The sequence below is a fragment of the Tauraco erythrolophus genome, chromosome 10 (assembly GCF_009769465.1).
Source record: "Tauraco erythrolophus isolate bTauEry1 chromosome 10, bTauEry1.pri, whole genome shotgun sequence".
NCBI lineage: Eukaryota > Metazoa > Chordata > Aves > Musophagiformes > Musophagidae > Tauraco > Tauraco erythrolophus.
Genome location: NC_141474.1, coordinates 5,189,651 through 5,478,008, shown reverse-complemented (window position 1 = coordinate 5,478,008; position 288,358 = coordinate 5,189,651). Strand labels below are relative to the sequence as shown.

The following is a 288,358-nucleotide window of genomic DNA, read 5'->3' as shown; positions in this document are numbered from 1 at the left end:
CCTTCTCTGGCTCATGAACCCATGTTCTGGAAGTTAAAGTCAAAATGCAAGTCACTGCTTTAAATACTCTGACAGCTGTAAGCCAGGTGTGTGCTTTGTCACCCTCTTTTGTCAAAGAGCAAGCAGCCAAACGCTTTTTCATTCTTTGTTTGTTCGTGTTTCTTTTTTATTTATTGTTTTGCTTTTTAAACCATGAACACATTGTGTGACAGTAAAGAGTTTCAATCACACAAAGCCATTACTTTGGAACACATCCACAAGAAGCAACTGAAGCTCCATATCCAGACAAAGGTCAACCTTAAGCTCAAATAAGCACTGAAGATTCGGACTCCAGGCCTCATTATTTCAAAATTGGTCTGAATGTCCGCAGACAGGTAGCTTTGCCAGTGCATTACAATACAGCATCAGTGTAAAGAAAGAGGGCCAGAGCATGGATATTGCACTCTCCCACACATGCAGCTTCTGTTTGCATGGAATGGAGTCTAAAGGCTTGCTTAAACAAGGATTTTTTTTTTTTTCTTAGCTTTGACACAACCATTAGTGCAGCAAGATCATTGTTTCTTTTTTTTGTCACTATTCTTTTCTGATACAAGTACACAGTGACAATGCCAGAGGGAGAACTGTTCAGCACAGTTCAGATGATCTCTGAAAGTGCATTCTTCAGAAAGCTGCACTACTCACCTGTGCAAACTTGGTAGCTACATAGCCCCATCTTATCGTGGGATTCCTAGGAAAAAGAACACAATATCATACTTAAATTGGACCTCAAAGGAGCAAAAACCTCCCTTCAATTATTGATTTTACTGATCTATACTCTGAAAAAAAAAAAAAGGTTTTCTGAATTCCAGAGTTCTTAATCTCCTGCCATCCAAGAGACATCTGCCCAAATTACTGGTTCCTCACTTTCAGCTACAGCAGGACAGCTATAGCAATTCCATAAATGGAAAAGTATCTGGAGGGCAGCATTACACAATTCCATAGGAGGTGGTGATCTGCCCGACAGTCAGGTAAAGAACTGCTGACTTGATGTCGTCGAAGTGCAATCCAGCAAAGCACAGAAAAGTCTGGGAGCTCCCAGTTTTAAAGGCTTCAGCCTACCTCCTCAAACTCAAGGGGCAGGGCTGCTTATTAGCACCACACAAAACCACACACAAGCCTTCTGCAAGAACCGTGTATCACTAGATATTCAGTAGCAAGCTATTAATTTGTTTCATTTCAAGTGCACTTCCCAAAGAAATAAAACCAGAACCACAAAGTCAAAATACCATTAACATTAGAGTGAGTTTTCATGACCGAGTCCTGCTCTTGCTGGGTTACTGACTTAACCCCATCTTTTTGAAACCTCTAACTCATAAATTGGATAGATCGCATCCAGGACGCTTAATGTTGGCTTCAGTTTTTAGATTGTAATGTTCTATTGGTGTTGCTCACGTTACCTGGGATAGTTGTCTCTGTAGATGAGGGTGGGAGCAAAGAGGAAGTACAGGTATTGAGAAATTCTGGGAATAGGTACTGTGCCTAGAAGAGGGGGAAATAAGAGAAGAACATTCTTTTTGCTTACTGGCAATTCGGTTTCCCCAGTACCCTTTCACAACATAGATCCCTTATCACCTCAAAAAAACTCAGTCTGGAACTAAAGGTACGGGATCTGCAGAGACCAAAACCACCTAGACGCATCAGATGGAACCGCCCTGCCATGAAGCATAGTTCACAAGTGAGGGTGACTAACATGTAGTACAGTGCTAACACCCTGGTATCACATTTCCTCTCCTCCTAGGGAAGGTGAAGCTCTAAGGCCAGTATCAACACGTGTGTTCATGTTCAGCTCTTGCATGCCCTGCTGAGAGAGCTTCTGTGCATCCACAATTACTGTCATTTCATATAGAGCACTGAACTGGAGGTGTGCAGGTAGCCTCTAAACACCTTTTGCTCCTAAAAGCAGAAATAAGGTGTCCTGTTGAAGACAGACTTAAAATACAGAGATGACAGACCTGAACAACAGTCTTGCTCATTGCCTAATAACAAATAAAAAGGTTCAGGTTGAAATTATGATGCAGAAGGCCAGTCCAGAGCCTGGTGACCTCCCCAAAGTCACTGACCAAATCCTACCTCTCCAATTCATGAGGGCAGCTCAAAGCAACGGAGGGAAAACAAGAGCTGGTTATGCACTGCTGTCAAAAAAAGTAGGGCAAGTTACTCACCGGACTTGTCCTTCACAGAGGACAGGACTCTGGGTACGTTCTCCCGGATGAATGAGTGAGCCTTCATAACAAGACGAACCTGTAAGGCCAAGAGACTATCAGTTTAATACTCTCGCTTTCCCAACTTCCCAATAAAGACCAGATCAAGCATTTTAAGGCAACACCTTCGACATCTTGGTTTCTCTCCAATTTACCGCTTTGACAAGGAAAAGGCTGCTTCCCAGCCCACAAGCCTGTTAAACTGATGAATTTAAAACACTGCAAGGTGAAACATGCAGTAACAATCATGGCTCAAGAGTGTCAAAACACATCCCGTTTACACCCACAGGACCACAGCATACACAAGGACTCTGAGTAACATCAGCAAGTCACTAACCAATTAACAACTTAAAATTGAAGGGGAAAAAACCCTACCCATTGCAATAGGCCAGTATGTTTCAAAGTCTTGAAACTGACTCCTTGGACAGCAATTACCACTATGTTGGAGTAAGGTGGTGCCCCACATAAATAGTCCACAGCTGCCGAGCAGGGTTTTTGTTTGTTTTAACACTGAAGGACCAACAGGAAGGCTAGTCCAAAGTTAATTCTTCAAGCCTACACTCTTGTCCCTGACCACCCTTGTTTTAACCTGATGGTCTGATCAGCCCTCCACACTCTTGGAATCCTCCTCTCACCCTCCTCTCCCTCCCCCCCCCCCAAAAAAAATTCCACTTTCAATAAAGTTCTGACTGCAAGACAAAGACAGGTGCTTCTTGGGAACAGAAAGAGAAACAGGAACCACTTGTTGACTAGGTAGCTGCTTTTTTTTTTTTTTAAGAGAGGAATGTTACAGCTTCCTTGTGAACTATGGCACAACAGGTTAAATTGGGTTTAATCATTTAGCATCCACAAGACAACTAGAAATAAGTAGAATTTCAGCCTTGAAGTATGTTCAGAAAAAATCCACAGTAAAAGTCTTAAACACAGGGTAGAAAACCAAGTGTCAAATGGAGTTTTTCCAAGTCAAAATGGAGCTTACTATCTACTTTTTCTCATTAGACTTGCTGCCTGTAGGTCTGTCTTCAAGACAAAGACAAACTCTATCCAAAGTCCTGGCATATTTTAATGAACAAAAGCAACACTTGACTCGTTCAGAAAAAGGACCTTTTCTATTTTGAAAACAAGATTAAATATATACAAAGATACTGGGTAGGGACTTACCTGTTCGAGTATTACAATAAAACGAGAAGCTGGGGGCAGGGCATACGATACAGCAATGTAAGTTGGTCCGAATCCAAGACCAGCTGTTTGGAAAAGCGTGAACAACATCCCATAGGAGAGAGAGCGGATTACACGATGGGAGGAACTGCAGTAGCCTTGGGCCCACCAGATGAAAAGGTTGTACGGAACGATAACCGTGGCACAGAACATGCACAGCCAAGTACAGAAGACAACTGGAAACTTTCCAAAAACAAAGACCAAGAGATCAAATCCTAGGACCAGCCTAGAAAGCACAAGGAAAGAGACAATATTCAGTGTTCATTGTTCCATTAGAAATACTTCTACTCCACTAAGTGGCCACAAAACGCAAAGCTTGTGGATCATGATTGTTTGACAGTCTAGATAGAAGAGACTGTGGCAATTTTCTACTCAGACACAGAGAGTTGCCCGTGGCAGACTTAAGTGACCACCCACAAGCATATCAGAAAACAAGAAATGAAGGACTCACACCACCAGTACTGTCCGGCACAGCTTACCTTCAAATCCACTGGGCTTAAGCACATCTTTAAGATCAGCATGTGCTTTAAGAGTATGCTCATCCCTGCTAAGAACAGGCACGTTACCAAACGATCCACTGCTGAACCAGGGTCCAAAAGAGCTTTTGGGGAACACTCCCAGGATCATTGCCAATTCATTAAGAATTGGTTCTTCCCAGGAGTTTAACACCTAAAGAGGCTTTTTCCCCACCTCTATAGGTGTGAGGTATTTTAACATCTAGCACTCAAACCTAATTTGATTCTGCTTTGTGGAAACTGTAGGCATTCCACACGAATTCAGTTTAGAAGTCAACCAAAAGGCTTGGGGTCATTAGATGCTCAGTCCAAATATGTCCAAATGATGTGCACCAGGTACTTGATTTCATTAATCAAACATCAAAAACAATGTTCAACCTTACTGGCTATCAAAGTCACCAGAGCTTACTCCCATACATGAGCAGCTCTTGTAAACCAAGGTCAGAGGAGAAGGTAGTACAGAGTACACCAGCACAATTTATTTGTTCTCACGTGGAGATTCAATTGCAAACTGGATCCAAATTACCAGATCTAGCTGAGAACACAGCAATGATATTTATTTTTTAAGTATCCAGAGAATCCAGGCCTATTAGTTGATTTTAAAGGTAAATGACATTCTCCCCCAGTGTCCATACATAATATTAAGTTAGGATCAGCTACACAACACTCGATAGCGCATGAGTCTGTTCTCACACTCGGACAAGAGTGACAATGATTATAATCAAGATACAGCTCTAGTTTTGTATGCTGAAGATCAGATAATCAGCAAGATAAACGTGTAATCCTACTTGTGTACATGGGATACAGCCTGCCAAAAAGATACTATTTAAAGCAACAATAAAGCGTGAGGAAAGCAGTCTTTCACAATCTTGTTCAGAGCTGGCGACCTGCAAAGCACCATCTTAACAGAGGCTACGCGCAAATCCTTGAGATTTTTTCCCTAGGAAAAACACAAGTTCTGTTTTTTTTATTTAAGCACAAGTACAGTGTTCCAGAACTGTCATTTTTAAGCACAGGAAGGACTGCTGAAGCCTTTTGAGTTTTTCTAAACACAGTCCTCCTTCAAGCAGCACAAGCAGCTGACAGCTACTGTTTCATGAAATATATTCAACTAGAGCAGTCCACAGTCAAGAATGACCTCTTCCTTTTGCCAGCCTTGAGATGAACTAAGCACGTTAGGCCTAACTGTGCTGGCCGTAATTCTCAAGGAATACATCCATCTGCTTAATTTTCCTAATATCTAGCTAACTGATTTGAAATTACCATATCCCCTCAATGGGAATTCCAGCATATATTTTAAGTATGTGAAGTTGAAAACCCTGCTTCCAACATCATCCTGCAATCAACATCAATCCTTCCATCCCAAGGAAGAATTACCCCCTCTTTCTGCCCACCATTCTACAGTTTCATGTACCTCTGCTGCTTTGGAAGTGAGCATTTCCCAGCCCTGATCCCTGTTTTTCCAAAGCATTCTTACCTTCCTTCGTCAATGAAGTCTACTAAAAGCGTGCTGAGGATGAAGACAATGAGAAGAGCGATGAACATGTGGTAGATCGTCCTGATGTGACTCACTTCAAACAGCTCACTACAGGAGAGATTCAAACACTATCAGGCCATGTGCATAGCACATCACAACTGCAGTACGTCAGCTTCCAAAGCGTTTCACAGGAAGGTCGGATGACATCACTGCCATCCCAATTCAAAAGACTGACTACAGTCTGCACAGATTCTTCCTTGGTTTATCCTCAGAGGATAATTAGCTATTGCCTTGGTGGTACTGAGAGGACTGTATTAAAGGTTTAATTCGGGAAGTCTGCAAGCTGTAGCAGAGATGTTTTAGAAAGAAACACAGAAGCTCAAAGGGATTTGAACATAAGACCATGGGGTGGTGGTGGGGAGAGTACCTCAAAGCAAAGGCTAGTTAGCTTGCTATCAAGGGTATTTTCAGTCAATTTAATGGAAAATTGAAGTTGTTACTCACTCCAAGAGGGATCTTCTTGCAGTAAAGATCTTCCCATGTTCTGGAGGGGCCCTCAAGGTCCTGCAAACAAAGAGGAGAACATTTGAGACAAGAAAGAAAAGAAGGCTTCCAGGAAACATAACCTTGTTATAGGGATAGCTTAAAACTGACTTACTTGGCTTTGTGCAGTTCCCTCTCTGAGCAGGAAGCTGGGAAGAAGGTGGCTGAAGATGAGGAATCCAGAAGTGCTGTTTTTGCTACTAAACTGTTCACAAACTCTGTGAAGTGACTGTCCACTTCCTTCATGAAAGCTGGCTTTAATTGCTGGTAGAGTTAAAACAGAGCACAAAACTGTTTAACACTCTGGATACCTTTTCATAAAATACTTATATTCCTTTTTATCCCAGAGCAGGACAGAGCAAGGCATCAAAAAAACATTCCTGTACCATCTGCCAATAGTTGGAGCCAACTTGGACAAGATCAGGGGCGTATTCTGCTCTGTACACACACCTCAGGCCAGGGAACTTTAAATAATGTTTATATCCTCTATCAGATGCAACACAGAAGAGCAAAGTAAGCATACTGATCTCATACATATGTCCGGAGTGGCAGGTGTTTCACATACTTTATTGTGCCAAGAAGGTTGAGTTAAACTTAATACATGAGACCTAGAAAACATTTCAGTTTTAACCAGAGTTACACCCTTAGCACACAAAACAAGCACAACAAGATTTACTTTTTAGCCCATCGAGTGTTACTGAGGGAAAAATGGACTTTTTCATGCTTGTGGCTATGCAATTACCAGTGATTTTCTCATGCACTAAGGCAGAGCAATCTATGATGTGAGTGCAGGAAGAGGGACCAAATTTACTCTTCTGCTGCTACCACTGTTTGGACGAAAACTTTCCTGTACCACTGAAATTACAGAAAGCACAGAAAATTTTCACCACAGCAACAAAACAGGGTAATGTTGCTAAATGTTAAGACTGAGCAGTGAGAGACAAAGCTGGTCGGCAGCAAGACTGAAGTTAAAGAATTCAGAGGATCAAATATCCCAGTTGAATCTCCTACGCTCCCCCTTCTTCAGTGGGCTTTATACAGGTTATCTTCTCTATTATTGCCAGTTGTGACAAAGTTGTACCATTTTTAGCTTATTCACATTTTTCTGCTCTAAGTTTATTACAAAAAGGCAATTTCTGAAGCATTTGGTGTACTAGAGACCTTGACTTCTAAGGGTGCATGAAAAAAATATCAATGAGCATCCCCCTCTCTACCATCTTTTTGGAAAAACACACTGATACTGTGCAAAGAAGAAAAAAAAAAAGGAGATAATCAGCTGTGGATAAACCATAGGCACTCTGATCAAAGACTGCTTGCTTCAGCCGATAAAGAGGTTCTTTTCTAGAAAGGAAAATATCACTTAACCCTCCCAATAGTAAGTTATCTAGACAAGGACTATAATCCATCTTTGAAAGGCAGACTGTGAAAGGTTTTTATATCCCTTTTGCCTTGCCTGAAGACTAGCACATGTAATTCATTCCTGTATTTTCCTGTCTGAAACACAGTTGGATCTGCTATTCAGTCTCAAAACACAAGCTTTCAAAGACCTGATCTCCCATGCTCCAGGCAGTTTTCAAAACTAGATGTGTTTAGAAGAAACTGAATGATTAAAACATTCAAAATAACTTATTTCTGCAGAAAGTGCTACACTGAGCTCTGGATAGCTCTTTGCTGTGGTGCAAATTCTCCTACTCTTTACATGCAGAGAGGATCCCGAGATTCACACAGCAGCATAAGTGTTTTTCTTATGACTTGAAAAAAAGCAGGCAAAATGAATTCCCTCACAGAAAGAAAAAGGCAACAGGTGTCTGACCATCCTTTTGCCTGGGATTTTTCAAGTTTGCTTCCAGATTCAAGGCCCAAGTCTTCCTACATGGTAACTCTTATATTATTTCATCTAGTGTTCTTACTGATCAGCTGCTTAAGAAACACGTAAGTCTCCCTGATCACCTTCAGAACACACACTGCCACCTACTTTCTAATCTTTAAGGCTGAAAAGTAACCAAGTAATCCATTTTCAAGAAGGCAAAGAAAGAGCTGGGAAGTCGTGCATGAAAATGGTGCTTCCTCAAAGAGCCATTTGTGACACCTGAGCTCATATTCAGTACGTGTTTATGTTTCAGTGCCTAACTATTAGCTGAAGAAAGCCGGAGCAGCATTGTTTTTGCTAAAAAGGAATAGGCACCAGGTGTCAGAAAAGAAGGAAAAGTCAGATAACTGAAACAGGATGTTAGCTCTAAGCTGCAGCAGTGACATTTGCCTCTTACACAGACCTCTTTCCACAGCTGTTTTAAGCAGTTCGATTTCCACTGACGGACACTTGTCATCCATGATATATCCTTCAGTTTCCAAGCACGCTTGGATTGACTTTATACAGTAGATGCCCAAAAAACTAAGCTAAAAATCCCTCTCCAGAAGCAAAACTTGTAAGCTAACAAAATGTGTTAATAGATGATGTATTCTCACAAAATGCTACTGTCTAATGCGACAACAGCCAAGTAAGTAAGTTGTAAGTCTCTGGCAGGAAATACAAGAATCTGAAATGAGACCACATAAAGCCAGAAGACCCTGAAGTCAAGATGCTTCAGAACTCTACACTCCTCCTGTTTCATAGTGGTCAGATCCAGAGAGACCTCTTGGAACAGAAACTGTAGTAGGAGAAGGAGCAGATTAATATTTAACTTCATAAAAACATTTTTGCCCTATTTGGCAGCTGCTAGCACAGAATAAAGAACTTTCATCAGTGCTTAATGAAACAGAATTTTTTAGGATCTGGTGACTCTTGGACACCACTTTTCTGGGAGGCAGAGGATTGTCTCTGCAAGAGAGGTGGACTTGGTCCTTTAAAAACATGAGAAAAACAAACAAAACAAAACATTGAGTACTTTGGAACTACAACCTGTAACAGAAGACACTGGTGGCCTCTGGCACAGCCTGCTTTTACAGCATGCATGCACATATCCCTACCAAAATAGTCAAACAGAAACTTCTGCTCCTCTTGGAGCGCTCAAATTTCCATGCCAAACAAAGCGCTATTCATTCCTACCAAAACCCTGTCTTTTTTTTTAAAGTCTCTCCCCTCTTTTCAGCCTAATCTCTTCTCAGCAAGAGTTTAACAGAAATTATTTCCTTTAACTACTGCTTCACTTTAGCACTCTGCTGAGATTGCCTCCTCCTAACACAACCCTCCAGGGCTAATATCAACATATGCATGCGTTCGGACTGGGAGCAGGGCATGAGTTCTCATTAAATTAAATAAAATACAACCAGAGCATAGACCCTACAGTAACTGTAACTCTATACAATAAAACTGCACAACGTATCATGCTATATTATCTACTACTACTACTGCCATTCAAAGGGCAACCTACTTAAGCAACTGCCAGAGTAACTGCTAGCACTCAATAAGCCAAGTGCATTCCACCCAGCCACCAAAGAAATGACACTTAAGAGAACACACCTCCCACCAGCCTTCACTATGACAGGCCACAGATACCCAGACGGCCTCATTGTAGTTTCTCCCAACAGAGAGCACTTGACCAAGCATCTCCTAAAGCGTGCTTGCAGTCTCAGACAAGGAACTGGGTAGATCCACTCAGCTGTCACCATTAAGTTTTAAACAAAAGAACCAGATCATCACAAAACCAAAAAGGGGGGCAAGTGTTAAAAGAATGCTGTGCCATAAAAAGGGGAAGCTGGTCAATAATCGATGAGAAATCAGAGAAAGTTGAGGGAAGTAACCCTGTAGCTTACTTAGAAAGTTGCAAAAGTTCCCCAGCATTTAAGTCCTTCTAACACACTTAGTCATTTCAGTCACTGAAACATGACAGCACACAGCCCTGACCAAGTGACAGAACACACCATCCTCAACTTGGTGTAGGATGAACTGCAGATTCATGAAGGCATGCATAACACCTACCACCTAAAATCAGTGGGAGTCATCAGTGACCAGCACTTTTCCCAAGTCAAGCATCCGCTTAGACCTCAGATACCTACCACCTAAAAGGTAAACTGCAACCCAAGCCTTTGTTCCGTGGTTCACACAACAAAAGGGCCAGGCACTCCAGGAATTCTCAGGCATTTTGCAGCAGATGGAGATTTTTAGCTAGCCTTATAGCTATTATTGTAGCTTTGAGGCACTAAAATTCAAAACCTGAACTCCCCATGTTTTGGGAGAAACTTCAGTAATTAAAGTGCCACTGCTGGTTTTCCTCAACTCTCTTTGCGGATAAGAACTAGTGTGTCTCAAAGCCGGTGGCCAGAAAAAAAAAACTAATTTAGAAATAAGAGACATTTTTCAAGAAAAAACCCAAGATCAAGTTGTCCCCTTGCAACCAGGTAGTGTTCCCTGGAACCTAGAACTTAAAGCTACATATGCTAAACAGTCAAAGTTTTTATTTTGCAGCATCTGTTGCCCACATAGTGATTTGCAGTGGCTATTTTGACTGCAGAACACAAGTGTGAGACCTGCTCTATCACGTCCTCAGTAACAATCATTCAGAAGACAATGTACAAAGATAGTCAGAGCTGACTATCCCTCTAACATGCTGAATTTTAAGAGTTTCAGCACGAAAAGCAGTACAACCTTTGCAGGATACATTTAAATACACTTTGGTTATATTTATTATAAATCACACATCACCTATAGAGGTGAAAAAAAAGACTTTTAAACAGGAAAGCATCTGAAAGGTGCAAGATATTTCTGGTTTTTAAGTATCCACTCCCTAATTTCACATAAGGGTGGCACAATTAGATTACTTAATCTTTACCATAGAATTCTCTGCAATAAAATGAAGCAAGAGTGCAGGATGGTTTGCCCTGAAGAACATGAATGCTACAAAACACTGGTTAATAGGAGGGTGCAGTTCATTGTTAGCTAACCTCATTTAATTTGGGCATAAATCATCTTAACATAAGCTAAGACAATGGCAGCTCGCACAGATGCTGAACGCCTTAGAAATACCCAACGCTACTTTCTTTGAGGATATTGCTCACTGACAAGTGTGGGACCAAGGCTCAGGAAAGTCATCTCCACAGCCAGGGCAACAGAAGCTGTGGGATACAGGTTACTTGCTACCCTTTATTCAATGGATAGCAGAACACGGAGAATTTTAAAGACTAAATATGCAAGCAGGGTAGCTGATAATCACACCGCCAAAAGTTAGTGGCGAGAGAAGTCCCATTTTATTCACAGGCCTCAAAGTTCACTCTTATCTTTGGACTTCAGTCTATTTGGGTCAAGTAAGACAGAACTGCATTTGGTAACACTACCTCTCTTGTGCAGTTGGAAGAGAGGAGGAGAGAGAGAGAGGGCTGTATAAAAGTCACTGCACTCAAGCTACAACTGAAGAGGGACATTTGTGTTCCAGGACTAGTGACTCTCCAAAAGACATTCAGAGTCAATTATCCCACTCCTTCCCACAAGCAAGTATTAGAGTGTACTTACCTCAGCTTCTGCTATTAGCTGCATTTTCCGTGTTATCACATGGTCAACATCAACCCGGCCTAAGGAAGGAAAGCAAATATTGAACGTTTACGTTTTTGGTGATGCGAGCCGCATGCCTGAAAACACAGAAAGCACAACATACAGGAGCTCAGTCACTGATTTTTCATTAGCGCTTCTGATTTCCAGTGTCCCAGTAAATTCAAAACTAAGCTGCAGGAAATTCATAAGCTGTGACCAAGTATTTTAAACAGCTATTTAGGATCACAGCACTATAAGGCAGTCAACAGCTGATAACGTGCTGGATTTTCGAAAGCTTTGTTTTCCATTTCCATTAGCAACTCTGCCAATCTTCCCAAGGTCCCTAAACATATTCAGCCTTGAAGCAGCAATTAGAGCAATCCTCAGAAGGTCAGATCCAAGGGTGCTGATCTTTTATCAGAGCTTTATCTTACACACAGTGAACTAGACAAGATTAGGTTGTCTGGAGGTCTCTCCGTTGCCAATAGACTAGACAGTCAAGCCACGACTATCTGTAAAATAAAAAAGCAACCAGCTCTGAAGACAGGCTAAATGGCAAGTTGGAAGGTTATCCTGTGTTCAAACCTGGCTAGTGCCACTCCTTTCACCCCCCAGGAGAAGTGCTAGACATCAGTCTGACTGTATTCCCCAATGTTTTATCACTTGAGCAAACAGCCAGGTCTAACCATGCCATGAACATATCTGACTTTTATCATCACTAATACCACTGGCTCATATGTAAAGCCACAAACATCACCTTTCTTTTGCATAAAGAACTATACACATCTGAGATGCCTCTACTACATCAAGAGGAACAACATACACAAATCAGGCACTTCAGACCAGTAGAGTTTTTCTGCAACAGTTGTAGAGTACCAGCAAGGCAGCTGGTGTTTCACTTCTCCAGTAAGAATGACAACACAGAAGATAAAGCTACTTAAAACAGTCTTGCACATGAAGGAAAACAAGATTAAAGCAGCAATATCCACCCCTCTAAAATACAAGTCAGGGTGAAAAGATAGGAACAAACCTTGCCTGATGCACGTCCTTCCGCAGTTATAGCTACACCAGTCCCCTCCACAGTGACACATAGATAGCATTACAACTTTCACGTTCAGTTTCCAAGACAACACTACCACTTTGAGGAAGAGGATACCAAACTGATTCTTTAGTAACGTTCCAGTGAAGCATGAGCTAACAGATTTGCAGTAGTTGCTGCATTTGTGCTGCTGCATGGTGAGAAGACAGATTTGTTGCAATATCACAGCTTGTAATGCAGCCTCATTGTATGCGTGCAGCCTGTGCACACAGAATGTGCAGTGTGTTCTTCTAATAAAAGCAAGTGCTTCTGTATGAGCAACAAGTCGTAAGAAGTTTAGACAGATCTGCTTCAGAGATGACTCCAATTCCAATACTGGAGAAGAGTTAAATGAAACAAGAGACTTCATTTTTAATAAAGCTATGCTCAGTTGTCAGCATTAATTTCTACACTCCCCCCCCCCCCCAATCAAGCAGGAAGATTGTTTGATTGTTTTTTGGTCCATAAAAACTGATACACAAGTTCTAGACCTAATAACAGACTAACAACAACAGCCTATTACTTAGAAGTCTTGTAATGTTACAACAAACAAGGAAACTACTTAACACCACAAACTTTTGGCTGCGTGCAAAGATCCATTTTCACAAAAACAGAATTCCTAGTTGCTAAGCATCTCACCTCCAAGACAAAGATAATAACCTCAGCATTTAAGCTCATCATGCTGTTACACTTGCTGAACAACAGCAATTTGAAAAACAATTCGAGAAGAGTGTAAGATACTACTTGAGAGTCTCTTGTCCGACTCAGCTCGTGCACTTTGCTTGTCTCAAATGGATTCCCTCCCTCTCTACCCAATAAATTAAAAAAAAAAAAAATCCAGTTGTTCCACAAGTAGAACTGTATCCCCTTCACATCATCTCAATGGCTCTACTCTCTCGCTGCACCACTCCACCACTGTATTAACAGCCCCCTCTCCCCATTACGACTAGGCTAAGAGCAACCTTGTGCTTATCTGCTAGAAAGCAGACCAGAGATATAAAGCTCAAAGCACAACTAACCTTCCTGCAGAAAGGTCAGAATTTGTCTCTCTCATCCAGCTGCCAGTCTTCAAGACTCTATCAAGTACACTTGAAGCCATCAAACATGGCCAAAGAGGACAGGACCCATGAGATGTAAGAGACTGTGCTTTTTCCTCTGTAAGTTAAGCTAAAAATAGCTAACCACTGCTTTGACCACGTATTTCCTGTTATATCTTGCATTTGAAGTCTCAGTTACTATAACCACCCGAGAGCTGCTCGCTTTGGAAAAAAAAAAAACCTTGTGACTTAAAGACAGACACCTGATGTATGTCTTTAATGGTTGTACAGGAATTGAGGCCAGTCTGTGACCTGCTGACGTAACTGCTAAGTTGTACGTAGTGTCTCTCTTACCTCTTTATTCACCCACACACCAGCATACACACACAGACTATACTAGAAACACAGCATCTTTTAAAAGGCTTTAAAATCAAGATCTATGTCTTTCATACAGGCATCTCAAATAACAAAGTAAAACCACCTGTAAGCTCGTTACTTTGTTTCCAGAACAAAAAAGTCTCCTGTAGAAGAAAACCCACCCCGAAACAACAACTCATTCCGATGTGTTGCATCGCCCCATAAACTCAAGCCGCGTCACGAGACAGATACCAGAGAACACAAACTCATCATCTTCTAGAATCACTCATCTTCTGTTGTGCAAGCTGCTACTTATGTTCCGTCAGGTCATTCGAGAAGAGAATCGTCACATGGTTTTGAGTCTAAAGGGAACGGCACACTGCTGCGATGTCTAAACCTGCATTTTCCCTTGACACTGAAAATGAAGACCAGATCCCCCGTATCACTTTGGGACTGCAACATCACTACAAAAACGGACTCAAGGCTGCACAATACAAGCAAGCACACCTTGACATTTAAAACAAGACGGGATATGCATTAAGGAATTGAGCAATATATTTAAAGTCATAAGGAAGAAAATCTTCTTTGAAGGTTAATATGAAATAATTGCAAATTTCACAGGAGACTGAAGTAGGGTTTGTTTTGAAAAAAGCTTTGCTCATAGGAAGAAGTTTTAATGTAATGAGACTTCCCATCAAAGACATCGATAAGATCTTTATCTAGCTAACCACTTGTCTTGGGCTTGTAGAAACTGATCCTTGTAGGACATGACACCTCTCTGCACCACCCAAACTCAAAGCAGGTTCAAAAGTTGGAAGGAAAAAAAAAAAAGAGAGCAACTTAAAAGTAAGCTTTGTTTCCATAGGAAACCAGGCTAATAAAAGATCACCCGCAGGCTGAGAAAGCTTTTTATTGTTAAAAACTTAGCCACTTAAGTTTCACGAAAGATTTATGAACAGCCTTTCTTAAAGAATCTCATTGTCTCTTTTTCAACCCACTCTTGTACATGTTACAGATCAGTGACACTTGGGATGACTAGCAAAGGATTCCATTCATATGATCTGTTAGTGTTACAGCTTTGGATCCAACAAAACCAGCTTCCATGTAAGACACCAGCCAGTGCTCTACTAAGCAAGCTCTCAAAAATTAACTGTGTTAAAAAGCATTAATTTCATTTAACTGCTACAGTCTGCAATTACCACCAAGGGCACAAGTGGGAACAAGTCACTTGAGCAAAGCCGTGGCTTGCATGCAGCGCCACATTCCCAGCCTGTAGTGACTTCACCAGCCACAGAAGGTTCCTGCAGGCCAGCACTCTGAGCCACTGCCACTCAAACTGCTTCTGCATTGTGGCACTGGGCTTAGTATTGAGCAGTTAGAACAACCCATGGAGACTACTGCTACCTAAATCTCTGCACAGCATTCAAGACAAAAATGCCTCTTTGCCTAAAAGGTAGGAAAAGCACACAAGTTTCAGTTTATTCCCACATGTACTTCAAAAAAAAAAAAAGACACTTCTCAGAAGAGCCAAGCATACCACTCACAGTTCAGAAGCATTTTCCCCTAATGATCTCAGGATCTGTTTAGCTTTAGGATCTTGACAGAAAGTCAGATATAAACTGTACCCAACACTGCCCTTCCCTAAAAGTTTAAAAATATTATCTTCATTATTTCCTGATCTGACAACTTACTGCTCAAAAGGTTAAAGCAACATAGGCAGAAGATTTCCTGTTACTGTTGGATACCTGAACTCAAAGGCTCCGTCTTTAGGAACGCTGAAGGTGCTATCTGAAGGACAGTCATGTTAAAGCAAGGCTATTGTAAAGAGGGGAAGTCTTCTACATCTGGTACAACACTACATATGTTAATAATTTGATGCTAACAAGCCTTATTCTGACTTATGGTCATTTATTTGCCCACTCAGCAGACAGAGGCAAGTTATAACTAGACTGCTCCCAGAGCTCAGCTGATCTGCTTAAGGAATGCATAGGCCATAGGTCGCTGTGCTGCAGTTGGGCAAAGAATTCAGTTAAAAAGTCATTTCTACAGAGACACGGGACCTAAACAGTCTCTTCAGTGGCAGGAGGAGGCACCAGCATTCTCTGTGTCATGCCAGCATGTCCACAGGCACTTCACAAGAAACTGCTACGCTTTCAAACCATGGGTTGCAAAACACGAGAGCACCTACAATTACCAGAATCCACCTAATCTCAGAGAAGACAGCTCTGTTTGATCCATCTCCCTGAAACACATCCAAGAAACTCGACTCAAGCAGCTTAATTCCAAATTCATTAATCCATGAGAAATAGCCTGTTGATACAATGAGCACTTACCGCTGTGAGTCAGACAGCAAACCCTAAAGCTTTCCAAATTGCTCCCTGTTTTAGAGCTCTCTCCTCCTACATCTATCAGTAGGCACACACAATTCATGCGGCTTCATGAACTTCTGTACTGAGAATGATCAATAGTAACCTCTTCAATGGAAGATAACAACCCCTTTCTGAGATCAGCACTACCAAACGGGCTTGCTCACACCAAACAAAGATAGGCCACACGGCTTGTTTGCAGATCAGTCTCTGGAGACACTTCTAATCCTTTTCTGAGGAAACAAGGGAAGACTCCACAAATAGCAGTTTACTGTTTTGAACGGTCTAGTCTTAGCATTTTAGAGGCACTCAGATACACCTTTAACAGCCACATCCTCTCTAACCTTCTAAAATCTGCCCATCCAGTTTCCATTACGCTCATTCCAGGTAAGTTTTCCTTCAACTGGTACTGCCTGATACCAATATCCCATTGAGCAGAACAGTTTTATATTTATTTATATATCTCCAGCTGAAAACATACAAGACTAATCTTATTAAGGAAGTCTGGCTTTTGACAGGGGATTATTGCTGCCCAGATCACCTGTTGAGTCTATGCCAGGACCAAATTAGTTGTTTAATTATGACACTGGAGCTAATTCAAGAAGAAGTAGCGATATATGACACTGAAGTTCAGCTACTCTGTCAAAGTGAAATTACAGGCTGAATGATTACAAGATACAAACACATCAAGAGACAGAAGAATTCTTCTGGCGATCCCAAAGCTATGAATATTTCCACATTGCTATAAATTTGGGGGTACTCAAGTACAAACTATTCAGTCTTAGAACTCAGCAAGCAATGAGACAGTTTTCAGTAGAACTGATGAGGCAAAGAAGAAATAATCTAAGCTATACAAACGGAAGAGTCAGACCTAATGTAGCTCTAAAGCCAATATAAGGATTAAAACTATTCCTCCAAGCAATTTCAGATCAGCCAATGCATTTGAGTTTTAATAAAGAAAGGATTAACGGCCTAGAAGTTTCCGTAGAAAGTTCACACACTTCTGGAAACAAGTCAATTGGCCCTTGACACATTAACTCTTAAGTTAAAAAGCAGATTGTGTTTGCTAATCAGGGAGGATCAAGAGTGGGAAATCACATTAGCGATTTTGGTTTTCTACAGAAATAATTGCCACAAAGACACTACATATTTACTTGCACACAAATACTGTCTTGACCTGGAGAGAATCCCCTCACTGCAATAAGCACGCATCTTGTCTGAAACTCAACACAACGCCCAGTGTTAAAATGTTAAAGTATAAAGAGGACGTTGCCAGATATAGCAGCCTTCTGCTGTCCTGGTATACACCAGGACCAATGCCTTAGAAACAGCTGTTCAGAAGCGAATGGCTAGGACAAAAGAAAGTGAGAAGTCTATCACTGCTTCTTTTAGAGATCCTTCCACCTCAGCTGTGCTTTCACAGAAAGCCCTACCTACTCACGCAAGCATACTGGACCACAAGAAGAGGGTGGAGCATGTGAACACTTCAGCTTTGTCAAGCTCCAACCTTTGTGTCACAGAGATCCTGATCTAACTCCAGCGTACAGAGAGATTCCTGACCAGAGGGATGCATCTTCCTCCCAGGCCTATAACATGGTCAGGCATCAGAGTCATGTCTCCCACCTCCCTGGGGCGTTCCTGGTGTCCCCATCACTGTGCTGAGCAAAGAGTCTGCAAAAACTGGTCATGCTTAAGTCTTTGTGACACTTCTGCTGAATTTGACAGTAACCCCTGGCAGGAAAGTCACCTAGTCATAACTAACCAGGATTCCTCCCAGCTGCCTTCACTGCAGTTTATATGGTACTAAAAGATCCCACGTTGTTCCAAGCCAAGCCACCAGGCACACATAGCACATGAAAGCTCAGCACACTTTCAAGACACCTGCCCCAGAATGTTTACTTGCTTTGCACCCACGGTATCTCACCTGCAGCGACGGTAGGCCACATCTCAGAGGTATTAAAATGAAAGGCTTTTAAAACAGGCACACCCACCTATCAAGCGCTAATTATCACAGCTATATTTATTCTTTACCCACAAGCCTGCAAGAATTCCGATTATGCCTAACAGTTAAGGTGTTTCCATAGATAAGAAGGTAGAAGCTTGCTTCTAAACCCATCATAACCATTTTCCAGTAGCCATCAACTTCTTGCAATTTTCTAAAAACAGTAATAATGGAACGGTGTCATTTGATTCCATTAAAACGTTGGTACCAACAACAGCTTAAAATCCCAGTTCTCTACGTAGTTTGTGGGATGGCTTTCTCTCCAACGTATTTTTTTGCAAGATGACATCTGACTTGTCCTAAACTTAAATTCGCTCCAACTCCCATCTCAGTTGAAAGCAGTACTATGAAATAGCGACAACGTTCAGAAGCGTATCAGTAAAAATCGCCTCCTTGAGTTACTGGCACCAGGGTTTTGGAACTTATACTTACATGGCACATTGTGATAAACCAGTTTACCTTTTTGCTCATTTTCTCTTCCAAAGAGAGAGGAAACTAGCTGCAATTTCATTGCTAACCTCCTTATAGCTGGGCTGGAATGTGGCCTGGCATAATCCAGGAGCCTGAGACAGCCACAGCATCCACAGGCAAAACCACACAACTGTCCCTGCAACGGACAGGACGCATGCAGCAGTGACCCTTCCACAAAGCCATAAGCCACCTTACTTTCAAGGTGATCACAAAATAAACAAACACAAATTCAACTGCTTGTTGTTCTGTTGCACCTTTGAAGGCAGCCAAGGTGGAGACTGGGTAGAAGGGGGCTGTTCTGACATTAACAGAGCCCCAGAGGAGCGGAGAGTCATTCTGTGTGGCATCCTACCTCCATCTGTCTGTCAGAATGGATATGCCAGCTTAGCCTGGTACGTCAAAGACCATTTTGTTCAGTCTTGAGGAAGTCACATACTAAAAGTTTGTAAAAGAAACAAGATGAAGTCCCCGGAAAAAGCACTTACCAGGATTACTTAAAATTGTTGTGCAGATGCATTTGCATCATTCACAGCATTAAAACCTCTTCTCCTCATCACACACATTTCTCCTGCGACAGTTAATCACTTTCTTTAATCTAGACCTCTGTAAGCACTGCAGTACGCAGCCCAGAGGAAAAGTTCTGCAGGACAGCACTCCAAACAACCTAAATCTGCTGAAGAAGGGCAGCTGGTACACAGGGAACTCCACCTTGGGAGCCTGTCTATGAGAAAAAAAAAAACTAAAATGAAAGGGCAAGGAGGCAAGAGCCATGAGCTAGAAAGGACACCTTAGAGGAGATCACATGCCAGAGATGCAACTAATTGCAAGCAAAAGAATCTCACCATTGCTTGAGTTTTGAAATGACCGCTCGCTCTCAGGTCGCCTCGGTGTTTCTTCATTCTCAGAGGTCTTGCAGGTTGTAGTGGTGCCAGACTGGCGTCTTCTTACACAGTCTTCACCTGCCATTGCTGCCTGGCTAGACCAGAAAAGGACAGCAGATAATTAATGACGAAAGAAACGCATTTACTCTTTACACTGTTCAAGAATAAGTTTACATAGTCGCCTTTGCACTGAAGTTAGACTTTCTTCCCTCTGTTATGAATTCAGAGCAAGAATAAGGGAAATTAAGCACATCCTTGTTTTAGTCATTTACTGTGGATCACACTTCCTCTTCCTTACTACAAGCAGCAGAGGAACAAAGCAACCAAGCAAGTTCCTCCCCCCCAAAATAATCTCTCCTCAGCTCCTCCCTTTCCCCTACAGACCTTCTAAGTATTTAAAATGACCCGAGCCTTTGTGAAATCTTTAGAACTCCAAAAAGCCCTTGAAAATGCTTTCCGATAGTCAGTCTGACAGCAAAATTTGTCTTCCAAGAGATCTGGCAGGTTTGCTTTACAAAATCACCTGCGTTATTTTGTCTGAGCCAAGCCCCTTCCTGTCAAGTCTTGAAAGAGCAGCTTCCTCAATAGATCCTTGTCCTGTGCTTGGCCAGACAAGGGTTGCAATGCAAACCATGGAAAAACAGGAAGAAAGAATCAGGTTTGAACTGCACCAGATTCAATGACAAAGGTCACTGCTGGGGACAGGGCTGCTAGTAGGGAACACCTGAGGCACCACAGCCAGGCTGAAAACAAAAAGTTCTCAGTTAACGCGAAGGGGAGAAAGAGATTCTAATTTGGTCACAAAGTGACATTCCAGCACACTCTCCATGAAATTCAGCTCAAGAAGCTCTCAGAGATGTAGCTACAACCAAGGACAATTTTCATAACTGGACTTCCAGAAAACCACACAGGCATGTATGTAAGCACATTTTCAGACTAACGCTTTTCCTTTTTTGTATTTTTTTCATCTCGGCACAAACTCTTAATAGACATGTGTTTTGTTGCTAGTCAACAGAATACACACGCCAGCTCAGGTGAGCTGTTAGAGACAGGCAAGGAAAATTCATGCACTTGTACAAAAACTAAGGCAGAACATAACTATTTAAGGATTCATTTCCTCAGAATACTGAGGCTGGCACTTCTGCAAAAGGGAAATAAGACTATGATCAGATATTTTCAAGACTCGGCTTCCTGCGTTTCTCCCTCTAGTAGAACAGTCTCCCATTTTCCTTTCGGGCATCACAGCATACAGGGGGAAAAAAAACACCTTTTGCAACATCAAACAACAAATCGCTAATTCCATCACCAACACCATTTCTTGCAGCACTGTCTCCCTTAGCTTTCTCTGCCTTGAGAGATCACAGCCAGGTCTACAGGCTATAAAACAAAGACCATAAAAACGACAAACTTCCCAGCTAGCTTTGTACACCACCTGGGAGCTCACGCTATCACCATTTACAAAACACAAAAAGCATTTTCATGAAGAATGGAAAGAATGAGTCAAGAATATGGTAAGTCTTCCTACAGTAACTACGCTCACTGGCACAGAAAGGTAGCTGGCACAACGTACCCACTCCCTACCAGCTCTGTTACTGCTGCAACCCCCCTGAATAACCCTCTCACCTTTAAACACAAGCCAGTGACCATCAGGAGGACATTAATCTTTCCACCTCCTTGCCTTCCCACAGGGTTCCCAGTACAGACACAGCTGCATCATGTTAGAGCAAAAGATCGTTTTGCCCACCTGGGGCTTACAGCTACGTGAACATCCTGGACAGGCAAACACTTCAATCTTTCTGCTCTTACACAAGAGAGATGCCCCAAACCCTATCAAAGGGTAAGAATGGATCACTCTGATCACACAATAGGGTCTACAAAACAGCGGAGGGAAGAAATCAAGCTGCCTTATAAATTCAGGCGCTAACAAGCTACTCCTTGGGCCACTAGTGAGCCTCTCCACTGCCTCCTGATCCAAGTTAAGTTGTTGACAGCCACATCTGTCCTTAAAGGCCTTCCAGCTCTAACAGAGGACCACAAGTTTAATTCTTTCCTCAGTACACTTTTCATCTTCAAGAGGTGAAGGCGGCACTCCTTCCTCTCCAGTCCAGAGTGCTTAGAGTACCTCACTGAAAGGCTAACAGAAAGGAGTTAAAAATAGCTTCAGGATGGGGGAAAGGAAAAACAAAGTTAAAACTATTAACTTAAAGAGCCATTCAATTCAAATAAGCTTAGTGATCACAACAAAACCTTTTTCACACCAAAACAAGAACTATTATGCTATGAAAGTGAACATTTTCCTAGTCTAGTTTCCGTATGAAGAGAGGTACAACAGTACAGTACCTAAGCAACTATCAGCACATCAGTTTGTAAAGAGGGCACCAGACCCTCCCTCTAATCTCTGCTGGAACTAAATCAATCACGACCCAAAGCCAGGATAACTCCAAAATGCTCACCATCCTCCCCACTAAAGGAAATCACTCCTCGCAATTAGTGAATAGTCACTCCCTTCGCCCCACTCCGGGCACTTGCAGGACATCTAGAGCCACAAGTGCACCCCATTATCGGATTTCCCAGCAGAAACTCCCTGATTTTATAGGCAAGACTGCAATATGGTACCCGCAAAAGGTCTCAGAAACCTTGAGTTTCTCCATCTTCCCTGTCGAAGCGCTGGTAATTATAAGCACGCCTGAGGAGAAAAGCATCACCCTAGAGGAAGTACACCTCTGCATTTCAAAAGGCTCGGTAGCACAGCGAGGGCACATCTACCTCCAGTAGCGCTTACGCTAAATAACAACCTTATCCCAAACACCCTTCGGATCTCCACGGTTTTCCTTTAGCCCTTGGACATAACGTTCACTAGCAGACGCGGGGCGTTTCGTTCTCGGCACCAGTAGAGCCCTTCGCGAACTAGGCAGGTACCAGAGCAAAGTTAAGGTCGCTCCACAGCTCACCCGCAAGGCGCAGAACACGCGGCAGGAAGAGGAAAAAAAAAAAGACTGCAAACTGCTTAAAGCGCTGCCGAGGCTCCGAGCGCGCCCGAGGCCGCAAAGTCAGCTCCCTCTCCACGAACTCCCTGGAAACAAGCGCGGAAGTGTTACCCGGTGGCGCCCACCGCCCGCCTCCCCCCCGCGCCCCAGCCCGGCGCGCAGCCGGCAGCCCGCGGAGCCGCCCGGCGCTGCGAAACGGCTCCGGGCACAGCTCGCCGCGGCTCGGCAGCCCCCGCGGGACGCCGGTGCCGCCGGGGGTGGGGGGGGCGGGCCGGGCCTCAAGCCGCCGCCGAGCGGGCCGCAGCGGAACGGCTCCGGCGGAGCCAGCCGGGCCGGGGCCGTGGGAACGGCCGCCCTCTCCCCGCGGGAGCGTCACCTCCAGGCGACCGCGCCGCTGCCTCCGCGCCTGCCGGCTCCCCCGCCGCCGCTTCCCGCCTCCGCCGCGCGCCCGCGCGCCGCGGCCTCTTCCCGGGGCCCGCGCACGTCAGCGCGCAGAGGGAGGGGGGAGCGGCGGCACCGCCTATTGGCTGGGAGGCGCCCTGAGGGGCGGGCGGCGCGCGGGGGCTGTGGGAAGCCGGGTGGGAGGCGGCACGTGAGGCGCGCGTGCCCTCTCCCCCCCCCACACCTCAACCTGTTTCCCGCCTTTCCCGCGCGCCGTCCCCCGCCTCGGCTTTCCTGTCAGGCGTCAGCGGGGGGGGACGTGGCCGCTGGCCGCTCCGTTGAGGTCCTCTCGAGGCAGAAGGTGAAGCGGAGGGAGAGGTGTGCCTCACCCCCGGGGCCGCGGGATGGCCGTGCCCGTGCCGATGGGCTCAGTCAGCACCGGCCCGACCCCCCCTCCTCTCTCCGCGCCCCTTGGCACAAAGAAAACTGATTTCAAGGAACTGGGAGGACGCAGAAGCCAAGGGCTTCCGAAGCCTGAAGGACCCGGCGGCTTTATCTGTCCTCGTCCTTCGGAGGGAACACACGGATTGCTCAACAAGCGCTTCCCCCGCACGTGAGGTTCGGCACAAACGCGTGTCCTCCCCAGCGAGCGTCTTCCAAACGGCTTTTCGGGACAGGCGGCAAATATTTTTCAAGGGAAATAAATATTTCGAAAGGCGAGTGAAAACGGAGTGCCTGCCAATTGGAACAGCACCCACTGTCCCCCAAGAAGTGGGGGTTTTGTGCCACGGGAGTGTTCACCCTGACAAGTTGTACCCTGGGGAGCGTGAGCTGCAGCTCACCAGTAAGGGCGGGAGCTGGGAAAGGGCCCTGGCTGGAGAGGTCTCCTTCCAGCCCCAGCCTGTACTCCAGAGGGTCAAAAACTGGGTGAAAGACTCAGGTTTGCACCCTCGCTTTCTCTCGTCCCCCAGACAGAGACAGGCTCGTGATGGACAGTGAGTCACAGGAACACGTCACCAGCAAACAAACTCTAGTAACCTCTCAGTAGCTGCCATTTCACCACGTAAATGGGAAAGTTTTCCCAAAGTCCGGAGAACTAAGCCACTGATTTCCTACTGGCAAGCATACGTCTTTCCTTCGCCTCACAACTTCAGGGCTGTGCTATGCACGATACGTACCCAGGTGCACCTTGAAAGGTCGTCCCAAACCAAGGTACAAAGCTATGATGAGGTATTAAAACATTTCTACCACGTTCCACCTTATCACTTGTTAATAAAACAAACTTGTTTTGACCAACACATACCCGAGACACACTGTTTTAAACGTGTAACTCTGCTGGAACTATTCAGAAGTGGTTTTAAATAACCTGTGGGGACTTGGAGCAGAGACGCTGAGTGGAAAAGTCTGAAACAGATTCAGTCTGCAATGTGTGTTCACACTGTTATCCCACCACCTATCTTTCATGCTGCTTAATAGGGAAACTGTTGTAAAAATTAAAAGAAAAAAATAACAATCCTCTTGTTGCTGAAGTACAAGCAGCTGCATGGTGATAGCACCAGGAATTCTCACATAACTTTGCCCCTTTTCTTAAGAAGTTGATTTTAACACAATGCTTCTTAGAGGCACTCTCAAGTCAGGCTATACATGATCACTGGTGCCCTCATGCTGAAAATGCTGTGCTAGCTGTTTACACTGAAGTGTCTTGTGGTGTCAGCTTCAGTGGAAAAGTGAAAAAAAAAAACCTCCAAAAGTTTCCTAAAGGTCAATAAATTGTTGATGAAGGCGTGCATCAAATGAGTAAAACCCTAACTCTGGGTGGTAGGAAAATGAGATACCTTTAACAGAAAGAAACATGGACTTAACCTTCAGAGCTAGCCAGCTGGCTTTTCTTATTTCTCCTTACAGAGGCTGCATATAGGTGCCACCAGATTTTATGAGCACCTCTTGACAAGTCTCCCAGGCCAAAGCAGCGTGGTGTGACGGGTACTTAGCTCCTTCCCTGGCCTCTCTTTCCCTCACAGAGCTGTTTCACAGCCTGCCTTTCCTTCTGTTTAGAGGCTGTTTACCTGCAGCTCGCTGACAGTGAAAAGCAAAACTGACACCCTTGTTACCTGTCTTCCCATCCTTTAAAAAATAAATTGGAAGAAGGCATTTCCATCTCTGCTTCCTGCTGCTCATGCCCATCATCTGCTGCTGTCTTTACTGGTCCCAATTGCTGCACTGTTTCATCAGCTGCATCGTTTACTCTGCTTGTCACCACGGTGCTTGCAATCCTGATTTTCTGGAGTGTTTTACACTAATCCTATGTGTTGCATTGCTCAACAATTGCCTCACCACAACCGTTCCTGAGCACTCCAGGCTGAATCACTGCGTGGTCGTTCCCATTTGTCGACCTGGGAACCTGTGGCCCTAACACCCCAACTCTTTGCTTCACCTTCACTTTCTCTCACTTTCCCAGTGCCAGGCAGCAACTTGAGTTCTGCAGCACTCCTTCCTTCCTTCCTTCCTTCCTTCCTTCCTTCCTTCCTTCCTTCCTTCCTTCCTTCCTTCCTTCCTTCCTTCCTTCCTTCCTTCCTTCCTTCCTTCCTTCCTTCCTTCCTTCCTTCCTTCCTTCCTTCCTTCCTTCCTTCCTTCCTTCCTTCCTTCCTTCCTTCCTTCCTTCCTTCCTTCCTTCCTTCTCATTCTCTCTCTCTCTTTTTCTCTCTTTCCCTTTCTTCCTGCCTGCCTGCCTCTCTGTCTTTTTCTTTCTCTTTCTCTCCCCCTTTCCCTTCTTTCCTTTTCCCTTCTTCCTTTTCCTTCCTTCCTTCCTCACTTTCTCTCTTCCTTCCTTTCTTTCTTCTTTCTCTCTCCCCGTTTTCTCTCTTTCTTCTTTCTCTCTCTCTTTCCTCTTTCTTTCTCTCTCTCCCCCCTGCCCCATTCCCCAGGCAGTCTGCATAACCATTTCCAGCTCCCAGGTGCACATTATGTACCATCCCTTTGACTGGTGACTGTAGACCTGCTCTGTACAGGGTCGCTGGCTGAGCATGCCTTACGCCTATAAGCTCAGGGGGAGCATAAAGAAAAAGCCTTTGCTGTTAACGCATACGTGCTGCCCAGGGTGGACCGATACACCCCTACGACGACTGGTGGGGTCTGGGCAGCCCAGGGGAGGCACTGGGCAGGCAGCAGCATGGCCTGTACTGGCCTGTGTTACAGAGAGGTGGGGATGGCTGGGCAGGCAAGGCAGAGGGTTGAGGCTTTCACAATCCCTCTATAAAATCTGTGCCTGGTCCTGTTCCTTCCTGTCATTTTGGCACTGCTGCAAAATACATGTGATTAACACTGCCTACTTTTAACTCTATGTAACTCTAATTTATTTTCTATTTCAAGATTTTTGGTACCAGCCTGAGGACTAACTAGCTGTGGTCGTTTCTGACGCCTGCATTTATGGACCAGATTGAGTCGTTCCTTTAAAACTTTCATCTGGGGTTTAAAGTCGGTCAGTCACCCCAGAGCCTCAACACTTTCACATACTTCATCAAGTGTACTACTTCCCATAATAAGCCATTTACAAGTATGGTTTATAATTTCCCAATACGTATGCACAATAGCAACACCCTCGTGCATAAATGAAAGAGCTCCCTCAACTGGTTAAAAATAGTTAAGTTTCACTTAAATGTTATTTTTTTCCTTTTTTTTTTTTTTTAAAAATAACAAAATGACAGCAATGTTAGCTCTATAATGCAATGCAAATTATAAATGTAGCTATGAATGAGCTTCCTTTTTTGCACAACCACAAAAAATGGTGCAGATGTAAGACCACAGGCAAAACTCAGGCAGGCAAGTGCTGCGGTTTAAAAAACACCCAAACATTTAAGAAACTGTAGAGGACTTCAGCCTGATCTGATAATGCATGAATGAATTTTGGCAGGAAAACCGAAAACTAGGTCCAGCAGATATCACATTGCTGAGGATGCCTGAAGTGTTTATAAATCCTAAAGATTGCTTTTTAAAAACTCTGCTTCAAGTTTTCACAGTTTCTGCTGTCAAGATTTTGCCTGTAATTACCCTTGCTCCTCTTTACTTTGTATGAGGCACAGAGTTTTCAAAATATTTGGTGAAGGAGACTCAGATCAGCAAACTTCAGGGAAAAGACAGAAGCAGCAGGAATTAAACTCCAACTTCAGCGAGCAATTCCTCGCACAGTTACTTTCCAAACAACGAAGTTGCTGGTTGTGCTGGCAGATGAGTCAAAAAGAAACAATCGCATCTCTCTCAGCAGAGGGCAGTGGCATCCTTAGTGAAACATCACCTCGCTTTTTGCTACTGAACTGAAATCATCCATTTAAAAAAAAAAAAAAAGTGAAGCCCTACTGCCAGCCAGCAGGTTGCTGGCTTCCTCTCCAAGCTCAGAAATTCAAGTGTTGAGCTTCTTGCCACGACCAAGCACGAGGTGCAACAGCCAACCTAACTGCTGTGATTCCATTGCTGCAAAGGGAAACTTGCATTATTTTTTGAGGAGCAAATACTGTTTCCTTTCTCTACCATTTTGAAGTAATAGAATGAATCTGGCCAGCTGGGCTGGTGTAATGGTTGGGGGTTTTTTACTCATATTGAGGAGGTTATTTCTTCAGTACGCTTAAAAAAAGAGAAGATCCTTCTAATCTGGCTAAACATCAAATCATGAAAGGTACTGAATCTGTGTAACCACTGTCCAACCCTGCTAAGCTGAACTGTTTTCTGAAACTGTTCTTTCCTCTCGGCGACACACCAGTATTGGCTTTCTGTTAGGCTCAGAAAGACTTTCACCTGGGTCCCAACAACATTATATATTATCATCATTCTCCTTGTGACACCAGCTCAAACCCATCTCGGATTTATTTTGCAGCACATTCTGCTGCTTATTAAAGTTGCATGAAAATATTGAACTGCCTCAATGAGAGGGTCTCTGAAGTTGTTTCAGCGGGAACACACCGCATTAAACGTGCAGTCAGCCCTGGAAGAGTGACTTCAGAGAGATTAGTTCCAGAACAAACAGGTCTAGTTACTAGTATTGACTCTCCTTCTCATAAGGGCTTTCCAAATATTTTTGTGGAAACGCAGCACTGAACTTGGCCAGCATCACCTTTCCGTTCCTGCAGCAGCAACTGTACATGTTCCTTGTGACTCCACAGACCGCCAGCTGTGTTACACAGCTGGGACCCTTCCTTGTGAAGGTAAGACACAGTAGGCGGAAGAGTAGACATTTTACACCTAGTTTAATGACCGCTTCTACTCTGTAGTAGGTATCTCCTCCTCTCCGTATTCCATAAAAGTGTGCATCCTTTCTCTTTCTCCTAAGTAAATACAAAATAGTTCGCTAATTGCTCTCCCCTTAGCTGCTAAGGAGGACAAAACCATGTAAGCCAGCATTTTCTACCATTTCATTGTCTCCCATTTATTTGTTGCAGTATAAACATGCTGACTCCTGGTGGACATGGAAGAGAATTAGTGCTCCAGGATGACTCCCAAGACAGTTGTTTGCAGGTAATTGTACAGTCCTACCTATTCTGTGCTTTGCAAAGTGCAGGTTATGGGGACCAGTAACTTTCTACGTGCAGTAATCAACCTTTTCACTTTTCTGATGTGGGAGATTTCCACAGCTTTCTCCACTCCCCAGCTGTAGAAACAGAAACATGTTCTTAGGGCAGGGCTTTCACATATTTTTAAATCTTTTAGTTGGTCTTCAAAAATAACACTATGAGGTTGTGAGAAAGGTATTGGACTTGAAAAGTGTGGGGAAAAAAAACATTATGGTCCTATGGTGAGAACAGATTAGCCTCTTTGAGGGAGTATGAGATCCTTAGGGTCATCAGGGAGAGATCTTACAGCGACATGTCATGTAGGTAGCCAGTGTGCTTGCAAGACGCACGGGGAACACCATGGAGAAGTCTAGGAGCATCGAAATGGCAGCTACAATCATAATGCCAGAAGTGGTTGATCTTTGTAATGAAAGATCCTGAAAAATAAGAGGACATGGGGAAAAACGATCCCTACCAAAACCAGGACATATTTCTCAGAGGAGAACAAATATCTTCCTAAAGGCATGGAAGATCGACTCTCCATTGTAAATTAAGAAAGAAAACACATTTTCAGCTTTCAGTGTTGGACATTTCCTCTTTTCCATCTTGTCTTAATCTTTGCAAAGATAGATGACACCTACCAAAAGTAGTCCCAAGCAGGAGACATTTCTAAATCTGCCCAGCCAGTTCTTTGGCTGTTTCCATGGCAATGAGGCAGCGCGTCCTGCTGCTCTCCCTTCTGCAAGAGCCTTTCCCAAGCTTGATATGGACCAACAACGCCATGCGTTTGTAGCTCCCTCGCCAAAAACTTCCTTCTTCTCTGTTCAAGGCCATTCCCATCTGTTCCTTTCTGCTTCTCCCTGATTTTGGAAACACCTGGCCAGAGAGGGAATCCACCCTTGTATTCACTTCTCTTTTGCAATGATTCAGGCCAAGGAGGGACCGCTGATGGCTATACAAGTTGAGGGACTGGAGAGGGCAGTGGTTTCCAACCATCCTGCCTTGGAAAGAAGTTTTGGGTGATGGTAGGGGAGAATACTGTAGGAGCCAGGAGCATAAACAAAGCAGAAAGAAAGAAAATCCAGATTTCTGTCTAGTCTCCCGAAAGAATCGGACTGAAACTTGGCACCTCTGGCCATAGCAACAAGTAGAGCAGTAAAGAATGTACAGACTTGGTACAATGCAGTGCTTATTGAAGGAGATGACAAGCGTGAAGGAACACTTCCAAAACCCTGAATTCAGATAGATCTATGTCACAGCTGAGACTCTGGCAGCTCTCAACAGCATTTAACTGAAAGTGAAAAAAATAAAAGTGAGTTACAAAGCTGAAAGAGGAGCTTTTGCTATCAGCTGAGGACTAGCAAAAACGGGAGGTTATAATGGAACTACACTGGGAGGTGAAGCAATCTGCAGGGTTTGCTGCAGCTGATCTGCATTGGGCAGAGTTGATGTGGTTACAAAAACATCTTTATGCTCAGCACTATTCCGTTGTTGGCCTAGTGCCTTGAGGCTTACATGCTTTGGAAATATGGATGAGGAGATGAAAACTTGAGCTTGTTTAAAGGATTTAAATCTGAAGATGGCAGGCCCAGGAGAGGGATTCTGAGTTCAGGCATGTAGGTCATGCAAGAGAGGTCTTGTCTTCACTAGCAAGTTAATATGAAATATAGCAGAAGTGTTCCTGTTAGTTCAACCCTTGCCCACACACAAAAATTCCCTCATTGCATAAAGTGGCTGGAGAAACATGAATTGACAAATCAAGCAGAGAACAGGGTACACCTCGAGTGAATTCACTTCATCCTTTACCACTGCCATTTCTCTACAGTAGGGACCCACGTCAGCACCATCAAAACAACCAGCAGTGCTCATTCCTCGCAGTTTTTCCACTTGCGCTTTTCTCACCAACTGCTTGCTCCTTGCTTCCCATTCGTGAGCAGCTTATTCACCCAGCTGCAAAAGGCTTCCAGTGCCCACAACAACAACCACCCTTCTCCAGCGCAGAAGTCTTTCGCTTATGATTTTGAAAACGTGTCTAACAAGACCTCATTTTCCTGTTTCCTGCTGATCAGGCACCAAATTATGGGAGAATCACTGGTGTGATGCTACTGTAGTCTATGATTTTAGGAGGAAAGATCCAGGCTGAAAGCTTTCTGGTGGCATTCCAAGTAAGCTGTCATGAGGAGAGAATCCAACGCGCAAGACCTCAGTGCTGAGGGGAAATCAGAGGGTTTCATCTGCTCAGAGGAAAAGTGTAGAACTATAAATGCCAACTCAGTAACTCCCCAGGAATGAGCATGTGCCATGCTGAGACTGAGTGCATCATTAGCAAATCCCCGAGGCCGGATCTCTATTTCAGACTGTGCAGTATGACAGCTCCAGGGAACACGCAAACAGAGGATGCTGATAATTTCACAGTTTCTGCTTCCCTGTGAGGCAGAAAATAGAAGTGCTCTGAAGCTCTTTCCCAGAAACACGGAAGTAATGTTTTCCAGGGCCACCAAAAGCAGAGGAAGATAGGTGTGTTCTCTGCAAACTGGGAGAAAGCGAAACACAACAATCTGCTGCAATGGCTGCTAAAAGGAGTCTCTCGGCTGATCAGGCAAGCTTTGTGGACTGAAGCTATACAACTGGTCCCTTGCGGAAGAGACGTTGGAGTCTCCTTCTCTGGAGATGTTCAAAATCTGCCTGGACATGTTCTTGTGTGATCTGATCTAGGTGGTCCTGCTCCGGCAGGGGGATTGGACTAGATGATCCATTGAGGTCCCTCCCAATCCCTGACATTCTGTGATTCTGTGATTCTGTGAGGGATGTGAAGTTGGCTCAGGTAGACAGAAATCTCAGAAGCACTTATATTCCACAGAGGATTCACGCCACAACAGCGTCTCCCCGAGCAGCACAGACTATTAATGCGCCTAGTATGCCTGCCCTTTATCACAGGCAACCCATGGGAAAAACTTCCAAGACAGATGACTCAAGGTAATTTTGTAGTGTGACTGCATCCTAAGAAAGAGGAGACAAAAAGGGAAAGGCAGACAGCCAGGCGGTCTCTAGCACGCCGAGGTCAAATTCCCCTTTCTGTCACCCTCGGGTATGGGAAAGCGGAGGACGACACGGAGAGGTAACAGACACACTCCCGTGTCTGCTGGCAGAGACGGGCCAGGCACCAGGCAGACTTAAACACACGCTCGTGTGGGCACAACGATGTAATCTCTGGCTGTCAGAAAGAAGATGCCCGGGTTTCACTCCTCAAGGTCTCAACTTCTCCGCATAGTTGGGATTGCACAGTAAATACCTCGGCTGTATGAAATGTGCTGTTGGCCCTGGGGAGGCATTATTTCAGGTCGGCTGCAGCTGGGAGTACGGAGCCCGACTTCAGGCCTTGTTAGACGCACACTTGACAAGTTTTCTGCACAAACACAAAGGGAAGAAAGGTTTTCTTAAGAAAACAAGGCTTATATAGTTGTCCTCTGCGTGTGGGGAAGGGAGTGTCTGTCTGTCTGCCCCAGCTGTCTTTTACCTCCCAATAACTTTTGAACCTGTTGGCCAATTTTACGCAAATCAGATGGAGAGACAGAGGTTCCATAAATACACAGTTCCTACAAGTGTTGTGAAAAATTCAGCCTCGTTAGAGGACAGAGTCTTAATTAATGCTCTGAATAGAGGAGACCTGCAGACGAACTCAACTTCTATTAGAACAAGAATTTAAGTTGGCAGGGATCACTGGAGCTCATCTAGTCCAGTCTCCCACTCAAAGCACGGCCAGCTTCAAGGTTAGCTGAGGCTGCTCAGGGCCTCATTTTGAAAACCTCCGAGGTGTCAGAGAACCCACTCTGGACCTCAGCTTCACAAAACAAGTGTCTCGAGCGCAACTCTTTTGGCTCTGCTGATCAGGGAATTGGTCTTCTCCTCTTTTAAAGAAGGCTGAGAAGTGGCGGCCGATGGTAAAGCCCGCAACAGTCCCCACACCAGGCAGTCCGTAGGCCTCTGTTTATGTTCAATACCTTTAACCAGCAGCTGGTTACTTTATTTTGGCCCTCTGTGGTAGTTAATGATTACAAGTACGAAGGTCAGACTCAGGGACACGAGGCTTTTCATGTCTCATTGTCTGATTTACCAGAAGCTACATGGGAAGGAGCGTTGCTCTGTCTGAGCGGGAACTACAGGCTGCGTATCCAGCCTGACAAGCTAATGAGAACGAGTCATTCATTAACAGAAGACTTGCTGCTAGGCAAACACACACAGCTGGTACGGGAGAAGAATTTGGATGCGAAATGAGACAGTGTAGTTTTTTTTTTTATAAGACATTTCCTACTGCAGCAAGTTTACAGTCTAAATAAAGACCACACCAAACACATTTAGAGCCTGATTAGAGGAAGATTTGGGCTTACGTCTTTTCTGAAAGTTTTGGTAATGAGCAGAAAGGCAGAATTTGCGAAGAGAAGGGAAATATTTGCATGTTTAACAGAAGGAACAAGTTTTAAATTTAAGTGAGATTTGGTCACAGATGTATATGCTGCTCTCTTGAGTACCAGTCTATTCTATGCACACACATATTCACAGAACATCTTCCAAAACTCTGACGCTTCCTCCTGCTTCAGTTGTACAATTACATTTTCTTTTAGAGCAGTTTCACCCTACCGAGCATTTTTTAAAGAAATAACATTAAAGCTAGAAGCTGAAAAGCATGGATATTTAACACTACATAACTGTGAGGAAGGAACACAATGCCATTTGAGAGATTAAGTAATCACTTACAAGCCTTGCATAATTAAAGAAAAAAGCCTGCCAAGGAAGAATCTATCCGGACTTTGTAGAACGAAACAATAACAATATTTTAGACCAAACTTTGACTTTTAAAAGTGATTTAATTATTTAGGACCATTGCATAGAGCATGGCACCACTCATGGCCAGGGCACATGGGCATTTACCAAAGTGGTCCAGAGCAAGGCTGGAGCTCTGCCATCCTAAAATTGTAACACAGAGCACTAATCCTGCAAGGAGTTGTTCCCTCAGGCTTCCTTACAAGACCAAAGGCTGAATTCAGAAGCGCGTACAACTCAAAATAACACCCGGAGTGCAATCACAGAGAGGTTAATTGTTGTAACAAGGGCAACTGTGGAAGACATGGTTTTCAGTATGATTTACAAAAGGGAAGTGAAGGTGCCAGGAGCTCACTGGCTGGCAAAGTATTCTGAGCATGGCTGACAGTGTGAGGAGGCAAGAAGATAGAGGTGAAGGAGGTGTAAGGGGAAACTAGCACATCAAGCAAAGAGCATGGAGAGGAAGCACTGCTAAGTTCCGGAGTCTTAGTGGTCTTTTCTAACCTAAATGATCCTATGATTCTAATTCCATCTTATTTTAGCTGCACATCCTAGAAAATGATGATAAGAACTTATTTTCCTGGCTAATGTGGCCTTTGTTTTGTCTTGGACTATCATGGTGGTTACTCTAGTTCAAATACAGCAGTCATCAGTGGAATCTAAGGTGGGATGAGGTCACTCTCAGAGGCGCTGACGGAGGTACTGCAGTATATATATATATATACGTGCTCTGAAGCATTTGCTATTCCTTGTCTGAATGTCAGCTCTCTGCTTACAAACCTCTCAGGGAGACAAAACAGAAAACGCAGGAAGAAAAGCTTCCTTCTGCCAACTATAGAACGCCCTTGCTGCCCAATGAGCTAGTAAGATTTCAAATTAGGAACCAGAAAAATTAGGGTCCTAAACATGAATCAAGGTAACCCTGGAACTCTGGTGGCAAAACACTCCTATTTAGGCGTTCGTCTCCACCTGCAGACGAACGCCTAAAAGCCTGAATCATCAGCAGCACTGTCGAGGGACCTCGTATTACCTCAGCAAATGTACATTATCAGCGATCACGCTGTGCATGCTGAGTACTAATTTGCAATTCCCAGCAGATGCAGAGACTTGTCATCGTTTTTGTTTGGTAGAGGCAACATTTTCCACAGAAAAAGGCAAACAAACAACATTCTTAATGTTCTTATTAGCATACTGCTCTCCAACCTTTCGTGCCTTCAACAGATTCTTGGGAAGGGCGGTGCAGCTGTAGTACTTACAGAAATTTATCAGACAGGAAAACAATTACTGAAGAAGTCCTATAATCTGCTTATTCCATGTCTCCCCACATCTGGCTTTGCCCTGATGGAGGCTGTGAAAGGGTTATGGGTTATACCATGATAAGTATAGTTCTTGCAATTTAATCTGTCAAGGGCTGCACGTGAAGCTTTCTGTGCTGTTGGGCAAAATCTATTGGAAAACCATACTTCTCCAGAAAGCTTTTACGTTCATAGACTCTCACTGAACAGGCACATGAGTACTCCAAGTTATCTTGCGTGCACTGCACATAAATTCAAATTTAAATCACAGTAATGATTCAAAATCACTTTTAAGACACCACCGAAACACTACCTATTGTGCCACAAAAGATCTGTACAGATGGTACATTTTAAAAGCTGTCAATCAGAGGGGAAAGGAAGAGTGCTCGTCCATGTTGCACCAAGAAATAAAGTTCTCTGACATGGCTCAGCACTTAAAAACTTTCAATGTTTGCTGCAGAGTAACTAACCTGTGTCTGAAATTGATCAGATTTTTAAATCTTTCTTTTTGCTTTTTTAATGTCTCTCCAGAACCTCTCCATTAAGGCTAAGAGGGGCCCGCCTAGTTTTCATGCAGGCAGTCTGGGGTGTTACACTGAGCAACAATGCCCCAGGCCATCTAGTGGGCATCACACCTTGCCTGTGCAGACATCCCAGGGGAGTTACAGCTGTCCTGAGCTCCACAACTTGCTCTGCTGTTGCAAGAAAAGCATAAAAATCCTGACATGTTATGCACATGTATCCCTTACTCTCCAGAACTCTCCACATGCCTTGATCAGGCCTCTCTTGTTCCAGGCACTTAACAAATGCCTTAACTAATACCGTCCATGTCCTAAACACCAGCCAAACGTTTAAGACAACTCTGTTTCTCTGTGTAGTTTTGATACACAGAGCTGTATGAGCTGGAAGAAGAGAAAAGATTACTCCTAGAATTAATTTTCAAGCCACCGATAGAGTACTGCTAGTTAGTTTTTCCTACGTGACAAAGAGAAACCGCCCAGCTGACTCAACACTTACGCTCAGGAGTCTCCAATTTGTCCACAAGATGCTTCTGGCACAGAAGCCGTACTTCATGTGGATGACAGCACCACGCTCGTGACATGTAATGCTGACCATGTAAGCCTGCTCAGCCAGCACTTGCACTGTGATTTTTGTAGGACACTGTGGATGTGGAGCAAAGCCTTGTCAGTGCTTAAAAGAAGCTTTGAGAAATGGATATAGTGAATATTTATAGTCAGTTCGGAACTGATTCTAGAAATATCACGTTTCTCACCAGGAACATTACTTTAACCTCAACGCTGCCTTTGTTCCTCGGTCTTTTTCATCCCTTCTCGAACAGCTTACGAGATGGCAGATTGACTGGAAGCCCAAAACCGCCAGGAGAACAGTCACTGGTACTGATGCCTCATCAATGCACAGTGCCAGACCTCTTCAAAAGGAATTACCTTCTGAGAAACAACCTCTTCCTGATACTACATGAAGCTGATAACATCACAGCTGATAATAACAGGTAGCATTGATACAGATTTTACCTCTTCAAAGCACTTCGTAATCTTTGCATGGTTAACAGCCTTGACACTCTGCGAAGTAAATACTTATTAGCCCTTGTTTTAACAGTAAGGAACGGCGTGGCGCGGTGGTATCGGTGACTCAGTAGCACAGAGCAGTTTCCAGTTTAGGGAGTTTCTTGTTTATATTCTCACTGCTCTTCTAGCAGGCACCCTAGAAGGGTGGTCGCCAACTGGGGCTCGGCATTCCCTATTCGTGTGATACCATATAAACGGCATCGTTGAGAGAACCGAGTGGGGTACGGACTGAGAACAGGGCTTGTTCAGCACACTGTCCGCAATCAGCAATGGCTGGAGCACTGGTTTTGAAGCTTTTTCAGTAGGGTACGGGGTAATTTTAAAATACCATTACACAACAGCAAATGGTAACCATGCTGCAGCCCTTTTCCGCTTGCAAGAGGTCTTTTTAGAAAGGCCCTGCCCGACTCCTTCCCCAGTTAAGGTGCTTCTGTGCATCACACAAGTTCCATGCAGTTGGACACTAACACAACCTATGGTGAGCTGCTATAGGTGCTGGTATGGAGAACGAGAGCCCCATGTTATGGGGTATCTCATGTTTCATGAGATCTGAGGAAGAAGCGTGTTTGAACCCAATTCTCCTTAGTGCACTTATCTATAATAGTCTCTTGACGCTGGCGTCTTATTTTAAAATGCTAATGGCCTTCCTCTGGATAGTTCTTTGGGATCAGCAAGTAAAAGGCATTAGGAAAGAAAAATATTATTTATGCTGATTTTTAAAGCCGGGTTCTATCCTACACGGCAACTGCAAATGGCACGAGGGAGTTCTGTGTTTGTTGTCTCTCTACAGTCTCCAGAGAACATATATTTTGTTTACAAGGCAAACCATTTATAAATGCCAAACCCTGCAAATTCTAGCTGGAATGAGACCAGGAAATAGCTCCACTGCAGAGCTTACCCGTGTAGGCCCGTTCTGCCTGCGACTGTCCGTCCTGCAGGGCCACCCTCTGCTCACACACACACAACCATGCCCATACAAGGTCTCGGACTTGGCAACGCGTACCCCATGCTACACCCCAGATGCTCCCAGCGCTATTTTAAGAACTGTTTTGTTGCGTGTTATTAGCAGGTCTGTCTGCAATTCCTGATCTCCCCAATGTTCTTGGTCCATTAATTTAGTGAGTTATGGCATTTCTGGCTCCGCGTGCTCCTCGCTCCCGTTTACTCCAGCCTGTACCAGAGCACACACCAGCCCAGCTGGATGAGCCACCCCTATTTTAGGCAGAATTATTGTTGCAGCAAGGTGCAGTCCGAGTGCGCGCGACAGCAGAGATAGACAGTGTTTTGGTAACACCTCGTGACCCCAGGAAGGTAGAATATGACCTTAGAATTCCTGTCACTAGGAATCTCATCCAAGAAAGCCGACTCTCATGGAGCTCAGAGAGGAGCTTCTCCTCACCTTCCCACCCTAGGACAGTCACACGAAGGTTGGCTGGAAGCGGGCTGGCTCTGAGTGTTGCCAAGCCAGTTGGTCAGTCGTGTCAGTTCTCAGTGATGTGGTGAGGGCACCTGAGACGAGATGCCTCGTGCGTGGCTCATCCACAACGAAGCAACATGGCCAAAGCATTGCCGAAACAGTAGCGACGTACTTCCAAGTGCCTCGGTCCTCCAACCTGCAACAAGCACCACTGTCTCTCAGGATGGAATCTCCTCCCTTCTGCTCTGGACTGGGGAGCCGTATGCTAACGTTACGGAAGCTGAAAGACGGCAGTTTACCCGTTACATCCAGAATGGCGTACATTCAGCTACCTGATGACAAGACACTGCTGCCAACCTCACCTGGCCACCAGCATGCCTGACGTTATTCGCACAGCCGTGCCTTCCTCTTCCTCCACACCCTCGGCCAGGAGAGCGGGCGCCTGGGGAGCCCGCCGGGGGCCTGGTGAGCCATGGAGGAGACGCGCACAGCGCGGGACGGGCCCGCCACCGCTCCCTTCCGGCCCTGGCTTCGCGCCTCACGCCTGCTCGGACTCGTCGGTGGAGAGGCCCGGCTCTGGCCTGTGGGCCGTCCGCAGCACCGGGGCTCGGCCTCGGGGCCACACGGCCTTCGCCCGGGTCACCCCCACCTGGCCGCACACGGCGGCCGAGACGGGCGGGCCCTGCCAGGGCACGATCCCGCAAGTGACCCGCGGCCTCGCTCCTCGCACGCCCCGCCGCGTCCCCGCGTGCCGGGGGCGGGGTGGGCGGGCGAGCGGCCGGCCCCCCTCGGAGGACCGGAGGTGGCGGCTGGAGCCGCTCTGTCCCCGCTCTGCCGGCGCTCTGTGGTTTAAGATGGCGGCGGGGGCTGAGGGGGCGAGCCCGTGAGTCCCAGGCCGGAGCGCGGCGGGGGCGGCGAGGCGGGCGGGAGCCGCCGGGCCGGGCCGCGCCGAGGGGAGGAGCGGAAGGCCGCCTGCCGGGCCGGGGAGCGGCGGCGGCGGCGGCATGTGAGCGCGGGCCGCGGCCGGGAGCGCGGCGATGGGGCAGCAGGTGGGCCGCGTCGGGGAGCCGGGCGCCGGGCTCCAGCAGCAGCCGCCGCCTCAGCACCAGCAGCAGCCGCGGGGACTGCGGGGGAGCAGCGCGGCGAGGCCGGCCGGCCGCCGGCGGGAGGCGGCCGGGCGCAGCGCCGAGGGAGGCTTCAATATCTTCACCCAGCACGGTGAGGGGCCGGGCCGGGGGGCGGGAGGGGCCGGGGCTGGCGCGGCGCCTGCCGGAGCTCGCCCCCCGCCGCGGGGTCGGGGGAAAGGGCCGGGATCGCCCTTCCTCCCCTCCCTCTTTTGTTGTTGTTGGTTGATCTGGGGGAGGGGAAGAGTTGCGGGAGTCGCCGGGGTGCGGAGAGGCGCCTCTGGCAGGCGGGGAGAGCGGGGCAGTCGCCGCTGCCACGTCCCGGGGGATGCTCGTCCCGGCCCAGCCCGGAGCCTGGCAGCGAGCTCGGGGCCGGAGAAACTTCCCCCGGCGCTGGGGACAGGGACTCCCCGCCATTCCCAGCAAGAGCGAGGTGGCACCACCGGGAATCAAAACGTGCAGTGCTCGGTAGCTGTCACTGCAGCCGTTCCTAGCTCTGGTTTTGTTTACAAAGGTAAACGTTGCATGTGCTTTGTCTGTCTGTTTGCTGAGACGCTTACAACTTGCCCTTCTAGATCTATAAGTCGCTGTTGCCATACAGCCCCTGACAGAGCAGAGGATTTTGTTTTGACTGGGATATTATAGCAGCCATCTGATTCTCAGTTGAAGTTTTTTGCATATTCACTTCTGTTCTTATTGCTGGAAACTGATACCGGAAACATTTAGTGCAACATGGTGAGTTTCTGTAATCTGTCTTAGGAGAAGCCCGAATCTCCCTTTGTAACTATGTTTTTTTTTATTTATTATATCCGTTTGGCGATATCTTAATATAACACACAAGTTTTGGTTTCAACTGAAGCCTGTCTGCCTTGACAAGCATGTTGAGGAGAGATGCCCAGAAGCATCTCTAATCCTGAAAAGAACTGAATCAGCTACGGGGAGTGTGGCTGGTTTGGCTTTCAGTGGAGAGAGATGTCAGTGTTTATAGAGCAAGGCTGCTTCTGACAATGCGTATTTTCTTTTGCTCAATAGAATAAGCATAGACAAAAAGATTAAGGAACATGCAACCAGCAGCCTAAATGTAAATATCATCTGCTGTGGCTGCTGACATGTAAGTATCTATCAAAACAAGAGTGCAGCGCTAAGTCTGGTCCCTAAAATATCAGTGTTATCACAGCTTTTGAGTTCAGGGAGCAGTATCAACTTTAAAGCCAAAACAGAACTCCATGCATGCTGAAACGCCTGACCTGCTATTACTACAATTAAAACTAAGGATTACTATTTTATTGCGTCTTTCAGCCGTAGTATCATCACCTTCATGTTTTACTTTGTCGTCTTTGCATTTGTGTACTGTAAGAGACACTCTGGCAAAAACACTACTATAAAATAGACTAGTGCTGTTAATTCTCAGTGTTAGGAGCAGATCTCAGAAGTTCGGCGCGTACCCTGCTTCTTGCGGCGTGCCGAAGGCCAGGCCTTTAGCAGCAGAGCAAAATTGCTGTACAGACTGCCAAGTGTGACTTAGCAGGCACGAGCACTCCTGCTAATGACAAACTGTCTGTCTTTCAGTGTTTTGGTACCGAGGTGACTGTGTGATTCTTGCTCTTACAAGGCAAGGACAGAAAGGACGTTTGTGGGAAGTACAGTGCAGCATGTGGAGGGACATCTAGTTACTTCAGAATAAGATGGTTGGGAGTCACTCAAGCGCATCTTTTCATTTATTGCTGCGTGTTTTAGTAGTAATTTAGTTCAGCATCCTGAGCAAATCCTTCTAGCTCCTCCCTCCGCTCTACTAAATTTTAAAGGTAGAAGGCAGAGAGAATTATTTACAGGTAGTGGCAGGGAAATAGAGAGAAAAAGCTTTCTTAAGCATGCATGCACACCAAATAGACAAATTACGTGTTCTGCCAGCCCTTCTGCTCTGTCTTCCCTAGACCTAGAAACACGAACAAGCCTGGAAAGCCAGCAGGCTCTGAATAAAACTGTTCAGTGGCGTATAAAAAGAACATTTCTCTGTGATAACAGAAATTGTATCTTTTAATATAATTACTGTTTGTATTGCTTAGGTTATCTGCTTCAGCGGTAAGGTAATGAATATAATTTTACTTAGGTTCTTGTTGCTTCTGTTATTTTCTTTCAGATGGTAAAGGAAGACGTGTCTATTGAAAATAAGATACAGCTTTTTATTCTTTTAGGTTATGTAAAAGAGGTGGGTTTCCCAGAGTTTCAGGGCAGGCTTCAAACTCTCATCGTATCTTGGTGAATACGTCAGCCATGTTAAATTGTTCTATGAATCTATGCATGTTTTACTAGAAGTGAGTGAACAACACTCTATTTATGGCAAACACTGGTCAAAGTTGGATACCTATTTAAATGCTTGTCTTGGGCAATAATCAAAGATTTTTGTCATGTTCCTGAATCTGGAGTTCACTTGCTTTCTCAGAGAAATTGTGTTCTTGTGGTCCCAACTCCCCTTGTCTGAGGGAATATTTTTTCTCTCAACTTCTTATTTTTCATTTACTGACCTTGTTCTCCTGTTTTACTTAACCAGGCTTTCTGCTAGCTTTCTTTAAGTGCTGCGCTGCTTTTGCTGAGGTGCTGTGGTTGCTGATGATACAACTTGATCCACATTCCTCTTTTCTAGTCATTTCTTTCTGAACCTGACCCTTTGTCCTGGTTTCAGCTGGGACAGAGTTAGCTCTTCTTTTTAACAGTTAGAAGAGCTCTGCGGAGATGGAAGCTCCCTTCCATCCTGTTTCTAGGATATGTATTCACAGTGTATGAAAAGTGACAGAAAAAGCACAGGATTATGGGCTAGCGCTCTTGGACCAGTGACTAAACCAGCCAGTCTAAGGATGAGCCTGCATTATCTGCCTTCCTTGGCTTTCCTTGACTGATGTAAGGAAGAAAACCTGTTGACTGGTGCTAGACCCCTACAGGTACATATCTCTGCCTGAGCTCGTGTTGGCAGATTTCATACTGTACTGTGCCAGGAGTGACGTGAACCTTACTAAGTACTCTTGCTGGAGTTCATTTTGAAGTGTTACTTCTTCTGGATTGCTTATGAAAAGGATGGAAGTAGACAATGTTTCCAGCCTCAGACCCATTTTGCTACAGGATTTTGAAGAACAGGTTGTGTCAAATCAATAAAGTGTAAAATATCTTATGTTAGGCTACCAAAAACCTGAGACAAAAACATTTTTATGCAACTAACTCGAAGTTAGTTGAAAAATAGAGAGATTGAGTTGAACCAGTTTGTCCCAAGCGTGTTTGCTGTGTTACATTTGTGTAGGAGAAGCACAGATATACGGGCACTACCTACTTCAGGGTGTATGTTTGGAAGAAGCAAGGAATTCAAAGGTGTTTTCTGCTTTATGGAAAGAACAGGGAAATCTGTATTGTGGCATCCCATTATTCTATCATGAGAACAGACACCTAGACTCCTGGGGGCTCCAGGTCATTGTAGTATGGAATTCCGTGAGCACTGCTGCGTAGTCAAGCAGAAAAGCGCTAAGCAAGCCGATATACTGGTGCGATTCGTTAGCGGGGGAGCGGAGTTCTCCAAGGTGCAAAAGATAATTGTGGATTTTGCAGGCTTTCGCAATTAGCCCTTCAAAGTGCCCCACTGCACGCAATCTGTGACTTATAAAAGCAAGCCATGGATCATCAAGCATGCTGGTATAGTAGTATACTACTAGTATTAATTTGTTAGAAAGGAAGAGTGTAAACAGAAGGATTGTTCAAACACTGCCGTTCCCGTGTACGCTGCATTGGAATTAGCTAGTACCACAGGGGCTCCAATCCCTAACACTCTGTGATTCTGTGACGGTAGCTCAAGAAGGAGAAGCTGTTGTGAACACTAGTTACGATCAAATTCTTTCAGTTCAGTGCAACCAGAAAAGATAAGTAGTACTTGATGCCATTCCCAGATGGGCTTGCTTTCCCTTTCAGAGAAGGAACAGGGAAGTAGGTTATCTCCTTATCCTTTCAGTACTTGTTTGAAGGAATGGGTACGACTGATGACAGCCAACAACTTCCAAGTTGCATGGGCTCTACTTGGCTCCTCATTCGACCTTTGAACAGTGACATACTCTAATTTTCTTTCTGAAGAGCAGTGATAGCTGCCTACTGTACCAAGATATTCTTTAGAACGGTGTTAGCATGCTTTTCATCTCTGAAAAGACTTGCTGAGTGTTGTAGAAAACATACTGCAGGAAAATCAGATTATTTAAATCCTGGCTGGGAAGCCTTTGCAATACCTGTTTGCAATACTGCTACAGTTGCCTTGGTGATATATTTTGGGGAAGCGGAAGGCTCTGCTACACTTGAGCTTTTGATCCAGCAGGCGCAGGACATTTGTTCCCTGTTTTGTTTTCTAGAGGAGGAGTTTAGCGACCTTTCACCATGTGCATCAAGGTCAGGCAAGATAAGCCTATACTTTTAAAAATAAAATTATCATTAAAGCTCCCCTAAGGCAGTCGGAGTGCTATGCCACATGATAAAAACATTCTAAAATAGGAAGAAGCATAAATAACACTGTCCCTTTGAAATTCAGTGAAATTGAAGGGCTGAATGCAGGAAAATGGAAAGAAGGAGAGAAAATAGGGTCAGTTTAACAACTGCACTTTGTGGGACGCCTAAAACGTTCTTTATTTTTCATCCCAGTGAAATGCAGCAAGCGCGGGCCAGAGCTACTTGCCCGCAGACTTTCCTGTCAGTAAATGCCCTGTGCAGATGGAATATAATCACTGTATTCAGTGCCTGACTCTTTGTACTGTAAATCAGAAATCTTGTGGGACCATGGCGTATAAATAACTCTTAACTAATTATTTGGGGAATAAAGGAGAGTTCAGCTAAATGTCTAGAGGAACATCTCTTGTAGAACATGAAATTATAGGCGTGTTCTCTATTGCATCGTTCTCCATGATATCTAAATTATTCCTGAAGATTCAGTTGCATTCAATACTCGTTTTTATACCTTAAGTTGGGATTTTTGCCTGCTGTGTTTTGCAAATGAGAGGACTCTACAGGCTCGGTGGAAGGGACAATATAATTCGGACTACCGATCCGTTGTAGTTTCTGGAGCCCGTGTATTCCGTATGTTCTTTTCACATAGACAGGGGAACACAGTCTGAAGAAGGTGAGACTGAAATGAAGTTTCTTCAAAAGACGTTAGTTGGAACTAACTTAAAAATCAAATTTCAAAGCCCAGACAGATCTCCGATTTCTCAGTTCTCCACATGTAGCAGATGGTGTGGTACAAGTTGTTCTAGCAATATTTCACAAACTTGCTATTGCTTGCAAGTGCAGTGTTTCGCAAAAAAAAAAAAGAGAAAATCGTGAGATTTTTTTTGGAAATAGGGACATGGACAAGTGAAGAAATCGGTGGAAAGTGAACGTGTAAGCTATTGGACACCAAAGGAAATGGTCACAAGTGGCTTAAATCATCTCTTTTAATCCAGCGGGATTGACAGCTCACATTACTTAGAGTTGGAAGACAGTTGGACTATCTCCTAGAGATGCTGAGCAGGGTTGGCTTCAGGAATATTGTATGGCTGGTACTAATTACAGATTCTGGGACAGCAGGCTTGAAATCATGTTTTCACCGATGTTCAGGAGAAGTGACCTGTTCTGTGACCAGTTACTTCAGCATGCCATGTTTGTTTGCTCTTAAAGCAGGCCAGTCCTTGCTGGAGTCAAATCTCACTTTTTAGATCTTTGTACTGTAGATGAAGCTAGATGATCCTTAGCGTGATTTATCCTAGCCCATTGATCTTAGTCGTCACAACTTAGTGTTTGCAGTATGTTTATTATCCATAAGCTATCTTTTAAATACTGCTGGCAGCCAACTAGTTCACACTCACAAGAAACTCTGTTAAAATTCAACTAATGTAAAACAAGAAACAGCAGTTGACACTTATTCCAGTAGGGATGTATGTGAAAGTTATTAAAAGTAAGACAGTTAGATCTTGTTGAGTAACTCGCTGAGTTCATTTTCACCTAGTTTATTTGAAAAAGCCAAGGATGGATGACTGCAGACTAAAGCCTCACCGACGTCGTCACTGTTTCAGAACTCAATACTGGTAAAGAAATATTTCTCGTACTTACTTGGACCACCAGCAGACCCTTTCCCTCAACAGCAGGAAAGAAAGAAAAGCTTGCAATCAGTGGGGTGACACAGTTTACTTGCTGGGTCTGAAGAGGTGGTTCTCTCACCATTACTGCATCGTCCCTGACATTTCTCTGGTTTTGTGGTTATGAAATACTTCATTTTAAAGACTGATCTTGGTATTATCTGTAGAGATTGTTCTCTCTAGAGTAAGTGACACTTAGGAAACCATTGAGGCTTCCTGTTGGTAACGCCGCAAACCACAACAACAGAGCTTAGTTATGCTACCCGTATCTGCCTAGGAAGTTTTGTGTGCTTTGTGGTCTTTATAGAAAGACATGTGCATCTCCCGATACGACTGCTTATCTGCAACTGTGTATAAATTAACTTTTTAATAGGTGGCCTTCAGTATCAGCTAAATCAGCACAGGAATTTCAAAAAACAGTCCAAAATAGCTTTGTCTTTTTTGAGAGGGAGACAAAGATGCATAGAAATACTCTACTAAGAATTGAACTGGTTTTATTTCAATCTTCTAGTGCTCTTTAAAGGCCTTTTAAACATGTTTCTTTTAAGACTGAACTTTTTCAAGAAATTCCTTTCTTCTTCTCCCATCCCTCCCGCTCAAATGTTGTCCTTAGGATCTTAATCTTACTTTGATGCTTCCATTAAAAATAATGCCATGTGTTAATAAACTTGGAGCTTCACTGACGTTGATTTGAAAGTGTTCTATGACAGCAGTGATGTGAGAATTGGGAGTACAATTACATAAGAAATGTAGCTCTTCTATGAAGGAAACCTCATTTTTCTATAGGACAATTCTGCATCTCCTCATCCTTTAATTTGATTATGCTACTGGTTTGGATTTTGATCTCTTTCCTGTTGGTGGTTTGGTTTTGTTGTTATTTAATACTAAAGTGAAACTGAAGCAGCAGCATCTCTTTCTAAGCAATATATGGCAAAGACATAGGAACCATCTCCTGCTGCTGTTGGGATTTTGATTAGGAATCAATCAATTTAATTTGCTTAGGAATCAAATTAGAGGGTAGGAGGATGAGAACATTCTAGATTTGTGACCCTATGCACCTCCCAGTCTGTTTCTCCTTCCTTTCTCCTATAATAATCCCAACAACAAAGCATCGAGTGTCTCTCTGTTGTTCCTGTTTGTCTACATCTCAACTAGGATACGTAGGACGAGCAACTGTGGAGAAGAGTATCTCCATAAAGACAGATAATGCTGGAGAGGAAAGAACAGGAATGAGCAAAGACTAGAAAAAAAGAAAAAGGTAAAATACGATCTTGCAGCTTCTCTCTAATAGTGCTTTTAAGTACACTGGAGATTTTGTTTCAACTGTTCAGCTTCAGAGATAATGCTTTTAAAATGCAATCTTGGATATACTTAATACGTGTTGAATGAGACAGGTGGGCCTTCTAAACTGATCTGTGGTGAGTTAGAAATTGTTACTGATGGAGGTCCCTGTGATGGGCAGCACACCGGCTGGGGAGTTTCCCCACATAGCTCATGACTGATATCAGGCACAAAAAGATGAGGAGTTTTGAGCTCCTGGAGCACAGCCGAATGTTATTTTGCAGGACTGTTTGTTTTGAGAAGGAAAAACCCACAAAGATGAAGATCTCCTCCTGTTCCCTTCTTACCAGGAGCAGAATAAAGTTTAGTTAAATAGTTAATACACATATACTTTAGAGTTCACCTGTGAGATTTGCGGTGGGTTGGCACAAGATACCAATAATCACTTTTGTTGCAGAGTAAGTGTGCTCAGCACCATGACTAATTTTGAAACAGGTGTCAGGCTTGCATCTGGTTGAAAGAAATCATGTTAGTATTGGCTATTATGGTGGTAGTCTGTGGCATAGGTCATGAAGTGTTCCTGTTTTTCAGATTCTGTGTTCAATTAGACTCATAATTTTTTGAAAAGTTGACTGTAGGGAGTAGCGTGCCTGTACGGTAGGCACACCAAAACATATGGGAATTGCAAAGCGAAGAAATACGTTCTCATCAGAAATCTGGTACACTCTGACATGGCCTAGCTTAGAAGCTTGTTTAAATATTTTTGTATTGGAGTAGAATAGTACTACCTCCTACATTTACCCTAAACATTAGGAGTCCAAGAGCATGGATCAGTTTTCTAGACAAAAAACCAAAAACATTTGCTCATTCTCATTTTGTAGCCTCTGGATTATGAAGATAACCCTTCAAACCCGAGCTGCAGTGTAAATTAATATAATGAGGTCTTCCTTAGCTTACAGGGTCAACTCAGTTTCTCCAGATTATTTCAAAGCCTTTGCTGCTTAGGGTTCATTTTGCTAACCAGCAGTGTCGTGGAGTTAACAAGACTGTTCAGTTTTACTGCTGCTATTCAGAAACCTGCGGGAGGCTGCGCAACTGATGAGAATATCAATTTTGTGTTGCTGCTTAGAAAAGCCAAGGGCTGAAGGAGAGACAAGATACAGCTATACTACTATCTCTGCAATTTACTTCATAATAGAAGAAAAATGGAAAAGTTATTTAGATCAGCCTTGAAAGGATTTAAAACCAAATAATTTTAAAGTGTTATTTCCGGTCCAGCAATTTACTATGTCAGAACTTGCCAATTAATGAAACTGTTTAGCAATAAAAGAGCCTGTTTATGCAAACTTTTTAAAAATCGATACAAGTTACGTCATGTAGGAAGAGCAAAATGGACTCTTCTGAAAGATTTGAATCATCTTGAAGATCTTTTCAAATAGTTAGTGGCATAGCTTCCTTCCTCCATTAAGTCACTGGGTGCAGCAGAGCTCGAGCTTACAGTGGCCTGAGCTGGGCTGCGTAGGCGCGGAATTGCTCACTGCTTGTGTTTAATGCAGTTTTTTCTTAGAACACAGGTTTTAATTGTAAAGTTTTCTTTATGTCCACCGTTCACTTCGGTGCAAGGGAAAGAGAAGCAGCGTCCTTGTCTGAGAACTGATTTGTGGTTCCTTTTCTCCTATAAATTAAATTTTTTTCATCTTCTCAACTATTAAACCAGCAAAGAACAAAATTCAGTCTAATAATTGGCAGCTCTCAGGCTCAGATAATAAAGTTAAAATGGAAAGTACTTCAAACTTGAACTTTGAATTGCTGAATGTCCTACATGTGCTCTTTAGAATATTGTTGACATTAATAGAATCGAGCCTCAGTTAACGTACACTTGAAGTGGCACCTTGAGCAAAGCATAAAGGCTGTGGTGTAGGCCAGACTTTGAACAGATGCTCTGAGCGCTGTTTCTCCGATCACTTTGTGGTGATACCACTCAACTCTGGTTTGTTTTCAAACCTGCTTTTTTACTGACCGGATTGGCATCAAGTAAGCCGTGATGAGCTTCATCGTTTGTGGCAGTAACAAACATAAATAGTGAGAGCCAGCTCTCTGCAGGATTCTTGCGCTTCCTCCTGATGAGGAAGATGAGTGGAGTTTTGGTAGGTTTTGTCTTCTTTTTTTGAGGCAGGGAGGGATGAACGAACAGTGAGATCAGTGTGAATCCTTGGCTCTGGTCCAGTTACCCCGTGAAGCACAGCAAAATACTTTCCCACTAATCACAAATTGTATGTTTGTTATTCAGGATATTTGTTTGTTTTGCTTAATTTTTATCTGTGGCTTTTCTTTTCAATCTCAAGAGTAAACAGAGAAAGCAGAGGTACTTTATCAGATTAAAAAGGCTTTGTATAGAGAAGATTCTTAGAATAAATAGGAAAACGGTATATAGTGTCTTGTGGTGCTAGTAGTTCAAGGTATATTATTTTTTTTCTTGAGGCTCTCAAAAAACCTGTGAATATTGAGGATTGCAACGTAACTGTGAGGAAGGAGCTGAGTTTTCATGTTAGAAGAAACTGAGGTCTGTTTTTTTGAGTAATCTAATAAATTTGAGTCTGATATAAGCTACAGAAGAACGACTAGCCCACTTTTTGTAATTTTTTTTCCAGAGGTGCATTAGATAGCTTAGGATTGATGTGCAAAATCAGTAGAGAGCTTAATTGGTGATTTGAGTAGCCTGCCATAGCTATCCTGTGAAACAGAAGTCTAGCAGGTTTAATTCTTGCTTGTGTCATAACAGTATTAAAATCTGTTTTGTCAGATTTTCTTCTTCATTTTCTGTTTTTAGGTCATCATAATCAAATAGATTTAACTTCTTTAGGGGTAAAAAGTGTTTAAAGAGGACATTGCCCTCTAAATAAGTCCTTTAATTGCATGGTAATTCCTGCACTTTAGCACCTAGTTAGAAGTACTGATAGGCTTTGAGAAGTTGAAATAGGCCAGAGGCTTGAGTCTATCAAAGCTAAGCTTGTCTGTTGTTTTGTACAGAAGTTCTAAGTCTTATTTTGATGTGACTAAATCTGTATACTCTCCATCTATTTTTTGTGAAATGGTTAAGCTAAACTTGAGTAAGATACTTGGTACGTGTGTTTCCATCAACACACAAGCTTGCATCACGAGAGTAGAGGTGCAATGACTTTTTCTATGTGCCTTGTTAGTATTTCTGCTAAATAAAATGTTTTTCTCCTTGTAGGAGTTGGTGGCAAAGCATGTAACTGCTTCCAGGTGCAGCCTAGCTCTAGAATAACACTCAGCTGGCCTCTCGGTCCCTGCTCAGCCACAGGTGGATGGACTTAGCCCTGGTAGTATACTTACTTGCCATGTAGGCTGTGGAAACTGGCTCGCCTTAGGGCAACGTAATTATAGGCTGCTTAGACTCAGGTGAGCTGTGCTAGTTTTCTTGCTTTACCATGGGGGAGTGGTATCCCCAGGTGCTGATTGTTGGCGTGTTTTCTGTTGTGCATCAGCTGTTACAGAACTGCACTGCAGCTGGTACACGTGCGGCACTGCCAGCTAGTGTGTCGTTCCTGAGCAAGAGCAGCACTTGACTACCGGGAACCTCTTAGACAGCATTTCTGCTTTCTTCAGCCTTCCCCTCTCTGCGTAAAGCTCACCTTGGTAGGTTTGATCAGGGAAGGAGGCTTTTCAGGCTTTGAACCACACAACTGCGCAGTCAGTGGGGAGCAGGTGAGTAGGAAAGAGCACAGCCTCATGCTGGGTAGAACTGCCACGATAGCTGAGGAGCCTGGGCAGCACAGGAGGCTGGGTGAATTCTAAAATACGAAGTTAGAAGGATCAATTGCAGCTGCTTATGGAGAACATGGTTTTCCAGCCTACCACGAGAGGGTGCTACAATGCTTTGACTTAATTGATCCATTGCTAAAAGGTTTTTCTGTTAGGAAAAGCGGAGGGTTTTTTTCCAACGTTACTGTGTTACAGTGAAGAGTGTTTCAAGTAACTGTTGGTTTATGAAAGCAGGCAAGATGCACATATCAAAAGGCAGATGTAGCTGTCTTAAATTTTAAGGGAATACATGTTTATTTTGCTTTTCCTTTAAGAGCTGAACTGCTTCCTTTTTAGTTGTTTTGTTTCTGTTGGGCTTTATCCTAAACAACTTCGTCTGCCAGTAAGAGAGGTTTTCTAACTTGTTTATGTGTAAGTATGCAGGCAAGCTTTTGTGCATGAAAAGACATTAAATCTCATCCTTCTGCTAGGTAATCCGAGCCCTTAAATTAAGAGTCACTTCTTACTGCTTCTGTGCACTTCTCCTCTGTAAAACGACATTACGGCAATAATGCTCGCTTGTTTTATGGAGATGTTTAGACTGAACTTTTGTATAAACAAACACAGAAAAACTGGCTGCAGGCTAAATGTTCAGTCCTGCACTCTTGTCTCATCCTGCAGGCTGTTAGAAAAACATGTGTTTGTTGTGGTTCTAGCCTGTATTTCAAAACACTTGTGGCATGATAATAGGTCTGAGAAAAGGTTAGTGTTTGTGTTAATTGTTTGACTTGCCTTGAAATGGAAGCTCAAAGTGCTGTTCTTTGCTGAATGTTACCTGTAAACTTCTGTAAAGAGGCTGAAGCAGTGAATTAGCAACAGATGGAGAATTTTAGTATACTCACTCTGTTTGGTTGCTTGTACTGCTCTACTGCTAAACAAGAGTGAATTGCAGTAAGTATTCATAAAGTTGGGTTGTTGGTTGGGAGACAGGATCTCTGCAAGAAGATCCTAAACTTGGTAGTTAAGGTTTAGGCATGTAATTACAAAAAAGTAAGACCACCTGATACTACCGTGGTGTTAATCTGTGGGGTAGTTGTTACACTAAATTGAGATGCATTAGTTTTTCTAAAAGTCACTTATCATTCCCTTTAATACTAGTCAGGGAAAGGCCACGTTAAAAGAAACACATTAATCAGTCCTAAAATAGACTACTAGAAAGGAGATAGGAAAATCTGTTTAAAATACAACCAAGCCAGGCTTCCTGTCTTGCATACTACTGTGTAAAAGCAAAGGCATGACTTCTAGTATGCTGTAGCTGTCCTTTTCTTCTCCCCCAGGCTTTCCTAATTTGTTACAACATTGAGCTCTTACATGCGTTTCAGGCCTTGGCATCTGACTTTGTTACATCCACCCATCCATTATTTCCTCTTACAGAAAGATTAAAACACTCTTTATCACACAGTTACTCCCCTATGCTCCACCTCCTGAGCCTACAGGGAGGTGGGCTTGTAGTTTGTGGAACCGTAACAGCTATTATAGAAGCAGCATCTTGGTTTGTTAATAGAGGAGCGGGCTTTCGTATACAGAATAAACTGCTCTGGTACAGTGGTGCTTCATGCCGCCAAACTGAAGGTTACCCTTCCAGGGATTGCTCTTGTGCTTTTAGAAATTAGACAAGGGTCCCATGTGCTCAGAAGTGTCATTCCATGCTGAATTCCATGTGAAATGAGGTTGTCTGAAGCTGAAAGTGAAACAGAATTGAAGGTCCAGGAATTGGTGCTGGTGACAAATTAGGAAGAACAACTATTTCCTTTCTGTCGAGCATTTAGCATTCTTACTCAGCTGCCTGTATCTTTATTTTGAGCTACAGCAGATCAGAAAATGAGACAGGTAAAATCATAAAGCGGCTTAGTCTAGTCTTTCTATTCCTTTGGTATGTAACATTCATAGAATCATAGCATGGTTTGGGTTGGAAGGGACCTCAAAGATCATCTCGTTCCAACCCCCCTGCCATGGGCAGGGACACCCTCCACTACACCAGGTTGCTCGAAGCCTCATCCAGCCTGGCCTTGAACACTTCCAGGGATGGGGCAGCCACAACTTCTCTGGGCAACCTCTTCCAGTGCCTCACCACCCTCAGGGTGAAAAATTTCTTCCTTATATCCAATCTAAATCTACCCTGTACTGTGGGGATGCTGTATTATATGCTGCTGTTCTACTTTTCCTTGCTTTAAGTCTACTTTCTGCCCTTGCTGTTCCTTTCTGTGCTGTTCAATGTACAGGACCTTCTGTTTCTTCTGTGCTTTTTATCCTTACTACTGTTTGCCTAAGTTAATTTGCCTGTTGTTTTTTTTTTCCCTAATGTTTTATTGCTTTCTTCAGTAAGCCCACTTCCTTCTTGCCCTGTTAGCACAGTGTCTTCCTATCTGAGTCTCTTTGCTCTTGGTGAAACTGTTCCCCAATTCCTTGCCTTTGCTGACAGACAAGGGATGCCAGCTCTAAACCCAGCAATGCAGACTTGCAGGAATTGAAGAAAATAGTTTCTCCCCATGAAGGTACCATCTTTGTTTAAACGTTAAAAAAATTGAGATATTGACATGAGTAAAAATCCCTGCAGTTAAAGAAATTATTTTCTAATAGCTCATGCTATTTAGTTAGCTAACTTTTTTTCCCACTGGTAGAGTAGTAAGTTTATAGAAGGAAGACAGTGTTTTATCACACAGATGAGTAAGACGTGAGTACACGACATGGTTTTATGCAGCAGGTCTCCTAGTAACGCAGCACCCTTTCCCCAGCACCATACTTTGTTTTCCACGTTTGACTGTAGAGGCTCTCTATTGTGCTTTGCCCTATAACAGATTTTCTTCCCTTTTTTGATGCTTGAACTTGAAAGTTAGCTGTTTTAATCCTACTCTGTTAGTGTGAGGAACTGTAGGAGTTTTTGTTCAGAGAACATCAGTAGTTGAGAAAGTAGCTGTTTTCAAAGGGTTGCATGTCTTTGTGTTGAAAGTGTTACTCATTAGTTAGATACTGTAAAGATTTTGTAACAAAAGCTCCAAGTGTTGCACTTCAGGAAGGGTGGCTGATCAACACCGGTTTGAGTCCTGCTCTGCCATAGCTGCCAGTCTGATACTTAGCAGATTACTTTGTTTCTTTGCTTTAGACCTTCTTCTGCATAGTAGAAATTTACCCTACTCTGTAGGATTGCCAAGAGAGTAAAATATCAAAACTGCGCAGCACTCTAGAGATCAAGTGCTACAAAAATATCTTATGTAGTATCAAGTCATAATATTAGCATGCCCTGACTCATAATGTTCTGTAGGCTGTGAATTTTTTAATGTGTTTACTGCTAGCGAAGGGCACAGAATGGTTAGTGATGGTAGTCATCCACATCCTACTAGTGATGGTAGTCATCCACAAAACAGGTACAGCCTCAGCAGAAGCTGGCATCACATATATCGTCTTTCTCTTTTCTTCTTAAACTACTATGGAGTGTTGCAGCAAAAATTGTGGATCTTATGGTTTAGTTGTAGGCATCTGAGCATGCTAGATGGCTACCTGTTAGAGAGTTTGGAAGTAGATCTTACTAGAATTCTTACCCTAATTGGAAAAATATCGTTGCATCTTGTCATAAGTCTGGAGAACAATAATCTAGATTTAGAAAAACTTCACTGTTTGGGATGAGATAGTCACGCTGCTGCTTCCTGACTGCCTCGTGTGAAAGAACAGGCACATCACTGGGTGACGTGTTCAATCTCAACTTTGTATGCTAGCACTCGTGCAATTTTAAATCTGAAAAACCATGCCTGCACATCCCGGGCCGGGTCTCTGAGGAGGAACGCAGAGTCCTTTCAGCAGCGTGCCTCCAAAGACAGCTGCGCAGTTAACGTTCATGCCTGCCAGAGTGTGTGCTCTCCACAATGATCCCCACCCCAAATCTCAAGACAAAACCAGGAGATGAATCTCAACAGCTGCAGAAGGCTCAGTTTATCAATCTTGATTAGGGTAAGGCATTATCTGAAGTGTTTCTTTTCCTAAGTCTCTACTGATGGTTGTAAGGGCTACATATCCCCATTCAAGTTGTCAAGATAATGCTAACCTCTTTATAGAGGTGGAGTCCTGGTGGTCTGAGCCTGTGTGGATGCCAGCGTCCCTCTAAACATAAATAACACTCATGCAGACTATTGTGGCGTTCTGTGTTCTACGAGTGCGCCCTCAGTTCTCCTTCCTCTTTTCCCCTGCTCAGGTTGCGCCTTTTTTTGCACACGCTGAGTTTTCCAGTTGTACTTTTTCCTTGAGAGTAGGCTACCACCCTTACTTGATATACTGCTTTCATAACATTGGAAAAGTGCCTAGTAAAACTGGTTTGAGACCTCCACACCCAAACCTGAATATTTTTCCTCCCCAGTTTAAAGGAACAACCTGCATTTTATGTATTTGTCTGAGATTACAGCAGCCACCTTCATGTATTAAGAACAAAGCCAAGGCTGTCAGTTTCACCATAATTATATTGTACCTGTCATTACGCAGGAAGCCCTGCCCTTTCTTTAGAAGTAAAATAATTAGATTCTGTACATCTTAATTAGACGAGTCATTTAGTTTCAGTCCTCCTGCTGGGGCATGTGTCTATTGTGTCTAATGTGATTTTCCCTTAATGGGGCCAACAGTAGCAGTACCAGTGGTGTGAAGTCCGTTATAAATAATCTGTCTCAGTACTCACAATACAAAATTTTCAAGAGAGTCACCAGGGATTTTCAAAGTAAGAATAATTGCATTATTTTTTTTCTAAGACAGAGAGGGTTGTAAGTTGATCTAGAAAATACCTAATCTTGAAGTAAACTCTTACAGGGTATAGAGCTGGCTTGAATCCTGGTTATCTGAATTACAGTACGATAAGGCTGAATTGATGAAAACTCTTCAAAAGAGAAGCTTGTCCCCACAACTACTGTGCTCCTTCTTTACCAGTACTAGTTCTCATCTAGCCCTGTGGTGAGCCAGTCCAGGGAGCTCAACAGACAGAAAACTCTGAAGTGCTGGTTTGGTTTTCTGACCCAGCTTACTGCACATCAGATGAACACAGATAAGAGCACGTGGGGAATGGCAAAGGAGGCAGCTGGGAGCCGGGGAAACAACCACCCATCTGGCAGCAGCTGCCTGCTGGGTTCACTTAGCCACACGGCCACTCTGCACCCTCAAAACCTTAACAAAATAGTTCAATGGTTTTGTCTCCTGTGCCTAGCGGAGGGCTTTGGTGAATCCAGTTTAGGATTGCTAAACCAAAAATATTTAATAGGCTATACACAGGCATTTAGCATTGTATCTCTTTAGCAAGACTGTTGTCTGAAATGAGCCCCTGAAATTTGTTCTTTTAGAATCTTTGAAATTCAGAAGTGAATTAATTCAGATACTTCAAGAGTCAAAGGCAGGATCTCTTCATAAGAGGTCACTTCCCCAGGTTTCCAAGAATAGAACCACCTCTTATCTGGTTTAAGGCTGGAGGGTTTTTTTATGATATATTTTATTTCAATGCTCATGGAGTTCTTGGCCTTAATGGCTTTCTACCATGCTACACATGTATGCCTTGAATGAAAAGCTGATTGTAACCCAGTGCCCACGAACAGCAGCTCTTCATTGCCGTCATCAAGTTGGTGAGACTGACAGCTAAGGAAAAGGCTGGCTGTCCTTCAAGCTGAGCTAGGTGTGAACTTAAAGCTGGATCAACAAATGGATTATTTGACCAATATTTCTGCCAAGAGTCTGTTACATGAATTAATCTGTTAGTTTCTCTAGTAATTAAGAATTAAGTTCTTGCACTGGTATCTTTTGCTGCATTTTAATTGGACCCAATTCTCAATCTAGAAGTTTTACTAAAGAGTCACATTTGACATTACTAATAAGACAACATGCCAACGTAGATTAGTCAGTCCTTTTGAGGGCTGATTCTGCTTGGTGTATTTTATTTGATCATGGCAATTCAATGTTTGCCATTACTCAGCTTTTCCAGCTTCGGAACTTGAGGTGTTACACTGCATGTTTAACTTACTGGTCTTTTTAGTAAAAAAGACTCTCATCTTTGTATTTCAGGCATGGATTTGTGTGCTGTTCATCTTCATGGGTGCTTCAGAGGGTTTTTTTTTGGGGGGGGGGGGGTGGGGGGAGACGCACAGGCAATCAGCTGTTCTTGATGAAAGCATGACCTTAAGGGATGTTTGCCCCAGAATCTCTGCTGATCCTTCATGCAGGAGCTTCAGCATCCTTGCTGGAGGCACTTAAATGTGCTGGGTGTTTCCAGGTTTCTAAATTTCAGCTCAATTCAGTTTTTCAGGGACTAACCATGTAAGCTTTGTAAAAAATTAACATTGTTATGCTTGTGTGGTTTATTTTAGATTGTAAGAGACTTAAACCTCAAAGCAATAATAATGTCCATATAAACATCTTTCCTTGCCTCATTTCCCTCACTGTTTTTGACAGTTTTGGCATCTGCTGAGTTCTATAACCTATCCAGGAAGTTGTTACTGCTAAGCAGCCCATAGTTATATTGGCTTTAAGTGCTTAAAGTAGCTTGAAAGCAATGGGAAGACTGTTTCTGGCAATGATGTAGATGAGCGGAAAACGCATCATTAATTCTTAAGACCCTTCAGGTAACTTTCAAATATTAATTAGCTTCTGATTCTATGAAGTCCTTCTAAGCTGAAAGACCCATCGAAGCCTGTGTGGTAGAGCAGCTTTCGACCTCAAGTTCATCATATTTGCTTCTGGATGCTCCTTTGCTTGCCAAATAGCAATTCTTGAGCAGAGGCACGTCTTGTAGCTTACCTCAAGGGAACTTTTCCAAAGAAATTCCAGAGTTAAGTAACATATCCAACCAGCATGGAATCCAATAGAGAAATGCCCTAAAAGTCAGGGTTTTAGTGGCAGCTTAAGAGCTGGCAGCAATTGGATATCTTGCAGTAGTGCTAAATAAGAGTTCTCTATAAGGATGAGAAAGAGAAGCCCTTGGCTGGAAGCACTATCTACATAGGATGGGAAACGTTCTGCTTTCTAACTATTGCATCGAGAAGAGCTACAGTTATTTTGAAAACATTTAAATACAGGATTGCCATAGGTAACTGCTGTAAATAGTAGAAAAGTAACTGAAAAATTTTCTCCTAGCTACCAAAAGCCAGAGCTGCTTCAGTTTCCAGTACCTGGACAAAAGGTAGAAGGCAGAATTCCATCCCCCTGCTTTAAGAGGCCAAGTCAGAACTGAGTACAAGTTCACCATGCTTTTGGTTACTCCAATATCTGATTTGGAGGAAGTTTGAACAAAGAGGCTCAAGAGAGAGAAAATGATTTTGAGAGAAACATTTGCAGGACTGCCTGTTGTCTTGGAATTTCCAACTTCAGGACCGCACCTGGTGTGCTGGTGCAGCCCAGTAGTGAGCCCTGGTCCCAAAGGAAGCACTTAGTGTGGCTGGTTCTTGAGGGGATACAATATACCCCTGTGTAATCCAAGCAGTCAGCTGTCCTGACAACCTATATAAGCTAGCAACAACTGGGAATGTTTTTCTGTGGAGTGGGAGGAAGAAGGAATGAGGTAGAACTCTGTTGAATTACAAAAGAAAATATCTTAGAATTTCACAAGATAAAGGGACCGACCTTGGCTGTTCGAGCCAAAAGATGTGGTGATGCTGCAAGCAAGTTTCCCTCTGGATGGCGCAGGTAGACTTTGGTCTCAATCTCAGTTCAAAATTTACATTTCACAAAACGACACTCCTCAATTAAGCAGCAGTTTTACATACTTTCCCCAAAGCCAGCTGTGCGGCACAACTGGCAAAAATCTTGCCATGAAACCGAATGCAGCTAATGTTCTTTTGTCAGAGGTCTGATTTTCTAGTTAAGTCATCTTGCACTTCATTAATTTCCCTGTCCTTTGATTGATGGTGATGACCGTTCCTCCTGTGGGCTGCACGTACTCCTATGAGCTATATGAATGGCTTTTTTTCTCCGATTTGCATGACTCAAAGACATGTTTTTGTCTTGTTGACGCACATTGTGTCAGTGATAACTCTTATCAACTTGAATGGCAGGTTCTGTGCATTTCTACTTGTCACTGCTACCACTGATGCATCCTCCCTGTTCACGATGTGCTATACTCCTTGGCTCCGTAGAAAAGCATTTTACTATCCACAGTAAAATCCACAGAAACTGCTGTTGTAGATGGATACAGTTTAGGAACTAACCAGTACTTTACGGAGGGAGAGGAAACGAACTGCTGAGTGAGCTGCAATGTTAGACCTCCCACTGGGAATTTCCAGCCCTTTCCCTCTTCCTTCCTCCCTCAGAATATATATAGTAAATAGAATAAATTAAGCAGTGGGGGAGGTGGCACCCAAAGGTAGAAGCAGGAATAGAGGGTAGGGTAGCCTTCAGTTAAAACCTGCTGACAATGTACTGACCAATCCTCTGAGCATCCCAGTCGTACCACCACAAACACTGGCAGCAGGTGAGATGTCTCAGACAGCTATGCCAGTATCAAGTGGGAGGAAGACTCTTTAAATAACTAGCAGTGGGTCTTACTCCCTGACTGTGTCAACATTGAGTTGTTGTTTCACCCTCTGAATAGGAAAAATTAGACAAGTAATTGTGTGGCAAGCAAGTGACAAAATGAATTTTTTTTTTTTTTTTTGCTTTTCCTAGTTGCTGGTTCTGTTTTAGAAGGGAGTGAATACTGTCCTTGCAGTTTTGGATTTCTGTTCAAAAACCTGTAAGCAACATAATGAAAATCAGAACAAAAGTGGACTAGATTTGGTTGAAACTGGGGGAGTAGCACTCAGTGGAACTTCAGTACTGAAGCAGTCCAAAAGAACACTTGTATATGTTTTGGTTTTAGAGCATCTGCATTTTGAGGGGGTTAAGGCAGCATTAATCCCTGCCCCTCTCATTGTTAATCTTTGCTTTTAAGTAACTGTGCGTAATCCAGTCTTGAAAAGCCTGCCTCGCTCTTACAATACAGTTTACATTGTCTGTCTCCTCTTACTCCAGCTGGATAGAAGGTTTTGTGGTACCAATTCAATAAAACAGGATTTCATTTAGTTAGGATTGCCTCAAAACCCTTTATGATCCTAGATAAATCCATACAATTATATTTCCCCAGGACAAGGAGGGAATTTTTGCAGTGTTACAGAAGAACAAACTGTTAGTGTTCAGATTAGTGTTGTAAATTGGTGACAGATTTTGGCTCTTGCAGGATTTGGTTTTTGACAAGTCATGGGATAGATCTGGAATTGCAGCTAGCTCCTTTATGATGTGTATTTGTCTATAGATCAGATTCTGTCCTTGCTAGCCTAATTTAAGGTTAATCTAAGCATTTTCCATGCAGTTTCTGATTTTTGAAATGGCACTCTTTAACCTGGTCAAAAGATGTGGCCTAATGTTTCTGGGGAATCAAGTCACTTATTTCCATATTGTTTTACTTTGTTTGCTTTTCTTTACTGCTCTGAAAACAAATTAGTAGAAAAAAACCCATCATCTACAGGATGTTTCTGCTCTATTTGCATCCAGGTGCATTCAAGTTTCCCATCTCCTGCAGTATTTTTCCTTGGAGCCAATTATACCTTCTTCTTTAACCAGTCTTCAAGTTCAGCAGGTTTCCTTGCAAAGTCATTTTTGTCTTTTTTTTTTTTTTTTTTTGGATGCTCCTCACCATAGGATAGCAGTATATGGTGACTTTAACAGATCATATGCTGTACTAAGCACTGATTCTAGTATACAACTTGCTGGAATGCATTAATGTTTTTGTTTAGTGAAAAGGTGCTGGAAATGAAGCAGCTATCAAATAGGAATAAATAAATAAAGACAACGTCTTTTACTCAACTTTCTAACTTTTCTTCCATTCCCCTGTTTTTTTTTAATTAAAAGCTGCTGTCAGACTATGACAAATGATGTGAAAAGGAAGAAAGCAAATAGCAAGATGGTAAAATTGCTAATAATATTAAAGTTATTAAGGACAGTAGAGACAAAAGTTGACTGAAGAACTGCAGGAGATTGCAGGCTGAAGAAGTCATACCAGATTCAGTGTAAACCTGACCTTCCTAGGTGGCACACAGAGGAAAATGTTTCTAGCTTGGCATATGAGGTATTCAGCTCTGAGCTGACTACTACAACAATAGAAAGTCTTTGAGCTGTAACAAGACAGTATTGTGACAACATTTATAATTATAGTCCAAAAAGCAGAGCATTAGGAATAGAAAAATATCTAGTTCTGCCACTGTACAAAGCTGTGGTTTGAACACTCATGTAATTCTGATCTGGTTATCTGGAGGGATGTATGGTAGAGCTAGAAAAAACTCAAAGCAGAACTGTTTAAAGGTGACCAAAGCCAACAGCAGCATAAAACTGCCTGAGACAAACCCTTCAGCCTGGAAGAGAGGTGGCTGAGGTAGAACACGATAAAGGCCTATAAAAATCACAAGTGGCAGGGAAAGCACCAACAGGTTGTGATCATTTAGGATTTGCCACTGCAGAGACTGAGGATCATCAAATGATACTAGCAGATGTCATGTTCAAAACAAGCAAGAGCCTGAGCCTGTTTATTCTGTAACGTGCAGTTGAGCTATGGATAACACTGCAGCAGGACATTGTGTGAGGAGTTTAGTTTGCATTACTTCAGACAGCAACTGGACAAAATAATGGAAGCAGCCTGTTAGGAAGTTTAACTACACTGATGCCAGCTCTGGCTCAGAAAGAGCTTGAGCTGCGACATGTTGGAGGTTTGGAAAGTATTCTGGAATATCATCATTACCCTTTCCCCAAGCAACTTCTGTTGGCAATGGTAAGAGCAGGATGCTGGGCTGTAAGTGACCCAGTACGGTTGTTACATGCCTGAAGAATCCCAGTTGTCAGCTAGCTGACTTGCTTTTGACATTCTTAAGTGTTCTGCTAAATCCAAGAGGCAGGACTTGTTTTTCCTATACTTCCTTTAAATATTCTACAATTTTGATGTTAACAATCAAGTACTTGTACTTCCTAAGAAGAAAAAATAATCCCAATGCCTAACTTTACAGTAGATGCTACCACTATAGTAGTGGACGTACATAAAATGAATGTTTGTATCTTAGCCGCATAAAATTCCTTCAAGTTGAACGTATTGGCAAGTCTCTTCAATCAAGTATTTTTAAAACAGTTTTTCTTTTATTATTCTTTCCCAAAATATCAGATCTACTGAATAATACCCATCACAAACCTACTAAATTATATAAGCATTTTCAATCCAGATCCACTTAACTTATTCATAATATCGGTCTACTAATTTACAGTTATCCTTCTTTGTAATAAAACTGATTTTATTACTGCACCAGCAAGTCAAACAGTGACTTTTTTTGTAGCTTTGATTACTTTTAGAATAGGAGCATTGAACCTGCTGAGTCTTTACTGTAGTTTCTTTTCCTTCAAAGCTCTATTAATTCTGCCATAACCTATTCCCAAAACGTTACTTCATTGAGTACATTCTTGTCTTAATACTGGTCTCAGACACAGGAGGGCCAAACACCGCTGTCAGATTTGAAAAAGCAAATGTAGTGACAGCCTGAAACTGAAAGGCAGTCGGCGCTGAGCTAGGAATTCTCCTTCTGCCCAGGCTGGGGTTCGTGTTACCCCGGTTATTTAGCAGCTGTTGGAAGCGGCGCTGGTGAATGGAGTCCCTTGTCTGGTCAGCGGAGCCAATTGCAAGTGTCTGGGTTTCACCAAGGGGAAGCGATACGGCAGCCAGGGACTGAGTTTAGTGCGATGGATGTGCTTCTCTGACTTCATGTGTGCACGTTCCCATTGCCCCTGCCAAAGCGAATCAGCCCGTAGGGCCGAGAAGGAGGAAGACAGCTAAAACTCTCTCAGCCAGGGCTCAGCTGAACTTCAGTCTCTGAGGATCTCCTGCCAAGCATCCACGTTAAGAGTTTTCCCCGGTTCTGAAGTTAACAAGACAGCATGCGATTTTTGGGCAAGTATTCATGCTAAAGCTCGGCTTTTCTTTGGAGAAAATGCTGGTTTACTTTCTAAGACAGATACGTTTCAAGGAGGCAAGATCACAAGAGTATTGTAGTCAAATGAAGTAAATATTTTAAAAAGGAAACCCAAGAGAAGAAAATGGCTGTGGACAATGGCTCAAAGAGCATATTGGTTGCTGACAAATGAGGTTGACAGTTTTGCGATTTATTTTTAGCTAGAGAATTTTTTTTTAACACAGAAGTACTGTGTAGCTTTGGCAGTTGCTGCATATTCAGTGTGGGTGGATGGAACTGAGAAGTCGCATCTGTGCTAACAAGCGTTTTGGAATTCCATTAAAAAAATTAAACTCATGTACTGGAAACTGAAGCTGTATCAGCTCACCTGGGGAGCTCTGCCCTCTGAATATCCTCCAAAAGGTAAGCAACGCTACCTGCCCAAGGCACTTGCAAAAATAATTACTTGGGCCTCGAGTTGTGACATCAGCTCAAATTTGGGCTGTTAGATTGACGTTTTCTTTCACTCCTGAGGTTACAAGACAGTGAGTTAGGCTTTACCCTCTCCTTCCAAGTTTTCCCTCTAACTAGGAAGGCTAAAAATAAATTTCAAAGAGCCAGCTGAGAAAGAGTTTACTGTGGTCATTGTTCCAGGTGCTGAGTCTAAGGAGAATACCTGATACTGTAGGACTTCTAATAAGATGTAGTTATGACACTTGAAAAGGAGCTTGGACATTTCTGTCATGTTAACTCAAAGGTCTGATCAGTTACTGCTTTACATCTGTAAAATAAACCTCTCCCCAGCTAGAGTTCATCAGTGTGGATATTTCTGGCTTGCTTAGGAGTTGGTTGAGCCATGATTTTTCAAGTATTCTTTTTGCAGAAGAGCCCTTACTGTAAATGTTTGTCTTAGCAGTGTGTAAGTAAGTAGGTATTCATTTGATTTGCTTAGAGGTAGGTAATATCTTGACTTTGATCTGGCCACTATTATGACTCCTCAGGAATTCCGTTGGAGTGAAGTGTAATCCACATTAAGCAACTTCTCTCCCAAAGTACTGATTAAAATAAAAATGCTAAATGACTTGCTGTAAGCTGTCATAATGTTTGGCTATCCCACCTTTCCTGGAGAAGGACTGCGTGACCTAATCCTCCTTACCCTTCATACTGGAAAGGCTTCCTGAAATTTAACACGACAGAGGAAGAATGTCAAATAGACTTTTGATCTACATGTATGCAGTTTCCCTGTTATCTTTGAAATCCGGGTGTCCCTTCATAGCACTCCTTTCCCTAAAAGCGTCATTGCAAGAGCAGGTACTGTCCACTCTAGGCAGAATTCAGAGGAGCAGAGTTTGGAACTTCATCACCTCAGTACTCAATGGAAAGAGGTATGTCATGCAGAGCGTTTAAAATCGGTGGTCTCTCTGCTGGTTTCTAGATACCAGTAATTGTAAAGCTGACAAGCTTTATAGGAACGGAATGAATCTGTAGTAATTAATGTAACGTTTTGATACGGTATTCGGGATTTTGCAAAGAGGTTACGCTTGTAGCTCTTCGTTCCGAAATCCTTCTTGTCCATAATTTTAATTGTATTAAGATCTTTCTCACTGCAGGAGAGTGTTTTTCTTATCATCTGTTGGGTTTTGATTCCTCACCCAGAGGCACATTCAAAGAAGTCCGATTGGTACTTTGAGTCGATTCTGGTGCTTCTGACCTTTCCCAGTACCTGTGACAGGAAACATCCATTGCATCTTTTAACTGTTAGGTTGAGCTCTCCTGTGCTCACGAGTTCCTCGCCCTAAACTGTATTTTAAATGCATCTAAAAATCTGCATCATTTCGCTACCTGCATTTGTCCTGGAGTCACTTTCCTGCCAGAGCTCTGTGAGGACAGAAAATCCTAGAGGTGATGAGAGCCAGTCTATTGAGTTAGCAGCATTTGGACTGAAGATGATCAATACTTCATTGACTTAGAAATCTTCTCTTAAAACAGCTGTTCTACCAAATGCTTCAGTAGAAGGTTTGATCACTTACAGCCTGAGCAGTTGTTGATCTATGAAGAGATTTATGTGTCTTGCTTTCAACAAGGAACAAGTGAAGATTTTCAAATTAATACTTTGGAGCTTAAGCTTGATCTATTTCATACTCGACTCTGCACCAGAAAGATACTTTACCAGAAATTAGTTGAGGAAAAAAATAGGGAAGTGCTGCATTAGGTTAATGTTGGGAGAAATGGCGTACATATGCGTCACTGAAATCTGAGCAAAGAAATGGGCTGAGGGACACCTCTATTTGTTTCATAGCATGAATAAAGGGAGAAGATAACTGGAACCAGTGGAACAGAAGACAGACAGTTCCTTCTGTCACCATTGGTTGGTTTGTTGGTTTTTTGGTTTGGGTTGTTTTTTTTTTTAGATCTTAACACAGGCAACCTCTTGTAATGTTCAGGTAGACATACAGCGTCTCAAATTCTTCATACATTGGTCTAATTAAATCAATTGAGATGAATTTGTCTCTCTCCTTCTACCAATTAAAAGTCAGTAACACCAAAACCTTGTCTTCCCTTGGATTTTTTCACCAAGCTAGCCAAAAAGCACATGTTCTAGGTAAAGACCCACCACTTTAACCATTAAGTAAGTGCAGGGGAATATCATATGCAGCAGTTTTTCATGCTGGAAAATAAATCCGCTCTTAAGAGCGGAGGTCTGTGGAGAGCTTTTAGGTTTCTCCGTCTGATTCTCTCACTGATACTAAAGATCACTTTTATTAACCTTTTCTATTTCAGTTATATTTTGATTGAGGCAAGACAATCCTACCAGCCTGGCTTGAAACATTTCTTTTTATATGATGTGACCTGTTCATGATGCAATTTTGTCACTGACTCTGAAGTCTCCTCCCATTCTATCTCTCCCAGCCTGGGACCATAAATAGAAACCTAGTCTTTGCCCATCCCAAGTTCTTGGCTTGGAGCTGTATTTCTTGGCTTTATTCTGTGGGTTGTTTACAGTACTTAAACGTTGCACTGCTCTGTGGGAGGCCCAAAGACTAACTATGGACCTGCGCTTAGCTCAAAGCAAACCACGTTATTAAGAGTCTGGTTGCTTGCAGGAGAGGAACACCTAGGAATGGCATTTAGTTAGGTTGCCTGCGTTTTACCAAAGCCATATGTGAGCTGTCTGACCCTTTTAAACTGGTGTTTTTCATGGCCACATGTATGTCAGCAGAAAGACTAGGTGGTCTGTTTAGGTAAGGGCTTAAGTCTGTTACAGGGTAAAGAAAGTTCATAGGTCTGCTTCTAGGCTACCACATTATTAGACAGCAGGAACTTGGCCTGTTTAGCATTGGTTTGCTTTTTAATGTGTAGTTTGCCTTGAGTATTTTTGGTTAGTAGGAAGTGCTGAGACTTGGCTTCAAAAAAAAAGCTACTGTAGAACTTGATACTATTCCAATCGTGTCAGCAAAATAGGAAACCCACTTGCTGCTGTGTTATCAATTTTGTTTCCTCATATTCATTAAGGCAGAAATCCTCCCACTAACAAGCTGCTTAAAGATCTTGAAGTCTAGTGATGTGAAGTGATGTACGTTTTGAAGATGCAGTGGAAAATACCAATTATACTAGCAGTAGTTCGTTACTCACAGGTCTACTTTCTATGCTCTAAGTTGACCAATGCGTATTCTTCGGTAGTTTTAAAAGCCAGCATGTAAAGTCTGTGTAAAATAGCATCATGGATATCTATATTGGTGTTTAGTTTGAAAACTCAAAGGGAAGATAAAGTGAAAGATGTGACATAGGCAGCGATCTGGTGGCTTTGTATTAAAGTGTCCCTTTGTGGAAAAGAGGCATGTGAGAAGCCAGAAGATAGAACACCTTGTGTATGTATATATATACACACACATATACACCCTATGGTTTTTGATGTAAAACGCTAAGATATCAGATTTGAGACTGTGTGCAATAACCAGTATTTACCCTACAACCCTTTCTTTGTCTCTCTTCCTTCCATTGACAAACCAGTCACTTTGGCCTGCTGCCAACACCACTAAATCCTTTTCAGAGCTGTATTTCCATTTACACATTCTTCTGTTTGATTAAGAGACATTGACATTTCATAAATTCAGAGTATAGCAAGTTTTGTAGAAGATCCTTGAACTCTATGTTTCAAAGTAGCACAGTCAGCAAGATTTCCTTACATTCAACTTTTCCCCACTGCTGGAAGAACTAAAGAAATGCTTCTAAATGGATAATTTAGGTTGTACAGGAAGGGTAACCCCTCTCAGGAAACAGCTTTGAAGGGCACCACCGGGAATAGTCGAAAGAGCTGGGAAGAGCTGCTGTGCTTGAAAGGTGGATTCTTCCACTGAGGAAGTTGAGTATACCAGAATTAAGATTTTATATTGTGCGCTTACTGTGAAGGGAACAGGATGCAGATGTCAAGGTGATGGCCTACAGGGTAAAATAACTATCTAGGAAAATCAGTTGTAAGAGAAATAACGCTTGTCTAGAAGGTAGAAAGATGCCTGCTTTTATTCTGCCTGGGTGCATTTGACAGGACCTTCTCAACAGCTACACACTGTGCAGGGACACCTCATGTCCTTTCCACTGAGGAACACCTTCAGGAGGGTGGGCGGCTGGAAGGTTGCAGAGACAGAATTGCCCAGTTAGAGGAAGCTTACAGCCAAAGTGTTACTCAACCACAATGCCAGTGCTGGCCACTACTTCATTAACATCAGGAGCTCGTTAACAGACTAGCCAGCCATTAGGCTTTGGCTAAGAACACTCTTCTGGCAGAGGCTAGAATTCGTAGGATCAATGGGTATATTTGCAAGTTACGTTATTAATCCAACCTAACTTTCTGCTAATCCTTCTTTGTTCCAAATACCAATTACTTATCTGTTGTATTTTAGCTAACAGGTAAATTTGTTATTTCATCTAAGGTTACTAGGTATTACAGTTAAGACTAATTTAGCCACAAATCCATGTGTGGTAATTGCCATTTCCTGGTTACCATTTCAGGTCCACCTGAACAGCGTTCCCACAAAGCTCATCCACATGTGTCTGAGGTTATGCCATCTTTCTCTACAAATTCTGCTTATTCTTTGTGTACCAACAGATAAGCTAAGGTTAGTTCAAATGCCAGGGTAATTAAGAGTACTCAGAGCAGGTAAGAGAGAGGAGAACAATAAACTGCAAGAGGCAAAAGCAAAGAGACAAAGAGATAAAGTCTAGGAGCTCTTAAGTAAAGGCATCTCAACCCCTAACCACTGGGTAGCAGCTGCAGGATCCACTGAGCTTGGGTTTAAAGGAGAAAAAAAAGAGGTTGCCTGCTTGTCAGAACTTTAGGAAGACAACAGTATGCGGGTATCCTAAGGTATTTTCTTTGTCTGGTTATTTTTTCCACATACATTACGTGACAGCAGTGGGGGAAATAACTCATGTCATAGGCCATACAGGAAAAAACAACTCCTTGTCACCACAGCACATCCACAGTCTTATACAGTGTTTTTCCGCATCCACAGCCTTACAAAATACAAACATTTGGAAAAAGCCAGGTTGCTCATTTCTTACCTTTAGCCTGATCTGAGTCCTTGACACGTGGTGTGGCTGCCTTCCTCGCAGAGCAGTGGACTTCATGGATTACAGAAACACTTTCTTTTCTTGGTGGGCTGCAACAAGCTCCTCTCCTCCTGCAAAGGCCAAACCACTTACTTCCCTTTCCCTGCTCCATTTTATACCCACCCCTCTGCAGGCCCACCACCCTCCCAGGTGTGAGACTGCTATGGTAATGGGTTTGGTCTTTAACCCTTCCTTGTCCATGTGTTAGGAGGAGCCTGTCCTGCTACAAACCATACAGCCTTTGCTAGAAAACTAGGGCTTTTAAAGAACTCATCCAACAAATGTTATGTTTTTTGAGAGGTAACTTGATGGTGCCCTTTTGGAGACCTAGCCCAAGTCTTACTAAATCAGCAAGTACGCAGCTCGGACTGGGCATACAGACTGGCATGTACTGCCCTTGCTTTCTGTTTCCTTCTGAAATCCTGAAATGTTCAAGAGCGTTTACTTGCTCAGTGCTTGCACATCTCTGAGATGCGTATTTTCACTACCGTTGTTTCCTGTTGATTCATGGGAGTAGTGCTCCGGCAATGCTATGCGGAGTGGAAAAATGAATCAATCTGGGCAGTCCCCTCAATGGGTGATCTGGTTTGTAATTTGTACAAAGGAATTTCTCCAAGGAAACTGTTTGCTTTCTTCCCAAACACTTTGTTGCCTAATTCTTAGTGGAACAAAACGCTGTCTTTGCAGCTCATCTCAAAATTGTTTTGACTTGCAGTCCGGTCCCCACATCCTCTGTTTGCTCAGCGTTCCCTGGGAAGCTCCACCCTCACTTCCAGCTAATAACCACGTTAACCCGCAGCTTGACTTTCCCAGTTTTTCCTTCGCCCGCTCGGCAGCGCTTGCTTTGTCTTTGGCTGCCAGCCTTGCGAGCAGCCATCGTCTGCACGTGGTGGCATTCGTGCTGGCAGTGCCAGCCCAGGACTTCTTGGGTCAAGCAGCCTCTTTGGCTTGCTGTGAAGCACAGCATGATTGTGGGGACAGTCCTCTTCCAGTCTAGCAGCTACGGCAAAGAGGGCAAGCTGCTCTGCTGCCTTGGCGAGGAAGCCTCAGAGCCTGGTGTGAGTTTCACAGGTAGGATGCTCAGGGATGCAATGCTGTGCTGTCCCTTTCCTGTCTTTCTCCGAGTGCTTCTGGGAGGATGTGGGTCCTTTAAAGTCTGTCTTTGTTTTGTAGTATGAGACCAGCCACAGGCAGGACTGAGATTGCCTGTGTTTATCCGGGTTCTAAGATCATTGCAATGCTTCATTGTGATCAGCAGTTACACGGTATTCCAGAAACAGAGACCGCTTCAGCACTTGATGTGATTCTAAAATTTTAGATTTAGCCTATAACACCTCTTGCTCTTGGACTGAAGATTTCGGTAATTGCTGTACACCCCTTACACGTTGGCTGAATAGGAAAACCATGCGTATCCGGAGAGAAGCAAATTGTATTGTGGGAATAAAGAAAAGGAAGGAGATGGATGAAGCATAACCTCCTCGCACGATTGTGTATTACTTGTACGCTAAACGATGATGTAAGTTTTCCATTGTATAGGAAATGGAAGTGGCAATATGTGATTTATGGTTACCCTTTAAAAGGAACTGATATAACCCAAACCAACCCAGCTCGTTTCCTTACTCTTGGTGTGAACAGAGCTTGGAGACTGTTCAGTTGGAGGAGTAGCATTTGTGATATGCTTTGGTTATCTTATTTTCTTTAATGAGGTCTAGGCGATTATCAGGTTTCACTGACCTTCTATATTCTTTTACATATTGGACGGGACAGGTCTCACACCATATTGAGCAGCACAGGTTATTGTGTAAAAATAACCTGCAGTAGGGACTTTCACATCCTCGTAAATTCCTCTTTAGTAGATACTGGGTAACCTTTACAGTTACTTAAGCATCCAAGTCACTAAAAATGAAAGGGAAGGAGGTTAGTGAGACATGAACTCTTAAAAGCATTTGATTTTTAAGTAATGTGATTTTTAGGTAAGCACTGTAGCTAAGCAACTGAAGCGCCTCATCAAACATTAACTTGTGCTGGCTTTTCTTCTACACATAAAGTAAGTGTTAAGAACACGTGCCAGCCTCCCAGGCATTCCCAAGGAAGCAGTAGCGGTCCCACATCTGCCTTGAATCCTTGCTGGCAATCCAGCACAGCACCACAAATGGCTTCATGTGGGCAGAACTGCTCGGCGCTAAGCAGCAAGTGGCGTTTCTGCTGGTTTTGCCTTGGCCGAAGTGCCTGCTGCTGGGCTCAGGGTGGGCAGCCTTAGCTGGTCCTGCGCTTTGCTGCAGCACCTCTGAAGCTCAGATGATACTAGGCCACTTCAGGCTTACCCATCAAGTGCCTGGTTAAATGCTTAACTCTGTGCTGTCTGTTGAGTAAAGGGTTGGATGCTCAGTTCATGAGCTTTTCTGGCTTGAGAAACAAACTTCAAGTATGCTTTGACTTAGAACAAACGCATGTATTTTTGTTTAAAGCCTTTCATATTTCACCAGATACATAATTGAAAGTAAGACGTTATTTTAAACACCATTAATGTATTTTGGAGTGGAAAGGTCAAATACTTTTTGGAAACATTGCCTACTTTTGTGTTTTGTGTCTCCTTAGCAGAGATACATAAGTCAGATTTCTTGTATAGCACGTTTGCAGAGTGACTTGGCTTAAGGCACTGAAACACTCTCTCTAACACAAGTCTCTGTAGGAGTATAAAGAATTTATTATTTAATTAAATATGTATTTTTACTCCATAAAGAGAGCTGGATTTAGGAACTGGTGTTCTTTCCTGGTGCTTAACAACTGGACATGCATATGCACACACCTCGCCCTAAAAATTCACAGTGGGATGTTGGCAGCAATGCTATAACGTAGGTAGCTGACCAGGCATTGGGATTTCTTCTCTTTTCCATGATAGCACCCGGTCTGATGGGTTAGTATATTGGAAAACTACTTGCAGTTGATGATGAGGAACAATAAGCATATGTAAGTATTGTATCTGCAGCTAATGAAATCAAAGAAGTGACATTTTGGTAGCTTAATCTCTAGTCACTTCTGTTCTTGCTAGGAGAACCTTGACAGGGTGCTACTGTGGCAAGGCTCAGGAGGTAGGTTATTAAGGAATTGCAAGGTGAGCAGGTTATGCAAACAGTATAGCTCTGAAAGATTACCAGAAATGCAGTCAAAATCCATTTAGCTATGTGTTTAAAAACAAAACAGAACAACCATTTAATCTCTCATCTACCTACAACACAGTTGAAAAACTGCATGTAGGTGCTGGGAATCCCCCTACATCCTTCATTTTCCAGGCCTGAGCTCTGTCCTGTGACACAGATTTGGCATATGTTGGCCTGTTCCTTGGCACAGGCCTCTTCCTATTTTGCGTCTCGCTGACTTCCCAGTTTTCCATGCTGGGAGGGGGTAGATACACACACACCCCTTCTCTGGCAGTGGTCTGCTTAAAAACATCCTGTGTCTGACTTCTCAGCCCCTCAGAAATGGGCCAAAGCAATGACTGTGAAGCAAAGAAACCCTCGGATTTTTTAAAGAGGACTTTTTGTGTTTGGTGCATATAATGAAATCTCCTTACAGTGTTTGTTTCCATAAGTAAATTCAACAAGAGAATTTGGAAATATATTGGGACAGGAACTTGCGTCAGTTGTGCCGTCAGAGAAAATATTTATATCTTGACACCTTCATATTCTTTTGCCCCCTTGAGCAGCTCACATTTATGAAACTGCATTGTTGCTCTTTCTCTTGTCTTAATATTGAAATTTATTCTGCTACATGTTCCTGGAAAACCTCTCTATGTGTTAGAAAGCCAATGATAGTCTTGGCATGGTTCAGACAGTTTTACTTTTTACTACAGTTCTTTCGAAAACCCTGTGTATTTAGATTGGTTTTCTTTTGTCTATAAAACCAAGTCTGATTCTTCCCCCCTGCTCCCTTGTACTATCAAGTTTGCATCAGCTGTCCTTTGAAACAGCAAAACAGAACTGCCTGGGTATCCAGAAACACTGCTGCTAAATCCCTAGCATCAGTCTTGAAATGTATTGCAAATCACCATCATTCCTGCTCATAGCAAATCAGTTACTGTCTCAACGTACAGATGTCATTTGTGTCATAATTTAGTCTGCCTTACCTGTATTTGTAACGTCACTTTCAGAGCCAGGCTATCTACTTCAGCCATAGAAACAAAAAGACATAAAACATTACATTTCAGCTTCAAAAGGTTTCATTCACTGGTTCACCTAATAAAAAAAAAAATTTCTTACCCATTTTTTATCTATGAATGCTTAAATACTTTCAAGTATGAGGTGTACGTAAATAGAAATATATATATATAATAAATATTAAATAGAAATTATTTATACACAGCTTGCTACTTGGTATATAGGAAATTAATCACCTTCTCCAGCCCTTGTTAGAAGTAACCTATAGAATCAAGAGTCAGCGAAGAGAGTGCTGAAAACCACGGATCTCAGATGTGCAGATGTGGTGTTCCCTTTCCATAAAGAGCATAGTCTGCAGTAGGGGCTTCGCTCTGCTGTACACTGGGGTTTGATCTCTTTACAGCTGTACACTAAGTCATTTCCTCCTCTGTTCTTTCTTCAGAGGCCCTGCACCGCCCCTACGGTTGCGATGTTGAACCCCAGGCACTGAATGAAGCCATCAGATGGAGCTCCAAGGAGAACCTGCTTGGAGCCACTGAGAGCGATCCCAATCTCTTTGTTGCACTTTACGATTTTGTAGCAAGCGGTGACAACACACTCAGCATCACCAAAGGTAAGGCTGGGAATTGCAGAGCAGCTACTAGGCTGAAAACTTAGCAACAGAAAATAGAAAGCAGAATCCTTCCCCGGGTAGGAACAGGAATGAGTGCAGTTAGAGAAGATTGTTCTCTAAACTGATGATTACAAAGCAGACGGTCTCTCTCTCACTGGTGCTGGAGGGACACCTGCCGGGCAGTGCTCCTCGTAACAGATACGGGTTTGTGTAACACTGCCCAGAAGTCGGAACAGTCGTCTAGCCCAGCTACTGCTGTTCCCTTTCTTGGCTCTCCAGATCACTGGCCCTGCGAGACACCTATTTGAGGGAGGGGCAGAGGAGAACCTTTAAATTATCAATGATAACGGAATCCAGCACTTTCAACTGGGGCAAAATCAACAATTAAGAATTGCACGGGATCTTCTGTTTCTGTTCAGTACATATATCAGAATATGACCTGCTGCAGAACTGTTTTAAATCACATGCCATTTAAGGCTTCATAAGGGAGACAAACCTCATCCCTCGAAGAAAAAAAAAGTCTTTCTAGTCTAAAAAGTGGAACTACAGGAAGCTTTTTGAGTTCATCACTCCCACTGCAGTAAGTTACAGAACGGTATTTTAAGTATTCAGTCTGAATTTACTTCATAAATACTTTATATATAGCAGTTTAGTTATATCTGCTGCAGATTTTTACCACTAAGCTGCAAACCCAGGCTTACGTCAGCTGATAGCAGAGCCTGTCTGTCGTGGTTTAGGCCAATCCAGCAACTAAACTCCACGCAGCCAGTTTCTCACTCCAGTAAAGTGGAGAGGAGAAAAATGTAATAAAGGGACTGAGGGTCGAGACAAGAACAGAGGGAGCACCCACCAACCATGGTCCCGGGCAAAACAGACTTGGCTTTCTTAAAGCAAAACAATTTATTAACGGTTACTTAAAAGGACAAAGGGAAACAAAACCGGTTACTTGAGAGGGTAAAAAGAAACAAAGCCAGATCTTAAAACTGACACCTTCCTTCCCCCCCGCCTTTCCTTTTCCTCCCGGCTCTACCTCCTCCCCCCAGCGGCGCAGGGGGGCAGGGACTGGGGGAGTGCAGGTCAGTTCATTCCGTGCTGTTACTGCTGCTTCTCTCTTAAAGGAGGAGGAGTCCTTACACCCTTTTCCCTTGCTCCAGTGGATCCCCTACTCACAAAGAAAAATCCACAAACTTCTCCAGCATGAGTCCTACCCACAGGATGCAATCCTTCCCCATCGGATTGCTCCAGTGCGGGCTTTACCACAGTCTCGGATTCTTAGGGAGTTTTTGCCACTTGCTCCGGCGTGGGTCGTCACGTAGACTCCAGATGCCTCTCTGCCTTGTTGTGCGTCCCAACATGACCATCCTCAGGCTCAGGCATCTCCTCTCCACGGGCTGCGAGTGGGTCTCTGCTCCACCAAGGCCATCCTGTTTGCAGGGGGGCCGCCTGCTGTCTCACCACTGGCTGCAGGAGAAACTCAGCTCCGGAACACCTCCTCCCGCTCCATCCTCACTGACCTGGTGTCTGTGTGGCCGTTTCTCTCAGTTCTCAGTCCTCTATAGATGAACTCAGCCCAGTGGGCACCCCGGGAGCAGGGTGCTCCCCGAGTTCCCCAGCCAGCTCCGTCACCGCCATTCTCAGTGGGTGGCGCCGGCCCGACGCAGGCAGCTGCCCGGCCGGGAGCCAGGGAGCGGGGGCAGTGCCCTCCTCCCTTCTCTCCTCACTCCTGGGCAAAGCATCTTTTCCGGTTCCTTTGTCCTGACTTAAATAGGGCAATTCACAGAGGCACCGATTGGCTCAACCCCAAGGGGGATGGGAGTCCGATCTGGTGGTCAGAACCAGGGTCTGACCCGTTTCCAAAACCAGGGAGGTCACAGGGAGCAAAGCCCCTCTCCTGCCACCAGAACCCTCCCCCCTCATCAAACCATGACACTCCCTTAATGAGACCCAACAGATGGCACTGTTCTTATTTTGCTTTTTTCTCTCTGGTCCTAGGTGAGAAGTTGCGAGTCCTGGGTTACAACCAGAACGGTGAATGGAGCGAGGTACGTTCGAAGAATGGGCAGGGCTGGGTACCAAGCAACTACATCACACCAGTGAACAGCCTGGAAAAGCATTCATGGTACCACGGGCCGGTGTCACGCAGTGCAGCAGAGTATCTGTTGAGCAGTCTCATCAATGGCAGCTTCCTGGTTCGTGAAAGCGAGAGCAGCCCAGGGCAGCTATCCATCTCGCTCAGGTACGAAGGACGTGTTTACCACTACAGGATCAATACCACCTCGGATGGAAAGGTAAGGGTCTCTGGACAATGCTGTGGGGAGAGGAGATAGGGACGTTAATTAAGAGGTGGTGCAGAATCTCAAGTTGCATACTGTTAAGGGAGGGGGGTGTGTGAGAGAAAACAGGTCCACTAGTTTATTAATATAGAAAAAAAAGAACATGTGTGCCAAGAGTTTGGTGGTAACTTACCAACCACCACTTTGGAAGGAGTGCACACAGTGCTTATCCTGGCTGGAAGCAGCTAGGGAGCAAAGCAGCTGTGGCTTGATGTGGTGATATCTTTCCATTGGTTCACTTTGAACAAGCAGAGCTTTGGTAAGCCAGCATTTTTAACGTTGATCAAATAGCAGCGCCTTGTGTTGAGAGATGCAGAAACAGGCTTTGTGCTTGGCTACAGGATTTCCAGTTTCTAGTCCTGTAAAGCAAAAGGCAGGAGACAGCATTGCTCTCAAGTTATAGCTTATACCTAACTGCCTTCTGCAGGTAAAAATCCCACAGATTAATATTCATTTGCCCAACAAGACAAGAACAAATATGTTAAAATGGTTTAACTATACCTGTTTTCCAGTGTTACTGAAAGCTTCCAGCTGCCTTCATTTAAGTAGATTCCTGGTTCTTTCTTAACAGGTATACGTGACAGCAGAAAGCCGTTTCAGCACTCTAGCAGAGCTCGTGCACCATCACTCTACAGTGGCAGATGGACTGGTGACGACTTTGCACTACCCAGCACCCAAGTGCAATAAGCCCACTGTCTATGGAGTGTCCCCCATCCACGACAAGTGGGAGATGGAGCGGACTGATATCACCATGAAGCACAAACTCGGGGGAGGGCAGTATGGCGAGGTGTACGTTGGTGTCTGGAAGAAATACAATCTCACGGTCGCTGTGAAAACATTAAAGGTGAGTTTCCAGATTGTTACACACTCTAAATTTGGTCACCGTTTCCGATAAGGGTAAGGAAATTGTAATGTTCTCAATTGCATCAGCTAATGATACGAATATCAGAAAATGGAGTGTGCTCATCTGCATAAAAATCCATGCTCGAGAGTGGCTTTGCAGAACAAAGCTTATCAAATTTGCACCAGTGCATGTGGCTGAGAAACAATTTTGAATTTTGGCCCAGCAAGCACCTGCAGGGACTGCACGTCCACGTCAGGTCTGTAGAAGTGGTTACCACGTCCCCTTCTCTTGGAAGAGCTGTCGAAGCTTTAAGAAATCAAAGGTGTTGGAAATATGTTCTACAACCTCTCCTCTGCTCCTGGAAGAATTCAGCTTCTCTGTTTATCTTGGTTTTTAAAACCTTTGGTTTCTTTCAACATTAACATCTGCAGTTCTACGTACCCCTAAGTAAGGGAACTTTCATGCCTAATTTTTATAGCCAGGCAGGGCAACTAAGTCAGTGATCCTGGGAGTCTTCCTCTCACCAGCCACAACTGCTTTGGTAGCCACAATAGCTACCAAACAAAAAAGTCCAGCACTTTCTGGGCCCTGCAGGGCTTGGCCATGCTGCAGGCCAGCCAGGCAGCTTTTCAGGGCTGTTATGTTTTGCTTTGGTAAAAGCCAAAACAGCAGAATGGAGACAAGGATACTATTATTTATGGATATGTGGTGTTAAGCAGACCTTGGTCACAAAGATAATTTTCCTTTCTTTTGCCTCTCTGTTTGTCTAGGAAGATACCATGGAGGTGGAAGAGTTCTTGAAAGAAGCTGCTGTGATGAAGGAGATCAAGCACCCAAATCTAGTGCAGTTGCTAGGTTAGTGAGATACCTTGTTCTTTCCATTCTTACTTGAGTTTCCGCCAAAACGAAATCTGTTTTGTTTAAAAGCAGTCACAGATTTTCTGTATTTATATAACTTTTCGAATCAGGTCAGGTTATGGGGTGGTATTTTTGACAGCTTACTCCTTTATGTAGTATCGGAGCCAAGAGACACTAATTTTAAATAAAACATCAAATATAGTCACTTACGTTAGTAGACAGCTTTGCTGTTGAGGCACGACTATGGATTATATAAAAGTTTGCAATATCAGCCTCCTGTTGGTTTGTATCCTTGGCCTTAGGCACGCTCGAGGATTCAGTTATCAGGGTCAGATTCCTTTTCTGCTGTGTTAAATCAGATTTACAAAGCTATTTGCTGTGACTTATTCTTCTGATAGAACAGAAAAAAACAATAAGAAAATCCGAAGTGAAAGGCAAAAATTATATTGGAAGCATGACAAATACTGTTCTTCATACTTCTCAAATCAGAGATACTTATGGCAAAAGCTGCACCGGATAGAACAATTAGTCCATAATTAAGCAGAAGACACCCAGATTGCTGCTGCTATAAGGGACCCTGTGTACCACCAGATAAGTACATGAGACCAAGGCAGTGGAGATGCAAGTCAGATCAAACAGCAGATGAATGAGAGAATTCTGCAGGCTTCGCAGCTTGCCTGTGCCATTGTCTCACTGGCAAATACATGACATGATGATCACTGTTAAACAGTCCGCAGAGCTGATAATTCCACTTGTACAAAGATTCTTAAGGAGACACCCTAAACCTTTACTAGTGTTTAATTGCCTCTGGACTTTGGCCGCTTTCAGGAGCGAAGCTGTCAAGCCAAGCCTAGGATGAAAGGAGAAATGTGAAGAATGTGAAGGCTTTTAATAATGGCAACTATTCTGCACCCATTTGAAAAACGGGCACAGATGAGGTGTCTGCCCAGCCCTTTCTGGTTCCAGGAGTAGAGGCTAGAAGATTTCTCATCAGAGAGGTGCTTTTTTGCTCTTTCTGATGCACAGCGTAGTTGTGTTTTACTCCTGTGTGTGCGTAACGGCATAAACAGGCATTCAGCAGTGCTGCAGTGGGAGTTGACAAAGGCTTGGCTCAAGCATCCTGGTGTCCTCCTCCTCCTCTGCTAATACTTCGTACACGATTGCAATGACTGCAGCGAGTAGTCATCTAAGGAATGCATGAGAACGCTGCTCCAGGAGCAGGTCCCACCACGCTGATCACTTACTTAGCTAGCACACATGGGAGTGCTTCACATTACTCTGGAGTGACGTTTCAGTCTGGAAATCTTGCCAGTTGACAGGTACCTACGTCCAGTTGGCCAGTCTTTAGCTTTACGGAGGAGGAGAGGGGAAGAGAAGCAAATCATTTGTATTGAAAAGAACTCCTATTTCATTCTTTAACCCTCCAAAGAACAGAACTACTCCTTTATGTATATTATATAGGAATAGCAGTACTTTGATAGACATGTTTCTCTCTATCCGTAATAGATAGACAGATAAGCAGACAGAAGCACTAAATTTTAAGTTGATCTGGGTCTTGTAGATGGAAGTCTTCGATTTTCAGAGCAACACTCACTGGTACAAAATGCAACAAATGTATATTAAGTCAGTAATAGTGGTAAGCTGGGGGGAAGCTTTATTCACATGCTCTCACCCCCTCACTGCTAGGTGTGTGTACCCTGGAGCCACCCTTTTACATTGTGACAGAATACATGCCGTATGGGAACCTGCTAGATTATTTACGGGAATGTAACCGGGAGGAAGTGAGCGCTGTTGTGCTGCTCTACATGGCCACTCAGATCTCCTCTGCTATGGAGTACCTGGAGAAGAAGAACTTCATTCACAGGTGGGTGAAGTCACATTGAGCTGGTTCAATCTCAGATTGTGATGCGCTGTTGATCTCATCCTGTTCTTAGCAAACATAAACTTGTCATCGTAACAGCTATCGTTACTGGAAATTTAATAGAATTTAAGGAATAAACCCTAATCCTGACTTACCTTATTGCTCCTGAAAGTCAGTCTGTTCAATTTCTGACACTGTCTTGAGCAAAGTTCATGTTGCCTTTACCTGCTGTATAAAAAACTGCTTCCCAAATCAGAAGACAGGGACAGGCTGTGCATCCAGAAGACTGTATTCAAAAGCCCTGCTGTTGCTGCAGTAAAGGAGTGTGCTTTTTTGCTTTATACAGGGACCTGGCAGCACGGAACTGCTTAGTTGGAGAAAATCATGTGGTGAAGGTGGCTGACTTTGGCTTAAGTCGACTTATGACTGGAGATACCTACACAGCTCATGCTGGAGCCAAGTTCCCAATCAAATGGACAGCTCCTGAAAGCCTGGCCTATAACACCTTTTCAATCAAATCAGATGTGTGGGGTAAGAAAACTCCACTTCAGAGGTCTGTTCTGTTTCATTTTGTTTTTCTTTGCCAGCCTAGGCAGTAGCTTACTTTCTGCCTTGGGCAAAAACTGTGGAGGAGGAGACGGTCGCATGCCAGGCCACAGCTTCATCAATCAAGAGCATTTTTAGCATGTGATGTCTTCACCTAGACTGGCCTGAAATACCTGCAGGAAAGAGATGCTGCCTCAAGCTGCAGTACAGGCCACAATATAATGAGCAACACGAGAAGGGGGCAAACTTATGACCAGGGATTTTGTTCTTCTCCTTTTGCAGCCTTTGGGGTGCTATTATGGGAAATTGCTACCTATGGGATGTCACCATACCCAGGCATTGACCTCTCTCAGGTGTATGATCTGCTGGAAAAGGGCTATCGGATGGAACAACCTGAGGGGTGCCCTCCAAAGGTTTACGAACTGATGAGGGCATGTGAGTATCTTCTTCCAGTTTGGGGGACAAAGCCTGGGAGAGGTGGGAGAAATCTGTAGTTAACTCTGAAGTCCTTAATTCTTATGTGCCACTTTGTTAGCTGATGTAGAAAAGGCCCCGTCACCTGAAACATACCTGGTTACTGTTGGAAAATGAGTCTGGTCTCTAGGGAACACGAATTCACTCTCAAAACCCGTCGTCTCTTGAGTACAGCGAGATAGCACTTTGTGGCAAATTGTCCTGGTATTTTGTCGGTAGGACTCTTACTATGGAATCACCAGATTAGAAGGATGTTTAGTTCTCTGCAAACACAGCACCTGTGTAGGAAACACCTACTTGACATGGTTGCACAAAATGTATCCTCCAAGCATGCTACTTAGGATTGGCCATGACAAGCTCCCTAATGCTCCATAACAAATTGAAAATCTATTAATAAAAGACCAAAAGATACAGTGTGCTGCAGGAGGAGAGCAACAATTTAAGAACGTTGCCAGTCTCCTTCAGTCCTCCAAGAGCAGAGAAAATAGTGGACAAAAGGCAGAAGATCCTAGGGAGCAAACCAGGCCATGCTACTGGGTAGTAAGGTCAGCAACTCTGAGCTTAGACCCTGTTAGTGTGACCAGGGTGGGAAGAGATTCCTTGGTGCTAAGTCAGGCAACCTATGTGGCCCTCAGCGTACAAAACAGACAAACCAGGGCTTAAGAGGCCGTTCTACAGCCTCTCTCCAGCGATGCCTGATCCCCAACATGTCAAAGAAGGTCAGGGTGGACCTCAGTTATGAAACAAAGAAGCTGAGTAATGATGAAGGATATTGCTTCAAAAACCCTTCAGGAAGCTGACAAAGTCCAAAAGCAGGGAATTTATATGATATTAATGCAACCAAAAATGAGGAGAATGCCAGTCACTTTCCAGACACTATGGTGGTGTCAACAGATTGTGCTTCCAGAATACACTTCCCTAGTGCAGATTTCTAACTACAGAAATTATGCTTTTTGTCAAGATACCCTTCCATAACTTCCCAAGCTCCATCTTGGAGCAATGCACTCTCTTCCTCTTTCCCCCACAGGGCGCACACATTCTCCTTTTGGAAGGCTTTGCCTGATTTTCAGTAGTAAGAGCATGAGAGCAGAATGTTTCCTGGAGCTTTGCATACAGAGTTATCCGTGACTGGGTTAGATGAGTTCAGACTGCACAGCCGTAGCAAACATGGAATTCTCCTTTACCAGAAAAATTCAGGAAGAGAGGTGGGGAGATCAGAAAAAGCTGCAGAGTTGGCAGATCCTTCCTCTCAAGATCTGCTTGTTAGGATACAGTAGGGTGACTGACCGCTGCTATGAGTTAGTATCTGTGAATGACTCTAAAGCCTGTTTAACAGTAGGAGATCAGAGTCTGACTGCAGTTGAGAAAGCTTACATGTTTTCTGTCTTCTTGGACAGAATAAAAAAATCATCTCCTACCTATTTTTGGCATCAAGACTTACTCTGCTTTCTCACCTTGCAGGTTGGAAGTGGAACCCACCGGACCGACCTTCCTTTGCTGAGACCCACCAGGCCTTTGAAACCATGTTCCACGACTCGAGCATCTCAGAGGGTGAGAGCCAGTGTTGCTTTGTTTCTGAAACAGTATAAGAGTTTTATTCCCCAGAGAGCTCCACAGATACGTAAAAAAACTTTAGACATATACCAGTGCAGGGGACAGTAACAGTAATTCATTTGAGCACCAAGATGCCAAAGAGTTAATTTAAAGGATGTTGTCTCTTCTGGTAGAGGGAGCCTCTTGTTTCCCACACTGAAGAGTAAGGAATAGTGAGTGATGCTGAGAGAAAGATGTATGCATATCACAGTCCATGACTGACTGCAGCAATTAGGTCATGAACTATTATTCTGCCAGACTTCATTTTTCAAAAGCGTGCCTTGATCTCTGGATTTTCTACTTAGCTGCTTCTTGGAGCGAATCTATGCAACTCAGTTCTCAAAAGTAATCAACTAGGAGGTAAATACTGATGAGAAGTGTGATACTAGACAGCAGATGTCTAAGCATCTTCTAAATTTTTAAATTAATATGAAGCTGATCTGTCCACTTCCCTACTACAGAAAAAACACACCAGACTGAATTCTACCAGGGAAGATCTAGAATAGGCCCATCAAGTGGCCCACACAAATGCCAACCTGAGTGTGGCCAGGAGGTTGTGGTTTTTTCTGTTTTTTCTGTTTTGTTTTTTTTTTCAACCAACATACCTTGTGTTGATGTTGGGAAGGAAATACGCAATCTTCATTTCTAATAGGGAGGTGCAGTGCTTTGCCTCAAGTGAAGCAGCTTACATCTAGATCCGGAGAGGACACAACTTCTGAGGGAATCCCAGGAGCATCAACAGGAGGCACCTTAATTAAAAAGAGGCAAATGCATTCAGTGTTGGCTTTAGTTCTTGAGCAACCCTTAACTCAGGAGAGACCTGGGTTCATACCAGACCTCTTGTACAGATCCTGCCACTGTTGTTTGGTGTTTTTTTTCCCCTGAATTTATAAAGGTGTAAATGAGCTTGAAAGCATTATGAAAAACATTTTTCTTACCCTGAAAACTTCTGGATTTGAGGAAGAACTAATTCCATAAACTACGTATTTCTCAGTCATGTATCTCTTCTTACCAGTCTAGGTTTGCAGTAAAGACCCAGATTTTGTTTTCCTCTGCTGGTCTCTGTTCCAACTATTCCCTTTTTGTTTTTTTCCAGAGGTAGCAGAGGAGCTTGGAAGAACAGCTTCCTCCTCATCCATAGTTCCTTACTTGCCTCGGTTACCCATGCTTCCCTCCAAGACTAGAACACTGAAGAAACAGACAGAGAACAAGGAGAACATTGAAGGAACACAAGAAACTGTGGAGCACTCTGCCTCCAGCTCAGCACCAGGTATGGGCACTGGGACAGTGAGGCCACTGGGACGGGCTTGCTGCAAATTGCCAGAGAAACAGAAGAAAACAGAACGATGTGGCATGGGAAGGTGCTTTGCACTGCTGTGTCATTAGGGCTGTTGGCCACCTCGGCAGCCCAGTTATTGACTAGCAAGTAGAAAACACTGCAGCTTATTGAATGTTCTTTTAGTAAATCCCATCGTGCTTTTTTTTCTTTTAAATTTAGTTTTGCTGCTTTTTCTTAAATGACAGCTTCAAAACTAAAGTTGGCAATGCAACAAGAGATTTTCTTTTATACTCGAGGTATTTGGGGAAGGAGGTAAAAACTACAGGGAGGGAATAAGAAACTGGAAGAAAAAAGCAACTTCACTTTCTCCTGAGCTCTCTCCTAAGCGGTCTCCTCAGTTTAGACAACAGACAAGTCACACATGCAGAGTGGAAAAAAAGTGAAAAAATCAAAAGCACAGCAACCTCGCACTAAACTAAAAGCGCTCACTTCCTCTCAGTCTCTCTGTGCAGAACCTGGGCACTGAGATGCACCAGGCTCATAAAGCCCACTGCAGGACAGGGAGGTGGAAATGGAAATTGATTTTGCAGATTCACGCTTGTTTCTTCTGTCTAGGTTTTATCAGAAGCACACAGCCAACGAGTGGGTCTCCCGCACTGCCTCGCAAGCAGAGGGACAAGTCACCCAGCAGCCTGTTGGAGGATGCCAAAGAGACCACTTTCACCAGGGACAGAAAAGGTGGCTTCTTCAGCTCCTTTATGAAGAAAAGGAATGCTCCCACGCCTCCCAAGCGCAGCAGTTCCTTCCGGGAGATGGAGAACCAGCCCCATAAGAAATACGAGCTGACGGGTAACTTTTCATCTGTTGCTTCCTTGCAGCATGTGGATGGGTTCTCTTTTGCTCCCACTCAGCAGGACGCAAGCCTGGTGCCACCCAAGTGCTATGGTGGAGGCTTTGTGCAGAGGACCTTCTACAACGATGATGGCACTGGTACCAGCAGTGGTGGGGGCGTAAGCACCGGTGGTGGGTGGTCGGGCATCACTGGTTTCTTTACACCACGCTTGATTAAAAAGACACTGGGTTTACGAGCGGGAAAACCCACTGGCAATGAAGAAGCTTCAAAGCCTTTTCCAAGGTCAAACTCTACATCTTCCATGTCCTCAGGGCTTCCAGAGCAGGATAGGATGGCAATGACCCTTCCCAGAAATTCCCAGAGGTCAAAAATCCAGCTGGAACGGACAGTGTCCACCTCCTCTCAGCCCGATGAGAGCACAGGGAGGGCCAATGACCTGCTTCCCAAAAGGTTTGAAGAAGGCCCTGCTTTGACCAGAGAGAGACCAAAAGCAAAACTCTTGCCGAGGGGTGCCACAGCACTTCCTTTCCGAACCCCGTCCGGATCGGAAGAAAAGGAGGGTCCAGGGCTAGCAGCAGCTCCTAAGGGCAAAGAAAAAAACAGTGGCCCACGGCAAGGGGCCCTTGAGGATGGCGAGAGACCGGGGTGGTCATCTCCAGTAAAGGCTGCAGCAATACTTCCAACCACTCATAACCACAAAGTGCCAGTCCTAATCTCACCCACTCTAAAACACACTCCAGCAGACGTGCAGCTCATTGGCACAGACTCTCAGGGTAATAAATTTAAGCTCTTATCTGAGCATCAGGTCACTACTTCTGGCGACAGGGACCGGCCCAGACGGGTAAAACCAAAGTGTGCTCCACCTCCACCACCAGTGATGAGGCTCCTACAACAGCCAGCTGCCTGCTCGGACGCAGCAGAAGAGTTGAGCAACGTGGCGGGAGCGCAGCAAGGACTGGAATCGAGCGAAGGGAGTTCCAAGAAGGCAGCAGCACCTGTTGGTGGCAAATCTGGGAGGCCCGTGATGCCTCCACCTCAAGTGCCTCTGTCATCGTCTTCCACCTCCCCAGTGAAAATGGCCAATGGCACGGCCGGCGCAAAAGTGGCGCTAAGAAAGACCAAACAGGCAGCCGAGAAAATCTCAGCAGACAAAATCAGCAAGGAAGCCCTGCTGGAGTGCGCGGATCTTCTCTCGAGCGCCATCGCCGAGCCCACGCCAAACAGCCAGCTGGTGGACACGGGGCACCAGCTGTTGGATTACTGCTCAGGCTACGTGGACTGCATCCCGCATACGCGCAACAAATTTGCCTTCCGGGAAGCCGTGAGCAAACTGGAACTCAGCCTGCAGGAACTGCAGGTGTCCTCAGCAGCTGCTAGCGTCCCTGGGGCAAACCCCGTCCTTAATAACTTATTGTCGTGTGTCCAAGAAATCAGCGATGTGGTGCAAAGGTAGCTACTGTCCATCGGGGTAAGAGAAACACAGGCGGGGAGGGGGAGGGACTTTGTTTTTTTTCTGTACTGATGCTTTCAAAAGGAAAGACTGATACTTGAGTATGTGAAGTACCTCAGATCACTGAGTTCTCCTCACGTTTACAGGTTCATCTCAAAAAATGGGGATGGAGAGGGTAGGTTAAAGCTGTAAGGGGCAGAACATCAAGTAGTTGTCCCTACCTAGTCAGTCGGATCTGCTTGGTATGGCACGGGAAGGAAGTTCCTCGCTCCTCCCTCGGAGATGCAGGAGAAACGACGGCAGGTTCTCGCTCTGGGAAGGATGGTTTGATGTGTGATAGCTGGAGTACTGGAGTGGCTGCGGGCCACTCGGCTGTACGGATCCTCCCCCGTCTGCACTAATGCGTGCTTTGGCCTCCTCACAAGGCAAAGGGCGGGCACTGGGGCTCTGCTGGTACCAAACGCCGAGCAGCCTGAGCTGGAGTAGCTCGGAAGGGGCAGGGCGCGTGCGGCTGGGGAAGGCCTGATGCACTGACAGTGTTCGGAGCTGCTGGAGGTGGATGCACTAGCCCAGATGGCTTACTTCCACAGTGCTGTTGCTGCTGTAATGAGAACTGCAAAATTAGTTAATATATGAAACTATCCCTTTTCCCTCCTGTCCACCCCATCCACCACATGTTCTCATCTTTGTTGTATTGGAAGCGTCAGGGATGCTGGGCAGACTTACCACTGGAATACCCCCTTCCCACCACGCAGCCTTCACTCAGTTGATACCTATTTCTAGTGGTCTAGCACGGGTGCTGCTTGATGGTCTTTTGTGAGTAGTTTGGGGCTCTTGCACAACTTGCCAGTGTTGTTTTGGGGGTGGGTGGGTTGTTTTTTTTTTAAGCTCTAGATTGTTTTGAACTTGTTACCAGGTTGACTCCCCAATTCAGTTTCATCACCTTGAGGACCCGTGGCAGGTAAGGCAGAGCCTCCGCCACCCCTGGCTGTTCTCCACATTCCTTTAGCAGTCACAGCGCTGCGGGGCCAGCTGGAGAGCCAGAAAGTAGAGCCTGGCCTGCCCACCATGCACCCTCGCTGCTGCAGGAGTCTCTGGACCTGTCCCTACTCTCGGTGTAACACTAACAAACACTTCATGCCGACGGCTTCCTGGGATTTGTTCCAGTGCTTACCTGTCTCGCAGGCTTTCCGCTTCCCTGCACATGAAGGTGCCTAGGTGTGTCAGCACACAGGGCAATCACAGCCATCTTCTTTTTTATTTATTCCTGTGTTCTAAAGGCTAGACCAGAACCTCATGCTGTGGCATGGGGAACATGCACATAAGGTACACACTTCTCTGCCTGAAACATGACAATAGGTGTTACAGCTCCACCTCGGAGCGCTCCCACTGGGCTGTGGTCACTGATGCCTACTGACAATCCCAGAATGAAAGCAGTCGTGTGGCTGAAGTTGTCTTCCTTGGTCCTAGTGCTGTTTGTGGACTGTTGTGGCCTCAGAAAGCCAGTCTTCTGTGTACACGCACAACTCCCTGGGGTGTAAATGTACTGGCAAGCAGACGACCTCAACTAAACGTTGCTTTGAGAGAGGAAGAAAACAGTCGTGATGCCTGGCTCCAAATCCACATTACCCTGCATGCTGCTGCTCACTTCACACTGTTGGTGATGATAGAGGATCTGGCTTGCTTTGCACCTTAAATCTTTTATTTTTGGCTAAAATGCTTTTGTAACTTGTTTTTGAAGTGTGACTGTGCTGCTTGTAGTTGGAGCATTTAGAGTTGAGCTGGGGCACAGGTGTGAATTTAGAAGATGTGCACTTCCATTTCTGTCTAGAAACATTGCCCTGTTGGAAGTAGGCTGGGCTGTCTCAAGTGAGTGTTCTTGTTTTTTTGACATGGAGCATAGCAAGACAGGCGCCTGGAAAACCTTGAGAAATGGGCTGGTGTCTGAGAATCCTCATTTTATTACTGGTCTGTGGTAAACAAAGTTGTGTCACGATGCATGAATGTGCACCGGTGGAGCAGTATGCGAGGTAGAATGGACTGCATGAGCTTCACTGTCCAAGTAAGTGAAATGGTGGAAAAAGAAAAGCAAGCCTGGCAAAAAAAAAAAAAAGAAAAGCCCCACCTGGCAAGCATTAAAGTGAATCAACGATCCTACAGGTCAGTTTTACTCCAGTGAGCTGGTACCTAAGTGGGGACAAATGAAAGTGCAGCGTGGGTCACCCATCCTGACTCAGCAGTACCAAGCCTACCCAACAAAGCCTGCTGTCTGCTCCTGCCATAGGATTTTCAGCTTGCCCAGGCTCTTCTGCAGCCCTCAGGTCAGTGGGAGGCTGTGGTGGGGCAAGGCAGAGCACCAAACTGTGATCTTCTAGACTTTACTGAGGGCTTTTGTGGTTTACCTTATCTCTTTCAGTCATCTTTATTGAAGGTGTGCATCGCTGCACACCAAACTAACTGCCTTGGGAAAGGTGACCTGCAAAGGGGAGATGGCTTGTGGTATTGCTCCACGTGGCCTTTCCAACAATCAAAAGGATTTGAAAGGTACAGGAGCTTTCTTCAGGGCAGAAGGGCAGGTCTTGTTTGCCCTCGCAGACAATCGGGTGGTTTCATCATTGTACTACTACTCAGCCTAGGGCAGACGGCCTGAAACTGGAGTGATTCCCCAGGGAAAGGTATTCTAACAGAAAATTTTAAGGCTGTTAGTTCAGTTCTGATGAGTATTTTGAAAGTAGTCTTTTTTTTTTTTTTCTTCTGAATGCCCAGTCTTCCAGAAAAGCTCCAGCAAAAGTGATAGAATAGTCAACAATTACTGGAATTTCTAGCTACCAAAACTCCCTTCTTTCTGAAGAAACTGTGCCCTAACGGAGGACTGGTTTCCCTCCACTGGTCATCCTTACTTCCTTTCAGATGCTCCCTGGTTTCTGGTCCCCCATGGCAGGACAGGGTGGTGGGCAGTAACACGGCAGAAGCAGCCGTCTTGCTTTCAGAGTCGCAGAATGGCTGAGGTGGGAAGCCATCTCTGGAGGTCATCAGGTCCAACCCCCCCTGCTCAAGCAGGGCCACCTAGAGCAGGCTGCCCAGGACTAATTCCAGATGGGTTTTGAGTACCTCCAAGGATGGAGACTCCACAACCTCTGTGGGCAACACAGAAGCCCATTCAGTTCTGATCCCTCCAGTGGAATTCAGGGATTTGCCTGTCATCACTCCTGTGGAGAGCGTGTTCTCTACTCTTACCTCTTGTGGTACTCAACATCAGGTAGGCAGACGGTGGCAGAGATAGTGCTGACTCACCACTAGGCTTTTTTCCCCTAAATAGGAGGCTGCTGCTTGTGCTGCCCAACAGTGCTTTATTCCCAAACTGGAATTTGCTCTTGCCCTCTGGCAGGATAGCAAAGGGATGGTGTCTGGGAAAGCTGGTTCTGCTGTAAACCTCCGTTCAGTTGTTCTTCCTTCCACGGCTACTCTCCTGAAATTGTTGCCGTTCCTTCTCCCTTTTGCTAGGTGTGGCGTTCTCTTCAGCCTTAGAGGCCTCTACTGTAGCAGCTTCTCTGCTTTCAGCCTCGCACAGTATGTTCAGGGTAGCCTAAGGGTGGTGGAGCCCTCATGTTTGTCCCAGTGAAGAGCTCCTCTTGCTCCACTGTCAGGACAGGGACGAGGTACACGCTCCTGTCGTGTTTCCTTTCCCCAACACTGTCAGAAGGCCCTGTGAATTCAGTAAGGATGCAGCTGGGCTCTCTCACTTGCACTAGGATGGGCCAGAATTTAAAGTAGTCACCTTCACAACAGGGGATGGCATCACGTAGGGCCTGGTAATGCCAAGCACAAAGCATGCGCTCACATGAGTGAGCTGATGTGGGGCACTTTCTCTTCCCAGTACTGTGGGAATTAACCAACTCACAGGTGCAATCCTCTTTTCTTCCTGCACTGCACACCCTTTTTAACCCCAAAGTGGTGCACTCGGCTGTCTGATTGGCAGCACTTTGATTTAATCATATTTTTCATTAGAGCTGACAGGGATGAAACTGAATTAAGAGTCTGGGTCTCGGGACTGCATCACATTTAGCTGCTGGGAAAGCGGAATTGAACGGAGCAGCGTTGCTGATGCACAACACAGTGGGGAAGGGGGAGGCCGGCTGTTCCCGTCCTCCTCACACAGGACCTTTCTCCTGACCACCACGGGCCTTGTGTCAGTGAGACACAGTCAAACACACACGTGATGACATCCCGTCAGGTGTGCTTGTAGTGAGTTTTCCGGCACGCCGCTGTCTGTGGGCAGCAGGAGCGAATCCCCGCAGCGTGGGGCAAACAGCTGCACCAGAACTGCTGTGTTAACAGAGCAGCCCCTCCCCAAACGGCAGCAGTAGGATGGGTTATGCTGTGCAGTCATGGAGTAAGGAAAACCAGATGGATGTTCATCCCGCTTACCTACGGCAGGCTTCCCCCGCAGCCGAGATGCTCCGCGTTTTGACTGTCGGTGCTCTGGGGCCTCAGCAGCCGGGACAAACGCAAATGAATCCCGAAGATCCTTTTTTGCAGACGTACCGGGCTGCCGTCTTCTTTTTAAAACACTCAGCCCAGCCCTGCTGCTAGTCAGTAGCTGGCAGGAAAACAGAAGGGTAGCGACCGCGGCACGCTTGGAAACCTCCCGCTTCGGTGCGAGCAGCACCATCCAGCACGGATGGGCACTGGGGCTGCACTCCAGTTACCTCTAGTGTAGAACAAAACTTTCAGCCTGTTCCCTGGCGGTAGGAAACAAGAGGTTATGGGGCACCCGACTTATTTATAATTCCTACACGATAAGGAAATGTCTGTACCAAAGGAGGTCGTTCTTCCAAAGGTATCTGTTGGGCGCGGGATCGGCTCGGCACGCTGTTTGTATCAGTAGTGAACTCATTGAGGGCAGGAATGGATTGGAAACGAAACACGTTAATCACCGATCACTCTACCAGTGTTGTCAACTGTTTCTGTTTTTAATTGTTATTGTAATATATTTTGGTTGTTTTTTCTAATTTAATTCTCTCACTATCGTCTGACTGTGAACTGCGAACAGTGTTAAACTTGATGTAAATAAGGCCCTTTGAAGGGCCTCTTTGCCTGTCGTTCCACAAAGTTTTGCCAATTTGCATTTTGTTTTAAATAAAGGTTGCAATATTTTATTGGCAAAAAAACACCGGAGTACGTGCTGCTTTTTTCTTTTTCTTAAGGAATGTTTGAAACTGCTCAGTACTAACCCGAAGTTTGTTATTTTGGGCAGAAAAGACAAGGTTATTATAAAGCTGTTAAAAGAGTGAAATAATGTAATCCTGCTGGGTTGCAAAGAAAAGCAGTGTCTTTATTTACACCTTGAAAATCCAACTGAATGTTGCCATGGAGCGGTCAGAAGAGAGCGGTTCTTGCTGCTGGGGTTGCGTAATCAAATACTCACTTCACTGTCAAACATGGACGAGTGTGACCTGGCGGAGCGCGGGGTGTTGCATCATCAGTGACACCGCCGCCTCCGTAATCAGTAACGGAGCAAGAACTGCTCAACGTGCCGACTCCAGGCCAGCCCCGCACTCACGAAACGGAGCGACTCCCTTCCGCTCCAAACGGCATCTGTCCCACCTGGACAGCCAAAGATTCTTTTCTATTTTAAAAATACCGTAGGTGATCTCGGCTCATACAACCTTCTGAGCAGTTAACTAACCTTCAACTACCTGAGTAACAACTTCCTAACTTCTGCCCGGGTTATAAACCACAACCCAAGTCGTGTCCTTCTGTGGGGCTGCATCCTCCCCTGCCCAGTGACTTCCTGGGCACAGCTCCCTCTGCTCTTTCCCAGGCTGATGCTTTAGGTTGACACTTGTCATGAACAAAGAGATTAACCACAAACCAAGCACTGATAACAGCGCACGCTGGCACAGGCCCTAAGGTCCCATCTAGAGACAACGGGTAAGTCTGAACTACCTTTGCATCAGTTGAGCAGGAAGAAAGCAGCTGGCTCGTCTTCCTGCCTTGGACTATGAAGCCTCGTTAGATAACGGAGCCAGCGTTCCCGGAGGGAAATGCGGACTCAAAGTCAGCAGGAGTACTGAGTGTGCCTGGTCAGTCTTTTCCCTGAGGTCGTGCTGCTCATCACTGGCACCGCAGAGAGGTTCGAAGCTTGAACCAGCTCAAAGGTCCGTCCGCACACGGGGTGTCCGGGGCGGAAAGCCCTGTCCTTGGCAGGTTCTGCTTCACCACATCGCCCCAGCCCAGCGGTGTTGGAAGGGAGTTTTGACCTCGAGGTCACAAAGTGATTCCCGTAACGCTGTTGAAATTTTTTGGTCCTGCTGTAACATATTTATCATCTGGCAAGTACCCAGACAGCAAACAGCCCCTTGCTGTAGTAATGCTGACACCAGCCAAAAAACTATGGCACGTAACATGCTGAAAAAATAGAAAAACGGACAAAACCCCCCAAGCTTACTGCATCCCTGAAAACCCAAATTCAGTTGCAGCCTGTTCCGGCAGCCACCATCCTCCTCAACTGCCCTTTGCCCTTGAAAAGGGGATTAGTCTCCCCTTTTTCATTCTGCAGTAAAGCAAACGGGCTCTTCACCAAACCACTTGGAAAAATAATTTCAGCAGAATTTACCTCATCCTCACAGCTGCTTCCATACAACGAAAGATTCCAACAAGAGAGGGACACTCCCAAGCGAGAGGCCACAGATTTGACATCTCCAAAGGAGATGATTCAGTCATTTTCTCTACGCGAGGGCCTCCCTGCACAAACCGTGATCCTGCCACACGTGTCCCTGAGCAGCAGACACCTTCTGAATGCAGGAGAGCAAGAGAAAAACCTTAACTCCTGCTAAACAGTTCTGTGCAATCCTGTAAAGTGACAGGGAAAAGGGGGGACAGGGATGAGGACGTGGCTTCTGCTGCACTGCCTCAATGGGACCAGTCTGTCCAAGGCCTTCATTACATGGTAACAAACCAAGGACTTGGACATCCCTGCTCAGGTGAAACAAAGCATCTGTCAGCGCAACCAAATCACCGCTTCAGGCTACTGCCTGCTACGAGAAGGGACTTTAAAACACCGGACAGACTTCAAACGCAGCCAAGCGCAGGCTGTCCCCATGTCCCATGAGTAAGGCTGGGCAGGGCGCACCTCCTTCCCTGCAAACAGCCCTCAGAGCAACAAGGGGTTAAGTCTCTGTCCCTGTGCAAATGCTTGCCTGACCTTGTGCAAGGAGAGCAGGTCCTAGTGTGCAGAACCACCTTCCACGCTGGTGTAGTCCCACCTGGTGTTCAAGGAAGGAAGTAACTGATGCGCTGGGATACAGATTTACAGCCCTGTGCAGAGAAAAGCTTCTCCTCCTTGGGGACAAACACCATCATCCTGGCCACCTCGTCTAGGGCTGCCTCTGTGTACGGAAGTCCCTGGGCCAGGAAAGCATCCCGTGCGCAGAGCTTCACGTGGTGGTACTCCAGGGGCAGGAATGGCACGAAGAAATCAATGAGGTTCTCTTTGAGAAGGTGGTTGCAGGCATAGCCGTGCTCTGTAGCAAAAAGCAAGACAAAACAAACTTCAGAAGCTTCATCTAAGAGCTGGCGTCCCTCTGTGAGGCAAGGCTTGTGCCTCCTGGGAGGGCTGTCTTGGCTCATCCAGCCATACGTGGGTGGGAGAGACACCCTTCCCCTTGTACAGAGCTGGCCAGTGCTTACTCTGACACAGAACATCACCATGGCTTGGCCATCTCAAGCCAAGAGGAGCCTGAATCCCCAGGGAAGCCTTGATACTTCCCTACGGTGTGAGGCTGTTGCAAATAACCCCGCAGCGAGGGCTGCAATAAATGCTCGTTCCGCAGCGCACGCTTGTGCGGCACAAGGCGCACGGTACTGCGGAACAAGGCCCTGAGCTGGCGCGGAGCGGCAGGATTGCGGGCAGCCTGCCCATGGTGTCCTGCCCACGGTGTCCTGCCCACGGCGTCCCACAAACGAGCCCAGCTCTTACCTGCAGGCTTCAGCAGCTCCAGCCGCAGCTGCTGCTCCAGGAACTCCATGGAGATCTCCTCCCGCGCCCGGCCGGCTCGCCAGAAGTCCAGGGCGACCTCATTGATGATGTTGCCGCCAAGATTGCTGCGGACACAGAAGGGAAGTCACTCAACCGTGGCCCCAGGGATGAGCTGCTGAGAGCTGCCAGCAGCCTCCCCTACAGACAGGCCTCAGTAATTCTGGTAGCAACGAAGGGTTTGCTGTGTAGGATCAGCATCTGAAATACTTGCACGCAGAAGAACCAGCTTTCTTCCCAAAGAACCCCTTTCCATAGGCATCTATACAGCTGTCTTCCATCTTGCCAGTTCAGATCCTGGGGCAGCTGCTTTCTCTCCCAGGATGGGACCAGGAGCCAGCAGAATCCTCCATCTCCATCAGTCCCCTGTCCTGGCTGAGATGCCATCGACCTTGCAGGTGACACTTGGCCCTACACCAAACTCTCAACAAGCCACCACTGAAAGTCCAAGGTGGAGGGTGAAGCAGATGACAGGAGTCCCACTAGAAGTAAAGATCCAGGGCAGGGATGCAACCAGCAGCCCAGGACTTGGCGAAGGATGCTCTGCCCCAGGGACAAAGCGTCGCAGTTCCCACGTGAGGACTCCTCTGGACACCCACCGTGGGGGCACCTCCGTGGCAGGGGACACGAGGTCCTGACAGTCCTTGAGATTACCAGGGCCAGGCAGCCCCTGCGTGCTGGTGTGGGGTTTGCAACAGCCTCAGACAAGAGCCCCCAGCCCCAAGTGCCCCCTGTGCCCCTCCACCAGTGATCCGTTGATGCTGGGAACCAGCGGCTGCAGGGCTTGCGTAGGTAGGAGGCAGAGAAGCACTGGGGGAGACAGATCTTTGCACCCACCTTTCCTCTTGTGTCAGAGGCTCTGGACCCATTTCCCAAATAGAGGGGAGGCAAAATTAAAAAGCCACCACTGTTTCCCCACTCCCCACTGCCACACAGGGAGGAAACAGCTTGTGCTGATCCTGCTACCACCCAGCCCACAGGAGAAACAGCCCCTTTTGACTGAGGACAGCCAGCCCCACCCCAGCCTCACCACCCAAAGTTGGCCGAAGGTGCAGGACGAGGCCGGTGTCCAAAGGAGCCCTGGGGCAGAGCCAGCCCTCCTACAACAGGTCTGTGTCACCCTGCCACCAGGTATGACGAAACCCCCCCAAGATTACATGCTGCTGCAGTTCAAGGCACCCTGCTCCCCTCTGCTTGGTGGCACACTCCCAACTAACGGTGCCACAGTGTACCTGCAGCCCCAGCTTTGCTCCCTGGAGTGTGGGATCCCCCTGCTCAGCTGTCCAGGGTGCAGGGTGTCATCACGACAGCTCTGACTTGCACTGGTTCCTTGTCTCCAAACCTAGATATGGCTCAGGTGTCCCAGTTAAGCTGAACCTCAGCTCCTCCTGCAAACACCCCGTGCCCAGGGAGGATGCCCAGCATCAATAAGCAGAACTGACCATGGAGGCAACCGCTACACCTCTTTCCCCTCCTCTGCAGCCTGAGCCCCTCACATCGCACACCCCAGGGAATAAATTCCATCACCTTGTTCCTCCCCATCCCATCAGGGGCCCGGGAATCACCTGAGGAAAAGGAAGATGGATCTCCGGTAATCCACCTCGCCTCTGTTGTCGTTGCGAGCCATGAAAGGTTTGATGGCATCCAGGAGGCTGAAAGGAAGCTTCTCTGCCTCGTCAAAGATGAACAGGGACTGCTTGCAGAGCTGCACGGTCTCACTTATCTGCTTCTCCAGCTGAGCCTGCAGAGCAGCAGGGAGGGGCGTGAGGAGCCCAGCAGCAGTCACCACCACCACCAGGGCGTGCAGGGGTGAGCCTGGACACGGTGGGTTAACCTTGGCTGGCAGCTGGGCACCACACAGCCACCTGCTCATTCCCTCCCACCCAGCGGGACAGGGCAAAGAAGAGGAAGAGCCAAAGCAAGGAAACGTGCGGGTTGCCATAAAGACAGTTTAATAAGTGAAGGAAAGAGGAAGAAGGAAGAAAGCAACCGAAGTAAGCGATGCGAAGGCAATCCCTCACACCTACCACTGATGCCCAGCCAGTCTCTGAGCAATGGCCTCCCACCCTAAAACCCCCTCCCCTCAGGTCTGACGGCTGAGCACATCGAATGGCACGGAACATCCCTTTGGTCAGTTGGGGTCAGCTGTCCGGTGGGTGTCCCCCCCGAAGTTCTCGCGCACCCCCAACCCACTGACTACGGGGCAGCGTGGGAGAAACACAATGCCTTGAGGCTGTGCAAGCACCGCTCCGCAGCAGCCCAAACACCGGTGTGTTATCAACACTGTTCTGCTCACAAATCCAAAACACGGCACCCGGAAAAGAAAAAGAACTCCATCCCAGCCAGACCCTACAGTACGCTGGGCTATCCCCACAGCAACACCATGTTGTTGGCTCTCACCTTGTAGGACTCCACGTACTGGTGATGGGGGAAGTGGAAGAGCGAGATGAACACCCTGACGCACGTGCTCTTCAGCCCGTCCCGGTACAGGTGACTGGCCAGCAGACGGGCCACAAAGTTCTTGCCCGTGCCGGACCAGCCATGGAAGGAGAGGACCAGAGCCTTCTCTGGCCGCGGGCTCTGCAGGAACTCTTGCACTGCCCGGACGACAACTTCTTTGGCCAAGTGCTGCCCGTGGAGCTGCCCATTGAGGTCTGCTTCCAGTCCTGCAGGAAAGAGAGAGCGAGAGCGCAGCTTTAGCTTGCAAGGCCAGCTGCTGCTACTGCTGCAGGTGGGAACAAGAGGAGATAAGGTGACAGGCACTAAGCCCACACAGCCCTGCTCTGTGGGCTGCTTCAGAGGAGCCTCAAGTGGCATTAAAGCCAGAGGGTTAACGAGGTGGGCTGCCTGTACGCTGCCTGCAAAAACACACAGATTTTTCCACTGACTCCTGTTTTCCTTTGGGAAGTGGAGGAGGTACTGGATGACTGCAGAGAGCGTTGAAGCCCCAAGGCCCTCCTGAGCTCCCAGCAGAGGGTATGGATACCAGAATTCAGGACTAGCACAATGCAACGACACCTGTGCAGGGTTTACATGCCAGTCTCGGTGTACCCTCCTGGCCTGGGGCTGGACACTGGGCCAGTTTGGGTCCCACTTCATATGCCAGGGAGCTACGGGATGAAGGCAGGGCTCGTGGCAAACCGGAGCAGATATGCTGTACAGTAGGAGCAAACTCACTTGCAGCCTCAGAACTACAAAGGGATAACAGGACACAGGACTTAGCTCAGCTCCTCACTCAGCTCCTCACCCTCCCACCAGCTCAGCACCCTGCTCAGCAATGCACTTTACTGACATCACGCGCTAAGATACGCTTTTTTAAAAAGAAAAGAGCTCACAAACGAACAAAAAAAGAGACAATAGGGAGGGGCAGCAGAGACGAGCACTGCTGGGGGCCCCCCCAAGCACGGCACAGCACCTACCTGTGATATTGTTGACTATCCTGCAGTCTCCTGTCTTGCAGCACTTGCCGAAGCTGCAGTACCAGGCAGAGAGGATATCCAGGTAATCCTGGCCCACCAGAGGCAAGCTCCAGCCTGGAAAAGGCAGCGGTCTGAGCAGAGATGTGGCAGCAAGTGTCTTTTTTGGATTGTGGGTGGATGCTCAGCTGAGCCCAGTTAACGGTGGCCCTCCTCCCAGGTGCAGGAGATCAGACACTGCCCCACCACGCAGCTGGGGCTGTGGGGAGGGGGAGTAACAGGCAGCAGCTGGCTCAGGTGGGCACAGAGACACCTGTGGCCACCCAGGCTACCCCGAGCAAGGAGGGAGGTGCCCAGGGCAGCAACCCTGGGGAAGGGGACCCCTGTGCTAGGGGCAGTGGGGTGTTTGGACCCACTGCTGTTCCTGGGGTACCAGAGAGGGAGAGAAAGGAGGAAGGTGCTTACCTGGGCCAGGGCTGGACTCTTCCTCCTCCTCCTCCTCTTCTTTGCAGCCCTCTTGCCACACCTTGCATGCCAGGTACTGCCAATACTGCTTGGAGAGAGCACCCACAGCTCCCAAGTGCTTCTTCACGGCTTCATACCTCGCCCTGCCCCATGGTTTTCCCTCCACCACGGAGCCCTGCTCCTCTTCCCAGGGTCCCCGTGGCGTCCCGTGGCTCCCCAGGCCCCCCGAGCCCCCCAGCAGCAGCAGGCAACAGGCCAGCACCACACGGGCTGGGAGCCCACCCTGGCCCATGGCGGTGGGTCGGGGATCCCGGGAAGGGTGGGAGCGGACACTGCTCCCACGCTCTGCGGAGCGTCTGCAGGCTCCCGGCGTCCCTTAAACCGCCCGAGCCATGATCTCACTTCCTGGCTGCCTGCAATTGGAGTCACTGGGGGAAAGCTGTGGAGTGGCGTCACCGCCGCGCCAGGCACGGCTTCGTGCTCACCCGTCCCACGCACCGAGAGCCCACCGGCCTCCCCCGTCCAAAACTCGACCCTCTTCCCGAAAGCAGGCACTGGGCACCCGTCCGGTTCCATTCTGCACAAAATTTGGAGCCCGTCTTCTCCCCGAGTCCTGCCAACCCTCACTGGGAGGGGAGGGGAGGGTAGGGGAGGGGAGGCAAGCGGCTCCTCTTCCAGCCAGGCTGGAGAGATGCCCAGGGAAGCTTCCCGGCACCGCTACCAGCCCTCCACACTGGGAAAAGTTGCAGCACCAACACCAAACGCCCAGGGAAGGCAAATGATCTGGTTTTTAAGCAGCCCAGTGGCGCAGCTGAAGTTTTGCTGCCACAAACACAACAGGCATTGGCAGTTGTGGCCCCTCAGGGTCATTCCCAAGGGGACACAAAAATAACAGGCATAAACGAGGGAGCAGGAGACAGTGGATGAGCCAGACTGGGAGCTGCAAAGTGCTGTGTGGGGTCTATTTGCTGCCAGCTGTGCTATGAGCTCAGTGTACCAACTAGATTAAAGCCTGAGAAGAAACAGGTTTGCTGTGCGACACTGGATGTGTGTCACTCCTCATCGACTCAAGAAGCTTTGCTGCTTGCTCTATGTCAGTGCATCTTTGTATACCAGTACATCCAAACATTAATCCAGGTAGGGTGGGCTCCGCTCAAGCAGCCAGGAAAAAAAAAAAAGTCAGATCAGCATATACAGATCCACCGTGAAATCACGTACGAGAACTTAGATACAACTCATTACCACCACCAACAACCAGTTTTCTCCAACAAGCTGTAGAACCCCTCCTGTGCAGGGAAGCAGCGAGCAGTCATCAGGGCTGGCTGCCCATGCAGTCAGGAGACTGGAGTGGCAGGAGATTCCAGAATCCCATGCGAAGCCTGGCTTTGATTTTGGAAACAGGTAAAGTTCAACCCTGCAAAGCACAACTGGTAAAGGTGCCGCCATGCTAAGTACAACCTCAGCTGCGTGGGGGAGATGAAAAGTGGATAAGCCCCATGTCACTTGTGTTTTAACCTAAGCTCTACCCACTGCTGACTTACTATCAGAGTAACACCTCAGTAACACCTCTACAAGTTACTGAGCATAACGATAAGTCCACTCACAACTCATCCTGGCTGAGACGAGCCCAAGATGCTTTGGACATGGAAAGAATTTCCAGGGTACCTCACATGCTCCAAAAACAAAAAATAAGGACACTAAATGCAACTCATCCAGCCTGGCAATTCACTCGTTCAGGTGGGTGGGGAGCGGGATCCAGCACGGCTGAGGCATGGAGCGGAATGTATCACCATCTACAGGTGCCTATATATATTACACATCAGCACTAAAGATACTGGTATTATCATAATTGCCCCCCCCCTCCTCCCCAGCTTCAAAAATAATCACTGAGGCTAAAACCTTAACGAGGCAGTTGCAATAACTTAAACAGAACTAAAACCTGTGCACATGAAAAAAACAAACTAGAAATCAAGCTCACAGTAGCCACAGCAAATTAAACTATTAGCCTTTCTGAAAACTACTTGAAGCATCTGAATTGAAGCATTTATATACATTTTCTAAAAAAATTCATAGCTGTTAACACTCAAACTCTACCCTCCCAGGGATAAGTGCTTTGGCCAAAGAGACCTTATTCAGAAGGGACAGACTTCATAAAAACCAGTTACTTCCATGTTCCAAAGGAAAAAAAGTCTGAGAAAGCAAATTCTGAAAGATAAAACAACTGACTGTCCAACATCACACCAGCTCCACAGTACTACGGCGAAATTCCTGGGATGTCAGCTTTGCTCATACGCGGCACATCATAAGAGCTGGAGGGGAAAAATAAAGCAGTTGTTTAATAACCTGCCAACTACACCCCTCCTTCGACCCGGCTCTGAGGTCAACAAGGCGCTGAAGGGTGGGGGGGAAGAAAAATCCACCCCCCTGAAAAATTCAATTTCCTTTACAGGGCCTCAGGGAGGAAATTATCCCCAGGGACTAGGACAGGAAGGTGCAGGAGACTGGAAGAGGTCCTGGTGTCCTACGCTGAGAAGAACTCGCCCGTACCCGACTTGGGAAGGATGGGGCTCGGGAGCCCAGCAGTCAATGCCCTGGGACAGCTTGCTGGGATTATATTCCCACCCCCTGCCCCTCTTTTTTTTTTTTTTCCCTTCCCTTGCTGCAACACTCACTATAGCATTTGCTAATCCTCAGCTGGGTCTTGCAGGAAGCGGTAGCTGCAGGGATCTGCACGGCCCCGGACACGACATCAGGACACATGGCTTTTCACTTCACACCTGGTTATTCCAAACCAGGCCTGGTGAGCAGCAACCACCTGATTAAAAATCCACGATTGCGGGTCCAGTCAGGTCTCTACCCAGTGCAGGTATCACCTAAAAAGAAAGTAAAAACAGCCCCACGAAAAGGTGGTTATGCCCGGCTCAGTCAGCGCCCCGGACGGGACTCGGCACACGCAAACACTCGGGGGAACCTCGCAATCCAGGATTTTAGACTACAGGCTGTTACCTGCTGGACAGGGAAACGCCGGACATCCATCCTTTAATGGTTTTTCCAGTTTCCATACACCAATTCCTTCTGCACATCCATAGCTGACCTCTGACAGAAGGCAGGAGGAGGAGAAGAGTCTCTCTCCAGAGCTCAGTAGAACACAGCTATGGATTAGATCACTAAATGAAAGGAAGATCTGGAATAAAGGATATAAGGGGAGTCCTTTCTCCTCCTTCCTTTAGGCTTTTTCCCCACAAAGTCCTATCCTCAGTCTCTTTAAAAATACTGAGACTCCACAAAGAATAAACAACAGAGCACCAGGCGCACACTTGGGATATATGAACTAAGAACTTCTTTTTAATTTCTCATTTTTAGAAGTAATAAATATTTGTAGGGAAAGAATTTGAAAGAAATTGAGGGAAAGTGCTAATTTTCAAAAACCTTTGGTTCTCCACTGACTCAAAAACGTCTCTGTTCATTATTCTGTAAAATTACCTTCATTACATAATCAGAAACACTTTAAAATCTTCCAGTTATATGAATTCTCACCCTGTTACTAAGGCCAACTGCTCCAAAATTACACAGCAGTAATACAACAAAGTGTGTGTAAAAACAGCTCTCAAAAGTAGCTATTTCAGCCTTTCAAAACTTAAAAGCATCCATAGTTTCTGCAAGTTGTTGAACTGCTTATACACAAGTGAGAAAGCTGTCCTGCTCCCTGAGCAAGCTGGCACCTCAAAAATAGGCATGGAGGATATGAAAAATTACTGTCACCACACAATGCTAGGAGACAAAAAAAAAACCCACCCCAGAACATCCTCCCCCCTAAAACCCCCAAAATAATCCCCCACAAACAGTTCTTACAAAACTCAGCAATGCTGAAGCCCAAAGTCTCAACTCAGAAACTCTAATTTAAAAAAAAAAAAAAAAAGCAGGTGCCTTTGGTGGTTTCACACCACCACGCTGATGCTACCAGGCCAGGTCAAAGACCACTCCTGCACTTCCAGGAGCGGCGCAGAACCTCGGTGCTTTTGTAGTGTCCTGTGCCCAGGTCACGCAGTCCTCAGGAGTACAACGGCAGCTCTCAGTGGTTTCCTTGGCTTCCAGATCCCTGACATTCAGAACTGGGAGCATCACCTCCTACCTCTGAAACACTCGCTGCGGTGGGTTATTACGAAAACAAGCTCTGATACAGGCAGATTAAATCCCTGCACTCTCTGGGAACAGATCCTGATGGCTGTTTACTTGCCCTGTCTCATAAAAGGGCTTCAATAAAAGCCTAGAAAAGCCAACCATGAACACCTGCCAACTCTCTATACATCTCTTGCCAACTCGATATACATCCCTTGCTCTGTATAACAAAGCCAACCGACTGGGACCAGAAAAGAAACCAGTCTAGGTGCTCGGCAGATGCAGGGCCATGGGATGCACTTTGAAAAGCAAAACCTGTTTGTTCTCTGAAGACCACTTAAAGCTAGATGTGTTCTTCTGTATCACTTTGGGACATTCTTCTGAAAAACACATCTTTCCTTACCAACAAAGCTCTTGCAAATGACCTGCACATGTGACCCCATTCTTGGCAATACATGAGTGGAATAAACACTGTTGATGACTCTCAGTGAAGAAATAAGCGTGAACATCAGTAGCAAAACACTTTAAACATTCAGCCCTTCACATGTTGGAACAAGAGAGAGACAGGGGGGAGAAAGAGAGATTTAAACAATCCATCAATGTTGCTTTATTAAAATCTTTATTCACACAATGTTGCTTTATGCAGAATCTGACCCTGGGGGATACAAGTACAAAGTCATGATTGCATTCTGTTTTCTTATTAGCAACCTGCATTTGTGCAGCTGCTCCCAGGGGCAATCCTCTGACAGCTCCAAGAGGGGTGTCTGTTTCGAGTATCTTGCTCCAGCTGCCACAGCAAATAAATTACCTTCTTAATAAATTAGTATTTTGCAGTTGAAGTTTGTTTGGCAAGAGACACTCCAGTTCGTTAGCTGCTGGAAGAGGAGCCGTCTTCAGTGTCTCCTCCAGCCCGACTGCTGACTTAGGAAGGAGGAGATAAATAGCAGATGGCTGATGATGCTCTCTTTTTAATTAGTTCTTCATTTCTGTGCTTCAAGCGCTCTGATATTACTCATATCCACAACACAACCATTTTGTAACATCTGGAGCCAGCGGATTACAGTGTGCCCAGTGAACAAGAATTAGAAGGTGTCATGAAAATCCCATCGACAGGACACAGCACCTGCCTCACAAATGACGTTGTTTTTCAGAGATTCAAGCAGATCCTGTTTGCATGTGGGCGCTGCTTCTGTATTTCCTTTGCAATGCTTGCAATTCAGAATTTCTCAGGGTTCTGTATTCAAGCAAAACAACAATCACTGCCAAACGCTAGAGATTATCACAAGGCCAAAATAAAATCTTCCTGATTTGGGGTAGGTGAGGAATTTATTCTTCTTTCCTGCTGCAGAACACCAAGCTCCAGTGGTGTTTACAGTGACCAGAAGCATCAACTTGACAAAAAAAAAAAAAAAAGAAGAAAAAAAGCAACCATTTCTTGCTTCCTCCTACTGACGATGCTGGACTTCACGCCCTTTGTTTTCAACTAAACCAATACAGTGCTTTAAATCTTTGACATTCATACCAGGGGAAAACTTATCTCCAGGTTCCATCTGATGGCAAAGGCTTCAGCTTAGAGCCCTGTGAACAAGTGATACATCAGCCCTGAACACCGATTTAATAAAGATTTTTTTAATCTATTATTAAATCAAACGTAAACGATCAAGAGCTATCAAATATAAATCAAAACTTCAAATTTTGGTAGATCCTTCCCAAAATATTAAGTGCTCATAATTAAGTTCAAAAAGAAGAACACGCTTTTAGAAATGCTACAAGCCCCTACCACGTGCTTCACCGCCTCTCCTTTGTCTAAACCATCTTCAATTTCCTGGAAAACAGTTTATGCCAAAATGTCTCGGTATGAATCCACTCTGCTTTAGAACAGAAGCATTCACCAACCACCGAGCTGTTGCCCACAGCTCAGCCGCCGAGATCCACCTGCCAGGGCAGCGAGGAAGTGGGTCCATCCCTGCACCACTCCTGCCCATGCTCACCATCAGCCACCGCGCTTCTGCCCTCAGAGAACCTGCAAGGCACAGCCCACGTGGTGGGTTAAACCGCTGAAGGACCACGGCTTCCAAAGCACGTGTTACATGTCATCAAGCACAGCAACAAACAGGCACTGGTTTAACACAAGTGTGCCTAACGCTGGCTGTGCATTACAGCCCTCACTAGTAACATCAATAAATAACTCCAGACCCCATCCTGACTGTGATGTGGCCCAGTCCAGAAGAGATCTAGATGAACATAAAATCCAATTTCAGGTAAACAGTCGTGTTCTACTTTTAAGACACTCTGCTCAGGCAACAACAAAAAGACTTCAACAAAATAAAACTGCACTTTTAAAATAAACTCTCTCATGAACACCTCTTTGATCAGGTATGGCAGCAGACGCGAGAACAGGCAATAGCTCTTCATCTGCCCACCACATCACTGCAGAGCTAGAAAGATTCTGACAAATCAAGGAAAAGGTCTTAAACTGACATTTTGCTGCGCTTGCTCACGAGTTCAATAACACGTAATTGCTTTGTGAAGTGAGCTCTTTCCTCACTGCTAAGGACCACACATACCATCCGAACTGAAAACCGATGCAAAGCTGTTAAATCTGGAAACGTAATGATGGAGCTGCTTCCCTTCTGGAGACACAGACTCAGACCTACCACAAGCGTGACAAGTTTTACAGCCGCAAGCTCATCTGCAGCGCGGGCTGACGCAGTGCTGAAGGGTGACAGGACGAGCACAAGACGAGCATCACGAGTCTGCCCTGAAAAGCTGACTTACACCAAAACTCTCCCCTATCTACGGCAAAACCATCAGGAGCGAGGACGGCGGGATGATCACCCCAGTCAGAACATCACACTGGGGGTTGCAGGAAGCAGCTGGTGAAGGCAGAAACCCTACTGGAAATGCTCACAGCTTCAGAGCTCAGCGACAAGCCAGGCCAGGAAGACGGTGGGACTGGGAAACTGCTGGTGTCCACAAAACAGCAGCACTGAGCTGTGGTTACAACATTGAGCAGCAGGAAGCTCTCTCCACACCAGACAAAGAAGAAAGACCACAGCTTTGGTTTCTCTCCACTCTTCAGGGCCTTGCCAACGGCTGTTGGTTACTGGGAAGTCCAGCGACACACCTCTCCTTCGCCAGTGCAACACTCCCAGATTCCCCACGTTAAATAGGGCACACAGTAAGCAGCATGTCCTCGCTAAACAGAACCTGCTTCCAAGGACAGATTCTGTCCTCCTCCTCAGCTACAATACAATGAAAATTTGGTTAATATGGACACAGGACTGCAAGGATATTTTCTCTACTCAGACCTTGCCAGATTCCCTATAAATGGAAAACAGTGACAGGACACGTGGAAACTTACATAAACCCCTTAATTACCAAGTGCTGTATAACCACCCTGTCCTCCCCTAAATCTCCAACCCTGTGGATAAATCTTTGTTAAGGACTTCAGCAAAAACACTGAAGTGTTATCAAGAGGCAAACCCCTTTCCCAGCCTTTTATGGAGGAAAAAGACAACTGAGCAGCAGAGGTCCCCTCTCCCACCCCTAATGGCATTCAGAAGAATATCCCACCCCCGAGGGGGTGGCACGACTCTTCAATCTAATAATTATTTTATTCACCACTTCCTCTTTCTCTAAAGAAGCAGTAAAACGCCTAACCAGCTCCCAGCTGATTATGTACAACCCTGAATCAGACAAAAAAACTCGCAAGAGTGTATGTAGGGAAGAGAAGGGGAGGGGATGGTACTGTTCATCTCCATTTGTCCCTTCTAGATTCAGTCCACCAATTAGTGTCTGTGTTCCACACACTTCCACCAACACCAAGAGCCACTTTTATCCAGTGCCATGTCCACTGCCGGCAATGGACACACCACAACGGCCAAGATGCCCTTATGGGCACTGAGCCATCCAAGGCTCCAACTTCCCACCTCTCACTGCTGTCAGCCCAAGGCAAAAGCCAGTGTCACCTCTGTTTCTCTGGCTCGGAAGCTTTCCTGTTCATTTCAGTCCATCTTGGCCACAGCCTTTCTGAACTGATTGTGCTGTTTTTCTATCGCTTTTTTGTGTGTTTGTTCGTTTGTTCTTTTTTTTTTTTTTAAAAAAAGGAGTTTCATCTGTGTTCCACTACAATTACAAATGAGACAGTGTCATCCTGTCTTCCACCAGCACAACGTCTGGCCCAAACTGGTCTGTGCACTGCTTCACTGTAGCCAGAATGCTGAGAAGCCGCTGGTCTAGGGCATCCAGATGAGGGTCAGAAAGCACTGGTGAGATGGGGTCATGCGACATAGCAGTTTTTAAGGCAGACTTCAGTACTCCATTCTTCAGGTAATTGAGTCTGTTCCAGGTAGAAACCCGGATGCTGCAAAAGAAAGAAACAAAGATGTCATCATACCGCTATCCAGCTGAAGTCCCATCAGCAATACCAAAAGCCAACCTCTTGAGGGAGCCTGTTACATCACGATTCTATTTAAAAAGAAAAGAGTCTTATTACAAAGTGGTTTTGGCATAGGGGTCCAGGTATAACTGCATTATTTGCAATATCTAAGTGAAACTTGAAAACTGAAGGTGAAGACAAAAGAGTCTAATGTGGCATAATTATAATGAATTATTCTAATGAATTAAGAGTCTAATGTGGCATAAAAACAATCGAACTTCTTCTCGTCAGCCCATCTAAACCATCCTGTTCTGTGAAGTCTCTTGGGATTCTCCTCCAAATTTTCGTGTTTTAGCACCACTGGTCTAAACTTTTGGCTTTTGATGGCCTCTAAAGAAATCAGCAATATAAGCAAGTGTTGTAACAAACCTGTAGTTAAAACAATTACGCATATGAATTCTTACATGGCATTTGCCTGGCATCAGGAGGAGATGATGTATGAAAAGAAGGAAACTTCAAAGTCTCCTACATAGATAAACTTCTCTTCTGGTTGCACTTGGGAGAACCTAAATGAGAAAGACTCCAAAATATCCTCATAAACTAGGAAATTAAATATGCATTTAAAATTAATGTAGGAAAACCAAAGAATCTGATTTATATATATATAATTGTTCTCCACATGGATTCTGCAAGAATCTTGCAGAACATAGGCCAGGTGTACCGTCGCACACATAGAGCCTTGCGTAGTGCAAGCAGGGATGAGAGCTCAGGCTTTCTGCACAGTTCCCAGGTTTCACAGGTCCCAAGGAATTCGGGAGACAGAACTCTCCAAGGACAGGCTCAAGGAACTCTCAACTAAATGCTTAACAGTAACTCCTTGAGGCTTTCCAAATTATCTTGAAGTAACAGAGGCAGAAAACAGATACATCAGTATTTGTCTTCCTGGAACTTTTATCTATTTCTTAATGAGAAGCAGCACTGGCCTGGTGAGAGAATGGCCACAGAAAACAAGTCACAGCCTCTAAAAATAAAATGAACAAAAACCACAGCTCACAAGGCCAAAGTGGAATCAAAATCCTGCGAAAACCCCACAAACTTCACTTTGAAAGGAGCACCCTGAGCAGTGCTGCAGTCTCGTTTAGAAAGAACATTCGGAAAGGCAGGTAGTTAAGCTGCCAGCCACGTTGAATCCTTCGCTTCTGTCAGGAAGAACTCAAACTGTGATGTGAACTTTTATTCGGCAGGAGCTGGATAGAGACAGCTGCAGATGCAAAGTACTTGTCATGCTGACTAGGGATAGATTTGAACCAGTGGCCTGGAGGCAGGACTAATTCCTACAGTGTACCGTCTGATTTACTACCGTAATGAAAATTTGTTTCTCAGCTTCCTGAGCAGTGACAATACATCAAACAAACACAGTACCTCAAAAAAGGAAAGCACTATGTACCCGAGTAAACATTTGCAGATTGCCAGAAGGCTTCAAACTTAATTATATTGCAAACTTAAGGGCAGCAATTGCATAAGTAATGTGAACGGCATCCCTGCATTTCACTTACATGCAGCACTGATAAAGAGGAGCCAAGATGCTTCTTTCATCCAGGGCAGGGTTTCCAAAGCTGAAAAGTAAAATTAAAACCAAGTGAACCAATTGAACTCCTAATGTTGTTCTCAACATCAACAGATTCGTAAAGAATTCCAAAAAAATCAATACAAGGCAATTTCACGCTTCAACAGATCAAATTAAAATACAAACAGGCTACGACTGATTACAGATATAACTCCCAACAGCATCAGCTAACGTACCGGATAGGTGAAAGCAACACCAGTGTACCTAGTTCTTTATCAGACCAAGCACCTTAGAAACAAACATCAGAGTTTAGAAACTGAGCTCATCTTGCAAAGCAGGGGAAAGGAGTAACTGGTATTCTGGATGTGGAGAGCAGGAGCTTTGCCTGACACCCTGACACAGCTGGACAAGGAATGAACGCAATAGCAGCCACATGCTGGTTTAGATGGACAAGCTCAGATCAACAGTTCAAAAAAGGTGATCAACTTTAACATTTCATTATCACCCTTTCTAAGGGAGGCCTGTCAAAAGCATTTCATAGTCTTTCAAGCTTCATCTAAACATGTACTTTTTTTTTTTTTTAATAGTTTCACTTCCCTCATAGTACTGCTTTCAACAAAGAACTTTCCTTTCAATAAGGAGAACTTACTCTAGGAGCCTGGCATCACTCTGCTCAAATAATTCTGTTGTTAATAGCTTTAAAATGGGAATAAGCTCCCCAGGGAAGTGGTCACAGCACCAAGGAGCATCTGGATGATGCTCTTAGTCATACGGTTTAGTTTTAGGTAGTCCTGTGAGGAGCAGGGAGGTGGACTCTATGATCCTTATGGGTCCCTTCCAACTGGAGATATCCTATGATAAAACTATCCCTCTCTCTCTTATCTCAAAGGAACGGAAAGAGCTTTACTTAAGCTTTCAAGAAAACAATTTACTTCTGGACCTGTAAAGCCCCACCAGAAACGTTTTCATAATGTTATAAGCACGTAAAATAACGAAAGGTCTGACATGACCTTCAACTACCATATTCACTTCCAGTGACTAATGCATTAACTTCCTCCTCACACAGTGCCAGAGCATTATAGAAAGAGAATTTTTGCTAAATTCACCTAAAGCAGTCTGAAAGCAGCAGTAATTAAGCAGTCCCAAGGTGGAACGCATCCTGCTGACACAACTGAAGGATTGTTACTGAATAGGCTGGTGCGTAAAGACAATACTCAACTCAGCCACTGCAGACAAATTAGAAACAAAGGAAGGAAGGAAAGAAAAAATCCGCTATAGGAAAGGCAAACGGGGGAAAAAATGGTAACTCCAAGCCTTCCAAGGATCTGTCTAGATCAGAGGTCTCAAGTGCTGTGTACACTTCCTACCAGTGGTATGCAATGCCACTGCAGAGCAGAGCCTGGCACAGGAACTGCCAGAGCTGTGACCACTGGAAGCTGGTCCATCTGCAGAAGGGGAAACTCTCTGCCGCTGCAGATGGCAGTGCCCATCAGAAAAAAAAAAAAACAACAAAACAAAACCTAAACAAACTAAACAAACTCGGGAGTCTCTGGACTAAAACACAAGAAAGTGGAAGAGGTTATCTTTATTTTTAAGAAAAATTAAGCAAATTGCTATGATTTAAACAAGGTTGTATCTTCGATAGGATTTTTAACTTAAACTATACCAGTGACCATACAAAAACTACAGCAAAGACAGAACAACTCACATTTTAAACACATATAACATATATAAACAAGTTTCCCCTCAAGAAGGACTCTCATCAGTTCCTCTCAGTTACCATGTGCTTAATTTTTGTTTCAATAATAGTGTCCACACTCAGGGCATCATTACATTTTGCTCTCAGTATCAGCTCTACCTCCATCTGAATCTTAACCTTTTAAAGTCAGAGCAGACAGATCCAGAAGGCAGAGAATGCCAAATTATTCAGAAACACTTTCTGAAAAGATCTACTTTTACCATGGCACTCACTAATACTCACTGGTAAATAACAAATCGTAAGTTTTTAATCTTTCTCTAATTAAAAGCCTAAAAGGATGGGGCTCTTCTGTGGCAAGCAGGAGAGACACGAACAAATCTTTGAAAGCTGCTTGGGAAAAAAGGTCATACTGTGCTAATTTGGGCATTTCTGTAGTTTGAGTAAGACTTTGCCCAAAGCAGTCACAGTATCTAGAGCACAGAGTAAGCATCAGAGCCTTTGAAGGACCCTAATATTCGGTGAGTAACTTCTGATACGAAGGAAAGCTTTGGATCTTTAGCACAAAAGGTATTAGCGAAAAAAATAGTGAGAGAAAACAGAGATACAGAGCAGATAAATGTGTGCCCTTGTGCTCACCACCCCCTGGCCACCAGGGCTTCCCTTACCTTTTGGCATTATCCAAGAGGATGAGCATACTGGCTCCTTCATCATCCTGGAAACTCTCATAGTGATGCCGGTCAGCATTCCCAATCAAATAGTCAAAGATGGCAGTGTCAATGATATCAAGGAGACGGGGGCCCGAGTCATAGGGTGAAGTCTTCTTCACAGCATCACAATAGCTTTCGTCATACTCCCACCTGCGGGCCGTCGAGAGAAAACAAACCAAACCTTCAAGGAGCACTCCGTCACTGCACACCAACGGCATTTATAGCTGCCCCTTTATTCACTTACGAGTGCATGAAGAGAAGACAAGAGCAGCAGTCAAGGCTACATAAAGCAGAAAGAGCTAGACAAAAGTGTTTTATTAAAAGACTAAATCCTGTGTTAACACACTACCATATGGAGCAAGCTACAGATTCAGTGTGAGGTTATACATCATCTTCCCACTGAAAACAACGTCAGGGCTGGCTTCCTCACTGCTCACAATTCAGCAGTGGTCAGGCTGCCTCACAGCAAGATGACTGTCATAACTCGCCTACTTTCATTTCCTCATTAAGGACTACAAGTACTGTGCGTTTCTATCGCCTTGACCTGCTTCCATCGGTCTTGCTTTCCAGTGATCCTCTTCATTTTTTCTTCCTAATGCAAATAACCTCATCACAGTTACTAATGACCTACGCTGTTATGAGAAGGGACTCATATCTGCTCATTCTCCTTCACTCACAGTTGTCGCTTTCCTCCTCCCTTTCCTTTCAGAGCCTCTCATCTTCTTCTCCAATGGCAAGATTTCAAGTTCCCTTTCCTCTCCTTCTACACATAACCTAGGCATGTACTTGTGGTCTTATGACATGGATGTCACGTCTCAATTCTCCAAAGCCAGGATTTTAAATTTTCTCATTTTCTTCTTTACAGTTTTCAAAGCTATTCAACACCACCACCCAAACAGCCAAATCTCTGGTGTATATCCTTTCCATCTGTCAACCTAAATAACAAGTACATCTGTAACATCTTCCGTGTAAGGCCTGAAACAATCCTTCACAAAATAGCAGTTAAGTTGGAAATGCCTTAAACCATCTGTGAACTGGAAACAGAAATGGAGGAAACACAAGCTGGAGAGACTCACTGATATGCTCAAAATTGCAGAGAGTCATAAAAGCAGGGAGGAGATCAGAATTTAACTACTAGATCTGCCACATACCTCACCTCAACTTCTAGACATCTGGAGCCTAAGCTCCCAATATCCCATCTTTACTCCAGTTACTCAAATCAGAGAGGCCAAAATTTTATCTTCTCAATGGTTCTGTTAACACATCACACAAACTCCTCAATGCTCTCTTCTAATTCCCTCCTTCTGCATCAAGGTCCAACCCACGTTCCACTTACAGCACGAACCCACAAGGCAAAAGTCTCAGAATGTACTCCTCCTTGTGCTGGGTACACCCTTCTCCTCAGACGTTTCTCTTTCTCTCATTTTACTTTAAACCAGTACTTTGTCTCCTTGCCACAATTTTTTAGATATACTATGCTCTCTCTTCTCATTATTCATTCACTCTTTCCAGACAGACCTTTCTCCAACATTTATTTCTGATCATTTATATTGAATTAGCATAGGACTTCAAAGGTCAGGGATTTTATCTATTACACGTCCATTAAAAATTATGTACACTAATGTGACTATATGAATTATGTTCAAAAAGGTCAACTCAGGACAGAGTAGAAGCAGTTTGATCAGGAAAAGAAATGCCTAGAGTTATTTTTCCGTAATTACCAGATACAGAAAAAGGAGAGCATAACATCTAGAATGTTTAATTCTCTTGGTGCTCTCAAAGTGAAAAGTGCCAGGTGACAAGGTGCAAAACACCAGAACCATGCAATCCCATGGGAATGAGGCAAAAGCAAGTAAGTTTAAAATACAGCAAATATCAAATCAGCATAGGTGTCAGGGTAACCTCCTGTATAAGCAGGCAGTTTATGATGAAAAAATCTCTCAAAAAAAGAAACACCTCCAAGAAATTCAGTCAATTCACTACTGCAATTTACCATGTGCTAAATACAGATGACTTTCACCTGTTGAAAAGAGATAACATCTGCTGCTCAAAACCCAAACTGTGTATTTAATACTCTAAAGCAATTCAATGAAGCCTTTGGATGAAATTCTTTCTGAGAACAATCACATCATTGGAAATCAATGGATATTTTAGATCCAGGACTAAAAACCTCTTTCTAATCACCTGTCCAGGTTTCAAAAAATTTACTGAACTTGAAACCATCTGCTCCAGTCATGGCAAAAACATCTCCAACCCAAATACTTGGACATGTCACCTCTATTGTGCAAGACTGCTAGATCCCACGTTTGTCCTCTGAAAGCATTCTTTAGGTGCTGAGCATGGTTATCAAACACTAACGGTATTCAAAGCAAAGAAGAAATTTTCAGTGCCTACCTACTTAAGCTAAACCAGCTCTACAACTTTTGAAACAAACTCCAAGGACCATGAAATCATGTCTGGCAGAAAACAACACAGTGCTACTGTATTTTAGTGGGCCACAGAGAGGCAGAGTGTCAAAAGGAGGTCTAGTGGCAGAAGAGTTGAGTCTTGGTTTGCCCAGGGCCAAGATTTTCAGAGCTTGGACTGACTGTATGGTGGAGTTACGTTCCAGGCAAGAAGCAGAAAAAGGACAGTGCTCAGTATGGTGGAAAACAATGGAGATTTCTTTCTTGCTCACTTTAATTTAAATCTCATCACAGACTTCTAATGTCATATCAAGAAAGGTGTCACCAGAACTCTAGGCTTTGAAAACACTTGCTACTTAACTAGTCACTGCATTGCAAGGGTAATTCTAGTACAAATCACCATGTACAAAGAATAACCCTGTCGTGTTCTCATACCTGGCAAGCTTGCCTTCACGGTAAGTCCTACCCCATGGGTGCCGATGCTTCTGAAGAGGCCAGACATCCGGTAGCCACAGAGTCACTGACCCCTCCATGATGTCCCCGTCTGCACAAGCTGGTTCCGTTTCCCGACAATAGTAGCACTTCCCATAGAAACAAGTGTTATTACCTTAAAAAAAAAATATTAATAATTATAATAAAATAATAAACTTTAATAATAAACTTGGATTAATAACTTAATCCAAGGGATGCCAACTGAAATTTGGGAGCGTATTGTTGCAGCAGAGCCTTCCTTGCAATAAGATTTCACCGCACTTGATCTCATGCTTCCTATCTCTGAGATGGAGAAGCTCAAAAGAGGTTAAACAGACGTCTGCTCATTCGAAGCAACATTAAAGCCTAATATTCAAAGGAGAGAGGAACTATATTTTCTAATGTTTTTATCACACAGAGTTAATACAACACTGCACTATCAACCATTTTTGTGATCCCTGCCTAGTCCTCAGGACTTTGCAACCTTAGCGCTCCTTGCTCTGTAAATTTCACACTTTGGCTGTCAGATTTCCCGCTTTTTTGAAAGAGTTGACCAAAAAGAGACAAGTGAAAAAAGACTAAGCAGAATTCAAATGGGTTTGGAGCCCTGAGACCTGCCACACATCTCAGCTACTTGAGCTGACTCAGCAGGGGAAACACGAACGAGCTGTCATTCTTATATGACCTAGGAACATAGATCTGCCACAAGTTTCAAGCATGTCTTCTGACAGGAGATGAACAATGAAACTCTGAAGTCTTCAGTCTGTTGAGGTCTATGTAGCCTGTAGCATATAGTAATCTACGTAGCTTAGATTAACATTTTTGGCTTAACCTTTTATATTTCTAAGTTTCTTCTAAACTCCTTTGCTTGACTCTTGCCAAGTCAATTCCAGTTCCATATTCACAGATGTTCTTCCAAAATATTCTTCAACTTTGTCTCACTTCCTTGTGATTCCACTTATTCCCTGTCCTTTCTTCCTTTGGCCCCACATGCAGCACCCTCCCCAAATTTGGCTCAGCTCACTGATAGACGTGTTTTTCACTTTCCATGCTTACACCATGGGTTCAAATCCCACATCACAACTCCATAGCCAGCCAGTACTTCTTTGCAGTCCTCCATCCAGACCTGGCTCTTCACAGAGATGATCATTAAGAAGACAGAGCCTGCAGCAGACTAGATCTCTTATTCATATGGAAAGCCCTGCAAGTCTCTCTTCCTATCCATGGCCTGCAACAGGTCTAGCAAGAGACAGAATTCTTTGAGATTCTGGCTGCAACTCCAGCGAATCTGCACTGAGTATACATGAATTATCTTTTCTTCAAAACCTCAGAAACTTGGTCAAAATTTGGGTTGACAAGAGATCACACTCTTCTCCCTAGATCCACTCATTTCTTTGGTTCATGCTCTGCAGAACAGACAGTTCCAAGGAACCTAAGGAAAGGCAAAGAAAATTTTCTGGAGCCATACTTTTCAAGTCAGCATTTCTGCTAGAAAACTGCTTAGTTACCTTGGTTGAAATTAGAAAAAGTAAAGTCTGCCTGAGGCAGACACTCGATCCGAATGCAAAAAGAGTTTGGCAAAGCAGAGCTACTCTCATCTGAAAGTTATACCATATAACTGAAAGTGTTAAGTGAATTTAGTAGGTGAGACTACCGAAAGTGGCTGTAATAAAAACACACACAGGCACACATATTTATCAGCTGTAATGAGCAATCACCTCTAGAGTCTTCCTATTAAAAAAAAAAAAAGAGTAATAAGTGGATATTTTATGAAAAGTCTGAAGAGTTAAGGCTTCAGCATAAGTCACTTCTTGGTGCTTAATGACCAGTTGGTAGCAGTTCACATTAATAATTCCCATTAAGTGCCCTTCACAGCATTATTACTGTAAACAACACATGGACGTTCTGACACGTTTAGTTATGAATGCTCAGCAGGCTCTGATGTAGCACAAACAACATCTAACACCAACTGATGCACCGGCTCTATAAATTATCTCAAATCGCCACCACGTTCACGTTAAATACAATTCCATTCTTTTTCCTTTCAGGTTTAATCATAGACTTTTCTAAACATCTCTGACAGCAGAGAGAAAATTCTTACTCAAAAAAATCCCATCCGTAACAGCAGCATGAGGAGAAGTTGCAGAGGGAAAACTGCTCGGAGAAAATAAAGTCCTCTGCCCCCACCAAATAGGGTTATACAAGCATCACCATCTCCCTTGGCACAGAGACTTACCAGTTTCCTGTATCACAGTTAACTGTTCTATAACTGTGTCAGATTCCCATGGCTCTTTTTCCTCACTAAACACATTTTTTCTTTACTGGGTTGCACAATCCATGGAATCCACTTACCCACAGTCATGAAGGTACCCAGAAGCTGCTCTGTGGCTACTGGTTTGATCTCTGTACGTAGATTCACAAACCTGCCAACCACCAGTGGAGCTCGTCGGAAACCCAGAATTCTGATTTGGGGTGAAAAAAACATGACATGAGAATTTACAACATAGGCAGCAGTTCTGAATTAGACCAAAACCAAACCACAGTCTCTGTGCCATTTTCTGCAATTGAGATGACTGAGAGTAAAGAACAAAGTTGGAACCCTGCAGCAACCTTCTCTCTTCTCCAAGGCAAAGTAAGGAAACTCATTTTTCTTAAGTGCCTGGATGTTAAACTGGCTTTATAGGCCATCAGTGACACTCCTTTATTAGAACATTTGCAGCAGAGCAACACAGGATGCACCATGCTCCAACTCTCAGAAATCAGACCTCGTACCAGCAATATCCATCTGTACAGGCTGAAGCAGTAATCATATGGTCTTCGGGCTGGTCACCTGGAAAGATCATTTATAATTTGTGGGAATTACTATCTATTAAAATGTTATGTTCAAGCTCAATTCAATTATACTTGAAAGTAAACAATCTAGGAGTTATTTTGTTTGGCACGAGGAGGGAAAAGGGAAGAGAGATTGGTAGAACAGAACCGAATGCCTGAAGTGTCTGGAAAAAAAGAGAGCTGGGGAGACTAATCATAAAACTTGCAGTCCCAAGATCCAGGTTCCACTCCCATGTCCGCTACAGCCTTTGCTGTGTGTCCACAAACGACTTGGATATTTGTAATGGAATTTTAAAAGTTCTTAAAGGAGGAGTACGAACATCAGTACAGTGTCAGCCCCAACTCTCTTGACGTACTTCGTGTCTCAGAAAAAGAGACTGAAAAGGGACTGTTCCTTCTGAAAAAGGGACAATCTACACTCCACAGAGATACTGGGAGAGTCACTCTAACAGCTGTAGCTTTTTAGATTTTCAACGAGCAAGTTCCCATCCACAAGTATCAAATACCTCTAGGAGAGGGCAACACAAAATCATGTATGCGTAAAACCAAAATTCATAGCCCATACAGACAGTTATGTACAGCTTGAGAAAAACACAGGTATTTCAAGAAAATAAGTGCAAAACTTCAATCTGCAAAACCTGTCCCTTTATTTTCAGACCCACAGCTGACAGGCCAGGACCTGGAGAGCACAGCCTCCCCATTAGTGGTAAACATCCACTATGATTCAGATCCTTCTTGAAACAATGGCATCCTCGGACAAAATACGTAACTGCCACCACTCAGAACAACGGTACATGCTGAAGTCACACAGGCAGGTGGCTCCTGCTAGGTGTTCTTGAAGAATATAGAGGTGCATATTCACAAAAAAGAGCAGGAAGGCCAGAAGAAACAAGCACAACACCACAACCACAGGAACAGCAAGGAAGAGCTAAGAACGAGGGGTTTGGACTCTGCAAAGAAGCTTTGAATTCTGGCTATGCAATGTTTGATTGCTGCTTTTTTGGGGAAACTGAAGTCTGAATGTTTCTTGAAAGCATAAATGGACAACAGACACCTGGCTACACCATCTTTTTTTCGGTCTTAAAGTCTTTGGTCTTACCCTGATTTTGGCCCACCACCTCAACAGCAGCAGCAGCAACGGGTATCACACAACTAGTTATCACCAAACCTTCCTAGAATTCCCGATTTCCATTGCCTGTGCACTGAGCTCCACAGATGAATTAGGACTAACAAGCACATCTTTTACAACCTACGAATTCAGTCACAGTGACGAGCCTCTTATTTATGTCCTGAGAAAACTCAGTTTAAGTTCAATCATTCTGTTCTTTATTATATTTGTCCCTCCTTATTCCCTTTCCCAAGATTTTAAGGCTCTTCATGTAAGAATTTTTCATATCTTTAATTATCTTCAGAAATCTTCTCCAAAGTGCCAGCACAGACCTCTTATAATGAGGAGACCAAGACTGCACCCATTTATCCCAGATGAAACTGCACCTCTAACAGTATTTTGTAACTATTGACATTCAGTGTTTGGTATTTTCTGTCCCACTCTATGTACATCCTGTAACTTTGTTTTTCTTCTGGTAATTACATCTCCAGCTCAGGTCCACGAAACCACCTGGTACCCCTAAATACAATTAACACGTTTTTCCTCTAGGATGCACTGATTCATATTTAGTCTAGACTAAATTGTTAGTCTAGACATTAGACTTAACTTTTTAGTGTACTGGTCATTAACTTAGCACATACCTTCGGCATTTCAGACTCTTCCACAGGATTCCACATGGCAGGGGGGTTGGAACTAAACGATCTTTAAGGTCCCTTCCAACCCTAACCATTCTATGATTCTATAATTTGGCTAAGCTCTCTCTTCCATATATGGAGTATCAGTGGTTTCAGTGCTCATTCTCAAGTTTTTCACAAAAATCTTAAATGTTAGACTCTTGCATAGATCTTTCAAATGAAGTTTCACAAAAAGTTAATTTTTATTTTTGGCTTCAATGTGGTATATTGGCAGGTTACAAACAGTGCACCTCTGAGGCGCATTCTTCAAGGAACTCCTTTCTCCTCAACTCTGAAAAAGCATTTACCAGAGACAATAAAACCAGGTAACCCAATAGTTCCATACCTATCCAAGTGAAAGGCTGCCACTTCTGCGTTGTGTCTGTCGTAGCCAGCATACGGTTCTCCTTCCACTACATAATCCCTGGCATATCTGTAATTGAAACAAGTCAAATAAAGTGATTAATGTGAGATTTCCATTAGCTTTCCTGTTTGGAGTAACAAGTGCCATAACAGTGGCACTTTAACAGTTAAATCGACTCTGGGTCACTTTCAAAATGATTGCCAAGGGGAGAGGGAACAAACATTAATGAGATTAAATAGAGCACAGCCTGTTGAAGTAGTAAATAAGGAGGAAAGGTCAGTGATGTACAGTGGTCTCAAGAGCTTGGGAAGCGGTGCCCATTCCAACTAATGAGTTTTCATTCAACCATATGCCAAGTCACATCTAAGAACAAAGAGTACTACAACAGGAGACTATTTATACTGGAAAGCAGCAACTCCACAAACGATTTTGGGGTTAGAATGGGTTGTAGATTAACATGAAAATACATTCTGATATTGTAGAAGAAATGCCAAATGCATCAGTAGAAGATCAGTAAGCATGAATCTGAGGACAATACTGGATATAAAAAGACCCTTTATTCTGGTGGAGAAAAGACATAATGAACAGCAAGCAGTAGAAATTAGACACTCATTACAACAGCAATGGTATGTTTTGGTGAAGTGGAGGGCTTTTTTTTCTTTTTTTGTTTTCTTTTCTAATAGATGTTACTTAAACAGTCAAGGCAAACACAAATTTCCAAGATTCATGACATTTGAATCAGGTCGAGATACTACTTAAGAAGCATACTTCAGATGAGCATAAAATACCACAATCAATACCGAGCAAATGAGTGAAACACAATACATGTTCAAACAAAGTAAGGCCAAACTAGGTTACCTATTTTCTCATTTCCATCTGTGTATCAAATTGTGTAAACTGGATTATTTCCAGCAGACTCGGGGTTCAAGCAGTAGCAGCAACAGTGTAAGGGAAGCCACACTGCTCTGCTTTGATGTTTTAACCCTGCCCAGAGAAGATCTCTTGGGCAAGATGACAGCCCATTTCATCAGTCTCAGCAAAGACTTCAGCTTCTCTGCAAGGCAGCTCAAAAGAGAATTAACCAGCGCAGGATGGCATGGAGCTTTCGGAAGGAGGACCTGACAGATTGCTGCCAAACTGGAACTTAGACCAAACAAGCGTCTTATTTCACACATACCACTGGCATGTGATGGTGGCAACTCTTAATCATTAGTAACTTACCCTGGATTTCAATTATTTTTGAAATGAGACAGCTAACCCGCAGAACACATCCTTGAAATCAGGACTTTTGTACGTACTTAGAGCAGGCTCTTGAAAACATGGTCACTTTTTGAAAGCTGCAGAGCTAAAATTTATTGGTGAAACACAACCAACTTCTTGCTTCCACGCACTGTAGGCATCTAGTCCTGTCTAGAGCAAAGGTGGCAAATGAAGAGACTTCATTCTTCCTCAGACAGGAAGTTTTCTCAAAAAGGTTTCAGTAGTAACTTTGACGTACCTTTCAGGACAAAACCTTGGTAAAGGGACCACCCTAGCAATGACAGAACAAGACTCCACCTACCAGCCTAGCTATTCAGCAGCCACAAACAGAACACGAGGCTGCCAGTATGGCTAGCACCATGCTGCCTAGCGCTCCTATACATTCCCTGCTGCATACGTCCTTGACGGAGCTCACTTGCCGTGTTTGCCTGCACAGACGTTCCGTTACGGGACTGTAATTTAATGCTCGGTGAAACGCTTCACAAAATTCACTTATACTGAAGGCACTACAGGAACACCCTAAATTGTTACTGCACTTATTGGACAAGCTGTCTGTCGAACCACCAAGACTTCTGTGTGGAGGGTTCACGCTGTTTAAACACAGCCTAGCCCCACAGCGAAGCTCAAGCCAGACCACTAATTGACCGTACAGAAACAGGACTGTGAATTCAAGGGGTGGAAGGCAGATTATTTTTTTCCCCATTCTCTAATCATTCATAAACATGACAGAAAAAACCTCGTGCTTGCTCGACCCAATATCCTTTGGAGAAAGATGTACTCATTCTGCGATGGCCACACTTTGCATTTGCCGTGCGCTCCCATAAAACACACCTGCTTTACTTTTTTACATCTTTCTTTCTTCTCCTTTTCCCCGAAGGCAAACAGTTCAAAAAGACTCTTCATAAATGTTCAATCATGTCAAATTTCCCTGCGGATAATCACAAACAGAGGCCATACCAAGGAAGTAGCATTACCCACCCATTCTTACATCGCTCCTCCAGTATTCGCTACCGGCAGACGGGACACTCGGGGCTCTCACTCTGACCTACCAAGCCAGTTTCACAGTCTTCACGCAGCTACACCAGACACTCAGATCTACTTTTAAGACCACAGTCAACTTTCACTCCTTCCCCATTCTTGACATGCATTCTCTCCTGGCACTTTGACACAATCCTTCCTCAGAAAGACTAGGCAAGACTTGCCTCCACATTGCCAGAACCTGCACCTCCAAAATCCAGAAGATACTGCTTAGAAACATCAGGTTTAAACACCATTCCCTCGGGACCAAACACAGTGATTATTCTTTTAACCTAAAGACAGGCTGTTTCGAGCACCAAAGCTACACAGCCTGAGAGACAGTTGGCACAGCAACCTAATGTTACTAGAGCACCAGCAAGGCTCTACACCGTCTGTCTCACAAATAATAGAATGGCCTTTCCATTTACGTGTAAATTTGTAACTTAAACATTAATAGAACAATATGGAGATAATATATATATATACACACACATACATAAAGCAGTTATTAATTCAGTCACCAAAGGCAGTATTTACCTCTTGGGTTTGAAGACAACTTTCTGTCCTCCTTCAAGTATTAGCAAAGCTTTCAGCTGGGTCCCTTTGTATCCCACATCAGCTTTTATTATTTTCTTTGTTGTCATGGCATGCATAACAGCCCCTAGCTCGGGCGTCTCCTCAGGATACACCTCCCGGGGCACCACCCATTGGGCAGCAATCTCCCAAGGGGACTGCAACGTGTGGTCAAGTCGGGGGTCCAGTTCCACACGGAGGCTGGCCATCATACGGTGAAAGGCGCGCTGGTCCTCCCGGTTGGCAGCTGAGGTGTCCAAGTTGTCAATGAGGAAAACTTTTGTGAAAATGAAGATGACAAGGAGGATGGCCAACAGCACAACTCGCTGCTTTAGCTTCATGGTGACCTTCAACCCTTCTCCCCTGACCCTTTCTTCCAAGCGTTACAGGAAGTCTATCAGAGATCAGGGTGAGGAAGGGGATGGTGGTTAATGAATTTCATTCATAACTTGCATTGTGAAAGAGGTATCACCACTGAAGCATCTTCTGGTACCCCTAAAAATAAACAAACCACAAATTTACAAAACTGCATTCCTGCAGACCCCACCAAACTCAAAATCAAGTTGATGCTTGGAACATAAGTCTTCATTTATGTACACTTGTATCCTAAAGCCCAAACACTGCTGCCAAAACACACAGGGTTTGCTGTCTTCATGTGGCCTTTCCAGCACTCTGCACAAAAGGAGAAATTGCCTGATAAATCTCTACACAGCTGAAATCGTAACAGTTGCAACTACTATGAGTAAGACTTTTGCAAGAATTGTAGTTTAAGTTGATGGCTTCAATTTCAAACACACTTTTCCATTAGTGAAAGAACCCATGACCTCTGGTTTCCTAAAGGCTTCTCCCTCAAGGGAAAGCTCCCAGGTAGATTTTCTGACATCCAACAACCAGTGAGAACATCTGCACAACCTAGTTTCCTGAAGGTGTAAGACACAAGGACAGAATAGACTTAATTTGTTTACTGCACCTCATTTGCTGCCACTATAATTTACTCATCTTTTTTCCATTCTTAAAAAAAAAAAAAAAGCGGGAGGACGAACACATCTTTACTTCCTTGCAGTTAACTACGTATCTTCTGCACTCAACTGTAAAACCAATAACCACAAAGATATAGAATATCTGTAACCTCAATATCGCACGAACAAGGGAAAAAAAAAACCCAAAACATTAATACTGCCTCTTCTCAGAAACTTCACCCACACAACAGTTAAAGCAACACCTGTGTTCCTGTATTTACAATGGGCTGCCAGACATCTCCACCCCTCAACAAGCCTTTGCCAGGACAGCGTGCATAACACGCAGTTAATCAGCTGTATTTCAATTATGAGGACAGAAATTATCTTCATAATATTAGCTGAATGTAGTCGAAACTCAAATGGAAATGGATACTACGGCACATCTCTGAGGAACGCTCAGAGCCAACAGAGATTTCTCCCTGCACAAGCTGTGCTAACCATGAAAACCACAAATGGCACCCTGAGCAGCGGTAGGACTAACATAGAAAAGCCTTCCCATGTGATTTAACAATAAGAGTATAAACCAGTCATTATTAATCATGTCACTGGAAAAACAAGCTGCACGGGCTAAGTTGATTTAGCAGCAGCCACCAAGGGACAGCCAGACTATGGCTTGCCAGCCCAACGCAGATCACAGCCCCATCTTCAGCGTCTTCATGGACACCATGCCTTGCTTGCAGAGGTCACGGGGCCTCAGCATGTTGTTGAGGTGCGTCTCCATCGAAGACAAAGGCTATGGCAAAGAGCAGACGACAGCAAGGCACATCCTCTGAGCCAGTCATCAGTGCAGAACCCAGTTTGGCTCAGTACAAAAGCACACGCAAGCCCAAGTAGGACTCCGCCGCACCTTAAATAAATTTACACTAGGTCTATAGCAGACCCGCCCTCCCTCTCACCTTCCCACAGGTCACTGTAAGCATTCATACAGCCCAGCTGCAAGGCAGCTCAAAGATCCAGGTTGCTGACCCACCCCAACATTAACAATAGTAGGTGGTTCACGCACAAGCCAAAGAAGGTGGTTAGTTTTTGAGCCAACGCGCAGTTTATCATCTGACTACAACATGCCACTACTGGTGCAAGTCAGAGAGACAAGGAAGGGTGGCACGGCAGCTCCAACAGCAGGAGATGATCCCTCCAGCGCCTACGAAGCCTACCTATCTACAGAGGGGCACCTTCAGTTACTCAAGTCAGCACTGTCACCTAAAGAACAGCCCTGCCCTCCACGTACTTCCTACCTTCATAGAATCATAGAATGGTTTGGGTTGGAAGGGACCTCAAAGATCATCTAGTTCCAAACCCCCTGCTATGGGCAGGGACACCTTCCACTACACCAGGCTGCCCAAAGCCTCATCCAACCTGGCCTTGAACGCTTCCAGGGATGGGGCATCTACAACTTCTCTGGGCAACCTGTTCCAGTGCCTCACCACCCTCACAGGGAAGAATTTCTTCCTTATATCTAATATAAATCTCCCCTCTTTCAGTTTAAAGCCATTGCCCCTTGTCCTATCACTACATGCCCTTGTCAAAAGTCCCTGCCCAGCTTTCCTGTAGGCCCCCTTTAAGTACTGGAAGGCTGCAATAAGATCACCCCTGAGCCTTCTCTTCTCCAGGCTGAAGAGCCCCAACTCTCTCAGCCTGTCAATGCAATGAACTCCATGAAAGACCTGATCGCTACTAAAGCATAAGCATTGTTATTTATGCATTTCTGGCTTCAGCCCTCCTTCCCCCAGATCTGGTTTCCAATGTAGTTTCACAAGCATCTGAGGAGGGCACACCACGAGGCCAAGAACAAGCGTTTCTCCTGGCAGCAGCGCTAGCAATCATATGTGCAGGTAAACTACAGCCCAGGCCAGCCCAACAAGGGATAAGCTGCTGAACCACTTCGAAACAGTCACAAACAGCCCACCAGCAGGGACGAGGAAATTCTGTAACAAACTGTCAGATCTTCCTATTTTCAAAAATCACTTTTTTCAGCACAGCTACCAAGATGAGCATCCCTCAACTTACAGGTGACATGCTCTGACAATGCAGAAGTGTGGCTTTTAGCCCAGTCTGCCATCTGAATTTTTCTGCTGGCATCATCTCACCTCAGTTCAGTTTGGCCCTTCCCAAGTTACGTGTTTTGCCTCTCAGATACTCCCTATAAAACCCGTCTGCAGCAGCAGGAAAGAAAGTGAAAGTCTTCTAGTGACAAAGGGTTAAAACCGAAATGTGAACAAGTGGTTTAATGTTAATAACAACCACTTACAGCAAAATAAAAAACCCCACGAAGGGTAAAGAAGGCTATCAAGTCTCAGGGATGCTTCAAACTAGAGCACTATGGTCCCCTGTTAACTACGTAATGCTGACTTTAATTTACTGGAAAATAAGTGTTTGTACTAATAGCAAAAGACAACAAATTACATATTTATATGGAAATTAAAACAAATTATTGTTCATCTCAGTTCTGTTCAGGCAGCCTGTATTTCTCCAAACAGCAGGTCAATCCGCTACAAGTGGGAGAATGAGAAGCACGGACAAGGAAGATGCACCCGACCCAAGAGTCCCAATTCTTGCAAATGCACAATCAGTCACTCAGAGAAAGCCCTAAATAATATTATTATTCTTAAATCTAAGAAAGCAAGCAAAGCAAATCAGGCTATCACTGTACCCTCTCATTGTAATTTCATAATTTCATTTCCTGAAAACTAGTAATTATAAATAATTTTGAATGCTGCTGTTATCAAGATCTGCTTTCATTCATTTTTAAAATCCATTAGAGTTTGTACGAAGTGACACAGAAGAACACAATTCACCTCAGGAGAGTTTCACCTCTTCATGAGATGTGTATACATAGACACACATATTTTAAGAAGGCCTCGCAGCCCAGTGTTGGCCAGCTGAAGCACTGGACAGAAATGTTTCATACCTTTGGAGCTCAAGCTGGGCACTCACTTTCCTGGGCTGATTTTCAGGAATGCTGAGTTTCTCTAGGGGTATTCTTCTATAAGTATAAGGGGTATATACTTAGTTTATCTTTTGTGACAGCTTTCAAACTAATTTTGGCTGAAAACCTCCAATGATGCAGATAGAATTTACCAAAAAAACCCCTAAATATTTGCTATAAAATACTTGAGTAATTCCCTTAAGCAAACACCAATCCTCACCAAACGTTGCGCCTCAAGTTACAAAATCACTCCCTGATTTTGGTCTCTGTAGCTTTGAGCAGGTGAGTCGGCTCTGCCTTGTTACTGACACCTGCCAACATGAGACATGGGCTGCTTTTCTCCAACAAACAACGGAACACCCCCGAGGTTGCCACACAAGGGATTCCACTGCAGAGCCTGCACACCATGCCTCAGGTGCCAACGTTCTTCTCCTTGCTGTACGAGTCCACAAAAACGAATCCCTTCATGAATAAGTTCACTGCAGAGAGCAAGAACTTAAACTTTATTATTTTAAATTGAAGATGGCAAGAGTGATAGTGTTGAGGTGTTGCAAGAAAATGTTTATATAGTTTTGGAAGATGTTAATTTGAAGAAAAGGACAAGCCTTTGGAAAAGATTGGGATTGGAAAACAGGATTGTGAAAGCTCAGGAAGCACGAAGCTGGTTCTGGAATGAGGACAGAGATGGGAAAGATGGCCACAGGAACAAATGAAATAATAACAAACTCCTCGAATTTTAAAAGGGAAAAATAAGGTAAGCTGTGAGCAGAACTTTGTGAAATGAAGGGCAAAAGGCCCTAGGACAATGACAAAGGTAAACCCAGGGATAATCTCAGGAGACGCAAAAAGGAAATAGTTCCAGAAACTGGCAGGGGTGAGAGGGTACGGCAAGGGTCTTCACGGTTGACAGATAAGGGGCGAAGGGACAGAGGAGCTGCTTACTTCTACATAAGAGTTGTGGGGATACAGGATGCACAAAACGATACTCGATGGTCTTTGAACCAGAAGGCATCAGAGAAGGAAAAACACAAATAAAGTTCTCAAGAAGTCAGGTACGTTTTAAGACTCCAACCAGCGCTAACATGATACAATGGCAGTGGAATCCCTGTGCACCTACAGTCCCAGGACAACACACATTCCCTCCTGCTGTTGAGCAGCAGCTGCTGATCTCTTACCACGGTCAGGTAACTCTAAAAGTGTTTTGCTTGCTTTTTTCCTGAGCTTCTGCTTAGCATTATCTCCAGCTACCAGCACTACACAGACGACATAATCCAAAGAGTTTTGTTGCTTTACCACCTAAACTCTATTTCCGTGTTACAGAAGTGCAGAAAAACTCACTTCCCTCTCTACCACCAGACTCCTGATCAACCTGGAGAAGAGAATAGTCAGAAATAAACAACCATTCCATCTTTTTAATAGTGCAGTTGACTGGCAGGTTTGCAAAAGAAATTCTTCTGGTTTTCAGTACCTCTTCGGGATGTTTCTTGATCAATTTTGTCTCTCATTACAACCAGGTCTGTATTCTCAGCAAGTAACGAGTCTTCCAAGTCAATATCCAAATAACAGCATCTTCTAAATACCACTGTGAGGTCACCGTGCACACAAACACCTGAACTAAAGCATGCCCACTAGCATTAAACACCAACATCGCACCACTTTACTCCCAGTTCAAAAGGCAGCATGAAACTTGCCTGTTACAAACACCAGCAAAATCACAGCGACCGTACACAGCCTACGAAGTTAGCAGAAGACCACATCCCAGGAAAAGATTTTGATTGGAGTCACAAGATCGATGCTATGCCACACATCATAATGCTATTTTTGCATCATAAAGCTAGAAAGCTGCTGTCTCAAAAATACTTGTGCACAGTTTGCAAGGATTGTGTTGTGCTCCGAATGACAAATCAGGTCTGAGGGCAGGCAAAGGTTTGGTCTGTCAACACAAGGACACGAAAATATCATAGCCTGAGCAGATACCAACCTGAAATAAATACGGTTAAGTATACTCTAACTCCTGTTTAAATGCAGGTTTTATCTTTCTAAATACACTACGCCTTTTGGGATCTCCTATCAAAAGGTCTTTAAGAGTTCTCCAGTAAGTCCTGGAAAATGCCTTGAAGAAACGGTGTATACAGTAGAGACATTTTCCTCTTCCCAAAACGTACTTCAGTCTCACGAGATCGATCTTTCTTCCTGCCCTCCCCTCTTGGGCCAGCTCCTCAGCAGCTCACACTTCCCCTCTCTGCCTAAGCCTTGTTATTCCAGTTTCCACAGGCAGGCTCCCACAGACCTCTGCTTAGATTTTCCAGGCTCATTCTGTCACTTCCACTCTCTGAACGCTGCCTGGGTTGTGTACGAGTTTAGTAATCCAGTGTGCAGAGCTTCATCTGTATTTACTGCTCTGCTATTTCTCCATCTCTCTTTCTGCAAAATCCCCGTGATCTATAGGGCTGTGGCTGTCTACGCTCAAACTTTCCTCATGCACAACTGCATCCCCAGTTGAGAGCTAGAACATAGATAAACACGAAAGCTCACGAGCATTTGAACCACTGCATTACCTGTGCCTGAAACTGTAAAACTCAGTAACTGGCATGGCTTCTAAGAGAAATGAAATTATTTTGTCCCTCTGTCTGTCTGCCTGCCCCATTATATTACTCTGTCACCTACATTTCTGCCAAGTTTGTACAGAGGACTACTTCCATGAGCTTTACAAAACCAGCTGGACAGATGGAAGACAGAAGCCTCAAGAAGTCAAGGACAACGGGGTATATATATCCTCCATCTTTCCGAGCAGCTGGCTGGCTGCTCAGCAAACAGCAACACCTGACTCAGCCAGCTGCTTAAATAATGACGGGACAGATCAGGACATAGGCAGCACCTGGGTGCAGTCCTGGGGAGAGGGAGGCTACCGGGGGAGGCCAAGGGTGGTAGGAGAAAGGCAGGAGTTACTATGCTAGGACATGACAAACAAGTCCCCCAAAAAACAGGCTTCACGAATTCTCCTCTCAGAACAACTTTCCTTCAAGCACAGTTTCCTATGGAAACAGAGTTTATATAATCACACTTTTCACCGGGAAGCTTTTGGATCCACTGGCTAATTTCAAACACATCTCAGAGAACAGTAGATGTTTTGAAGACAGAGTTTATGTGCTTCTTGGAAATTGGCAGGCGGGGAGTGCCAAGGGAAAGGCTGCAGCCGTAGCTCAACAGTTGTCTGTTTGCCTCGGCCATCTGGGCCACCAGCGTGCGCACAGCTGGTAGGTGGAGGGAGCTGGAAACGCCATTCGAGAAGGAAGGAATTGAAAGTACTGTGAAGTGGAAGGGTAAGGGACCTGGACAGGAACCCAGGGTGCCGGGACCTGGTCAGAAAACAACTGAAAGCACACCAGTTTCACTACAGAGGGAACAACTCCCCCCTCACCCCCATCCCTTAGTGAAGTTCTACCAGACCATCACAAGTGGATACACAACGACGCAAGCTGAAAACGTTTTAGGGAGCCTTGTACAACTTGGAAGTGAAGCCAAAGCAGTGAGAAAGTCCTGTAGTTTTCCTTCTCAACTTGATGTTCTTATGTTTATTCAGCTCATATCTAAGATGGGTACCCAAAATTTAACCAAGATCCATGTACCTATCTGACGTTTAGCAGCAACGAGCCTGACTCTGCTATAAGATAACACCAACCAACATCCCCCTCTCCCAAGAAGAGAAGCAGCAGGCAATGAACCAGAGAAAAGAGATTTTGGTACCAGAACTGAGGTGCCAACTTTGTGAACGTGCAAGAAAACAAAATCCTGCTCACCCTCCTGAGATTTTGTACTGCAAACGGAGACAAATCTTGTTGCAACTATGCAGGTCAGACTTAAGGACACAAGGGGTCCACGGAGTCATTTTCAAATTAAAATACGACCACAGCGTTAATGCCCTGTTCTGTAACAAGCACCAGCTGGGATCTATTTGCACAGAATTCACTGCCAGACTAGAATCCACATTTCAGAGCCTTCCCTGTTTGCCCAGGCCCTGAAGCACACACGTATACTGCAGGACCAGGGCCTCAGCGAGCACAAACCTGAACAACTGCGCTGCTTATACACCGCTACATCCAGAAAGATCCTTCAAAAACGGTTCAACCCACGGCTTTGACAGCTACGATTGGCGTTTCTGCTCAACACCACACGCCTCATTTTTCACACCCGGACAACGACCTTAGCCCAGGTGCAAGCGGTGCTCTGCGAGCTGCTCCGCTCTGCCGAGGGCTGCGCACAAGCGCGGGTACATGGCTGGGAAGGCAGCGAGCTCCGCAGCTGTGCGGGGCTCTTTTCCCAGCTGAAAGCAACGATCCAGAAGAGGAGGGGAACGTAGGAGTGCGGATAAACGCTCGTATCTGCTACAGCGAAGCCTGTAAAGTCCTTAACTGACCACGGACGGAACCGAATTTTCCACGTACAGAAACCGCGGAGGTGTTCGCAGCGAGGCAGAGCTGCCGAGGCCGAACGCACCGGCGGGCCCCGCTGTGCGGGTTTCGGCGACCCGCGGAACCGCGGGGCGGAGCCGCCAGACCCGCGGGAGCCCTCGCCCTCCTCCTCCTCCGGCGAGCCGGCTCGGCGGGAGGCCGCGGCTCCCTCTCCCCCGCCAGGCCCGGGCCCGGCAGAGCAGCTGCGCACTTGCGCGGGAACCGCGCGCCAACGGCCGTTAACGGCTCTAACGGCTCCTCCCCTCCCGCCACGCGGGGCTCCCTCCACGGGCGCTCAGCCCCCGCGGCGGCGGCGGCCCGAGCCCCGCCGGCCGCCCCCTCCCCCCGCCCCGGCCCCGCCGCCGCTGCGCCCCGGAGGGCGGCGGCGGGCTGTCCCCCCGCGCCGGGCGAGGCGGCAGGGGCGTGCCCGCCCCTCCGGTGCCGCCGCCCCGCGGACGGGCGCGGGAGCGGCCCGCCCCGTCCCCCCGCCGCGCTGACACTCACCCCGCCCGGTGCCCGCGCTCCATGCCGGCGCCGCCGCCAGCCCCCGCCAGCTCGCCAACATGGTGCCGCCCGGGCACCCTGCCCCCGCCCGGCAGCCAATGGGCTGCCGCCCCGCCTCCTCCGCCCGGCTCACCGCCCGCCTGCCGACCAATCAGCCGGCCGCCTTCCCCTCGCCAACGGGAAGCGGCGCGCCCTCCCATAGGCCGGCGCCCAGCGCCCTCGGCCTGCCGCCGCCAATAGGAGCGCCGGGGGGAGCGCCGCCTCCGGCCGGCCAATGGCGGGGGGAAGCGGGGGTTAACCCCGTCCTTCCCGGCGGGGAGCGGGATGCGCTTGTCCACGGGGCAGGTGGCGTTCTAGCGGATCGAGGATTTAAGGGTGAAATCAAGGGAAAAGGGCATTTTTTTTTCAGAAATGTATATTAAGACAACGTAGCTCTGACTTTAAAAGTACAGCCAAAGTATACTGTATTATAGAGCAGTATTATACTACTAGTCCCACTGTACTCCGATATATTCCTAATAGGTATTGTTTAGGACGACAAATCCTTTTAAAATTTATCCATAGCACGAATAGAATTTGTATATCTATGCCCCTGCTACTGCAAATAATCCCTCATTTCCACCCACCCTATGGTTACACATTTCCCAGTAAAGGATAATGCTCCAGTGTGGATTTAATTCAGCAGGCATTACTCGAAGTTCGGCAGCCAAGGCGCAGCTGGTGCAACATCAACCTCTCTCAGCAGGAGTCACCACTGAACAGCACGGAAACATTCCCAGAAAAAAATATTACAGCAAGAAAGGCAGGGGAGCACAGTTATTCCAGTCACACACACCACTCAGGGCACACAGGCACCATATGTGGTTCATAACTACAACCTATACATCCTGTTCCTCCACAGCTCCTCACCATCCAGAGCACTTCCTCCATCATTTCTGCTCCACTTGATGTTTCTGATCATTTTTGGTCCCTTTTGCCTACTCTGTTTCCACTTACTCCTGGAATCAGTCCATCAAACCATGGAAGATCACTCTCTCCCTTTCTTCAGACCTCCTGAGGTCAGCACCTGTAGTTCTTCACCAGCCCAGGACCCACCATCCAGGTCTCCCTCAACAACATCTTGAGTTTTATTGCACAAATCGTTGCTTAAGACTAAACACTATTATGTGTTTTCTTTGTTTGGGTGGGGGAAAGGGAGAAGTCCCATGCACATAGACTTGGAAGATGGTCTCCTACACAAACCACTCCATACCCTTGGGCGAGACGCGAATGAAGCAGGTCTGAAGGCCAAGCCAGAAACAAGGAGTGCCAAATCTCAGTTACCAGGACAATGAGAAGAAGTAGACAACTTCCATCGCAGGAGTTCATGGTGAAGGAAACGGGCTGCTAGGCAGCAGCTCCATCCCTCAGCTTCCCTTGCAGCATGAGGAGGGGAGGAGTTCAATGCCAGGTGTGATGGGAACACAGACATGGGATCAAACTCTTGGGAAAGAAGGGAGTTTGTTGAGAAATGCACCGTGGTTACATCCCGATTTGGCTGGCTTGTACCGACTCCCTCCTAAGCCAAATAAAATGTCTTTCTGTGGTGCTGGAAAGCAATCTCTCACAGAGAGACAGGAAGAATTCGGTGGGGAATTTTTCATGGATTCACATGGATCTAGCCTGTCCTATGCAGAGCATCCCGGATTGGTTTGGTACCATGCATCCTAACAGCACTATTTTTATTATCATTGGCCCGCTGTGACTTTATAAGTGCAGCTGAACGCAATACTTCTGGCTACTTTAAGACTGCAATAAATACTGCATTTGCAGACTGGTCTATCTGAAGTGGAAAATAAATATATTTCTTTCCAGGAATTTTCCCCTCCCCTCCTCCATTTTTAAGCCTAGGAATGAAAACTTTAACAGGACTTTTTAAAACGTCTTTAAAAAAAAAAAATCATACCTAGTACTTTATGACTTCCTGCTCCAAGCTTCCAAATGTCGCAAGCAAACGTCTTCACAAACTTCCATGCACAGGATACTTTTCTGTGCAATGTTATTGCTAGAGGGAAAGATACTTAAATATATATATTAATAGTGCAGTTTCATTGTTATGGACTGCATCTCTGCTAACTCCTCGCCGAATTAAAATTTTAAACCTAGCTACAATTATGGCATTCATTATTAATTAGCACATAAATATTTAAATGCTGAGCACTTGACTACAGCTATAGAAACATTAAGAGCTAGAAGTGGCCAAGTGGATTAGGTTATGGACAAGCCATGGAGCTGGGGATGGTGGATGGCAGAGGGAGGAGCAGGAGACAGGATAGTCACAATAGACCATCATCTTCCGAAGCTGACAGGCAGAAGAGCTCCGTTATCCCTCGTCAAGGAGACAGCAGACTCCAGGAAAAAAATCAAGAAAAAAAGAGCTGATGGAGCTGGGGCTGCCTACGAAAACCTGTAGGTCATGAGAACTAGGACCATCTCAGGCTGGAGAACAAGGTCTGACTGGGGAACAGCAAAGGGCCATCTCAAAAGCTGGGAAGGAAGCCAGAGAGGCTGTAAAATAATTCTATCTGCTCCAGGAAAATCGCTGCGTGTTCAGAAGGGGAAAGCTTTAAATCAACATACACACTGTCACCAGATGCTGCGCAGATCTTCCTATTCAAAGAGGTGTGTGATTCTGGCAACAGACTGAAATCAGATTTATGCAATACAAAAGAAATTCCTGAGTCAAGAACACCACTTAGACCCAGTGAAGCATGTGAAGTGTCGCTTTGCAGAAGATATCTACATAAAATAAAACCATGTGCCAGTGGAAACAATAAGCTAAAGTTACAGAAAATTTCAGACAGGGTGACACCGGGGTCAGGTATCAAGCACAGTCTCTCGGATGGAAACTCTCCAACTACATAGGTGCTACCCCCAAGTCCATATTTCTCCCTGCTAGAGAGGAACAGGTATTGATGCCTTGACTTAACCTCTGAAGAAGTGATATTGTGAAACAGGAATGGTGAAAGAACCCCAAATAGTAAGACCAGCTCAACACTTGTGGGCAGCAGAGATGAGACAGAGCCCAGGGAAGGAAGAATGGGGTAGGCAGGTTCAGGAGCACTTGAATGCACGGGGGTCTTCTCCATCTTGCTAGGCTTGGCTGCATCCCATCATGTTAGTGTGGTGGTTAATGCAACCCTCCCCACATCTTCCTTGTGGTGCTACCCACAGGCAAATGGAAGGGCCACAAGGTCATTGTTCAGTGGAAAGATGCCACATGAAAGCTGTCACTGTGACTAGAAAGTGGCAAAGGGTCCCTCAATATATGGCGAGAAAGGTCACATCCTTAGTACTGGGATCAGATGGATGAGATGTGGGCTTTGGACAATGCGTAAAGCATGCAGGAGTCTCCCAAGCAAGCACAAAAAGCAAGTGTGACACATGACAACTCAGTCAGAGCAACCTAATCAGTTGACGGCAAGTTTGCTGGCACCTAAGGAGCAGACAGGCCAGGTAGGGCTTGCTTCTCTCTCCTGGATGTGGTCCAGAGGGAAGGATGGCAACAGACCTCCCTTTCCAGCACCAACCTGAGATACTACACCCTCCAGCTGCTGGTCACTACCAGCAGAAGTGGTCACTACCAGCAGAAGTGGTCACTACCAGCAGATTTCTGCCTGCTGAGAAGTTCTGCATCATCGCTCCCTAATTTGCTTCAGGAGAAAAAAAAAAAAGAAAAGTATATATAAAAATCAGCCAGGTTGTTCTGAGCAGTTTGAGCTACCTTGGGTGATTTTGCCTGAGGCAGATTAGAAAAACGCACACCCCAACTGCTGCCCAGACAACGCTGGGTAGAAGAGTTACACTAAGAAACTTCATGTGTTAATATTTTAATTGAGCACCACACCCTGAAGCATGAAGTTAAAGCAGTTACACAATAGAGTAAAAATATTTTTATAGTAAGGAGTGTCAAGCTTATTTATACAATTAGACTGTAATTTTTATAATTAAATTGGGATTTTTCCCCCCCACCAAAACTTTGTGTTTAACTGGAAAGACAAAAGCCTTCATTTAACATTTAACATCCTTAATTGCTCTTAAGTGTCACTACAAATTAAGTAGTGTTTATTTGCTGTATAATTGACAAGCAGCACCACGATGTCCCCTCTCCACCAGGGCAGGTAAGGGAGTAGCACAGTAACACAAATTTGCACTGCACAAGCTGATTTCACACTTGCTGCCTCCCCACTGGCACCTGTGTGTGTACCTTCGATGGCCCCGTGCCTGCTCCTGCCTATTTTCCTGCCTGGGAATTGCTGAACCTCATCCTCATCGCCCAGTAGAGCAGCGGCCAGCTCGCTGTAGGGTCAAACCTCCTCTAGGCAAGGGGGAAGAGTCCTGGTCCCTTGGAAGAAGAAAACAAAAAGCAGTTAGACCCCAGACATTGTTTGGGGTGGGTTTCCCACAGAGCACAACTGCCCTCTGCATCCTTCCCACCCGGAGGCTGTGCCGGGAGAAGAGGGAGAACTTGGGGATCTCTAAAATCTCATCGGAGCTGCCCACACCCTGAAAACCTGACAACGGCACTGGAGCGGCTGTTTCAGGTTGGTCGGTTTGGTCATCGAAGAAACAAAATCCAGGGATCTAAAGGCGGTTTTCTGTGCTTTCGTGTTTTGCACCAAAGGAACGAAAGATGAAAAATTCTTTTTTGACTCAAGGCTGGTTTGGTTGTTTCATGAAGCATCAGTGGACAAAAATCAATTTTACGAGGCAGAATCCAGCAAAGAAAAGCAGCGTGCATTATTTTGAGCTTTGTTTAAAATACAGAGTTCAGCACAGCCTGGGAAAAAGAGAGGGAGAAGAGGGGCTGCCTCGCTTGGAAAACGAAACTCCACAGAGCGAGATGGTGCCAAAGAAAAGGAGCGATACCTACAGTAAAGCGATTTTCCCTTTCTCGCTAGAAATAACAGAAGTGTCAGAAATGTTGGATTAAAACAACAGCCTTCTCAAGCTTCTCATGACCAAGTCAAGCCCGTTCAACTGAGAGGCTGAAGCAAGTCACTGCGCCACGATAACACGCCAGCCAGGCTTGTGTATATGTTTCTTCATCTTTTCTATGCGTGTGTTGGCCTGAAATAATTCAAGATATTTAAATACGTAACTAGTTGACTTTAGAGCAAACCAAGTCAGTGGTACAGAGGCCCGTATGGTTCTTCCTATCACTTTTTCAGGCTGTCAGCAGAGTCATAGGGACATTTTTTATGTCTGTGACTGCTTTATCCAATTCCTGGTATGAAAGTCCTTCATTCTTCATATGAGCCTTTTGAAAGCGTGTTTTGAGAGATGTCAGAGCAAGGATCCTAAACACAGGCTTGAGAACCGATTTTGGGGAACTTTTATTTTTAAACTATTTAATCTTGACCCCATCTCAACTGCTTACAGGACAGCTATAGTTCTAGGGCAGGAAAATAGTTGCTTTCTAACTAAAAAAGGCTACCAAATTCCTCTCCTGGTGAGATGGGACGTCACCCAAACTTACCTAGCCTTGATTTAAAAGGAGCAATTGATGCTGTTTGTCCTCCATGGCTACAGGTTGACACACTTTCTTACAGATAACCCTTCTTGATAGTTTTTCTTCAGGGCTGTAGGTAACTGCTGCAGAACATGGGGTGCATTTATCTCTCCCCTTTTGTTAAGAAGGCGGCTGTAGCACCGTTCAGTGCCAGTAAATTCAGGGACAGCCAAAAGGCAATACCTCTCTGTGAACAGCAGCTCTCAGAGCCAGAGTCAGCTTGGCAGAGGGGGAGCCCACATTACCCCATCTGCAGCTGGCAGGGCTGTGGATATCACATCTGGAGCACAACCAGGAGGGGTTTTGGGGAGTGGGGACGGGAAGAGAACAAGCCCAGCCATTCTGGGACTAAGATATTCACATGTTGAGTCTTTAATCCTATTTCCATGAGCGTTCCCAGTCTTGGAAGCTGGATCCATCCTAAGAGTTTTTTTAAGTGTCTATAAATACTTCTCATCTCAAAGCTTTTTACAAACAGACAGGCTGGGTCTGTGTAGAAATCCCTTCACCAATGGTTGGGATAGGGCTCCTGCTAGAAAATGAAGCAACTTCTTGGCCAGCTTACTGCTACCCCATGCAGCAGCTTTGCACAGCATATTAAATATTGATCTCGGCCGAGATGAAAGTGCTGAGCTGGAGGGAGGGCTGACATGGCTAGTTGGTTGAATAAAACCGTGCCGTAATTTGGCCACGATCCTCGAGCTATATCCGTTGTTTTGAGAAGTGAGATGGTATCTTTAAAAGGGCTCGACACACTAGAGCTCAAACTTCCTGTAGGATGGAAGGCATCGCCAAGGATAGAGCGAGGGTCTAGCACTAAGAATGATCAACCAGTGTCGTTCCTTCAGTGGGAAAATGATTCTTGAACACAGTGTCACACTAACTGCGTCCAACCTTGCTTACCACAAAACCAGAGATCAACTTCTCCTTGCAAACAGCTCTAGCAGCCATTGGTTTATATGATCATAGAATCGTTTAGGTTGGAAAAGACTCTTAAGGTCATCAAGTCCAACCGTAAACCTAACACTGCCAACTCCATCACTAAACCATGTCCCTCTACTGTGCATTCTGTCCCTGCTTAGCCCAATCTGACTCAGAAACAGTTTTTCCTTCTGCAGACAATACATACAGGAGAGAATTAGCATCCTTGGAGGAAACTAATTAGACCAGGGAGGAAATTAATTAGACCAGGCAATTCTCAAGGTGAATAATGCACTTCCAGCATTCAGGTTCACTGTGTTTCAGACAGCGTACGAGAAACAGGAGCACTCTCATCCTGCCATCGGCTCCTGCCCAACACCTGGCTGCACTCACATCACCAGGAGCCTCCTCGGTAACCATCCTCTTATTTCTGATCTTTAACACTGCATGTAAATGGGGATCCAGTGCTCAACTGGAGCGAAAAGAGAAACTTAACCCTTTTTAATTGGGATGCTCTCTGCCCAAAAGTAGACACAGAACACAAAGGCGTCTTAAGACACGCTCCTAAGAGCCAGACAGCCAATTAAGTGACTTGCTGCAAGAACAAGCAAAACACAAAGTTGTTGCTCTGCATATGCAAAATGCACATTTACAATCAGAAAAACTCTTTTGCTCTTGCATTTTTAAACCGTAGTCCAGACTGAAAGGGAAATAATTAGCGTCCTGACTTCACCTCGGTGTGGAGCAGCTCCCTGCAATGGTTCTAGCTGTGCAGAAGAAAATTCTTTGGGAAACAAAATCCATTACTGGTACATTCTTCAGATCTTGTAGAATATTCCTCATCATCTTCTTTTTGGCAAATGAGCTTTTGTGTGTTTAGCTACAAGACTTAAAAAAAATATTTCTAATGGAAAAGACATAAAGGAATTTTATTTTTTTTAATTGAACTTAGAAAAAGATTAAACTTTTCACTGGAAAAATTAACATTTTCTCTAATAGAGGACGTGAAGGAATCTAACTACTGGCCTACAGCACCAGCAACAAGGATCAAGACCTGCAGAATGTCCCGCTACACATCTCCACAAGGTGTCAGTGTTATTTCAAATTTGGGTTATTTTATACTGGACTCAGACTAATTTTCTCACCATACTATTTTTGTGAGTCTGCTCCTCAGAGAGCGGCTGCCACCACAGCTTGCTTGTTACAGAGCTCTCCCTTTCCTCCCATAGCCAGCATTAAAATGAAATTTCTTAAAACGAGGAGACAGACACATAGCCATGGTGATCTGGGGACAATGGAAGGATTTCAGAGAGATTTTACATTCACCACTCCAAATCTGCTACCAGTTTGCTGATGGGATTCCCAGTTCCTGCTGGTTGATTGATGATCATTGAGCAGATTTCCAAGGACTGTCCTTGACAGATAGGCAGCCACAACCACGAGCATCTCTGGCATTGCAAGATTGCTGCAACCCATTCTGTGCTTTAAAGCCATTCGAGAGCTGACTCTGAGGCAGAAGAAAGCTGTTTGAGTTGACCCTTGCCAAAAATTATTTTCCAGACACGTTACTAACATGGCTGTGCTGAAACAAGGTCCCACTGTACTCTGGCAGCTGTGGCAGATGTGTGGTGTGACACACAATATCCCCACCGACCTGTGCACTCCAGGTGATCGCACAAGCCAGCTTCAGTTCTTCTGCAGGGGCTCTGCTAGGATGCTCTCCAAATCCATACTCCCATTCTCAGCAGCATTCTTCAGTTTCCATCGGTGCAGCCTACCTCCTACAATACTTCTACAATAGCTCCTCTTCTAACCTGTAATTTTGGGAGAGTTATTAGAGGCAGACCTCAGTTGTTTGTCCAACAGGGATGAATCCTGGGTCAGGAAGTTTCTACCATAATTAACTACTCAGCATTTCAGTTCTTTATCATATTATTCTAAAAGGGGGCTTTTTTTTTTTTTATCAGTATTAAGGACATCATCCCAAAGAACTCTGCCTGAAAACAATACTCAAGAATGCACTTGCACAGGGACAGGCAACAAACAGGCAGCGTATTTTGTGCCTAGCCCTGCAGAGGACACGCTCTGCCTTTGATACGAGGCAGTAGTCTCACAAGCAGTAGTGTTTTTCAGCAAAACCACCAATTTAAGTTGCCCCCACCGTGCTTCTCACTATTTATCCTCCCATCCCTATGCCAGCCCTTCAGTTGTGCCAATACAGTAGCCCATGAGGGCGTGCATTAAACTGAACTGCAGAATTGTCCTCTGTTAAAAGTCATCTGGCAACAAAGTGTGTAAGTATATATTTAACCCAGATTAATTATCCCATCTAATTCACCAACTGGCTGCGCAGCAGTTGTGCCACCAGGAATGAGCATACGAGGAGCGGCAGCGGAAGGAGGTACTGGCCACTCAGACCAGCGCTGTTGACAATAGTCACGTTCAGTCTATACCCTTGGAGTTTCACCTGCGTGAGAGTAACGAAGAGATGAAACTCCAGATCTCCAGAAATACCTAGGAGTCTGATTTCCCATAGATTTCAGAGTTTTCATGTTCCTCCAACACAAGCAACCAGCTTGCTTTCTCTAATGAGTCTGTCCCAAGCTCTGCGAGCAGACAAGCTCAGAGGTTGGGAACAGGCACCTGGATTCCTCATCTCCAAGATGATACTCACTTCACGAGATCAGCAGCTCTCAGATGGTCATCCAGGAGATTACAGTTAGAAGCTGGTCTGTGGGTCCCCCACTCAGTAGCCAACCTTCTTCAGTATAGCCCTTTTCAAAGGCTTTTCTATAGGATGACCACTACCTCTACTAAATCATGACTACTTTTTCAATTTGAAGAAGCTGGAGGAGTTGGGATGTATCGGTGGCAGGTCACACAAGACCTCGCATTGGACAAGTGACCTGATGGAAGGCCAGGCTATGAGACCAATGCCAACTATTTCCAGCACAGAGGCAGGAGAGGAGACTATTTCCTTTAAGCTGCAGTTCTCAAGGGGAAAACAAGGGAGATCACACATCTGAAAAACTCCAGAAGGAGAGAACATCTCGCAGACCTTCACCAAGACTCCAGAGCAATCATTGCACTATGGGTTTTTCATGCCTGGACTAAGAACAGCTGGGTCTTTTTGCTTTCCCCTATCACAGCAGAGCAGGGCACCAGGCAGGTTACCAACCTCACAGCAAGCCCTGCTCCGGCTCGAAGCTACCTGGTGGTCTGCAGAACATAAAAAGATTTTGGAACAGCTGCACTAGGTGATGGTAGAGAAGGAATATTGACTGGAACCACTGTGGCTATTTCTTAAGTCTTTAAAAAAGAAACATCATGGCAGCTATTTAGCATGGTTTTGAAAAATTCAAATATTGACAGAAGGAAGTTTTCCAAAGGATGCCAGCAGCTTTTGCAGCAACCCCAGTAGTAGAAACACACTGCGGTGTCAGATGTGGGCTGTAGCACAGACCAAACCCACAAGCTCCACACAGGCAGGAGAACTACCAGCTAAGCAACAGCAGCACTTCGCCCTTCTGTGAGATGTTTGACTGTGCACTGGAGCAGGGGGGTGGTGAGGGTTGGAGTATGGAAGGGAGAGGCTTAAATGCCCCGAGGAACTACAACCGCACTTGCCAAATCCTGCATTTTACTGGGAAAGGGAGAGAGTGACTTCACTTTTTACCTCCCCGTCCCCACTTCCCCTGCCCCAAACAGACAGATGTGGCTTTACAAGAAATTAATTACAGATGGAGGCTAAAAAAAAGGGGGAAAAAAAACCCTCAACCACAAGGCTTTTTCCTCCACAGACTTGAGGATGGATGGGGTGACCTGGGAAAACTGGCAGATGGAAAACCCATTACAGATGTGAGGTTTGGAGAATAAGGCTGAGGGACAATTTGAGAGTTGTAAATTTTAAGTTTGGGGGTATAAATGCATTGCTTAGCAACAAAAAACAAATAGGAAACAAGAAGCCTCACGAGAGAGACGCTTAAGTATTTTAGAATCCCTATTTGAGGTGAAGACTACATTACCAGAGACCTGAGGGGCTGCTATTCTCAACAGCTAGAGTCAAGATAGAAAGAAAATGAGGACTTTAATCTCATTTCCACACAGAAACATATTTAACTTATTCTGGGCAAGAAAAACAGTTATTTGTTCCCATAGATGTTTTGTACAGCGCATACCTGACAAGATCAGAATACATGGTGTGTCTTTAAGCACTTTGCTACCCAGGAAAGATTTCTCGTAATGTGTTCAAATATATGCAGGGAAGCTGCTTTACTGGGGTGTACAGTCATTGCTACCATATGTCTGACCCTCGCTACATGGTCCAATGCCTTTTTATGCTGCTGCATAAATCTTCTCCTAAAATTCCTGACATCTCAAAGGATGGCAGGGGCCTCCATCTCAAGGGAGAGAAGGAGAAGGGTGAAAAAGAACAGATCACCTGGAAACAAATGTTAGATGCTTTACACTATTTCTTTGCAATGAAAAGATGAGGATAAAGGGGAAGGAACAACAACAAAAAGACATTACCAGCTTTAGAAGGTCAAACGTTACTGCTTTTGCTGTTTTTTGATCCACTGAAACACTAGAAATGCAAAGTAAAGCAAAGCACAAAGCTTCCAAATGAGTCCATGACCAAAGCCTCACCTTCTGCAGCAAAACATTAAGGGAACTCATTAAATATTAAAAAAGAAATTCACAAGAAACCAAAACTCCCTTTAAAAATTCTTTTTCTTCTAAGAGTCTATAAAAGCAGTTCTTCAAATATATAGACACACACATGCACGCACACATTTGTACACAAAAGAAATAAGCATCAGGTAGTTCTTTGCCTTACTATGGGGTATTAGCTCAGGAATTACCTCTGGGGTATGCTGAATTGGTAGGAGCATGTTCTGATCCTCTCCTGCATTGCTGAACATGACATCATTCTGTTTCTTTCATGAGGGAGGCTCATGTTAGTGGAGTTCAGAAATAACCCAGACGTTCCCATGTAGTTTTGCTCCTTGAGCTAAAAGGGATGCTCTAGCCCAGGGTTGGTGACTGCCTTTTTTTGTTTGGTTGTTGTTGTTTCTCCCCTCCTCTTTTTTTTTTTTCCCCTATCTGAAAAATACCCAAGCACATAAGCACAATCAAGTAACTCTTGAAATAACTAACATTTGCAAGAGTTAAAATCAGTAGGAAAGTTTCTTGGCAGCTTAGAACTTCAGGCCAATAAACCCAGCTGTTTGGAGGTATACTTTACCTTCAAAATTAATGAAAAAATAGAAGCTTAATGGACACATCTGGTTTAATCTAATGGCTAGAAATACAAAGAGCAAACAGTACTTAGAGACAAGGCATTCTGACATAAGACAAAATAGTTTGTCACTCACATGCTGCTCCTAATTTGGAGAACTAGAACAGTTTTATAATTCTCTAGAAAAGGAAGACAGAGTCCAATATCAAAGGCAACTGAAATTTTTGCCTAGAAATGTCTTCAACTGCAGTCTTTTGGTATACTAATGAAACAAGTTCAGAGTTATTCTACTTTTTATAACACAAAAAAGCAAGAAATTTGGATAATGATCATTCTTTACTGCAATACAAGATAGAAGGTGGCTTGGAAGGGCTGCCCCAGGTCTGTGCTACAGCCCACATCTGACACTGCCTCCTGTTCTCCTGCCTGCCTGGGGATCGCATCATTCTTCTAAGGAGTGCACTTGGCTTTGTTTGCTGTTCAAAAAAGGTGAAGTAACAACATGTAGGCCACCTGAAACTGAAAACGTGATGATCTAACATGACAAACATCAATAAATTTTGAAGATCCATTAGCATATTAGAGGCTAGGGCTACCTTTAAAGATGAAGGAAATAAGTATTTCTTTACAGATCCTCAGCAGTTTTACAGGTAGCACTACATCAGCTGAAACTACCAGATGCAAATACCATGGACGAGATTCAAAGAACCAACTCCAACTGTGCTTAATCTCCTAGCATTAAGAGATGTTCGAAATTCAACGGAATACCGTTTTGCAGGCGTCTACGAAGACAGCATAAATCAGAAAACAGTGTCTGCTGCTATATATCTGTATGCCTGCCTGAAAGCCAACACTAAGCCATTCTTGGAAGACAGCCTTTTGGGAAACGGCTTGATCTTTGGCCAAGAGAATCCTGTAAGCAAAGCTCATATAGGAAAGACTTCAGATAGACAGTTTCAGCTTGGCCTGGGACAGGAGCAGAGACCATAAGCAGGCTGATGGTAGAAATGTAGCATGTTGGAGGTACATGAGCTTGTGTTGCTCTCTCCTGTCTCCCCAATTAAACCCTTACCAGCAGGACTCTATCAGGACTTCTTTCCTCCACTGTCCTTGCAAGAAGTTTTTTGCTTTGCAGACCAGAGTAGTGAAGGGGCATCTTTCCAGTCCCCGAATTAAAGACTAGGTTATTAGATCACCCATGTTTCTCCTTCACCGCAGTAAATTTGAGCAGAAGAAAATGCCTACTGCAAAAAAAAAAAAAAAGAATCATTTGGTAGATCAGCACCAACAGATGACCTTAATAAAGAAGACCCTAGCAGCTCCCAGTAATTTTTTCTACAGCCAGTCAAAACTGGTTGTAGATGGTAAATATCAAAAGATGGTGAATACATGCCAGAAACTGATGGTCTCATCTAAGCACAGACTCCCGCTGCTGCTAATGCTAATAACACCACTAACCCAGGGTAACATTAGCTGGAAAGTTTTACAGAGTTCCCTCATATATCCAGGGGTCTAGATTTCTAGGATTAAAAAGGCAAGAAAGCCTGGGATCTTACACAAAAAAAGCTCCTATTATTTCCTCTCTTTTCCTCTCTCCAAAATTCACACGGGCCTTCACCACACAACGCAAGAAAGCAAAATAAAACACAAGCTCATTATTCCACCTTTGCCAGCTGCTTTTCCTTGCTACGAACCTTCTTTTTCCGTAACATTCCCATCCAAGACGCATTGTGAGACTGGCCTGCTGCAACACTGCCGCCCAGACTGGCTTGCAATTTTTTTTGGAAGAGAGGGGCACAGAGAAGGCATGGTGAGAAATGAGCCTCACTTTGTTGGATTCTTTCCTGGACAAAGGTAGGAACTCCTACCAAACCCCACACGCTTGCAGCCAAAAGCATTCCCCTGGCCAACCATATGACACCAGGTCACTTGACGCAGGGAGCTTAGCAAAAGGAAAAAAAACCCCACAAACCCTGAGAGTTTACTCGTACTCTTGAGTGAAAACAGGCTGCTAAAAATTGCACTCGAATTAAAGAGCGTTATAGTGTGGAAAGTGAACTCTCATCAGATATTCCACTGGAAAACAGAAGGAGCAGCTTCTCCAAGTGCGAGACAGCTCTTGGAGAGCGAGAGGGAGCGAGCAGCCAAGGGGCTGGATGGTCGTGCCCAGCTGAACAAGCCTCACTTTTTTGGATGTTGCTGAAACTTGCCACTGTTGCTGAAGTCCTGGCTTTGATATGCGCTTCACGCAGAGGAGATAGATGTGGGGCAGGAGAGATGACGGGGAAAAGGAGCGTGCAGAGATAGGGAAGGAAAGGGGCTGCTCTGTTCCCGAAACCCCTGCCTGCCCCATCCCTCGTGAAAAGGCTCCTTCAGCCAGACCTATCTGTCAGCCTCCGATCTGCCTTTCAAGATTATGATGCTCTTTGATTTTATTCATGCCTGCTGGAGGTTTTGCTTAAATATAAACAGCAGAGCATTTCAGCAGGAATTAAAAAAATACAAATAAAAGAAATAAGAAATTCCCCAAACCTCCAGGCACATTTTAAAACACATTAAAAAAAGACACAACAGTCACAGATTCATACATACCGCAGCTGCAGTGATTTGGAGCAAAAGTAAGGAACGTTGAATGTGCTAGTGTTTTGTTTTAAAATATGGCCTATAGACTCCACATTCAGGTGGGAGCCCTCTACAACACCGAAATCTCTCCTTCTTCTCCCTGAAGGAGAGTGCGAAATTCAGCAATTCCCACTTTTCCCACCTTCATTTCTGCTTCTCCACGTGCTGGGCAGGCAGGACTCCAGGAGACCAGCGGCTTTTGTGAGGTCCCCAGGACTCTGGGAAACACAGGCAGCTTTACATTAGGATTTACAACCAGTAGGTGAAGAACAACTCAAGAGGTGTTTTACTACTTGTGATGAGGGACTATCAAAGAAGCCACAGGGTACTTTGCCAACCGTTTGGCGTTGTTTCTTTAGTTCTCATTGGCAGCAGTCTTGGTTATTGCTCTATTTTTCTTTTGCCCCCCCACTCGCTTATCTTTCATCTTACAGCCTCCAACGTTGACTTAATTGCAATGCACTGTATGTTGGAAATTAATCCACACAAGTGCTGAAGAAATTTCAGCTGCTAAAAAAAAATAGAAAAAAGAGAAGAAAAAGGCAGCAGCTCAAGCTCCTGACACACACAGGCTAAGACACTACTCCAGCGCTTTATCACAACACTGGTTGTGCAAACAGAAAATTAAATCCTGGGCTTGAACTTCAGGGCTCCCAGTAATCCTGAGCCAAGGACGCTCAACTCAGTAGCACCTCTTTTCAATTCTGCCCTGCCAGCACAAGGTTGACCAACCCAATCAAGAAACTCCCCCTGTAAAAGACAAGGATGACCACAAACCTATGGGATGTATTCCTTTTTAACCCTAACCCAGATGCTTTTATATTCCCTCTGTCCAGGCAAGGCAAGTGCGCTGCCTTTGCCTCAAGTCAGCTCTGCAAGTCCCTTGAGCTACCAGTAAAGGCAAAAGGCTCTTTGGCATAGATTTTTGACATTTTTATTTTCTGGTTTGAAACAAGGCCAGAGGATGAACAGCTTTTCCTTCAGTAAATACGGGGCTTTAAAAACGCATCCCACCTTGCGATTAAGAGCAATGTCTTGGTCTCTTGACTCTTGATATGAAGAATGGAACCAGATAACCAGTCAAACCACACGGGGAAACGATACGCATTTACCATATTCTTGTGCTTTCAGCATTTCTCAAATACTGCCCAAATAAGAACTCAGGCTTGCACTGAGTGGCACGTGTACCATCTCTGTGAAAGACAAAGCGATTTGCTAGTTTAAGAAATGTTGGTGACTATCTACTGATGCTCATTTGCACGGTGTGCAAAGGGTCCCAGACCAGTGTGGTTGTGGTTTATAGCATCACAAATGTCAATAGAGATGGACTATCTGCCTGTGTAACTTAAACAAAAGTGAAGAGGGAGAGGTGGTGTAGGCTGTTGATCTATGCTGGAGGACTTAGAAGCAAATAAACCTCTATTAATCTTTTCTGGCTTGTATGTACAGATGTTTTACTTTTCGTAACACTATTTCAAGTTAGATCCAGATGTTGGAAATCAAGCTGCAACGCTCATTAAATATTTAAAAAAAAAAGGGCATTTATTCCATCTCTTCAGCATTCCAAGCAGTTCAGCCAAGCAGAGCATCCACCCTCTGCAAAGAGTGCAGATGGCATACTTGACCCTGGCAACAAAACACAGTTCAAGAAGCGGATCTCTTTGTAAATGGCTCCTCCTCGAGCCAAGACAGAGACTTCCAGACTAGTGTCTCTCTGAAACAGAAGGCACTGGTATATATAAAATGCACACACTTTCTGAGCATGACAATAACTACAAGTACTGGACTATGTATGCAGTTCTTTTTAGAACCAGACTTCTTTTCTTTCTTTTTTTTTTTCTATCCATTGAGAGCTACAAGGCATTTTGGATACCAAAGCTGAACTTTGAAAGTACTAACAATTTTTCTTTAATTTTTTTTTTTTGTAAATTCAATCTTTAGCAAGAATCCCTCCTGAAATTCCCTATTCATCTTTTCCATAGATTATACTGTTTGTAGTGACTGTTCAATTCTATATAGACTGCTATGTAAAAGACCAGTTAAGCCCAAGCAAATATTCACCTTCTTTTTTCAATCCCACCATTACTTTTGTGTTTACTCCTGTTTATTTTCTGTTTTGCAATGCCTTTTCTTGGCCTTACAACCATATTAACTTGCTACTACAATCCTTTCTATTACCAAATTGTTTAAAAGAAATGCCTATGTTTTTAAATAATAAAACATGAAAAAACCCAAAAGATAGAAAACTGCAGTTCAATGTAAATCATGATAGACCCTGCTAAAAAACCCTCGAATCTTATTCATGCCAGATAAAGCAACAAATCCTCATTTAACACACCAAATAATTCATCCTTAGCCAGAAAGACACTCAGTCCGACATTCAAACAGTCGTCTTTGTACGTACGGAGAAGCTGCCAAGTCTCCATACTTGAATGATCTCATAGACTCTGGAAAAAAAAGAAAAACAAAACATTTTACCACACTAGCTGAATGCACAGGGGCATAAAAGGATCGACTTGAAAGCATTTCAGTGGTTTGGGTCCTACAACAGATCTGTGGACAAGCTTTGGGAAAAATTATGACCACAAAGTCACAGAAAAATAAAAGACCTAAGCAAAACCTCCTTTAAGTTTTCTCACCTTCAGTAGTACTATCAATGAAGAATAACCACCCCTAAATATCCACTTCTGTTCTCTCCTGTACTCATATCAAGCATAGCTCGTACTTGTTTCACAAACAAGGACAAGGTACATAGCAAATTATAACCCCTGTTGGAGAAGTTAAAGTGTAAAGACAGTGATGTTTTTCTCTGAATCATCAGAAAAAGGTGATCAGTTTTTGTCTATGACCCCCTTCCCCTTTGGAGGCATTGCTTGCTTAGAAGAGAAAGGAGAACAGGGGGCAACACAGATACAAGAGGACATTGATCCGTGTGCTGCTACCTACGAGAAATATCTGTGTGCAACCCCGTTGGCTTCGGCTTAGTACTGAGCACAGATAGTTACTGAGCTCAGCTTGGTTCCCAGCTGTGTACACTGGACCTGATCCTCCACTTGGGTAAATTTCCGTAGTTCAATTAGGCTGTGAACGATGACAATTTTACCAGCTGGAGACTGACTACATTTGGGGTTTCTAAAAACACTGTGGTGCCTTTCATCCTGCGACTGAACATGTGAAAGCAACTTTGAAAGAGCACACAAGGTATGTCTTATCATGCTCAGATGAGACAAAGCCAAGCAGAAATCTCAGGTTTGTCTCTGGTTTTGCAAAAAGTGGCCAACCTATCAGCAACTGATAGGTTTGGATTTCTCCTTTGCCAGTTGCTAGGTCAGGATGGACTGAATTTCCAAATGTGCTTCATACTCAAACTCCCAGTTGACAAGAGAGACTCAAACAGTCCATTGTACCACTTAAAATTATGCCCCTCGAAGTGTTAAGCCAGGCATCGAATATGCAGAACCAAACTTAAAAAAAAACCTAAACAAAACAAACAGGCATAAGTCACTTGCTTCGCCTCATGTAGCGCATAAACTGCACAACATGGAAGAGTAACAGGGAATACTATGGAGAGATAATGTCAATTTTCTTGGAGTCTTACATACAGTTATCTACAGTTTAACTTAGCATTTCGCCATACTGTTTCACCGCTGCTTTTCATAAACAAGGGAAGTGATATTAGACGCAAAAATCAGCTCAGAAAGTGTCTCAGCATCCCTCAACTCCATCTCACCCTCTCTGTGCTGCTCCCATGCAGCGAAGCATCCAGCTTTTCACAAGATCCATCTGTGGGACCGAGACAGCACCGGCACTGCCACGTTCTGTGCGTTCGAACGTGTGGTGTATCGTCTCAGCTCCGTTCGTCTACGCGCCGGGACTAACCAGCGTAGCCGTGCGCGCACGGACCGAGCCGTGCCGGGCTATCACGCCCTGCTGCACACCTGCAGGTAGTTCACACTCGGCGTACAGCTCTGGAATCTCTCTCCCTGGTCCTCTCCGCATAAATCAAGCAGCAGGGAGGCTCAGAAACATGACGAATACGTTGGCTAGAAGATCTCCTGCTGTAAAGACACAGGGAGGAAGGGGGATACTAAACTAACCTTGCCTTGGATGGAAAAGCAGCTGGAATTTAATGTTCTTGGAAGCCAGCCCTGGCTGTGCAGACATGGATCTGCCAGGGAAGTCCCCAGCGGAGGTATTGCTCATTCTCCAAAACTAAAATGTCAAGAGAAAGCAGTGGAAATCATTAGGCACTCCGTTGAACATTTCTTGAACAATCTCAGGCAAGGGGAAAGGAAAAAAAACCCCAACAAAAAAGCGCCTCTTGACCACAAAACAAAACAGAAACAAATTCTCAGTGTTAATACAAAACAGAGGAGGGGATCATCAGGAATTTGAAGCAGGGTTTTGCTTAATTGTGTCAGTCTGAAATGATACATCAAGCCAGCCTTAAAAAAAAAAACTTCACAAGAAGGAAGATAGCAGAAAGCAGAAAAATATGAAAAGATCAAAAAACAGGATTGTGTTTAGCTTGGGTTTTCAGAGACTTCACCATCACAGCCCACCTTGTGCCACTGTTGTGCACTAGCTACACCATCTGCATGTGGCAAGTTGTGCTTGGTCACCATGAACTCCAAGTGGAAGAGAAATGGTGATTAAATGGAAGGCAGTGAAGAAAGCCTTCCTCTGGAGAAGAGCTAGCAGATCCCACAAAAGCCAAATCTCACTGGCACAAACTCCATTTGGAAGTTAGGCGCTACATTTCCTAGAGTTCAAATTAGAAAAAAAAAGGTCATTCTGCCATATGCTATGAAAGTGCAGCTCTAGAAAGTGTGTGACAGTTCTAATCTTACACCAAATTAGACACACACATGAACTGGCTATTATGGGAATAAGTTTCTGGAGTTCGTACTTCTTAGTCCTTCCAGGGTGAGGGAAGATTTTCTTCCAGATGTGCCTCTCCTCCAAACACTTCACTAGTGAGGTATCTTCTAAATTACTGACAGAAAGGCATCATCAGTTCTGAATTTTGACACCATGCTGTGGAAATACACACCATGGGAACCACCACCACCTTTCAGGAGAAGTGTAAATAACTAAGTCATGCCCATTGAAATAACTAAAAACCTGTTGGCCTCTTTTTGCAAAACCAGAGACAAACCTGTTAAGTGGCAGGTTAAACTGGGTAAGTTTTTTGTTTGATGGCAGAAAGATTTGTACACTCTTAATAAAATAAGGTGCTGTACTTTGAGTTGGGTAAACTGGTTGCTCAGTGTTGTCTAAACTGGTTGCCTACTGTTGGCCGATCCAACAGGTGCCAGAAAGGATTTCTCTTTCTGTACGATCTGTAAAGCATTTGACGACGCCTTTCGGATAAAAGCTGTTTTGAGAGGGGAAAAAAATCATTTAAAAAAATCGCTATTGTACTCAACTGAAGTGTTAAATGGCCAAGAATCAACTAAGAAAGTGCTCCACATCAGCTAAACTTGATTTATTTTTTTTCAGTTAGGATTAGTAACATTTCTTACGATGCTGGAAAGACAAGTCACAACATTTTCCGGACTGGTCCTACTGAGGACTGCTACATGTTGATGAAGCATTTAGTTTCATGGCAACAGAAAAATGGACTTTATCCTACTCCCTGAATGCCTGGAGAGCTTCTGCCTAAAGAGCTGCTACAGGGCAGATGGAAAGGGCATGTTTTGAAGCAGGCTAGAAGAGTGCCTCTGCCCAACGCTCTGCTGAAAAGCTCATGAAGCCAGGGCACAAGAGAACCAGAAGTGTGAGGTACGAGAGAGGATTTCCCAAATTTGTTTAAACACATGTATCAATGGACACGTTCCAGCAGAAAAGATGGATACTGCTTTTTAAAAAAATATAATAAAAAAAAAATCAACAAAATGAGAAACAGCCTTTGTGCATTGGGATGAGACACCTCTTCCCAGAACAGGCTTCCAAGCAGAAACAAACCACGTTTATTCCAATATCTAGCAGCGTATATTGGATTTAAATTGACAGAATTAACAAAAAAGTAAAAAAAGTTTTATCCTCCCACAAGCTGACTGGTATAGTAATTTTCATCTAAAGCAGCAGATCACCAAGACAAACATATTCACAGGGATTTCCTGTCAAAAGTCACTCTAATACAAACATATTTTTACTGGGAGAAAATAAAGCTTGCTAGTGACATCAGCAGAACACTATTTCCATTTAAAATGAAGAGCGTGGCAACTTCAGTTTTAATGGAAATTAAAGTGTGCTGGCACAGTCAACTAACTGCAAAGCCACGTGAGGGTATTCTTTAATTTCTAATTTAAAAAAAAAAAAATAAATCTGAATGGGACATACTGTCAGTACTTTTACAGATCCAATCCCACTTTCCATGTGTGCTAATGGAACCCTTACAGTTCTCAATTCACATGACTTAAATTTGTGTTACCACAAAGAATGTGTTACGACTTCAAATCATTAGCCTGACCCTTTAGAGAAAATTAAAATAACTTTTTTCCATAGCTTGTAATTATTTATGTACAGAATATCTGTTTATCCATTGCTCTGATTAATCTTCTAATACTAACAAAGGAACCAGAGTCCATCTTTGGAGAAGCTGCATCAGTTAAATTTGCATTTTCAGAGTAGTTGAGACCCCCACAATTTGAATTAAGATAAACAGAGGCTTACAGGTATTTGAAACCTCAAATTCTTTGCTGTTCAGACATCGTAACTTAAAAATTTTCATGTTACAAACTTGAATGTTGATAGAAGGCACAACCTAAGGAAATTCTGGGTTCCTCTGTGAGCTCCCAGAAAGCGGCAGACTTCAGCAAGGCTCACGCCATTCTAACCAGGCATATTTGCCCCTTCAGTACAATTGGACTCAAATTACTTACAAACTACATCTAACACAATGTTTTAAAAAGTACCTTTAGAGTATGACATTTCCTTCAATATTTCACAGTTTCTGGGACTCTTCATAAGAGACCGCAGCATGGAAGACACTGCCTACATCGCTCGTGGTATTGCAGACATCCAAGTAGTAGTATAGTTTCTTTCATCATCTGATTAAACCTCACCAAAAAAAAAAAACAGTCAGGGGCTTGCTCCCCACTGTTCCTTTGAGAAGCTGCAACAGAAGCTTTTCTTCCTTGATGGTGTGAAACTTACCTTTTACTTACAACCAGTTTACAGACATGGGTTCATGTGACAATCTTCTCGTATTTTAGATGTTTCTTTTCCATTTCTCGTGTTCCAGGATACGGGTTAAGAGCCTCTTCAAGTTTCACAATGTGGGAATAATACATTTTCGAAATACTAAAGTGAATTAGGAAGTAGATCTAAACCAGTAACTTAACCTTAAAATATGGAGTGCTGGGTGCCTAAATAGCTCTTTAAAAACGAACCATGAGAAATTAAAATTCATCTAGTTACCAACATTCAAAACAGCACTGACTTAATCCAATTTGTTATTTCCTTGCCAGAAGCATATTTTCATTCTAATCTAACTGCCTATTACAGTTTCATTGCACATCCTTGACATTGAAAGAACAAACGCTGGGTTGATATCATCGGAGCATGCAAAGCCATTATCTAACCAGAAATGACAGGCAGAACTATCTGTTAAACAACTCATGCTCAACTGGAGGACTCGATGAGCTCAAGGTGAACTAGTCTGATGCATCACAAAAGGCTCCTTCGGAAGCTCTTCATACATGCACAGCAGGAGGAAAAAACAACCCACTGTATTTGGTCCTTTGCATTTAGCACTGGAAAAAGCACAAGGATCAAAAGGCAACACAAAAAACTGAGTTACAGAAAATAATAAATGCATAAGGCTTGCAGGACTTGTTACCTCCTTTTACTCCTGAAAAGGACCATAATACAGTGGTGAATTAAGAGGGTTGTGTCTTTTCCTTTTTATACTTGGACCTAATCAATCATTTTTTTTTCTTACCTTTTCAATCTGAAGAAGTTATTTTACTCATATTTTCCCTGGCCACATTTACGCAAAGAAAATAGCAAGAGGACCAATGGCTTACCCCTTCTGAGACTGGCAGAAGACTTAACAGGAACAGTTGGCTATCTCACAGTCATCCAAATGCATTATTAATCTTAAGTAAATCACTTTTTGGGACCGTTACCTGATGTGCTCTTGGAAAGTCTTCAGCTCAGTAAGCTTTGTCTAGAGACTATTTTCTTATAGTGGTTTTGATATTATAAGCTGCTTTGAGTGATAAAGATTGTTCAGTCTGTATGGAGTCCCACTGAAATCCCCAGGGTTCCACTTCCATATGTACCCAACTACAGCCCTGGCAGTACCAGGATTTAAATGATTTAGCTTGCCCAATATTTTTCTTGGTCTGACTGTCTGAGATACACGGCCAGGCCACCGATGGGCTTTACCTCCACACATCATCAGTGTCAAAAACTATGGTTTAAATCAGGATAATGGATATACTTTTGCCAGAAACACTGTAGCAGATGTGCCCTGACAAGTTATTGCGTGATTATTCTATGCATTTATGACCCACTGGAAAGTGCACTGGGTATAATCTCAGCAGAGGTGGCTTAATGTTCAGCCTGGCACTATCACTGTTGCACACTGAACACACCACTTACTACTTCTCTGCTGTGCCTCAGTTTCTCCATCTGTAGCACAAAGACAGTATGATACCAGTTTCCTCCGTAAGGCACTCTGAGATTGACTGATGAATTCCATGGTAAGAGCAGATGTATTAACGGCTCGTCGAGATTAAGAACTGGGCAGTAAGGCATCACCATGCTCTTGAGGAACAGCTTCCCCTGGAATCTTATAACCATCACGTTACTTAATTTGACAGCTCTCAGTCAGCCAAACGTGACTGGAAGAACAGCAGCACAAGGAATATGATTTGAGTAAGATGTTGTTTAGTAAATATTTATTAGATTCTATAGTAGCAAGCATGATATGTCTCTGTATAATGGCTAGCAGATATTCTCAGATAACCAAACAGCTAATACATTTATCCTGAAATAGTTTCCTTATTCCAACACCTCACAAAGTACATGCAAAGCTGTGCGCAATAGCCTTATGCGTAGACATTACATGAAGCATTTTGACTCCTATAAACATGTAATAATATACAGATGTCTCTGACAAGATGTAAATCAAGATTTAACACTAAGCCTGGGGCTGCTCTTTATCATCTCACACGTACAGCTTCAACCCATTTTTGAAAAACATTCTTTCTAGAATGGGGACTGAAAACACCACATCCCCCTTCCCTCTGTCCACTCCCCAAACGCACTTTGGGATTTATTAAAAAGTAAGCTTCAGACAAAGAGCTTCACGTACAGCCTTGCTTCCAGCTGACAGTGACAAAACTCTCCTACAGCTTTGGTGGTGTACAGCACTGCAGGCAAGAGACACCAGGAATGGATTCCAATTTCTCTATAGCTGTAGTATTCAGAGACTACTAGAAGCAAGGCTCTAGGTTAGATTAAAACTGAGCAAGTATATGAAGAACATGATCCTTATTTTCTATCTGGCACTTTTCTAATGATTGTCAGCGAGGTTCAGTACAAAAGAATGCCAGATGTGCTGTTGAACATGGTCTCTCCAAGCCATTATGCCCGATATATTTCAGGGCAGGCCACATGATGGCTATGAAGTATCTCAATACATGGGACTCCTCGCAAACGTGAGAAGACTGGATCCTTTCTAGGAGGACCAAGATGAATCTTGAGCCATTCAGTTGCTATCCAGTCTTTAAGAGATTCATTCTGCAATGGCAGGTGGGGCTGTTGAGAGCTCCCATGTAATCTTGTGCTGTCAAGCAAAGGCTTCTGGGTCAAAATGAGATTAGAAATGGTGTTGGTATGCGTTACTTTCTAAATTACTATCTAATCTTACCTGAGAAGTCCCTACAGCTTGCAACTGTGCTGATTGTGGGCCTGTTCGGTAAAGCAGATTACTGAAGTAGTCAGTATTAACAAGTAAGCTTCTGAAGAAGGGTTATTTTAAACATACTTTTCAACATAGATATCAAATATTTTTATTATCAGAAGTGGTTTAATTTTCATTAACATATATTTTGACGGAGTAAATCAAGGAAAATAAGAGCTTAGCAGAAACATTTTCATTATTACAGCCATCATCATATTGGATGAAATTAGAAAAAAATGAAACTATAAATCTCTCAATACATAAGTCAGTCATTAAGTGTCAGAAGCTACCTACCTCACTAAAAGTTCACTCCTCATCTGCATGCTGTAGGTTTACTCTTTCCTCTGAAGCCTCTGATGCAGGTATCAGAGACAAGGTTTCAGAACAAAAGCAGCACTGATGTGACATTATAGATTTCATACTGGTGAGGAACTGATTACTGAGGTGAGAGCAACTCGGGTTTAGGAACTGCTTATACACAGTATTTTGGATATGCAGTGCAAGTCAAAAGTTCATAAAATGCTTGCTAACACCAAATATCTCCAAATCAAGAAATGTAAGAGATTGTAATTATTCCATTTAGACTGTCTGGATTTGACTAAACTTAGATACATGTTTATACTCATTAAGAGTGTACTGCTGTCTCGGCACGGGGAACTCAGAATTTGCATATGCTTTTCCCAGTGCTGTCATCTAACGCTACTGAGCTATTCACAATACCATAAATTTTTCTCTAAGCCACTGCTTTGGGATTGCTCCTGTATGAGGCAACGGCTCCCTCTTCTCGTGCTCGCTCACTGTATTTCCATATATCTTTGCCTACAGAATGAGCTGCTTTCTGTATTCCAGACAGTTGTTCTAAATCATTAAAGAAATTCTGCACAGTCAGGTAGTGAGCAACACAAGCAACAGTTTACCCTTGGCTGTAACGTGCATTTTCAACAAGCAATGAATTACTTAAAAGTTTAGCTATATTATTTGACCTTGAAACAGTTCAGCTTTTTACACCTTTTCCATAATGGAAGTGAAACATTTTCCTACCTAAAAAGAAAATGAAAGATCTATTAGCACTTTGCTGCTAGCTGTATTCTTGTACGAGGTCTCTCTTTAGCTTAAAAAATGGCTCGGACTAATTTTGTATTTTGCTACACACAAAAAAGCCCCACTTTTTCAATATGAAAAACAACTTTCATTTTTCCCTTTGCAGATCTCCTTTGAGCAGACCCTTTTGAATGTTTCAGAGTAAAAATTGCAACATCTTATACGCTGGAACTTCTAAAGATATTTAGTGAAGGACTAGTTTTGCACAGCAGCAACTAACAGTCTCTTGCACCAGTTCAGGGAGACAAGCAGAAGGTTTTACTTCGGATCTGCATAAATTGAACTAAAAATGGAGAACTGAAAGAGGGAAATACCAGTGCAAAGATAAATATTACCTATGTAAGGATGTACATTTCAGTAATAATGCTCAATTTAAGTGAAAACTAATAAATAATGCTCACTGTAAGTGAAAACGAAAAAATATTACTTACAAGTTAGAAGCATGGTTTCAGTCTTCTGTATGCAATTTATTTGCTGCTATAAAAACATGTCTCCCCACTGTTCAATCAAGGCATACCATTCCTGCCAAAACGATAGCATCTGCTTACATCTGGATATCATCCGCTTACGTTTTTGTTACTCAACGTTTTCACTTGCAAAAAAGTAAGCTTAATACAAAACAGGAAAAAAAAATCATCATCTCTTTTCAGCTTGCTAAGTTCATGCAGCTGTGGTTTGGTTTCTCTGTTTCTCCAAAAGATGTGAAGCTCCCTCTCCCCCCACTGTGGTTCCTTCACATACAAAAAAACCCCAAACCAAACCAAGGATGAAGTTACAAAACCAAGGCAGTAGGTCATACTTCTTACAATTTCAAAAGGAACATTCAGCTGATGGACTCACTAGCCCATGCACCTGGTGAAAGATAGCTAGTAGTACACCCACAATGAAAACCATTCCAGTTGGGAAGCAACGAAGAGATCAGGTGTCTTTCCCCCACCTGCCTTCTCACCACAGACCAGAGGCCCTCTCCTGAAAGCAGCAGTCCAAGTGACAGGAATGTAACAAAAGAGGCCAAAGGAGTCCTTGACATGTTCCTTGGTTTGGAGAAAAAAAAACAAACCACAAAACAAAGAAAACAACCAACTTCAAAGAACTGACTCCAGCCATTTCTAACACACTGCAGAAAGATGCTATAGCCCTGAAGTACTTAAAGGCCAGAAAGTATATGAAAGATGGAAGTCACAGATAAATGATGGAGCTAACACAGGAGAGCACCAGGCTCAGAATCACTAGCATTGTTGCAGGGGTGCCTTTGAAGCAGGGGAGAAAAAGTCTTTTCCGAGAAGAGACATCTGAACCCAGAATCACTTCGCTCTGTGCCTCTCAACAGGCAGCCTCAGGCTCCTGCCTGAGAGCATGGAGTCGGCATTTCAGTTAATAAAGCAGCTCATCAGCAAATCTGTTTGCCAGAAACTGATGAGTAACAAAAAGAGCTTTGAAAAGGAACAAAAAAAGGAAAATAGAAATCATCAGCTAATTAATTCTGTGTTTCTTTTTACACTAATTTAGCACAAAGCATTTTCTCAAACTCAGTAATCTGGAAATAAGAAAAAGGGAGGGTACAAAAATCTACTTCATTCCTTCTATCTTTGTAAATACATTTGAAATTAATTGTTCCATTAAGGAGGGGGAAAAAAAAAAAAGGAGCCCAAGGCTCACAATCTGACAAGCTTTCCCAACCTGATCCCACAGCATTTCCCACGGAGGGCTGTATGACCTTGTTCTGTAAGGCTTAACACAACTAATAAGGCACAGAAAGTAGCGAAGTGACACCAAACAAAAAGCTAATGCAGTACAAGGCTTTGCGTGCTATTCATTCATTCGTCATTTTTAGTTTCTTTTCCATGTAGTTGCTCCTTAACTGAAGAACCAATTTGCCTGACAACTAATTTATCACACCTGTAAGTATAGAGACAACAGAAAAAAATCTCAAACTACCACAGACAGAAAAACTTACCATCTAACAGAACCATCTCTAAATCCAACCAAGTATCATCAATGAACCGCATTTTCCTGTTAGTTTTTTGATGTCTTTTGTACTCACAAGGGTGTATTTACAAGCTACATTTCAGAGGTTCATTGAACAGAGCTACAAAAATTCCAGCTGATCTCAGCATCATTCTGAAAGACAGTCAAATTCCATGTTGCAAATCTTGGCTGTAGGATCAACGTAGTTTTTTAATGAGAAATTAAAACTTCACACACAGGCCATCTTTTAAATCATTTATTTCAAAAGGAAAGATTTTGAAACCTGTACTTAAATTCATTTAAACTAGCTTATGCAAACACACAGTTTTCACACACACACACAGAATAAAGTATTAAAAAAGGTGAAGGAAAAAAGGCTAGAAGACAGCCAAACTGCACATCACTCCATGAGATCATAGTGCAACCCCTCTATCCCTATAACGCCTCACGCCAGCAAGGAATATTTAAAATGGCATGTGTTTACTGCATGACAACATAGATCCTCCCTTCCAGCGATGGTTGGTCCTTACAGGATTATTACAAAACATGTGTGATTTCCTGGTGCTTTTCACACTTCAGTACAGTAGTATTTGAACAGATCTGTTCCTGAACACAAGGAGCTAGAAGTGCCTGTAAACAAGGCACCCTATAACCCTTTACTTGAACATGTAGTTAATCAATTTACACACTGCTTTTTTCTTTTTTTTTTTTTTTTTTTTTTCCTCCTGTGAACAGCTTTGGAATGGTAAGAAACACCTTCAGGAAACACATGTGAAGGCCAGAACCTACCCCAAAATAGAGAGAAATAATATGCTAACCAAACACACAAAGGAAACAGAATATTTACGACACTTTAGTCACTCAAGAGCAAGACCAGGCTATCAGCCAAAACCATGCCATGATCTGCAGAAACTTGCATTTCATTACACCTTTTTTCTTAGCAACATAACTTCAAGAAAACTTGTCAGCTCTGTTCTGCACCAGGCATGGCTAAAGTAATTTGTCTTTTCTCCTTTGACTTAACCCTTCTATCGTCTTTGAAGATTCTCAGAAAATGTAAGATAAATTTTCAAATTATCCTTTCCATTCCAACATTTGAATTAATAAACACTATAATAAAACTGCTGTATTTTTATGAGGATGTGTTGGAGGAAAACAAATATTGCTTAAGAACAACACATTCATTCTTTCACTTCCCCTTTCAAAGCTTATAAAGTCTTGCTACTAAAACAATCTCTAGCAGTTGTTTCAGTGAAGGACAGTACTCTCTACATAGTGTTGGCACTAGAAACACAATACACAAAACTGAGCTTAGTGAATATTAAGAAAGAATAAGATTTATCCAAGCCTTCTCTTTCCCAAACAGTTTTTTCCTGTAGTATTTATTTTATATTAACAAAAAGCTTATAAGAAATAAACCTTTTTGTAAGAATGCTCTTCATTGTTTAAATCAAAACATGAGAGAGAAAAGCAAGCTCCTTTCTAATAAGGTGAGCTCCTAAGTTCATGTAGTCTAGACGACGACTTGGACTACTATTTTCAATTCCCCGCCCCCCCCCCCCCCCCCCCCCATCTATTTAGAGCCATACCAAAAGAAAGACAAATTAATTTTGAAGAAGTCTGATTTACTTCTGATAAAAGCTGAACAAGCCCAAGCTACCAAATACCTTGGCATTTTTCCCAAAAAGAGGCTACTAAAATACAGAAAAAAATAACAACAACAACAACAAAACACTAAAGCAACTCAAGCCACAAGTATTTTACATTGACCAAAACAACTAACTTCTGCAGAAACACCATGACTGTAAGGAATGTTACCCCTTGGTACATCAAGGACACAGTATGCAAGTCTGCACTGTGGTACTTTCAGCACCAAAATAAAGGAATTGGTCTTTAAGTTAATAAGGCACTGACAAAAGTCCTCCTTAAATTCAAGCACTCACCCTCTTGATGCATTACAAATTAGAACAATAGCTTTAAAAAAACGAGATATCCTACAAATAACTTCAATGTCTGCTCATACAGATTTTTAATGACAACTTTCCCAAGCCAAATCACCTTATGCACAAGCCCCTTTTAGAGACAAATTAAAGAACAAGGGCAATACTTAAATAATAACAAGACTTTTAAACTTGTCCTTGTAGGGTGAATAAGCAATTAACTGATGTGATTTAGTACCAGCCCTGGTGTTCTGATGCTTCCAACAGGCCACAGAAAACATTGGAACTACTAATGCTGGTGAGTTAGTACACCAAAAAAAAAGGACAAAGAATGAAGAAAAATGCCACTGACAGAGCCAGAAGAAACAACATCCCATGATCTATCTTGTCTTGATTTGGACAAGATTTGCTACAGTTAACCAAAACCACAAGATCAATTTACCTTTTATCAAAAGGGACCTCACCTTCAGTGCCTCAGCAGCACAAAAACCTGCAATTACTTCTGCTGGAAGCGAAGGCATTTCATTTTAACATTTGTTACGTCTGATACTAATAGAAGAGGACTATCGTTGAAAATGTATAAATGCAAACAGAAGAGGCTGACGTTGCAAGAAAAAAATAGATCAGATGATCTTGCTTCGGGTAAGGAAAAGATAACTAATAAAATCCTGTTGTGTTCTTTTATGCTTTCTTTTGCTCCCAATATGATTTCAAATACGCATAGTTCTATAAACATTTCTCTTGCTAAAAGTTCAAGTGCTCTGCAGTTGCGTTTTGAGGAGCAAAGTTAATCAGCTGATTCCCCAAAAGAGACCCTGAGTCCTCAAGCATGAGGCTAAAACATTTGCCTAACCAGGGGGCTGCTTAATACGCTAGCTGTGAGTTGACAAATAGCACCTGCTTATACACAGTATTTTCCTTTTCAGATCTTTCTTAAATAGGATATGATTTTCACAGTAATTTAAAAGAGCTCACAATAACACAACTTTAAAGCTGGGTGCTAAAGCTCATTCATTAAGTATTTATGTGCATTCATTTAGTAGTTGTTGTTGTAACGCCTAAAACTCGCACCTAAATACTTAATGAATTATAATAGTTTGAGTAATATTCCTCCGGCATGAAGTATCTGCAAAATGAAATACGTGTCTGGGATGAGCTACGTTTACTCAAATTATCAGAATTTTTCAAAAGTACATCTCCTTATTTGCTTTTTTTCAAAAGCATAGAAATAGAAGTCAGGTCTGAAAAACGTAGCCAAAACTAGTACGGATTAAGATAGAAAGATAAAAGTTAGCAGGAAGCATTCAACAACTAGTGTTATGTATTTCTAGTGCATTGCACCAATTTCACAAACCAGGCATTCCCTGTTGTTCAATCTTTCCCAAGACTGTCAGCTTAGCTAACGAAGCAGCTGGCCGTCAGCAGGTGATTCACATTCACGTGAGAAGTCTTGCTATGAACATCTACTCTGAATACTTTTTGCTCATATGCCTCCAAATCAAGGAACTGTAAGGAGCATCTTTAGTTTCCAAATCAAAACATGAAGAAACAAAGTGACGAGGATTAGCTGAAGTATTTCAGCAGTTCTTAACAAGATGAAGAATTAGAGCAATATATTAAAAATAAAAATCAAAGAGAAACTGCCAAGTATCTGAAGTAGTCTGGATGACAGTCTTACCTGAATACCGTGAGCTTGTTGCTGTCCTCCTTTTCTCAGCACTGGCTTTAATTGTTTAACTTTTTTAACCCCTTCATGAAAAAAAGAGCATTACTATGTTCTTTACAGTGTATTTGACTTATCAGAGTCTTTCCAAAGCTTAGCTGAGGCAGCTTTCTCTCAGGGAACAAAACCATCATCTCCTCCTGAGCACCATTTATCTCAAAGTATGTAACATTTCAGTATTTCTGTGTTGCTCTGTAGGACTGCGTGGCTAAACAGGAGATAAACAACAGGAAAGTACTGAACTACTCATTTTAACAAGTGCCAATAATCTTTTCCATGTTGTCATTAATCACTCCAGTTATTCTGGCTACACATTTTAAGAAACTCCTCCCACAATACTCAATCTCTCCCACAAAAACCAGCATAGCTGAGGGTAGAAAAACAAGGAAGAGTAGGAGGCCTAAGAACAATGAAAGCTGGTAACAGCGACAATTCACTAAATGATGATTTGTGAACTGTTTTCCCCACCATCTTCCCACCATAAAAACCTAACTCAAAACAGCTGGAAAAAAAAACAAAACAACACAGTAATAAACTACACCTTCTGACCTGGCTCTGTCTTTAGCAAAGCTGTGTGATGTCAGGCTGTGGCTCCCAGTTGCATGTTTCCTTTCTCTAACAGAAGAACAGATACAGTTATGCTGCAGTAAACCTATAACAGCTTATTAAAAAAAATCCCAAATCCACAGGCTATTATCCACAATGCTTAAAAAAAAGTACACACATAGTTAAAAGACACTTAGTTGTTGAGAAGAAACACACATTAAGTAATTTTTAAAACAAAAAAAACATGAAACTAAAGTTGTGCAAAGTCTACAACAATAACACTGCTGGCTATGAAGATGTTGTCTTTACTATACATCCAACTTGGGTAAACCTGGGAGACGTGTGAAGTGCAGAGGGATTCAACACAAGCAACCCCTTCAGGATCAGAACAGGCTGTTCATTCTAAATCAAAACAACAAAAAAATTGCAAAGGGACACAAATTCCTACAGTGCTTGTGGTGTAATTCTGACGGCAGCATCCTTCTCCTGTTGTCTTGCTACCAAGAGCCAATTCACAAGAACAATCCTTGGAAACATAAACCAGCCTATTACCCTTTACTCTATGTCACCAAGTGGTTGGGGTTTCTGTGTTCTGTCTTGGATTTTTACTGCGAGATTGAATTATCCTTGGTTTTCTGCCTCCCCCCCACGAAATCAGAAATGAATCATTTCCATGAAAAGATTAATTTGACTCTGGAGAAAAAAAAGTGAATTTATAGGCTTCTACTCGGATGCAATAAACAAACTGTACATTTTCAAAATAATGACTACTAGTAGAAACCTTTATTAGATAGAGAACTCTGCCACAGACTGGTAGGTAGCTTGTTTCTTTCTAAAAAGGAGTAGTCATGGTGGAAGCTGCAAGCGTATTTACGGCCACTAAACCACAATGTCAATGGAACAGTTACTACTTTTTCACAGACTTCAAAGTTCTGATATCGGAGTCATATTTTGGACAACGTTTCCTTGCTTTACAAGATCATATTTTTGAAGATTAAAGAAAGGCTAATCATCCAGGAAACTACATCTTCTAGGTGACATCAAGGAAACCCAAATAAAGCAAGAATCAAAGTCTTAAGCAAAAAACACACATATAAAGCATGGCTCCCTTTTTACAACCATAATGTTTTTCTCTGTGAGTAATTTCAGTAGCCAAAAATTATTCCTGCCAAGGATGGAATTTTGGTAGTCCCACACCTTTTCTCACCTCAAGTTATTCTACCTTCTAATAAATTAATTATTTGCCCGAAGATCAAAAGAGCTTCTGTATGTAAGGTCTGCTTTAGGCAATGTTATCAAAACCACACAATGTCAACTATTTTGACCAAGAGAGATACTAAAAATCAATTATTGCCAAATGAGAATACGAACGCTTGAAATTGTGCCTCTATCTTTTTATAACACAGAACTTGTAAGTGGTATTATGAAACACCATACACTGACAGTGGTCCCTAACTGAGAATTAACAGATACCCCGAGAAGTAAAATGTCTCAGTGAACTATATCCAGGTTTTTTTTTTTGTCATTCAACCTCAGTACGTAGGAGAGTGACAAGTGTAGAAACAAATGGGAAGAAAACACTCAGTTCTGACCCAACAGTGCTTTCTGTTTTGTCTCTTCCGCACACACACACCAGCCACCCAAAACACGTGAACTACATTTTTAACCAGGAATTGGGTAACAACATACCAAAAAAATGTTTAGTGTTTAAGTGCTCAGCCTTTGCGCCACTTGTAGGGAATATGGCTCCCATACAGTACTAAGGTTGGCAAGCTCACTGCTGTTTTAAACTTGCAGTTGTTACATTTCTTAGACTTGTAGGTCTGAGAGAAATAACACTGCTCCAGGTAGAGTGTGCCTGGGACAAGCTCCCATTGAGAACTCCTGGTATACTCTAAACAACATCTCTAGAACACGTAGTACCTCTTTTACCTGGGCCGTACGTAGCTTTTGATACAACTCTTAAATACCAGTTTAATTGTTTTTTTAAGAATGCCTAAAAAGGTGAGTTATTTTCAAAATTAGTATAAAGTTAAAAGAAACTCAAACTAGCTACAATCTATTTAACTCAAGCACAGCACCGCCAGAAGTTTCACACACACTATTTGGTGTTTCATGTTGTTTTTCCTTTCACTCTTTAAGGCAGTGGTTTCCACAGGTCAGTTCAGAGAATATAACGAAGCATGGTCCATGGCAATTCATGTTGCAACTCCATTTTTAATTTGGGGGACTCTACTCCCCAACCATTACTGGTTTCGTTCTGGGCTCCAGAGTTCAGAGATCAAGTTGACAGGCTCTGTTCTGGCACAGAATACAGCTGGCACGTTTTTCATCAGGACCTCGTTCTCAACTATGAGATGGTTCAAATTGTTCTTTTTTTGTTTCAAATTATTCAAAGGTCATCAAGTTGGCAGGAACCTGAAAACAAAAATACAAATGACAGCAGATTTTACTTTGGGTAGTATCTACTCACATTCCACTGTTTCACAGACTAGCTACCTGTTTAAATGCACATCATTAATGCTCATTCTGTCTCAAAAGAAGGGAAGGAGGAATGCAACTATCATCCAGCAGTACGAGTATACTTAGAGCTGTAGAGAATCCAGGTATAACCAAAATATTAAACTGCTGCGTGGTTTATAATTTTATTATACGGGCCTTAGATCTTATTAATTTTGATGACATTTAAGATTTAAGTTGTCAGCAAAACAACCTTAACATGATAAATCTCAGAACCAAACTACACAAGCAGAACCTTCTCACTTGAGCCCCAGCTAGAGAATTCTTGGCACAAAATTCAGTGATTGATGCAGGTCCTCCAGTATTTTTAAGACTAATATAAAAAAACGAGGCATAAACACTTGCCTGGGCTTTTCCCATAGGAAACCTGAATGCCTGCTTCAGACATCGCTCCCTTTCATGAAGATTAAAGCTAGTTTGCATTACATCAGTTTATATCCCCATCTTCTCCCCATCAGGAATTTGCCTGACAGCAACATCTCTTGTTTACTCAGGTTATTAAAGAGCCACCACATTTCCTGATGACTGTCAATAAATACCCATTTGGGTCAGATTTGAAGCAAGCATTTCTTGCCTTGCATTTACCTGTAGAAGCAAGAAATGGGCTACAGTTCCACCATTAAAATTAAAAATAATATCTATTAAAATAGTTCACAATATTATTCAGCTGGGTAAGTGTCTATACTCTATTGAAAGCACATTTAAACATCCAATCTTTCTTGGGCAGTTGTACTGTTAACAAGCAAATAAGATCTTCCACACTAAACAGCACCATAAGGCATCTCTCCAGGGAAAGCACTGTTCAGGAGTTAAGCCATGATCAACAGAAAAATTTTACAAGATTTTTTTTTCCCCCCACTCATTTGGTAAATCAACCTTTGTAACCTAATTTTTGTGTGAAGCACTGCTTCTTCTACGGGAGCAACTATGCTGCAAGGACCCATATATTACAACTACACAAGATGTCAGAAAACATGCAACAAATTATGGTAGCAGGGGTTTTGGCCTCTTAGTAGTAGTTTTTTTTCATTAATCCTCCCCTCCTTTTTTTCTTTTGAAGTCTCCTACACTTATCTTTACTTTGCTGTCATATTTTCCACAGGAGCCCGCGCCAAGCTCCTTAAGCCTGCTGCTTTTGCACAAACTAAGGGCTGAACACTTTAAACAAGTTTGCATTAAATAGCATTGTTAAGCCTTATTGAACAAAAGCTGTCCTCAGAGGGCAGTTTTCAGGCCTGCCTGGAAGTCACCCCTTTCTTGCAAACTCTTTGCCACTGTTTGCTACTATTCCCACATTCCACAGCCAGGAACACAATTGCCTCTCTTTTGCACTGTCTCAAATACTTTCAAGGGAGCTTCTGCAACCCTCCTTACTCCCTAGATTTCTTTCAGAAGCAGAAGTGAACAAGAAAGCACACAAGGATTGGGAAAGGTCTTTCGTTTCCCTTCAAATTCAGTAGTTCTTTTCCTTTGAGAACTCCATAAACAAATGTGCAAAGGAAAAGGGAGATTTCAGGATGACAAAGTAGTAACTTAAAAAGGATTTTGCTGATGAAAAAAGTCAGTAAGAATTTATGGGAACAGAATTTAATAGGGGTCAGAGTAGCCTTATATTCCTTTTTGATTCATGGAAAATTCTACTTTTGCTTTCCAAGTCTCTCAAACGTACCTGGAACTAAACTATTTTTTAAATACGTTTTAGAAATACATGCAAACAACAGAAAACATACATGCCCAAGACCCAACAAAATGGCACTACGGGAGAGCTATCTGGAGGTATTATTGAATGCTATGGTTCACAGCTTTTTATGTAACTGTAAAATAGCCTTTTTAAAATGAGCAATAACAAAAAAAATGCCACTGGGACAGATATTTTAGAGCATTCCTTCCATTTCCCCAATTACTTGAAAATTAGCCTCAAGTCTGTATTAATTACCACAGAAGCTCCGAGGACTTGTTTGCAAAGGGACAAACAGGAAAGCTAAGGCAAATCAATAAGCACGTGAAATCGATGTACAGGCTGCTCAGAGCAGATTGCTCTTCAGAGAAAGCCACCAGTTACAGCTCGGTCTTCGTAGCTCTTAACAGCTCATGTTCCTTTTCAACATCTTGCTCTCACCTGTTGTCTGTTGCTTTGGCAGGCGGCACTCAGGTGTTTAAACCAGAGCATTGCATTCATTCTGTTTCCAGCTTGAAATTTATATGAATTTCCTAAGTGAGAAAGGCAGAGAAAAAACTGGTAAAGAAAACCAAACAATACTACATGCTTAAATCCCATCCATATTCAAATAATTCTAAATTAAAACATTATGAAAAGATTTCACAGCAGAAGGTTCATGTAACTTTACACTTTGTCTGGCATAGGTGCAGCTTAATTGTTTGACCTAGTGTGACAGAAGTTTCAGCTTGCCTGTCTTCCTTTCCAACATTCTAGATTTCAACTAACACCAGTGTCAACTAGGAAATAACAAAACATTTCTCAGGACCATACAACAAAAATGTTTTTGTTCATTGCCATTATTGCAATTTGTTTATAATATCATTTCATAATTTTTAATGGAGTGCAAGATAGCAGTGAAATGCACTCTAGAAAGCTACACTTGAAAAAGTTTGAAAATTGTTCTTAAACATAGTAATACATTTCAGACTAGTATTTTCAGTGTCTGGTGTTATACAGTGTTTGCTTGGGTTCAGAAAAGCCATGTACTACAAAAACACTTCAGGTTGCTGTTGCTGAGTTTAAGCTGACAAGCATTCAAAATTTACATGACTATATCAGTGGTGCTAGAACAGATGCTCGGAAGTCAAATGTACTAAGACTTGGAGTAGACAAAGCAATAAAGAATGTTAAGCTCCTTTATCAGAACTTCTAATGATGCTCTTTCTGCATAGTTTGAGGTGCTATGGAAAAGTAATTTCTTCACAGTTTAAACTGAAACCAGGGCACTACGTTGGAGTAACAGAAATCAAGGTTTCTCTGCAAAATAGTCTGCAAGATTTCTTAGTTGCCTTTTTTTTTTCCCCTCCTTGTAATAGCACTACATTCAAACAGATAGTTTGTTTTGGTCTTTGGTTGTTTTTTTTTTTTTTCATTTGGAGAGGAGAAGGGACTGGTCAAGCAGCCAGCATTAGCTAAAAATTAAATTTTTTTTATTGTTACTTACATTTTCACATATGTTAAAATGCCTCTGAGTGGTATAAATATAATTTAAAGGAATGTAGATGAATACTTCCAATAAAAAAATCACAACTGGAGTTGTTAGAGTTTGGACAGTGCTTCGAACTAATGAAAACTAAGGATTCTCCATAGACAATTGTTCCCCTAGCATTCTAAAGGTAAATATGATATGCTGGATAGCAGTTGAATAAGTGAAGGGTAACATCTTTCCAATTTCATACCTCAGCAAAGCAAATGTTTACTCTGGAAATCACTGCACTCTTGGTGCAAGCATTGCTTACCCTTCTCAGAATCAGTCAGTAAGAAGAGATCGGGATGTTCAGGGTCATCTGCCATCATCACCATCCAGCCCACCACTGACACGCTCTTACTCGGCGTGGATTTGAACTGAAAATACAAGCAGAGATGTAAACTAAAGTAAAACAAAAAGCTTCGGTCAGACTGGCTGCGCTGCACAGAACAATTATACAAAAGGGCAGTTCCTTCCAATGACACTGTTAAAGACACAGAATAACTTCAAAGGAAGCATAACAATTCATAAAATTAAGAAAAATTATGAATTTTATGCGGAATTAGTGAAAACAGAACTTACCACAATGAATGATATTCAAAACAAATTAAAAAGAATATCACGATCCCCCAAAACATGTGTCATGCATTAACAAATGCAAAGCTAATCCCTCCACTGTTCACAAACAGAAGAATTAAACTTGTCTGTGCCGTAATTATTCAACGTTAACATGCATTAATTATTATAATAGTCTGTAATGCATGAGTCCTGTGGACAAGATAATACAACTCTAATTAAACATGACAACCTGATGAATGAAATGGATCAAACAAGGGTGTAGATTCAATAAAAGAGTGTGTAGAACATAACGTGCCCATTTATCAACAAGATGTTCAAAACGATGGGGTTTTCCTGTTCAAGGTGTTAGACACTGACATAGAACTTAAGCCTCTTCTAAGCACAATACCTCTGTCTCCTACACTAGTCCCTTTTCTTGACAGTTCCTTGGTCATGCGCTCCTTTTCAATCACCTGGCCAGTATTATTTCCTACTTCTTAGGTTTCTCCTCTCAGTTCCAGGCTACTCTGCCATTAAATCCAACTCATTTCCAAACGACAAGCTTCCTTCTCCCTGGTGTCCTTGCTTATCTATTAGTAGACCCTCACAGTTCACCTCTAATTACTTCCTTAGGCAGTCCCATCCACTCCCTCATACTTAATTCATTCTGATTCTCTCAAGTCTTTAGTTGCCACATCTCCTCTTCTCGCATTCATCGGTCTGACACGGACTTTTCTCATCAATCCTAGCACTCTTACCCTCTGCAGTGCTTGCCCTCGCTTCTCTGTCCAGAAGGTCTAACTCTGCTACATGCTGGTCCTCATCATATGTGTCTTCTTTCTGTCTTGTGAAACCTCTATTCTAACTTCGTTATTTGCACAGTAATTCTGACCTCTCTTTAATTACATTATTAGAAACCATAAAGCTAAAACAATCCCAAGGACTTTTTAGGTCATTAAAGTGAATTTATAGTTCTAGAATACTTTTATTCTTCATACTAATGCAGATTAATACTATTCTTCATACGTAGCAGATTTACAACATTAAGCATCAAATGTCTTTTGTATCATTTCAGAAATATTGCTTTACCATTATAAATCTAGAAGTCTGGTTCAGCAAGAGGAGCTGTTACTGCTAATAAGTTTGAGGCTATGACAAGTAAAGTAAGAATTTATAAGAATATTCACTATGTGGCAATATAGTAACTTTATAAATAAAATTCCACTGCAAGTCCAGTGTCAGTTACATTAATCTATGCCATACATTAACTGGAGACCTTGAATGTCCAGACAAGTGTACCTGTCTGGGACTTGTGCAACAGGATACATTTTAAACCTCATTTTAAAACAGACTAAAACTTTAAATGAACAAAAGTAGGCCAACACTCAAAACACAAAAAATATTTTAACCAAGTTCAAAAGAATTTAAGAGCCCAGTCTCTCTGTATCTTGTAAACTTCTGAATGCATCATTTGTGTACTGTTCTCTCTATGTTGCCATAGTTACACTTGCAGGAACTATTCCATCACAAGTTCCTACCAGTCATGCTCAGTTGACATTTGCTTAACATCAGTGGAAATATAAAAGCTTGGAAACTTTGAACGGATGCTTGTACAGATAGCTTAAGCATGAAAGCGATGATGGCTGTTCTTAGGAAAGACTTGCCTGCCAAACTTCAAAACGGATGCCCTTCTATTGATATTACTATGGATAAATACATGGGAAAAGACTGCTCCTCATAAACCTTGCAAAACCATATACACTAAAGTTAAGTAACTCCACGGCCTTCAGAAGGTGGACAGATTTGATTAACACCTCATAAGAGGAGGAATTAAATTATAAAGCTGTATCAGACATCGTTTCATTACAGTGAGGACTGGATAACGTAACTTTTTTCCTAACAGAAACTAAAATTTCTTTGAAGATTCCAGTCAGTAATGAAAAATGTTAAGGAATTTTATCTGAAAGAAGAAATAAAGACAGAGAAAGGGAATAAAATCAGGATACAGCTCATGAGGTCTTAAAAAAAAAATTAAAAGAGGAAGTGCATAGTCAGGACTTGCTATGGACCCACTGAAGATATTGCCTCAAAAAATAAGATGACGCAACTTACACTTAAAAGGGACCTGCAAAACACAAACTTCCAAGTAGTCCTACAAAGCCTTAATAGCTCATTTTCACAGAGGTGGAAATTCGAGCCACAAAGAAGTTTTAATGGGTCACAGATCAACAGTGTACCCCTTAAACTGCACTCCTTTCTAGAGTTTAATGAAAATGGCACATTTGCACCTCCCTATATTAGGTATAGACCATAACAGTAAGTATACAGTATGCGACATCGCCACGCAATCAAAACCGCTAGAGCTGGCCTGTTTTTCCATTTTATTCAAAACAATTAGTTAATCATGGTACTTCTCCACAAAGCAAAAAGCTCCACGCAAGGAAAGTGTTTCCTGCCAGCATCAATCCGTCATCATTCGAAACACATGTCAGTTTTCCATCCCTCTGCACAGCTGGATTTGTGTTGCATGTTTACATAGTCCCCCAGGGCAGTTCATTCTCCACTGATGCATAGAGCCTTGCTAACAGCAAGTCTGCTTTGTTAACATGAAGGGAATGAAAGCTCCATTGTAATTTAATGTTCCTGGTTCCTCTCTGCTTTTTTTTATTCAGGCCGCTGGAATGGCACTCATACACAGAGAAGACTACACAGCCCTGGTGTTAGGCTTCACATAAAGATATTTTTTTTTGTTATGGTTGTTCTGAGCTCAAAGGCATTTATGCATAAATCTTTGAATCAAAACCTCCAATTAATCTGTGAACAGACTTTTCACTCTAACCTTTTGGCACCCACAAATCTCCTCCTCCTCATCTCCTGTTGAGATTTTACAGCTTTTTAATATTCAAGTCATGTTCTCAGTGGCTGAAAATACTTCCTAGAATTCTTTATCAGAGCATTTCAGTGAAAGTGCCTGAGTATCAACTACCAAGTTTTCTGGAGTGCCAATAAATGAGTCGAAGTCTGAATATAACACGCAATGGAATGAACAAGGGTTGGAATGAACAAGGGTTCACGCTCCAGCATGAAGGCTCAAAAAAGCTCTGTTGCTTTTCCAAGACCTACAAACATGGAAAAATCTCTCATGCATGCTATGTTGTCACAGAAATTGGCAAGATTTTTCCAGTCCAGTCACTGTAAACAGTTTTTTTATGGGTGTATTCACATTTTTCAGGGTGAATGTTTTCTTTAAGACTAATTTAAAGTTGGCTATTTTTACTATTTTCTTTTCAAAAAGTGTGCAAGTGCTATAGTTTAATCACAAATGTTTGTTTGTGGGTACCATTCCAGTATATGAGATAAAAACTTAAGCATTCTACAAACATTCCTCTGAGATTCTCCTGTACCACATCTCTGGGCTCTGAAGTTCACACAACAGTTTTCCATTACTGTAGTAATAACTGAAACCCGTTCACTATTTAAAATACAGAACTCATTGTATCTAGTGGTCTTTCTTAGTAGATGTGGCACAAGAAAATTTGCCACGTTCAGGTATCTACATCATCCTCTTCCTTTGGACTAGATTCACATCTAGAACACATCGTATTTGTCTAACAATAGGCATGAGAAGAAGAGCTGACTTGCCCGTGTCTAAAGAGGAGAGGATTTCTTGCCCTTTTTGCTGGATTACAGTGGGATTTTTATGAGGTAATTTTCCAAAGAGGTTGGCTATTATAAGCCTGGAAGAGCTTTCAGTGTCGGCGCATTCCAAGTCCTCAGTCTCAGCTGCCTGAAGCAATAGCAGCAGTAGAACGGTCAAAAGCATGCCTGTAATCAGGACACATTCACCATGAAAGCTCTAGCCAGGAAACTTTATAGCAGACTGGCTTTTCCATTGCCAGCGTTCCTTTCCATGTCACAGAGGCCCTGAGAAAGGAAGCTGAAAAAACCAGATGTTTACATAGCTCTAGAAGATGCTTGGAATATTTTACCTATGTAAATCTCAAATGTATCAATCTTTGAGAAAGAAACCTGCTTCAAAGTAGACAGCATCATCTGTTTTATCCATTTAATCTGGACAGTAACAACCCAAAACCTAGATCTAGTCTCAAATCTCTTTATTTTGCAGAATGGACCTCTTAGGAATAAAATTGGAATGTATTTGTACAATGAACATACACTCATGCACTAGCTATCTACAGATGGTCGACTATCTACAGTTTACTCTCTCGATTAAACTTTCTTTCTGAAAACGCAACCAAATGTGAATTGAAGCATGACACTTGACAAGTCATCTTCACAGCCTCCAGAACAAAAACTGAAGCTTTCCCCTGCAGTGAAACGGATGGAAATCTAATCCTTCAATAGCTATGCTGTAAGTACAACACAGATACACTAGCTGAACAAAGTTACTCACCACCTACTATCAGGCTGTTTAATAAGCTAGAGCCTCCTCCCCAGATCCCCCAACCTCAGTCTCTCACAGCAGTTACCAGTTTATCTTCCACCTTAATTTCAGCATACAGATTATATTCTGTTATAACCACCTTTGGAGCAGACGTATGTGTGCATTCACTGTGAACTATTTGTTTAAATAAAAGACAATCCAAACTGTAGCTAATAGGTGTTACATTATTTTAACCATGACTGCACCTGGGAAACCATATCAGAGACATAAGCTTCATAACACGCTTCACATCCACAAACAGAACAAAACACGTTTGCTGCCCTAAAGCTAAAAGCAAGACATCAGCTGTGTATAGGCAAATCCAAGTCGTGCTGGATAGTTCAGTCCAATTCCACAGAATCAACTGTTAAAATAGATCTACTCTAGCGGTCATTGCTTTTTACTACTGCTCCTCCATCTCCCTTTCCTAGGAATTGCATTGCTCAAACTCCACTCAGTATTTGCAAGCCATAATGCTAACAGGCTTCTGATGGGTAATCCTGCCAGCATTATGGACATCAATGTCCCCTAGCTCCTCTCTGCAAACTTGGTTATTGGGCTGCTGGCACATCCTTGGACAAATAAACACGAGAACATAAGACAGATTTTAGCTTCTTAGGCACTACTCTCTGTTCACTAGTAGTTTAGTTGTTGTAGATATCAACACATCAGTGATTTGGGGAATATTAAAAGTCAACTCAATAGGTTCAGAAAATAATTTTTTAAAGAGCATTCTGAATGGCCATGACTGCATTTCAAGACAAAAAGCAAAGGCTTCTGCAGTAACAGACTCAACAGGATCAGATGGGAACGTTTTCATTTGTTACCTTTTTACTTCATTTATTTTTCCTAAAGAAAGGGCAAGACCATTTAAAAGATTAAAATTGTTATTCTGAAGGAAATGCACAAGCAAACAGACCACAAAAATTCAATATACTTAGTTTCCAAACAATAAAATTACCAGTTATGCAATTTCCTCAAGTTCTCTAAACCCGTATGTTATTTAGATTGTTTTAAAATATATATATACAATACTGAAAAAGCTTCTGATCGAATAGGTGCAAGTATGGTAAAGTCTTCCATCATTCAGCACTTCGACAGACAGCGGACAAGAGAGACAAACAAACACATATTCTATTCTTAAAAGAAAACAAAACACAGTTTTGGCATAAAGCCTAAAGGCATCACATCAGTAACACAGGAGCACAAAGTCTGACATTAAAAAAATAAATCTCTTTTCTGTTTCTCAGTGTTTCCAGAAAAAACAAGCAACTATCCATTAGTGACATAATGCCAGCACAAGTTCTCTCTTGGTTCCTTCGTTTGCTTTTATACTTCGCATTTCTGCTCATAATAGTTTACAAGTCTGCGCTTTGTAACTACCTAAACTTTTAATAAGACAGACTCCTTCCATAAGGTTTTCACTCACACCAGAGGAAAATGCCTCTAAACACATATACTTCTCTAAAGACACCCAGAGACAGGGTGCTTGGCTAACAGGCCTTTGATCTGGGCTAGTAGTATCTTAACTAGCAAGACAAAGAAGGATGAGTTTCCATTTCATCAAAGCAATCAAAGCTAGTAGGGGTGGGGCAGATGGATGATTGCAAAGAAACTATGCAAATATTTCTACAAGTAATTAGCCATTATTAAACTACTATGAGTATTAGAATGCTGTTTCCTAATGAATTACTTTAATGAAAATGGAAAAACTAAATTATTTTGCAGATTAAGACAACATTACACATGAACTTTCCACACAGAAAATTCAAATATCCAAGAGTCTACTAATGAGAAACCTTAAGCTTCAAATCTCTGCCCTCTGAACATACAAGTGTTAGGATAAGAAAACAGTATTTTGTACCAACAAGAAATAAGATAGTCATAGAATAGTTTGAATTGGAAGGGACCTTAAAGATAGTCTCCTTATAAGGATTCCGGGAGCACATCTCGGTTTGTAAAATTACATAAGCTTTATGCAAAGGGAACGTTCTTCAGTGACAGTTGTCATAAATTAAACTGAAATGCTGGTTAAGGCAACTATAAGTAATACTTCTGAGTAGTGAATGAACTCCAAAAAAGATTCAAGTATCTCAAATTTTATCCAGTTTCTTAACAGAATCTCTGGTGGCCTCCTCTTCCATTATAATTAACCAGTGAAAACAGGAACTACGCTCATCATAACATCCCTGGAACATCTACAGAAAATCCTTTTATTACTTCTCTACACAAGCAAAGTATTTTTAGCTTCTTTCATAATAAAGTTGCAGCAAATAAAAGGAAAGCCAGCATCATATGGTATGCTAGCTCTCTGCTTAACACATGAAGTGTTTTGTACCCTGTTGTAATTAACAGATTACAGAATTAGACTGAAAAACAGAGTCTTCTAGTTTTACCACATGTAGGAAATCAGTACATGTTTAATGCCGTATGTACTGACTTCTCAGTCTTTCCACATCAATGCTTGCTTGGATTTTAAGTAGTAACAAACTGTTGCAAGACTCAGAGATCATCAAAAGATGACTTCTACCTTAGAAAAGCAGACAGACCCAATGGCATAGTTCCCTTCCTTTTAGACTAACAAACTCAGAGACCTATGGCATATGCAAAGCAGATGTTCTTGGAGTAGCATATAAACATGCATGATATTTCCATTATGGCATATCCATATGAGGTGACTGACTGACTGGAAGACAGAATCATGCTGACTAGAAATCATGCAAGTCTTGAACTACTCTCAGTGTTTACATCAGGAAATCACGTTTTAATTTTGGCAGATGATACTGGAATATGCTTGGTTTACATACATGTTTTCTCTCTGTAGCCTTCAGAGATTTTGCAGCATAGTAAAAGAGTTGAGTGCCACACAGTGCTACCCAGTATTTTGTCCATGATGCTACCTAAAGAAGAAAGAGGGGAAAAAAAAAAGTGCAACAGGTAAGTAAAAGGTTTCATAATATTGAGCTGTAAAATAGCCTGCATTACCCTGCAAGAACATGACAGCACTAACTGTTCAGCGAAACCATCAGCCATGTTTCCAAAGCTGCAGTTTCTAGTTATTTGTGTAGGCCTATGGACGCATTAAAAATCTAGAAAGCAGAAAGGAACATATGCCTCTCCTCCTTCATCTGAGAAAAAAAATTCTGCACCTTACTCTGTACTTTCTGCAGCCTTCACTGAACACTTCGAGTTAGAGTACATTTGTCCCTTTTCCATTTATGTACTGCCATAAGGTATTCCCCGTTGTCATGAATATGTATTTTGATTTATAATTCATAATCAAGCATTTGCAATGCAAATGCTATGGGTTGTTATCTAATGATAAATTGTTAGGATCCATCTACCATTCAGGAAGGCAAAACATGCTCTTCTCTTTTAAAGCTATCAGTAATTGTAAGAAATTTTATGTGACATTACACTTCTCTTCTATTCCCTAGATTATGGGTACAGCCTTATAATCTGAATAAATCCACCAAATAGAAGAATGAAAACTCTAGCAGTGACCCTAAACCTTAATCAGCAAGGCAGAGGAGATCTCAGACACTTGAATTAGTTGCACAATGGACACTTGACTGCATTTATAATTGGGTAAAGAAATAAGGTGAAAAAATGAATTTTAAAGACGACACTTACTGTAGGTTTTTTGCCTTCTTTCAACAAAGTCTTCCTCCTGAGAACACCTTGAATAGTAACTGCTCCTGGATACAAATGAACAGCCAGATCTTCAGATTCTAGGGAGCTGAAAGGAGTATGTGAAGATTTGTGTGAGAAAATATTTTTCCTCAAGTAGTTTTACAATCATTACCACAAACTAATGCAAACATCTGTATTTAAATCTAGAAATATCAATTTTTTATTTATTGGATTTCATTGTGGAAAGAGACTTTGGCTGTTACAAGGAATTGCTGTTGTGGAAGTTCCACTCTCAAGCAAAAGTGATCAGAAAAATTAATTAGCCAAGCAGGTAATCCTTAATTCAAAAAATTAAAACTCAAGACAACTGAAATACAAGAACAATTAATTTAAAAAAGCAAATGTTTGAAGTACATTCATACTGTTGCTGAATGCGTTAAAACCTCTCCTTCAGCCCTTGCAAGAAAGATTGAATACTTTTTTGTTAGAAACACTGGAATCATTAGCACATCAAAAACAAAGCACAGCTCAAGCATGCACAATCTTTAAAATATCTGAAAGCAAGAAGAGTGGGCAGGAGCAGTAATAAAGAGTAGAAACCGGAATCACAGCTTTAAGGTGTTTTAATGCATCTGGTGCTCTACTAATCATATACCCTATGTAGGATCAAAGAGCGATGGGACACATCAAATGCCAGCTACAGCACTGTGGAAAAAAACCCCTCAGCTTTATTAAAATTATGAAGCTGACTGGCTTACAAAACATTTCAATCAGGAAAAAAAAATCACAGCAGAAATAAATTTCAGTAAATGTCAATCAGAGCACATAAACTAAATTGCTGAACCCAGCAGCTTTCTAGAAAAGCCAAGAAATTGAACAGTGCTGGAAACTTGTTTTGAAATAAGCCAAAATTCGCTGTTTCATCTATCCTAAGATTCACGAATGTTCAAAGTAAATTGGAAATTTAGCAAACATTTTCATTGCAGCACCTACTGAGGACGATGATATGGAGACAACTGTGGACACTGACAGATGTGAACATGAGTTTAAATCAGTGAGACAATGCTTGCTTCTTGACATGAGAAAAGCTCCATAGTTAACGGCTGTCTCTTTCCCAACTACAGTGTCGCACAGCCAGAGACAGAATTTGTATTTTAATTAATCAGAATACTCAGTTATATTACTATGTCAGCTTGCAAATAACACTATATATAATGAATTGGGGCTAATTTTCATGCATTACTCATTTTAGCTATATTTCTTACTTCAAGGAAGAGGGGAAAAGAAATTCAATACAGAACTGCCAGTAAAGAAAACATCTTGAATACCATCCATCAGCACAAGAAGCAGCTTTGCTGTCCACATGAGAGCTACCAACGCTGCTACACAGGGGTGGGCAGTTAAAAAGCTACCTCTGCTAAAACATCTTTAAGCCTTCATATAAAGATCCAATGGTTCAGAATTTGGATCTGCAGACTAGAATGAACAAAAGCCCTTATGGTGACAAAGATTAAGTCATAGAAGAGGAAAGTTAAGTCTGAAGAAAAAGGTCTCTACCTTTATCTTGACATGTAAGTTAGAAAGATAACATCAGAAAACACCCACTTAATTATTAAACCAAACCAAATCACCAACACCAGAGGGAAAGTCTGACACCTCTGTGTGCAGTGGGGATTGTACCTGCTGGCCTTCATGTGGCCTCGAGAGCCATTTCGTGACACTCTTGTCCCCGGACCGAGAGAATGGTACAACCTGTTCCTGTTGGATTCCATTATAAATTGTACGTATTACATATACTTTTATCCACACAAACAGCATGACTGCTAAAACAGCACAGTATTTTTTCCTGTGTGCGTATCACAAAGCCACTTCTCCCACATAAGAAACAGAGGACAATTTTATTTAGAAAAATGCATGCAGAGGTGGTTACCATGTTTTTTATTTCATCAGATGTTCTTTGTCAGTACTCATAACACTGAAGTGTTTTACTGGCACTGAAGAACGACACATTTTGAGAGCAAAGTCCGCATTTAGTTCTTAGAGATTGAATCAATGCAAAGGAACAATATTAATACAACTCTCATGTCTTTACATTTTGACTATGGATGTCACTACCAAAAATTTTTCAAATTCTATGAGTACACACACAAGTTGTTGGGCTGAAAGGAATCAAAAGAACTATCAAAATACGACTGACACCAGTTAAAACACTGTTAGATTAAGTCACATTGAAGTAAGCTAAGTGATATTCCAATTCTTCAGTTCATACAAGCTTCAAACTTTACATACGAGCTTCACATTTTATAGTCCTTAACCTGAACTACACTGTTATCCATAAGCCAGGACTTGTGATCTCCACCTGCCTTTTGAATACTGCTGTGCTTCACTGAACCCTGTTTTTCTGGGTCAGACCCCTTAGTTGGCTGAATTCCATTTAGGTCAATAGAATCATACGCACTCTGTCCTCACCTCCTACTTCTTATTCATTTTTCTAATTGCTTGTATTATGCTGAAAATCAGTTCTAATTCTGCAGAAGCAGGCAGTTAAGTACAAGATTACGAGAATTTTACAGGTAAAATCTCCTACGTAGTACGCATCTAAATCTGTCACCTGTGAACGGGGCTTTGCATTAGATGGACAGGGCTGTGCTACCTAGAATGGGAAACCTAAACAAGTAGCAATGTCATGTTTCAGTCTGAACTCAGAGTAGCACACAGCAGGCAAACAAAAGCCTTAAAGGAACACAGTAAATGTCAGCAGCACTAAACGAGAACGATTTTTCTTTGTTTGTTTTGGGGTTTTTGTTCGTTTGGTTTTAAACCAGCTCAAACTATTGCCTTTGCTGCAGGAAGAATTATCAAAAAGATACTAATGAATTACCACCTACTAATCTATCTCAAAATATACCATCATTTGTTTTTCAACATAACTGGTATGTTTGAATTTATTAAATGTTTTTGTTTCAAAATACATTCAAGATACAGACAAATACAACAATAATTAAGATGAAGGAAAGAAAAATCGTAATATAAGCTGTATATTTGTGTGTACATATATTTGCATGCAAACAAAATAAGTTTTCTTCTTACCTTTAAGTTTGCTTTTTTGCATAAAAAGGAGGCTATCACTCTCGCTTTCAAGCTATTTTGGGGATATCTATTCAGACACACTCAGGATGACAACCAATGAGACTGAAGTGTCACGTAGTATATACTGCCCTTAACTGATACAACTGTCAGGACTTGGAATTATCGGAGTCCTTCAAGTAATTCTGATTAGCCTAAAGGGACACCCCAATGCTGAAAGGTCCTACTCCAGTTTCAAACTAAGTTTGTTACACTTAAACCAATCAGTGACTCTAGTCATTCCTTCCACATTTCCCAGTTACAAACAGGAGGGCAAGGAAAAGCAAGACTGTTTGATACATTTCCTTCTGTTACCTGGGGAATCTGTGTGTGGAGCATCTAATTACTTTGTTAGGCATATTATGCAGATTTAAGCCCTCCTACCCAAAGATCCTGTTCCTAAATCACTAGGGAATATTGAATTCCCACTCACGCTGCATAGGAAGGAGTCACTATCAACACTGGAAGCATCCCCGTTTTGCCAGTAGTTGTTAATTCCAGACAACTAATGCTTCTCCTTCAAATTAAAAAACACTTTTGTAGGAATGGAAACCCACTGAACAGACCAAAACTAGACAGACACCCTCTCCATTTATCTTAAAATTTAACATCTGCATTTCAGTGTATTACCTATTAAATTCCAAAATACGCTTCATCATCTTACAAACCAAGGAACTGACACAAGGTTGCTGTGTATCTCTAGGAATTTCACACATGATGTTTTGAACATCTGTAAGGAGTCCAGTCCCTCTCCCTGGAAGCAGGCAAAAGAACTTGCCCTCAAGAAGCATGCAACTTTAACAGAGTTCCCAAAGAGTGCTCTCAGGAGAGAGGAAAGTACTGAAGGCAAGTTGAATTTGGAGGAGGAGGAATCTTGTGACATAATTGTTTGACATGGAAAAAAACTTTTAACTGGAGGGAGTCTGAGCCAGCCAGTTCTCATTACAACAGGGATGAAAAACTCTGCTTTGACTCAAAAGCCCCCAGAATTCTGGAAAGTGTTACCATTCTCTGAAAACATGAGCTTAAGTCTGAACCTTACTAGAATTTTTAAGTTTCTTATGCTACTTAAGGTAAAAGCACTCAGTTCACCACTTTGTCTCAGGTTTTCCCATGTAACTTTTTAACTTTGAGAAATAACCTGAACTTGAGTAACTCCTTAATGCAACAAGGAAGGAAAAGCAAGAAAACCTTTCAAATGTTGCAGGTTGCATCAAGAGCACATAAAAGTTACAGATTTTCTTTCTGACCCAATTTTCTTTCTGTGCTCATATACAATGTTCTTCTTTCTTATCTAATGGAATCATAAGAGCATTTCTTCATCTATGTAATGATATTTATAGCATGAGATATCAAAGAGTTCACCTTGGCACTGAGATATTTTCAAAGATTTCTTCCAAAAAGTAACATAGAAATTCAACTGATTCAATGAACGGAAGCAGAATATAAGGTTTGTGGTAACAGCTCCCAACTATGAAGTTCTTTGACAAAAATTTCTACCAAACGTATCTTCCCAGCATGGTAGAAAGTCATCCATGGTAATTCTGAAGCTGAATTACCTGAAATTGAGTTACAGAAACAAATTACGCAGTGTGGTGCACCTTACTGAACTGTGAAAGATGAAATTTCCACTTTTTACTATATTAAACTACAGCTGTTAGTCTTTTTCCACGTTCTCAAATACAACATAGGAAAGGATCGGATTGAAGTGGTCAATGTCACCTGAACATTTGCAGGTATTTTGATAAGGAGCAAGATACTAATTCTAAACCACAAAAATCAGACATTAGCAAGGGGCATTACTGTGCTTTCCCATGTAACATGAGCAAGTAACAACAAAGCGAAGAGCAGATGGGAGAGACAAAAAGGTAACAGTGCCAACAACAAGAACAAAGGGATCAAGAATGGATTAAATGTCTTGAGGAAAGTGAAAATGGAAACATAGGTCACATGAATGGCATACACAAGATATGCAATTATATGAAACAGAATAATTGTTTGGGATTTAATGGTACTCTGGGTTGAGCTATTTGGAAGAATGTGTGCAACAACCAAGCATCTAATTAGACAAAAGTCCTACTAACTACTAGTAAGCAGAAGCTACTTCTCTGCTGATTTAACAGATCCAGTGAACTTACTAGAGTTTATGAACATTCTTACATACAGGCCACAAAAATAAAGCATCATTTTCAGGACTGAGTGAGAGGGTGTTAAGTAGCAATGTCTGAATAAAGAAATGCAGTTTTTGAGTGGCAGTTTCTTACCTTTCAAACGCTGGCCAGGAAGTTTCTTCACTGAGTTCAGAACCATCACTGCTACCTTGAAAAAGAGAAGAATGAATGATAGTTTATTTCATCATCTACAACCAAACTACTTCAATTATGTCTGTTCCTCCTAAGAACAGTTAAGATTAAACTTGTAAAAAATACTTCACTAAAATACTACAATGAAAATACTTGATGATTTGCTTCAGGAATTTCACAAACTGAGGAAGAGATTTGAAGGGACCAGGTTTAGAGGAGCACTACTAAATGCGAAAGGCACTTCCAAAATTTAAAGAACATCTTAAATATGGATTTGTCTGATTAACACAACAAGCATTTAAAAAGAAAGGTCACTTGTTTAAATAATTCCTTTTGAAATCATACATGGTCACGACAGAGGTGCAACTTCACAGTAGTACAAACTCATTGTTGAACCTCCAACTCATTAGAAGGCTTTGCTGATTTGAGAAACCTTAAACAACTTTTTAAAGCTATCTCACACTTATTACATGGGATCACAACAGTAATCCAATATTACTGCAAGTATTTTTTTTAAACAATGAAAGTGGAGGAAAAATATAAAATCCAAATATCTGATGCATCAACTCATGGCAAGTCCACAAATAACATACTAATTTTACAATTATAGTAAATCCTATCAGCCTGACAATTAGTAATTAAATACAGACACAAGGTAGCATTATTTATGTTCTTAATCAGTAAATACACGAGTATACAAATACTGTTAAGAGAACTCAGTAACTTCAGTTACTAACTGTACTACAATGTTCCAGCTGTTGTCTTGCTAGCTCTTCACCTTTCAAACCAGACCAGCTTCCCATACCAGCTACCATCTTTGTCCTCCACTTCAAGTCAACATGTTTTTGGCTTCAGACAATCCCAACTCCTTGGTTTCAGCCTAATTCAATGTCAGTCACTGCTAAAAGCCAACCTTTTGACACACTAACTTGACAGCTTGTTTGCTCTGCTTCCTGAATACCCATATATAAAAAGAAGAATTGATTTACAATGATTTTCAGACAAACTGGGGAAAAAAACAATATCTGAATTGATGCACCTCACTTAAGGGTTCCCACAGAGAAACAAAGGCTGAAAATGGGATCAAGTTCCCCGTAATTTTACACAGAAAATCAGCAGGGAGCAGTGGTGCCCTGAAGAATAAAGATCATCTGTACAAAGGTAAGTCTGGATATCCACTGAGTAAACACCAAATTAAGATGGAGGCAGTAAAAATTCACACACATAGCAAGGGTAATTCCAGCCAAGAGCCATGAAAAGCTCAGCATGGATTGAAGTTTTTTCAGTGCAAAACCCAAGAGAAAACACATGCCTTGATCTGCCAGCCAATTCAACTTAGGTGCCTCTTTTCCAAACATTAGCTCAACATCCTCACATTAACATGATCTCTAAGGGATACTAGATAATTTTAGGAAAACTTCAAGATAAGCTGAGATAAAGGAATGTCCTAACCTGGTTCACACTAACATTATTGTAAAAGAGACTTGTAGAGTGGAAGAAGCTCAGAGACATATAAAAGCAATGTTCTTACTAGCTCCTAAGCTAGGCAAAAAGGTCTGCAAGAAGGGGAGTACAATACTCAACACTAATTGTTTTCCAGCAATGTCTTTAACGTTTTAGTAGTTACATTCTAAGATCATTGATCCTTAAGGATTCAACTGCTTAAAGGGTTCAGCAGCAGGTAGCTTGCCCACAAAAGAAAAGTACAGTTACTTATACTTCCTCTGTAGCTGCGAGGACAATATATTAAAGAGCCACAGTTACTACAGCTGAGGAAGTGCTCTCACTTCAAGTGACTGTCTGCAGAAATTGAATCTATCAGTGAACAGCCACTCTGGTGCCACCAGGCAGGTAAGAAGTGACTACAAAAGTCATCAGAAGTTCTATTCAGCACAGTTTACATCTGACCTGCACCATGGAAAAGTAAGAGAATATGTAGACTGAACTCCACGTTGTTCTACACACTTTTATACAGGAATACTGCCAGACAGATCATGAAGTATCCCAGGCAAAACTGGAGTAACCAGACTAACCTATCCAGATGGAGCCTGCTGTCATGGTAGAAATTTCTGTAAAATCCCAAAACAAAGCTTATAGTTTCCGAAGAAACAACTGTCACTTAATATTTTCAGCAAATTCTACAGCCACATCACAGTGAAAAGCTCAATGATTTATTTCATCCAAACAAAAGCACAGCTGTGCTCTCTGTAAGGCAATATGCAAAGTCTCTTCAAACAAACAAGTAATGTGGTTTGGGGATGCAGAGACAGAATCAGATGCAACAGAATTCAGCAACAACTTTAAGCAGGTATTTTGGGTAAGACCTCCCAGCTGACTGTCTTTGAGGAAGACTGCTTATAGCAGAATATCTTATAGTATGATCTTAAAGTTCTGTAATCCTTTTAGCAGGTGGAATGACAACTAAGAAGGTAGGTTTTAAGTATGATGTTTTCTCATCATGATGATTTCTCAAGAAAGGGAATCCGGCATCCTGGACCGCTGCAAAGACAAGAGTGAATTTCTTGAGCCATCTAAACACCAAGGAGCACAAATAAGAGAATGGCACGAATAGGAAGTGAGGAACTGATATGACTATTGGGTGCACTCACACCAAAGTAAGGCACAGACTGCATTATACTAAGCAAATGTAACAGTTCAGAAGGGCAGGTCCTGGGATGTTTCTAAGAAGGCCTGATCCAGACCTGTTCAAATAGAGAATCACTTATTCGTCCAGCTAGCCTACTTACAAATTTTGTAATAATTCTGGCGGCAAGGAAGCTTGGGAGGCCATCTGGTCCAATATGCTACCCAAAACAAACCTAACTTGGCAATCAGATTGCTGAGGGCCTCATCTAGTCATGTTCTTCAAGGATGCAGTGTCTACAATCTCTCCCAGTAACCCGTTACTGTGTTTCACAACCTGCACGTGAAAAAAAACATTCCTTGCACTTAATGGAAATTTTCCTTGTTGCTATCTGGAGCAGTATGTTCTGCAAAATGGTGCAGTAATTCCTGTTTGCCCTAGTCATCCAGCCAAAACTGACGTTATTAGGGACAATTAAAGCCTTATTTATTTCCTTATTACTGTATAGTTTTAGCTCTATATTAACAAGAAATGCCACTCCAGTATGACTAGAGCTCCACTTGATTGAGGCCCATATTGCAGAAACCCACATAATTAGAACCCACTAACAATACTGTATTATGAAGTATTTTTTTAATATTTAAAATAGGTTGATGCATTAAAATTTTATTTGAAATGACATTTTGATGGCAACTATATTAGCTTTGCTGAGAAAGTCGTATTTCAAACACTGTACTAAGTACTCTACAGAAAGTTTTAAAAGCTAGTGTTGTTTTTAAAAATGAAAAACAATCTAGAGCAAAAGAGCTGAAATGCCATCTTTTAGAAAGTGATAATCCTTGTTACAGTATCACTAGAAAATTATTTTTGTATTACATTGTATTGTATTACAAAAGTTAAACAGTTTCAGGGGATTTATACACAAACTTTAATTTAAAAAGTTTAATCTATACAGAAATTGCCAATTACACTTTTACAAGCAGTGTTAATTTACAAAAAAGCAGGCCAAACTTCACAGCTATTGATTTAACATTTCTATCAATGCTTATACAGGTTTTAAAAAAATTGTAACAAAAACCTGGAAAAGGTTGAATTTTAGAATTTGACTAGCTCTCTAACATCTATACCATCCTCTAACAGGAATTTTTCAGATTCTAAAACACTCTAGAACACTTTTTGCACAACAAGAGTTTTGACACTAAAACCCCTCCCTTTCCCGAAAAGCAAAAGAATACATGTTATATCCCTCCCTCCAAAACAAAACAGAGGTGAAAGGAACTGATTTTAACTTACTAAAAGTTAGATGCCTAGCCAAATTCTGTTTAAACATTAAGTGTGCTATTTGACTATCACCTCAACTGGAAACATTTCATTCATTCAGTACTTCAAAAATATACCACCTTCTTAAATTCTTCTCAAGTATGTACTCAATATTTGAGTTCTTCCAACAACCTCAAGCAGGTCTTCAGGCTAAACTTAATAACAAATCCCAAGTAGTATAAATCCTTTCTATTAAGAAATGTTCTACAGAAGTTTTAGTTTTATGTAAGAAGCCCCTTGACACAAACCGCTGTCTTCCTAGTTTTCTCTATTGCTAACAAAATAAAAAATTTATTTTTAATCCTGTACAAGAATTAAGTCAGAGTTGTGTTTATCTTTACTACATAACAGGAAGGTTCTCTCTTATCTTAAGAATAACAGCAACTGGCAAAATGTTTTTTTTCCACTAACTGTGCTGATGATTATCTGAGAAGTTTCAGGATTGTTTACACAGAGCTCTAGCACTGCAGCTGAACACAGACACGAATTTTCTGTTCATGTTTGTAGATGTGGATATACATATGTCTATGCTACAGCCACACTAACAGCAGGTTCCTAGTTAAGTGATAGGGAATGCCTGTGCCATTGCATACCCCTTCCCCCTGGTCACAGCATCCACTCATTGCTGAAAGCCTGAGGATACTGAACATTTAACAAAGGTTTCTTTTATCCAGAAGTTAGTCCCCAAAGTTAAACAGGTGTTAATATAAACAAACCAATCCCGAAGAGTTTAAAAAGTATTCAGACTAAAAATTCTTTCCCCTTCTCAAATCTGCAACTGACACTCTCTTGGCTTCAGTTACGCAGCGTTTCCAGAGCTCTAGTCACTACAGCTGATTGACCTGACAGAGCTTGAAATTCTAACATGAAAACAGAAAAAAATTGAACATGAATTGCTGCAGCACAGTACAGCTCAGCTTACATCATGGGAGATGGACTTTACAGCCTAAAAGTTACATTCTGCTTTGTTGAGTCTATGACCACAGTGAAAATCCTGGTGTGTATTTGAACGAGTTCATGACCATTTAACTATTGTACAAGAGAGTTTAAATAGCTCAGCTTTGGCTTGCGAGTTAACCAAGAATGGTAAAGACTGGCAAACGACTCGAGAGATGCTGCCAGAGAATCAACAAACACCAAATACCATCATTGATAATGAGTTTCATCATGGACAGCTAACAAAGGCAAATAACCAAATGGATAAAAATGGGGCAGAAACAGGGGTTTTGTATGGCTGCGTTAACCACAAAAAGCCCCAGAGCACATGTCCTGGACCAAACAATATTAATAATAATAAGGACTGGGGAAGAAATAGTGTACTAAAACTCCTGTAAATCCCTCTCGCTTCTCACACCCTACATATGTACTTTTAACCTAAACTATTATCCTATCACTAAAGTATAAGTTCATAATAGCAAAATGGGGTATCCACATGTAGGGCAAGACACATCTGTATGCTCATTTAAATGGAATTTGTTTTTTTTAAAAAATTACATATTTCTTGGGCCTGAAACCCAAACCAAACTTTGATCTTCTGATGCAGACTGCTGATGACTTGGAGTCCTAAACACCTGAACAGTAGACTACAGGGTAAGAAATCAAACAAACATTGGCAATGTAGAGTTCTTCCCTACTGCCAAAACCCTGAAAGTAAATGCATACACTGTATACCTACACCCATACTTAATTTATTTAAAGAGAAATATAATCCCTTGTAGAATTCAAGTACTTCAAGATGGTGATTTAGAGGAATTCATTAAAATGTTGATATTTTTGTATGCTTTTTATGCCAGTTTTGCTTTGAAAACGTACTGTTCTTACAAAGGGGCTTTCTTACATCGATTCACAATGACTTAAAATACCTTTCTTTGCAGCGTTAATTTCTCTGATCGCATTAGAATAAAGTCTCAAGTTATTCTCAAGTGACTGGAACACAAAAATGAAGGCAAATGTTCAAAAGTCTCAGTTTTTCCAGAGCTTTCATCTACATCATTGTAGATTAGGAAAAATAAACGCAAAAGAAGAATTAATTTGAGAAAGAAAACACTCCAAAGTTGGAACAGAATTTGCATCCAACACTGCTACAAACATAATCCATAAATATGTTTTCTTTGTATTTTTAAACACCTAAAATGATTTCAATTTCCGCTGAGTATTTCTGTGTTCATACCTCAACATCTACTATTAAGCGGCATACACGTGAGACTGCACCTGTAAAAAGCCGCCTCCTTTGCACTTGGTATGTTAGGTGGAATAAGCTGAGAAAAGGCATACAGGAGCAATATATGAAACGAGGGGTCTGTTTTACACTGTCTCTTTACCTCTACAGAATTATTTGGACAATTAGCCATTGTAAACAAACCCAACCTCAGAAAATAAATTCTGTAGTGCAACTGAGGCAAATTGTAAGAAACAGTGGAAATCCAAAACTTCTGAGAATATGAATGAAGGTGAGTGAGCACGGCTGCAGAGATACTTAGGAGTATGCTTAGGCAAAAAAAGAATATTGAAAAAGTATGAGAAAATCAGGGAGTATTAGAAAACCATGTATTCATAAAAAAAATAATCGTATGAACGAAAGGAAGTTTCAAGCTATTTCTGAGTTGAACCATGATCTAAGTAAAAGCACCTTAATTTATCCTACTTTTAGGTGAGGAAGTGACAGCGGGCAAATACATGAAGGAGAACAGCTGGAAAAAGTGTGCAGGTGGTTCCTTCAACCCAGCCAAGAGCAATGCTTAGACCTCAGAGGGGCAAACTCACTCTTTTGAAAAAGTGAGTTACAGTGACCTCATCAAAACAGACAGATTGCAGAACAAAACTACAGTAGCTTTAACACTTACTGATAGCAAGTAGTGGGGGTTCTTCATGAACTTTCACTGCAAAGTATCTGTCCTAATTTTCTAAAAGCAGATATTCCGATTGTCTGCACAAAACAGACCTATTTTCAGCAGCATTCGTCTGTCCACATTTTCATGTGTTATCTCTCAAAAGTCTCTTAGCAGTCAATAGAAATAAAGTGGAGTTTTAAGGATGCAAGTCATATAACCACTTTTTAGCCACCCAGCTAAGAATGAGATGACTCATTCTTGAGGATCTTGATTCTCTGCGTGATCATAAAGAGCTTCAAATGATTAGCTCAAATGCAGCTAAACTATGAACATCTAAGAGTTTGAAGAGACTATTTCCTCTTGTTATGTTCCTGAATTCAAGAGAACATTTATCTGATATGGTATATACAACTGGTCAAGTGCTTCTTCCTTCTAATGAAACAGCAACAGAACCAGATGTACACCTCCCTTATCCTAGCGTAATATATGACTGACTGCTGAACAGTCTCATAGTTCCAGGAACAAGAACTGTTCTGACCCAAACAAAATAAATTAACATAATGGAGGTTATATCTTTAATTTTTGAGTTCTAGGTTTTTGCAGAACAAGCTCAAGGTACACAACCAGCCTCCAGACCCTGAAATTAAGAAAAGAATCTGATAAAGATCTCTGACCATGGCTGTCATGTTACAGACAGGGCTATTTTCAGAAAAATCCCACACATGGGTCACTTTCTGCACTGCTGCTGCTTTAGGAACCATTCATTGCAAAGAAAAATACCCACTTTGTGCATCCTTCATATTTGAAAGGTTAATTACATTGATGTAAAAGTTTTGGTGTGCTACACCTCACTCCCAGACCGGATCATAAGTCTTTTCCAGTACAACAGAATCCAAATTGCCCATCATCACTTGAATGTAAACTTTTAGTTCAGAGACACGCGCACTGCTGGATTAACTGCTCAGTTTTAGAATGCTTATTTGCAGAATAGAATTGCAGAGAGTCATGAATCTCAAGCCTAGTGATGTTCTAACTGGTCTCTATCACAGATTGAAAGCTTCTATCACAGAGATAACTGAAGAAATCCAAGTGGAAGAGCCCTTGTGCATCTGAAGAAGCTGGTGTGTTCACCATTGGAAAAAGAAACAGTACTCTGATGAATCTTTGTAACATGTCTATAAATTGCTTTTTGAATTGTAAATGGAGTACAGTAATCTGTTAACAGCCAAGGCAACTCAGACACGGGGCCTGATAAAAAAAGCACAAATTCACATCCTCTAGCAATTTATATCACGCATCATAACAGTACAGTGCTGCTCACAAACATCCTATAGACACTGTTGTCACATTGCTACTTTTTTTGTATCTGATGCGGAGGCAGATTATATTAGATCCTCCACTATGAAAGGATTGGAAAGGTCAGAACACTCTGAGCCCTGAAAACACAACAGTGATCTAAAGTGGTATTACAGTTGGCTTTAAGGTCACATTCAAGCTGCTGGCGTGTCAGAAACACTGTCCGTGTTTTGAAGAGGAATCATTTATCCAAAAAGTTAAGTCCAATATAGGCTTATAACTAAGAAAAGGTAGTCCTGTTTCTAGAGCAACAGGTTTAACTCCACATTTATGGGCAAGGTGAGGAATAACACTCTTCTCAGTACACACATTCAGAAGTTTTCTTGACCATCTTTTGAAGCTGTGTTGCAGAATACTGTAAACCCCCTCTCTGCTGCACTGACTGTACTATTTCCAAGTACTAAGTAAACAGACTACTTCAAACATGATGGAGGAACTTAGCAGCTTCAATCAACTTCCTTAAATCCTGCTGAAGCAGCAGTGCAGAATGCCAGACAACTTACATTTCCAAGAATTCTACAGTAATACATACTGGAAGCCTTCAGAACTTACTCTCTTCCTCTACATGTACTTCTAGCATGTCTACTAACCTTTCATGTCACTGAAGTTTTCATAATTAAGCAGCAGCAAAAATAAGAATGACGACAGACTGCCAAAAGAGTGATAAAACTAAAGCATTTGAGGATGGGGAGGCTGGAGGTGGAAGAGAATGGGAGAGGAGGAGTTCTAACCACAAATGCTGATCTTACACAAAATGCATAAAGTTGCTCTTTTGCAAGAGATTTATAAAAGTCTTCTAAAGTGGCAATTTTGTTCCAACTTGTAAGGGTGACTACATCAAGTCAGTAAGATCGTGCCTGAGCTAAGGAAGAGAACAGAGTTGAAAAATTCAGAGATGAGACAAAGCAGGAAAACTCTGTATTCTCCAAAATGTCTAGATGGTGACTCATTCTTAATTGTACCTCATGAAAAAAATGCCTATCAGCTCTGGCGAACCTTCCCTGCCAGGCTCTAATGAGGGTAAATAATTTACCCTCCAAAAAATATCAATTGCAGAGAAGCTTTTGATATTTAGATGGAAAAAAATCAGTAAAAAACTGTACTGAGGAAAGGGCAATGCTACATCTCAACACAGGTGACAAAAGTCTGGTTTTTTGCCCCCTAAATCCAGCATAATACTGAGAGGACTGCACTTGGAGAGTAGTACATGCATGAGGAGCTTTAATCTGTACTGTGCTATCCCTGAGAATGCAAGCTGTCTGTATGCTGATGGGAAGTACCATTCCTGCTGGATCAAACTGAAATGGTCAGAGGAGAGAACCTGTAGAAAACAGAGACAGGCAATGCATATTTAATAGTGGAAGCTGCCTGATGTGAACAGGTTCAAACTACTTCAGTCTAAGCTAGTTTCACATATTTACTTATTAACATAATTTTTTAAAATTATTGTCTCTAGGCATCTGACTTTTTTGACATGAAAAATATATTGAATGTTTGCACAGAATATGTCCTCCTCAAGAAAATACATTCACAGCTCCTGAAAACAGTTTAATTTGAAACTGTGACATTGCTTCTCTCCATGTAGGCTAAAAAGCAAAACTCTTAAAATTAAGTTATCCAAAGAAATGCATAGCACTACAAAAATTTTGTATTACCATAAATGCAAAAAAAAACACTTAACACCACTGAATTCATTCAGGCTAATAACTTTGAGAAAGAAGACTGTGATAGAGGTTCCATTTCTCAACCCTGGCTGCAGTTAGGTGGATCTGAGAGGCACTAGCCCTGCCCTTCCTCCACTTCAGGGATCTGTGCGTAGCAGGAAAAAAGAGCAACTACTCTCACATATGAAACTCAGGAAGCAGAAATTCTCAAAAGAAGAACATCCTAAATATTTGAAGATAACTAACTTACGAAAACAAAGTAGATTCTGACATTTTGAAGTATCTGAAAGCTAAATTGCTATCTAGTGACAAAAGTAAAAAGTATTTAGAAATTATGCTCTTAAATATTGTCACCAATTTACAGTTCTTGCTGCCAATTCCATATGGCACTTTAAATAGAAATCATAGCACAAGATATTTTTAATTCAGATAGATTTGGGGGGTGGGAGGGTAGGAAGAGAATAGGAAATGGTGCCCTGAGCTTCCCTTCACCCCATTAAGGAAGAAAAGTAACAGCAGTTGTATCATTGAAGGAGATATAAAAAAAAAACTGCTTTTTTATAATTTGTCAGCATGTAGATCATGCTGTATAAGTTATACTGCCCTCCTCCATCTACATTTCTCAAGTTTGTTCTAAAATAGAATTTCTATTTTAGCATAGTACCTCTGCTTGTACAATTGCCAACTAATCATGCCAAAATCCCTATTAAAAGACCATATACTGCATGGGTATGTTTACAGTTCCTACCTATTGAAATTCCACTAGACAGGGTGGAGCTTTCTGCCTGCCCTCGGGATGGGACATGAGGCTCCATGACGCTGTCATCCAGTAGGTGCCTTGGTCCTGCGTTGGGGAATGTTGCGCTTTTAAATTCAGCTGTATTCATTTTGTGTATAAAACTAGAAAAGAACAAACATAAAAACGTTACATTATCATCTTTGATATGTTTTAAAAGCTGTTGCTTTAACACTCTGAAGGATTGCATGCAGTATGTTACAAATATCAAACTAAGCCATGGCTCAAATCATAAGCAACTGTGCACAAACTATATTATCTAGAGGAATTGCTAGTCTTGAAACTGAACAGCACTCTTGGAACAAAGATAAAGTCAGAAGTACTTTAAAAATTACTTTCAATATCCTAAGGTATTTTTGTCTTACTGTAACACTTCCATAATTGAAGTTCAGAATTTCATTCTAGCAAATAAAAGGTAAACTTACACAGTACAAATGAAGAGATGAATTACTGAATAGCTACAATCTTCCATTTTTAACAGATGACGAAGGAACTGATATACAGTGATTAAGATATTAATTAGAAGCACACCTACATAGAAAAAAACCTGATGCCATTACTATACAAAGTTATATGAAAGTCTAAAAAGAGGGTCTCATCACAAAAATATCGAAAGAGCAATTATTTCAGTTTGTATTTCAAATAATTATACTGGCACAGAGTTGCTGTAAGTGACAGTTTTGTCATTCAGAAAGAGCCTATTCTGGCTAACTCATTGTCTACTTTTATCATCATAACAGCCACACAGTCTTCCTATTTGGACTAATTCTCTTCGGTTGGGATACTACCATTACAGTTCTGAGCTTGCTCTCTTGCCATACATTGCTCTCCAAGTGAAGTATTTGTGTACAAATCATGCTACTTTCTCAAAACAAAGCTTTTGTATTGAAAAATGATACATCACAGATTTTTAGGTTAAATGAAATGCTGACTTGTATCCCAGGCTGTGACATTTCCTGTGTCCGTGTGGTATCAGGTTCCTAGGCGAAGGGGGTGTTGGTGGCAGCAAGGCTCCTTCAGCCGCAACGCTTTTCCGTCCACTTTGTGGAGACGCTCCGACTTCAGAGCCTGGGAACAAAAGAGACATTACTCTCGAGGAACTTTAGAATTACTGTCAGAGTTACTTCTAAAAAAAATTGCAGAAGAGTTGCACAAAACTTCTTAAATTCAATTTGTAAGAGATAGCCTGTAATAAAACTCACTGATAATTCACAATCTGTACTTTAGAGGTTTTTTTCACAGAATTAAAAATAAACACACTTATTTCAAATAGACCATCTTGTCACAAGTATTTTTTAAGTCTTAAAGGTTGCTGCATCAGCTACGCTGGCATTAAACAGGTCCTCCTGATTCTATGTTCTGAAACTCCTGCCTTCAACCACTTTTGAAATCAATCAAAAATAACGTACATTTGTGGAAGCATACTATACTATGAAAAGTTTAGATGAAGGCTCTTCTGTCTAGAAGCAATAAACAATGAATATTTAATAGCTCTTCACCCCAAATGATACTAACAAGTTAGTGCCACAATACATACAAGAACCAAAAAAATGACTCAATTCCTTGAAAGAATTTCTTTACAGATCACCTTTAGACTTTTTACTACAAATATACAGTGTTTATACTTCACACTTCTTTATTAGCTTCAGGAAAATATTTTCCATGTTTGCAACTCAGAAATAATGCATTTGACAACTTCAAGTCTTCTAACATTTATTAAGCATTTACCTACTAAATCTTCTCTGGAAGCAGCAGAGTGGGGGGTGCTGGTCCCTGGTTCTATCTTTAATGAAAGTCTGCATTAAAGAAGCATTAAAAATTACTTCATCAGGAAGTAGAAGCATATGAAAGTAAGTTTTTGAATACTTTTTTTTTAATTTACAATTGAAAGCTGCCTGTTTCTACAATTGCAAGAAACACTTATAAAGTTAATACAAACTATGCATAGTTACCTTTAACACACGCTATTTCCAAACATGCTTTTTAATTTTTTTTTTTTAGGTGGAAAACCCCCTACTACTGAAACAGGGCCCAGGATTCAAAAAATAACCTGCTAGGGCATAATGTAGTAAATGAGTCTATTGCTTTGGTTCATATAGACCAGGACAAGTTTGCAACACCAAGTTGAAGACAGACGAGACTCAACTGCAAAACCGTGGCTACAGCACAGCCCTGCAAACTCTTCTGCACTAAGGAGCCTGAGGCAGCTGGCACAGCCAGTCACAAGCAGCCGGCAGCCACCAGTTGCCATCCTCATCGTTTGAGAGCAAAAGCTCAACGTGAGCCACTAAGGAGCTGTGGCAAAGTCACACTGTGGAAGGAGCTGGGGCAGAGGCTCTGCATAGGCACCACCCTCCAGGAAAAGCACAGCCACACTTGAGCCAGGACCTACACGGCCCTGGGACCGCCAACACATACATGAAACTCAGCGACAAGACCACGACTCTAACATAAAACCTGGGAAGAACAAGAGTGTACAACTGCCCCCCCCCCCCCCCCCCAGGCTAAAATATTTATACTCACTACACTTCACGTTTCAAATTTTTCTATAAAGTGCACTAGTTTGCTCAGCCAAGCCTTTTGTCTTCACTGGTGTAAAAGTCAAAATCCTTCCTGAGCGTTTTGAAAAATACATTATCAACCTGATTGCATCCATAATTCAAGCTTTTTACACAACAAGCACTTTTTAATGATATTTCCAAGAGTACCACAAACAGGGCAGACTCCAGGAGCAGAGAACTCCAGGAAGACCAAACGTATCTTGTTCACACAGTTTGCAGAACTAAAATCTTTGAAATTAGCAGGGTTGGAAAAGCATCTACTTAATTTTTGGGAGAAAACGTTTGAAATTGGGCAGCTCCTCTCCTACCCATCCCCAGACAGTTTAACAATGACCCATTACAATTTTAAAACTTAGTTTTTTAAAATAAAATAAAATCCTTTAGGAAGAAAAAGCATATTCAAGTCATAATGGCTGTTTTATAACTTTTGCCTTTTTGCAGACACCTTAGGGTATAAAAAGTATAATAGTCACTTATAGCAAGGCTAGTTCTTCAAAACACACTCTTTCCCTGTAAAAAATGCAGTTTGGAGATGTACAAAACCCATAGGCGTAAAAACAGACTTTCTGAGTGTTTTTGCATTATGTGCAATTGTCTCCATTCGTTTTCCTGATACCAAAACGTGGGTTGTACAGGATGAAGAGACTGTAGCTCCTTCAGCAATAAAATTCCCACTATTAGTGAGTCCTACCTAGTGAATGTGGAGGAAGGTGGAGCGTGGAATTCACAAAAATAATATGCCACTATGAAGCAGACACTGCAGTTTGGTGAGGTTTTTTTTTCCCCCTTCAAATGGCTGACCAGAGAGCTTTATTCCCAGTGACAAGCAACAGTTTCAAAATCAGGCTACAGAACATGTCAGCAAAAAGCTGAAGTCCAACACTTGCACATGAACATGCAGAGAACAACTTACAAATCAAAGATGTAGCATGTGAAGGGAGGCCAAGTATCTGAGCCCTTGTTAACTGGTTCTTTGACACAAACTGAAGGGTCCCATTTCCTGCCTTTTAGTAAATCCAAGTCAGGGCTACTAAATTGTAAACTGTATTTGTTCCTCCAGTGTGCACACCCCTCCCATCACACCATTTGAATGGAGCTACACAAGTAACCAATTCAACACAACCCAGGTGACAAACTTCCAGGGTGGGCAGGATGGGAATGGGTGGGGAACCTTCTCAAGCAGATCAGTCAGAGAAGAAAAACTTTCTTCATACGCAACAGATTTGCTTTAGGTTTTTTCCTATCCTCAGGGCTTGTTCCTGTCTCTTGCCAGAAATTTCCATCCCCCGACTTTGCTGGATGCCAAATCACTTAATACAGTAATAATCCTTTAATTAAGGAAGTAGAAACCTCTGTTTGGGGCCGTATACTTGGGGGAGGAATGGACAGGGACATAGATGGACAATATCTGGCCTCTCAAAAATCAAGTGCTTACGTTTTACTCACACTGTATAACCTAATCAAAAAGAAAAATATAAAATGAAAGTGAAATATATATGAAAGTGAAAGCTTTAAGTCACCCTCAGTAAGAACCTGGGGCTGGACACACAGATGACTTGGTTCTGATGAAAAATGACATAAGCTATCTCCAACCATGGGATCCATCTTGTTGACTGAATGGCATTACACATGAGCCAGAAGTACGGAGCCTTCATGAGTGAACACTCAGAGGTCTGCAGATCAACGCAACACACCAAACAGATCCAGAAGCCAGAGGCTGATGCAGTCAGGCATAGAAAGGAAAAAGACAGGTCATTCCGCACACTAAAAATTGTTTTGAGCACAGGACTCTGCTGTAACCCCACTACTTGCAACTGGTGCATCTGAGACGCATAATCCACCGATAAAAGTGCAATCTTGAAAATGACAGGCTTTGTGTTATCAAAGTTATCTTGTCATGAGTTACAGTCAGTTATAGCACTTCATACTTACTTGTAATTGTCGTCTTCTACAAACTTTTGTAGTTCTTCTATGTACTGAACTGAGTTTAGATATTTTTGGACATGAGGCAACAGAGGAATATCTGGAGAACAGATGAGATTCATTATCACTGTACCATTCACTAGGAAGCAAAGTCATTTTCCAAAAACTACTTAAACAGAATCAGATCTCTTGCCTTTTTATGTGAGACAGAGGTACAAACTACAGCCCCTACAGATGTTGATATTTCTGTCCTTCATAGCAATTCTCATGCATCGAGCTGACATTCCCCACATCCATAAAGCCAGGGTTGTATCCCCCTAGAGCTGATTTACTTATCAGAGAATATACCAGGGAAAAGTGAGAGCACGCCCCTGATCAAACTGCAGTCCCGAACCTGGAGGGTTGTATCTGAGACTCTTTCACATATGAGCCTGCATTCTCATTATGTTGAGCTTTCAGTGAAGACACAATCCTGTGCTAATTTACACTCTACCCTCACAAATACAGCCTTACGACTTTACCAGAACTTGAAGAGGACTGTGAGAGAGACCATCTTTGAAGAAAAAATACATTATCTGACCTATGAACAGAACTATAAATGTCCACAAGAGAAGCTGAACATATCTCCAGTAAAAGAACTCTTCCAAAAGCAATCATACTATTTTCAGAATTCATAGTCATAAAATTATGAACCAGGGATACAAGTTTATAATGTACTAGTAAAACTGCTGTTAAGTACAACGTATTCTATGTTTTTCATCACAAAATACGTACTGCAAAAATGTGTGTCATGTAAGAAAAAGGCAATTTTATTCTGTCACCTCATGCTGATGCTCTGTCATAACCAACAGTACCAGAATAAACTCAGACTTTCGGGCTGAGAGATTGAGGAAGAATGTTAACGGCATTCAAATGGGTTGGGCCTTACACTGCGTTACGGAAGACATTAAAGCCTTTAAAGTTGTTCTCTTTAATACTGCAACATTTACACACTAGCTTACCATATTCACACGACTGCTGTAAATCTGAGATAATTCGAAGAATGTTGTTCATTAAATTTGTTCTTTGCTCGCTTTCCAGAATGCTCCCTGTTGATGGGTAGGCAGAGTCAATATACGTCAAGTCGGACAGATAAATACCTGAAACAAGATTAGAATGAAAAGTTTCTTTATTTAGTGTATCATATTTAGCAAAAAAACCTCACAAACAATATTTTGAAGAATTTTTGCTTTAATTGACTAATGCACATGCAAGTTGACAACAGCATTGCCTCAGAGTATTAGTTCAGGTTTACCTGAGAAATCACTTGGACAAACCTGCAGACCTCAGAGTAAAACAACAATAGTGCTTGGACTTAATGGGAAAGTACATCTTTGTGTCACCTTTGCTTGGGATTGACTTTGCACTCTCCTCAACCACTCGGTCCTTAGTTTGGCCAACCTTATCTCAGCTGTGTTCGCAGATGCTGAGGGTAGGATTACAGCTGGGTTTCTGTGTGCAAGCTTTCATTCTCTGTTCAACAAATCTCAATGGGAGGCAGATCCCTCCTGCATGACACCAGGCATAGACTAGCTGACTTTGACAGTGTCATTATTTTGAAACCTAAAAGTAATCACAAGGACATGCACAACTATCTGTGAACCTAATCTTCTGCCATATCACCAATTAAGTATTCCCTCGACAAATATGAAGCACATGAAACACACGCTGTTAAAATAAATGATCGAAATTACTAATGATTTTAGGAAAGTCTACTACTTCACTCCTCCAACTCAGCAATTAAAAAAACACAAGGAAAAATCATATTACCCATAAGTCTTCAAGCTGAATAGAAATTCAAACCTAACTTGCAGCAACATGGGAAAAGTTAACTAGGCTAAAAGTACACTCAAATTGAAATGCGGTACAAGTCTTGCAGTTCATATTAATTGCAACTCCAAAGATCCAACAGCCTTATAAATAAGTCTCTTCAAGTCTTCTACCTGCTTTCTTCCCCAACACCATTTTTAACCTTACTACTCTTTCAGCCCCTTGATCGTGCAGAGAGGGATGTCCTCCCTTGTGTATGTCCTTGTCCTTACATACTAATGCTGCAGATAAACTGCTTATTTTAATTCTGAATTCAACTCAAGTTATTGAACTTCACCCAAAGACTAATCTTTTCTGCCTCAACTAAATAGATCCTGACCAACTCTGCTATTAAAAGGAATTACTTTTCATCCCTTGCATTTTCCACAAAAGATATCCAAATTAAAAAAACAAAACCAAAACCAAACAAACTTAGATAATCTTTTAAAGAACCAGGGAATTTCTAAAATTATACTTTGCTTTACTCTCAGACTTGTATAACCAGAATCGTAACAAGAAGTTTGGCTTTACAGGTGGAAGACCATTAATACAACCTCACAAGAACAGCAGTTCGTGTTTGTATAGCACCTACCCAGTACAGTCCTCAAATGTGAGCTGGGAAACTCTGGGCACCGGTCCAAAATCAACACATACACACATGTGTGTGCACACACACAGAAACAAATTAAAATACTTGTGGTTGAAAGGTGACATATAAAAAAAGTGAATAAAAATGTATTACACATGACATGATATACTATTACATTTCTCAATTTTCTATTCTGTTAACATAAGTTCATTAAAAAATAGAAAGGATAATCAGAAACATCAGATAGCATTGCAATATAAATGTGGCTATCTAGACTGCATAAACTATCCTGAATCTAAATTTGCTAAGCAACCTCCAAGTAAGCCTTAAAAATCCCAAACCTGCTTAGTCTACAACAGAAATAAACCATACTTACTAATTATAATTAAAGAAATCCACTACGAACAGGCACCTGTAATATTACGCATGATTTTATAAACCAATGTATATGTAGGATTATCCTTCTGAATGCCTTGCTCAATTAAGCACTGATTTTTTAAATTTTTTTTTCTTTTAGCTAAAGCAGGAGCTCTTCTGTAGCAAGCTGTTCTCTCAACTTATTTGATGCATTTCTATGAAGTCTAAAATAATTTTGAAAGCATACTAGGGTAATTCTCTTTCAAACGTAATTGGCACGTCCTTTGTGAAGAAATCAAAAAGATTAATGAAAGCAAATTGAATGCACTTCAGTGCTGGCTGACTATTGACAGAAGTAAAAACAGTATTCTGCATTCTTCACAGGGCATAATCTCTGTGGCTTTTGCTACTTCTAACACCAGTCAGATGTTATCAAATATTCTGATACCTGCCCAAAACCATCACATACACAGTTTTAACACTTTCCACATGTACCGGAGACTTTGTGCATTTAACAACTGGAACTGTTTCTTATTAAGTGAACATCAAGAATTGAATGCGACATTCTGTTGAACATTCTTCTAGACTATAAATGGTTCATTTTTCCTGTTGTATCCAGCCAGGCTGCCCCTTTTATTCCCAGCAACACAAATCGAGTTTTATCAGTCTGAAAGAATCTTTCTTCTAAATGAAGCCCAGTACTGTAATAACTTGAAAGGCATCTTTAGGCAGCGTAGTAAAAATGTTTGATTTGTAATTGCCTGCTGAACTCTTGCACAGTCTGTTGCCATATGGTACCCTCCCTTCTCCTGGCAAACAATCTTGCCTTGTTCATAACTTCTCTGCCTCCCTACCCCCTCCTTTTCTGGAGGGTATGGATAGGAAATCCGAAGGAGGAGTTTCTTCTGCTCTCAGTGTGTTCACGGTGACATCATAGGTGGGCTGAACGTCTAAGTCGAGTGTGTGTTTGTTTAAAAAAAACTGTCCAAAAGTGATGTATATGGAATCTGGGTCAGCTGTAGCTGGTTAGTGCACTTCTGCATGTGAGAGTAAAACACTGCAGTTTCAAAAATATTTCTTTCTCTCTTCTGGAATAAAACATACTGGAACATTACTTTTTTCTTTTTTTTTTTTTTTTAAATGATTAGCTAGCTTGGTTATCGTATGGAGAAACCCAATTCCTCAATACAGCTTGGATCTAACAGAGAAAGACAAAAGCAGTTTTCAACTCTAACTGCAGATTAACAATCCACAGCATTGGGTAATATAGGAAGAAAAAGCAACTCGGCCTCTGGATTTTCCATCTACCACAGAAGTAAAACAGCTGGAAGATTTTATTTTCTTGGTAAGTTTTAAAGTTATTCTTACTTGCAAGTTTAATGTTGAGCTATTTGTGAATTCTACATACATCTCCTTCAACATACAATTGTGAAGAAATAAATCTCTCTCAGTCTGAGAATAGTTTGACAACTAAAATATAAAAGTCACTTTTGTGGCATTTGGTAGACTGGAAACTTGGAAAGAATTAAACAGGATTCTGCATAAGTGCAGAGACTAACTCATTCCAGTTGTAAGGAAGAACAGGTTTCAGTTGTTTAGCTGTAAATCTTCTGTAGGTTTTGTTATATACAGTTACAGAAAATTAGTACTACCAGATTCTCTGCTAAGCATGTAATTTGGGTATTGTGAACATATTAACATGAAATTCTGCTCCTACCAGAAAGTAAAAGCCAAAAACCCTATCGACTTCAGGGAAGCTGGATTTCACCCAACACCAGAGCATAGACCTAGCATTACTAGAACTAGAAAATGGATACCTCAATAAAACCACTGTAAAAAGTCCCAAGCAAATCAATGCACATCTGCACACAGCAATCATTGTATATCGTTACAATTAAATTTTTATTTATGGTACTTCTGAGCAGTAGAAGTAGTCCAAGTTGTACAACCAACCAAGAAACCCGAGTCATACTCGATTCAGAATATAATCAAGTTTGAAACACAAACTATTGTGCAGCTGAAAATCCAAAGACATTGCTGCAACAGGCACTAATCCCTTCCTTTAACAATTTGTGGAACGATGGGAAAGCTAGCTGTACCTCAGTTGAGCAGCAGGTTTTTTTTCTAAATAAAGATTCATTTTATAAACATGAAATGCAGCATACAAGGCAACACTATATTAAGTGGAAAACAGAAGGTTTTGTTACAGTTCTTTGGGGGTAGGGAGGGGGAAGGATGCAGTTGCAAGTCAAGGATTAAACCGAAAAAGTTGTTTACAAACAGGAAAAAAAAGCACAGATGACAAGAGAGCTGCTAATACATAATTTTCTACTTTTTGCCTTTCTTCATCTGACTTGGAAATTAAAATACAGTGAATAATCCAGAACAATGGAAAAGAATTTAAGTTACATATTTGTATTAACAAACTCTCAGAAGTGTCTGACGTTAAGAGAGAATGAAGAGGATGAGGTTAAAGTAAGAGCAAAGTGTTACAGAAAGCAAACTTAATTAAGGTTTAGTAGCTATGGGAGAAAAAAAGTCTGAAGCAGTCTTGACAAACAAGAAAGATGGATCTTTTCCAAGTTCTTGAGCCCTTTTTCTTACTATGCTTTTGTGCTTCTTTACATGTTAAAGAGAACCATCTAAACAACAACAAAAACCTCCATTTGAAGCCTACATTGTCTGCTTTGGACACCGCTCTCCATTCATTCATGATTAGCCAAGGTTTTGATTTATGCTGCTTAGAACAATTCCTAAATCTTTCACAAATGAAAACAGCTGAGTCAATTTCAAAGCAATACACTGGCTGCATGCAAGGTTTTAACTTTTTTGCTGTCTTCCAACTTTAGAGTTTGAATTTCAACATGCTTATTTTAAACAAATAACAGACTACTAATATTGTGCTGTTGCCACAAGAATGAAGTGATGTATGATAGCAAAATATGCCATTTGAAGTTTTACAGAAATTCACTTCAAAGAGTGGAAGTTCAGAGTCTTTAAACTTTTGCCAGTATATATGTAGCTTTATCAGGTTTTAACTATTGTTTTACTGGGCTTCGTTTGTTGTTTGTAACATGCCCTATTAGTCTGGTCCTTAAAATTTGTACACCAGTGCATGAAATAAAAGTTCCTATAACATCACTAGATGGTTAATGTCTTCAGTATCTGTTTTACAGAGAATTCTGGAGCCTCTAAATAACACATTTCCAAATGTAAAAATGCACCACTCCATTGTAGCTGCCTGTTAAAATGTTGCAAATAAACACAAGGGCTGCAAACAAACGTAAAGGAACCCTCACACAAACTTCACAAAGAAATCTGGAAGTGTTATGATATTTTGCTGTGTTTTCAGAATATCTACTTTCACAAGATTTTTAAACCTCTTCTGAAGAGAATTTCTAAGAATCTATCATTTTTAGAAGTGACACATTTTCAATGACTACTTCAAAACCCCCTGAAGACTTTTGATTGCCTTTTCTAAAAGGAATCAGATCCCCATTAATCTCACGGAAGTAGAATTCTGTGACTTAATACACGATGTATCTGACTAACAACAACCAATAATGTATTATTCCTGGATTCCAGTCAATACAATTGAAAGCAATCCTGTTATTCCACCAAAGGCAGAGTGACTTGATGGGAAAACACTTGTTTTATACAGGGGAAAGCCACAAATACATCAAAAATCCATGTGAACATTTCTCCTACAGTAAGAGTGTTTTTCCCACATCATTACTTCTAATGTTATGGACCCAGTTTTAAGCTAACACCCCCGCCCCCCCAACACAAAGAGACTATGCTTATTCTGTGTAAAGACAGGGAATATAGATGGTTTTATTGATTTTAGCTGCTTAGACAAAGCTTAACAGAAAATTAAGTAAATATGACATCAATTACAGAGTTTTCAGATCAACTGGTGTCATGTTCAGAAGATCTTTATTTTCAATATTATCACTTACTTTCTCAAAAAAACCCTGTTTCTCTTCCTGTTTTATGTGTTTATAAGTGGAGGTTTGTATAAGAAGGCACCATGAGTATGACTATTATTTTAAAAAACATTCTGAATAAAGTTATGTACCGATACTGCGCTTTCCATACAAAGGGAATCCTATACTCAACATTTACCTGCAACACTTCCACTACATTCAGTAGTAACAACCTACACTGCCCAGGGAGAAGCCGTCTCCGTCAGCTCTGAAAGAACAGATTCTAATTTGTGTTGTGGGTCTCCAAACCTACATCCTGCTGAACGTGAGCGTCACAGCAGTACAACAGAGAACAAACAGTCTGCTGTGTAGAAAGTTAAAAATGCCAAATACATACTAGCTTCCACACCGCCTCATCCCTGCAACTCTAATATTCGTAAGAGAGAATATTTTTGGGGGTAACAGTCCATGTTATAGTAGTGTCTCGGTGAAAGTCAAAAATAGTAGTTACTGCTTTATTTTGCTGTTTTAAATTGGAATTTTGTTCCTTTAAACACTTTTAAAAGTAACCAATTTTGGAAAAAAGTTGGGGTTTTTTTTGTTTTGGTTTGTTTTTTTTTTTTTTTTCATTGGGGTCAGTCTGGAAAAAGACAGACACCAGAAGAAAAGGAATGGTATTAAATGTAAAATGCTGTTGAAGCCCTCTCCACAGTTCTGAGTATTTCTGACAAGATGATGATGAAGTTTGTGTTGCTATGAATAGCTGCACATTTTCTCCTGCAGGAGCAATAAAACATCAGCGTGCCAGAACATACGTAATGCTGCTTCTACAGAAATCTGAGACCCAAAACTGGGTGACACAGAAACACGACAGAACCAAGTGAAGTGACAGTCTATTCTAACTTAAAATCCATAACAGTTCATAAGGACTTAAATAATGTATTTTAAAGCAATAGTATGTCTGTAATCACGAGCTCTCTCGCTTATTTTCCAAGATCTGCACTCAGGTATTTCAGCAGCTTCACTCACTACAAGCAACTCTAGATTTGCAGGAAGGGTTTGGGACTGCAGTTTTGTCTAAACTGATCCTGGAGCCTCCACTGCCTCGTCTCATAGCAGTTGTGACACTACCTGAACACCTAAACCTGAGAATCTGTGACATAATGTGTCCGATTAAAAAAACCCTGAAACTATTTCCAAACTCCAATATTTGTCGGTTTTTGGTCTTACATATTAGGCTATAATTCTGTGATATTTTAGATAAACAGTTGATGTTTTTTTAAGCTGCTTGCCCAGAACATCAGGAAATTTCTCAAACAGTATTTTCATTTCCTTCTAAGCTGATTAAAACTCCAGGTAAATAACTTACGCAGGATCTATTCTTGTATAACAAGTTAGGCATTAAGCTGCTCAAACAGGCCAAGCAACATCGTAAGACGTTTGACTTTTTCAACATCAAAATTTCCATGGAAGCATATATGTTCCCTACCTACCAGGTAGGTTTTCGACAGGAACCCATCCCTGCTTATCTGAAAGTCTTAGTTTAATATAAGACATTTGAATTATTTCAAAGTTCTAGGGCATAACCTTATGCAGCTGTTGCATTTGGTTATGCTATATTAGACTATTTAATTCATTTTATGGTCTGACAGCACATAGACACAGAACTTCTAACTTTAACACATAAGTGTAAACATTCAAAATGAAGACACAATATTAAAAGAAACACGGAAAGCAGACTGCAGAACACACAGTCAGAAAGTGGCTGCATTGCAAAATGTTTTGTTTTGAAAGATTCATTTAAGTTTTAATGTATTTCAGGGGAAAATGTGCTGCTGTGGGGAAAAACCCCAGCCATTCATTATTTAAGTAACCGTACAGGTTCTTTAAAAACTATAAGAACTAAAGTGTTATTTACCTTTTTGGACTATGAAGTAGCTATTACATACTGTGAAAATAGTAAAATACTTAACTTGTACTACGGCTTCATCCTTAACCACACACCATGAAGTCACATCACCTGCAGACACTGAACAAAGTATTGAAAAATAATTCAAGAGATGTGAAGAGGTTTCAAAATTCCGACAACTAGTTCAGTTCATCCTTGTCAAGTCAGAAACCACACACAGATCTGTTGCCCTTGTTTACTATAGAATCGTGTGAAAATTTAACCTAATGAACTTCCAACTCTGAGCACTATTCAAGTAATTAATATTTTAAATGTCTGAAATTACCAAAGAAAAATACACAATTAGCTCTGGAGAGAAGTGATACTTTTTCCTACCTTTTTTCTTTTTTTTTTTTTAAAAAAACAGGACTTACACTTGCAGCAGAGAAATATAAACAAAACTTATAGCCAAGTTCTGTTTCTGAAAAAAAAATATTTACTAGTGGACATCAAAATACTTATTACTAACAGCACAACATACAGAAACAAGTTTTTAAATATAAACAAACATTCTCAAACTTTCATGTATTCCCTCCATTTATGTAGGGTAAGAAATTATTTTTAGTATGTGTTAAAAACAAGTGTTTTCTTCCCCTCCCAGAAGCAGGGCTTGCAATACAACCGTTAGTCAAACAAAAAATTATTTTTTAGGCAACAGTGGAACATTTGATCAAGATTCCTGGATATAATTCCTGACTGCATGTACAGCATGGTTTGAAGTTTGTGAGCACTGCTCTTAGTGAACTGAAAAAATGAAGACTTGTTACGTTTACTCTGAGGTTGAGCAGACATCATTTGCAGCAAAAATATTAAAGCCAGTAACGGCACTGGGAGAAGTGACCTGACACAAGAGTCACCTTATCAGTTGTAAATGCGAACGTAAAGGAAGCAGCCCAGGTCTGCTTCTCCTTCAGGGTGACTGTTTCAGGATTGCCAAATGCACTTAAACTTGAACTTGGCAGGAACAGCATGAAAATTAACAACTTTCTCCAGTTTTACTTTATTTCTCTTCGTAACTATACAAAGGCCACTGTACAAGGCCTTGTACAACCGCTAACAGTAGTCTGAAAAGGAAAGCCAGATCAACAGCTGAGATAAGAGTGATCCGCTTGACAAAGCAAATAAAACATGGAAAATGAGATTTCCAGCCCCCCCCCCCCCCCCCCCCCCGATTTAAATGCTACCTTTGTTTATAATCTTCAATAGTTAAAAAATAAAGTTAAAAGAACAGGCCACTGCATTTTAATTCTCTACACAAACTTAAAAGAAATACATTACTACCTTTAAAAAGAGAATGAAACACTTCAGTATGGTAGTTATATTGATAACACATCTGATACTTCAGTGTTATTCAGATAAAAACGTTCTCAGATACAAAGACAGCGTGAGGACAATTTTAAATGTTCATCTCAAAAGGCAACTAAGTAGGGACGCACATGTGGAGTGAACAGTGTTATGGGCTTTCCTTACATATTTAAAGTTGAAAATTACGTATTCAAGTAACTTAAGACAACTATCTTAAAGTAATCTCCTGCCTAACACTAAATGTCCAAAAATAGTGTCAGATATGTGTGAATTTTTCCAGTCTACTATATCCGTGTGTATATACATTTGAAAAATGTGTGTGTACATGAATAGGTATGTATATAGTGTTTAACAAATTATACATCTATATATAAACATATATAAAGCCAAAAGAGGACCAGAAAAGCTTGTATAACCCAAATTCCAAAATTTATATAAATATTTTTGAAAATACCATCACTGTCTCCCTCCCTCCCATGAAGATATTCTGTGAACAGTGTGTTCTATGACCTCGTGCATTTCATTGCACTGAGTACAGATATAAGCAATCAAATTTATAATGAAAGCATAACACAGAACCTAAGCAGAACTTTGTTTCTGAAAACTGATCCATTGCAACAACTTCTCTGAATCCAGTATCCAAATTTGAGAGTTTGCTGCTCAAACAGAAAGCTATTCTTTGAGGCTAATCTAATGGAATCTAACTCCAAGTAACAGATTCCAAAGATTCGTCTACACACACAGAAACACGGCAAACCCACCAGTTTAGGCAGTTTAAGCAGTACAGGAGCCTTAGTTATGGCTCTAATTTAATGATTTTCTCTTTTATCTGTTCAATAGTCTCTCCTGACAGTCATCATACTTGCTTTAAAATGAAGATATTTAAATGGACTTTGGGTGTACTACTGTTCCTGCTGTTGTCTATCGGGCGCTGTACAGAACAATCTACGCCTAATAAACCATCCCAACGGAGGCACCCTCGTTCAGCAGACGGTGGAGAGGAAGGAAAAAAATGTGGTTACACGTTCTTGGTCCCAGAACAAAAAATCACAGGGCCAATTTGCGTGAATACTAATGGACCAGGTACTGGTAACCGAAAAGATGAAGTCACAAGAATGGACATAGAGAACTTGAAGGATGTGCTGTCCAAGCAAAAGCGGGAGATTGACATTCTACAATTGGTAGTTGACGTGGATGGAAACATTGTGAATGAAGTAAAATTACTGAGGAAAGAAAGTCGTAACATGAACTCCCGGGTTACTCAACTCTACATGCAACTCTTGCATGAGATAATTCGAAAGCGTGATAACTCACTTGAGCTTTCCCAACTGGAAAACAAAGTCCTTAATGTTACAACAGAAATGTTGAAGATGGCGACAAAATACAAGGAGCTTGAAGTAAAGTACGCAGCACTAACTGATCTTGTAAATAATCAGTCTGTGACTATCTCGCAGCTGGAAGAGCAGTGCTTGAGAATCTTCTCACGACAGGACACCCATGGGTCTCCACCTCTTGTTCAAGTCGTGCCGCAGCACATTCCTAACAGCCAGTCATACACTCCCGTTCTTCTGGGAGGTAACGAGATACAGCGAGACCCAGGTTACCCTAGAGACAGAGATGTAAGGCCACCACCTGATCCAGCTACTTCTCCTACAAAGAGTCCTTTCAGAGTACCACCACTGGCTTTAATTAATGAGGGTGAGTTACCTGTCACTATTTACCTAACCTGAGTTTTCTCTATTTCAGAAGTAAACTGTCCTGGCTACAGAAACAGAATGAAGAATTTAAAGTAGCTGGGACAGCTAGCCCTTGCTCCTGATTCTGATTTTCTCCCTCCGCCCCCAAGGAAAGCTTTAGTTCGCCAAATATGCGGCTATAGCTTAAGAATGAGACTAAGACAAATTTGTTGAAACACTTGATATTCAGAAATTCAATCTCAAGAATTCAGGCCTTTGAGTCACAAAGTACTGGGGTTTCTGTCTCCAGCTAGGTTTGAGTTACGGGAATGAAAATTCAGTATTAGCATATACTTTCTAGTATTTAGTCCTGTTTCTTTGAAGATGTCTACTAGCTACGCGTTACAGTAACTGGCAATAGTGAATAAGAGAAGCTAATTAAATAAATGAAGTAATTTTAACTAGTTGTCCTTTATACTTACACGTATACATTTGCCAGAAGTTAATCCTGCTAGAAGAATTGTACTCTTCAATTCTGAGCTTCGTGCAACAAGTCTCTAAGTGTTCGGTTGAAATATTCAAGAGTAAGATAAGTTTGAAAGGGTAATTGAATCAAGGCTGAATCCAATTAGATGCACTCAGCTTTGAAATTTTAAAATGAGTAACTACATTCCCAGTAATCTGATGACAGTAGGGGATGGCAACTTAAACTAATACCACAAATATTCTGAAAATACATTCAGGAGACTGTATCACATCCTCATGTGTTACATTCTTCAGGTCATTAGGTAAATTCATTTATCACTAGAAAAAAAAGTGACAAGAAAATTAACTGCCTCTGAGCTGCCCTGAATTCTATCATCGTTCTCACTTTATTAAAATTTTGACAGAATTGTGATTAAAAAAAATTAAGGATTTGGAAAAACAAGTTTCTCAGACATCCATTCAAGTGCTTGCTCTTGGTTTCTATTAGCTCACACAGCAAAAGGGTTTGGTTGCGTTGGGTTTTTTTTGTGTGTTTGGGTGGTTGGTGGGGGGTTTTTTTCTTTTTTTTTTCCTTTCAAATTGCCTTTAGTCACAGTTGGGAGTTCAGCTTGGTTCCCAAGATGAAGACAAACATTTATTTGTGACTGTTCTACAGCACTACAAACAACTAGCCACTGATGTAAAGAACCACTATTTTCATTGAGGGTATGCAGAAAATTCAGGCACAAGCCCAACTAAAGTGCCAGATGTCATGAGAATTTAAATCGCACATCATGACATAAAGGAAACAGCTAATATAAAAGCATTACACTAACGTCTGGTCAGACAGCAGGAGTAGAATTCTAAAAACCAGCAACTTGCTGTTTCCCAGAAAACCCATGCTTCAAGATTTTGCTACAAATGCGTCTTTTTCTCTCTCAGTACACGCCTGCTGTGCAAACAAAATGAAGCAAAGGCATGGTTTTCACTAGCCTCTTTACCCCTAAAAGTTCAGAGTTTGAATCCATTTTTGCAAGAGAACACTAAGAAATTGTAGGAAACTTATTTGAACATTATTCAACTTCCTTCATTTAAAACTAGATTCTTGTGTTTGAAGCTTAAGTGTTCCATGCAATGCCTTGGGAAAATGAGGCTTGAGAATTGCTACAGCTGGTAGAGCATCAATCATCAAAACCAAAACTTGTAAACCGCAACACAATGCCCAGGTATTAGCTCTGATTTTTTAAATTAAGGCAAGCAGATTTAACAATGCACTGAACCAAAATTGTCTATGGCAGAAAAACGAACTTTCCAGTTAAAAGACAATGACTATTTATAACATATAAGGATGTCAAAAAAGACCAATGAAAACCAAACAGTCCCATTTAGAAGCAGGCCTGTCAAAGACTTGGTTATGACAGAATAAACAACTGGACAAACAAGTAAGAGATTTCTTCCTATCTGAAGATGATGCACCTAACAAATACTTACTCACAGCAGAACCTTACAGAAGGGTCAATGTGCATCTTAACATTGTGGGTGGAGAGTAAAATTCAAAATATATGGGAAACAGAAGGATGAGTTTCTCTTTTCTGAAGCGTATTTTGGTTAATTTGCATTAAAAGTGCTCTAAAAGTTGAGGAAGATCAATGTTCCTGGGAATTAAGTTTTTCACAATTATCTTAATCCTTGGAATAATAACCTGTGTCCCCAAATTTTACTGCCACTATGTTGCAAAAAGTAGCTTCAAGTAGACAGAGTACTTGAAAGTTACACACACACACACACACACACACTCTACCACCATCTCTGCTGCTAATACCTTTCAGTTAACAATATAACTATTTTTTTTAACATATGCTCAATTTCAGAATTTTCCTCCACTATTGCCCAAAAAATCATCTATACAAAGCTTACACAAGCACAGACTTCTATATCATCCGCTCAAGATAATACTTGGAATCCTAAAATAGCATTCAGCCATCATTTTATTAAGCTTCCAACTTAAAATACTTCATCACTTTCCTTCTCTACTACATCTAATTTACAATAGAGTATGATCTGTACTAAATTATACATCTAAACCACAATTTTAAAACTGAAATATTTAACAGATCGTCCTCTCAGAGTATTTCTAACTTATAACTAATTGTCTCAGTGACATAGTGCACACAGACTGCACAAAAGACTGGATAAGCATGGGATACTTATTCCCTACACAGACAACAAGATTTTAAACAGAATAATCATATTTTTTTCATTAGCCAGAGCCTGCACTCACACCAGCACTGTGGAGAAGTTTACACTGTTCCACAAATGTCTGCTTTTCCACCGAACAAGAAATGGCTCAGTTCTTACATTGTGAACTTAGAACAATTGTATATAGCAAAGAATTTACTTCTCAAGAAAGATTCAAGGCTACACACCAAAAGTTACAAGATTTGTTGGATTTCCTTATGCTAAGAGCAGAAGTCTGTCACCTCTACTATAACATTAACTTATGATAAGCACACAGACAAATCTGAGCATCAAAACGCAGACAAGTTGCATCCTGTGACCTTAATGCCAGCTGAATTTCAGAAGTGATCAAAGTGTATTATATAAACAGACCAGTACGATTCAGCTTGCCTTAAAAGCTACTTAAAATAACTCCAAACATCTGCTTGGGTCTCTCATGGAAAAATGAGTCCTCAATTTCTCCTCTAGTAGAGATCACATGAAATAATATAAAGCAGATATAACTGAGCTATTCTGAATATTCAATTAACATTACAAAAAAATACTACTTTTCTGCTTGCACTTTTTCTAATGCAGTAATTACTTTACAACAATACTTCTAGAACGACCTCCCTGTTCAGTTATACAGTGCCCAAATTTACTTGGCACAGCTCAAGTAAAGGGAATGAGACGCAACTTAGCCCAGGAAATTATCTAGCCACTGGACAAACTGTGCAATGTGTGCCATCCACGTGGAAATTTTAATTGTGAACACAAGAAAAAGCACTCGTATACCAAAGCTACAGTATTTCTTTCCTAAGCTGCTAGTGCACGCACTGCAAGAATGACAAGAACATCATCAAGTACTGACAGTACAGGGTGCAGCAGTACTTCATGATAGCTCAGTGTCTGCAGCATTCTTGGTAGCAGTCATAGCCAGAAGCTCCAAGTAGTCACCTTCATTAGATACACAAGCTTTTTACACTCAATGAATATGAAATGCTTTAAGATTTCTTGCTAATTACACACTTATCCAACTGGCAACTACTCCTTTAAAGAGAAAAGTGTGTCTTTCAATTTGCTTTTGTCACCCAACCTTAATCTGCAATGAAGGTCACTTTCACTCGACCTCCACTGATGATTAAAGAACAACCTCAACAACTGCCTTCTATGCTTCTTTGCACATCAGCTGCTGCTGGCACTGATGAGTCTTCTCTGAATTTCCAAACAGATTTGAGAAAATGAGTCTCTGAAAATGAGATGAAAGCTGTTGGTAATTTCTTTTCAGATTTACTGACTATGCGTTTCCAAATACATTTAGGCATCCACTTCTAACCAGCTATCAGAACATATCCTGCTTTTCATTAGTAAATAATCTGTCTCTAAATCAACTGAAGTAGTGATACATGAGCATGAATCCTTTTCAAAAAAAAACAGAAAATAAAAATCACCTCAAACTGAAAGGCAAACTAGGCAAAGTTTTCAAAGATATAAGCTGCATGCTTAAGAGGATAAACAGATGCTCTTTTGTAAGCACTACTTGTAAAACCACCACTCACACAGTCTAAAAGAGAGTTTTCCAGCAGCACTGTCAACAGCAACAGCATTTTTGTAGAATCACAGCCCTGAAAAGTACTATGTGAGCCCTTTTAGCTGCTCAAAGTCCTCCATTGCTTGTATATTTTCTTCATGAGTATCCATCTACACATATCACACCAAGGTGAAAGATTCCTATCCACAAATAACAGGCTGATCCTAGAACTGGGTAAGTACATAGAGGCAAAAAAGTTAAGCAGTGTAAGAATACTCTTTCACTAAATTCCACGTCTGCAGGCTTTGGCAGTAAATATTTCTTACAGCAGCTCTCAAACTATTGATGTATTCAGGTATGGGAAGGGGGTTGCTCGGGCTTTTTGGGTTTTTGTTTTAAACTTCCATCGGTTTGAAATGGGTGCACTAGGACAATGAAGAAAATTGATGTCTACCTTTTATAAAAGCAGTACAGGACAAAACAGTGAAAATCATAATGCACTCCTTGAATATCAAGAGTCAGAGTATAAATCTTATATCTACAGTAGCCAAAGTTAATGATTGGGTGCTGGTAACCAAAGACTATTATTTGCTTAGCAAAATGAAGTTTTTGTTTAAAGATATGTATTGAGAGGATATTGATATGTTTATGTATACACAACTAGCCTTTTTACTCTTTTCCGTGGTAGTTTTACCTTCCTTGAATTACTGACTTTCCATTATCATTACAAAATATTCTTGAACAATGTGCATTGCATAGCCAAGCTTGAATGCTTACAGTATTTCTTTCCAAAAAGGTCCATTCAAAGACTGCCAACAAGCCAAGGAAGCTGGGCATTCCAACAGCGGGATTTATATGATCAAACCTGAAAATAGTAATGAGCCAATGCAACTATGGTGTGAAAACAGCCTGGACCCTGGAGGATGGGCAGTTATTCAGAAGAGGACAGATGGATCTGTCAACTTTTTCAGGAACTGGGACAGTTACAAGGTAAATTCTGGAATGTGGAAAATGAGCTGCTTTGTTTCAGCACAGCAATGACATTATCTATTGCAATCAAGACTGTGCGAACATTTCCAAAGCAATTCTTCATGGCAAATGGTTGTACTAAGTGACAAACACTGAGGAGGTGGAAGTACACAGCTGTTTAAGTTTGTTAGTAAAATTAATTTCACTGTCTAAGATAACTGAAAAGAGTGGTCAACCCTCAGATGCAAACATATTTCAGTGGGAATGTCCTATTTCACTCAATACATTTCTTAACTTTCTATCAACTAACTTACTGGCTGAAATAGTCTGCACTTGTGATGCACAACACAACTGGGGAGGCACATATTATAGACAGTGACTGGGAAGTCATTTATTACAAAGACTCATCTAAACACAATTTTTATTAACACAGTGAGAATCACACTAAGTGGTTGAAAAGCTTAATTGTCTCCCTTATGAATAAGCAAATCTCAGCCAGTGCAATTATTCGTTTAAGTACATTAATAGATTTGCAGGATCAGGGCCTCAACTTAAAAACATTCCTAACAATGCATTAAAGGAAATAATTTCTACCTTTAAAATTAGGTTAGAAATCTGAAGACACAGGGCTGGTAAAGGGAAACACATTCTTATGTGTTACCATGATACTACGCACTAGTAGGCATAATATCTAGGATGACAAACGCATGCTGCTTTGGAGTAATTACATGTCACACAGGAAATCTGAAAATCCATTTGGTTGAGCTTTTAAATAATAATAATGCGCTGACTTCTTACATATAGGACAGTTTTTCCCTATGATGCTGTGATCACTGTAAATGGATCTACAATTGCCATGTGCATTGTATCTGAAGAGAGAACCAAGCTGCATTTAACTCCATTAGTAATCTAAAAATAACATCTATACAAAGGAAATTACAAAAGATTACTATGAGGATTTTCACTTCTTGCATTCTTGGAATTTAATTATTAAAACATTAATCACTCCTTAGTAGCAGCTACTCTAAAGTCTTTACTTCTCAAAAAAGTAGGTGGTTGGGTTTTGGGTTGTTTTTGTTCATTTGTTTTAGGGTTTTAATGTTGTAAGGCAGTTATGGAGCGCCTTATAAAGTAACCATCAACATTTTGAACATAGCGCAAAGATGTAGAAGAGTGTATAACTGGTGTCTAATAATGGCTCAAGCTTGGGCAAATTCGCCCCCAGGAGATTTCTCATTAAATGGCAGTGGCTGAAGATGGTATTCCTGTTACCTAACTTCAAGCACTTGAAGGTGCACCTCTGTGACTGGCTTTAAACTGAAGCCTGCAACACTGACAAGAGATGTCTCCCATGCCCGTGTTTCTACTTCTTTCCCCATCTCTGCGGGGCTGCACAGCTACAATGCTGACAGAAGGGAAGTACTGCAAATGTGGCCATGAGCCAGGAGAAAAGCACTGCTACCATTTTTGGCAGCAGCATGATGCTGGATGAACTTAGGGCACTCCTGAAGCTGCAGCTTGAGTTAAGAGCCTAGAATGTTTATCTACTGGAGAGTGACCTCCCCAGAAAGTGATTTGAAGCAGGAAATCAACTGCAGGTCCTATATAATAAAAGGCCTGAGAAGGAGGGTAGGAAGACCTGGGAAACTCGGGAGTGTAACAGCTAGCTACGGTGGGCAATGTACCTACTCCTTAGCAGCAAGACCAAACACTAACACCACTGGCTTACTCAGAGATAAGAGACAGCAGATATGAAATATCACTTCACAGCTACTCTACTGGTAGTCTGTGATTTGAAAGGAGACACATCTTTTTATCTCATTTCTAATAAATCCAGTAAAGAGCATAGATGAATTATGTGTTTTAACCTACAGTAAAAACCAACACTGGTTGCATTAAAAGGGCAACAGAAAGTTACTGACCTTGAACACTGAGACTGTTGATCCATAAATACCTTTACCAATCTGGAAACATACACCCTTAAATTTCATTATTCACACATTCTTTCCGATCCCCTTAGCTTTGCCAAGAAATAAATTGTTTCAGTTTCCCCATTCTCTCTCCCTTTATCTTAAAAAGAAGCAGCCACCATAGAAAAACTGATAGGTTTGCCACCTTTACTGATCCTAGTAGTACCTCACGTGCTAGCAGTCCAACTGAGTAAATGGCCAAGCCCAGCAGAACAAAGCATTTCCATGCGTGGGTTGGGCAGTCATTCAGAAGCTTAAAAGCCTTCACTACCCAAGTTCCTCTGGTTCACAATACCCCTGCTATGAGGGTTTTTGACAAACAAAAAGAACTAAGCTAACATCAACTTCTGATCTTCTTTTGTACAGAAAGGATTTGGAAACATTGATGGAGAGTACTGGCTGGGACTAGAAAATATTTACATGCTTACTAATCAGGATAATTACAGACTATTGATTGAGTTAGAGGACTGGAGCAATAAGAAAGTCTACGCAGAATACAGCAGTTTCCGCCTGGAGCCCGAAAGTGAATTCTACAGGCTACGCTTAGGAACATACCAAGGAAACGCAGGCGATTCCATGATATGGCATAACGGAAAACAATTTACAACACTGGACAGAGACAGGGATATGTATTCAGGTAAGGAAACTAGTATATACGTGAAAAGTGAATACAGTAGATTCCGTTAGTGATACCATCTTTAAAAAATATGGTACAAAAAGTAGGTAAATTCTGATAAACAACTCCATTGAAAGATGCTTCAGATAAATAATGATAAAAACCATGTTGACAGGGTCCCCTTCAGGCCCCTGCACCATTGAGAAATCCAAATTCCATTAACCTCATTGCAGGCACACTTGAGTAAGCTTTATATTTACCTCCATGTCATCCTTACCACTTGCATGTGACACACTGCAGTCAGGACACCTGTCCAGGTGATCTCTCAGTAGTGCTGCAGCCACACGATAATAATCACCATGAACTAAAGCCTCTGAACAGCAAGAAAGGAACTGCAATGGTGCACAGGCACTTATGCACCAACACTTGCAAAATGGGCAGGTCACACTATCTCATTCTCCTTAAAAGACACTTTTCCACACTCTTCCTCCAGCTTTCCCCTTAAAGTCTTGGCAGTGAAAGAAAGGCTGGAGACTGTAATACTTCAACTGCTTTTTCTATTGACTTCAACTGTCAATAACCAGTAAAGCTGGACAAATCTTGCAAACTCTTATATAGGCCTGTAGCAGTAAATACACAAGTTACAAGCAATTCTTCGTGAAACCGTGGCCCTGCACGCTGCTTGGGACTGTATCAACTCACATTGCTTCCACTGAAGTATTTCTAAACAGTATATAATCCGAGTTCCTTGAATGTTAGCTCATGGACAAGCATGGCTGGTAGTCTAGGAAGAGTTATCTCCTTAGTTTTCAGCTGTCATGTGAAATACCATGTCAATATTTCCCCCTCCAGGCAATGGTTGCTGTTACAACAGAATTTATAATTTAGGTAGAAGTAGCAACTGATTTGACCACAACAGGCTACAAAGTACTCCAAAGTTCCCTCTAGGAATAAGCCAGAATATGGAAGCATTTGCTAATCTCCATTTCTCCTCTTTCATGGTGAAGATTACCCATTTCTTTCTGTTCCACAGGAAACTGTGCCCATTTTCACAAAGGCGGCTGGTGGTACAACGCGTGCGCCCACTCTAACCTTAATGGGGTGTGGTACAGAGGAGGCCACTACAGGAGCAAGTATCAGGACGGAATATTTTGGGCTGAGTACCGGGGAGGTTCCTACTCCTTGAAAGCAGTTCAGATGATGATCCGACCTATAGACTGAGGAGGAAAATCCCACAGTGCTCAACCGATCACATATAAACTTCTCAGTGCTCGAGTTCCAGAAAAATAAAATATTACTTTTTAATCATTGTTTTGCACAATCTGCCCCTGCAAAAAGCAGGTCTACAGTTCTCTTGTCGTCTTCTCCCCTGTTGTGTTCCCCTCTCCTTTTTTTAGAAAAACTCTTCTACTGTGACAGACAGTGTTTTTTTAAACACACATTCACAAAAGCAGATGTTTGTGCTTGCAAAGCATATTTATCTTTGTTCAAGTCCAACACACTTTATGTAAACAGTCATTAAAGCTGGTAAAAAAATCCAGATATATGACAAGGTACAAGCTTTTTCACTTAAAAAAGCTTATGCTTTTTCAGGTTCTCAACCCTTAAATGTAAATATGTGAAATGACAACGTCTTGCGTTAATGTGAAAATTGATTAGTTATTTAACTATTTAAAAACGTTGGTATTACTTTCAATGAAAATCTGACTTCACATTAGTGTTCAAGATTTATTCCAAGAAGCTACACAAAAAAATGAAGACATTCTAGCTTTGCCAGCAGAGAGATTTTTTGCAGCAAATAATTATTTCAAAATGAAGTGGCGAATTAAACATAATATAAAAAAATTTCTTAATGGTGTAGAGAATTCCTCAAGATCTGCATATCCTACCTTCTGGAAAACACTTAGGCAAAGTGTTCCTAACATATAATTTTATGAAATTATTGATAAGCTTAAGACAACCAAATGCTTGGTACTTTATTTTTTTACTTTCAACCTCCGTATTCAAACATTCTAATTAAACAAAAATATTTCCTGATATTGAATGAAAAGTCCTGATATTAAAATCATCACTTGACACTAATTTAGAGAAGGACCAAGTCTCTGAATATTAGTTTTCCTCCAACACAGGTTTCTGCTGATAAAGTAAAACCAAGATGAGTAACCAGCTCTGAGTGTATTCTCCCTGCCACTCCAAACTTGGACTGCTCCTGCGACATACATGTTTCCCTTCCCCTACATGTATACAACTTCCGATACTGTCTATATTAAATTTTCTACTTTCTAGATACCAGATTTCCTCTGGAATCAATATGCAATTTAAGAAATTAATTAGAAGATACTTTTCCAATCTTTAACAAAAGCCACACAACACACTGCATCAAAACAAGATACTTCCAAAATCAGAAACAACAAATGATTCACTTTAGGTACTAGAGTCTCTGAAATTAAAATTTTCTTCCTAATATACAAAATATTCAATAACTGTACTTAGCCACACAGCTTACCTAATTTAATTTGACAATACACAAAAACTAAACATGCTGTTTGGAATTGCAACCTATGTGTTTGGTTGACACTTCATATGTGCCTTCAGGATTTTAAGGAACTTTGCTCCTATTTAACATAAGAAACCCTAACAGTTAAAAGAATAATCTACCAGTATTGTTATGTTAAATTAGTTGATACCATTGCTATGCAAAGATTTGAGGAGAGAAAATAGCATTCTGCTTTCAAAACATCCTCTGGAGTAGACAAAGTTTCATTGATCATATATGGCTGCAAGGGTTGTAGTTAAATCTCTGGTCAGAGATCAAAGTCAAGAAGTTTCAACATCATTTAATTGGGGTTGGCAGGGGTGGGTAGATGGGGAATCAGTCCCGGCATATTTCATTTTCAAATTGCAAGAATTTTAACCAATACAAACGTGTAAGATAACAATTCTGAAATTGTTATTTGCATAAGGAATATCTGTTTAAGTATCGTACAGACCTCATTGGTTGAGTGTTCTATGAAATGTTTTTTAATTGCAAATGCTCAAAATTCAGACTAGCTATAGTCTTTTTTTTTTTATGGTAGCTGGATAGAAGAGCAGTTCAGGTAAATTTCAAAGCTGAAAACGCCCTCCAAAACGTTCCCTTAATGAACACTTCTGACAGCTTTAGTTCATTCAATCGACAGATTTCCTCTCCTTGCAAGAGATCTTATTTTACCACAAGAATCTTTTGCCTGCTACAAAAACAGCATTTGTTTATTCAGGGCAGTGCAAAGTGTACTTTGCAGAAATCCCTGAGTAAAATTAGCTTGCACTCAGCCTTTAAATTAAATCTTTATATATTACACATCCAAAACGTGAGTCTTCCCCAATTTAAAGCTGCAGGATGACGTTAACTAAAAATTATTACAAAATATTCCCAAGAAGCTCAGACGCTGTGCTCCAAAATGAAAGACTTAAAATTAAATTGCCGATTTAAGATTATGAGGAGGGAAAGTAGAGCATCTCTTTTTCAGGTTAGTTCATAGTCTGTACAATAATTTACTACTTTCAAATGCTTGTAACTCTTAGTTCTTAGCTTTTGGGTTGAATTTTCTAAGCAGGGTAAATGACCTCAAAAATTCAATGTTGTGTCTCACATGTTTTTTAGAAAAGTTTTTCAAAAGAGGCTGTAGCATCCCTCAAGCTTATTGCACTGGACATTCAGAAGCAGTTTGTCTGTGAAGGATACAGCTTTCACCATTCCTGTACCATCAGTACAAATTTAAACAAGCAGACCTAGAGAAAGTTTAACCTGTACTAAACCTGAAACATGGTATTTCCAAAGTCATTAGCAAGCATTATTACTGAAGTAGCTGAATATTCATCAGATGAATACTTCAATAACCTGTTTTCAGCTTTTCTGTTTCTGGATATAATTCCTGAAAGACAGCTATAAGAAAATATTTCACAAGGTAGTACTGCTTAGTTAAATAAAACTCTTACTTCTGAAGATATGGCTCAATTGTTTCATTGTGCAATCTCAAATTAATCAGAACTCCATTATAAGACTCCCCTTGAGAATGTGGTTTTTTTTTTCCCCTAAGGCAAAATATACCATCACATATACAGGTCCCATGTATTTTGGCTACTTTAGTTGCCCAGGCGATGCAACAGTGATGACATATCCCACAATGTGAAATGAGCACCTAATGCTGAACATTTTTATTGGTGCTGCACAGCTCTTAGCACTAACATTTAAGTTAGAGAGTCCACATTGATGATGCGTTGCTCTCATTTGTATTTTTAGAACTCTGGAATCACATCTCACTTATTGCTGCAAGGAACTGAAAAATATTTTTATTCCCTCCCCCTCGTTAAATGTGGAAGGACATCTTTATCTTGCCCACAGTGAGTGAGTTGTGGTAATAAGAAAATAACCTGTGCTTCCGTGGTCCTATCCCCATTGCAAAGACTACACAAACAAAGCATTTAACCATCTTATAATGCTAAGATAGGAATGAAAAAACTCCAGATCTACATTCAATATTTGGTTGCTTAAGGGTAAACCTCTGAAGGGTAAAACATTCATCCTTGAAATAGCAGCTGGAATTCCTTTATATGCTCACTTTCCCTATGACTTCTAACAGTGTCCTTCACAACCAGTGCTAATACTCTCCACAGGGGATTTGCAGTGGCAAATGCAAGAGTATGGCAGGCTTGATTCTCTGCACTCTTCTAAAGCACAGGGGGCACAACATCTGCAGGGTCTCTGCACCAACAGCAAAGAGAGCCCCACCTCACCTGTTTTTCCGTGAGAGGAAACGGACCTTCCGATTAATCCCCCTCCCTGGTACGTGCCATGATCACAATTCTTAACAGCAGACTTTTAGGTAGACTTTTGTACACATTTTAAACCAGGAGCAGCGCTACTCCTGTACATGATATTACACCAGAAGTAACACCAGAAAAAGATCCTTTCAGGAATTATAACTGATAGTTGGTAAGCTTAAAACAAGAAGTAAAACAAGCAACTTCAGTTACTTCTGTTCCGTATGACTCTTCCATTAGTAAAAATGCCTTGGGAACGTAATTTTAGAAATAATACTCCTGCAAATCTACTCAGGTCTTACTGGAGATTAAAGCTTTGACAAAATGAGAAAAATTGGACACAACGGTCAATCTTCCTAGATCCAGCTTTAGCATGACTTCCGTTTCAAGGCAATTTTCTTCTTTTTTTGCCAAATATTCAAGTTTTACAAGATTAATTTTAGAGGGAGTGCACCAGTGAGCATTTCCTAGTCCTTTGGAGAATTAAAAAAGGCTCCAGGACATTCTTAATGTCATTAGTAAGAATTGATATGATATGAAAACAGGTCACAACACTTTTTTTAACCACAACAGGTCACAGCAGAGAGAGTTTCTTTCTTTCTAAGTAGAAAGGAAAAATGCATTTTGCTTCAACAGACTATTGAGTTAAGCCCAAAGCTTATTCTAAGGTAAAAATTAGACTAAGAGGTTGCTAGCGTATTGAGGAAAACATCTGTAACTTTTTTTTTTACATATGCACTTGCATGTAGTAAGGCAGTGTTTTTGAAGTGTCAGACATACATCAAAGCATAAAGATTTCTCTGTACAGTAGTGAGTATTAGAAGACCATAATGGCCAGGGTCAGAGTATTGTAAGATTTAAAAAAAAAAAATCTGGAAGCAGGTTGGCTTGGGACTTCTGTGATCAGTAAGAAAACCATCTGAGCCTGGCCTCATGCTACAAATCATGGCATATAGCTAAAAATCATCTAGAAAGCTAGAAACTGCATTTCAGAACCATAGTGCACACATGATGGGAAAGCTACAAAATGACATGTTGAATCACATTACATTATGCTTGGCTTCCTCTTTGCCCCTTCTAATTCAGGCCTAGTTCTAATAGCTATGACAACAAACAGAGTAGCGTGTGATAGTATGCCATGCCAGAGATTTTCACACCTGCACTGCAGAAAAAATACACTCATACTGATTCTTCCATTTAGACACAGGCAATTAACAACATCTGGAATACTTGAAAATCTAGGAAATTAACAGCTGTTAATTTCTGAGAGGGATGTAACAGAGAAGTAAAAAATGAAGACAGAATGAAGAACTCTATTGGACTACTTGTCATTAAAATTATTATTGGTTCTCCACAGCAAAGTATTTTTTCCTATTTAAGTATAAAGCATGTAAAATTCAACCAGTTGTGCAAAACTTGAATACATGCATTTTAGAGGCATCATTCTAGATTCTAACATCAATGATGGCATTGTCACTCGTGTCAAGCTGTGAAACAACTGAAATAATATTGCAATGGACACATAGATCACAGCAAAAAGATGACTGTCAAGTTATTAATCTTGAAAAAATTAATAGCCCAGCTGAGTCCAGGAAGTATCAAACTTCAGGAACAAAGATTACAGTTTAATAAGCCTTAGTGACCATGGGAAGTCATCTTGACTTTAGGTGTAAGAGCAACTCATATCTGCAGAAATATCAACTATTTTTTTCTGGAAAAGGAAAAACTTTTATGTGACTACTAACATTTTATGATATCAAAGAACAGCTACATTAAAAAACCACACTGATCACTTCAAACAAACTAAACTGAGACATTAAGTAACACTAGATTAGTTTGGCAACAAAACCAATACATATTAAGCTTATTTATCTAGTTTTCAGATACACAGAAATATCATTTACTCATAGTTGTTCCCGAAAGTTGAGGCAGTCATAACAACCCAGTTTCTCTTGTCACCTTCGTATAATTAAATGCAGCGATATCTCCAGATTTTACCGTGTTCCAAACTCTAAGATTTACATTTATCTCAGAGGTTGGTGATTTATAGTTTCTCAGAAATTAAAAGCTATCATTACTCTAACAGCCCAGTGTTTAACTGTAAGAGTGCTAGTAGGTATAACAGTTTAAGTACTTCTCCAGGAGTCAATCCGTCTATCTATACAACATATGGGAAAATAATTTCCTAGAAAACTGACACTGCATGTAAAACCTGAAGTGTTTGTGAGGTTTAATAGGTATTTTCTTTCTGAAGCTAGTGAAGTTATTTCTTGCCACATACAGAGTATCCAGAATCAACTAGTAGTTACAGATGCTTTACTGAAGTACTGAAATAGTTTCATGACTGTTTAAAAGATTATGTTTAGTTTGTACAATTGCTGGAGAAATACGTTTGTCATCAGTGATTCCCACTAGAAGCACTTCAGCTTACCTAAATAGGGAATACAAGGAGTCATCTTCAAGCTGCTGATATAGTCTCTAAGTCTTTTGTAATTATCTTCTTTACTCATAACGTACTCCAGCTTTTCAAAGGTGGCTTTATCCTTCCGACTCAATAACTAGAAAGAAAAAAAAAACAAAACAGTCTAAACCAGTGAACATTAAGTTTGATCATTATGATTTGTCTTTTACCCTTAAAAGCATGGATTTCCAAACCCCACCCTGCCCATTTTTGTAGTTGTTGGTCTGTTTTCAAGTACAACTGCCTCAAAATTACAGAATTTACTTCTTAAGGACGAGTACTTGCAGAGTTTACAAAGAAAAGTAGCTATTTCGGCTGTTAAATTTAAACTATCCTTTAAAAAAATTAGCCAGGTACAAACTTTGGTGTCCTGGAGTGTCCTTCTGAAATAGCACAAGTTTTCAAAAGACTGATCAAGCTAAAACACATCACACTTTCACATGCTGTCCACTTCTACAGTGTTTCAAAACACGAGTTGATTCACTCTAATTATCCATAAGTTAACACTTTTTTCAGATATACTGAGAAATTTTATACTAATCCAGCTTCACAAAAACCCAAATTCCAACACACATTCTTATTCTTGAATGGAGAGCTACCTCAACAAATTCTTTTCCAAAGAGTAAAATAAATACCATTAAGATCTGATAAATATCTTCAGCTAAACTAAATTTAAAAACAATGAATGCAGATATACACACATCCACGTACTTGAAGGTCTGGAAAAGAGTAAGGATTTAATTCATTTTTCCTCTACAGAAGGCATGATGAACTGGAATACAGGCTATGTATATCGTTCCGCCAACTAACAATTTTACTGGCTCTTACTATTACAGGAATGTCCATTTTGAATGCAAAAATTAGAAGTCATGGATCTCCTTCACTGTCCATTCCTCCTCACTCCCCCTCCCATCCCTCCTTTGACAGATTTAACAGCAACTAGGCTCTCTTGGTAAGACTGGGAAAGTAAGTTAAGATATTTTTAAAACATCTAGCTCAACTACTGCTGCAAAAACGCATTAAAGGCTTAATTTCAATTCAGAGCCAGAATTCAAAGAAGGGTATAGGATGTTCCCGCTAAGCATTTTGGCAGAATACTCAGTGCGGCAGTCTCAGTCCCAATTTTTCACCTGTGAGATATCCAATAGTGCAAAAATCACAATGATATGATTGCTGAATTTTTATGCATATTCCCTTTTCTCTTTCAGTTAAAGATCAACCTATGTGAATATGATAGAAGTGAATGTCCCTCCTGTAAAGCTGTAAATTCCCTAGGAAAATAAGTGCTTTTTTTACTTACTTTTTCTATATTCTACTCTTCATTAGGATAGCTAACACGCCAAACTGAACACTGGCTTTCAGAAGAAAGTCACTTTTTAAAAGTGACTTGTTTCCAAGACATATTGATGTCTGACATTCCAGCAATTAATTTAAGTCTTTAGCTTTGGTTCCAATATTCAGATGAACAGCATCTCGTGTTCATTAAAACTACAGATATCTGCCAATTCCAGGACAAGGAAACAGCAGACAGGCATGACTTCTATCCAACCACCGGAACGTAACATTTATCTTTTGAAGGTGATCTCCTCAAAGATGGTTCCAGTTTAACCAGCCTAGATTAGCTTGCCTCTAATAATATTCTACCGTACTCTGCCACCATTTGGTGTCTGAAAGGCCTTTCTAGTTTTGCAGACTGGAAGGTAAGACAAGACTAATAGATATAGTAATGGCCTAAATTCAGACCTGAATGGGCCTAAATTCAGACCTGAATGAAAATTAATTGTATTTTCCTCTAAACATGCTGAATTGCACAATCTTGTTTAAGTCTCATTATCATTTCAGGCTCTTGGAATAATCTCTAAACAAGCTGATCCTGTGTGACTTGCCCTTGTGTTCACAGTGAGATTCACATCATGTCTCTGTTTCTGCATTCGTGTAGAAAAGCACAGAGAGCCTGACAACATTAAAAGTGTCTCTGTGAGGGCAAGTAAGGACCCAGCTCTTATTGCTTCGATTTTGGAGCTGCTTCTTTTTCTAAATAATTTTTATTCCTCTGTCTCTTAGGCTTAAATGATGCAAAGAACAGTAAAAAGACGTACGTAGGCAGAGACAACAAAGGTTAAGGCTGATAGCTCACAGTAGCAGGGAAGGATTCAGAGCCTTACAGACTGCTCTTTGCTTTCTAAATCACAGTGTGCCAGCACTGAAGACAATCTTTTTGAAATGCAAGAAAGGAGAGATGAGGCTTCAGGGTGCTGGCAGACTGGGACAGGATTCACTCACCTAACTTCAGATGTCTAATGGTTATTTGCTTACATTGCCCAAGTCCTAGCTGGTCGTCTAGACTTCCTTTATACTAAATGGAGAGCAGCAGAATCTTCTATTTCTGTTTTAAGTACTTTCTTGGAAAGGTTCATAATTTTTTTCAAGTTTTGAATGGGGTAAATCACACATTAGAAGCATTTTATTGTTCTCCAGAGTTCAGAGGATGTACAGGCAACGAATGAGAGCAATTTCAGACATATTCAGACATATCGTCAGAAGACATGAATTTCAGCTTTTTTTAGGAACAGTAGATTACCAAGCAAATATTTAACGGTTCCTTTCAACTCTAGCTTCCAACCATAAGGTGACTTTTTTTCCTTCCTTTTTTTTTTTTTTTTTTCTTTTTACAAGAGAGAATATAGTTGCTGTTATTTTCCTGACTTCATAAATTGGGTTGATTGCAGGTTGCTACAAACTATCTCAGAAACAGAGAAGAAATCTTTCCTTACTGAAGATTTTGGAAGGTTACTGTAGAACTTACTCAGATGACTCAGTGACTCAAATAATGGCTTGGTGTGCCTTTTCACGTCTTTTTTAATATACGGAAAGCTGAAAGCTTATAATTACTTGAAGAATTTATAAACTGAACTTCCGAGAGAAAGAAAACTAAATCAGTTTGCAGCAAACATTGCTAGGAGCTACCCTGCAACTCAAATCTGCTAAGGCTTCTACAAGGTAATGAAAAGCAAAGACTTGCTTGAGATTGTATGAGAAATTAAACACCTGCAGAACTGCAGGAGAAGTTGGAATTTGGCATTTCAGAGGTTAGAAGAGGGGCAAACTATAAAAACTGACACAGATGTCAAGAGCACACAAATAATCCTCCTAAATGCAACCTAGGACATCTGGTTGGCCAAGGAGAAAAAGAAACTGAGGACTCCCAGTTCTGAATGGCAATCAGTTTGGCACCACAGTTACATAAAACTCTTGAGGTATCAACATGACAAAACCAGTAAAACAGAGGTTCTCCTCAAGATCATTTTGAAATGTTAACTTCATTAAGATTTCCTTAGAGAGATTTTTGGTATTTTGAAACAATGTCTTACTTATTTGGGCATTTGCAAAACGTGCCCAGAATTCTAGATGAGCATCTCAGTAGAAGTGATTAATATTCAATTTTGGTAACATTTATCAACCGATGGACATTATCATTCAGTTATCAGACAAAGAAACACTTCCTGCAACATGCAAGAATGTGTTGACATGTCTTCAGTGAACGTTTTTAGCTCTTTTTAATGATCTATTTATATGAATCCCTTGCACAGGAGTATTTCAGTCACCTGATTCTTTCTATCACGTTTGAAAAATGTCCCAGTTCATCTGTTTACACAGTTGGATAACTACACAATATACGGCTGAATCAAGCACAGCAGGAATGACTTTTACTCATTGATACCTCAGCTCTGAGTTGTCAATGAGTAAAAGTCATTCCTAATGTTCTTCTGATCAAGGATATGACTACACAAAAATAATACTAATTCCAGTCAAAAACCATGTCAAACAGGGTTTCCAAAGAAAGTAATTCTTTCCTAACTGTACAAAAACAGACCTACAAATATACTGCATAATGCAGTTATAACTATGAAAATAATTCTGAAAACTCTGAGAAAAGTTGCCAGATTTAGTTATCAGAGAAACTATGGATCTCTTTACAAAAACTGAATCAAGAGTTTCTGGACATCTGCTCTCCATAGCAAAAAGAATTCCAACGGTATAAACCCCTAAATGATTACAGTATGACCCACTTTGGCATTCACAATTTTCCAGCAACTAAATACAAAATAGCTTCTGGCCAAATTAGAAGCCTCTGCATTTAGTAGAATCTGCAGGGAACTATTTTTCACAGGAAAATATTTCTACACTAGAACGGAAAAAAAAACTCAACAGGAAACCATAGACTTAAGAAGCACTAGAAACATTATGTACACGGTACAAGAAGATTAAAAGTATTTGTAATAATTACTGCATCCTTGAAAACAAGCTACAGACTGTTGTGTTCTCCTAAGAACAAATTAAACCTCCTTCTTTGTCCTGCTGCTCACTTACCGCCCATGTTTTTGTCAGCCTGAAGATTGGAGCACTCTGTAGGCCTGACACAACCGCCATAAGAGCATGCAGATTATTCAGCTCATACAGTTTCTGAGGACAAAAACATATACAATAAATAACATTCCAAGTGGCATCAATAACAAATACAGAATAAATAATCTAAAAATGAAGAAACCGTGCATGCTCTAAAACGAAGAGCTCGTTACAGTGAACTGCTGTGCACCCATACCACTTTTATGGCACCTCCTAATTCTTCACTACTCCATCTATACAGTTTTGGATTACACTATGCTGGTTGTCTTATAGAGTGTCCTTCAAAAAGAAAAATTCCTCCATAGGCATATGTCTTGGGACACATCAGAAGTGCCAGAAATTTTCTGACACTCAAACTCAACAGATTCCTTTCATAGCATTCAACAGAATGTTAAAACTTGACATGCTGTAAAGCATAACCCAGTTGTGAATGATGTAATCGTGGCAGCATCTAATATCGTAAATGCATTTGGCATCACAGGTTTATGTAGCTACCAAGGCTGCAACAAAGCACAAAAACATCTTGTTGCAGGATGAAATCAAGCAGTTAAATTTCACATGCCTGGAGTACTTCCCTCACTGAAATACAATTTTTGAGGCATGACTACTCAAACTAGTGGAAAGGAACAACGAAATCAAAATTAAACACAGAAAACATCAGGGTAAAAGAAAATTCTTAAAAACTGTCTACAAAACACTGCATAAATGCATTTTCTTACATATTTGGAATTTCTCTCCCCTCTTTTTTCTTTCCCTCTGTCTCCAAAACCATTTATCTGCCTTGGCCAATTAACTACTGTCACAACAGCTTAAAAATGGTCTGGAAGAAAGCGTTGTTCCTTAAGCTCTTCTGCAATATCAGTTATTCAGATAGCTATGAGTATCCAGAGATCTGAACTACACTCAGGGATTTTTAGTGGAGCACACAGAAACTGAGGTTTTACCCTTAACAAAAAATACTTTTATAAAGAGAAATGGATACTCAATTATAGGATTTGCAATACTATTTAACCCATTTGGAAGATTCACCAAAGTAGGTTAAGATTCAAGCTAGACATTACACAATAATATAAGGAACCTTTGCTACTCAGGAAACAGTGGAAGTATTTTTTCCTCCTTGAAATTCAGCTCACTCAAGTTTTCTCAATGAGGAGACCTTTTATGAGATAATATGGCAAAAAAGGTAGCGTAACTGCATTCTGGTTAAATGCTGAATATCAGAAGAGACCATATATTTGGAATGCCAAAAGCAATACTGTAAGGATAGTTTTCCAGTTAATAGTTTTGGAGCAGGGCAAATTACTTTCTCTCTACTTAACACATTGCCAGAACACTAGCAGTCTTTTGGAACAAAGTCCTCACAGGTATTACTCAGAAATGCCACATTTTAATGCTTACTGTCAGGTCACCCTAGTAGCAATTTCAGTCTGCTGTTCTGGCATGTCTACTGACAAATGAGAGTCTTTCCACACCTACTGAAGCAGCGTGTCCCTCTCCTAACCCTCTTCTAGGAGGATTCTTTAGTAATGGTGTGTAAAAGGCAACCAGTGTTTTGTGGGGTGGTGGACATTTGTCATATACCACAGTCCTACTATTCCTCCATACAGCACTGTTGGTGTTGGTCCCACCACTCACACAATAATCCTTTCTCCCCCCCCCCAACATATATCCCCAGACAAGATAATAAAGTTCACTGCCCCAAAAGACAGTATAGCTGATTAAAAATGAAAAACGGGCTTTCCTAGCTGCTGCCAGCATTGAAACAGAAGTCATAACCTAATCAGGATAGTCTGGGAACTTCAGGGGAATGCAACTATTAAGTCCAATTAGTTCATGCATAAAGCAATATAGTATGAGATACAATTAAAGGACTGCTAGCTATATAATAGACAGACATCAGCACATAGAATTTACTGTAGAGTGGATTTACAGCTTCTCTGAAGAAAAGTTAATTAGTGTGACCCCTGGCACCAAGCTGCTTTGATAGTAGCTTTGGTATAAACAGAAAATCCTTTAAATGGCACTAAGTGCAGTAACTTCATGTTAGCATCCTCATGTAAGCAAAGCCAAGATAACAGATACAGTAAGTAAATTAACAGATAGGAAGTCACCCTCCATATGCATTTTTTTGCTTTTTGCAATTGTGATTTTACAACTTGCAGATAAGCAAAGCTCAACTAACTTCACCTGTTAGAGCACACAACTATGGCCAAACCAGCAGCAATTCAGCAGACACTGCTGTCTGCAGTCCACCGACGAGACCAGGCACATTCAGGGCGCCGTGCCCAAAGCAGAGCCTACCACACCCAGTGCCAGCAAGTGCCACCCAAGTACCAACCAGGCCTGACCTTGCTTGGCTTTGAAGATTGGTTCTGCACTATGACCACTACAGGTGAACCTTCCCCCTTCCATGGAGGGACATGGATCATGAGGCAAATTCTTGTACGTTTGTATTTCAAACAGAAAAACAAGAGTTGATTTTTAAAAATATGTAAGATGAAGATACATTAACTCACCAGATATCAAAGAATATTTAAGAGATCCTTAACAGCTTCTGAATTTTTAAATATTCTTAACCACTATGACCACAGCATGATTATTGAGCAAAGTCTGTGGAATCTTACAAGATTAGCTTTCTTTGCCCAAAATTTACAGTCAAATCCCACAGAAGTAGAATATTACTTCATTAAAGATGAACATGATAAACAAAAATTTTACATTTTCTTTTGCAGGTAACCTGAGGTAGTCTCAGAAGTTAGCTGCAGTAACAGCCACCATCTGCCAGCCAAACTTGAAAAACATCCCTCTCTTTGCATGACAATGAAGAAGTTTGATGGGGCCAGGCCTCTGGTTCATCTACACTTCAGCCAGGACTTGCCGACCCTTCTCTTATGAATGCCAGTCCTAAAAGTTTTCAGGAAGGTATCACAGGACAAGAGCTCTAAAATGTTTTCTGAGTTGAGGTATATTTTTGAAACAGTATTCATTAAGTTTTTATTATTCATGCCACAACTGAATTAAGAGATAACAAATCCTTTCCTTCCAAAAGTAAAAGCACACAAACAATTTCTGTTCTGACTGACACTGTTTGACCTGATTCTACACACAGCGTTTTGGTTTAGCCAACATTAGAAAACACATCCCATAAATTATATTGTCTAATAAACAACATTTGAAATAAGGCATCTCTGCATTTCCTTAATTAAGCTATTTTTGTGTAAACAAAGGCTGCCATTGCAGGACTTTGGTTTGTCAGTATTTCTGACAACTTTGTTACATGCATAAGCCAAACAGCTATTCATGTCAACAGATATAACCACAGCTAAATCAGGTATCAGATAAATATTTACCCATGTGTATTTTTGAACTGACCAACTTAAGTATAAGAAGTTCCATCATGGTGAATCCCACAACCCCCTCCCACCCCCATCCAAATTCTTACCTTCGCAGTTTTAATATAGTGGCTCAAAACCTCAGCTCTTATTTTTAAAGTCTGTGCATGTAGAATCTCTCTAACAACCCAGAAGCTTACCTACAAGGAAGAAAATTTGCCTTTTTAAAATACAGAGCTTCAACATTACACTTGTAATATTTTTATTTCATTATTAGTACATTAAAAGTCTCACAGGATCCAACTTCCATCTATAAAGCTGAATAGATACTAGAAGATGCAAATGCTTATACTGCAAAATCCCAACCAATATAATCCAGATACTAACAAAAACTTTCTCCAAAGTGTTTTGCTCTGTTATTCTACTCATTCTTACCCTATATACCTTCTACCATTGCATGGTCAAGCAATTGCTTAAATCAAACTAATAAATCTGACTCATGTTTAGAGTTGAGTCTTTTATCTTGTTACTTTCTTCACCTTCCCCATTTCATAACTGGTAGCCACAAACTCCAGTATTTTGTTGGAGAGTACATGTTCTGGTGCCTGCTTTTCTCAGTAAGTGTGTGGGCGGCTAGAAATCGTCTTTGTAAAATCTGTCACATCAGTTATTTACAGACAAAGACATTGAGATCTGTTTTTCTCATGAGGAAAACCCTTCTGCTGTCAGTCCATCTCAAAAAAACCTCAGCGGAATCACTTCTGTGCAACCTATGCAGACTTGTTTTCAGGCTAAGTTGGAGGATGAGATCTCACAAAAATAAAGCAAATGGCAAAACTCTCAAACTTCAAACTATGTTCTCCCAAAAAATAAAATCATGAAGAAATTTTATTAAGAGAGTCTACAAAATAAAGGAATATAAAAACTAAAACTGAGTTCTACACTTTTTGCTTTTCCACAACTTCAAAGCTGCACTATCCGATTCTCAGCTCAGTTAAACAGCTTCAATTCCCGCCACCATTTGCAAATTCTCAACACCTCTAAAGAAAAATTAAAAATAATCAGACCCAATATCACCTCAACAAAACTGGAACACAAGGTAGGAAGCCTCTGCTATAAGAGTTCACACTCTTACTGCTGGCTAAGCCAATTACCTGCTAATATACAGCACACTACCATACTAATTTGTTAAGTTTTATAGGACTGACTTAACTGTTGTATAAAAATTGCTCTTCTATTCAGTATGGTATGAAGGATGATTGCTGCATTTTGTAGTTACATGAACATCTCAAAACCTATACTTTGAAAATATTTTGTTAACATGTCTAAATGCTAATTTTCTCTTTCCTCTGCTACCCCCACGCCCTCTGCCCTCAAATACCTTAACACAAAGAAGAATGATAGAAAATACACACCTGTAATAGAACAGTAGTAAAGAATTAGCAAATGGTAACAAATACTGTAACTTTTATTTACGTCTACACTACAAGTTGGGAAAAAAATGAACAATTAGCAAGATGCAGCGTGACTGCTATTTACAAAACTACTGAAAACAGTGTATGAAGAAATGTATGCTCTCATAAACATCCTCCAACCTGTCATGCTGCTTTGATTTTTAAAAGCGATGCTAAACTACTCCTTGTAAGCTTACATTGTGTATGTATTCATGTTCCTGCCCAAAATTTCAATTAAACAACCAAAATATCCTGTTTATCCTGTTTCACTCTGTACAGTATGTCAGTTCTTTATACATAATAGCATCAGAAGAACCACACATCCAAAATAATTACATTTTCAGTGAAGTTACAGTGATGAGAACTGGGATGTCAAAACACAACAGTTCATTGGAACCAGCAAATAGAAGAATTACAAAAAAAAACACAGTGGAAAAAAATCCAAAAACCACAGACACCTTGCATAGCAACTGCTTTCAGGTGGTCTGTTTGTCTAAGAGTATATTAGCCAGGAAAGAATTAGTCACATAGCTCAGTTTCCTTTTTTTTTTTTTTTTTTTAAGCAAAGTATCTCCAGATAAACTGTTTTACCTTGACAAATAAAAAAATGGTTCTGCGCAAACAGCATTATTGTAAAATACATAAGTAATGAATACATAAATACTAAAGTTTCAGGCAGTACTTCAAAAAATTGTCAAAAAAAGTTAAACCTCAGTTTGAAGTTCTGCTGTGGTTACACAGCATAAGAAAACCAACTTTTCCCTTGACTAACGAACAAGTTTCTAAGGAGGTGCCTTCTTCCCTTTGAAGATTAAGAGAATTCAAATTTTTAACATAGATTTTCATATCATAAGGAATCCGGTTGAGACAATACATGCATTGCTATGCCTTAAAATCCCAAATCTCTTCAGTCTCAAGTGAACAGAGTGTCAGTGAAACAGGAGACTGCTTGCAGTAGGTCAGACTATGAAACACTTGCTCAAAACACAGAGCAATGCTCAATCATTTTCATAAGGATGAAAAAACAAGCAATTTACTATGTTGGCCTTGACTTCCCTGAAAGTTCACGAGTATCACAGTGACATAAGCACTGTGCTGCACAAGTACTTTTGTCTACTCAAGGAAGCCTGGTTTCCATCCCAGTCCCAGCCAGACTGAGCCTCAACACTTCCAAGCTCTTGCAGGAAAAACAAACCAGGACAAAATACAAAAGTTTCTTCGAAGCTTAGAGTCATCCCTTCCGTGACACAGTAAGCTGGAGATAAAGAATTAAACACACTTAAGCCATTTCCACTCCAACCATCTCCACTCCTCGTTGATATGTTTTTACTAGCACTGGCATTCATTTTTGGCTGGTGTTGTCTATTCACTGGTATCTTTAGACAGTATCATCATTTAATTTATTTGAAATATTGAAAAAGAAACAATTATAATAAACTCTTGTGTTTCAATAGGCTACTTTTTTTATTTTGTCCAGGTTTATTCTTCACTTAAATCATACATATTTGTTCCACACACATTTTGTGGTTATTTTACTTCAAGTCCTCTTGCACTGCGTTTAAATATTATTTGTCGCACTGTCCCACCAATATCAACCAGTTACATGACCCACAGCCTTTGATACCAGTTCAAGACAGCATTTAACCTTTTCTATTTATGTGCATATTTATATTCTTCCCTGTTAAGATCAACCTAGGAAAACCATGCTTAACTTTTGAACCATCTTTCCTTGAATCACAGCTTAAGCTTTTTAAATTATCCCATGTTTGCCTTATCTGAAAGACTAATTTTGTTATACTGGTGTTCTTAAGTTTATAGTAATTGGTTGCAAAACTAATTGTGCTTTCTGTGCTAATTAGTAGATCAGCAAACGCAAACCTCCCTCTTTAACAGAGTTTCTGGATTGTTCTTTCAAATCTGTTAAAAACATTTCGACATGCTACACAAAAAGCATGTCATGCAATGTAAAACAGGCAGTACTGACCTTGCATCGTTACAGCTAAGTAGAATCCCTGTCTTTGTGTTTCCAAAAGGAAGCGCACTAACCTCTTCCCCACGCCATTTAATTAACTGATAACTCTAGTAAAATTTCACTATCACACTTCACCACAACTCAGCAACACGACAACATTCAAGATAAACTTCCTCTCATACATAATGTTTGCATTTGGTTTCAAAAAAAACCCCAAACAACAAAAATACAGTTTCACAGAGTTAGCAAAATACAAAGTTTGCCTTTTTCAAGTGAGATCTTTTACTTTAAAATCCTTCTAATGTATCGAATCCAGTTGACAAGCTTCTCTATTTTAAGATCTGTGGCAGCACGATTCCACTCCTATTGAAATTAAAAGCCTCAAGAAAGAGGTTTTTAATACAGATAATCTTATAACCAGGAGAGCAACAGTAATCTGTACATAACTATGAAAGGTTTTCATATCAACATCGTTTTCAAAGGTAGAGAACAACGGTTTAGTAAGTAGGCAAACTTGACCATTTTGCACTCTGACAGATCTACCAGTTACAACACTAGTATACAAGTTACAATTAATTTTCAGAAGAAAGCTAAAAAAGGCAGAGATTAGTTTTAAAAAAATTACGTAAAGAATGTATATATTTTAAAACAACACTTAATAGTAGATGTGTAGATCTATGGAGTAGCACATAGCAATGGATTGTTCAAGAATAAGAGAGTCCTGGCATGGAATGATTCAATTGATTTCTCTTCCCTAACTCGTTCTGTTTTTACAAGCACCACGTATAATTATCACATAACTAATGCTGGAAATACACTTCTTCATTCTCAGTGGACTGCAATCAACCGCACAGAATCATGACTGTTTCCAAAATGCTATCAGCAGATCAATTTGCTGTGAGGCAGCTGTTAGTGATTTAATATTCTCTTTACAAAGTGAGAGCTGCTCATGGTTTTCTTTTGGCAAGTTCAGGGGAAAAGGAAAGAGACAGATGCACAATGCATAATTTAAACCCAGTGAAATTTCAAAGGTTAACAAAAGTTTGATGAAATGTATTCATGCCTGATAAAGCCAAAAATTGCAATGATTTTTCTGATTACTCATTTTAGGTCTAAGCATTAGAAACCCCCAGGTAAGTTGGGCATGTGTCCAACAGGATCTACAGTCTGCTGAGCAGGCATCTGGGGTCGAACTGAACACTGAGAGGGCAAATCAGGCAAGGAAGATGAAAATTGCTCACTCTGCTGTGCCTTCTTACTCCCAGCTGCTCCTGCCTATCCCATAGGTCCTTTTGGGTTTCACTGCTCCCGAAAGAATGGTGAATCTAAACATGACGTTACTATTAGAATGAGTAAGTCCTCCGCAACGACACGTTTGGAACCACAGGCCCACAGCACATCAAGTTATCCCAAACACTCTCTCAGATGTTGAGATACTAACATGAATAATAGGAACCTGTGGCTGAAACAATACCAGCCCCTTTTTCCTCCCCTCTCCAGTCCCACTACCTGAAGCTAAGATTGATGACTTTCCCTGGTATCAGAATAAAGGCTGATGTAAACTTTCTGGAAGAGCTTCCTGCAAATGGCACGTCCCTCAGCCACCAAAGCTGCATGCAGCAGTTTCCTAGAAAATTGGCTAGAGGCAAACTAACCCAGCATCTGAGCAGACATTAAATAGCTGGACTAGTTTCCTCTCTATTACCTATTTTCTCACTCTTCAAGGCAGAGTTTTTCTTACAAGCTAGTACAACTCCTATATCAATGTTTTTCAAATGACACCTTAAAGAAAGCAGAATCAAATGAGAAGAAAGAGAGGAGATGATTTAGAAATGCCTCCAAAACTTTTGGCTTTAAGTACAGTCCAAAAGACAGCCTGAGCAGTGCAACATCCAAATGCGACAGTGCTGACAATGTGAAAAACAGGAAGCAAAGCTACTTGTCCTGTTCCAGGTGATTTAATGGCGAATTGCAATGGCTCCAAGTACTTACTGGCTGCCAGTCAGAAAAAAAGGCCTTTTGTATTTCTTGAGATAACCAGTGGAATAGAGCCTCAATCTGGCCTGTCTTGATTGCACTGGTAGCTCCACAAAACTCAGTGACACATTGAAGACACACTCTAGATTTCGCCACTGTTCTTGTTTCAGAGGTGTCCCAAGGACAATTCAGATCACTGGCCATGTATTTCTTTTAGACATTAAAAGCAGCAATAACCAGCATCCAAGGGAATCTTCTGTAGCAGCCAACGCAACCGGGTCTGAAACCCACCAAGGAAGTGAAAGTCAGGGACAGATCCTGTCAGATGGATAGGTTTTTGCTGGAGCTTAAAGATGACAGAAACCAAAATTTTCAAGATATTAAAAGGCTCTTAAGAAATCATTAGCAAAGACATTTCAGTGAAGGAACCTGGCAGAGTGGCACCATCCAACTTTTACGGCTGCAGAGAAAGCACACTACCGGGGTGAGGCTTAATTACAAACCTAAACCTTATGACAAGAAAATTTGCAGCTGTCTTTGTGTACATACTACTACATGGAATGTCAATATAATGCCATCCAGAGAAAACCACAGACCATCTGTCATGGCATCAATCTTAAAGTTAATATATTCTGTTTGTGTGTTTATTGCTTTTCCGGCATTCCTCAAAACTAAGCTACAGAAAGGGAGAGTTCATAAATAAGTCTTAGTCCCTTTCTGACTGCATCATTTCTAGAGAGGCCTTCAGATGCAAAGCCAAAGGGAAGGAAGAGGGGAGAGAAACAGCACAAGAAACTCTACTGACTGGCTTTGAGCAGTTGTCTTGCTGCATTTTATTCAAGGTTCTCTTTTACCATACTGAAAAAATTTAAAAAGCGACATAGGTCTTAGTCCATTGAAACATATTGAACAAGCTCAGACACTACAGACCTTTGAGAGTCACCTAGTTTTGTAATTTCTTTCAGATTGACCTGTCTTTCAATCAAAACTAACAGTTCTTTGAAGCAAATGAATCAGAGTAGAAAAAGGAAATTAAGACAGATGAAAAAGACAGTGACTATCAACAACTAACATGATTCTAGGGTAATGAAAATATGTACAATTCCCTTTAGCAGCTAGCAATGCTTTCCAGGGCAACAGGACTACCAACTATCATGAAGAAATGTGTTACTAAAAGGCATGTATTTCTAGAATCTTATTCCTTATTGCCTTTGTTATATGCATATAGTCAGTTTTGTATAGATTTTTATAAAAGCTAGGACTGAACAAAACCAAGAATATCACCCATCAACTAATAAACCAGTGAACAGATTTGATAAATGTTCCACAGAGTAAAAGACAGAAACATCCTTTAAAAAAATTAAAATCTAAAGGGTCACAGAGCCAAAAAGTTATTAGGATGAATAAGAATAGGTGATTTAAGATAGAATTACAAAAATAAACTAATGAGATTTTGCTGGCATGATGGAATTCCTAGATGTTAATCTAAAATAACCCTGTATTTAGAAGTTTTCTAAACACTATTTAACAAAAGAGTTAGCATTTGAGCAACATTTAAGATCTTTAACAGCTACTTTTAAGTTACTAAGTATATTTTACCATTGCTTTAATACATCTAAAGTTGATTTTCTGTTTAGCCAATTCCTGCAGTTCTTTAGTACGTTATACAACAACAAATGAGAAGTGAGGTCCTTGATACATAGCCCTTACTGTAAAAATATTTCAGAATATTCAGCAAAATAAAATATTTATTTGAAAAGATAACTTGTATGAATAAACAAGACAGCAAATACTGGAATCACTGGCATATCACTGAGATTAGTTGGAAAAGTATTAGTGTAAGAGTAGTCTCAGGCTAGACATATAGTCCAAAGAACGAACAACTTCAAAAGCTAGATCAGGAAAATTTCAACTAAATGCAACCAAAAAAACAGTCAAAAACCAAAACCCTAACCCAAAATTCCCAGATTTCAACAGATGGTATGGTCACAAGAAGTTTGTGGTGTAACATCTTCTCTTCAGTCAAGAGGAGAATCAGGCAAGTGACCAAAACCCAGACCCAGACAAGCATTTCAGTCATTAGAAGGTTAGAAACACTGTGTTGTTGATGAGAAGTAACGGGATTTGGTCACATTCTGAATGTGAGCAGTAAGGGAAAGTGAGAAAGTATACAGCAATTGATAGAAAAACACCCCGAAAAGGTTAGCAACATGGATCTGAGTTTTAGATGATTAACAAAGATGTCTGTGGATCTGAAACTGGGCACAGAAGACAGGTCTGGAATAGAGCTGGTAAGTTTGAGACATTATTAAACATTTACAAGAAGAGAGATGAGGGTAATAGAATTACTTCATCTGGGATACTTATTTTACAACTTCCCATATTTTGTATTACAGTTTTGAGATTTGGTTGGCTAACTACATAGCTCGAGATATACAGATTAAGTTGTGGAGAAAGCTAAAACTCTGATCTTATTTTAAAACTTGATTTTATGAAGAGAAATTTTTAAGAAAACAAGCCATAAGTCTCAAATACATTACCTGAAAAATTATGTTAAATAAAGAGTTTAAGAACAAGTTCTGTGCAGCAAAATTGTTTGGAATTTTTAAAGTTTGCCTGGAATCATCTTACAAAGATAACCATACTGACAAAAGGCTCCTATTCTCTAGGGATGAAGACATCTATGCGGTGCAAGACACTCGGCTAACACAGAAAGAAATGACATCTAATGACTACTCCAGAAATCCTGTACGGTAAGCCTTTAACCTGTAAGGATGATTCTGTCTTTGCAAAAAGGTCAGTCAACATTCATAGGGAAAAAAAACCACTTAATATTTTCCTGATTCATCAGTAACTTATTTAAAACAACAATAGAGTTATTTCTTCAGTATTATTTTATTTTCTCAGTATATCCTGAAGATAAGGAACTCCTTATAGCAGACACTAAGTTTTCAAGTAACCAGCTGTGATCAGTAACAAAAGTGATGTGTCAGAACACTTAATTCCCCAGACTTTTTAAATGTGTCCATGTAATGACACTGAAGAAAGTAACTCACGTGATTGAATCGTCTGGTGAAAGCAACAGCATTTGGTGCAGAACTGTATTTCTCTTTTTTATTCCAGCCACAGCTTGCCAGCTCCTGGGAGAACAGGGATGAAAATTCATTTTATTCTTTTTTTAATTAGTGTGTAAGACACATTCAGAGCCAAGAGCACATAGAGACACAAGCCTTAAAAATTCCAAAATAACTTAACAGAGTAGTAATAAATTGAAGTAATAAATACACAGCTACACTTTCTGATTTCTTCTGTAAAATGAGAATCCACAAGTGCCACTTATTAATTGTTTTGAATGATTAGACTTCTACAATTCATCTTTTGTTGAATTAGGGACTTCTTTATTTATTCAGCTCTTATTAGAAACCAGTGAAATAACTCAAGATCTATTTTTTTTTACCATGGGAAAATCCTGCTTTAAATGTGACTGAGCTAGAGAGAGCAGCATATTCTTCAGTTTTTAATTGCTTTCTGAAGATACTTAGAAGATACACCTCTAACTCAATCTAGACATGTCCGATTATTTAAACTTGGCATGTTACATTAAAGAAATACCAAAATTGTCAACTTTTGCAGCAGCAATAAGAGAAACATTATTTCCAGTTTTCCCTTCCAAAGGAACCAACTCTATTTTAAGCTGAACAACACTTAGCATTTGAGTAAAGAGTTTTGTAGAATAAAAAAAATAAAAAATAAATCACGCAGTTCCTGTACTTAAATCACCGTAAATCTGTAGGCCTCAACAATCTAACAAATTATTCGTAAATTACATTACTGAAAAAGCATTACTTTAGGACTACCAAGTTACAATGTCTCTTACTTGTCTGTAAAACTTAGTCAGCAGTTGGGTAACTACATCTTCCTTGTTATTTACTACCACTGAGCTTCGAAAAAGCAGTTTTCATTAATATCATAAAAAAGTCAATGTACCAATGAGCTCTTCTACTTGTATACAACAGCACACAGAATAGATGCAAACACACACAGCATACAGCACACAATCTATTTTCTACAGTGCTACCAACAAAAATAATCGATACAGACACAGCTCAATTATTGAAGTGGGATAACAGCCAAGTACAGCCCTTCGTTTTTATTTATTCATGCCTTCTTTCCACATCTTCCACTCTGAAGCACTCTCATTTTTACGACCGCATTGAAAAGTACTTAACTGAAACCAGTATCACACTACACATCCAGCTACCATACAACACAGGTAAGATGGTTCAACATGTAACCAATGGTTGTGCCACTTAAAACAGTCTTAGTTTAAAGGAATTTGATATCTAGATATTCTAAGCTCTGAAGTTTATTGGGTGTTTTTTTTTTTAATCAGGAACTTCTTAACATCTTTTCAACCAACATAACTAATCTACAAAAGTGTCACATGTCAGTTAAGAGAGACCTTGAATTCTTCCACTTGAAGTTTGTGGTGTGCTAGTACTTGTTAGAGACATTCCTGTCCACAGGCACTGGGAAGAACCGTAGTCTCTAGCTTTGTATTCAGGGCCATTCCTTCAAATTTCACTAGGAAGTTCTGCCACCCAAACCTATCCTGGAAAAACTCTGGCATGTTCAGCACAGGAATGCACATGCCTTACACCTGCACATCAATGACTATGCACAAGACAACTGTGCAGCCCTGAGTGGTTCCTGTTGCAAAAGAGAGTGGACCAGCAGAGAAGGAAGCCATCCAGGTGACTCTTGTTTACATCTCTATCCCTCTGCATCTCCCAGTGCTGCAATTTCCATTGGAATAACAATCACAGCTCTGCACCTGGGAGAATATAAGGCAATTCATCCTTACTGGCCTCTGATGATTACACTTCCTTAACAGCAGAAAAAAAAATTGTTGCCATCTCAAGTCTAGAGAAAGTATGGTAATTTCTTAATAATTTAAGGCATATCTTTGAACTTTTTCAATTCTCATCATTGAGTAAAAAAATCAGTGATGATTCTGGGCAGAAGTTAACTATTGCCCTGGCATTGCACATCTAAGGGCTCACACAGTACAGATATCAAAAGCAGATCAGGCTTAGCTGGCACTTAGTTTGTGGCACTGATGTGATTAGCAAGAGAAATGGTAATTTTTAAGTAGAAAATGTTACCAAGAATCTTTCAATAGTACTTAAGTAGCAATATTAACGGTAAGGTCAAAATTATACACTCAAAATTAGAGGTCTAATCAGTTGCATACAGATGCAAGATTTGACTCTTAGACTGTGAACTATATATACATAAACATATTTTTATTATTATTATTTGAAAGAACAAGTCTCTCTGCTTTGACAGAAGACTTAAGACAACTGAAGCCTCTGCTCCAGAAAAACCTTGTTAAGATTTTTCCCTATTAGAATGGAAAAAGAAAGCAATGACTGATAGAGAAGAAAGGTTTTGGTAAGCAAGATGGAAATTCAAATAATTAAGTAGCAGAAATAGCTCCTGGAACACATTCTTAGCAGATTCTGACTGTTTCTGTATTCCTTGGCCTGAGGCTGGCTATGAAGCTGTATATGAAGAGCTGTACGTTGTCATTCTTACCTTGGAATGAAACAGGTTTTCATGCAGTGTCTCACAAAAAGGTAAACACTTCAATGTACATTACTGAACATATCAAACACTGTTTAAAAAAACTACACAGGGACAGATTTAGGGTTAAGATAATTTGAAAATACATGGGTGAAGCAGAAAGAAGATAAGAATGGGACTGATGCGGTTCCAGAGTATACAAGGTCCCAGCTAAAATGACAGGGCCCAAAGGCATAGCCTCTTCTATGCATGCTTGAAGCTAAGCACAGACGCAGAAGTTAACAGACAAAGCAGTCACAGTAACTGCCAGCGGCAGCAAACTTGGGAATCCTTTAGCTCTAGCCACCATCTTGAGTGAAAGCACACAGCACTGGACACAGCAAAGCAAAAGATCCTTCTCCTGACTGGGAAGATACCTATCAGAACCCTTTTACAGAGGTGCAGAGGCACAGTTTCACAGGCCCTCAGGACCTGTGTTATCAGTTCAGATTCTTTGACAGCCTAAGCCAACATATGCATTGTTGTTTAAGGACAACCACAGGAGAGCACAGACTTCTGAGAGTCCAAAAAGTTCAAATTGAGAGTTCAAAAAGCCTTTTCCCCCCCTCCCTTTAGTCAGTGTTAAGAAATGCTTCTCCATCTCACTTGCAAGCCCTCTCTCCTCTGTATAGCCAGCTTGCTTTTCTCTTGACTAGAAACTAAAATAAAAGTAGTTTCCCTTTGTTGCCTGCCCCCAGTTTCTCAACATTATTACCTGGTCACTCTGCTTCAGGGGAAACTGTTGTTCACAACTTTTATCCCTCCCTACAACCTGCTTGCCTGAATTCATTGCCCTTGACACTGCTCATCCCACTGCCCTAACATGTCACCAAGAGACTAGAAGGTTTTTGCCTTCACTGCATTTCTTCTGGGATCAGTATGATACAGCCCTAACGAGCACGGACCCAACTTTGCACATGCTCCTGCAATAAAGCACACTAATTTGCTGAATTGGAATTCAGAAACCATTCTTATATTTCTATAAAAACACTCCTTTCTTCCCTAATTAAAGAGACTGTGCTGCCTATTTGGTTACTCTAATTCAGGCATGTTCCTTTGGTCTTCCTCTAGAACTGTGCTTTTTCCGCCACAAGTTTCAACTCTGAAGTATTCACAAGGATTATTTCCTTACTCTGCCAGTCAGCTCAAGCACAGGAGCTACATCACTACAACTACTAATTTCTTATTTTGTGCATTTTATTTTAAATGAGGTGCAAGACTGAAAGATTTAGAATCAAGAATACAAAAGTTAAACTTTCTTCATAATTCATTTTGGCTTTCATTCCTTTTTGAATCTATAGAATTTTGTTTTCTGTTAAAAAAATACTACAAAAACATTTAAATTATAACTGGTACTACACGGCAGAAAGAGACACTGCTTCTCATTAAAATCTTTATATATGGGTCAAAGTGAAGTTTCAAATATAGGAAGAGAGAAAAAGCAAGGATTAACACCAGAATCATTATACAAGTTCAGAACAAGCAGAGCTAAATAATCAAACTTTTTTTTTTTTCATTGTCTAGTCTAGTGAAGCAGAGGGAAGAAAGAAGCTAAAGGCAATAACCCAGTACAGATTTTCAACGTGAGTACATATGGGTAAATAATTTTGGAGGGTGTATTAAAATAGGTAAAATAAGTAATCGGATTTTCCAATAAAAGCAAGTTAATGTGTTCTGCAAGGGGACATCTGGAATTTAGTTAGCAGCAGCAAAACTGAGCAGGTCTATGACTACCTTCTTGCTTTATAGTCACGGCTCTCCAGAAAGCCACAACCACTACAAAATAAAGAAAAAGACACAATATACCCACTGTCACTTATGGAGAAAAGATGGAAATCCTATAAACTCCATCTTTCCCAAAATGAAAATGCAAGTCAGCTGCTTTCATACAGACAGAAGTTTACGTAGTAGAGGTGTGTTCTTCATTATTTTCATTTCTTGTACTGCAGCCCACTAATAATTAATTTACAAAGAAACAGTAATTCCTTCTACTTTCTTTTCTCACAAGTACCTTGTAGGCAATTTAAATGATGAAGAAAGGTGGTTTCCAGTATTTCCAGTATCACTTGAAGTGATACAGTCTGCTTGAAGCTCAGAGGACCACGTCACTAAATACTATCTAAGCCATGGTAATTGTCCAAGTCCATGCTTCTGGCTCACCCTAAGTGATTGACCATACCTTAATCCTGAGTTATGTGGAGTAAGAAAGAATATGAAATAGGAAATTTTAGTCGGTGATATGTAGGTACATATCTAGTACACATGTGAACCCACAGTAGCTGTAGGAAATTTGAATACAGGCAGGAAGAATCACATTTATTTGTTACAGATAGAGGCAAAAGGCTGTAGAAGTTTAAGTGTGTGCCATGAGCATGTTCATTGATTTTGATGCTGAAAGAAAAATACTATATATTGCTGTAAAAAAAAAGTTATTCAGCTCTGGTTTTTGTTAAGATAACCAAGATGAAATTCTGATGCTGCTTTATAAAAAAACAAACCTACAATACTTTAAGAAAAGATTTTAACACAATGAAGATGCAATACAATAATTTAGAAAGTCAAGAAAAACTATGATATTTAAAGAATACTGCTCACACACTTGCTAGAAATGGTGAAAATTCATCTCCAGTTATTTTAAAAATCAAGCATCTTAGAATACATCTCTCAGAACCCTTAATTGGGAATACAAATGAAAACCCATTCAAGGCTGAAAGTATTAATTCATATACTGTTCTACAGAGTTTGAGAAGCAGACAGATTCACAGCCTGCTTAAAGATTTGTTGGTGAATTACAACAGTGTATAATAAACACTCGGTTTTTAAATCTTGGCACACTAGGAAAGATGATGTTTATCATCTCCCACCACTCGTGGATGAGAGTTGTGAAATCTGATTCTAAATAGACTATCTACTAGCACTGATATCAAACCCCAAAATTCTATCCATGTCTTTCAGTCATTCATTAAAGCCTCAGTTTAGAAGCCTTTTTATACAGGTGAAATCAGTTTTGTTTTCTAATTACAAATTCACCAATGTTTGAGTCCACATGTCAAGGTATGTGTAAAGATTTACAACTTGAATCAAGACACGGATATGGCACACAGTCTGGTAGATACTTCAAAGAAACTCAGAAACCTACAGCATTTCATTACTCTGCTGTCAAGACAACTTCAGGCAAACTAGGTGTTCCACATCCGTTTTCACCGTCTCCAAAACCAGAGGAAAGCATTTTGTTTCTAGTTTCTTCTGACTTGAGAGTTAATCTGTATGCCCCTTTTCCCTACAGGATTAACGAAATTTCGAGGCACATCAGATAAGATGACAGACCTCTGTCTACCTGTGAAGGAGCACTGATGGACAGATAATTCTTGCATATTGTCAGGGTCTTCAACTGCTTTTGTGGAAACACTTGAGAAGTGCCAACACAGCTACCCTTCGTCTTACAGATATTTTCCAGTAAAGGCATCATGTGAACTTTTCTTATGCAGTACATACAGATTTCTTAAAAGGAATTCTTTCTAGATATATTCACCTACTCTCTCACAGTTTTTCTTTTAGATAAGTTTCATCATTTTATCCTGCTTGTCCCCTTTATGGTTCACAATGAGTGAGAACAGCCAACAAAATTAAATGTGCTTTCTTGACATTTCTTTTTGTTTCCCAGAGACTTTCTGTAGGTCTGCTCACACAAGAATCTGACACACAGGAAGTAGCATTAAAAGAGCAACAAGTTATGAAGTATGGAATATTGGATCACCGCTGCTATATCTAACTTGCTTGCTTCCTTGTGGTTGTTACACAGCTGACTGCTCATCTTGTGCAGTGCTGGAAGCTGACTGCAAAGAATAAACTACCATCGAGCTCAAGCAGTGGAATTTCTTTATAAGCAGATCATTAGGAAAAGTTCTAACTAGTCAAATTAGTGTTTTGATATCCAGTCCTTTGAAGCTCAGTATAACGAGAGATGAGGCACTGCATAAACCCAGAGCTTATTTAACTTCAACTCCTCTATTGTAGGGGGAACCCTACATAGCAGTAATGCTTAACATCAGAAAAAGAAGTACACGAATACACACACGAGGAAAATATTCAAAAGAATCAGATAAAAGGATAAAATGCTTTAAAGTTTTGGAAAAGAACTTAAAAAAAAGAGATATCCTCTTAGAAGATCAGGATAAATATACTCTGCCAATCAAAAAGACTCTAAGGATGCCTAGAAAGAAGAGTCAGAGATCAATGGGTTGGGAAAAAGCTTACTGAAATAATGCAAGTTAAATCATGACATTTTTAAGTACAGATCAAAAGAAAGCCTTCAAAGAGTTTGTGGGTACACAAATGACAACATCAATAATCACAACCACAAGATTTCTTCACTTGAAGCAAAATATTCTTTGGTGTGCCACAACAGTAACATGACAAAAGTCTGCTACCAATAAAATAGCTTATGATAGACTAAAGGTGACTGATGAGCTGAAAAAGACTTCCACATTACTGAAAGTGGGCAATCAACTGAAAAATATTGAAAAATGAAAAACAATGTCCACAGGAAAATGCTAATCATACAGAAAAAAAAAGGATAAACAATTCATCATTTATTATAATCATTGTGAAGATTCTAAAAACATCTGTTCAAGTCAGGATGCAATCAGAAAGGAATATGGCATCATGTAAAAACAAAACAGAGAACACAAATCATCAATATACTATCCCAATATATCCACAGTTCACATCCGTCTTGAATACACGATGCCATTACAGTCATTTTTCTTTTTCCAAAAAGATATATGAACCAGTTTGGGAAACACAGAACAGGATTAGGTACAGCATGAGCTGAAAACTAAAATATTATAATCAGAATAGTGAAATCAAGACGTTTGACATTCAGAAACATTAGAACCCAGATATTTCATGTCTAGCACTATCTGAACATATTTAAATATCCATACTTCATTCCCCAAACAAACCATTAGTTCCAAATATTTTCATGTTACAAATCCATCTGCTTCAGAGTTATATGAACTGGGACAAAAATTAAGATTTATTGACATACTTACACTTTGCAATTCTAGAATTTATATACTGGCATAACTTTTCTCATTTAGATCTGAAAACAAAACAGATGAACTACCTACCTCTGGTTGAATTGCTTTAAATACAGGGACATCCATTAGTGTTATCTGACCCTGAAATAAAAAAATAATAAATCATAAGTTAAGCTTAAAATTAACCTTGCATTCTATTAAGTTACTGTACTGCAGGAGAACGGTACTTGTACTGTTTCCTTTTATTATCTGACTTCCATTTTGTAGCTAAGTTCAGAGGTTTTGGCTCCTACCACAGAGTCGTCCTGCAAAACCAGAGAATAAAGCACTCCAAATTTTACCTTTAATAAAATAAACAAATTATGAGAAGTTATTCTCAGGAGCATAATCCTGCACTTTTGTATACAAATCAGAGGTTGAACTCAGATTATATAAGAAGGTATCCAAGAATACAAGTAACTAACTTTTAGTTGCTCACGAGCAGTTTCCCTTCAAACTCTGAATCTGAGTCCAGGTGTTACACAATTCTACTGAAACATCCCTAAAGTTTTTCAATCAGTACTTGAACCATCCTTGAATAACTAAGTTAAGTAACTGTTCAGTTGCACAGCAGCAGTTAAATACAGCCATCTTGCTTCCAGCAAGTCAGGACCAGTAAGTACATTTTCATTTTGGGATGTCTATTTAGCTTTGAAAAGGGTAAAGAGGAACTCAGAGTCCAAGACCAGGTTTTACATTTTGAAACATATTCACAGAGCCTTATTTTAAAGCATACAATTTCAGATTGCTGCCTGCCTGTGTATCCCAAAGAAAGAGGCCAGCTCATTCAAAGAACATGTAGGTAACCCAAAAATACCAGTGCCATGCAAGTTAGATATGGCAAATACTCTTTTGACAATGAATCCAGAGACCTCGTTCAGTTCCCTCAGATACGAGCTGCGTAGCTTCATTCCCATTTCCTTGAAAACGGTGGTTTACCCATTTATACACTCTGCGGTACACAGACAGCTCCGTGACTCTCACAAATTGCAATTTTCATTGAATGCCATTATTGGATAGCAGAATAGCTTCTCAGATAAAGTCAATCTTGCAGAAAAATTTTAACTAGGATGCTCTAGTCAAAAGTAAGTGGGTGCAAGGAGATGCACCTGCTCAAAAGAGAGTACCTGCTCTAACAAGACAAGAAGTGATGTGTTTTGCCAAAGATGACCAAATCTACGTTTTGTAGCAGATCTCCTTGACCTCTAAATCTACTTTTAGGTATGAATTCCAGCAAACATGACCATAAAAAAAATATAAATCAGTCCCAGTTTCTGTAACCGACACACTGGATACAATCATCTCATATTTTGCAGTGCAACATCATGGAAGTAACAAGCCCTTTACGAGTTTCCTTTTTACAAACTTTGTCTGGGCTCTGCTTTGCTTGGCTGCTCCTTCTTCCCAGCAATGATGTTTTAAAGCTGTATTAGATTTTTCTAGTCCTGGGCTAAAGTGAGATTAAATCAGACCGAATAAGACAATACACACTCACAAATGTGCATGACTGAACAGCTTTGTAGCAGTAAATCCTGTACAAACTTTTACATAAACAAGACATTCTTGGTCCTGTAACAGAAGTATACTCACATGTGGTATGAGACATATGATTTGCACTCGCTATTCATTCATATCCATAAGCTATTTAGATGTCAACTTAAAAATTAATCTCCAAACTACCATTTTTAAATGTGATTTAACAGTCAACTGATCAACCGCAGCATCTGTCTTGAAAACACAAATCATATTGTACCTTAAAAGTTTAAATAGAGTCAATATCAGACATACCCTCTAAATTTGTTTTAAGCAGCAATGGTTAGTAACAACAGAAAATCAGGACTATAGTAAGCCAAAATACTCTTTGCCTTCCATGTAACTTCTCTATTCCCTTGCATCCATAGCAACTATAGTAAAACATAGACAATAGAATTTTGCCAAAAACAAAAGACGCCTTTCAAACTGAAAGCAACCTAACCTTGCTAACTGAAACCATTCCGTTCTTTTATTATTAGACCTATGAAAAAATGTCTTCTTCTCGAGGGAATAAAATGATTTCTCTTCCTAAAATTAAAGACTCTTTCAGCATTTTTTTTTTTATTATTAAGGTCAGAAATGCAGAAATCTTCACATGAAGCTTTTTTCCAAGAGGGATAGTTTTATCTTCCCACAAAAAGCACTGACAGCAACAAGTCATTCCCAGCAAGGGAAGTGGATGAATTTGCGATAGTGCGCCCAGACAACAAACTACTCCAGCTATGGTTAATGACTTTGCTTTTGAAGGATTCTGAACGTGTGTACAGACAATGCTGGTAATTTTTGCATGCTATTTCCCACCTTTTCCTAACCTGAGCATGTTATCTGGGAAAGAACTAGGAGTCTTAGACAGTGACAGGATTATCACCTTGCCAAAACCCACAACATGCTTGACAATGCTCTGCTATAGGTGAAGAGTACAGCTGGATCTTTACATCACACAGAAGAGCTTTAGAAATTTCTGAAGATCTCTTCAATGTCATTCTGGGTTATGTTATACTGCTCCTGGGTAAAACAAAAAAATACACCTTTGTCTTGACACTTCTATAGTATGCTCTCTTACAAATAAGTCTCTTTTGAGGAAACAAATAGGCAAGGCATGTTTACTGGAGCAGGGAAAGACATCTGAACCAGGGGAACAAGAGTTTTCTCCAAATGCATGACATTTAAGAAGGGGGCAGTGAAAATCTGGCTAACTAATTTCTAGAGTTAAAATGGCCTTGAAGCTAATAATCAAAATGCATTCAGAGAACAGTTATCCTAAAATGAGCTGAGGTAGAAGTCTATTTATTTATTTCTAAATCTTATGTAAAAGCTTAAGATGATAAATTGAGAACGCCTATGAAAAGAACTTCTCTATGAGGGTAGCACTTAAATAAATACAGAAAGTCTGTACCACTGTGTAGGACAAACTTGCCTGATATTTGCATGTGTGTTATTTTCAAGCTTCCCACTCACTAAGAAGCAGCCAATTTATCCCAGTTCTGTAAACCACCTAATCCTGCATCCATGGTTGTGCAGGCACAAGCACCAAGTACTTACACTTTCTTACCTGCGGAGAACACTCAAGAGACAGAAGGAAAGTGTGGATTCATTTCTCTCACCTGATCCAATCCTGACCATAGAGCGGCCACACATTACAGCAAGAGTTAACTCTTCCTTTTGATTTCCAAGGTGAAGAACCCAGAACTCAAACATCAGCCATAAAACTCAATCTCTAGTCTCCTGTTCATCTGCTAAAGTATAATAGGGTTTCTCAGAAATACATTGTTTTAGGTAAATGTGTGGCTGAATGAATGTATTGCTCTGCTTCCCAATAGAGGAAATCAATTAGAAAATTGGTTGGGGAAAGTGAAACCAAAAGAACATGCACTTCAATGCAATTTGCATATAGGGTATATTATAACATCCTTACAAAAGACCCAGGCATTTCAATAGTTAACATTTCAGTGCAAATCCTCCTCGCTAAAAAAGATTACAGCAATGGCACAAGTGAGCCAGGAAATGGATTCATTTTTCCCACAGAAGAGAGAATGCTTAAAAATAAATGTTGTCTTTCTTCCCAGCCCTCCAGAATCTGTCATCTCAGTCAACCTGAACTGCCTTACCTAAATTAGAACATTACTTGCTTCAGTAGTGTCTTCTAAACCAATTATTATTCAAGATAGGATTAATAGCCACATGAAACAAAGACTGTTGTTATAACTTCACACCGGAATTCACATATCAAAACAAACGCATACATTTTAAATAAGGAACTGTATATTAATGTTGAGGGAATAAAACCCACACATGCCAAAGTTCAAGATAATGTTCGTTACTAAAAAGATTCAAAATTGCTATTAAGAACATCACAACATAAATAAAGCAACTCTAAGAACTAAAAAAATCCAGTATGTTCTAACAGAGAAACTTCTTTTTTCTAGTATCACGTTGCTATTAGGTTGGGGTTTTTTTCTTCCCCTTGTTTGGTTTACACATCTCCTGACTTTCACTAAAAGCAGTGTCCATCTTCAGTAACACTGTATCACATTACCACTCCTTCAAGAAACATCTGTATTGAGGTTCCTTAGAGAGCTTGTGATTTCCACTGGCGTTCCAAGCACTTAAAGAATTGTTCACAATTCCAAAGAGGCAAGCCACTGATAGTTGAATACCTAAGCTGATGGATAAGTAGTCATCTGGCTTTGTGGATATGACAGTGTACCTCAAATAAGAGTTTAAAAATACCTTTGACAAAATTTTTTTAAACATTAACTTATTCATATCTATAAGTCTAACACTTAACTGAATTTTTACCATTTTAAGGGTGCTCGACTACTGCTAAGTGAAAAATAAAGCAAACTGAAAGACTGGCATTCTAATCAATAACACCTGAAGTGACAAAACTTAGAATTTATGATATTGATGTTAGATGGCATTGCTCAACTCTTACCAAAAAAAAAGTAACTATCATGACCAAATCACAGGCAATTTAAACCCCAACAAGCCACTAATGTGGTTCCTGCAGCAAAGAGATACGATGCACTGACTTTGCTCATTCCAGCTCCTTAACCTAGCCAATACAAATTCCTGGATAGCTCCCTCTCCTAAATGTGGTTTCATCTTTTAATATTCAATCCAAAAATTCTAAGTGTTCACATCAATTTGTTACATGAAGCATGCCAACCATAACTTCTCTGCTTTTTGAGTTGTCAGCTGCATATATTTAAAGAAAAAAATAAAGTCACATGTGCAATACAAAACCTTGAACTTATTCCTACTCATCATTTAAATAAGTATCCTGATTACACAAAGATAGGGAAACTTGGAATTTTCTGCCTTTTGAGAAGTCTATTGAGTTCATTTACATGTATTAAAGAACTTCTTCACTGCCCAGGCCATGGAAGAGCTGAATGGAAGTTGTGTGTTTACATTTACCCTAGATTCTAGATAACAATTCCAGAACATGATTACAAGAGGTATGTTTTTAATGTATGACTAATATATTTCCCAGTCCTCGATCATTTGAAGAACTCTACAAGAGAAAACCATCTTTTGAAGACAATGAATGATCATCTTGCCATTCAGACACTGGAATGGTAGTTGGCAGGTAACTTTTTAGCCCGCTGCACAGCCATGGGAGGTTTTTTTTCATATAGTCGAAAGACCTGGCCTGGGGACAGTCCTGAACAAAACATTTAGCTCTCCCATGTGTTGAGATGTTGGACTTGTGAACAAGTACTTCAAAACACTAAACTTATTAACAGACAGCTTCATATACAGATAAAGAGATTTACCCCTCTCTCACGCAACGGTGTCAGGATAGAAATTTTACAACCAGATGATTAAGAACCACACCTCATTGTGCTTCTTTGAGGAACATGGAGAAGCTCAACGAAGGGAAATTTTAAAACATTCCCCAATTCCTTCTCTCTTCTCTGTGAGTACATAAGATAATCCGTCTTTCCATAAATGCTGCAACTTAAGAACCTCTAGCTGCAGTTAATACCACAGCACCAAGCTCCTCTCCATGCCCCTGTATGAAAGTTCCCATCTGATCTGGACTATAATCCCACCCTTCTAGTCCTTAGACCTTCTCAAGCATGAACTCCTTCTGCCAGGCTGCTCGCTGTACTACAAGTTTTCCTGCCATGTACCTACCATGAGGATGGTGCACTTCCCATAGAGCTCCTGGACAGAGACTCTCATTGTGAAAAGAAAAAGTAAGTTTCTGTCTGAGATGAAAAAAATAAAATGCCTACATTTTGGTTATTGAAGAATATTGCCATAATTTGATTTTCCTTGAAGCCATGTTGGTTCAAGCAACACTTCATAAATTGTTCCTTAATCTGAATTTTTCAGAGGAATTACATTTAAGCCTTCCAACTTGGCTTAGTGCTGTCTCTCCGGGCTGCCAGAATAATTTTCCTCACCGAAAAAAATAGCTAAGTCTCTGTTAAGCACTGCATCAGTAGCAGAATAATTCTGCTGTCCAAAATGAACGCTGGGGGATTAAAGTTCCTGTTTTGAAACTCCGCTTGTTTTCTCAAAGTCTGCTCCAGAACTTTTATCATTAATAGTTCCTCCACACGCTACAATAAAGTTGCTTCTCCTTGCTTTCATTGGGAGCATACTTGTTCTTCAGCATTCTTCTGTAAAATAAAGCTAGCAGGAACACATGCAAGCCCACGTCCTTTTTCATCGAAAGCTCCCAGGCCCAGGACTTCACTTTATTCAAACTGCTCTCAGATGCAGCAGACAGACTTGCCTCAAGCTCCCTAATCCACTGACAACCAGCCTCAGGAGAGGCCAAAACCAACATCACTGCCAGGAACCACGCAGCACAACTCACACCAGTAGCTGCACAGGAACTTGCAGAGGTGACTGTGAATCTGCTAGAGTCCCACACAAGAGAAAGTTCTCCTGGGGGGAACCTCAGGTCAGTTTAAGTTATTTTCGTTTTGTTCAAAGTAGCAAAAGATTTGATTGTTGAACCCCACATACCTCAAGGCCTATTTCTGCACTTCCATTACACACACGCGATGCGGTTCCAGAACTCGAGACCTGCTTCCTTTACAAAACACACTCTCATGCTCTTTTTTCAGACATAGATAACTTGATCTTCAACTGTCATAAGAATACCTCTGAGAAAAATTCCGTGTTTCACCTAAATGTTTTTAAAAACAAACTTTATTTGTATACCATTTCCAAGCTAAGCAATATTCTCTTTTCCAACATCCATTTGACAAAGCTTAACTGGAATTCGAAAGAAAAGAAATACACATACATCTTAATGCAAACTTACTTAGCGCTTTCAGAGACTAGGGCAAAGAAAAAGAATCCTTCTTAGATAACTAGGTGAAAAGAAAAAGCAATGGATTTATACAGCTGCACTTCCCTTAATTCTACCTCAAATATTTACACCACCGTGGCTAAGTTTAAGTATAAAACGGAAAAGTGAGTCAAAAAGTAATAAACAGTCACATAATTAAACAGTAGCAGTCTAAGGAATAAGAATTTACTGTAAAGCAAAAAATAAATATTTCTTCAACCTGAGGTTTGCCAGCATCTTAATTTGGAGCTCGTGTCCCCAAAGCATTTTCCTTTTTTTTCTTTCAGTCTCATCAGGGTCCTCCTTTTCTACTGCCCCTGCACCGTTAGCATATCCCTGCCCCACAAATCTTGCCCTGTACACTCCAAACCACACTTCTCCCTTCAGCGAAAATGGGCAGCATTCACTGCAACTGTGCCTGCCCTGCACACGCTGAACGCGCCGCCGGCAGGGCCAGACACCAGCGGGTAATCCTGGCACCAGCTTGTTTTGTGGCTTTTAGCTGTTCAACGAAGAAGTGAGACATGTTCAGCCTAAAAGCAGGTATTTAAAAGAGAGACAGTCTCCTTATTACAGCTAGAAAGCTGTCTGTAGAATCCTTAGCAGAAAACAAACACGTTCTACTTCATACTCATTGAATGGGATATTTTTTCCCCCCTCAAAATTTATGAAACATGCAGGCATTCAACACATCCCCTGGAAACTTTTTTGTAAGCTGCATGGTGATAAAGCAAACTATAAGTTTGCAACAGCAGCAGCTACACCTGAAGATCTCACCTGTTTCAGCTATAACTTGGCCCTTTCTAAAGCACCTTCAACCTTACAAAGAACCTAAGACACCTGGTTGGTAACAACAGCATAAATCAACTAGATGATCCTTTGAGGATGATTGGACTAGAGGATCCTTTGAGGTCCCTTCCAATCCCTAACATTCTGTGAACGATTACACATGTATCACAACAATAACTTCCGTCACTGTTCAAACCAGACCCCTTGAAGGGCTGGAGTACTTTTGCTAGAAAGTTAGTACAAGACAGAACAAAGGACCATTAAATGAAAGGGCACACTGACTGTGCATTCAGCACAGTATTAGATGACTGCCAAAGGGAAGAATATGGAAATAAAATCACCAAAAATATTTACACTTGGGCTTCTCTTTGGCTTGGTAAGCAGCTTGTTGAAAATACAGGATTACAAGCAATAGCTTTTGTACTCCAACTTGTCTCCTGCCCACTAACTGACTAAACAGATCGACTTTTGAAACAACAGTGATGTCTCCAATGTAGTGGGAACTAAAAAGACATCTGTGTGTCTCAAAGGTATTGAAACTACTAGCATGAATCCTATTTCCAGTATCTCTCGAAGTTAATTATCTTCCAGATTTTTTTCTCTTCTTTCTCCAGCATAACTGAAATTGTGTATCTGTACACGGTGCCCCGTTTTGATCGCAATGCAACATAACATATAAAGTACAGGATAAGATTCCCAATGCTGATGTCGACTTTACCAGTTAACTCTCATATTTAACCTACCTATGCACTGGAATTCTTTTTTGTTTGAGCAGAGGTTTCTTAACCATTAATCAGACAGCTGTCTAACTCATGTGCAGCAACTTGCTTTTATTGTTGTTTTACTGGCTTTATCACATTCTATTTTCTATCAATAAGGTACTTACATAGCCCATGAATTATTTCCTCAGTTCACCACTTCAAAAAAATTTTTTTTTTAAAAAATAACCCAGTATTTATTCTGCAGTTGGTAACGGAAGGCAGCTTTCACTAAGTCGCACATATCAGTGGTCTGCACTGCATCCATTTTACAAGAGCTATCACTGAACTAGAAGTTTTCTCATACTTTGAAAAAGCAATTGGTAGTATATTCATGTCCAATCTGAGAGGCACATACCCACTATTATAATGAAAACCTTACTAACAGTTTTGCATTCTCATCAGTGTTGGAATCCTGAAGAGCTTGGCCACACTGTACCACTCCGGTAGTCCTCACAACACCACTGAAATCCAGATGAAGCTTTTATACTTCTCTGTTATGGTAGGACTAAAATCAGGAAGAATAAGGAAATGGCCAATAAAATAAAAACAAGTGTAAGGGTCAAAGGTGCTCTTCTTGCAAGGTACCGGAGTTTTTTGGCAAGTTTACTTATTTCTACAACCTTCAGCAAGAGCTATCAGAAAGAGACCGCATTCAAAGCAAGCAAGCCCTACAGGCAAAGTAGATCAACTTGCCTGAGGAACCAAACGTTAATAAGGAAGTACAGCTGCGTAGAGAAACATTGAAAAATAAAAGGAAATTAATTACAACCTTGCCAAAGGGCTGAACACTGATTACCAGCAATTTTGCTCAATTGTTCAGAATTCTACCTATAAGACATTTCAGATCCATTTACAGTAAACGAAACCCAATTTGAAGAACTACACACTTTAAAAGGGAAAAGGCTAAGAGTAAAGACATTTTCTTTTGAGGAATTGAGAAAACAGCAAAGTTATACCAGGTAGCATAAACCAAAACTGCAACCCCAGGTTCGTAACTGTAATGTGAAATTCTTAATTAAACGATTCCCATTTGTGAGTGGAACTCTACCCAGCATGAGGCATAATATAAAAACAGTAAAAACACTGAATTTTATTAAAGATTTTCACCTAACCAAGATTTACTAAGTAGGTAGCATTTAGAATACCCACGAAAGTAAAAGGTTTCCACACAGGAGAGATGATTGAGTAGAACAAAAAGATTATGAAAGGCGATACAAGACAAGGCACCTTTGTATATTTTGCTGTCCAGGTGAGTGACAGCAACTCCACAGAGATCATCTGCTGCTCAACAGCATCCGCCACTGGCTGAATCACTGAGTGATTCAACGGAACCTGTAGCTATTCTGGCCTGAATGCATAACTCCAGTTGAATTCACGCTCCTAGCCCCAAACTCCCCAAGTACTTAGATTTCCTTTAAGTAGGGAAATTGTAAGATAAAACTGAAAAGACAGACAGCCCCAGAAACACCTTCCCACAGAAAGCAGGTGATTCATTGCCCAGCTGTTCCTGAGAACGGAACAAGGAAGAGGCCCAAAGTACATGACTTGAACCTCGGTCAGGAATAAATCCCACTAAATATCCAAGAAGATTTCAATGTGTGAGTACAATTTCATAATCCAGATGCTTTAAATTTTCAATGGGCTCATTAAAATCCATTTAGCCATTAATAATTAACTGAAATAGTTATTAACAATTAAAAAATAGAACAAACTTCATGGGAATATTTTGTGATACTTAGTACCACATATCAATAATCTCCCCAGGACAACTCATCGTGAATCTCATCACTTGAATTATAAATGCAGTAAGAGCAATAGCTTGTTAGCAATCTTTCTAGTAACATACTTGAATAACTTAAATAGAGGGACCATTTGTCACCTTAACATCTACAAATAGGGTAAGAAAAATAAAAATTAAATCACCCAATGTTTTGGTTAAATATTTTTTACTTATTTTTTCTTGGTTCTGCAGGATATCCAACTCATTATTCTGTACCATTGCATCCAAAAGAAGAAAACACTCCCTAGATGTAAGAATTAACAGTTAAAAATTAAAACACCTCCAGAAAAAGACACGTACAGATCAAGTATATTCTTGGAACTAAAATACGAGTGTCAGAATTAAGGTGCATCATGCAGGTTTAAGAACATTTAGTCTATGTCATATGTAGGAGTGTGAAAAGTGCCTAGACAGCATAGCCCAAAACGATCACTTAACATTAAGCAGAACTCAGACAATGAAGAACTATAGTGCAGGATCCATTTTTGAAAGCCATGGATGATGGAAGTCAGGCAAAAATACACAGAAACAGAGAAGCAGAGGAAAAGTTGCCAAGAAGATTCACACACGAAGTAACAAAAATTACTGCAGTCGCTTACCGCATATTCTTCTGGTGTAACCTTTAGAACATCAAACACCACTGCATCAAAGCTCTTCTTCAGTTCAGCTGAACCTTTGTCACTCAAGGATTCAGAGCTGCTACTCTTCTGCAGAAACAAAGAAATCTGATGATACTTTTGGTTCTCGCCTTTTTTTTTTTTTTTTTTTTTTTTTTTTTTTTTTTTTTTACACTCCCAAAAGCACAATTTCTGTTCAAACATCACTGTTCACAGAATTTTTCTATTGGGCAAATTATCAATCGAAAGTCACTCACAGAACATATTTTCCCCTGACAAAGATCTCTAAAATCAGAGACTCTGAAACTGACTTCAATGGATTTCAAAGGTGCTCCTCAAAACACAAGTTACATTTCAATGTAGAATTAAGTTTCAATTTTGTTGACAGGAAAGTTAAAAATAAAAATAATACAGTCGCACTGAATTTTAACCAGAAAAAAATATCACAATGTGAGGAAAAAGACATCAAAGAATAGTACCAATCTCCTCCTGTTTCTCTTAGAAGCATTAAAACTTACAAAAATCACATGGTGAGCTACATGTGTGTTCCTGTTGAAGACAGTTAGTATGAACAATTTTAGTTTGGTGTTTTTTTTAAACACTAGTAATTCACATTGGCAAAAAATACCAGTTCCTAGAATATTATTCTATGAATCTTTATCCACAAAGATTTAGCTTCCCTGCAAAATACAAATATGTTTCAAAAAACTAACTTTGTATGAAATTAACACTTCCTATTGCTTTCACGTTTCATCTGAAAACAATACATCTATGTTAGAAGCAATCACTTCCTTTAGTATACAGATGCAAACCTAGATTCTGGCCAGTCGTTGCAAGAAAGAAGGGTTTTTTGATATGTAGGTTGAGATGTCATATCCAGATGCACACTCCACACCTGACCCTGAGGCATGCTTATTTCAGAAATATGCACACAACATGCAACCACTTTGCTGCCCCACACTCTCCTCTGAATACCTGAAAGGCTATGCATGCTGCTTAGTTTCTTCTTCCAAAACCTGGCATAAAGCCAACTCTTGACCAAAAAGTAAGAGATAAGGTGAGACATGTGGACAATATCATCATGAAGGACCACAGTTACTACAATCAATAGAATCATAGAATGGTTTGGGTTGGGAGGGACCTCAAAGATCATTTAGTTCCAACTCCCTGCCATGGGCAGGGACACCTTCCACTACACCAGGTTGCCCAAAGCCCCATCCAACCTGGCCTTGAACACTTCCAGGGATGGGGCAGCCACAGCTTCTCTGGGCAACCTGGTCCAGTGCCTCACCACCCTCAACATAAACAATTTCTTCCTTAGATCTAATCTAAATCTCCCCTCTTTCAGTTTAAAGCCGTTGCCCTTTGTCCTATCACCATATATCCTTGTAAAAAGTCTCTCTCCAGCTTTCCTGTAGGCCCCTCCAGGTACTGGAAGGCTGCTAGAAGGTCAAATTTAACACTGCTTCTTCAGCAAACAGTATGCTTGCCAGAAGTACAGTATGACACCCGCATCCTTCAGCAATAGCCCAGCCTTAATGGAAGCACTAACAGAGCTCCCGTGACAGTTTTACCAACACTTTGTTTGGAGAGATTCGAGAGAAAGAAAACTAGTACTGGTGCACAGAGCTCATTCTCACCACTGCTGGGAGCTCCAGCTCAGCTGCGGCAAAACATACTGAGCACAAACCAAGACCTGCCCAGTCTTCTGCAGGAGACTGATGTATCCTTAAGCACCCTATCCTAACCACTATCCCGGGGGAAACCTCCTAGAAAGCTGAAAAAAAAAAATCAGACTTCGGCTCACATAATGAAAGTGCTTTCTGACAGTCCATGTAATTTTACTGGTAACATTGCAAGTTTTCAAGACCATGGATATGGGTCACATACAACACGCACCTGAATGAGCACTTCACCAGATCACTTCTGGTGGAAGTCAAGTTTCAGCACCGTTACACTGTTCTCTCTGTAACACCTGCATCACATCGGCTGATGCCAAGGCAGGAGGGAAGAGAGCACACTGTCACTGATGCTGGTCATTAGTTCTACCGTGCTACTGTCTTCTCCTGAAAACCTACCAAGGCAGTATTTTAGGGCTACACTATATATTTTGACTTTGGATTCCCATTCACAGAAACAAGAATATTTGAACTCCTTGAGAATTCAGGCAGCTGAAATACTCTTGTCCATTTTTAAGCACTTTTGTTATAAGGATATATAAAGAAAAATACCTACTCATTCAATAATCATGTCCAGTTTTAGTTAGGTTCTTCCAACAGTGCAATCTCTCTGAAAAACCTGACTTTGAAAACACCACCAAAAACTCCAAACCAGACAGGCATTTTTGGTAACCAACACACTTACAGAAACATTTCAGCTACAAGTCCTCCTGGTTAGTCAGGATAGGAAAAAAACACCACTTGCTGAAAGCAGATCCATGTAACTTTTGCCAAATATATTTTACTCAAATTTATCAGACATCATGTAAACATTCAAGACTATCTTGTTGAGTAAAAAGACAGCTTTGCTCCAAGAAAATTTTTCAGTTGCATGCCAACAAACAGTCAATCAATGATTCATAATACAATAAAGGAAGTACAAGAACCTGTACAAAACCAAACAATGGTCTTGGAAACTGATGCCAGTTTCCTTGTTTAAACCTTGACAATTACTTGTGAAATTGTGCTGGACAAGATTTGATTCCTTTCAACAACACAACACTCCAATTTTCCTTTCACCTCATTTGTGGTACTTTCCATTTCCATAAGCATGTGCAAATGCACAGCAGACATGCAGCTCTGCTATCAAAACATGTGTAAATATATAAATAAACCAAACGCCTTTGGTAAAGGTCCAAAGTGTCATTCAAGGGAGCAACTGCTTTCAGGACTTTGTGGGTTTCATTATTTCTGCTTTTGTAGTTTTCTTGAGTACCTTATCTTTTAAGCAAAAGAAATGAAGAATGAAAGGGCAAAAAAAAAAAAAGAAACTCAAATCCGCTATAGTAAAAACGTATTTCACTGTGACAAAAGCAATAAAAATAATATGCATCAGCAATAAAGTAACTGTTTCTCCTGAGCAGAAAGCTTAGGTTAGTATCATCCATCTGTACAAGCCAAAGCATACGTTCAGTCACCCTAAAGACAACAGACAAACAGTGCATCCGGAAAGATCGCTCCATATACACTGAAGGCAGATTTTCCGTTCCCTTCATCCCAGCACTACAAGGCATTAACTAAAAAAAAAAACCAACAAAAAAACACCAACAAAACTTGGACAGCAAGCAATTTGCAGGTTTTTTTGGGAAAAACAAACAAACAACAACAAAAAAAAAACCCCACACATAACTAGGTCTTGCAAATCCTCCAACATTGCTAAGAATTTAGGAATCAGTCACAACTCTCAACAGCTCCTCACATGATCCTAGCAAAAAATTCTGGTACTAACTTCACTCCATCCCTTCTTCTTAACAAGTCTGTTCTGGTTTTGTTGGGACAGAATCATGGAATCAATTTTCTGTTCAGACAAGCTACATTTCCAAAGTAAACTGCATTTTTAAAAAGACTGCAGCACCTGATGCAGTGAGAACAGAGTTAATGGGACACTTTGGTTTAGTCTGTAGCCAGCAGTGGCATGCAGGTAGCAGTAGTGCTCAAGGACTTTTCAACTAGTTTTTTGCTAACAGCCCCAGACATCCAAGAACCTGAGGGGAGCGTGGCCAGGGAGACTGACACCTGAATTGGCAAATGGGTATGCCATACCGTATAACATCATGTTCACTGTAAACTGGAAAATTTGTTGGGGACAGGCTCTCTTTGCCCCTCGTCTCTCTCACTCTCACTCTCCTCCTCCTCAATAGCCACTGTCCCTGGAGGGTCTTGCTCATCTCTCTGCTCCTGAGACCTCCTCTCTCTCTTCCAGGACTGCAGCTTTGGTACTTTCCTGCTCTGAGATCGCTGGCCTGGAATGGGCTGGACATTGGCCAAGGGGTGGTGAGCAGCTGCACCATACATCACTTGTCTGTATATATTATCATCATTATTTTTATTTTTTCTTTCAATTATTAAATAGATTTTATCTCAACCCACGGGTCTTCCCTTTTCCCAACTCCCCTCCTTGAGCAGGGAGGGGTCATTGGGTAACAGAACAGCTGGCTATTGTTTAGCCACAGAGACAGACTAAACACAGACCATGACAAATGGAAAACTGTATTCACTTCGAAACAAGAGGCATCAGCCCAGGAGGCCAATCTCCTTTGCTTGGCGGATACACACACTCTTAATTCATGAGCTGTTTACTACTAGAGGGCAGAACCTTCAGTGGGCAGAAGAGTCACAGCAATGCTTGAATACAGTCCACGAGACAAAGAGAACAACCTTACTGCAGTGCTGCAGTGTCAGACCGCCCCAGACACACACATACACCAGTACCTGTCAAAGAAGAGAACATTTCCCACAGGCCTTGCCAGCCCAGCTTACTGCACTAAGAGCATCTATTATCCTTAAAACTTGAAAAGAAAAGCTTCCTTGTCTAGACGTGATGGAAGAGAACATAAAAAGGCAGCTTTGGCTATGGCAGGGCTGTAAATGCTACCTCATACTTTATTTTGGAATACAAAGGTCAGAACTTTAAGTTATTCACATCTAAACTGGAACACACGAAATCAACGTACAAAACAAGAATCTGCTGCACCAGATCTGTTAAAAGCAAACTTACTTTTTGGTATATTTATAAAAAAAAAGAGTACTTATTGTCTTAAGTATGCAATAACTGAGTTTAGTAATCCTTACCTCTGAAGCAGTAGCTGCAATATTAACACTGCTTGACTGTCCGTTCATTAGGTCCATACTGACCACACCATTAATCTTCAGCCCTACATTTACAGCAGCAGGATCATCTCCAAGGCAACTGAATAACCATTCCTACAAAGAGCAAAAAGTAATCAGCAGCCATTTTATTCACGTGTTTTAAATGAGATTCAGTATTTAAAAACCCTAACAAAAATAAAAGTACTTCTAAAGTGGCTACACCACTTTGAGGTCCAAACTGTAGATTCAAACACATATTCTAAAATCACTTATTTAAAAACATCATAAGCCAAACAACCGCAGGTTCCACTGCAATCCACTCCTTGCTGGCAATATAGACTTGCATACTCTTTTCCATCCTGTTATCTATATACCAGGCATCAATACTTAAATGTTTGCATTAACCCTAACTGAAAGTCAGGCCTGCAACATCAGTTCATGTATGATTCTCTTCCTTTCATTACCAACTTCAGAAAGTATATTCCAGCTATCAAAGGTATCTAATACAGTTAACAAGAAGCTATCCAATACTTTATCTTCTACGCCTATTCATCAGTTTCCAAGTGAAAATTACAACATTAAAAGCAATTTAAGAGTATAAGTGGAATTTACACTTCTCCACAAATTACTCAAATTATTGTTTAGTAAAAAAAGACACACACAAAAAAACCACAAAAAAACACATACAAAGGAAAACTCCACACATCAACTTTTAATGTATCCTTGCAAGGATACCATTACTTTTAGATTTCCTTTCTACAGAGAAAAGGCTGCAAAGAAACAGAAGCTTTTGGCATCCACTACAAAACCAGTAAGATTACTTATTAAGTACGTGTTACAGAAAGAATAAAAATTGATTTGTGCTTAAATTTCATGAGATGTTAGTGCCCTCTAGTGTGAAAACGATTATAAATGCATTTTCATAGGCGTATGCTTAGGATAAGTATGACTGTTCCCGAATTTGCTACTATTTATGAAACTAACCTTAGATTTGTAGTTTAACTCAGAACTATTACACAGTCTGCAAATAACTGGAGAAGGTAAGTAACAAGTAACTGAACAATACTACATGATAAAGTGGTATTACTGCATCTCATACTTAGGATCTGTACATAATAAAATAAACTAATTAATCCAAAAAGCTCCATTTCCAAGGGACCTAAACCAGGTATGTCAGACATACAAGCCTGGAAGGCAAGAAACTGCAATACTTAAATAATAAAATATTCTCAAAAAAAAGCAGTAACTTTAAAGTGTTATTGTAGGAATGCAATCCAGAAAGGAGGGCAACTCAAAGAGGGCCACATTGCAAGTTTCAGCCAAACACTATAGCTTCCAGGTATTTTGGGGTATTAATAGTCCCCATCTGACCTACGCTGAGCTGTGCTTCTGCAGTTCAGAACAGCCATTCACACGCCACCCTTCCTTGTTTTGTTTTTATAAAAAACCTGATGGGACTGTCTCATCCACAGCATAGAAGACACTACATTTCACTTCAACATTATACTCCCAACCCATACACTATAATTAAGGTTGCATTTCCTCCACTAAAAATACACTTAACTGCACTTAGATTTTAGCTGGTGTTATACTAACAGACCATACAAAGGGAAAAAAAATACCTCATCTTTGGCTCCTGAGTGTCACTGCTGTCCTGTCCTTCCCTATCTCAATTACCCTTCAGATTGTCTCATGTGGAATACTTCCAAATGCTCAGCTCCCCAGTGCTTCTTTCCTACAGCCTTTTCATTTATTGAATTGAAAAGCAAGAAAATAAAACTAACTGATGTGTCATATTTTTCATTTATGTAGTGACAGTAGAGGACAGAGGTATCACATCTCCTAAAATCCAGGTTCAAGCTTTCCACATGTTCAAAATGGTACTCTTGTCCCAATTTAGTCTTCTCTGCTGAAAAAACTACCCTTTAAAAATTTGTGGGTTTTTTAAACTACTGTAAATATAAGGCAAATTGACACTTTGCACAATTTCATCATACTATGTGGCCCGTAATTACATCGCACAAAACCAATCGTAAACTAAAGGTTACATATCTAACCCTTGTCTCACAAATACTTCAGTTGTTGTCACCTCCTGTTAGTATGGGGAAGGAGAAGTGGGAGAACTGTTTCTGACCGAGGAAACGCAAAAACTGAAGTTCAGGGTGTTTTTTATGCGCAGGTACTTGCATGGTGCTATTTAAGAGAAATTACACATATCATAGAAGCCAACGGAGTTGGCAGAGCAGCCTCAGACAAGTAAGAGCAAACTAATTCCTCTATCAGCAACACTGTTAAAGCCCAGTTTCCCAATGATTAGTCTCACATAACCCATACACACCCAGACAGGCCCTAGCAGCTTCCCCTCCCCTAGTCAAGTATGGTTGAAATCGGCCAACGTGCTGAGAAAATGACTCCTACGAGGCACGTAAAAGGTGGATTTTTTTTTTTTTAAAAAAAAGCAGAAAACCACTTAGAAAAACCCTGCATGTAAAGGAAACTGAGATGACAAAGCATAGCACCTGCCAGTCAGGCTGTATCATAACAAAGCTGTCCACACAGTGTTAACTCTGTACCCATTGCTGCATTACAACAGTATGTTTGAACATATTTATACTGTATCTCCATGAAGTGGGAAAAGGTAAGGGGCAGAATTAGTACTGAACTGCTATAATTTAGCACTTAACTTTAAAATTCCAGAATTTGCAACATTTAAAATGCACTTTTGAAAGCTGCATTAGACATGAGAACATCACCACTCCCATAACAACGAAAAGTCACAGTGACTATTTTGGCCAGTGTATTGTTTAAGATAAATATTGAAAATATCCTAACATTGGAAAAATTAAATCATTTGTTTGCTATACTACCCTTCTGCTCAACACCAAAATAAGTAGTAAACAGCAGTATCAGAAAGTGATCAACAGCAGAACTGTTCAGAGCAGCGCAGCTGGGTATGTGAAACGACTGTCACCACTCTACAACAGTGAGTCACACAGTTTTCACTGCACACGCTGTATATCCAATTACAAAAACTGAATTACATTCAGTAATTTGAACTTCCAGTCTGTTTCTCCTCCTCGATTTAATAAATGCCTTTGTGCTCAGAAACACATTATATGTGGAATTGAAAGTGTTTCAAGCATGCATTTATGCCAACCTGAAGCCTGGACACACTATGTGGTATCTTCCTACCTCTTCATGCCATGCATATTGTACAGCAAAAGCAAACTAAAAATACTGATAAAGAGATTCATTATACCCAAAGAATGAAAATGTCTAGGCTAAGCAGGGTCTGCTGTCCTCGATGAGTCTTGAGTTTTCCTGCAAATTCACCCAAGGCTGTATTTGATGATCATTCCATCACAGTGACTGACCTGTAAACCCCCAGAATGGAAGGCAGCTCGGTGAAGATGAGTAAGAGCAACGTGTCCACGAAGCTCAGAATAACACCGGGTGTGACTGACCACAGCTGTTGCAAAGAAGCTGACTTTATCTCAGCACAAAGGGGACCAGAGGGTGGCCTTTGTTTTAGATAAACAGCTGTGTCAGTTGAGCAGATCATCTGACTATTCCAGTTGAGTGAATCAACTAGTGGTGTAAATGTTTCTCCCTGAGTTCATTAAAAACGTAAATGTCTCCCTGAGTTAGCTAGACCAGCACTGAGGGAGCGAGCATGCAGCTCGGCCCAACACGTTGTACAAAAACTAAACAACTAACCAAAGAATTTCTAAGAGAGCGGCAGGCTTGAGCTGGCTTCAACCCATGTGTTCCTTTCTGGAGACTGGGGACACCCAGCATCATGATGGTGAGCACACAGTAATGGGGATTGCGTTAGTATTGTGTTTGAACTTTATAGCAGCTGCTATATTTCCCTAAATGTAACTTGCATTTGTACTATGACTCCAGTGTATTTTGTATCACTCTGCTAAAATGGAAATCCTGTGTAGCTTCAACTATCATCAGATAAGTAAATTTAATATACAATCATTTCTAGGTTGGAAAAGACCTTAGAGATCATCCAGTCCAACCGTCCCTAATCCCCCATTAAACCATGTCCCTAAGCAGTACATCCACCCTTTTCTTAAACACATCCAGGGATGGGGACTCAACCACCTCCCTGGGCAGCCTATTCCAGTGGCTGACAACCCTTTCAGAGAAAAAATTCTTTCTAACATGCAACCTGAACCTCCCCTGACTAAGCTTATACCCATTTCCTCTTCTCCTATCACTCATCACTAATGTAAAGAGCCCTTCTCCCACTTCCCCACCATCCCTTCTCAAGTACTTGTAGGCTGTAATCAGGTCTCCCCTCAGCCTCCTCTTCTTTAGGCTAAACAGCCCCAATTCTCTCAGCTGCTCCTCGTAAGTTTTATTTTCCAGCCCCTTCACCAGTTTAATATTAAACATTACAGCCTCCATGTGTAGAATATCTGAAAGAACCCAGTCAGAGAGTACTTGATTCACCTAAGCCTGAATCCCTTCCATCGAAAAACCCAGGGATACTCTTGTCTCAGCTTGGGTCAAACACTACCCCAAAAATATACTGTATAAACACCATTTTAAAAAACAACCCTAAAATTACATTAAAAACTTCCCGTCCAGAACAGTTCAAAAGCTTTGAGGAAACAGCCACAGTATAATTTCATGAATGGCTCAAGAGTCACGATGACCAAGATCTTCTTTGTTCATACTCATAATGTCAGTACAAAGCGTCATTTGTTTTGATCCCAGAACCCCACAAAGAAAACAGAAGTGCCTTGCATGGATTAATCATCAACCATGACTGCAAAGCCACCACCATAGACTTTGGGGATCAAAGCAATGTAGGAATCAAAAGACCAGTTCCAGACTCAACCAACCTGAGCTCCTGATCTTGCAGGAACTCTCATTGGTATTTTGACAAACAGTACAGAAAAAGCTATTTCTTTCTAAAAGTGAAGTGATACACTTCTTTCTGGAAGTGTATCAGGCTTCACGGAATCTTCACTCCTCCAGGCCCAGTACAGCTTAGTTACATCAACTACTCCACATCAGGACCTCAAGACACTTCAGTGAAGTACTGGAGCCACCAACTAAATTCTAATTCTGGATCTGTGCCCTTTGATTCTTAGTTAGAAGTGTATTTTTTCCAGCACTGCTTGGCACTTCCTAAATTAACATTGCTCTGAGCACTGAGCACAAGTTTGAAGGTTCAGTGAAGCAGAAATTCAAGTTCTTCAAGCCACTGTCACACTCACCTAATATGCACCAAGTTGGATCCTTTTGTCTTGAAGTACTTTGTGGAACCACTTCAGTACATTAAATGCCTCAATGACCTTTTGATCAGAACTTGTTAAATACAACATGGGTCCATTAATCTATAGTTCCTTATCATACAGGGCTACAAGAAAGAGCCTCCATTACAATTACTCATTTTGCACACTGTAATTCCTACCTTCCATGAAGAACACCCAGAAACGCCTATGGTTTTGGGTGTTGGGTTCCTGTGTGCTTCCCCTCAGTGGCTTGAGGTGAAATCTCTCTGCTAAAGATTCACAACAATATGGCCAAAATAAATCCAACAATACTAAAAATATGGCAATGTCAAGATGCTGCCACTTTAATGCATTCTCCAGGTACTTTTTCCTCAATCTTTAGAAGACATACAGTTATGTCAGATATATATTTTAGTCTGACATATACCTTTTAGACTGATTCTTGTTTTTTGGGGGTTTTAGATGAACAGAATATGGATTATACTTCCCATAAGATCACTATATGGATGTTGTGAGACTCACTTCGGTAACGTGTCACACCTCCTTGACTAAGTGGGGACACAGGAAGCGCTGCTGACCCAATGCCCAGCACGGATGCCCCGCACACCAAGTGCACGTCTCACTGGTCTGCAGCAAATCGGCAGGTAGAAGATCTAGACCTTCTGCTGCACAGTGGTGCTGCATGACCCCAGGTGCAGACAAGCTGCCACACACTCAAGTTAACTGTCTGGAAGTGGTTCAAGGTGCCTGAGGGGCACACAGGCACCACGGAAGGTTAAGCAAGGAAGACAGAGTGCCCTGGCAGGCAGGCACTACAGCCTCCACCACATACAAGTGCCATCTGCCATCAGGGCAAGGGCTGATCACACCTACAGTTCTCCCCTGCAGTCTGGAGCACACACACCTCAATATGCCCACAAGATCTGTATACATACAGACTATATTAGGAAAGGAACGTGCTACCCAATACTACAGAAAAATCACTCATTTGCCAGGCTGCACCTTGTCTGTTCTGCAACAGGAAAGATTTGAGAAGCAGCACAACACCGCACTGTGACAACAGTCACTAGAGATACTGCAGTGGGGAAAAAAAAAAAATCCAAGGTAGTCTGAGCAGATCACCAGGCTTTCAATGCTCCTGGCTTAGAGAAATGCATGGCCGCCTCCTCTTGATCCAGAAGCCACTGTTCTTTATTAATTACTTCCCATTAGAACCTCTCAAAGTCCACAGGGGCTATGAACACACAGGTAAAGCTAGAAATGTGTCTAAAGATGGGAAAAAAGCTTACTGTCCAAAATGAAAAAGCAGAGAACTGCTAAAAAAGCCCCAAAACCAACAAAAACCCCCACAAAACAAAACACGTTAAAAAAAATAAACCCAAAACACACACCCCACTCTAAAATAGAAAAATAACACACACAAAAGCTCCCCAAATTAAGCAGAAAGCCGGCAAGGAACAGGTGAGAGGACAAAGAATGTTCATCCAACTACAAAAGAAGATTTTTCTCAAGTCAAACTGAATTGCACCTTCCAAACTGAATTCTTCAGTTTTACACTCAACTCACAAAACCAAAAACACCCAACTAGGTCACTGCACTGCAAGAACAAAGATAGTATGTACACAGCATTAAAAACGAAAAACGTAAGCCACCTAAACACATGCTTTAATTCACTTTTCAGTAAGTATAACAGCACTAAGCCGTAATACAAGATCGCAAAACTGATAAAAACAGAAGTTTCCACACCAGAGATGAAAAAATCTCAAGCGACTTAATAGAATGCCATCCTCCTGCTGGAAATTTATCATTGAAGAAAATCAAATCCCAGACCTAAAATTTCACATACTACCAAATCTCCAGTCAGACACATGAATCTGGCGAAGCATTTGATAAGCTGCCACTAGTGAAGGCTGAGATGAGACACCAGTAGGAGACATGCACGGGGTAGAGATATGACGAAAACAGAGATAGAAGAGCATAATTTTAGAGTAGGAAGAGATTACTAACAATTATTAAATCTGCAACACCAGGACAAATATTAGAATGATAAAACATTTGGAAATACAAGAAAACACCATAATACAGGACAAATAAAACTATCTGATGCACAGAAGAATGAAAAATGAATGTCAACCATTAAAGGATCATTTGGGTTAATCCCTGTAAAATTTCTGCTACGAATTTCAGCACATCAGTCGGAAATGACATGCCTAAAATGCTGTAGGCATGAAGCAGTCACATGAGACCAAGATGCTCGCATTAGTTACGAACCAATTCTACCTCCAAAACATTTCACAAGAGTTTGACGCTGCACTCTACACAGTTCTGACCACCTGGCTTCCAAAAGATTTTTGAACGACACCTATGCAAGAAATGCTTCCAAGTCCACTTCACTGCAGAAGTGGAAACCAAGAGACCTGATCTTGCTTATGCTAACAAACCGAAAACCACACAAGGATATACTTGCCAGGTTTAAATATCAGAAGGGCAAACCAGGACTATGAACAAAATGTAAATTTATGCTCAAAATCAGAACATAGCAATTGGGTTCCTGAACAGCTTCCAGAAAACAGTATTAAAAGCAAAAAACCATAACTGTTTAAGTTGATACTAGACTTAGACTGCTTCCTGAAAGGAATCATATCATATGGTGCCTGCATCAGCAGTATAGCTAACCCAGTAACACAGACACCTTTTTTCACTGGTTTGATTAGTCCTTCTGCAAACTCAAAGCACTTCTATACTCCTCCTCATACAACTCAACCACTCAAAGTTATGTCACACATCCACTCTTTCCCTAAGCATCTGTTGCACAACACTCAGTAGTATCAGCTGTTTAAGCTCAGACAGATGAAATTGGAATCCACAGAATAGCAACAAACAGAACAAAAAATAATTTTATTAGGTTTGACAATTAAATTTTAAATACAAAAAAGCTTTATTTAAATACGGTTCTTAATTTAGATTCTCTTCTCTCTCTAGAAAAGGCTTTTCCTGAACAAACAATTAAGTGAAACTGTTATTCATTTTAAGCAGACACTACCCACAGAGCACTTTCACAAACATGTGCACACTCACCTTCTGGACAAAAAAAAAAAAATCATCTTACTGCTGTTTTTATGCACCTCATTCTCTGACTTCAGGGGGGAGGACGAGGGAGAGAAAAGAGAGAGAGGGGTAACATTTAAGGTAATACATAGTAAGGCTCTGTCTCAATCATATCTTACTCAGTTTCCAGCTTCTTCATGGTGCTCCAGTACCCAGTGCTCTACTCTTTAATCTCAAAAACTGGCACAACTCATAGCTTCCATTTCCTCAGATGAGATGAAGAAAAAAACCTCACAAATCCAGGAGAATACCCCTCTCCAGAGCACAAGCTACTTGTTTACCAAACCTACTACAAAAAAATCAGGCTATTAGCTTGGTTTGTAATCAACTTGCAACAACAATAAAGAAGTCCAGCTCAAAATAGGTTTAGGTGAGTTACACAGAAATAGGAAGGAGATCCTTACCTTTCTGACTTGCACCATTCAAAAGCCAGCTATACTCAGAGGACTGACTCACAGTCAAGAGTTAACTGGTAGATACTGCAGCACAAGGCAACACATTCTAGCACTGGTACACAGCTGCAAGCGGTAGCAGATCCTGGCCCTCACACAATGCAGGCATGCATCAAGCAGAAAGCAAGCAGTGCTGCAGGCAACAAATGGAGTAGGCCAAAAATGTGGACATGTGTACATGCTCTTCAAGTTTAGCTTGGAGTCTTAAGAGGTTCGGAGAGACAAAAGGTCTCTCCAGCAGAGTTTGAGCATTAAAAGATAAAATGTAAATTCACTACGTGAATACCTTAACTGAAGAAATTTCTGCTCACAAACTGCTTACAAATTACCAGGTTCCCAGAGCTTCTTTCTTCAGAGATCATCTACAAGCCTCTATTCCATTTTGTAGTTCTTCAGAAAGGACATTGCACATGAGAGCGTTTTATTCCTCTGGAGCTAGCTATTATTTTACAATTGCTGTCAGAACAGATGGAACATCTGAAGTTATGACGTATGGTTTGTTTTTCCTCTCATACGCCAAAAGAGTAAGCATTAGGGAACCAAATTATTTTAGCGCAGAAAGTACACTGTGTATAACAAGGTTTTACCCTCCTGTCTCCCTCTCCAGAACAGAAGACTACCAACAGTTTAGCCTGTTTGAGCAACATTTCTTCAAATATCTGAAGAAAAATATCCAAGCTTGCTCGGTCAGGAACTGGAAGAGGATCCCTCCTCATCCCAAACACACAAAACAGAAGAAATCATAACCTAGAGACATTTTTGAAAGATGGGAACTACTGATAGTTACTTCAGTGAATAAGTAGTAAAAAGAGGGCAAAGACAATAAATGCGAATGATTTAAACTAGAAGCAGATACTTTTGATTAATTTGGTAGTTCTATAAGATGATAATCTTTCCACAATTGGCTTTTTCAAGACCTCCACTACAAGGCCATGTAGTTATATCAGTTTGGTTTGCCAACAAGAGCAGTAAATGACTGATGTCCTGTTGACAAACTGATGCTCAGTTTGCAAAATATTTTTGTTACACATTAGAGGTGAAGGCACAGTACCAGTGGAACTAGCAAAGGTAGAATACATCTGTGGACAACATTATGAACAGAGAAGTCACATGTAAGAGCCTGTAACAGTGGAGCACTGAATGCTGCAAGCATGAGCTTCAGGATCCAAATATTCTTTTCAGAGGTACTCAGATCCACAGTTTTGGTTTGTTTCTGGATAATGGAAACAATACATGAAAAGGGAAGAATTACTATAGACCATGCATCTGCAAAAATATCACAACATGCTCATGGCGAAAAGTGTCTAGAAGCTGTCTTTTATATTCTTAGTTTTAATTTTTGTTTGTTTGTTCTAATTAAGGCAATACTAAAAATTCCAGCAGAAGACAAACTTGCAGAAAATCATTGTAACAATCTACAAACAGATCCATGTGGGTGGCACACCTTGTCTCAGAATATAAAGAGTACTTCATAGGAAAAAGATTTGGGAAAAATATTTAAATAAAATTTTATGCGCAATCACACACTTGCAAGTTCTGAAACAGAGATGACAACTGACAGCACGAGCTTTGTTGCTGTCAATAGGCCACAGGAACTCTGGCACCAACAATCACAACAACTCATGCACCAAAAGCACATCTAAAAACACAGCGATGAAAACTGAGACCAAGGATCTAGACCCAATATTCCGTGTAAACCTACGCATTACACGTGGATGTAAAGAAAACCCAAATATCCACACAACTCATTGAATAATATTCTGTAGGCGTGAAGTGCTAGAGGCAAAATTGTGAACAGTCAAATCAAAACCAAGATGATCAAACCATTCTAGGACCGTGAGAGATGACCGAGTACCAACTGTTGCTGAGTAACAGCCTCCAAATCCACAGAATTAAACACTTGGCACACACACCTGCTTCAATTGCACGCTTTCTTTGTAGGCTAAGACAAAAAAGATGTACATTTAGGGAAAAGAAGGCAAAACTCCTCCCACATTGAATGTCTGACTTTCTCATTCAGGAAGAAGATACTGTTGAGAGAACTTTCTACTTTTTTTTTTTATAAAGCCATTAATAGATAATGAGGATCTTTCCTGAACACGACACACAATATCTTAGTCTGTTTTAAAATTCAGCTTTCAGAGAGATGAATTCAATCTTTATCAGTAACACCTGTGATGACAACATTTCAATAATGTTCTCTATAATTATTCTTTTTTTTAACATCATGCATCAATATAGAAGTTTGCACTGTTGCTATAGAAATGGTGCTAACAGGAAAAAATCTAAGAGCATATTAATTGCCTATATTTGGTATGATGACTATTATGTGGAACTACAATAGACATTTAGGGAAGAGAGCTGTATTTTCTGCCCATGCCACTATTCCCTGCATTCATTTATGGAAGTGCGTCAAGCTCAGAGCATACAACTTCTACACGCAAACAACACACAAACCAGTTACATATCCATCCAAGCATCCACATCTTTGTCACATTTCTAACTGCCTTTGGAGGAAGCTCAGTAAATCAGGCAATTGATGAGAGAGCTGGCAAAGACTCAAATACCAATAGTTTCATATTAAATACTTCACCTAAGATCAGTCAGTAACTGCTGACCACCAAAGCATCTGCCTAATAAAACATGATACAGAAACAGAGCAAATCCAAGTTAATTCACACAAATCCAGGACTTCAACAAACTAAATGGACGTTGGAACCTTGCTTTAAGTGTTCAAGAACAAACAGATAAACCCACAGAGGATTTGTCAGCTGGCCCAAGCAGATGTCAATGACCTACTCAAAGCCCCTGAAACTGGAGACCAAGCATATGTTTGCTTCAACTGAAATAATTTAAAGTGAACATTTTCATGAAGGAGGACAGTACATTTTGAAGATCGTATCGGACTTTTTTCTTTTTATCAAAACAGAAAATTACAGTAGATTGTAGGGAAATCTTGTCTCTTTATATACTCAAGGCAGGTAGGAATTTATCTGAAGGCCTGAAATTCTGGTATATTCACCTTACTTCTTGTGCACTAACACCAGCTGAATCACTAGAAAACTGAAACGATTTCAGGTAAATTGACAGCATAAACAAAGAGCCTGCTGGAGCTATTTCTAAGCCATTTAACTACATTATTGATGAAAGGATCTGCTCTAAAGAAGGAATGACATAATAAATATCTACAGTTTGTAGAACTTATGTACCTTATACAGAACACACCCTTTTCCAGAAGACATCAAAAAGATGCTGAAACGTAGCAAAAGCATTAATTTGAAGAGCATAGCTGGCAAAGCGTAAGAACCAACTATGCAAAAACACTTGTATACCTCTAATGGTAATAAAGGCAAACCTCAGATTCTTGTCGTAAAACAGGGAAAAAGACAAACTGCAGGGGAAAGATTAATGATAAAGTGCTTTACAGCACACATGACAACTTCAAACTAGCCAGGGACCAAGGAAATCAAGTAATTTCTCAAACTACTTCCTAAGTGGTAGAAGCATGCCATTTTGTTTGTGAGCTATGCTTCAAACAAGGAATGCAAAAGTCATTAACTGCTAAAAAGGTGCAGATATCCTTTTGCTCTGCACTGGATTTAGTGGCAATATAAGCAACAAGTCAGAAAAGGAGAACATAAACCTGGTCACAGTTTAGTGACATTAAAGTAGTAAAGGTGCAAGAGGCACATGTACACACAATGCTGACTGGCCTGTGTGGTTTGACAGGCACAGAAAGGCTGTAGACACTTGAGCCATGTGAGAATAGTTAAACATGTTCAAAGCAGGGACAAATATTTTCTTCCAGGTCTCACAGGAAGCATGGGAAATCCTGCAATTTTTATATACCTTTAAGAGCATGGCAACTGCTGACAGGATACCAGCATTTGCTGGTGTTTTCAGTATTTAGGAGTCAAGTTCAGCTCACTTTTCCCACAGACAAGGATTCCAGCATGCCTTTGATACGGTCTGTCAAGCAGGATTTTTAACATTATTCCAACACTATGAATTCAGCACAGTAAGTTCACAAGTGATATCCTACCCAAATTCTACTTCGATATTTGAGATACTCAGTGGATGACTAGATAATTACTACTGACACATATCCTTCAGCTTACAAAACACAGCTGTGTCCATTTCTGCCAAATCAATGGATACATGCATTAAAAACTGATTTAAGTGCAGATATGTGCAAGTCAAAAACTTGGGTCCAAGAGCAACAACAGAGAGATAGCCTGTACACAATACAACTTCAATAGATTTGGAAGAGAATGATGTTTTGAATTTAAATCTACTGCTTTACAGCAGATAACGCTATTGCTTCTTAAGGAAATCATACTGTTCAACAGTTCATTTAACTAAAAAGAGAACTACATTCATCTTTCTGTTCATCTTTTAACTGATAAAAAGTAAATCTAGGATGCTATAGTGCAAGCAAGTCCACGCCATGAGAAGCCAGGGTATCAAAACTAGAAATACAAAACCCATTATTATGAGACCATTCAGTGATGTTAACTGTATCTTTAAAAAGCTCACAGGGTGGCACCTTGCAAAAAAAGAAAAATCCATTATAAACTGCTACTTCAGTTAGTACTAACAGTTGAAATCTCTAATCTTAACATACTGATTAGAAAATGCTTTGCTTTCTTTTCCAGGATCACCAAAACCACCACAGTGCTAAAAAAAAAAAAGGAGTAGCGCGTATCTTGGGGAAATCACAATTAGAACAAAAGCAAAGATCCTCAGATCCTAAAACACCTACTAGGTAAGCTTTTCTGTTCTCTGGCAACTTCTGGCAGGTAACCTTGCAGGAGCTCTGTCCTAAATTTTGCACACAAGTCTTCCCCCCGCCCCCCCATTTCTACAGAAGGAGGATCTTCTGACCCAGACGAATCAATAGCACTGGCTTACTCTTAAGCAACAGGGATTAGCCATTCTGGACAAACCATGTAAGCTAATTCTTCACTTTATCTAAATGAAAATACAACGCTTCTTTGAGACCCTGGCATGTCCTGTATTGCCGCCTTAAGAGTTTCAGTTTTAAAAAAAAAATATTTCAGTCACTCAAACAAATACACAGCTTGGCCAAGACGAGCGTTTTTGCTGTCACACAAGATTCACCTTGAATAGGAGGAAAAACATGAAAAAAAGGCCATGACTAACAGAGAACTGAAAGGGTCTGAGGAACAGTTTCTAAGTATTTGGAACCAGTAGTCTAAGTTACAGTTTGGACAAGGATTTGATACCACTTCATCGTTATTGGCATTAAACCACCCTTGTCCTGGAGGTACAAGGAAATCTTGTCAACATGAGAAATATAAGTGGACCACGCACACCAAACAGGGAGTAGACTTGCTTGAAACAACAAAAAAGCCTCAGGGAAGAGAAAGCTGTGCTGGGAAACAAACCAAGCTGGGAGAGCTGGACAAGGGAACCCGGCTGCCAGCAGGACATTTTGTTGCCCTGCAGAGGCAGACCACAGCCCAGGGGCTGCCAGTTGGAGAACACTGTTGTGCGGAATCATGTGCTTTTAAATTCTGCACCGTTTAATTCCCCGATTATTTTGAGTTTAAGACAAGTTACCTTATCACTGCAATACTGCAGCAAGGAGTGAATTTGATTCCTGGCTCAGAAATTTGCAATTCCAGAAGGTACTCTTTGATGACATACAAGATATATTAAAACACTTCACACTGCAGTATTTTCAAATGGTTCTACTAATAAACTGTCTTAGCCATGTCCTGAGCAACAGTGTGGACTCGACGACCCCCAGGTGTTCCCCCTAAAGTGTTCTGATTCTCTAGTTTAGAGAAAACTCAAAAGGCATTAATGATCTAATTAAAACAGCATGTAAGTTCAGAGAGAGAAGCATATCCAAATATACTGATCAAGTTGAATCAAACCACACAGTCTACTTGATGTCTTGCTCTCTTGATGATGTGAATTTTATGCATATTTTGCAGACTCCAAAAACAGTGGATAAATACTATTAAAAAAGCTTGAGATCTGTTGAACATGTTTGAATCTCCTCTTATTTCCTTCTAGAAAGACCTGGTAAAATTTGGTTTCAAGCCTTCAACAGAAACATACAAAGAAAATCCTTTGTCACAGAATAGTGACAGAAAGCTATTTTTAAATGCATCACTTCAAGCAATCAACTTGTGGCATAGGTATGTTCTCCTAGGTAGGAAAAGCAGCACTGCGATGGATACTCAGCCCAGACAAAGATGTTATTCATGTGGCCTCTCCTCTCCAACATTAAGGACCACCAGAGGCAGATCACAGTCCATTTTGTCCTTCCTGAAAAACCAGGAGAGAAAAGCAAGACTGCCAAACGTGCATACACAGGTTCAGAGGTGAGAAAGCCTGGGGACTCCAGAATCAGAAATGAAGTGTACTGGTGATGGAAGAAATACCAAAGAAAAGATGCAACCTCTCAAGATGTCGTGAAATAGAGTCCAATACGCAAATAACAGCAAATCTGCTGGGTAGCATGGAGCGGCAGAAGCAGAGAGATGGAACACGTAAACCCCATCTGTACCCGCTTCTCCTAACCCTGCTATGTCTTTGACAAAAAGGTTTCATTGCGTTTTGATACTCGGTGATAGGGCAACATTTCATGGTGTAACCACTACAAGATGCAACTGATACTGCCCACGAGGATTTGGAAAGTCTGAACCGCAAATAATTTGGTGAAAGAAATGAATACATGGATAAACTTTTCATACGGTCAAAAAAAAACATTTTCACTAAATAAATTCAGATCTTCCAGTGTTGTATCAATGACAAGATCATCCATATTAGTGAATAATTAAAAAAAAAACCACACAAACACATAAACTATTAATTCATTTCCCCTTTCTATACTACCAGGAAGTGAGTTACCTCTTACTTGCTAAAACAATGGCTGAAAAAGCCAATACTTTGGCTGTACTTTGAAAATATTTTAATTTTTTTAATTAGTTTCATATTCAGTTTGCCAAATTGGGGAGATTCATTTTGGTGATGACTTATTTAAACATAAACGAGAGCCAGTCACATCATAAATAGAGTATTGGTACCTTACTGTTGAAACATCAATGCAGTCACTACCCACAGCATGGTTAGTGTGTTTATGGCAGGTAGTATACTTTTCAACAGCTTTATCACTTAAAAGCTACAATATTTTTATGAGCTACACAAACTTATTTTCCACTATCTCCAAGACAGAAAGAAAAAACACCTCAGCAAAAACAGCAAACGCAGCTACCAATTTAAATGCAACATTCATATAGTGACTTACACGATCTTTCTGATCTAAGAAGGTAGTTTTTTCACAAACATCAGAGCAGGGTTTTCCAGCTGAGTTGTGTGTTGCCAACAAACACGGTAAATCTGACAAAGCTATCAACAGCAGGCAGCAGAGCTGCTCTACCACAGAGACTGCCATAAGCCAGCTCCCTCACTGAGGAATGGAGCAACCACCACCAGTTCACTCTGGGACTTAATTGCGTGCTCAACCCAGCCCTACCCCTGAAATAGAACACAATTTGCAAATGGCATCTCCAACCTAGGCAATACCTCTTTTTCTCTTCCAAGATGCATTTTCTTATTTTGAGGATTGTTACATTAAAAAACATGAGTCTCCTCTGCATTACAGAAGATGTCAATTATGAATTCCGAAAGATTGCAGTTTTCTTCCTGTAAGCAAAGCACTTGTACCAACATTAGGAGAACCATAAATACAGAAAAAGCCGCAAAGAAATACTGATCAGCTAGTCTAATAAGATCATAGAAACACACCCTATTGCCCCAGGGAAAAAAAGAGATCCAATTCCATCAATGACCTGGAATGCAATAGGGAAAGACAACACCAGAGAAGAGAGACCAGCAACAAAAAGTTCAGTTGCTGAAGCCCATCACTTCTCCTCATCTTCCCTTCCTCACTCCGACAAGTAAAATCAAGAAGATATCCATGACATTCAGTACCAGTCCACACGGAAATCTGACACCTAAAAGCAACACGGAAACTGCAGCACATCCCAAGACAGGAAGGGAAGTCTGTCTTTTTTCCTGGTCCCTGGAGAGATCTCATTTGTGTCCATGTCCTTTAACTCCATTACTGCCCGATGCTGTTTTCCGCTTGAGACTATCACTTCATAGAAAGAGGGGAAGAAAGAGTACATAAAACCATGGATTTTTTTTGTAAGCCATGAAAATATGAGCTAGCTTTTTTTTAAAAAATAGGTACAGCTGAAATAATTAGAGCTCTCAACTTTTCTACAATATACCTTCGTTTACAAATAAGTGAGGGATTTAACAGAAGTTTTGTGGGTGCAACTTGGCAAGACATCTTTCATGTAAGCTACTTGCATTATTTAACAAACAAGCTTCCCTTTTTAGCAGTATCACTTAACATGGGCTAACTATACTTCTATGTCTAACTCAGCGTAACACAAACACGACACACCTCTGAATTATATTACTACGTAGGTCTGCACAACAGATTTCACATTTTCCTAAGCTATCTTTTATAAAAAGAATTTTTGGCCTCAGAAATAACCTTTCAATTAACATCTTCATTGTCTTATAACTAAGTTATAAAATTCAGATCAAGAATTATTCCTCAACAAATCTGTGTCAGAGTATACGCAAATGATTTGAGGCTAAGTCTAAATTTGCTTAAGAATTCATACTTATTCTGCATATATTCACTTTGGACTTACAACAAGCACATGCTGTAAGTGTACACGTCTGCTTCCACACCCCTGGGTGTTAGTTTTCTCCCACAGGCTAGTCAAATTGAACAAGGCAGGCAGATAATTTCACAGGACAAAAAAGCACCCAAGATTTTTCTTAAGTTTCTCTAGCTGTTCTGCCATAATGTTACCTGAAATACTTTAAAACTTTCCATTATGCATACAAAAAATAATTTGAGATCACACAACAACAATACGTGGATATTTCTTTTCCCTCTCCTAGTCATACGGCACTCATTATCAAAAAGAGAACAAACTAAAGCAGTTTTGACCATTGGTCTGTACCAGAAATTTTAGACAGCTCTTTAACAAACCAAAGTCCCTGAATGCTAGCTTATACACAGATTTGTATGAATATTTCTTTTAGGAGCAGTTAAATTACCTTATCTGAAACATGAACTAGGTCTTAATGAAGAAGCCTTTCCACCACTAAGCCAGCTTCAGAGAAGAGTCAAGATTGACTTTTCAGAAGTATTAAACACAAGTCACAGCACGAAATACAGTTTGAGTTCTGTCATCACACAGACCTTATCCACAAAAAAAAAGGTCAGCGAGTTAATTAAGTACAAGTGCAAGCCATTACATGCAGACATTGAGGAAGCCTATCTGCAAGCAAGTCCTAAAGCAGCCTATCTGCTTATGAATAGCTGCCCTTCTTCAAAGGTAAAGAAACACTACCTCAAAAGCAGTTTTTCCACTTCATCAATATGCCTTCAACATGCCTTCAACTCTATAAAAACATTGTGCATCTGGCACCCACCTCAAGTGAAAACACTATCAAGCTTGCCTTTTTGTTTGCTCTCCTAACTACAACTTGGTTAACATCATTTTCATCTCCAAATTCCTTTAGTGTTCTGGGTGGACACTTTTAACGCTTTAATGGATATTGCCAGTAGAGCTGAACAATTTCCACAAATAAAATAGCCTTCTGTCAGCATAGCTAGATCTACACAAGGCTATAAAAAAGAAAAAACTCAAAGAATCACATCCCTGACAAATATCTCAAGTTTCAGGCTGCTCACTGTTCGCCACATTCCTGGTTCTCAGAAGCACAGGGTTAGTGTGTAGCTAAGAAGAAATCTTGCTAAGCCTTCAGTAATTTTGCATTCTGAGCTCCAGAAGATACCTGAAGATCACCTCAACTGCACGGAAGGACTGAACTACCCTTCTTATACTCCATTCCAAAATGTCTGTTGGCATATTTCCATAAAAGTTTGATTAATAAGACTATCAAAATTATTTAAAGGCACTTACCAGACAAGCCTGACAACTAACACCCAAACAGACTGGTCAATCTAAAAGCACATCACTATTACTCTAAAAATAAATGAGATAACTGCCACTGCTCAGGTATACTTACCAATAAAGCACATGGGGAAACTGGCTGGTAATCAAAGACAAGGCTGTTGGCAGAGTGGTCTGGACTTGATAGCCACAGCAGCACAGTTCAGGTGCCCTTTAACCACACAGGGAAAGTTAATTATGTGACAGAGGAGGAGAGGAAATACAATGAATATGAGTCATCCACTTAACCATATGCTTTATCAATACACCTCACGATACCAGAGTTACTAATTAGTGACAGCACAAAACAGTGATGCATTAATGGGAGAGAGAGCAGTCCAAATCTTTGGGGTATTTTTTCCTCTCATTGATTTAGCACTTCAAACAATTTACGTGCATTTTGAAATCCAAAGTGTACTACTAAGAAACTACGTAATGCTACCAGCACTCTAACACTTCACACAAGCTGATTTCAGATGCTTTTGGAATCCCCAAAATACTTTAGAGGCTCTAGACCAGACAAATGACTGTGTTACCATGTTTCCAGTAAGACCACCATCATTCCCAACTCACTCCACAAGCCTACTGTAAAAGATGCAACAACTGTTAAGTTTAGCTCTATGCAAAAGGAATTTTCAGAAACGTCACAAGGATCCTACAAATCCTCAAATATTTCTGCATGAAGTTTGAAAATAAGAAGTTGTTCCCAGACTTGCAAACCCAGCTAAGGATTCAAGACAGAGTTGAGCTTGTGCTCTAACACCAGAAATCAGCACTCCAATCTCAGCTATAACCAAACGGACAACTGATCCACTTCAGCTGGTTTATGGGAACCCTGATTTCGTTCTTGCTAGTCATCTCTGCCACTAATTGCTTTTTTTCATTCCTTTCTCTGCCATGACATCAAGGCAAGATTTTCTACAGCTGAAGAATAAACAGTTTGGGGGAACTATCAAAGAGAAAAACAACGCAAGAAAAAAAAAAAGGTTAATTTCTTAGCTGGATAAGTTCCATGCAGTTCACTCCACTAGTATTTCTTCCAAAAGGGTGTGAGAAGCAAGCAGTCAATAAATAAGCTACCCCACTGCATGTGGGGTCACAACCTAATTCAATTACAAACCAATTTAAATTAGTTACAACTGTGGAGGACCCCAACATTATCATGCAAGTAACAGAACTTAAGAGCAATCAGAAGATTAAACTAAAAACTTGGCAATAAAACAAGTGTGTTTCTAGCCCAACCTTTTAAAGAGTTTATAAATTTGAGTTCTACATGTAACCAACAAGTCACAAGTCCACCTGTGCTTACATGCCTCTTCAGATACAAATTCAGACATGAAGCTTACAAGGAAAAACTCAATAAATTGAGAGTTTCAGCTTTTCATTGGATGCTTCTGCCTGTCTATACATTAATCTGGAAAGGTTGTATCAAGGCAGAGAACATGCTTGTGTTTATTCACTTATTGGTCCAACTCCAGTCACTCAGTGACATTATACCACTTACTCTAAATCTAAATGAAAATATAATACTATAGTTCAGACAATTAGTCCAAACCCTGGCACCTTAATAACGTGATAAAAGCAATCCAATTTACAAACTGCATTAAGATCACTTTCTCAGGATCTCTGCCAGTTTTATCCAGACACTATTATCTAAGAAATATACCTTCAACTTTTTAAAAAGATCAATATTCTTCTTTCCCAGCCTGATCAATCTGAGCCCATCTCAATGAGGAGAGAGCAAGTTCCACAGTCTCAAAGCTGTCCCTTAATGAATAATGAGGGAGGCACAAATCAAACAGCTTTTAACGTCATACTACTACAATGGTCAGATAGTTGATAGCCAGTCCTAGGTCACCTCAGACTTAATTGATTGCTGCCAATACCACAGGTCCACTAAAAAGAGGTAACACATACATATCCCAAAGCATCAGTGCCACTGACCCCTACCTGAGACAGCTCCAAAGCCAGCAAAACCTTCTGCACCACATTTTGCCTCCAAATGACTTTAAAATGGAGTTACAGAATGAAAGCCAGCATACCTCAAACTTCTCTGCAACCCCTGTTACATATTTCTTCTCTGCCACTACGGGTGCTTCAGCCCTCAGACAGCCAACAGACACACAGTAGACTACAGAAAGATTCATGAGAGCCGAGAAATTCCTAAATTGGGCTGACCCCTTTTTGGCAGAGGACCCCATAGCAAGCTTAACCATCAGCCTTTCCTCTCTGTCGTTTCTGCTTATCCCTGGGCACGCTGTTCTTCCTTCCTTAACTGACCCAGGCTCTCCTCAAGTTATATTTCATTACTCACACTAGGAACTGCTATAATGATCTAAAACCAATGGGAGGAGGGGGAGATTACTTCCTACCAAATTCTAATCAGCTCTAATCAGGTTAGAAGGTCTCAATCTTCTAGTCAAAGACTTAAAAAAATGATTTTATTGCTTCGATATTATTGCTAAGAACAACAACTAATAAACTAAAGTCAACAGAGGGCACTAACACTTCTACCTAATGGCAATTGCACTCCTTCAATTAGGAAGGCTGATAATTACATCCACATCATCATGTATATTTTATCTGGATTGAACTTCAGCCAGCTTGTTCTAACCCATGTTCAAATCTCAACTACATGCTGATGAGGTGCTGAGCTACACTAACTGTTGTGGTCACACTTGGAATATACGGGGGAGACCTACAGCCTCCCCAGATAGACCCAAGAAAATAGGGCAGGCACAGGCCTTTCCCAGTTCACTTGCAATCTAAAGCCCACACCACCTGTGAGACATATCTGAATGTATACATGTAAACAAAATTCTGAAATAGGCATGAAGAACAGGTCACAAGTCCAATGCCTCAAAGAATCAGAATAACTTAAGAGTCTGCACCAAGATGAATCCTACTGTAGAGGACTGCAAGCAATACCTGCCTCCAGGAGAAAAAGGGAAGGGCTTCCATACAACCAAACAGCAACAGATGCAGTGCTCTCTCCAATCTGGCATCAAATCAACTGCCATGTTACATACTTCAACTTTAACAAAGGAGGATGCTCTTCACCACTGAGAAATATGCAGGTTTTTAAACCACAAATACGACGCAGACGAGGGGCTGACAAGACCATTTCTTGATATTCTGACCAAGCAGGTCTTCAGCCTCTCAGTGTGAGGCAGAGAGGTGTACTGCAGCACACCCACAGATGTCCCAGGGCAGGAAACCTCGACCTGTTGATGCCTCCCATACAGTCACAAAGATTCAAAACGCAGCCTGACGGGTGCAGCCCTACGGAAATAAGGGAAAAGCTTCTGCAAGGTACACAGCTGCTTTTTTCCTCAGAATTATTGCCTTGCAGTTCTACCCAAGATGTTGTTCTTGTCTTACAGCCCTGACTACAACACAAACAGGGGAAGGAAAAGGGAATCCTATCCTTACTTATGGAAAGGCACACAACAAGCATGGAAGCCATCACTTCTCTGCACTAAAGTTGCAGCCATGGAAAAACTCACACTGACAAAGCTGGGACAGCAAGGATTCTGAGAGCATTCTCAAGGCATCTCCATGGGTTCAAGACACCATTTGTGCCTTATGACAGTCTGCAACCCATCCGGAAGCCTGTGGGGAGTTTTGAAGAGACGAGCTGTGAGCGCACTAGGGAGCGGCACACCTCAGAACACAGAGCCCTAGAGAGTAAACATGAACATTTTACGCATGTCAGAAACATCACATCTTAAAATACTTAGTACTGACCCACTAGATTGCCCAGTGTTTTATTTTGTTATACTGTAAGATTGAGTGAACAGGTCAGCTTTTGTAGACAAAATCTCCTATAAACTGAAACACAGACAGGAAAGTCTCCCTCTCCCTCAGCCAGCAGTAGGTTCAATGGCCATCACTTACACAACACTAACTTTTGAAAGTCACCGCAAGAAGCTCCAGCGTTCAGAATATACCATGCTGCTAAACGTCTGTGACTTTGGGCCACCCTCTCCTTTCCCCCCCTACCTTCTCTGCTTCACACAGCTCCTCCTGACCACACAAGGCTGCTGCCACCAGCTTAGCCCAGTGACCAGACTGCCACTGCAGCAGCAAGGGTTGCAAGAGCCCTGACACCCCACAACTGCCTTGCTCCAGCTCTGGTGTCAGATGTCCCCTTCCTGCTCAGCAGAACACTGCACAGTACCAGCTTGCCCACAAGAAGGATGCCAATATCATTTTTCCCTGGAGTCCTATGAGGCCTTTAAGGATCTTTGTAAAAGAATAAGAGTTGCAGTCACACATCTGCATGTTCCAGGGGACTAAGCAAACAGAGCACCTACTTAAAACACACAACTGTAACACTAAGACTTTCTTGCTTCAGCAGTCTTTTAAGCTGATTAGTTCATAAACAGACAAAACATGAAGCCCACAAAGCTTCTGTTCAGGCAATGAATACTATGCACGCATGAATACTAAAATATTGTTTCTACTGCAGCAGTTCCCGGTATCTAAATGTAAAAGTTATTAACATAAATATTTTCTCATTATTTTGAGGATGCATTTTTAAATATCTTTTCTAACAAGGGCTGTAAAACAATACTCAAATCAGAAATATACCATGCCTTTGATGTCTTGTACTTTGACAAAATGCAACTCATTACGCTCCCCACCCTTAAAGGAAGTTCTCAACTCAGCATTATTTATTGAATGAAAGGAGGAGCCCAAATGACTCGGCTCCAAGCAAATATAAAGGAAAAGATTAATCCCCAATCTCAATAAGTAAAAATAGGAGAAGAAACTGTTTAAGATGGAGGTGTGTCGTTATCAATTCAAATGTGAATGTTCAAAGACATGTCAAGCAGAACATTGGCACACTAAGACTTCACTAGCTTTCTGAAGTCTTAAACACATTTATTACAAACATAGCCAATTTTAAAAATCAAAGTTTACACGAGTAACCAAAGTTCAAGAGTTAGCAGCTCTTTATCTTCATACTTGCTTACTGGTGCTGAGCAGCATCAAGACCAATAAAGCATCTAAATGTTGGGATTTTCAATCGACACAGTCGCCAGCAAGATACAAGTGTGGAAGGGAAAAGGTGTCTTCAAAAATTCTGCACAAAGGCAAGTTTCAGAGAAAAAAAAAATCATCTGACAGTAAACAGGATAACCTCATGAAGAGGGTTTGTTTGTTTTTTTTTTTCCTCCATTGGACTGAGGAATCGAATGTTGCTCATCAAAATCCAGCAAAATAAATTACAAGGTGGAACATGTCACAAGGGGGCGAACAGGCTCCAAGTGACGGCTGCACATCTTCCACATGTATTCCCCAGTGGCAGCTCATCCCTCACCGCAGCCACGTCACACCAGCACTTCAGTGCAGAATACATCTCCAGCCTCGTTGGGAGGAATATTTAATTTCAGACTAGCAGGAGTGCTTCTTTGCATACAGTCCCAACTCCAAATACAGATGTCACCAGAGGGCACTCTTTCAATTCCAGTGACCCAGCTTTAGCAGACTTCTGAGCAAGACTGGAGACAACCCACATGCAGGGATGCGCAGAAGCTGAACAAAGTAGTAATAGTTTTGCTTCTGCAAGAGATTTCCCTCAAAAAACCCCAAACACTCAAGTAACAAAACCGCCAAACACAAACGAAATGTAATTATTTATCCCGAAAACTTGAAATACTTTTCAGAGTAACCACTGCTAGTAAAGATCACAAGCAATTACCAAGTTCTGTGCTATGCCATACTGTGGTACTTGGCAGTAGCAATTCACTCAAGCAGTTTTGGCACCTGTGTGATCATATCAATTTACAGAAGCAGGGCCTAAGCCAGTACAGCTCATGGAGAGGTACCCATAGAAGTTCTCTGGCTGTGTTATCAGATTCTAAACCTCACAATAATACACGAGAAAACACATGTATGTTGTCAAGCGAAAGCTTTGGGAAACAATATATTTCCCTACTCCTCATTGTTCCATATTTGATGTTGTTTTAAGAGGGTCAAAACTTAAACCATTTGCATGAAGATAATACAAAAGCATCAGCAGTGTCAGTAGTTTTCAGCGTTTGGTTCATGTATTATTTCTAACAGTCTGCTGAGACCTAATAAAGATTAAAAGAAAACCTAGTCAGTTGAAGTTCATTAAACAAAAACGTTCACAACCACTAAAAAACATAACAGATCTATATCTCAAAAAAGGTCTGTTCGATGTGAATAGGAAGCGAAGCCCGTTTTGATTAGAAACAAAACACCACAATATTACTAAAGTCAAGCCAGCTGCAGAGGCAGGTCGTGATAAGAAAAGAAAGAAAACAATCATTATGCATCCCGTGACATTTTCCAGTCTTGAGAGAAACTCAAAAACCATAGACCTACAAAACATTTGATTGCCTGCTTATCCATCTATCCCATTTGAAAAGAAATAGCCGCCATCTCTTCTGGCTATCTGTGACAGCGAAGGCCCTCAGTTTAGCACAGGAACAGAAGCAGGGAGGGGACAGGACACCAAGACCTGTGCAAAGGCACCTTTAGTCAGCATAAGGATCTCTCAAACAGATAAACACATCCCCAGAATTTCACGAGCCCAGTAACTATTATTAAACACACAGCAACACGCTACTACAAACTATTACTTATCATCAGCGCTCGTCTTGGTTTAAAATATATCTATATAATTGCTTTTCCAGCACCTGCTGCCAGGAAAGAAATATGCCGAACACTCCCGATGTCAAATAAACAGCACGTATTTGCCCACCCTCTAAAGCAGACCCCTGCCTGCTGCAAGGCAACGCACTCCCGGTGCTCCGAGAACTCGCCCCGGTTTATACAAAACAAACCGTACGTGGCTGATGCCCCGAACACCCCTCCCACGGCCGCCCGTGCGCTCTGACCCAGCCCGGGGTCGCGCTGCCCTACGCCTCGTGTCACGGTGACGGCCCCGCTCCGCGGGAAGGTGCCGCAGCCCCCCCGGGGCAGGGCTGACCGGACAGCGGTATCTCACAGCTACAGCCGCCGCGCCGCCCCCCAGCCGCCCTCCGCCCCGGCCCCGCTGCGGCGCAGAGCCCGGTGACCCACGCGGGAACGCGGCTCTGCCCACCCCGCCACACAAACGACCCCCTCGCCGGTCTGCAGCTACTCCCCCGGGGCCCCTCCGGGCAGCAAAGCGGGGGAGCTTCCCCCCATCCAGGCCACAACTTGCACGCCGGCCCCTCACGCAGGTAGCGACGGGCGGGGAATAAATGGCTGGGGGCGCGCTCCGGCCTCGCTCCGCAGCCACGCATCCCTCCATCTTGCGGAAAGGCCGGGGGCGCCCCGGGCAGCGCCGCCCGCCCCACCGCCGTCGCCCTACACACAAACACACCCCGCTCCGCGCACACTGACGGGGGAGAGGGCGCTACCGAGCCGCCGGCCCGGCCCCGCTGCCGGCCCACGGGGGACGGCGCCCCGCTGCCCGCCGCCACGGCCACCGCCTCCCGCGGCGCTTGTGTGAGGAGGCGGGCGACAGGTGGGCGGCGGAGCGCGCGGCTCCGCCAGGAGCCGGCCCGCGGCGGGGTGACGGGCGGGGGCCGAGACCCTCCCCGGATCTGGGAGGGGACCGCGCGGCGCCTCCAATCCCCGGCCGGCAGCCTGGAGGGCCCGGCGTGCGAGCCGGGCTTAAGCCTCCCTTCTGCCCTCCCGCTCCTCCTCCGAGGAGACGGACAATGAGCCCCGCCGCGGCTCCCCGCAGAGGCGGGCGCCAGCTGCGCGACTCACTTCTCCTTCTCCTCCTCCTCCTCCCCGCGGCTGCCCGGCTCACCTGCGAGAGTGGGGGGGAATAGATGAGCGGAGGCGGACGAGGACGGGGAAGCCGCTCCGGCTGCTGGAGGGACTGCCGGGCTCCGCGCCGCTCACCGCCTCCGGGCTGCGCCGCCACACTCACTCACACACACACACTCTCTCTCTCTCACACACACACACATACATACACGCGCACAGGGGAGGGCTGGGGGGGGGCGCCCGCCGCCACCTGCGCACGCGCCGAGCCCCCTTGGCCCGCCTCCAGTGCCCGGGCGCGGAGTGCGCATGCGCCCGCGCGCCTCCGCTTCACCCGCCGCCGCGCAACGGCCGGCGAGGCGTGCGCGCGCTGCTGAGGGGGCGTGCCTCGCGTTGCCGTAGCGACGGGAGGGCGCGCGAGGCGGCCTCGCGGTGAGGAGCGCGTGCCGGCGGCTGTTCCCCGGCTCTCCCGCGCTTTCTCTCTCTCTCCCCTCAGCCCGGCGATGCCGCCTCAGCGGGCGGCGGCCCCGCGCCGTGCCCCCTCACGGGGCCTCTCGGGCCCTCGTCGTGCCGGCTCACGGCCTCGGCTGTCCCCGCCGCTGGGTGCTGGCGGCAGCCACGTCCCGCCGCTGAAAGCGAGGGGCGAATCGGAAAGTCGAACGGCTCCCCGGGACGCGGCGCTTTCCTTGTGAGGAAAGGCAACTGAGGCAAGGAGAGGAACTGGCTCAAAAAAAGCCCCAAACCACCACATAAAAAAACCCACATTACTAAGAAATTCATACATGTAGAAGAAACGCAGTGCAAGGACTTTCTGAGATTTTTCTCTGCCCCCACAATCGTTGGGAAATGATTAGCTCACAGGTGCAAAGCAAGGCCTTCAAGGTGTTTGCGTCATTT

At 41.6% G+C, this 288,358-nt stretch overlaps 6 protein-coding genes across 9 annotated transcripts in view; 2 read left to right on the top strand and 4 right to left on the bottom strand.

The window, feature by feature from the left end:
• Nucleotides 1–19,734, bottom strand: part of SOAT1 (sterol O-acyltransferase 1) — a 23,923-nt gene extending 4,189 nt beyond the window's left edge. The window contains exons 1-9 of the mRNA XM_086617589.1: nucleotides 19,611–19,734; nucleotides 11,440–11,498; nucleotides 6,109–6,257; nucleotides 5,955–6,014; nucleotides 5,451–5,558; nucleotides 3,402–3,684; nucleotides 2,202–2,280; nucleotides 1,437–1,518; nucleotides 682–727 (exon numbers count right to left, since the gene is read on the bottom strand). Coding sequence (XP_086473715.1) covers nucleotides 682–727; nucleotides 1,437–1,518; nucleotides 2,202–2,280; nucleotides 3,402–3,684; nucleotides 5,451–5,558; nucleotides 5,955–6,014; nucleotides 6,109–6,257; nucleotides 11,440–11,498; nucleotides 19,611–19,734 — 990 coding nt within the window. The remainder of the gene's footprint in view (nucleotides 1–681; nucleotides 728–1,436; nucleotides 1,519–2,201; nucleotides 2,281–3,401; nucleotides 3,685–5,450; nucleotides 5,559–5,954; nucleotides 6,015–6,108; nucleotides 6,258–11,439; nucleotides 11,499–19,610) is intronic.
• Nucleotides 19,735–38,713: 18,979 nt separating this feature from the next.
• On the top strand, nucleotides 38,714–84,437 carry ABL2 (ABL proto-oncogene 2, non-receptor tyrosine kinase). 3 transcript variants are annotated; one of them, XM_086617937.1, is made up of 12 exons: nucleotides 38,714–38,894; nucleotides 72,165–72,335; nucleotides 74,328–74,623; nucleotides 75,240–75,512; nucleotides 76,283–76,367; nucleotides 78,057–78,234; nucleotides 78,578–78,762; nucleotides 79,060–79,212; nucleotides 80,713–80,802; nucleotides 81,941–82,114; nucleotides 82,739–82,972; nucleotides 83,288–84,437. In XM_086617937.1, exons 1-12 carry the CDS (start codon nucleotides 38,714–38,716, stop codon nucleotides 84,427–84,429), a joined length of 3,162 nt encoding a protein of 1,053 aa, XP_086474063.1. In that variant the 3' UTR covers nucleotides 84,430–84,437. The 3 variants fall into 3 exon arrangements, with proteins under 3 accessions (XP_086474063.1, XP_086474062.1, XP_009988312.2); XM_009990010.2 differs by lacking the exon at nucleotides 38,714–38,894 and adding an exon at nucleotides 68,531–68,636; XM_086617936.1 differs by having other exon boundaries at nucleotides 82,739–84,437.
• A 7,264-nt stretch (nucleotides 84,438–91,701) lies between these two features.
• Nucleotides 91,702–96,637, bottom strand: TOR3A (torsin family 3 member A). Its single transcript, XM_009990011.2, has 6 exons — nucleotides 96,346–96,637; nucleotides 95,884–95,997; nucleotides 94,865–95,130; nucleotides 94,030–94,205; nucleotides 92,408–92,532; nucleotides 91,702–91,952 (listed from the first exon to the last, which is right to left on the bottom strand). The coding sequence occupies exons 1-6, from the start codon at nucleotides 96,635–96,637 to the stop codon at nucleotides 91,702–91,704; spliced, it is 1,224 nt and encodes a 407-aa protein (XP_009988313.2).
• Nucleotides 96,638–102,605: 5,968 nt separating this feature from the next.
• FAM20B (FAM20B glycosaminoglycan xylosylkinase) lies at nucleotides 102,606–128,462 on the bottom strand. Its single transcript, XM_086617201.1, has 8 exons — nucleotides 128,423–128,462; nucleotides 119,487–120,017; nucleotides 116,655–116,741; nucleotides 114,047–114,156; nucleotides 111,659–111,830; nucleotides 108,777–108,968; nucleotides 106,402–106,461; nucleotides 102,606–104,830 (listed from the first exon to the last, which is right to left on the bottom strand). The coding sequence occupies exons 2-8, from the start codon at nucleotides 119,861–119,863 to the stop codon at nucleotides 104,599–104,601; spliced, it is 1,230 nt and encodes a 409-aa protein (XP_086473327.1). The 5' UTR covers nucleotides 119,864–120,017; nucleotides 128,423–128,462; the 3' UTR covers nucleotides 102,606–104,598.
• A 33,314-nt stretch (nucleotides 128,463–161,776) lies between these two features.
• Nucleotides 161,777–279,883, bottom strand: RALGPS2 (Ral GEF with PH domain and SH3 binding motif 2). 2 transcript variants are annotated; one of them, XM_009991230.2, is made up of 20 exons: nucleotides 279,804–279,883; nucleotides 260,873–261,004; nucleotides 256,065–256,172; nucleotides 245,340–245,390; nucleotides 237,639–237,722; nucleotides 229,290–229,379; nucleotides 225,812–225,904; nucleotides 221,411–221,537; nucleotides 195,761–195,898; nucleotides 194,769–194,859; nucleotides 192,004–192,071; nucleotides 191,208–191,343; nucleotides 190,228–190,379; nucleotides 179,686–179,740; nucleotides 175,976–176,053; nucleotides 174,296–174,401; nucleotides 173,470–173,562; nucleotides 165,932–166,037; nucleotides 164,592–164,683; nucleotides 161,777–162,370 (listed from the first exon to the last, which is right to left on the bottom strand). In XM_009991230.2, the coding sequence occupies exons 2-20, from the start codon at nucleotides 260,927–260,929 to the stop codon at nucleotides 162,341–162,343; spliced, it is 1,755 nt and encodes a 584-aa protein (XP_009989532.1). In that variant the 5' UTR covers nucleotides 260,930–261,004; nucleotides 279,804–279,883; the 3' UTR covers nucleotides 161,777–162,340. The 2 variants fall into 2 exon arrangements, with proteins under 2 accessions (XP_009989532.1, XP_009989539.1); XM_009991237.2 differs by lacking the exons at nucleotides 175,976–176,053; nucleotides 279,804–279,883 and having other exon boundaries at nucleotides 260,873–260,958.
• ANGPTL1 (angiopoietin like 1) lies at nucleotides 205,605–215,397 on the top strand. Its single transcript, XM_009991220.2, has 4 exons — nucleotides 205,605–206,430; nucleotides 211,418–211,611; nucleotides 213,927–214,197; nucleotides 215,210–215,397. Exons 1-4 carry the CDS (start codon nucleotides 205,605–205,607, stop codon nucleotides 215,395–215,397), a joined length of 1,479 nt encoding a protein of 492 aa, XP_009989522.1.
• Nucleotides 279,884–288,358: the final 8,475 nt, after the last annotated feature.

Bases quoted from the DNA above. Each gene is read 5' to 3' on its own strand.
- ABL2 (XM_086617936.1), top strand. From the start codon at position 38,714: ATGGGGCAGCAGGTGGGCCGCGTCGGGGAGCCGGGCGCCGGGCTCCAG. The intron at 72,336-74,327 runs GTAAGGCTGGGA...CTCTGGTCCTAG, and splicing joins CACACTCAGCATCACCAAAG to GTGAGAAGTTGCGAGTCCTG. The intron at 76,368-78,056 runs GTTAGTGAGATA...CCTCACTGCTAG, and splicing joins AAATCTAGTGCAGTTGCTAG to GTGTGTGTACCCTGGAGCCA.
- TOR3A (XM_009990011.2), bottom strand. From the start codon at position 96,637: ATGGGCCAGGGTGGGCTCCCAGCCCGTGTGGTGCTGGCCTGTTGCCTG. The intron at 94,206-94,864 runs GTGAGAGCCAAC...GCTGCTCTGCAG, and splicing joins AGTACGTGGAGTCCTACAAG to GCTCAGCTGGAGAAGCAGAT. The intron at 91,953-92,407 runs GTAAGAGCTGGG...TTTTTGCTACAG, and splicing joins GGAGCTGCTGAAGCCTGCAG to AGCACGGCTATGCCTGCAAC.
- FAM20B (XM_086617201.1), bottom strand. From the start codon at position 119,863: ATGAAGCTAAAGCAGCGAGTTGTGCTGTTGGCCATCCTCCTTGTCATC. The intron at 116,742-119,486 runs GTAAATACTGCC...TTTCAATTACAG, and splicing joins GTTGTCTTCAAACCCAAGAG to ATATGCCAGGGATTATGTAG. The intron at 114,157-116,654 runs GTATGGAACTAT...ACCCCAAATCAG, and splicing joins GCAGCCTTTCACTTGGATAG to AATTCTGGGTTTCCGACGAG.
- ANGPTL1 (XM_009991220.2), top strand. From the start codon at position 205,605: ATGAAGATATTTAAATGGACTTTGGGTGTACTACTGTTCCTGCTGTTG. The intron at 206,431-211,417 runs GTGAGTTACCTG...CTTTCCAAAAAG, and splicing joins ACTGGCTTTAATTAATGAGG to GTCCATTCAAAGACTGCCAA. The intron at 211,612-213,926 runs GTAAATTCTGGA...TCTTTTGTACAG, and splicing joins GGAACTGGGACAGTTACAAG to AAAGGATTTGGAAACATTGA.
- RALGPS2 (XM_009991230.2), bottom strand. From the start codon at position 260,929: ATGGACCTAATGAACGGACAGTCAAGCAGTGTTAATATTGCAGCTACT. The intron at 221,538-225,811 runs GTAAGTGAGCAG...TTTTCTTTCTAG, and splicing joins GGCTGACAAAAACATGGGCG to TTATTGAGTCGGAAGGATAA. The intron at 192,072-194,768 runs GTAAGTATGAAG...TCTTTAATGCAG, and splicing joins GTAGAAGACGACAATTACAA to ACTTTCATTAAAGATAGAAC.